General features: G+C 43.1%; 1 protein-coding gene, 1 long non-coding RNA gene and 2 pseudogenes across 9 annotated transcripts; 2 read left to right on the plus strand and 2 right to left on the minus strand.

Moving 5' to 3' along the window:
- Positions 1–7,617: 7,617 nt before the first annotated feature.
- Positions 7,618–217,905, minus strand: JADE2 (jade family PHD finger 2). Of its 8 annotated transcripts, XM_043983151.1 has the most exons (13): positions 215,671–215,706; positions 208,139–208,204; positions 193,762–193,819; positions 189,504–189,589; positions 135,123–135,280; positions 86,093–86,250; positions 61,151–61,362; positions 60,352–60,519; positions 53,916–54,032; positions 45,560–46,048; positions 30,818–30,935; positions 20,421–20,549; positions 7,618–13,101 (listed from the first exon to the last, which is right to left on the minus strand). In XM_043983151.1, the coding sequence occupies exons 3-13, from the start codon at positions 193,817–193,819 to the stop codon at positions 12,221–12,223; spliced, it is 2,574 nt and encodes an 857-aa protein (XP_043839086.1). In that variant the 5' UTR covers positions 208,139–208,204; positions 215,671–215,706; the 3' UTR covers positions 7,618–12,220. The 8 variants fall into 8 exon arrangements, with proteins under 8 accessions (XP_043839086.1, XP_043839084.1, XP_043839088.1 ...); XM_043983149.1 differs by lacking the exons at positions 208,139–208,204; positions 215,671–215,706 and adding an exon at positions 217,823–217,905; XM_043983153.1 differs by lacking the exons at positions 208,139–208,204; positions 215,671–215,706 and adding an exon at positions 217,801–217,878.
- Positions 17,845–30,811, plus strand: LOC122740662. Its single transcript, XR_006354763.1, has 3 exons — positions 17,845–17,961; positions 29,788–30,023; positions 30,508–30,811. It is a non-coding gene; the product is annotated as an uncharacterized LOC122740662 (long non-coding RNA).
- LOC122740661 lies at positions 145,627–146,513 on the plus strand (annotated as a pseudogene).
- Positions 217,906–261,816: 43,911 nt separating the features above from the next.
- On the minus strand, positions 261,817–265,433 carry LOC122738728 (annotated as a pseudogene).
- Between the last annotated feature and the right edge of the window lie 22,925 nt (positions 265,434–288,358).

The following is a 288,358-nucleotide window of genomic DNA, read 5'->3' on the forward strand; positions in this document are numbered from 1 at the left end:
TGGAATACACACACATACACACATATACACATACACATGCACACGTGTAGATATCTATCATCCATGCTCCTGATAAGTTCTCTCTGGGGGTAGGGGGTGTTCAGGGAGGACTAGCACCTCTGGTGGGAGAGCTTGCTGTGCCCTTTTCAGGGCTGTTTATTTACCTTTGGTGTTCACCTGATCCACCCAACTCTCACCAGTGGCTCCAAGAAGCTGTAGCTTGCACTGTGGTCACACCCTGGTAAGGCCATCTTGGCAGACGAGTTAAACCACGTCAAGGGTAACCAATATTCTTGAAACCTGTTGGTGAGTTAGGGGATGTGAAAACTTCCACTGGTGGAATGGGCAGGTGAGAACAATTTGTTCAAAGGCCGTGAAGGCGGCTGAAGCAGGAGCTGTGGAGTGCCTAGAGCTTGGTTAGACATCGAAGATGCCGAGGTTATCCACTGAATCCTGAGCCATTACAGTCATCTTGACTTTGTCCTACCACTGGACTTTGATGACTCAGGAAAAGGGAGTGAAGCTGAGGACTTCGTGCAACTCTGTCTCACTTTAATCCAATTCGTGAGCAAGTCAAGACATCAACAGTGATATCATTGGTCCTCTTTGTTTTTGTTTTGTTTTGAGGGGCAGCGAGGGTTAAGTGACTTGCCCAGGGTCACACAGCTAGCAAGTGTCAAGTGTCTTAGGCCATATTTCAACTCAGGTCCTTCTGAATCCAGGGCCGGTGCTTTATCCACTGCACTACCTAACTGCCCCCCATCGGACCTCTTTGAAAACAAAAGACAAACAACAACAACAACAAAGTTTTATCTGGTATCCAACCTTGATTCTTCAAGCTGTGCATTACATCCCTTGCCTTTTGCTTTTCCTCCAGGATAGCATCTGGCAGGTCATGGTCAATGTGTCCAGGAATTTTGGTGGGAAAACTACTGGCCCCAGATCTATAGAAATTTCTTAATGCTGTGGTAGATACTGAGATTTTCATTGGTAAAAAAAAATAGCAGTCAGGCTTTGCTACCAACAAATGTGCATAATTTTAAAAAGGGAATTTGGGCTAGGTGGAGAATGCTGACCATGCCTCCTTAGATACCTCTTTCTGATTCATTCATTCTCAGCTATGACACAGAGGATCTCAGGAGTATGTCAGATTGTCTGGGCCCTAAGGTATATGGTTTTCTGTGACGAAAGGCTTTGAGTTCCAGCCTAGTTATAAGGAAGCTAGGTGGCATAGTGCCAGGTTTGGAGTCAGGAAGATAGGCTTTCTGAGTTATAAATTTGGTCTCAGGCACTGTGTGACCCTGGGCAAGTCACGTAGCCCTGTTTGCCTTTGTTTTCTCATCTGTAAAATGAGCTGGAGAAGGAAATAGCAAACTAGTCCAGTACCTTTACCAAGAAAACCCCAAATGGGGTCACAAAGAATCAGATATGACTGAAATGACTGAACAACAATAACTAGTTGTTGGGGTTGAAAAGGAAAGACCTAAACTTAGCTTGGGGACATTGATTGGCTTTTAATAGCTGGGCATAGAGGCTTTGACAAAAATGAGCTATCAGTCTGCTCTTCTCAGGGATAGATTTTTGCCATTTTGTCCTAGTATACTAAAACCAAAATAAGTCCTGAAGCATGAGTAAAGCACCAAGCAGGGAAGTTGTACTTAGTTGGTAGGTCCAGTGAGCCCTTCAGAGCAATGTGCCCAGCAAGTTGGAGGCCCAGTGATCACAGAAGAGCACACCTAAAGACAGTAGAATGATGAAATAGCCACAAAACATTAGAGATCCTACAACCTTGGGGGTGTGAGTTGTCCCTTCACAAGTATTATCCCCATGTGGGATCTTTGTGTGTGATTATTCTTTTGGGATTTACCCTCCCTATGGGTGGTATGTCTATGGGAGAATGCAGCATAGAGGGCAAGACTTTCCACTGAAAATCTTCCTTTGCTAATTTCTTTTGGGGGGGGGTTGTTTTTGTTTTTGCAGGGCAATGAGGGTTAAGTGACTTGCCCAGGGTCACACAGCTAGTAAGTGTCAAGTGTCTGAGGCTGGATTTGAATGCAGGTCCTCCTGAATCCAAGGCCAATGCTTTATCCACCACCTAGCTGCCCCTGCTAATTTCTTTAAATGCCTTTAAAAAATTAATTGTATACTCTGTCTGAGCAGAGAAAAACTATATTGCTGGCAACTTGGGTTCTTGTTTTGCATAGATTTGGACCCATGGAGTATATTGAACTTGCCTGTGGGGAAGTGCTATTCTGGGAATCTTGCATGAAGAAAAAGGGGGGGGGTGCCAAAGGTGTTACACTGCTTTTTCTTTGGTTTCTGACTCTGACCTACTTTTCCAGTTTTAACTCACACTAATTCCCTTTATGCCTAGAATATCCTCCCACTCCTCCAACTACCCTGTTGAAAATAACCTGTCTTAAAGACATAGCTCAAGTGTGATCTCCTCGTTCTCCAAAGTGAGACATAACCTTTCTTTCTTCAGACCTCACATAACCCTATTTTGCATCTCTCCCTTGCACTTAATTTTAAAATGTTTATATCAGTACAATTCCCAATAGCACCTTCCACTCAAAGAAGCCTTTATTATAACAAAGAAGCATGGTTAAGCAAAATAAACTGACACACTGACCATGTCTCATTCCATTGTACATTTGTAGTCTACCATCTCTCTACTGAGAGGGAGGCATGTTTTATCAGTCCTCCTTCAAGAACTTAAAATGTATCACTAAGTATTATAGTCACCTGTGTATATATACCTTACCACTCATTTAGATTATAAACTCCAGGAGGGCAGGTAACTTTAACCTATTGAAACTTTGTACCTCTCCAACAGCAGCACCATGGACAGCGCTTTTTTACCTAGTAGGTGCTTAATAAATATTTAAATTTATACTCATGCACACACATACACACATGCATATACATACATATACACACATACACAGATACATACATACACACATCTCCTGAGCTATGTGAGGGTAGGCACTAAGTCTTATTCATCTTTGTTCCCACAATGCCTTGTATATAAAAGACATATAAATACATGTTTAATGAATTGAAGCTTGTTTGATTTCAGCCCACTTGCTCCTTATGTTAAAATTATATCTTATTGGGGCAGCTAGGTGGCTCAGTGGATAAAAGCACTGGCCTTGGATTCAGGAGAACCTGAGTTCAAATCCAGCCTCAGACACTTGACACTTACTAGCTGTGTGACCCTGGGCAAGTCGCTTAACCCTCATTGCCCTGCAAAAAAAAAAAAAAAAAATTATATCTTATTCTTGTCCCCTGACACTACTCCCTGGCCTCCCATACCACTTCTAGTCAGCAGTATAAAATAGCAATAGCAGGAAGCCAAATTGTAAAAGGGAACCTAGGGGGGCAGCTAGGTGGAGCAGTGGATAAAGCACCAGCCCTGGATTCAGGAGAACCTGAGTTCAAATCCGGCCTCAGACACTTGACACTTACTAGCTATGTGACCCTGGGCAAGTCACTTAACCCCCATAGGCCCCCCCCCAAAAAGAAAGGGAATCTAGAAGTCATGTCCATCCTAAAGATCAAAGGAACATAATTTGCAAACTGTATCACATATTAACTAAAATTCACATCTGTAGAATATATGCTAAATCAGGGGAAGCCTTTCTGTCAGGGCCTTTTGGTCCTATGATATATAAATCTCATGTAAGTTTCAGATATCCAAGACCAGCAGAAGTGTATGGGGTGTTCAGGGAAGACCAGCACCTCTGGTGGGAGAGCTTGCTGTGCCCTTTTCAGGGCTGTTCATTTACCTTTGGTGTCCACCTGATTCACCCAATTCTCACCTGTGGCTCCAAGAAGCTGTAGCATGCACAGTGGCCACATCTTGGTAAAAACCATCTTGGCAGACAAGCTAAACCAGGTCGAGAGTAACCAATAGACCCCCAATCCCTGAGTTAGGGGGACATCTCTCTTAATTATATAAAGACTTTACCTGATGGAATGGGTGGATGAGAGCAATTTGTTCCAGTGGCCACGAAGGTGGCTGAAGCAGGGGATGTGGAGTCCTTAGAGCTTGGTCAGACATGGAAGATGCCAAGGTCATTTACTGCATCCCGTCCCAATACTAGTTGTCTTGACTTTGGTCTTGCCACTGGATTCCAATGACCCAGGAAAAGAGTGAGGATGATGACTGTTTACTTTGGTCTTACTTAAATCCAATTCATGAGCAAGTTAAGACATCACTGTGATGTCATTGATGGGTCCTCTTTGGAAAAGAAGGACAAATAAGACTAGCATAACACCAAATGGTGCTGATAGTTTTGAGATGATGTTCATGTGTTAACTTTAATATTTTACTCACAACTTTGAGATGATTTCACTATGTTAATGAACTAAACCCCAGGTGACACAGATAAGAGTTAGTCTAGGGGGCGGCTAGGTGGTGCAGTGGATAAAGCACCAGCCCTGGATTCAGGAGTACCTGAGTTCAAATCCGGCCTCAGACACTTGACACTTACTGGCTGTGTGACCCTGGGCAAGTCACTTAACCCCCATTGCCCCACAAAAAAAAAAAAGTCTATTCCCTCACCGAAAACCTTTAAAAATGAGAACTCAAACTCCTGCCCCAGTGCCCCCTACCTCCAGCATTCTTCCATTTCAGTTGGGTCTATGTGACTGACTCTAATCTATGGTTACTTGAGTTACACTCTATGACTCTTCCCCTCCTCATCAGTGCCTGCCTTCCTCCACTAACTACCCCAACCCTGTCTGCACACCATCTGCTTCTGCATCACTCACCCCCTTTCACTGCTTGTCTCTACTTTCTGTGCTGTTTGCCCCTCCAATCTCTGTGTGATTGCAGCCTCACTTCCCACGGCCACTGTGGTCTTTTTCACTAAAGAATGGGGCATGCCTGCCCTATTTCATAATTCCACAAATGACCAAGTCACTCTTTTTCTCTTCATTATTTCATCTCTTCTTTCTACTTTCAGGGGTAAGGGGAGGGAATCTCATCCATGTAAATAGAGAGCATAGGATGTTAGTGACATCTTCTCCTTTGAATGATTGGACCATTGGTGTCAGTAGAGGCTTTAGTTGTAGTAAACTCAGTAAATCAAACCTTTTAAGTGGCCTTGGGCTCCCTTTTGGGTCTCTGGTCAAATCTCCAGGTAGCTAAGTGACCAGTTACAACCAGTCACCAGTTGATTTCTATGCAAATGAGAGGTCAAGTTTCCCTTCATGCCTCATAACACAAGTGATTTAACAGGTAGAATGGGATCCAAGCTAGCTTTTGTTCTCAGGAACCACATTTTCCCATGGGAAGTAGGGGTCTCTCCTCCGAGGTCTTTAATGAGGTGGAAAAACTCAGATAAATGGAGGGATTTAGATTAAGGGTGAAGAGTGGGGCTCAAACTAGGCCCCTCCCAGGGCACTTATGTGGGGTTTTTCTTCCATTCTTGAGTTTCTAATACTATATACATAGAAGCAGCTACGTGGCATAGTGGGTAGAATGCTGGACTTGGATTGGGAAGACTTGATTTCAAATCTTGCCTGACATTTTTCCGACCTGTGGGACCTTTGGCAAATCACTTCTCTGTCCTTCAGTTTCCTCATTTGTTAAACAAGGGGGTAGGCCTCAGTGGCTTCAAAGGTCTCTTCTAGTTCTTAAGCTATGATCACATGACCACCATCTATACCAGACAGGTTAACACTTCCTTATATAGTATGTATTGGTTTCCTTTGTGGTATGTAGATGAATTGTGTTCCCAATACTGTATGAGGGCAGGAACTATGGCTTCCTTCTATTAAAGTGTAGCTAAAGGGCAGCTAGGTGGCACAGTGGATAAAGCACCAGCCCTGGATTCAGGAGGACCCGAGTTCGAATCCAACCTCAGACACTTGACACTTACTAGCTGTGTGATCCTGGGCAAGTCACTTAAGCCTCATTTGGTCCCCCACCCCCACCCCAAATGTAGCCAAACATAGTGGTAGGCATAAAGTGAGACTCAGTATTTTTAATTATTCATAGAAAACAAAGGAGGTCACAAGGGGGTACTCCACCTCAGAGGCAACTTCAGAATTTCCATTCTACAACTTTGACCCAAGGCCACTCTGTGAAGACAGAATCTGAAAAGCCAACTCTATACGAGTCAAAGTTCTGCCACTCATTGGCCCACTTCCTCGTTCTAGAAAACAAAGGGTGGTGGGCTAGCTGATGTCTAATGTCCTTTTCAGTTGTGACATTCCATGACTTCCTTCTCACATGCCTTAGCTGCCATCTATGTGCCAAAGGAGCTTGAAAAACTCTACTGAACCACTGATCACAGGAGTATGAAATGCACTCTCCAGTGTTCATCTCCAGATGAACAGAGTCACTTTCCTTTGCTTTAACTTTAACCTCAGGATTCCAGGATCCTGGGCTGATATGTACACTGAGGTCATTAGCTAGTACTCTACATCATGTTTTCATCTTAACGGGATTCACTTCCTTTTCAATTTTCTTCTTTCATTACAGGCTTTGCTTCTGTTCCCTCCACCACTCCTGTTCTTGAGATCTATCTGATCTCATTGCTGAGTGCAAAGGTTAGCTTATGTTTCATCTCACCTGCCCACCTGAGGGAATTCCCTGCCCATACCTTTCCCAGGATTCTGCTGGTCGTAAAAGCACAGGAGAGCTGGGCTATTTGCCAAAGATACTCACCAGCAGCACTTCCTCAAGTTCCACAAAGACCACGCCAAGTGGGTGTCTATGAGGCAGGACCTTAGAGCTTTACTAAAGGCTTATGGGAGGATGCCCCATGTGTTCGTGAGTAGTCTCAGTCATTCTTAATCTATGAGTTTACCCAGCCCTTCTGAGACTCAGACCTTAGATTGTGGCCCAGTCAGATCCTGCTAGGAGTTAATTGATTTTGGGTCTTAGAAATCTCTATAAAAAAAGACAGCAGCAGGGGCAGCTAGGTGGCGCAGTGGATAGAGTACCAGTCCTGGAGTCAGGAGTACCTGGGTTCAAATCCAGCTTCAGACACTTAACACTTACTAGCTGTGTGACCCTGGGCAAGTCACTTAACCCCAATTGCCTCACTAAAAAAAAAAAAGACAGCAGCAACAATCACATCAGATGATGAGGGCACTGCAGGCTACCCCATCTTCGCTGAGACTAGTGTGTTATGGGTGATGGGTTCTCTAGGGTTGGCAGCATGGTACAGTGGAAACAGCACCAGATGTAGGCACAGAACCTCAGCTCACAGCCTGGTTGTCACTCACTGTACTGTGTGCCCCAAGCAAATGACAACCCACAAGTTTGATTATAAAGCTGTATGAGGGATTCTGGAAGAGATCTGAGAGGCCACTGAATCCAACCTTCTAATTTTTTTTTTTTACTAGTGAGGAAACTGAGGCGAGGGGGGTTAAGTGACATACTCAAGGTCTGTGTTGAGGGCAGGATCTGAACCCACATCTTCCTCACTTCCAAATCATGTGCTCTATAGCCTCTTGGGACCCTTCTGGCTCTTGAATAACACAATTCCAATCCCCACCTACTCTTTGGTGAGCAGAGTTCATCTCTTCTCTAATATGGAGGCACGTCTGCTCCCTTTGAAGCCTACTGACCACACACACACTACCCGGATGCTGATGTACACAGAAAACATTGCTTTATTGACTGCATTTGCCAACACACTGAGGAATGCGAAGGTTTTCCATAAGCTATGGGCCGTGGTCCCCATGTGTATTTAAAGCATACACGGAATTTGAACATGATGGCAACGCCGGCAGCCAGCGTTATCACAAGGCAACACAAACAGCATGCATCACATGGCCACACAGAACGAGTTGGGTACATTCTATTGCTTTTAAGGATTGCCTAACATGGAAAATGTACAAAAAGGAGAAATAGGTCTTTGCATTAATGAAAAATACATTTTTTTCTCTACAAAGGAATCTTTCTAATACAAGAAAATAAATATTGCAACATAAGCCAAAAATAATTTAAAATTGCTCTTTTCAATATATTTTCAATATTTCTCTTTTATATTAACAAATGGCACATCACTTTCTTTGAAACAAAGAAAACAGAAGGCTCTCCTCCTGTGACATTCATATCATTTCCCATCACTGATGTGGAGCGGAATTTCTTTATGTTAAATGGAATAAAGTTGGTGGGAATTTCCTTAAAGAACAACCAAAGGTGACATCGTCCCAGTGACAGAACACTAAATCTCCTGGGGCTTCCTGGCTCAGGCCAACGCCCATTTACCGAGCAGGTCCTGAGAGTACTCCCCAGAACCCTGACTCACTTGTTCCCCAGCCCCAGCCCTTGGTAGCAGCTCAGTCAGTACCAAATGGCTTATTCTTCCTTGTGCTAGAAGGGATTGGGGGCCGGGGGGGGGGACCCAAATACTACCAGAATTCCTTCTCACAGATGCAAACTGCTCTCCTAGACATTCAGATACCCAGCCATGCATTCTGTAGGAACCCCAGTCTAGGCCACACAAAAGCTTTGAAGGAAACTCGACAGTAGGAGTGGGGTGGTTAGGGGGCCTGGGTCACTGGGATTTTCACACACAGTGAAATGAGTCTTCCACCAGCTCCTCTGACTCCCCTGGTATTCACACACCTATAAACCCACCTCCGCCATCTCTCCTCACTCTCCCCCATGAATCTTGGTGTAGCTCCTTTATAGTGCAAACATTAATTCTTGCAGTTCATACAGTATCTGAAAGTCAAAGCTCGTTTAATAAAATAAACCATTCAAACCTTTGTTTTTCAGTTCATCCCAAAATACATTTATAGTACAAAAAATATTTTCAAGTTTTTCTCACCTGGGAGGAATATAGAGGAGAGCTGGGGGGGGGGGGAGGGAGAGGGAGGTATTGGCCTGAAGGTCCCTGCAAGCAACTTCCCTGGGGAGGGGGGGAAGGGGTGATGGACACCCAACAGTATGAGTACCATCCCTAGCCAATGTGAATTACTGAAGGGAAAGGCCTGTAATAAACACCCACTGGCAGGGACTAATGGCCAGGGGACTTTCAACTTTATGAGTAACTGGGTATTGGGGGCCTTTTGGTTAAAATTCAGGTAAAAACCACCTGCTCCTTTTCCCCTAGTGCCCTAAGGCTACTCTTGGATTTAACTTTGCTATGGGAAGTTATCTGTTTGTGAGAATCCTCCTACCACAATGAAGGGAAGAACAGGAGAATACAACATTCAGCTGAGCAGCAGTCGTGAGAGAGGGAGAAAGCGTGCCCCCATATTTGGGGTTAAGAAACCAGCTTGGGGCTGAAAACAGATGCAGAGGGCGATTCCAAAGGAACAATAACCCCTTCCTTTTCACTTACATGCTATTCAATTTCCTAAATGTTTTCTCTCATTTGATATCTTTATTAAGTTAAGCAAGGCAAAATAGTTCAGACTGGTTTCTAAGAACAAGGTCATATCCTGGTTGATCCTCCTTTTCCTCCTACATGAGTTTGGTTGGGCTAGGTAGTTACAAAGGGCCCAGGCCATTTGAAGGATAAACAAACCATTCTGTGTCCTTAATACCTTAGGGAAGTGTTGCCACTGATCTAAGGTGTGGTACCGATCCTATGGTTTGGCTTGGATTCTCTCCCCACCTCTCTATGCTCCTCCATCCGTCAAGTTCTTGGGTTTCCAGTATCTGAGACTTCCAGAACATCCAAGGAGAGAACTGGCGCTTACATATAACACACCACCTCCCCTGGGCCCCCAAGCAGAGAAGCATCCTCTAGCTCTCCAGAGCACACATACAGTATCAAAGATCTAGGACATGGCCAAATCCCTTGGAAATCCAGTCCTTCTCTACAACTCACCTCCATCCCCTCTCCCACAAAACCCGAAGCCGCCTAGCTGCTAATTTTGGTTGTTCTTTAAGTCTGTCCCTTTTGAGTGTCCGGTATGGATCAGGCAAGAGATGAAGTTGCAGGCCAATGAAGCTGTGTACAGGGATTTGTGTGAGACGGTTTGCTAACCATAGCTGAACTGAAGTACACGGAAGCAAGGTCCATTAAAAGGCAGCAGATTGATTATTGTTTTGACTCATTATACTAGAATACGGTACTAATGCCTACCAAGCCTGTTGAAGATAAAACTAAATCCTATTACTGTGTTTAACATTATCAGAACATACTGAACCTTCTGAATCCATTAATTCTCTCCTAGATTCCACAGAAGTTGGAGAACGATTTGCACACCAAAATTTGTCATTGTTGACTTTTTTTTTTTTGGCTTTATAAAGACCCATATGAAATTTACTGAAAGGCCAACAAATGTGCAGTCAATGCACACCTGGTGGCAGGTTTGCTGTGAAGAGTCAGGATTTAACCATGTTTCCAATCGATCATCACCTGGCTTGGGGGTGAGCCACCCAATTGGTAACCAGGACTTTTCCTCGCTGGTTTCGTTGTCAGTTTCTCCCCAACCTGTGAGTCTGAGAAAGTTCTGAATGGACTATGCCAAGCATCAGAAATCAAAACACCAGGGTCTGTACCATTCCAGTGGCAAAAAAAAAAGAAAGGAAAAAAAAAGCATCCTCTGCAGAAAGCTTGGATTCTGATGCCTTGGTTACATGCTATGAACGTATTTCTAACTTCTTTGTTGCCAAATAGCTCCATTTCTAAAAAAAAATCCAAGTGACCAATTTCTGGGTCCAGGCTGTGCTGCTGTGTTATTGTCAAAAGATTCTTTGGCATCCACAAAATTATTCAACTGATTCATTTGACGTTTGCAAGGTTCTTGTTTGAAAAGTTCTGGTTTTGCCAGTTGAAGAAGTGTCCCAGGTGTAATTCTTAAAAATGAAAAATAAAAAAAAAAAAGTTTCACTGAATTTTGTTGTTGTTTTTGTTCCCTGAGCTGTCAATCACCCTGGGGTCACTCCAACCAAATACATTAGCGCAAATCAACTGTGACCTTGGAAGCCAGAACTGAAAGGATGGGGTGGGTTAAGTGCAAACACAGAAACTTGCCTGACTCATAGGTACCATCATGGGTTTTTTAAAAAACTGTTAAGGCTTAGAAGGGGCATTTCTATGCATGAAAATCCTGTAGGTTTTAGAATATGGACTTCAATGAATCAACCCTCCCCTTTCTATTTCCCCAAGGAGTTCACAGGCTTGTAGGTAGGAGCGTTTTTTCCAAAAGAAACTGAAGGAAGAAACTTGTAGTCTTAGTAAGACTGGAAACCGCTACAAGGCCAACGATCTGATTTGCTTTCCAACGCGCAGGACAGGGACTACAAGGAGGCTTTAGCTGTCACCTGTTCCAGGAAGGAGACTTTGCTTTTACAGTTAACACATTCAAGTTTTACATGTTTATTCTTTTCCTGTTTTGACCTTTCCCCCCAGCCCCCTCCCTGGTCCCATTTGGCTAATAGATTCACCTGAGTAAATGTCTCTTGAAGCCAAGGGCTGGGACCCCACCTGTGGGATTTTCTCCCCCTCTGGTTAATTCCTATGGTCACTCAGGCACAGTGCTGGGAGGAAAGGGGTGGCTTGGCCGAAGGGTTGGCCCTCAGCCCTTGGATGGAAGCAGACTGAACTGGGAAAGGTGAGAGGGGTAAATTGACAAGGCTTCTATTAAAGGAGTATTTCTTCCCCCACCCTTAAGTGCTTTCTTCAAATAAGCTCTTTGTGCTTTAGAAAAGTTAGTTCTGTATTAGGTTTCGCTTATTCTACTTCCTTGGGTGCTGGGGGGTGTTGCCTTGCTGTGGAGAGGGGTTCAGCTATACCCCTGGAACCTGACTCCTGACCCAGCCTTTGGACTGGGTGCTGAACCCTGGGCAAAGCAGGAAATGAGTTTACTTGTCTTTGCCTTGAAATAATGCCCATAAGACTGTCATCCCTGCAGAAACAATGGGTACTGGCAATATCAGACCTCTTGTTATTGATGCCTTGGGTGACCTCGATTGGGGCCAGAACCCCCAGTCCCTGAATGCCCATGGTCTGGCATTTTGCTTCATTGGGATATGCAAGTTAAATTATTAAAAGGGACGACTGTCGTCACCCAGGTCAGGGGAGTGGAAGCTTTTATGTCCTGTGTCCAGCATATGGAGGAGAGAAAGACAACGGTGCTCAATTTTAAAACTATATATAGAAAACAAATGAAAACTCCCACCCCACCAAGAATGGAACCCCTTTGTTATATGATACCAGGCAGAAATCGAAAATGGCAGTTGTAACTGGGTTTAGGCCTCTTAAGAACTGTCACAGTTGGTTATCTGGTTGAGTTAGGATGCCAAAACGCTCATTCTGACTACCTCCTCGCTTCCCGAATCCTTCTGGCTTAGCTGAACCCTGCCACTCCCTGGCTCTGAGTCAGAGTCGCTCATTTCTGCATCAGAGAAGTAGCCATCGGTCTCATTGTCAAAGTGCAAGGTGACCTTTGGCCTTTCCCCTGCTGGAGGTCTGTTCATTGCCTCGGGCTTTGGATTTGGCAGCTTCCTAGTCTCTTTGCCCTCCTTTGGCAATCTGAACCTCACTACTGTTTTTGGACTCCCCAGTGAGCCAGGCACTTGAATCAGGCTGTCAGTCTCAAGCGGAGTTGCGTCTACGGTCTCCTTGTCCTCATGCGGGGAGCTCCTTGAGCCCGCTAGGATATTGGAGTCATGGGCTTTGGGGCTGGGAGAGTGGTGAGAAGGTCCCCTTTTTGGAGTCTTCCGAACTTCCCCACTGGCTCCTTTGCAATCCGTAGGTATCCTGGGTGCCCCACGAGTGGCCTTGCTGTTCCCCGAGTCATGGTTCAAGGGTTTCATGGTGTGGTCTGGTGGGGTAGTCCGCTGGCCAGAGTCCTCCGGGTGGTCTGAGAGCAGGGAGCCAAGGCTGTCCCGAGGGGCCTTCTTCTTATTCACTGGCTTTGCTTTGCTCTGGGGCTTCTTGGTGGCGTCACTGTGCTTGAAGGGAGACTTTAGGGAATGGTCCATCATGATGCTCAGTAGGGTCTCTTCATCCTGGAGCAGCTCCTCGGAGAGGAGCTCGGATGTGTTGTCGTCATGGTGCCCGTTGTTTAGGGACCACTCGCTCATGGCCATGTTCTCTGTAGTGATCTGTACTGACTGGGCCAACCAGCTGTTGAAGAAGGTTCCATCGATGGGGAAAGAGGTGGACAAACCTATGTGGGGAGAAAGAGGAAAGGGGAAGTAAGACTTGAGTGGTGATAAGTGTCGGGTAGAACAACACTAGGCTTGTCACGGTCAATGTAATGGGACCTGGGCCCCTCTTTAAAAAAACCTCATCAAAGTGCTCATCAATTGGGAAAATGGTTGAACAACTTATGATATATGAATCACTCTACTTTAATCTGCTGCTCTGCCTGGTTCCAAATCCACTGAACAAGGCAACTTTGTACCAGGTATTCCCTTCCATCTCCCTTCCAATTTTCACCCCCTCCCCCAAACCCCCTCCCTGCTTTGCTGTCTCCTTTTGTGGGTTGTCACCCCCTTTAGACTGTAAGCTCCTTGAAGGGAACGCCTTTTTTATTAATTGTATCTTCAGTGCTTCACACAATGTCTGGGACATAGGAGACATATAATAAATGTCTTTTGGATTGGATGCGAATAAATACTATTCCATTATAAGAAATGATAGAGAGTTTCAGAGAAACCAGAAAAAGATGGTATGAACTGATACAGAATGAAGTGAACAGAACTAGGACAACAATTTATAGAATAACAACAATATTGGAAAGACAAACAACTTTGACTGGGAACTCCAGTCACAGTTGCAGAGGATTCACAATGAAACATGTTACCTATGTCCTGACAGAGAGATCATGGGCTTAGAGTGCAGTCTGAGAATATATGTGTGCATTTATGCAGACACACATATATCATCTTATTTTTCTTTCTCAACTGGGGAAGGGGAAGGGGGAGGGAAAGGAGGATTTCCTTTGATTGAAAAAAAAATAGAATGTTATTAAAAGAAAAAGAAAATCCTTCTTTCAAGGCTTAGTTTGTGACCCACCTCCTTTTTCCCTGTCTTTCCTTTCCTTTCTTCTTTCCATGTCCAGGCCATGTTCACATCTCTCTATAGCACTAATTATCTGTATCAATGGACAGACTTGGAATAAGGAAATGTGGTTTGAATCCTGGCTCCAACATTTACTGAACTATAACATTGCATAAGTCACTAAACCCTTCCAGACTCGGTTTCCTTACCTGTAAAATGGCAACAATAATAGATCTTTTTAATGTTCAGAACAACAAGAAGTATATCCTCAGGTGAGGGTAGACAGGGAAAGTGCCCAAGTCTGATGTATTGTAGCTTCCTATTTTAACTCATTACTCGTCAACTAGGTGCAAATCTCTGTTATTTCTAGGCTGCTCAAGGACCAAGAGTGTCCTCTGGCAAATCCCCAGGTGCCATGTTCTAGTTATAGCTCTACCCTGTTCCCTACATGTCTCACATGATTGTTGTGAGCAATGTTCACTGTAAACATTTAGGTGATTTAGAAAGGGGACTCATTATTTGGTTCTTATACTAGTTGCTATTCTCAGATAACTTTATATTTTATCTCTGTATTATTTTTCTAGCTAGATTATAAATTTCCTATGGGTGGGGACTCTCTCTCTCTCTCTCTCCCCCTCTCACACACACACACACACACACACACACACACACACACACACACACACACACAGCCCTACCTCATTTGCTAATATAATGTTTAAAAATGTTTAACTATTTTAAAAGAAAAGCACATTGGGGCAGCTAGGTGGCGCAGTGGATAGAGCACTGGCCCTGGAGTCAGGAGTACCTGAGTTCAAATCCAGCCTCAGACACTTAACACTTACTAGCTGTGTGACCTTGGGCAAGTCACTTAACCCCAATTGCCTCACTAAAAAAAAAAAAAAAAAAAGCACATTTCTTCTGTGGAAAAGTATATACCTTACCTTCCATACTAAAGCTGTCCAGTACTTTTCCTTTCAGCCAAGGAGAGACCTTTTTAGCCTGAGTCTATCTTCTGTTCTGGCTTACACAAGAGGGTATTTTAACCACAGCAGAACTCTGGTGCTCATTACCTGAGACAATTCTTACAGACTTCTTCTATTACCTCTAGAATACCTACACACACTCAAAGTCTCAGAGGGCACAGCTCATCTGTAAGGAATGGTTAGATGCCCCTTCTCCCATAATTGGTGTCTGCTTAAAATACTGGCATTAAAGAGAAGTTCTCTTTGCCTGTTATACCAGGAGAATGGACATAAAACATTGCAAGGGATGCTTTATAGTGTTAAAAGATGCAGCTCAGGTACCAGCTGCCACAGTCACTGCTGAGCTGACCTTGTTCCACTGTCTCTAGATTATTCCAGGAGGAAAAAAATGGAACAATCTAAATGTAATTTCTTTTTCCACATCCTCACAAATGCATGGTTTGCTAATGTGATACTCAGAATGACAACAGAGACAAGTCCTGTCTCTCCAGGCTGTTAGGGGGATGGGGAGTCTGGGTTAATTGAATCCACTGACATTGTACATTTTTAAAATTATATGGGAAGGGCTATTATAATTTCCTTTTGTCCTTGTATTGCCAGCATTTAGCACAATGCCTGGTACATAGTAGGTGCTAAATGAATATTTGTGTGTGCTCATGTGCACGCACAGACACATGTACACACACACACACACACACACACACACACACACACACACACACACAGTCCCTCCTTTTAGAATGTAACTTCATTGAGGATAGTGGCTTTTTCACCCTTGTCTTTGTATCCTCAGCACTGAGCACAAGCAAACAGTAGGTGCTTATTAATACTGATTATCAGGTGTCTCTTATGGTACAAAGCAATGGTGCCCTTTCCATGCTGTTCATCTCTCCCTCTGAAGAACAGCCTCGCTAAGAACACTTAGAGATGATCTAGTCAAACCCAATCATTTTATAGATTGAGAAACTGAGGTCAATGGGGAAAGAAACTTGCTTAAGGCTACAGAATCCTAGTTTTATAAGGGACTTCCAAGGCCACCTACTTCAACCTATACCAGACTGAGAACTCCCTTTATAACTTTTTTGGGGGGGCGGGGCAATGAGGGTTAAGTGACTTGCCCAGGGTCACACAGCCAGAGTCAAGTGTCTTGATTTGAACTCAGATCCTCTTGAATCCAGGGCCAGTGCTTTATCCACTGTGCCACCTAGCTGCCCCTCCCTTTATAACTTTCCCAACAAAAGGGTTAGAGCCCACACTGCCTCCTGAAGCAACCTGTACCCCTTTTAAATCTCAATATTTCTTAGGAAGTTTTACCTCCCCTCAAGCTCCTATGAAAATCTTTCCTACTTCTACCCCCTGATGTTAGTATTGTCCTCTCCTATTCCTCATAACAACTCTGTGAGGGCAGGGCAGCTTGAGTTTGGCCCCTGGGGGCTGATTTTAGAGGTCCAAACTTGGAGTAAGCAATAGAATTGGTGGAGAACTAGATTCATGAATATGTTTACCATGATTGCACATGTATAACCTCTATCAGACTGCTTGCCATCTTGGGAAGCGGGGAGGGGAGGAAGGGAGAAAACTGCAACTCAAAATCTGCTAAAAAAAAAATGAATGTCAAAAACTATCTTTACATGTAATTGGAAAAAATAAAATGCTATTTACAAAAAAAAAAACCACATTAAAAATATTCATGCTTGAAGTAAGGGACGAGCAGAAAATGTCTGATCCCTGTTCCACATGATAGCCTTTCAGATACTTGAAGGCAGCCACTGTGCCCCACTCTTAAGGCTTCTCTTTTCCAGGCTGAACGTCTTCATTTCTTTGAACTGATCCTCCTCTGGCATGTTCTTGAAGTCTTTCCTTATTCAGGTCCTCTTCTCTTGGAAGGTGGCCAGCTTACCAAGAGCCTTAAAATGTAGCCCTCTCAACGGAACATAACAGTCACTTACCAACACCCTCTTTCTGGACATTATGCCTCTTTTAATGAGATTTCATCTTAATAGGATCTGGTCTAACTCTTTCTAGCTTACGGAGGGAGATCTTTCTGGATACTGACTCTACCATCCAACAGATTGAAAATTTGATAAGCAAGTTGTCAGTGTCTTTATCAAAGCCACTGACAGCAATGCTAAGTAGCCCAGGGCCAAGGGCAGATTCCCAGGGTACTGAGATTCACACCCAAGTTTTCTGACTCCAGTCACACCCAGGGTTCTTTTCACTACACCACAAGCACAAGAGGAATCATATAAATCTGACCCCTTCATTTACAAAAAGGGAAAAGGAGGCCAAAAGATGGCTTAGCTGAAAGGGAAGTTAGTTTTGGAATCAGAGAGAGACCTAGGTTTGAATTCAGCCGTGGCCATTTACTAGTTCTGTAACAGTGGCTAATTACTAAACCATAAATTCTCCAGGCCTTTATTTTTCCTCATCTATAAGATGTATAATATAGGAAAACTAACATCTATTAAGTAATACCTGTCCTAGCTCCCTCAGAGGGGTGTTACTTTGTAAAAGTACCCTAGAAAAGGGATCTATTATTATTTCACAGATGTGGGAGGTACTTATGTTTGCTTATTTTAAGACACTTTGTATGATCCATGAAATGTCTTTGAGTGAATGGACCCAAAGCAATGATTTGCTAATAGGACTTTTAGGCATTGATAGGGCAGATACTCTTGGGGTCTGTGGGGCAGAACTGGCACAACAACCCTCAACCGCCCCATCTACTTAAAGAAGATGCCTAACCCTATCCACAAGGGAGTCAGGGAGAGGGAATTTACCTTCTAACTCTTCCTTGAGTAACGGATTTTTGCCTGCTAGGCATGGCCGAGTCCGGCCCATTTCAAAACAAACAAACAAACAAACAACCCCAAAATGTCTACTGTGTTGGAGGTTATAAAATGATACTTTTCTTCTCTCTGCAGATGGTGATGGTTGTTTCAAGGAAGGAGTGATGCTGTCACAGCTGTATGGGGTCTCTGGTTATACCACCCTGCTGTTTCACATCAGCCATGAGGGGAAGACCCCAGCCACAAGATGTAAGCCCAAAGTAAACACTGCCTATTGCTATATCTGGCCAAATGTGAAATTCTGGATAAGGAGGTGTAAAAACATCTACGGATGATAGCATAAAGAACCAGGTAGTAGTACCAATTGAACCACTGGCTTGCTGTGTGACTTTGGGCAAGAACCATCTCCTCTCTGGGCCTCAGTTTCCCCATCTGTAAAAATGAGTAGGTTGGTTGATCTTTAAGACCCTACATATTTCTGACAGCTATGGTTTACGTTCTGAGTTTCCTCCCAGTTCTGGCTGCCTCGGTTCTCTATTATTAGTTCTCAGTCCTGTGTTCCGTGGTTCCTGCTGGCTTTGACAAATCTGTAATTCTAAGATTCTAACATCTTTTGGGCTTGTACTCTATGACACCAGGTTGCTGTTATCCTGGAGATGCTGCCAACTGTCTACCTGCTGACAAGTCTGTTCCCCTTCAATCTTGCTACTGGGTATACTTGACTCTGAAGAAGCCAGGGAGACACCTCCACCACCTCCCTTGAGAATACACCCACCTGCCCTCCCCAGGCCTCTCTGCTGACCTGACCACAAAGTCCCAACAGGATGGAGCTGGGAGTGGAGGATTCTTGGCTCTTTCCCCAGGATGCTGGGCCTCTGACTGTAGTCTGGGGAGAAGGGACCGTCCTGGTCATATCCCAGTCCTTCAGCTCAGACCTGGTTTTTCCCTCTCGAGCTCCCTGATGCCCTCTCCCCAGTTTCATGGTACATACGTGTTGTGACCTGAAGGTGCAAACACGGGAGATGATGTGTTGGCATTCGGAGCCCAGAAAAAATATGCTTGGTCCAAAGAGATTGCTACAGTTCAGGGAAGAGGGGGCTGATTTGGGGTTCCACTTTGACACTGGTCCCTGGCCTGTGTGGAATGGGCTGGTGTCTCTGACTCCATTCCCAGAAGCTGATTCAGAATCGAGTGACTCAGAAATCAGAAGACACACTCTCTCTCACCCTGTCCTTTATTTGGGATGGGATGAGGGATCACAGGAGATCCAACTTGGAAGTCAGGAGGACCTCAATGCAAATCCTGACTTGGAGAGGCACTGGCTCTGGGACCCTAAGGAAGTCTCTTGACTTCTCAGGGCTCTGGGTAATTAAGACTTTAAGTTGCAAGGAGTTCCTTATACCAGTGAAATCAGAGTCAGAAAGGGCCTCAGAGGTTGTCTAGTCCAACTCTCATTTTACAGAGGAGGAAACTGAGGCCCACAGAGGGGAAGTGATTTGCCCTAAGTCACACTATCAATAATTGGTGTGACTGGGGCAGCTAGGTGGTGCAGAGGATAGAGCATTGGCCCTGGAGTCAGGAGTACCTGAGTTCAAAACCGGCCTCAGACACTTAAGACTTTCTAGCTGTGTGACCCTGGGCAAGTCACTTAACCCCAATTGCTTCACTTAAAAAAAAAAAAATTGGTGTGACCAAGGTTCAAGCTCAGGTCCTCTGACTCCAGATTCAGTATTCTTTTTATTGCAGCATGCTCAAAGTGGGGCACCCAACCTTATCATATACTGTCCTAGGATGAGAAATTTAAAAAATAAAAAATAAAGGGGCAGTCAGAGAAGACAGGTAGCCAAATGCACCTAAATCCTCATGGCTGAGCTTTGCTATTGGATTTCTATATTCATTTTACTGCAAAAAAAATGACAGTGAGGACTGGCTTCAAGTTTGACCCCTGATTGACCTGCCTATGTACTGGGAAGTTCCTATGACCCCAATATTGGTTTGGTCACCTATGTTTAGGAAAGAAATATAGGGCTCTCCTTAACATAATCAGTTCAGCAAACTTCTAATCCAGGCATGGAGAGTTAACAAACTTGCCTAATCACAATGTCCTTTGGGTCAATGAAGTAGAGGGACATAGTCCAGACTGCGTGTGAATGACTGCTCCAAGGTCTCCTTCTCACTTGGCCTCTGTGCATATCTGCTTAGCAACAACAACCAGATATAAAGGCAGATATAAACCTAGTATATCTGGGTTCTAGTCAGGGTACGCAGAACACAGTGTGCTGGTGGGATGGCAGGGCTGGGGAACCACACACTTGCATGTCTGTAAGTAATCAGACTTGTGATCCTTTGGACACTTATGTTCCTTCTTGGCACCTCACCCACAAACCCACAATCTCCTCTTGGTTCTGCTGTCTCTCAGGAATAAATGATCGGGGTGGAGACATTCATTTCTTTCTAACTGGGTGAACCTTTGGGGTTGTCAGGCCCTAGAAACATGTATGTATGCATGTGTATATGTATAATATGTGTGTGTGTGTGTGTGTGTGTGTGTGTGTGAGAGAGAGAGAGAGAGACAGAGAGAGAGAGAGAGAGAGACAGAGACAGAGAGGCCACATGTGATGGCTTCATCACTCCAGCATCTTTGGTAGCATTGGTGATGTTTCTCTTGCCTGAGAGCCTGGATCCTGCAGTGGGTCAAGGCCACTTACCGAGCTGCCCCAGGACCAGCTCATTGCCTGGCTTCATTTTCTCTTTCTTTTCAGGGCTGGCCTTCCTGCTATCCCTTCCTTTCCATTTGGAGTCATTCTTCTTCCCCTTGCTTCTCTTCCCAGGTTGTTCTGTGTTGGATGGACATAGAAAGAGAGAGGGAAATAGTTACTCTAGCACAAACTTTCTAGAGGAGGTGTGTAAGTCTGCATCATACTTCCTGTGATTTGGGAGCAATAGAGAATTGGGGAAATCTAAGTTTCTCAGATCATCTGATTAAAAAAAAACTCTGCCCCAATGCACTCAACCAACATGTGTGATGTGTGCAGAGTCCTCTGCTCCAGCTGAGGGAGATGCTAAGGGTTCCTAATGGGAGCCCAATCTCTCAGTGCCAATCTACACAGCCGTTCCTTCCATGTATCAGAGGGGGCTATGACTTTAACCTTCAGAGAGAGGTCTGGCCATGGGACTTAGGGTCAAGGTCTCAGGTAACACTTGGGAACTCTGTTCTTATCACCAGAAAAATACCTACAAAGAATCCCTGAGGGGGTGTGTGTGTGTGTGTGTGTGTGTGTGTGTGTGTGTGTGTGTGTGTGTGTGAGGGTCAGTGCTACAGGCTAGTTGCTCACAGGAGCTAAATATGGGGAGGGGTGCTTTCCTACTGCTTAAAAACATTCTGAAAACAAAGTCAAAGTTCATATTAAACATGCCTACTATAAGCCCATAAATCTTATTCAGTAACATGAAGACAAGGCTATATAGGACTCTCTCTAAAACTGAATTTAAGCAGATTGCACCTGAATACAGATTCTGGGTCTTCCCTTGGTCCAGAGGACCCTGCTATGTACCAGCGGCAAACCAACAAGCAGTTAGGAAGCCCCCACGGACCCCGCTCTGTGCTGTGTGGGGTAGTGAGGAGGGTGGGAGGCAGGAAACTGGGATCTCAGTATCCCAAGTGTTTATATAGCTTTGTGTGAGAAATAAAGAAAAGAACAAGAGAACAAAATAAGGTATCAAACCTAGTGGGATACATCATACAAACAATAAAGGCCATGGGGGTTTAGAGGAGGCCACTCTGCCTCCCGTTCTAGCTTTATCAGAGAATGAGTAAGATTTAGAAAGAGAGGGAGCCAAGGGGTGGGCATGTGCCGTGTGTGTGTGTGTGTGTGTGTGTGTGTGTGTGTGAGAGAGAGAGAGAGATGCAGAGTGCATGAATGAATGTGCAGAGACTTGCACCAGTGTGGTGTGTTGGGGGAATAATAAGAGAGAGATAAGGTGGGAGAGTAGGCTGGGACCAGATCATGGAGGGCCAGGAATGTGAGGCTGAGTTTGCACTTGATAATGATGTGAAGATACTCAAGTAGGGGAATTTTACAATAAAGTGTATGTCATAGGGACATGTCATGTCAGGAGTTATGAAGTTGTCTTCCCCTTTTATTTCGCTGTAAACCAAAAGGGTGCTCAGCTCCCTTTACCCTGGATAATAGGGGAAACAGCCAATGACAATGAAAAATTTCATAGGGTTTTCTCCCCATAGACACTCCCAGGACTGGTGCAACAATCAAGGAGGAAATTAGCCAAGTTTCTAGACCTGTGGGAAGGGGGGGGGGGTAAGGGGAAAAACAGCTCCTGGGTATTGGGAAAAGGCCACACGTGAGTGTATAGATATCCTAACCCAACCTGCAATCAGTGATGTCTGAAGGTGAAAGAAGTAGGTCTTTTGTGAGTTAACCTGACTCCTAAGAGAACTTTTAAGTCTGGAGTTTTAAACCTGGGGTTTCTAAATTGGTTTAAAAATGCTTGAGAGGGGGCAGCTAGGTGGCAAAGTGGATAAAGCACTGACCCTGGATTCAGGAGGACCTGAGTTCAAATCCAGCCTCAGACACTTGACACTTACTAGCTGTGTGACCCTGGGCAAGTCACTTAACCCTCCTTGCCCCGCCCCCCCCCAATGCTTGAGAACTGTATTTTGTAACCTTATGTATTTTATATTATACATTGTGTATTATAGAGACAGGATATTCCTCTGGAAAAAGAGCCAGTGAGAGTCATAGGGAGCTGTGGGTAGAGTGATGGGAAGGGCCTGAGAACTACTAGTTCACTATACCTGCTGGGAGTCTTGGGAGAGTTTTAGGAGAGTGACACTGTGGAGTCACAGCTCCTGCTGGAATTATGAGATGTCTGACTCCTGAGTGACTGAGGTCATGTAGGTCTTTAGGGGAAGGAATGACTCACTGGCAGGTGTCAATAACTTTTAGCTCCATTAGATGTTGAAAGTTCTATTTGGCTTTTTTCCCTTGAGTTTTTGAGCAACATGCTTACAAGAAGGGGAGTTTGCCAAATGGTGAAATTCCTATAAATTTTCTGGCATGGATAATGAGGCAAGCAGGTGAGAACCATCCCCCGCCCCATCCGTGGGGTTTTGTGTCCCATCCCTTTCTCACTCCAAGCCTAACTTTCTTCATATTTAAAGTGTGAATAATGCTTGCATTATCTACAACAGAGGTTGTGAGGAACACCTGCAGATGTGTCCCATCTATTTTTGTGCGTGTCCCATCTTAATAAGCAAAGAAACGTGAGTTATCATTGCTGTCGCTATTTCACATGGTGAGCCCAGAATGATATTTCAATCAGGAAAGACTATTATGCACACTTTGGTATTTTCATCAAATGCTTATGCTTTTAGGAAGTATGAAATAATTAGACATTTGATGGTGACCTTCTCTACCTTCTTGTGTGACTCTGCCAAGGGATGAATTCCACCTCCCTGCCTCCCTGATGAGGCCCAAACCCAAGGATAGTTCACACACTTGAACTATACCTTGGATTTGGCCTTTAAAGGGACGGTTAGCCGTGGGACCTATGGAGAGGAGAATGGATGGGAAAGTATGGAGAGGGATTTACAAATAGATCTTTGGCATGTATTAAGGTGTCAGCTCCTTGAAGGTCAGAACCACATCCTGCCTATATTTATCTTCCTCAAGACTGTTGTACATAGGAATCTACAAACAGTGGGTATATTTGCATGTGTGTGCACGCACACCCAACTATGGCAGCTGGGTGGCACAGTGGATAAAGCACTAGCCCTGGATTTAGGTGGACTTGAGTTCAAATTTGACCCCAGACACTTACCACTTACTAGCTGTGTGACCCTGAGCAAGTCACTTGCCTGCCCCCCCCCCTCCCCCAAGCACATTAAACAGCTACTTTAGCTCACGGGTACTTTCTCCAACAAAAAAATCTATGAAACTCTTGAAAACATTTGGTAGCTTTTTTAAGGGAGCTGACGGGAAGGGTGGCTTTGTTTAAAAAACAAGATGAGATGGGGAATCTCTGACAGGCCCAAAGGAGGTTCTTCTGCAGAAGGTGAACCCTGAGAACAGCCAAAGTTATTGCAGCTGTTGGAAGAAGCAGACTTTACAATCAATTCTACTTATGTTAAGGCTTTTTTTTTTTCATTGCCAGGCCCATCTAAGAGAAAGCTAACAGATTGATTTGTCTTTTGTTGTTGTTGTTGTTGTTGTTGAGGCAATTGGGGTTAAGTGACTTGCCCAGGATCACACAGCTAGTAAGTGTCAAGTGTCTGAGGCCAAATTTGAACTCAGGTCCTCCTGACTCCAGGGCCAGTACTCTATCCACTGGGCCACCTAGCTGCCCCCGATTTGTCTTTTTTTAAAACAGTATTTCTGAGACATTAAAATGTTTAAAAAAAGACTCCCAGATCAAACAACAAAACAACCCCTCCCCCAACTTCCAGTGAGTCCTAAAGGAGAAGGTCTAAGTAGAGGACAGGTTAGCCCTGGGATTTTCTCTTTTCAGAGACTGAAGATTGCATGACAACCTCAGGGAGATCCTCTTGTAACGATTGGAATGACGCCACCTGCTGGAGACCTACTGTAGAAGAGTTCCACCCATGAAGCGAAGGTTTTTGAGGGCAAGACCAGGAGTCTTCTCTTTGGCGTCAGGAAGTGACGCGGGCGAGTGGGAGGAGGAAGGAAGAGACTGGCGCTCGGTCTCAGGCTCTTCCCTTTGGACTCTGGTGGAGAGCGGAGCTAGAAATGTGCTCTCGCTTTAATAGATAGGAATCTAGGCCTTTCTCTCTCTCTTTACCAAATTCTTATTCTCCTTAATAAATGCTTAAAAGTCTAACTCTTGCTAAAGCTTATAATTTATTGGCGACCACTCATTAGATATTTTAGATAGTTTAGCTAGAATTTTAGACCTTAACACTCTCATGAGGCATTAAAATGGGCCGAGGATGGGCTGACAGATGACTCTTCCCACTCTTCATCCTCTAACCCCCGGCTCTTGCCCTCCCCTCCCTCCCTTTTTACCCAGGCTAGTTTCTGGCCTCCTCTGGTAAAGTCCCCTTCTACAAAGGGCTTCTCTCACTGCCAGCTCATGCCTCTGATCCAAGCTAGGTGAAGGTCATTTGGATCAGGGTGTGGGGGGTCGTCTGCTACTTCTTCTGATGATTCCTGTAGGTGGAGGGGAGAGGAGGCCAGTGGTCTCATTGAGCATCTATAGGGAATCAAAGACAATTCAAGACCTTTTTGGAAGTGAAAACTCCCTCCAGAGACTTCAATTCAACAGGTATTTACTATGTTTTGTGCTGTGGGGAAAGCATGACCAAGAGTCAGTCTGTCCCTTCCCTTATGGGTTGTCTTCCTCTCACTGGACTTTAATACAAGCACCATAAGAGAGGAACAAAAGAGATAACAGGAGAGCTCAGGGAAGGCTTCGTGGATGGGCTAGTAGCACCTGAGTTGGGCCTTAAAGTAGGGATAGAATTCTGGTCAGGCAGAGACAGAGGTACACATGTACATTTCCTACCACACCTATCTTTATACTCAAAGGGGATCCCCAGTCATACGCGGTGGAAGAAAGCCCTTCAGCCCTTCCCTGCCCAGTTAGTTCTCTACTGGGCACAATTAGATTTATTTCCTGCTCTGCTTCCGCCTCTTGAGGGAGCTGGTTCCCCTCAACGCTGCAGTGTGATCACTGATTCTTCTGTCATTTCCTCAAGCTTTAGTCTTGCCCTCACAATCTTCTTCCAGGAGAAGCAACCAGGTATAGGGGAAAGAGCCCGAGACTCCTAATCAGAGTATCTGGGTTTGAATCTCAGTTCTGCTGCTTAACAATTGTGTGTCCTCCACTCCACCTTTCTTGGCCTCAATTTCCTTTTCTGTAAAAAGAGGGAATTAGATTGGATGAACTCTAAGATCCCCTGCAGCTAGCTCTAAATCTATGATCCTTGGGACTTCATCTTCATCATGTCCAGGGCTACAATTAAGACAAATGTTCTCGCTGGCTTTTGCTGTTGAATGAATCAGGAGGCAGAGCTATCATGAGAAGCAGTGCCCCTCCAGTCTCACTCTTTTCCCAGGACACCAACCAGCATGTTTCTTGAGCCCTGGTCCCTTCCTAAACCATAATTCTCCACACTACAGTCTAAGAAATTCATTCAGCTTAACAACCATGCAGATGAAAATTTGACTCTGTTTGGACAAAAGGTCACCTCCTCCAAACAAAGAGCAGGATTCTGGTCAGTGGGAGAATGCACTGCCCAGGCTGATGGAAACCTGCAGGCTGCCTGGGGGGGCGGGGCCGCCAGCTCAGGTGGGCTTGAAGTCTGACCACTGGAGATTTTCTACTTAAAAGGAATCACTTTTGTTGGCCTGTTCTTTTTTTTTTTTTGGCGAGGCAATTGGAGTTAAGTGACTTGCCTAGGGTCACACAGCTAGTAAGTGTTAAGTGTCTGAGGCCGGATTTGAACTCAGGTCCTCCTGACTCCAGGACTGGTACTCTATCCACTGTACCACCTAGCTGCCCCTGTTGGCCTGTTCTTTTTCTTTTTTTTTTGCTGGGCAATGGGGGTTAAGTGACTTGCCTAGGGTCACACAGCTAGTAAGTCAAGTGTCTGAGGCCGGATTTGAACTCAGGTACTCCTGAATCCAAGGCCGGTGCTTTATCCACTGCACCACCTAGCTGCCCCTGGCCTGTTCTAAAGAGGGTAACTCAGGAGGCCAGGTGTATTATAAAAGGCAGAGGTGAGAGGGGGTCCATTCCTTGCATAGGGGACAGCCCATGCAAAGCCTAGGGGGAGGGAACACAAGGACTATTTTGGTTGGCCTGTGGAGTGTGTGAAGGGGAGTGGTGTTGAACAAACCTGACAACATCGTTTAGAGCCAAGTTGTGAGGGGCTATCCTGACTCTAGGCCTGTGTGTGATGTGAAACCCCCTCATTCTATATACAAACCCAGAAACGATGAAATCACATGCATACGTGAAAGGGCAACATCCCAATAATTAATGGTTTCTTCGAGTACTTGGGAGTTATAATACCTTGGCATGACGCAACCAATCATAATAACTTAACCAAATGGTGCCAATCAGGCTGAATGATATCATAATGAAGCAGTCAGCCACCACCTTAGTGAGCGAGGGCCTCTCAACTTGGCCTGTGTTGTTAATGAGCAGGGCCAAGTCCCCTGGGGCTGAGCTGGGTTTGGAAGGAGACTTGGGAGAGGGGAAACTCCAGCTTGATGTGAGGGAACTGCCCATGTGTTTCCACACCTCCAGTCCCACAACAGCAGAGAATTTTTCTCTGCTTTCAGTAGGCAGAAGAAAGAATAGCCTGCCTGCCATGTGAGTCTTTGGGATAATGAGGGGTGTGGGTAGGGGAAGGAATTTCTGGTTCGAGAAGCACAGACTGGGGGGGAAGGTGTTAGGTTGCCCTTCCCAAGCATGGTGTGGGGCATCAGATGGGAAGCTTTTGATGGATAAAGTCCTCTGCATTAAAGTCAGGTAATATTTTCCCATTGCCTCTAGGATAAACCTCAACTCTTTTAGCTTGGCATTCGAGGCCTCTGTGAGCTGCCCTCAACCTACCTTTCTAACCTCATCTCGCACCCCTCTCCTATGTGAACTATCTGCTCTAGCCAGGCTGGTTTCCTTCCAGTCACCACCTACACCCCACACTCACTGAACCTTTGATCAGAATGTTTGTCTCACCCAGGAGAACCAATGCCATGGGGTCTCAGTTACCTGATCTATAAAATGGGGATAATAGTACCTGTAGAACTTACCTCAGTGGGTTCTTGTGAGAAACAAATGGGGAAATGTTTGTAAATTCATTGCAAACCTTAAGGGGCTATATAAATGTTAGCTGTCATCACTGCTATGATACACAGTCCTCTCTTATTCTCTAATTGTTTTCTACATTTCCCTTCACCCATCATTCCCCTATCCCCTGAACCCGCCCACTCTTCCTCCCTCCTCATCACTTAGTCTGGCCCTACTGGAAATGCTAAGTAAAGGTTTATTGAACTGAAAAGAAAAGTTAAATGAGGGAAGATCAGGAAATTCTACAGATGTAGCAGGCTAGGGATGATTCAAAAGAGGCAGAAGAGGGTGGCAGAAAAAGCACTGGGTTTGTAGTTAGAGAATTTGGGTTCAGATTCCTTTCGGACACAACTCCTTGTAGAACCTTGTGTAAGACATTTAATCCCTTTAGACCTCGGTCTCTTGAGCTCTAAAATGGGGTGCTTGGATTAGATGACCTCAAAAGCTCCTTTCTATGTCTTAGAATTACATGTTAAAGGTGGAAGGGATCTTGGGTCATCAGGTCCAACCCCTTGATGGGATGAGACTTGCCCAAGGTCTCACAGTGACTTAGTAGAAGAGCCCACACCACATAACTGAGGTCTCCTGACTCCCAGGAACGAGCTGATGTCATAACTGCCTTTTAAGGCCCGTTTCTTAATCCGCCCAAGCATGCCGCACTTTTCACAGGATGGTGCTGCTTTGCCCTCTCCTATGATCAGGCGCTAAGCCACCCATTGAGCTCCAACAGAACTATTTCTCCTCCACTGGCAAAGGGCAGGTCTCTTGGGGGATGTTCACCTTGACTCTGCTTTACAAAGACCAGGTGATTCCCCTGAGGATGGAAGTTTCTTTCACCTCTACTTTGCAGATGAAGAAACTGAGGCATTGGGAGTAAAAGTGGAAAACAGGCAAGTTCAGCTTTGGTGTGAACCTCCTAACAATGGGAGGAAGTGCTTGCCTTGGGAGGTGGTGAGCTCTCCCTCACTTCAAACAGGTATGCTGTGGTAGGGTTTGGACTGGGTGAGCACTGAAGACCCTCCAGCTTTACTGTGATAGATTGATAGTTGATGAAGATAGCTATAGCACGAAGGGCTTCTACCTCTTCCAGAACCCCCAGAACATTTCCTCTTTTCTCAGTTTATTGCTGATGACTCAAATTCCTCTACTAAAGCTTTACTGCTTTGTGTTAAGGTATTTAACAGAGGGGCACCCTATAAAATGGGAGTCTCCTGGGGGAGGGTCAAACAAGCCAGCCTGAATTCACTGGGTGAATCAGTCTACACTCCCATGCCTCAGTTTCTCTGCATGTAAAACGGGTGTTATGCTGGCTCTCTCTCTCTCTCTCTCTTTCCCCTGTCAGGGCAGTGGGTAGTATTAAAAGGCTGTGCTCTGCAGAAGGTAGAAAGTGCTGAGGTCAGCTGCCCTGTTCTCAGTCTTCCTAACCTAGGCCACAAAGAACTTCCCCTAATGGCTCCCTCTTTCCAGCTTCAATGTGGTCCCTGGAAAGTTTGCCCTATTAAAGCAGTCTCCTATGGGACACTGCCCTTCCCCCAAACTCCCCTCCCCACCCCACCCCCTTTCCCCGACAGCTTTTCCCAGGGAACTGGGAGGGTGGTCCTGCTGTAAGCGCCAGTATCATCTAGCTCCCCCTCCGTACGTGGCTTTCCGACTCAACAAGTCAGAGGGAAGCTTTGTGAAAGAACACTCCGTCCCCAACAGTTCTGAGACGAGCCCTCCCCTCCCCTTCCCCCCACCTTCCCCTCTGCCCATGTGACCCAGCTTGATACGGGTCCAGACCACAAACACAACAACTGTGCTGGAGCTGCAGGCCAAGGGGCCAGATGCTGGAAGAGGGCTCTGTGGCTCTCAGCTTATGGGCCTGAGCCTTGGTGTGGGGAAGGGGGAGGGGGCCACCAGGCTCCCTCCCCCCTCTCTCACTGGCTGGCTGCTTGTTGCTGCATTTCAGGCTTATTAATAATAAAGACAATGATGGTAATTAGCAAGAGCAGGAGCCAAGTCTGACTCCCAGACTCAAAGAATTTTGGAGCAGGATGGGAGGGACTAGGGGAGAAGTTGGGCCAGCGGCATCTGAAGGACAATCTAACCAAACCCCAAAGACTGACTGCCTGGGCGGGTTGTTTTCTGTCAGGGGCACTGGGGCTGGGGCTCACTGGGCTATAAACAACTCAAGCTGTCAGAGCCCAAAGAACATGGAATCCAGAAGCCAAAACATTAATGCTTAACCTTTGATTCTCTCCCAAGCCTGAGGCAAACTGCTGCCAGTGCCAGGACAACTGTTCCTCCAGTTTGCCAGCCCAGATGTGTCCCCTGGCCCTCTGTTCTCAACGGCTCCGAGGGTGCCATCTGAACCCAGATGGGAGGAGACGGCCCGAGGAAGGGAAAGTGGAGACAAGAATCGTGGACCCCTCCTCCCCAAATCTTCTTGGAATTCGGCTCTGAGCTCTGTCTCTGGCCAAGCCGAGGACCGCCTGAGACTGGTTTGCTAGCAGTTCCCAGCCAGCAGTCCCACCCTGGACAGTCCCTAGAGGGCAGTTCTGCATAGTCCGACAGTTACAGGCTTAATCACAAACAATGCTCTTGAGGGAATCTGGGGGCTGGGGGGTGGGGGAAGACCAGGGGAGCCAGTAGCTTCTCCTGTTTTGCAGAAGGCCCCCAAAGCTTCTACTGACCCATCCTGCCTGCCCTTTGAGGCACAGCTTAAGAGCTGTCTCCTCTATGAAGCCTTCCCTGATAGCTCAAGTCAACACTGATCACTCCCCTTCCTGCCTGCCCAAAGCACTTACTGTCCATCCCAGAGACCACTTGTTTGTATCCAAATGAGCATTAATAGAATACTAGGTAGCTATTTAGTGTCTCAGCTTCCTGGGGAGACTGTGAACTCCTTGAGGAAGGGGCAGGAGCGCTTTTCTTCTGTCTTCTGTGATCAAGGACTGACTTGACTTCTTCCCATTTTCTCTACAGTGCGGTCAAGCACAGGCCCGGCAGAGAGAAGCCATTCAATAAAGGTCCAGTCTGGGAGTCCTGATACCTGATCCTGATGCCCATCTCCCCACCTCCCCATCCCTCGGTCTTTGTACATTTGCAACTGGCTGAAATACTCATCTCCCGAAGGTTAAGGGCAATTGGGAGCATCCAGCCTAAGTTTTCAACTGGAAAGAGGGGAGAACGGGGGCAGGGGGAGGTTCTCTGTCTACTGCTGCTTTGTCTAAGGGCTGCAGAGGCCTGGGAAAGGGCAACCCAGCTATCTCCAGTCCCAGGAAGGGGCTCCTACCTCGATAAAGATCCTTTTCAATAAGTCTCATCTGAAGGTGGAATATTTGTTCCTGAAGTTTGCAGATGGAGTGTTTCATTTTCTCTCGCCTTGTCACCATGTAGCACAGATTTCTAACCTGAGGAAACACAAGAAAGATTTCCCACCTTACCGAGTTGACTATGAGAACTACCCCCTCTCTATTCCCAGGGGGGGTCACTGAGAAATGAGAGGGTAGCAAACACTGCCTCCCAGAACACCCACAGCCCTTCTCTTGCTCCTGGCCTCCAGTTATCAGCCCATGCTCATGGGCATGATGCCAAAAGTCAGTGGGGGGAGGGGGTAGATGGCTGGGGTCATATTTCAGCTCGGCTACTTTTTATCATGACATTTAACCTCTCTGAGCTCAGCTCCCCCATCTGGAAAACAAAAAGGTAAGACTAAATGACATCTATGATCTCTTCTACCTCCAAACCCACAGTCTTATGAATACGCTAATTCCCGGCCAAGAAGTAAGCGCTTTGGGATTTGGGCTCTAATCTGTTTGGGCCTGGAACGATAGGCGACTTTCTCAGTTTCAGGCTTCTCATCTGCAAAATGGAGATATGGGAAGGAGAGGTATGTGTTGTACCCTACTTTATAGGTTGTGAGGAAAGGACTTTATAGATCTTTAAGTGACATAGAAATGTGAACTGTGATTATCGGAATAATTGTCACAATAACCACAGTGTCATCAGAGGCATACTGGATACAGGGCCGGATTTAGCCAGTAAGACCTGGTTCAAATTCTGCTTCTGACAGACTGTGTGACCCTGGGCCAATCCTTCAACCTTGCAGTGCCCCAGGTTACACCATAAGTTGCAGGCAGTTGCATATATGCTCTGGTAATGGGGGGATCCTCATCAAAAATTGCCAGTACCAGGGAAGCTAGGTGGCACAGTGGATAAAGCACCGGCCCTGGAGTCAGGAGGACCTGAGTTCAAATCCGGCCTCAGACACTTAACACTTACTAGCTGTGTGACCCTGGGCAAGTCACTTAACCCCAACTGCCTCACTAAAACAAAACAAAACAGAACCAAAAACCAAAAAGAATTCCCAATACCAATGAAATCAAAGGTCCAGTGACCAAAGCTCCTACTCAAAAATAAAACAAAACAAGAGAGTGAGAAAGATGGGGCATCAGTGCTGACTCTTCAGTTTTCTGGGTTCTCTAAGGAGCCTCTTCTGTCCTTCACCTCATTCTCTTAGCCTCGGGATGGGGCTAAGGCATTCTCCTTACCAGGTAAAAGGTATCCCCTGAGCTGCTGGTTGACATGCTTCTGCTTTGAGGCCAAACCACCAAGTTCTGAGAGTAAGTACTGTCACCTGGACACCCCAAACCTCTCCTCTTCTATCCACAGTGGGAGACCCCAGAGGAAGCAACCACCCCCTGTGTCTCAGCTACTGGCTTTCCTGCAACATGAATCCCCCCCACCCTTAAGAACTCTATTGGAGACCGGCAGCTACGAAGAACCAGCCTCATCTCAGGCTGCCCCGGAGTCAGCATTTAAGCACCTCTGCACCAATTCGTCAGTTTCCCATCTATCAAGGCCCCTTCCTTTTTCTGAATTCTCTTCCAGAGGTCAGCCACTCTACATCTTTGCCTTATTCCCAGACAGCCCTGACAGCAGGAACACCTTGGCCTAGTCTCTATTCTAGTCCAGAAGTGTATTTTGTTCTTTCTCGTAATCCACACTCCTCACACACTGCAGTAGGCTCCTGTCTGGCTTCTCCTCAAGCACTACTGCACCAGATTGGGCTTTAATTCCATTCCTTCCTTAACTTAAAGGGCAGGAACAAAGGAGAGGTTACTGGTCACCAGGGCGTCTGTGTCCATCTTCCCCACAACAAGCACTTTAAGCCTTTCTAGAGAGTCCATCAAGAATTTTCCCGACTCCCCTTTGTGGCTGAGCTTGAATGAAGAAACAAATGCCCTGTGGCAAGAGGCTGTCTTCCTTCTACTTCTCTATCTCCATCCTTCAAACTTGAAAAACTTAACTGACTCCTAAATTTGGGGACTAGTTCTGAGGACTGAAGACCCTTTCTAGAGTTCCTTCCAGCTGTAACCTTCTGAGTTTTCTATCCGTACTGAAGCCTGAAGGTCAGGATCAGGCTTTGCTGGAAAAAGGCAAGGGGGATTGGGGAGGTCAAACACAAAATGCTGCTATTTGCTCTTGGAACCTCGTTCAGGGGGGCCAGGATGTGGGGTTATAATAGCTCTATCGTGCTGCCCCTGCAGTAACATTTGCAAACAGGGACTAGAAATTCCCTTGACTGGAGGCCCTCCAGAGATGCTTTAAGTGCCAACCACAACTGCTGAGCTGAGTAAGTCTGCATGAATGGGAGAAGTCCCTACTCAGGGCCTCCATTCACAAAACCTTCCAGAAGCCACATAGTCCATGCTCCCGCACAGCACAGGGATACCCTCTCCACCAGCCCTGATAGGTGGCCTCATGAAGCAGCCCAGCCCACTTCTGTTATAAAACTCTTCCTTCTACTGAGCTGAAACCAGCTCCCCAGCATCTTTTAACCATTGGCCTCAGCTCTGACTGCTGGGGCCAAGCAGAACTTGCCTCTTCCTTCTTCCACATGATGGCTCTTAAGGGAAATGTGGCAAACTCGGGGGTGGGGCCTGGCCCAGAAGTCTATTCCCACAGTACTCGGCCTGTGTCTCTAACCACTGGTCCACTCTGGCACCTGGCTTTGGTGAATGAAGAATCACAACCTTTGTCATTCTGCCTGGCTCTTGTGGTACTGCCTGGCTTCCAGCCTAGGCAGTTCCCTCAAGACAAGATTCCTGAATAGCAGCTCCCACTCAGCTACAGGAGACACTTCTAGGCCAAGCGGAATGTCCTCATTAGGACAGCGATACTGATCAGAGTTATTCGAGTTCTTCTGAGATTCAAATCGTAAGATTCACTGTATAGGGTAGTGAAGCCAGTCCTAGGAAGTGACCTGCCTTCTCTTCTGGGAAGATGGGTTACCTGGACACCAACCACCCCCAACCACCACGTCTCAGGAAGGTCAACCACCAAAGGGAGATGCAGGAGGGAGAAACCATGACCCAAGGTCTAATCCCATCACCACCTTTTGGTTACAGGTCAAGAGTTCAGCCCATGTTATCCTGTCCCACTGGGCCTGGGTCAGAAATGTCAATGCAGAACCCCAAACTCTTTGGTTGATGTATGTCCACCAACAAAAACCGAGCTGAATCTTCTATCCATCCAACCCTTGGCTCCCACCCCATGCTCTTCAGCACACACCCTCTGTTCCAGTCAAGCCAGTCTTGTTACTTTGCTCTAGCATCTGCTGGGTTTATAGGATCATAAACTTAGGGCTGGAAGGATCTGTACAGGTTGAGTCTAGCTCCTCATTATACAGATGAAGAAACTCAGGTCCAGAGAGATTGCCTTGTTGAATTCATACAACTGTTAAGTATCACGGGATTTGATTCGTCAAGAGTCACTCAGCCAGCTAGTGAGCATTTGTGGCAGGTCTGTTCTCTACACTATGCCACACTGTGTCTTCACCCCTGTGGGCGTTCCTACCTATAAACCCTTCTTTCTTCCATCAGCCTAGTCAAACCTTGGTCCTGATCCTTCCCTCCAACTGCTCTTCTCTACAGTGACCTCCCCCTGCTCTGAACTCCATTTATGCCCCTCAGTCTGGAGCCTATCACATGATGCCTGATATCACTCTTTTTTTCTTTTTCTTTCTTTCTTTCTTTCTTTCTTTTTTTATTGCGGGTCAGTGAGGGCTAAGTGACTTGCCCAGGGTCACACAGCTAGTAAGTGTCAAGTGTCTGAGGCCAGATTTGAACTCAGGTCCTCCTGAACCCCGGCCCGTGCTCTATCCATTGCTCCACCTAGCTGCCCCATGTCATTTTTGGTTTCCTATGTGGGATCTTATCTCTCTAAGCAAACTGTGAGATTCCTGAAAACAAAAGCCTGCTCATTCCATCCCCAAATCTCCTGCCTAGCTCTTCTCTGCCACAGTGCATCACAAAGCTGGGGACACAGCCCCTAGTAAATACTCAGTAAACATACATCTGACTGACTGGTGAGGAAGCAAAACCCTTGGCTAAAACCTTTGGTTTACTTTCCTTCTCATCTAGCAATGAGATTTTTTTACTTCTTAGGCTAATACAGCATGAACATGTTAAGCCTGAGAATGGTGGGAAGAAGAAAGGAAGCAGACAGCTGGGCACAGAAGGCCACAGGGGTGGGTTGCTGTCTAGTTACGTGTCTGCACTCCTGCACACACTTCTCCAGTTTGTAAATCTTTTATTAATGTCTTTCCATATTATTAAAGCTCTGGCACTTAGAGTATCAGTAAATTCCTCTTGTCAAATGACAACTTTGATACAATTTTTGTTTTCCACATTAAAAACTAAGCCTAGGGGCAGCTAAGTGGCGCAGTGAACAGAGTACCAGCCCTGGATTCAGGAGTACCTGAGTTCAAATCTGGCCTCAGACACTTGACACTTACTGGCTGTGTGACCCTGGGCAAGTCACTTAACCCTCATTGCCCCACCCAAAAAAAACCCCCAAAACCAAAAAACCAAACTAAGCCTAGAGGTTGGGGAGGGAACTGATAAATAACAGGTAGGAGGGCTATTGCTAGGAAATTATTTAAAGAGTGTTGATTGGGACAGCTAGGTAGCACAGTGGATAAAACGCTGGCTCTGAATTCGGAATGACCTGGGTTCAAGTCTGGCCTCAAGACACTTGACACTTGACACTTACTACCTGTGTGATACTGGGCAAGTCACTTAACCCTCATTGCCCCGGGGGAAAAAGTGTTGATCATTCTGGGAGTGGTCAGGCCTGTGGGCTGAAGAGTAGAGTGGAGTGCATAGAGTGTATGGGGGATGGGTGCTGAATACTGAAAGGAAGAGGATACCTAAATGAAGATCTTTTGATGCTGATTTTGTGTTCAGAGCATCAGGGACAAGGGCAGCCAAGTGAAAGTCCTGGGAGCTGATTCTAAGTTGGAAGGCTGGGGAGTGGCTTCTAGGCAGGGGCGGGTGACTCCGGTCTGGGGAGTGGGCCAAAGGGTCCCAAGGCCATGAAGCAATGTCAGCTTTCTAGGAGCTGGGATGAGCAAGCCCTGGCAGACAGAGATGTCTGACTTGACTGGCATAGTTCTTAGCTCTACTAGTTTCCACATAGGAAAATGGAGAACTCAGGGAGAAAGAAGCCAACAGACCTGGATGTGAGTATGATGTGTGTGTGTGTGTGTGCAGATCATAGAGAAGCAGAGCCTCTGAACCCTTCCCAACCTCCAAGGATGAGATGATGTGCAAACTTTCTCCAGTGGGGTTTTGCTCAGTGTATGTTCTCAGCAAGGGGCTCTTGTCCCAAAGCTACTCCCAGATCTTTCTAGCTCCTCCATAAACCATCTGTTGCCGAGTTTCTTGGAATAACACTCCAGCTGCAGCTTGGTCCTAGGAAGTCACTGATTAAACAGAGCTCTGTGGGAGCAGAGCAAAAACACACGCACAGACACACACAGACACACACAGACACACACAGACACACACAGACACAGACACAGACACACACACACACACACACACACACACGCACACACAGAGACACACACGTTCCTGATAAAAGTCCCTGCCTGGAAAGACGACACAGTTGCTCAGTTACATCAGAGCATTTGTCATGGGCTGGCTTTAAGTGATGCAATTTTTTTTTTGGTCAGTCATGAATAAACAGCTCTATGAGGAGAGAAAGCAAGGCCATTTTCAGGGCTTCTACTCTTTGGGGCCAAGTCCTATGTCAGTATTTTTTAGGAGAGTGAATAAGATGGGATAGTCCAGTGGCATTTACTAGAGGCCCGACAAGCACTGTTTCTCCAGATCCCTGCCTCTGTGGCCAACTCTATCTGTAAGGAGGCTCAGGCCCAGAATGGCTGGCCATCAATGGGAGGAAGGGGGCCCGAAGGAATAAATAGGCTGGGTTCAGAGAGGAGAACTCCCTTCCAGAGCACGCTGACATCTGACTGAACATGCCCTTCTCCAGCGGCCTCCCCCCATCCCCACAATCACCTTTCCTGCCTAATCCTCTCCCAGCTTGCTTGGGACTGACACTTCAGCAAGCCCGTTTTTGTTAGCCATCAAATAGTACTTAGGTTGTAATCTCTCAGGAGCCTTTGTGGGCTTAACAGTGACACATCACGCTTCACTTTTTCTTCTGCTGCCTCAGTAGCCAAAGTGGCCTTGCCCATCACATTTCTCTCCATTTCCCCAGAACTGGACTGCTCCTGCCTTAGGGGCCAGAACACCACAACTTGCTCAAGCCATTCCAGGTTTGTTCTCCCATCACCAAGGAATGAATGGGCAGGAAAGTCTCAACGGATGAGTTTCTGAGATGTGTGATGTAAATAACTGATAAACATCATCACTGTGGGAATGGTTAAGACCCAGTCAAGAGGGAGTGGGAAGGAGCCAGGGAAAGTGATGAATGATGCTCTTTCTGAGTTATAGATTGGAAGCTGAGCTATAGATTGGTTGTAGCAGTGCCAGTCATTGAGGAAGTCACTCAATTTTGTATTTGGCCTGAACCTACTAACTTTATTCTTTCCCATGGGGCTTTGTCTGCTACTACAGTCAGAATGGAAAAGGCCCCTGGATAGAGGAGTCAGGAGACTCTGCTGTTAAATCACTGAGTGACCTTAGACAAGTTCTCTCTTTCCTTTGGGCCTCAGTTTCCCCATCTGTAAGATCCAGACTTGGATTAGATGATCATTAAGGAACCTTTCACATGTGCCTAATGAAAACTGCAGGCTGGATTTTTTTTTTTTTTTTTGGTCTTTGTGTCTTCGGGTGGCCCAGGGCCTGATGGTGGAGGAAAGGCAGTGAGCTCCTGAACTCATGACACGATCGCTCCAAAAAACATCCAAATAGCGCCATAGGAAAATGCCCAGAGCAGCAAAACTCACAGAACAAGATGCTGAAATCATCTACCCAAGAACGGCTTGGAAGGTCAGAAGGAGGGAGCTGCTGTGCTGATACAGGAGTCGGGCCCAGCCCCACAGTCACCCTGACACAGATCCAATCCACTCCCAGGAAGGCCTCACCAGAGAAGCAGACCCCCCCAGAGCCTCTGAATCAGCTGAAGCACCAGTGTCGTCTGGAACTAAGCTCACAGTCTGGTGAGTGGGCTGAGCCCTGGGCAGGGGGAAGACTACAGGGGTCTATGCTGGTGCTGAGGCAGAACTTGGATTCTATACCCCTACTGAGAACCAAGTGGTAGGCTTGAGTAGCAGTGGCCCAGGTGGGGGAGGGGCAGAGGCTCATCTGAGCTAACAACCACAACACACAAAGCTGGTTGATTGGCAAGTTGGTCTGGTGTCATCTACATACCAGGGAACAGGCCAGGTGAGTGAAGAACCTGATCCTCCTTAAATCTTAATTTCCTCCTCCTTAAATTCCACCTGGGAATTCTGAAGCTTGGGATACTGCAGCCTGGAAACAGTGCCCCACTTTAAGGAGCTAAAAGTCAAGTAAAAGAAAGGCAAGATGGGCAGACAGAGAAAGGTGAGGACCATAGAAAGTTTCTTCAGTAACAAGGAAGACCAAGGGGCACCCTCAGAGGAAAACGTCAACATCAGGGCCCCTATAGCTAAAGCTTCCAAGAAAAATATGAATTGGTCTCAGTCCATAGAGGCACTCAAAAAGGACTTTGAAGATAAAGTTAGAGAAATAGAGGAAAAAATGGAAAGAGAAATGAGGGGGATGCAGGAAAGATATGAGAAAAAAGTCAACAGCTTGAAAAGTCAAATTGGCCAAATGGAAAAGGAGGTACAAAAGCTCTCTGATGAAAATAATTGCCTAAGAATTAGGACTGAACAAATGGAAGCTAGTGACTTTATGAGAAACCAAATGAATAAAAAAATAGAGGGCAATGTGAAATATCTTCTGGGAAAAACTGCTGACCTGGAAAATAGGTCCAGGAGAGAGAATTTGAAAATCATTGGTCTACCTGAAAACCATGATCAAGGAAAGAGCTTAGACACCATCTTCCAAGATATTCTCAGGGAAAATTGCCCTGAAATTCTAGAAGAAGAAGCTAAAATAGAAATTGAAAGAATCTACCAATCACCTCCAGAAAGAGATCCCAAAAGGAAAACTCCTAGGAATATTATAGCCAAATTCCAGAGCTCTCAGGTCAAGGAGAAAATATTGCAAGCTGCCAAAAAGAAAGAATTCAAGGACTGTGGAGCCCCAGTCAGGATAGCACAAGATCTAGCAGCTTCTACATTAAAGGACAGGAGGGCATGGAATATGATATTCCAAAGGGCAAAGGAAATGGGATTACAACCAAGAATCACCTACCCAGCAAAACTCAACATAATCTTTCAGTGGAAAAAATGGGACTTTAATGAAAAAGACTTTCAGATATTTGTGATGAAAGATGATCATTAAGGTCCCTTCCCACTTTAATAACTATGTTTGAGCTGATGTAAGCTTAAGCAAAGACCTCTCCCTCTGCTAGCTGCATTTGTATAAGCCACAGAGAATGGGGGGGAAGGCTCTTAAAACCTGAAAAGGCTTTAGGTCCTGGTCATCGTTGGTATCTCTCTCTGGCTCCAAGGCTCTGACCCAGATGAACCTGCTTCTCCTCCCTCTATAACATCTCTCTGGGTATTCTCATCAGCTCCAATAGGTTCAATTGTCATTGTAATGCAGATGATTTCCAAATCTACCTATCCAGTTCCTAAAACTCCTGAGCTCCAGTCTGGCATCACCAACTGCTTGATGGCTTGCTCCATTTAGGTGTCTTACAGGCATCTCACATTCAACATGTTCAACACGGTACTCATTATCCTCTTCCTCTAAATCTAAATTTCCTATATCTGTTGAATAAGCCATAACCTTTCCACTGACAGAGGTCTGCAGTCTTAGAGTCACCCTCAGACCCTCCATATCCAATCAACTGCCAACTTATAATAATTTTACATAGAGAACAACTCTAGCATTTTCTCTTCTCTCCATACTGACATACTAGTTCATTTCCTCATCACCTCTCACCTAGATTACTGCAATAGCCTCCCAATTGGATTTCCTGCTTTTAGTCTCTCTGATTCTCCAATTCATCCTCCAATAGCTACCAAAAGAATTTTCCTAAAGTACAAGTCTTTCAATGTTACTGATCAAGAATCTTCAATGGCTCACTACTGCCTCTAGGATAAAAATGAGTTCCTCAGCTTGACCATTAAAGCCTTTCAGTGTGTCTCCAGTCTAACTTTCCAGATGTTTCACCATTACCTCCTTTAGTTTCCATGAGGAAACTAAAATCAACTGCTTGGTGGCTCCCGAACTTGGCGCTCTGTCTCTTGTGTTCATGCTTTTGTGTATGTTGTTCCACATATTTGGAATGTACTTACTCCCTCTTCACCTTTCCGCTTTTCTCAAGGTTTGATTCAGTTACCACCTCTTTTGGGAGGCCTCATTGCTATTGCTATCTTGTTCTTCAAATTATCTCATGGTTATTCTATATTCGCTTAAGTGATGCATCTCCAATTCCCCCAATAGAATTAGCATGGGATTGCTTTTTATTTTGTCTTTGTGCCTCGCACATAACAGACAATAAAAGAGGTAAGCTGTATTGAATTGAATAAGCTTTTTAATAATATAATTTTAGGCAATGGAGAAGATTTTCGTGTTGAGGTGGGGGATAGACGTGAGGATATTTCTATAAGTGGCTTCAACCTTAGGCCCGTGGGGGTGCCCTGGACCACCAGTGTGAGGAAATGACCTTGTTCCTACAGCATACTTGAGAAAGTAGCATCATTCTGGCTGGGGATGCCTATGCTGTATACCAAGGGCCGTTACTCTAAACATCTAGAATCTTCAAGTTACACTTTAAAGTCAACTTACTGTCAACCCTCCCCCTTTGTCAAAAATTAGTTTCTTTTTGCATGACGGGAACAAAGCAAGCTTCCTTGATGAAATGCCTAATTCTTTCTTCAATACCTTTTGTCACCTGCATCTTGCAGTCTCATATTTGTAACAGATGAACTTGAAAGTTTATAGAATTATTTTGGAAGGAGCAAAGTCATTGAATGTGTATGGAAAGTCTCCTAACAATGTGTGGGGCAAGAGAGGACATTTTTAGCAGAATGATTTTGGGGGGGGGGGGAGAGAGAGATGGGGAGAAATGGTCTGGGCCTGTGGTTTCCCGATGTGGAAACTCCTTCCACTGGTGCAGATCAGCTACTTGGAAGACTTAGAGAACTGACTGGGGCACAGAAGTGAAGAGACTTGCCCAAGGTCACAGTCAATATGGATCAGAAGGTGGACATGAACCTAGGCCTTCTTGATTCCAAGGTTGGCTTCCTATGTAATGTCTCTTAGAGGAGATTTACTGACACAGAAAGAAGACACCAAGTCTCCTCCAGGTGACTTCTTGGTTCTGTGGAAGAAACAGGAGCCAAACAGTCTCTCTAGTCAGAGAGTGGTACCCAAAGCCAAAGACAGGGAAATCTTGCCTCAAGTCTTGGGTGAAGAGGGGATGGGAAGGGAAGCGCAGAAAGGAGTGATCATTGGACTGACCCAGACCAGCACCCCTTGTCTGGGTAGCATGAGTCTAATCATTTTCCTTAAAGCATGGATGTGGTTAAATGTCCAAAAGTCCAAATGGAAGTTTGCCTAACTGGACTCCAAGACAATAATCCCACTGAGGGTGGGTGGTCTACCTATAGCTCAGGGAAGCAAAGTGTCTGCAGCTGGATTTGAACTCATGTCCTCCTGTATCCAGGGCTGGTGATCTATCCACTAGGCCACCTAGATGCTCCCAGAAATCTATCATTCTGCAAGACTAAATCAACTCTGAAACTCTCACTTCCTTGAATCATCTGCCACCCTTGACTGCAGGACTTCGTGATGCCACCACGGTGGGTAACCCCCACTTCAGTCCCTCTTCTCAGCTTCTTGTTAGGTCCTTTGAAGCAGGGATTGTCTTATGTCTTTCTTATATCTCCAGCACTTAGCACACTACCTGGTGCATAGGAGGTGCTTAATAAATGTTTATTGATTGACCCTCTGACTCTGATACTCTTCTCTCCAGGATTCTGGGACAACGATCTCCCCTGTTTCTCTTCCTACCTATTTGACCACTTTCTCAGTATCCTTTGATCATCCTCATCCCGGTCATGCCTTTTAATCATAGATATCCCACAGGGTTCTGATCTGGGCCCTCTTCTTCCCTCTCTCCTTTACTATGTAATCTCACCAGCTCCTGTGGATTTAATTACCCATCTCTTATGTCTATGGTTCTTAAATCTACCTATCCTGTCTTAAATTCTCTGGTGCCTTCTAATCTCACATCTCTAGCTGACTTTTAGACATCCTGAACTAGATGCCCAATAAACATCTTAACCTCAACATATCCAAAATTGAACTCATTATCTCTTCCCCTTAAACCTCACTCCATCCTTCCCTCCTACTATAAAGGGCAACACCATTCTCCCGGTCCCTTATGCTCCTAATCTAGGCATCATCCTTGTTTCCTCACTTCTCATGTGTAATTTATTGCCAAGGCCTGTAGATTTCACCTCTTCAGCATCTCTCAAACATGTCCCCTTCTCTCCTCTGACACCTGGATTACTGCAATAGCCTGTGGCTGGGTCTGCCTGCCTCATGTCTCTCCCCATTCCAATCCATCCTCCTTTCAGCCACTAAAGTAATTTTCTTGAAAGGCAGGTCTGATCATGTCGCTCTCCTACACCCCTACCCTATAAACTCCAGTAACTCCCCACTGGCTCCCTGATCAAAGAGAAAATTCTCTTTTGGCATTCAAAGCCCTTCTTAACTGAGGCCATTCTTACCTTTCTGAGTCTTCTTCCATGTGCTCTTAGATCCAGTGACACTTGCTTCCTTACCGTTTCCCAAATAAGACACTTTATCTCTTCGCTCTGGGGCTTTTGTCTGGCTGTTCCCCATGCCTGGATTGCTCTCCCTGCATTTCGCAATTCCTCAGGATTCTAATGCCTTCCTTCTTTTAATTATTCCCCACTTCTTCCCTGTATGTAGTTTTCACATATTTGTTTGATTATTGTCTCCTCATTAGATTGTGAGCTCCTTGAGGGCAGGGACTTTTGCTTAATAAATATTTACTGGCTGTTTATTGACTGACTGACTTAAAGCTTAAAGGAAAAGCCAGAGATTTATAGTGAGCGGGGACTAAAATCCCAATCTCAACCCTCAGCACAAGGCTCATTCCAAACAACCAAGAAAGAAGGCTCCCACTGAAGCAGGAGGAAGCCTGGGGGGAAGGGGCGGTTGCCTGGGGAGTAACTCTGTGTCTTTGGCATTCTGTGCTCTTGGATGGGGAGATGGCTCTTGGAGTGCTTCCCAGAGGCAATGAATGAAATGGGTGATTTGGGGCTGGTACCTACACATCCCCTGAGCAGAGAGCCACTTTGGGTTACATTAAACAGGCAACTCATTTTTCCTCTGGCTGAGATCTAACATTAGACAGTTTGAAATGGATGCTTGCCTCTGCCGTTCCTGGAAAGCAGCATTGTGGAGAGCCCACACTCACTGCATCACAATGTGAGGGGAAGAAGGGCCTTTAGAGAACAGCTTGACCTCCTCCATTCTCTCCCTTTCACAGGAGGTAAATGATGTTCAGCAAGAGGAAGGGACTTGCTCAAAGTCTCGTGGCTAACAGGTGATGCAGCCGGGAACAGAATCCTGATTTTTTTCCAAATTAATTAATTAATTAATTAATTTTTTTGGTGAGGCAGTTGGGGTTAAGTGACTTGCCCAGGGTCACACAGCTAGTAAGTGTTAAGTGTCTGAGGCTGGATTTGAACTCAGGTCCTCCTGACTCCAGGGCCGGTGCTCTATCCACTGCGCCACCTAGCTGCCCCAGAATCCTGATTTCTTACTCCATGTCTGGCTTTCCCCATTATGCCACGCTGTTTTCTTAACTCACAGTTTGGTATTTATTTCCTGGAACACCTCTCCACCTGATAGGCCAGGAGGACCTTGGGGAAGAAGCAAAAACACCGCTCCCCCACCCCCCTTAGCCTGAATTTGCACCATGTTAATTTTCATGTGTGTGATAAACACTTATCTTAGAGCTTGCCAGTTACAGTAGCTCCAGTCTGGACATATAACAGGTGCTTCAATAAATGGGAATGATTTCACAGTTCCTATTTGTTAGCCCTACACTCTTGGCACTAGAATTAAGCGGCCACAATTTTAAAACTCAAGTTATGCATCTTCCCCTACACATCCCCTGACTGGATACACTGTGTGGCCATGTGGGGATGTCACCGTGTTTGGTCATAACAAGGAGCCTGGGATAGGGCCCCTTGTGTCCCTGTAGCTGACTCCAACTGCAGAGAACCTGCAGCCAATTCTGTTTCCTGGCCAGGGCCTTGGCTCGGGAGGCACAATGAGGTTTCCATCCCAGTTCTGCCACAAATTAACTAGGTGATATTGGACAAGCCATTTCATTTCTCTAAGTTTCCACTTCCCCATCTGTAATATGGGGAAATACAACCCCTCGTCTTGCCTCACAAAGCAGCTGATGTCAAAGTGCTCTGAAAAGTAGAACATTCTATATAACAGATGTCATTGCAAGCTCCAGGTCCAAGGTGGGGTCCACAGAGATGCTGATTCTCATTTTCTTTTATACTTAATTAACTTGAGGTTTAACAAGCTTAATTTCTCTATTCTGAATGGCACGAAAGTACAATTATTCAGGTTCAAAGAATAAGAATATTGGTTAGCGCGTGCGCGCACACACACACACACACACACACACACACACACACACACACACACACACACCCCAGTGCTTTATGGTTTGCAAAGCACTTTTACAAATATGATCTCATTTGTTCCTCACAACTCCTTGGGAGGTGGGTACTTTTCTTACCTCTATTACTGCTATTAATATCTTCACATTATCCCACAATCGAAGAAACTAAAGCAGAAAGAAGTTAAGTGACTCGCCCAGGATCACACAGCTAGTAAGTACATGGGGTCAAATTTGAACTCAGGTTTACCTGACTCCAGGGCTGGTGCTCCATCCACTACACTACTCTTTCAAGTACATATTTCACTTTTGTTTCAGACACCCAATTCAGGGCCCCCAGGAACATATGCCTCTCAGGCAGCTAAGAAGCACCAACCCATCCAGGAGGATGGGGAGGACTGGACTAGATGACATGTCAGGGGCCTTCCAGCCCTGACATGTGGGAATTCTACTCTTTCTTTTTTTTTTTTGGTGAGGCAATTGGGGTTAAGTGACTTGCCCAGGGTCACACAGCTAGTAAGTGTTAAGTGTCTGAGGCCGGATTTGAACTCAGGTCCTCCTGACTCCAGGGCCAGCACTCTATCTACTGTGCCACCTAGCTGCCCCTAATTCTACTATTTCTTAGAAATACTTATTGTCTGTACAATCTACCTGGTACTTTCCATCTGTGAGCCCCTCCCTTTCTTAATCCTCAAAGTGCGAGGGCTGGATCTGAAACATCTCTTGAAATACCATACACCTCTAAGTACAAAGACCTCTGTCTCCAGGAACAGAGCACAGCTTCTACCCTGAGAATAGAAGTCCTCAAGGACCCTTTGCTAAGAGTTGTCTCTCTGGACCAATGACAACCTTTCCTCCCCCCTGGCTCTTAGGGCTGAGGCAAACAGTGGTCATAGAGAGGGCCTAGGTCTGGGGCTGGGGCAGGGTGGCCACATGTACTCACTCGCTCCAGGTCCTGCCGAAGGTGCGTGAACAGCTTGAGCCTCCGGTATAGGACGTCCTGTTCTTGCTGAGCTAAATTGTCCACCTCATCAGTTTTGGGGGTCAAGAGGGGCTTGTTGCAGTTAGATTTCCTCTTGAGCTTCCAGTACTGGTAGACAAAGTCCACAAGGGTCTCAGAAAGGTCCAAGTTCTCTGCCACTTCTTCGGGCTTCACGAGCTCATAGAAGGCCTCTTCCAGCTGCTGCAGCTTCTGTTTCCTCAAAGTCACCTTTTCCAAGTCCAAGGCAGCCTGGCTGGGCTCAGACACCGGGCCAGCCTCTCCCCTTATTCCCCGGGCCTCCTCGGGGGGCTTAGGAGCCCCACTGCTATGCTCTAGGCAAAAAGACTTGAACTTCACTTCATCATTATCGGCTAATATCGTCCTCATTTCCAGGTTGTGGTCAAAGGCGCAGGTGACGTGAAATGCAGTGATACAGGATGGCATGGAACACTGCCGGGAGAGAAAAGGACACGCTGGATTTCAAGGAAGTACAGAATGTGATCTGAAGATTCAAGGACACACACCCACCCACACACATACACCCACACATCTCTGGGGATGGCCCCAGAGCGTGAGTACTTAGGTGGTCACCCAGAGGCCACATACACTTTTGCAGGTGGCAGTGGGGTTGGCCTAAGGGATGACCTGGTACCCTGAGAATTGATCTTGGTCTTACCTGAAAGCATCCAATTGTTCTGTCCCAGGGCATGGCAGGAGCTGCTTTACAATACCTGGTGCTAAACATCTTGTTTCCTTTGGGAAGTCTTCCTTGATAAATGGCAGATCACATGGCTCTTTCACTTACGTGAAATCTAGAAGCACTTAGGACTTTGAGCTACAGGTTAAGACTTAGGTTCAGTCTCATATTCTCAGTTCCGTGGAATTTGTAGGATATATACTCATAATAAGATTTAAAAGGGGCCTTCGAGAGATGAGGAAATTTAATTAACCTCTATGGGGGTGAGGTGACTTATATAGGCTCATGTAGGGTAATAAGTTATAGAGCTGAGATTTGAACCCAAGTCCCTTGACTCCAAACCCATTATTATTATTTTTTTTTTCCAGGGCAACAGGGGTTAAGTGACTTGCCCAGGGTCACACAGCTAGTAAGTATCAAGTGTCTGAGGCCAGATTTGAACTCAGGTACTCCTGAATCCAGGGCCGGTGCTTTATCCACTGCACCACCTAGCTGCCCCAACCCATTATTATTTTCAATGAGCTGAACCTGGGTAGGATGCTATAATTACCACAGTCCTTTTTCCCCAAGCAGACTGGGAATTCCCTGAGGGCAAGACATCTCCCAATCATGAATACCAGAATATGGATGGGCACACAGTAAGAAGTCAGTGTAGATGAGCTGAATGATCTAAAAAAGACCTGTTTTGGTCAGCAGTAGATAGTGACGCCAAGGCCTCTTCTCCCCTCTGGCCCCTGAAGATTCCCTAGTATCACTGCCATCATCAAATTCACCCCCAAATCTGTCAGGGAAACCTCCAATTAAGATTATTAAGAAATCAATAAACATTTATAAAGTACCTACTATGTGCTATTCCCAGAAAAGGGATGAGAATACAATGTGGGAATGCAAATGAAACAGTCTTTGCTTTCAAGAAACTTAAATTCTATAGGGGAAGACAACATGGCTAAGTACAAAGAAAGCAAATATAAAATAAATACCGGAGAATTTAGGGAGGGAGGGCACTAGCAGTTGGGGGCAATCTAAGAAGGCTTTGGGTATAAAGGGGCACTTAATTTGAGACCTGATGGAAGTAAGGGATTCTCTGAAGAGAAGATGAGAAAGGAGTTCATTAGATCCAGGGCATGGGGATTGGAAATGGAGCAACATGTGTGAGGAAGGCCAGTCTCACTGGACTCTAGAGTCTGGGAAGGAAAGCAATGTATGCTTAAGCTGGAAAGGTTACTAAGACCAGCCCAATTAGCACACATTAGAGCAGGGATGCTCCTTGGCAGAAATCTCATTTATTTTTAAGTCATACTCTTGACTATCCATTGCCCACCAGTAAAAACCCTTTGGTAATTTTCACTTTGGGGCTGTGTGCAGGTCAGCCTCCTTCAGCGTACAACTCTCCTACCTAAGGCCACTGAGCACCGCACTATTGCCCCCAATGAGGCTTTGTGCACAGAAGTCCGCAGGTTCTAATTGGTTTTTGCTTTCACAAAGGCAATTAAAGAAAGAAAATCAGCTGTGTTCTCTTGGAAGTCAGAAGTGACCACAATTCACTTAGTGAAACCCTGCTAACAGCTGAGGCACTGCTGGGACATTATCAAGCGACAGAGCTTCCCACTCCCTTGCAGGAGGGCCGCTGCTCACACTCCATCCATCCTGGCAGCCAAACTTCCAGCCCGCTTCCTCCATGACCCTCAAGGAAACCCATTTCCCAGCCAGAGGAGACCATTTCTTCTGGAGCAGCCAGCCCTTCCCTCCTCGGCTCAATTCATTAAAAGACAACTCGGAGCTCTAGGCGTTGAGTGACTGTTTAAACAATAGCCCGCAAGAAATCTGCCTGTTCCAGCTGCTAAGCTACAATAACAAGCCATTTCTAAGGCGCTGATTACTGGAGATCCCACATTTAGCAATTTACATAAAGCTACTCTGGGGGCAGCTAGGTGGTGCAGTGGATAGAGCAGTGGCCCTGGAGTCAGGAGGATCTGAGTTCAAATATCCGGCCTCAGACACTTGACACTTACTAGCTGTGTGACCCTGGGCAAGCCACTTAACCCCAATTGCCTCACCCGCCAAAACCAAAACAAAACAAACACCCAAACCCCAGTAAACTCTCTACATAAAGCTACTCTTTGGGAAAAGAGAAAACTAGAGGGCCAGTTAGGTGCTCTGCATCCTGCTCTGCTGTGGGAAGGCCACAAGAACATTACGGGGCTTAGAGTGAGAGATTCTGGGTTCAGAGACCAGTTCTACTACTTATTACATGTGTGATCTTGAGCAAGCCCCATCGTGGGGGCTCATTCACCCTCTGTAAAACAAGGGAGCTGAATTAGACTGTTTACGTCAAGTATGTTCTCCAGTTTAATGGCAGCTAGATGGCACAGTGGATAGAGCACAGGACATGGAATCAGGAAGATCTGAGTTCAAATCCAAATTTAGACACTATCTGTATGACCCTGGGCAAGTCACTTTACCCTGTTTGCCTCGGTTTCCCCATCTGTAAAATGGGCCGGGGAAGGAAATGGCAAACCACTCCAGTATCTTCACAGAGAGAACCCCAAAAGGGGTCACTAAGAGTCTGACACGACTGAAAATGACTAAACAACAACAGAGACATTTAATAAATCCCAGAGGATCTATTCTAGTTCTAAATCCTAGAATAACTGGTGAAGTCCCATTGAGGGAACCTGTCATCTAGCCAGAGGGGAAAATCTAACCTTTCAGATGCCTGACTGAGAATCAGAAATGACTGTAGATATTAGACCAAAAGCAGGTTCCACCCCCCCAGGGGAAACCATTTTGATTGATTGAGTTCAACAGTTTATCTTTAAGGCAGGCAAAGGTAAACCTTTAGAGAGCCATCAGGCTAAGGCTTCTACCATGAACAGGGCCTCCAGAGCTACATGGTATATCCTACTCGCTAAGGAGGTCCACGGCAGACTGTGGCAGCCCAGCTACCCTGACTACCTTCCTGTCCCACACTTCTGCAGCAGTAAGGGCTGTTTTTGTTTTCACGTGGCATCAAGTTTTTTATTGAAATAGTTTGAGTTTTACTGGTGCCTTTTTTTTTTTTTTAGTGAGGCAATTGGGGTTAAGTGACTTGCCCAGGGTCACACAGCTAGTAAGTGTCGAGTGTCTGAGGCCGGATTTGAACTCAGGTACTCCTGATTCCAGGGCCAGTGCTCTATCTACTGTGCCACCTAGCTGCCCTAGCATCAAGTTTTTTATTGAAATAGTTTGAGTTTTATTGGTGCCTTTTGTTTTTATATCATAGTAATACCACGTTATACCCTTCACCAGCAAGCTTTCTTCTGTAACCCAACGAAGCAAAATCAAACAATATGGCAATATGCCACCTGCCCAGTTTTCTGCCTCTCCAACAAAAAAGGATGTACATTCATTTCCTCATCTTTTCTCCAGCACCAGGGTCTTTTAAAAAGGAAGACATAAAACCTCTCCTAGAAGTTATGTAGATTTTTGCATTCTGTGCTGTCTGCTACCTTAATAACAGAGTATGTTAATGACTTCCTTCTTTCCTGATAGGTCCCATTCATCCTGGCTTTTTGCCCTTCACTGGAGATCCCACGCTTGGGATTTTTTGAAAGGACACGCTTCACCCGTGTCCCCAAACTGCATCATGATCTTCTCTATTCCCCGAACCTTTGCTTTTGATGTTCTCCTAACCGGTATGCCCTCTCTGTCATCACCTCAATCCTATCCCTCCAAAAAGTTCCCGTAGAGCCAGTGTAAGAGATGGTCAGAAGCTGTGTGAGCTTTTCCTGTGTGGGTCTCAGTTTCTTCATCTATAAAATGGGGGTAAATGCACTTCCTACTTTCCAGGGTGGTTGCGAGGAAAGTGCTTTGTAAACCTTAAAGCACTATAGAGAATACAAACTTTGGCCATTTTTACTGACTGATGAAAAAAGCCAGCTTTCTTGATTTCCCTAAACTCCCTCCCTCCCCCTCCTCCATTCTGGGGATGTAGTTTATGCCTGCCATTTGCAGGGCAGACTCCCTATCAATGAACCCGGATGACAGAGGGTGATAGCAGTGACCAGACTTAGAGTCTGGAGCTTGAGCATCTAGAAGACTTTGGGGGGGGCCGCAGGGCAGGGGCATGTGGCTCATCAATGGAGCCAATCTGATATGTAAGTCACCAAGGAAGAAGAAGCACAGGACTCCCACAATGCTGCTTTGAAGGAGTCATTTTTGCAGAGAGAACTGTTCTTTGGGGTGGTTTTGCAAGCCCTAAGTTTCCCTGATGGAGTTTTCTTGTCTGGGAGCCAAAATGGTTATTTCATTGTGCAAGGTAACCGGTGAATGACAGAGGAACATCTGGGGATGCTTAAAACTAAACCACTGGCAAGTTTCATGGTGTGGTGATAAGCTAAACTGCCTCTATACGGCACAACAACACTGGACCCTAAGAACAGACAGACCCAAGCTGACCAGACTAGCTCAGTGCATAAAAAGCACGCAGCCAGTTTTTCCTTTCTTGAATGAACAGAGTATTAAAATCTCTTTTTTTCTCTAAAGGTTCCATCCTCCTCCCTTCTTAGCCATAAATGCTGCCTATATGCAAAGGTTCGGGGGCACTCAAAGAGGTTTGAGTCATTCGCAGTTGTGGATGCCTCTGCAATCATAACAAAAACAAAGCTGTAGAGAAAGGTGAAGGAGAGATGAATGGAATTTGGACTTCTATTTCTTTAAATTGACAAATTTTCCTAGCCTCTCTCTGTACAAGTGCAATCATCACAGAATCATAGATTTACAGCTGTAAGGGTCCTCGGAAATCACTCTGGTTCAACTCTTATTATACAGGATGCTAAGGCTAGAAGAAATTAAGGGAAATGATGAGAAGTAGGGTTTAAACCTGCTCTTTTCCAGTGCATCCTCCAGAGCGGATGTTAAGCCTGAGATGACCAATATAGTTTTCCTCAGTTTCCTTATCTGTAAAGTGAAGATAATAATCCCTGCTACATCTATGTCCCCTGGGTGTTGAATTCTTTCCTTGACCAAGCCCAATGGCCCTCCAGCCTCAAAGCCCTTGGATTGGCCTCCAGGAGGCAGTCTCCCGAGGCTGAGTTCCTCCTGTCAGATGACAAGTGGCACAGTTGTTAGTTTTCTACTCAAAAGGCAAATAAAAAACCAAAAGCAAGTTCAACTAATAAGGCATCAGCCAGTTAGCAGGAGCTATTGGAAGAGCCCACACCCTACCTACTGCTTCACCACCACGACTCTGCCTGTGTGGTTCAGTCCCAATTACTGTCTGTTCCACTCAGTGGGTACTAAACCATAGAAACTCAGAGCTGGACAATTCTTCCTCCCTCCCTCCCATCTCATCTCTGCCTCTTAGCATAGGGCTGCCCCAAGGCTCAGCTCAAGTAAGTACTGCCTCTTACTTGAGACCCCATAACCCCGCCCCCTTCCTCTCCATATTCACATGTTTCTCTACTCCAGAACTACTTCGCATATATTTTCAGCCATTTTTTTTTTGAGGCAGTTGGGATTAAGTGACTTGCCCAGGGTCACACAGCTAGTATGCATATATTTTCTATTTACTCATCTGGGCCCACACTGTTTTGACCCCAATTCAATGTAAACTCTTTGAGAGCAGAGATTGTTTAGTTGTCTTTGTATCACCAGCACCTAATATGATATTTGGGACATTACAGCTACTTCACAGATGTTTGTGGAATGAATGAATGAATGAATGGACTGCATGGGTCAGAACCCTCTCACTTTCAAGGTGGGGAAACTGAGGCTCAGAGGGGTAAAGGAACCTATTCTGATTCTTCTTTGTTCTCTCCTGCCCCAACCCATGTGATCCCCCAGAGTACTGGGCAGGGGATCTATCCTGAATTCTGTGGGAGGCAGTGTTGCACAGTGGAATGAACCCCTCAAAGCAGGGTTCATATCTTATTGATCATTGTCTTCTCCAATAGGCAGAACACTGGGCTTTGGACACAGGAAACACTTATTGAGTGACAGCTCTTTTCTGGAAAGGGAAGCTGGCTCAGGTCAGCTTGGGAGAACTCTTGCTATCTGGGGATTCCTATCTGCCACAGGTTTGGGCAAATCCCTATGTGTCAACCTAACTTTCTGCCGGTTCCTGCGTCTCTGGAAAAATGCTGGGAGATGTTATTTTAGCTGGTTTACTATCGTCAAGGAAAGGCCATATGCAGAGTGGATTGAGTGTTGGACTTGGTTTCAGAAAATATGAATCCTGCCTCAGACAGTAGTTTTGTGAACTTGAAAAGACACTTGGGCTCTAAACTTGTCTCCTTATTTGTAAAATGGGATAATGTTGTAGAATTATTAGTTGAGATTAATATTTTAATATTACTGGGGGGCAGGGAGAGTTAGTTGGTGTAGGAGATAGAGCACCAGGCCTTGGAGTGAGGAGGATCCAAGTTCAAATCCGGTCTCAGACACTTACTGTGTGACCTTAGGCAAGTCACTTAACCTCACTTGTCTCAAAAAGAACAACAACAACAAAAACTAACCAAAAACCAAGAAGTAATATTACTGTAGTAGGTGATAACCTATCTCACAGGGTTGTTGCGAAACTCAAATGAGCTAAGAGCTAGGAAGTGTTTTGCAAAACTTAAAGAATTAAGTAAATGTGAACTCATTAATTATTCAACTTTTGGCCCTGCATTTGAACTTGGCCAAGGACTATCTTTAGCAGATGTTTTGGGAGTTGCTTTCCCCCTCTATGATCAGCAAACTTCTTGTTGCTAACAATAACAACATTAATCACAATATATTAAATAACAATCATGATTGTTTGATATTTTCCTCACATCTCATTTGAAATCAGTTACAGGTTCTTCTTGCATTTCTCTAATGCCGCCCCTTCATATTCTATCTCTCTTTCACAACCAAGGTCTAGCCCTACCTCTTCGATAAGTCTTCCTTGACCACCCCAGCCTGCACTGGGGCACACCTCCCCTCTCTCTGACCCACCACAACTTTGCAGGTGCGCCAGACAATGGCAGAACCAGGAGGAATCTTGGAGATGTCCTTGTCCGACCAATGAGAAAATGGAGGCCTAGCACTTGGTTCATGGTCACATAGGGAGTCAGATCATTCTGGTTGTGTGGAAGCCCTAACCCCCCAACTATACTGGGAGTTCCTGACCATAGGGCCGAGGTAGCCTCTTTGTGTCTTCCCAACAACGCAGCAAAGCACAGAAATGGGCACACAGGTGGTGCTCAGTGAGCCCTTTGCTCTGTCCATCCCTAATGCGCTGATCATGTAACATTGCACACAAAAGGGATTTGTATATATGTTGTATCTTCTGACAAGTGTGAAAGCATCGCTACAAGGGCTTCCTTGCCCCATGCTCTGCATACAGTAGTTACTTAATACATGCTTGTGGAGCTGTCCAAAGGCCTCCATATCCCATGACAAAGACCAGAAATATAAGCTCCTTGAGAGGGGCTGGCACTGTTTCATCTTTGGGTCTCCACCGGCCCTGACACATAGAAAGCACTTAATAACAGCTTGTTGATCAACTTGGTGATCTCAATTGCCCAGGGTGAAGGCCCTTCATCCCCTTCCCACACCATCTTGCCCCTCTCCCTCCAAACAGCCGAAGCAGGAAAAAGCCTTCATTTGTGCATCTACCTGAATACATGTCCCCGTACACTCCCGGCACAGACTACAGGACAGGGCCCACCGGCTTGCAGGGATGTGTGAGATCTTGGTAATTGGCTCCATCTTCTCTGGACATCCAATGCTGACCTAGGCACAACACAGATACAAGGGTTTGACACCATGGCAAGGCAGGCCCACACCCCCTGCACTGCTCACTTATGTCACAACTCGCTTCCAAGGAGCACCCCCTGTGAGCGCCAGCAGACAAGGACCTAGCTGCCGCTCAACAACCTCTCCCTCAGCACACCCTGATGACTATGTTCAGTTTCCACTTGGCTCTGTGCTAACTCTGTGAACCTTCCTGTAACAGCAAGGACTCACCTTTACATGGTGCATTAAGTTTACACAGGTCTTCTCCTATACTGTTTTTGTTTTTGTTTTGGTAAGGCAATTGGGGTTAAGTGACTTGCCCAGGGTCACACAGTTAGTAAGTGTGTAAAGTGTCTGAGTCAGGATTTGAACTCAGGTCCTCCTGAATCCCGGGCTGGTGCTCTAGCTACTGCGCCACCTAGCTGCCCCTCCTATACTGTTTTAAGGCAGGCAGCAAGAGGATGATTTTCCTCATTTCACAGGAGAGGAAATTTAGGCTCTGAGAAATTAAATGACTTGCTCACAACTCACAAGTCTAAGAAATGGCAGAGCAGAGCTAATGTACACTTAGGCCTCTAGACTCCAGGTCCAGCCCTTTGCTACCTTTACTATAATACCTTTTCTCTTCTACATCACCCTGTCCTCATATGGAAACATGGCATATCCCCAACTTGACCATAAGCTGCCTGAGGTCAAGCTATGTCCTCTTTCTTTTGGGTTCCTCTGCTTCAGCTGACAAAAGCTCAAGAAAGACTATGGAATAGCTTCAAGCTGCAGGAGAGCACTGAACAATGTGCTCTTGTACACAGCAGGTGCTTAATAGGTACCTACTGAATTAAATCTCCAAAGCAAGGAGCAGGGACATGTTTTTCCCTCAAGCCAATCGACACAGGCAATACAGTGAGAATTCTGAATCCAAGAGAACATTATCCTGGGGAGAAAGTCCTTGTCTCATGTGAACTTAGAACTGGTCCCTGGAAAGAAGGCACGGATCCCAGTCAGTTGACTTGCCTCAAGACATGGGGTTTTTAAACGAAACCACAGCGGCTTCTACTTCTGGTGGCATAAAGTTGTCAGGGAAAGCATCACCTGACTTGGTGATGCTTTCTTTTATTCTATTTACAAAACTCCATGCCAATGAAGAATGGAGATCTTAAAAAAAGCGGAAAACAGCCCAGAATGCCACATCTATGTCCTTTAAGTCAAACACGCCATAGTTTCCTGTTCAGTGACCACAACTTCTCTCCATTTCCATTCAATTTAACAAGCGTTTAAGGCATTGAAGTATTTGCCACAGGCAAGATGCGCTGGGTATTGGACAGAAGCAATAGAGAGCTGGGGAGGGACACGGGCAGACCTTCATCTCAGGAAGATTTATCCTCGCAGTTACATAAAGGGCACATTGGAAAGGGTAGAGAGCCTGGATGCAAGGAGGCCTAAGAGGCAGATGTTACAAGGGTAGGGGGTCTTGATCAGGTTTGTGTCTTTGGAGTGATTCATTGTGAACAGGACAGGATCACCACAGAAAAAGGCTGGACTCTTAGAACTTGCCCCAGTTGGACCTAGCCCTGATCTTGTTCCTAATCTAACACTGGTCCTTGTCCCTGAAAAGCTGATACTATGAACCGTTCTCTGTGGGCACAGCGCCTCCCCTAGAGCATCCCCCAGACACAGGGAAATATTGAATGATAAAGACTCTGTCATTTGGCCAAGATGACAAGAGATAGGAATGGTCATTGTTGGAGAATCTGGGGAAAAAGATGGCCACATTAGTACACTGTTGGCAGAGCTATAAAGTGGTCCAACCATTCTAGAAAACAGTCTAGAATTATTTGAAGAGTGACTAAAAACGTCTATACCCTTTGATCTAGAGATGCCACTGTTAGGCACATACCACAGGAAGGGCAATGCCAAAAAGAAAGTCCCTATATACACCAACCTACTTATAGGAACACTTCCTTATAGTAGTAAAGAACTGGACACAAAGCAGATGCCTTTCAACTAGCAATGACTAAATAAACTGAAATGTGAATCCTGATGTGCCCTAAGAAACAGTGAAGTATGTATAAGGATAGGTAGGCTTATATGAACTGATCCAAAGTGAAGAGAGCAGAACCAGGAAGCCAATGACTGCAACAATGTAAATGGGGGGCAACCCTCCTCAACAAAACAATCAAAACTGAGGGCTAAGAAATGATAATGACCAAGCCCAAAGGGCTATGAGAAGTCACCTACCTTCCTTGTTTACAGCGGGCGGGTGTGTGTGTGTGTGTGTGTGTGTGTGTGTGTGTGTGTGTTGGGGGGCGCGTGGCGCGGGGGCCCAAGGACTATTAGAACACTGCTTATAACATCAGACTTCTCTATATGTTGGGTAGTTTTACTGAACTATTCTTTTTTTCTCTTTTATTATAAGAAATGACTCTCTGGGAGGGGGAGGGGCACAATAGGAAATGTAGATGACACAAAAACAAAAATTAAAAAATAACAAAAGAGGAGCAGCTAGGTGGCGCAGTGGATAAAGTACCGGCCCTGGATTCAGAAGTACCTGAGTTCAAATCCGGCCTCAGACACTTGACACTTACTAGCTGTGTGACCCTGGGCAAGTCACTTAACCCCCATTGCCCTGCAAAAAAAACAAACAAAAAACCGAAAGTAGAGTGCCATCACTAGGGCTCTTTTATGTCCTACAGAGACAGCTATATTTAGAGATATATGATACTCGGTCCCACCCCCAGGCTGCCCCTGGAAGCAATAGGAAAAGACTAGGATTATTCAGCATTCATTCTATTCAACCCCCAACCCCTGCCTTCTCTTCCTGTTTTGCCACCAGGGGTCGCTTGTGGTCCTGTCACCTTTTATTTAATGAGGTGTTAATAAGTTTAGCTTAAGGGGATGGCAGGCAAAGCTCTACTCTTATCAAGAAGTGAGAGGGGCAGCTAGGTGGCACAGTGGATAGAGCACCGGCCCTGGAGTCAGGAGTACCTGAGTTCAAATCCGGCCTCAGACACTTAACAGTTACTAGCTGTGTGACCCTGGGCAAGTCACTTAACCCCAATTGCCACACTAAAAAAAAAAAAAAAAAAAAAGAAGTGAGATTCCTCCCTTTCAGCTTTGTAGGAATAACGGTGTCCCCCACAGGTCACAACCGGGGTAAATCAGGACCTCTTCAAGATTTCAGGGAGGGGAGGAGGGAGTTGTCTAGGCAACCAGACCCCCCCCCCCAGCTTTTCAACAGACTGGCTTCAAATACCCATGGATAATCACCTCCAATTTTTTCATGGCTTCACAGGTGCATCTAGGGTCCAGTAATGCTGCCTACCTCTCTACCCTCAGAAGAAGAAAAATATTCTCTCCAAACCAATAAAAATGGAAGCATCTAAGAAGCCCAGCAAGGAGATCTCATCTGAAAGCCGAGAACTGTGGCACCAGAATGGGCCATAAATGCAGGTCCCAGACTGAGATTTGATTTCATCCATGAATTCAGCAAAATGACAATGCACGAAGACAAGGACTATCTGTTTGTGGGGTTTTAGTGGGGACTGTCTTAGCACAATGCTTTGCACATCGTAGGCACTTCCTAAATGCTTGCTGAATTAAACTATGAGCTCTAACGCAGCTTGGACTCACCCTAGGTTTAGAGGACTAAAAGGCCATAGATTCAGAGCTGAAAGGGATTTCAGAAGCCATTTCATAGATGAGGAAACGGAAACTGAGGTCCAGAAAGTGGCTAGTCCAAGGTCACACAGGTAATACTCAAAAGGCTTGATATGCTAACACAGGCTTTCTGGCTCCAAATCTGGTGCCCTGTCCACTTTAGAAGTAAGACAGAACACTTGGTATTACTGTCATTACTGTTGTTGTTGCTATTCTTACTAGTATTAATCCATTAATCTGGGCAGGGAATGACAGAAAAGGCAGAATTCCAAGAAGGATCTTTACCCCTATAAAAGGAGCTCTTCATGAAGCTCGGGCACCTCTGTGAAATACTGCAGCCTAGAGGGGTGCAGTTTCATCCTTCTTAAAGGAGACAGGAGGCTCTGGTGCCAAGAAGCAGCCCTGCCCCTAAGGGCTGTCACTCCTATCTCTGGCCTTTGGCTTACTCAACTTTCACTCTGTTCCCAGGGCCCCAGAGCCAACAGGCAGCAAACTCCAAGGAGCCCAGTGTAGCCTGCTCGGCCAATCAGCAGTCAGACTGGTGAGGCGGGGACACTCAGCCAGGGGACTAACTGGGCCGGGCCCCAAGGTGTTAGGAGAGGAGAGAGGGATGGATGGATGGATGGATGGATGGATGGATGGATGGATGGATGGATGGATGGATGGATGGATGGATGACTCAGCAAAGCTCCAGGCAGGGCCTGTGATGTACCTTCTCTTCTTGGCCCTTCCCCCACCCCATTCTCCCTCCTCCTCGGGGTTTCCAGAATCATTTTTAGTCTCCAATGGAAAAAGCTTGAAGGGCAGTTTGTCCCAAGTGTGACAGAGCTGTCCTGAAAATCCCTTCTTTAAGTCAGAGCCTGTTAAAAATGAAAAGGGCCTCATTTTCCTAATTTATAAAGGGAAGGGGGTAGATTAGCCTATTCCCAGGGGCCAGAGAGGGGAAGAAATTGATTCTGAATCCCTTACAGTATGTGATACCAGCTTAATTCTATTTTTTACCTTAAACATGTCATACTTTATTCACCTCTTCCTCAGTTTTATTAACTTAGAAACTTGGAGTTGAGGTGGAGCATGCCTCCTTTCCCTGAGTAGAGGTGGTGGCCTATAGGTGCAGAATGAGGCATGCACATATACGACAGCCTCCTGCCCACCTTAATTTATTTAGCCTAACTACAACTCTTTGTTACAAGGGAGGATTCTGTGAGGAGGATGTTTATTGTGAGGGGGAAAAGGGTCAACAAAACATTTACTTTAAAAAAAGAAAGCAAAACAACCCTGAATTGAAGGAGATCTTATGGAAGACATACTTGAAAAGATGACAAGAAGCTACTGGTGAAGCAATGGCTGTGACCCTGTCATAAGACCAGAGGTTTAGAGTTGGAAGAGGCTTGAGAGGCTAAACCCTTCATCTTACTGATGAGGAACTGAGGCAGAGAGAGGTTAAGCAACTTATCTAAGATCACACAGGGATGGAGTCTGACCCCCAATCCTGCATTCCCTCCACAGCACCACACTGCTTCCTGTTGACCATCCTTGTCATTATTCAGTCATTTGAGTCGTGTCAACTCTCTTTGACCTTATCTGGGGTTTTCTTGGCAAAGATACTGGAGTGGTTTGCCACTTCCTTCTCCAGCTCATTTTACAGATGAGGAAACTGGGATAAAACAGGCTTAAGTGACTTGCCCAAGGTCACACAGCTACTAGGTATCTGAGGCCACATTTGGACTCAGGTCCTCCTCATTCCAGGGCTGGTGCTCTGTATACCTACTAATTATATATCCCTTGAGAGATGGGACCTGTGTCTTGTAAAAATTTTGTACCTCTGCCCATCTTCTGCACACAGAAGGAAAAAATAACAACCAGGTAATTCAATTCAATCAACTGAATCCAACATTAAGGTTAACAGTATGCACCAAGCATCATGCTAGGCGCTGGGAATGCATAAACACAAAGGGAAATTTATCTAAAGTCACAGTGTTCCTTGCAGAGCCAGGTTCATTGCAGATCTCAGGTCCCTGGCACCCTATTTGTTTCCTACCATCTCTTAATCCCCCAGAGTTCTTTCTTCCCAAGGGTCAGTGAAGGTTGTTCTCTCTGGTCTGGACAAGATCACCCTTTAAAACACAACACCGGGGCAGCTAGGTGGCTCAGTGCATAAAGCACTGGCCCTGGATTCAGGAGGACCTGAGTTCAAATCCAGCCTCAGACACTTGACACTTACTAGTTATGTGACCCTGGGCAAGTCACTTAACCCTCATTGCCCTGCAAAAAAACAAAAACAAAAAAACACAACAGAAAAGAACTATGCTTTCAGAAAGTAAATCTTTTCTTTTTCCATTCACGACAACGCATTGCCTTATTTCTTTTTTTTTTTTTTGGTGGTGCTGGGGGGGGGGGGGGAGCAGGGCAATGAGGGTTAAGTGACTTGCCCAAGGTCACACAGCTAGTAAGTGTCAAATGTCTGAGGCTGGATTTGAACTCAGGTCCTCCTGAATCCAGGGCTGGTGCTTTATCCACTGCTCTACCTAGTTGCCCCTTGATTTCCTTTCTGACTGCTTCTCTGGCTGGCCTCACAAAGAAGACTGAGGGACCCTCAGGTGGTTCACAGTTCACCCAGGTGGTCTCTTAACAAAGGGAAATCAAGTATAATCTTACTTACCTCGGGGATCCACAAGGCACAGCTGACATGCACCCACTTGGTCCCACTCCGTGTGGGTTTCAGGGCTCCTCCCCTTTTGGGGCAAAGCAGACATCTGGGCTGGACACCCAGGGCACAGGTCCGGCAAAGCCAGCTTCCCGTGGGGACTTTGAGGATTCCATAGCAGGCCTGCACCCCCAGGGGATTGGAGAGGAGAGCACAAGGTCAGTCATCAAGCCCTAGTCCAGCTTTCACACTCAGCCCTAAACACCCCAGGAGTGACTGGTACAAGGTGGCCCCACTAAGGTTTCTGCTATGGTGTCGAGGGACCTGGCTGCCACCAAGCTCCTCATTAAATGGGCCACTTCTCCCAAGGATACCCAGGTATCCTCATCAGTGTCTCACTGTACGGGGTCCACTGTTGCAATGCTTTCCCTACAGCCTATGGCTCCCTGGGGAGGAGAACATTTCCAGGTCAGAAATGCAGAGAGTAACTGGAGAGGGCAGGAATGGTGGCTCAAAGAATGAGGCTTGGCCTCCTAGGAAGAGCTCAGCTCTGGGTGAGGGTGTGAAGCACTACAGTGCCACTTTCCCATATGAATAGTTGCGCACACACACACACACACACACACACACACACACACACACCCCTTTTTCACACTCTTTCTCTCATAATGTTTCATAGGCACAATCCAACACCGTTTCTCTCTCTCATAGTCAGTGTCATTGTCTGAGGCTTCCTCAAGGCCCTCCTGGTGCTCTGGTGAATGGTGCTCGTTCTCATGTTGGGTGGTCTAGGGCCCGGCCTGCCTCGGCTCACCTGATGAACACACACATTGCACTTGTCACAGAACACCATCTCGTTGCCGTCCTCGCCCTCTGGGGAGCGGCACACGTCACACACAACATCCTCGTCATACTCGATGCCCAGCCCTTCCTCAGTCTCGATGGCCATGTTCATGTTCTGGTGACACAGTGTTTCCAGCTCCTCCAGAACCCTCTCCATTGTCATCTCATCCAACTCTGGCTTTTCTGGGGAAACAGGAAGAAGTTTCTGAGAAGGAGGAAACAAGGGGAGGATCCCTGAGGGAGCCCAGATGGTCTCCTAAGGGAAAGGATGATCCTGGGGCAAAGGAGAGGGCCTTACTTGGGAGATGTGGAGCCAAGCTTCAATAGGCAAGAGATATTTAGGAAAGCTATAAGGAACTTCTGATTTCCAGGCCTGACTCTGTCACCAATTGGCTATGTGATCCTGGAGAAAGCATGAGATAGTGGAAAGGAAACTGATTTGGAATCGGAGGACCTGGCTAAGAATCTCTGTCACTTACTAGTGTCTGACACTTGGTAGTATCACTTTGCTTTCCTCCTCCTCCTTCTTTTTTTTTTTGTGGGGCAATGAGGGCTAAGTGACTTGCCCAGGGTCACATAGCTAGCAAGTGTCAAGTGTCCGAGGCCGGATTTGAACTCAGGTCCTCCTGAATCCAGGGCCGGTGCTTTATCCACTGAGCCACCTCACTGTCCCCCAATAGTGGCACCTTGGAGAACTCATTCAAGTTCTCTGGGCCTGTATTTCCTTATCTAAAAACATAGCCAGTTAGCCTACAACAGTGGCATCAAACTCAAAGAGAAAGAAATCCCTACAGGCTGCACATTAACTTAGAAAACTACAAGTTCACATTATCTATATTGTGTTACATTTTCATTTATTTCGTCAAACATTTCTCAATTATATTTTAATCTAGTTTGTCAGCTCAGGAGTTTGATGCCTCTGGGATAGATGACCAGTAAGGTCCCTTCTAGCTCTGAGATTCACTTCTTAGCTTTGCTTTGAGTATGCAGTTACCCACTGGAGGTTGCAGATGCTCAGACAGGTTTTGTAAGTGGGCCAGAAAAATTCCTAAGAATGAGACCTGACAAACACCTGTCTGGATTGCATTAGGCAGGAAGCAGGCACAATGCCTGGAGATCCCCATCCCCAGGCCCTTCTCTGGGTTAATTCATACATTTAAATAAACATTTACTAAGTACTGACTGTACTGAGTACTTATATCTAAGGTACTGGATTGAGATGAGAAATTTGGATAAGATGTGCTCCCTGCCCTCTTAGAGTACACCGTCTTTTTGTAAGGGAATACTCAAGGCACAGATAATGTAATACTTATTCAACCCGACTACTTGTTGTTACTTGAATACACTCTAAGCTTCCCTATTGCTGAATCTTTGGTTTGGAATGCCTTCCCCTCATCTCTGTTTACTGATACCTTAACTCAGACTTCCAAGGCCCAGGTGAAATTGACCCAGTGACTCATTCATTCATCAAACATTTATAAAGTACAAAAGATATGTTAAGGGTAGTACAAGAGACAGCTAAGGATGGAGTAAAGGATAGAGAGAGATGGCCTTGGAATCAAGAAGATGTGTTCAGGTCCTGCCTCTCATATGTGCTGGTTGTGTTGCAAGCAGGTGCTCATCTGTAATGGTAGGAGTTTCCTCACTGGATTTGCCTATACCAATGAAATCATAGGTGTTATCCAAATTTTGATGCTGGGGGAGGATACAAAGCTTATTTAACATACAGTTCCTGTTGCTCTTGTGGAACTTAAAATCCATGGCTTGTGAATCTGGGTAGGAGCATCTCAGAGGTATTGTCCCTTTTGAACTCATGCGACTCTCAGGGCCTCCCGTCCTCCCACACACTGAGGAAGGTGTGGAGATATGTAAGCTGTCATGAAGGGCTGAGTTAGGGATCCCATCCAGTAGCCTAAGTTTTGCGGTATGGTGGAAAAGGGCATTGGATTTGGAGAATCAGATGACAAATAAGGAGTGAGGGATGGATCGCACTTAACTATGCGCACTCACATGGTATGGTGGAAAGATAGCTATATTTGGAGTCTGAGGACCTTGGTTTAAGTCCTAGATCTGCCATTTACTATCTGTGTGATCTTGGGCAAGTCACTTTATCTCTGAGCTTCAGTTTCTTGAACTGTAAAATGGAGGGGTAGAACTAGAACTAGATGATTGGTAAGGTCCCTTTTAATTCCAAATTTATGATCCTGTTATTCCCCCCCCACCCCCACCCCACCCCGCCATTGCTGGTTGGGGTCAAGTTAGGCTCAGGAACCAACTTGTCCAATATTATGAAGGACGATGGATACTGAATTGGGAGACCTGGACAAAAGCCCAAGCTCTGGCTCTCCCTGTGACCCTGGGAAATTCATGTCATTTCTAAGTTACCCAGGGCACTCTTTAAGACCATTAAGTGCTAAACTGCATTGGTAGTAGTCTCCTCATTATGAATTCCTTATACCAGGGATATCACAGGGTCTGGTGCAAACCCCCCACCCCCCACCCCCTTGCCTCAGACAAAAGTATTCCACCTTCCAGAGTGATTAAAAGTGGGAAAGGACTCTGGACCTAGAATAAAAAGACTTGATTCTGGATCCTGGCTCTGCCTGGTGACCTTGGAGAAGTCACCCCCCGCTCTGGAAGCATGAATCTCCTCATGTATAAAACGAGGAGAGTAGCCCTATTATACCAAACTGGGTATACAGATCAAATGAGCTAATGAATGGGAAGGGTCCTGAGACTGAGAGGAAATGAAGGCATTATTGGTAAAGCTCGACATCCTGATTACCAAACCCCATCTGTTCCAAATTCTTCCTTCTTCATCCAACTCTCACCTCCCCTTAGTCCAACCCAGCACTCCTGAGGCCAAATTTATTTGGCTTATTTCTTCTGTTCTTTTATTTGATCCTATTGTCTTGAAAAGCCTAGAGTCTAGAACAAGGCTTCCCACATTTATGAACAACAGTGATTAGACAGAGCTAGTCTGGGTCACAGGGCAATCGTGGGGAGGGCAAATTTGGCAACGTTGCATATAGTAGTTTCCAGATCTTATATGCAATGTGTGGCTGGTGGGCAGGCAAGGTGACACCCTCAACCTAGACAGGGCTGGAGGGACCTCACCTTGTTTTCAAGAAACATTTCTTAGCAGGAAGGCCAACAGGTTTTCACCAAAGCAGCAAATTCCTGGTCCCCAGATCCATGGCTGTTGCTAAAGTCTGACCATACTATGCTTCTGGAGCCACAAATGGGTAAATTAGGAGTGGGGAAAAATTCCATCCCATTGAATCTGCACAGATAAATTCAACCTGACAGTTTAAATGCCGGAAGGCCAAGTCTCTCAAAGAGGTACACGGATTCTCAGGACGTGGAAAACAGACCCCTTTCAGATCAATTAAATGGAATTGTAAGTTTGATGCCCAAAGCTCCAATTCAGCACAAATTTCATCTTCCACCCACTGCCCATTTCTGGACAGCTCCAATACAGTGAGAATGGGTTAGTTATCTCCGCTTTCAGACTCTGAGAAGCTTCCAACTTTTTTTTTTTCTCCCAACTTTCCTATCATTAGCACAGTTATTCATCATGCATACGTATAGAGGTAGGAACAGACCTCTAGAATTCTGATCCATTGCCCTGCCTTTAAGGAAGGCCACACAAAGGGAAAAGAATTTCCATCATCTCCTTTAGTAATTGATTCCAATGCTCTCCTAAATCTGGCCTGAATCCACTACCACTGCCATAATAATTATACACTGGTTATCTCATTTGATACTTACAACAACTCCGTGAGGTAGGTGCTATAATCTTCATTTTACAAATAGGGAAACTGAGGTTCAGGGTTTTTTTTGGGGGGAAGGGATTGTATCTTATTTAAAACAATAGGGTATGTTGGGCTTATTCAAAGAAAAACCGTATAAACCATAAAGCACTATAGCAACGTGAGTTATGTTATTATAGAGAAAAAAGGCTAGCAGAGGCAGGGGCTCTGGATGGCAGGTAGGAAAAGGAAAGTACCCAGTGCATGTAGTTTGGGGGGGTGGGGCAGAGGGGGGAACTTGCCTTATCTGGTAAAGGACAAGTCTCCTCTTTTCATACCATTTTCCTGTACCCCAAAGATCCCTTCAATAGTTGGGTTGGCATCTCCTCACCCGGGGCCTGCCTGGGCCAAACTCTCCCAGGCAGCCCCATGGCCCAGGAGCCTTTCAAGTTGTATGAGTCACCAGGCTAGATCAGGCAGAGGCCTGGCAGGACCTGTCTCATTGCTGCAGTAGAACAACCCCCCTCCCCCAGGCCTCAGCACCATCCCCCATTCCCTTGGAAGCAAGTCCTCCTTAATCATTAACCCTTTGAAGCACACAAACACCCACTGCCCTTCTCCAAGAGGCAGGTCCAAGAGAAGAGCAAGGGGCAGCTAGGTTCTCCTGCTGCTCCTCCTTGGCCTGTTTTCTTTCTTCAGAACTTGCCATCCTCAGCCGGGAGGAGTACCAAACTTGCAAGGCATTTTAAGGGGAATAAAATGCTTTCATCAGCCCCCCCAGCCCCCCCAGGGGCTTTCAGCCCTGAAGACGTGGAGCTTGGACTGAGAGACCCGTGAGGCCTCCCACAGCCAGGCAGCAAAGCAGACCTTCCCTGGGTCATCATTATGGGGGAGGATATGCATCCTCCCTTCTATCTCCCTCCCCCTCCCTCTGTCTCTCTCCCCCCTTTCCTCCCTCTCTCCTACTTCCTGTTTGCCCCTAGTTCTAACACTCATGTTTGCTCTGTTCTGACCTCCTTCTCTGGGAAAGTTCTCCTCTCAGATACTGCGCCCCCCCCCCCCCCCCCCCCCCCCCCCCCCCCCCGTGCCAGAAGCAATGAACTGAGGATGACAACAACTAATTCATCCCAGTGGCTTTAAGGACCATAAGAGAGCTGGAAAAACATAGGAGGACCCTGGGACCTGGAAGGGACCTCAGAGGCCATCTCTCTGAGAGATGAGCAAACTGAAGACCAGAAAAATTAACTGACTCGCCCCAGTTCTCATAGAGGATATCAGAGGTGAGATTTGAACCCAGGACCTCTGATTCCACAGCCAGTGCTTTCCCCATTGTGCTACATTGTCCCTCTCTCCTCATGCATCATCTTCTCCAACCTTTTCATATTATAGAACGGAAAAGCAGGCAGAGAGAAGGAAAGAGACTTGCCCAAGGTTTACTCCTGGGGAGGAGAGCGCATACACAGGACCAGAAACAAGGTTTTCTGACTGAGTCTAGGGCTCCTCCTTTGCCCCAATATCTAACATAATATAACTTTCCAACAGCAATGGGATTATAATATTACCATCAGTAGCACATTTCTAGTAATTTCCTTGAACCAGCCTTATGACATAGGAAATACATTATCATCCCCATATGACAGATGAAGAAACTGAGGCTCAGAAAAGGTAGTGTTGGGGCAGCTAGATGGTGCAGTGGATAGAGCACTGGCCCTGGAGTCAGGAGGACCTGAGTTTAAATCCGGCCTCAGACACTTAACACTTACTAGCTGTGTGACCCTGGGCAAGTCACTTAACCCCAATTTCCTCACTAAAAAAAAAAAGAAAGAAAGAAAGAAAGAAAAGGTAGTGTTAAAGCCAACATATGAATGCAAGGCTTCTGGCACTACCTGCTTATGTGACCATTGATGAAAGTCAGATGCATCTGTGGAAGTAAGTCTTGGGCTTACCCCCAATTTCTGAAATTTAGGGAACAATGGTTATTTTTTCCCCTTCCAGCTCTCTCCCTACTCCTTAAAGGTAGAGGTCAAGGAGGAACACCCATGACTAGACCAGCTCATTTTAGGAACAAGGCACTGCTCCCGGATGATGGCTTTGTTCTCAGGTGTACCTAAGTATCTGGGCTGGGGAGAGGACAAAAAGGAGGGGAGCTGGGGGAGAAAGGGAGATGTTCTGGAGAGAAATGTTAAACTGGACCACGTTCCCCAGATCTGTGGCGCATCCACTTTGTTCCAAGTGGAAATTTCTGCTACCTGCAATTGTATCTTCTTCCCCCCCGGCCTCGTGTCTATCACCACCCATGGCTACCTAGGCTGTAAATTTTTCAGTGATACGGATACCAACGGGCCCCATCAGCCATCCACACCCTAGGGCCAGGAGCCAAGGTGGCTGCCTCTTCCCTGGCCTTAGCATTCAAGTTCCACACTCGACAAACGATGAGAACACGGGTCAAATACATCCTGAACACAATTAGTCTTCCCAGAATCTCCATCCTCAGCTTTTAGTTTTCTAAACACTGTAGGCTCAGCACAGTGTAATGCCTACTGTGGTTATAATCCTCATTATAGTAATAATTATGAGCCTTTAAAAAGAAGGCAGAGTTGGAAGTTTTTGTTTTTGTTTTTGTTTTTGCAGGGCAATGGAGGTTAAGTGACTTGCCCAGGGTCACACAGCTAGTAAGTGTCAAGTGTCTGAGGCCGCATTTGAACTCAGGTCCTCCTGAATCCAAGGCCAGTGCTTTATCCACTGCGCCACCTAGCTGCCCCCATAGTTGGAAGTTTTAAGATGAAAGATGTGTGGGAATAGGGCATCTCTTCAGAGCTGCATTTCCTTCTCCATAAAAATAACACAGCTGGACTAGACAACTGTGGTTTGGAAGTAAAAACAATGGATTTGGAGTGAGGACCTGGGTTTGAATCTTAGCTGTATCACTTAATCCTCTGTGACCTCAGATAAATCCCATAACCTCTCCAGGCCTCAGTTTCCTCTTCAATAAAACGGGAAGGTTGGTTCAGATCAGCTCTAATGGACTTTCTGATGTACTAAATCTATGAGCTTACATTCCTATCATATCTACACTTCTAGGTCCCTTCTTACTCTAACACAGCAAGAGAGTAAGTCAGACGACCATGATCTCTCAGCTCTGTCTTCAAATTCATTTGAGGCAGGATGGTGAGTGGAAAAGAGGCCTGGACTAGAAGTCAATGGACCTAGATTTTGCCTTCCATACTTACTTTTCAGTTGCCCTTGGGCAAGCCAAAGCAAATTTTGGCCTGCCGTAAGAAAAACTTCCTAACAATTAAGGCCATCTGAAGCTCAATGGACTGTTTCAGGAAGGAGTTTTTTTCCTATTTCTGGAAACTGGTAACCAAAGGCTCTATAACCCACCTTTGGGGATGTGACTTCTGTTAAGTGAAGGGCCTAAGTTTTTTCATCTGTAAAATGAAGGGGTTGCATTAAATGATCTCTCAAGTCCATTCCGGTTCTAGATGTTGTTGTTGTCTTTCATTTGTGCTCAAAGAGGACCACAACATCAGGAGGTAATGTCATGACTTGCAGTGAACTGGATTTAAGTGAGGGAAGGCTGTGCGAGGTCACCAGCCTCACTCTCTCCTCCAGAGCCATCTGAGTCCAGGGACAAGATATATATATATCAGGAAGACTGGAGAAATGTAGGGCAGTTAGGGTGCACAGTGGCTAGAACACTAGCCCTGGAGTCAGGGGGACATGAGTTCAAATCTGGCCTCAGACACTTGACCCTTACTAGCTGTGTGCCCTGGGCAAGTCACTTAATCCTACTACCCATCCAGTTCTAGATACATGATCCTACTATCAAGGCAGAGCTTGTCAAACTCTGGGTTCAAGAAACCTGATTAAAAATAATTAGGAAATGTTTAACAAAATAAATACAATACAATATGGATAATGATAATTTGTGGTTTTCTAAGTAAACATGAGGCCTGAAGAGATCAGTTCCCATTTGTGTTTGACAACAAAACAAACCATTTGCCCACAACCAAACACTGACTTAGTGTTGAGTTCAGAAGGAACTTGGAAGATAGGTCTTCATAGGAGATCTGGGAGCTGGAAGGATTCAGTGGGGCCCAATTAGCTACAAAGAAATTAAGCAAAGATAAGGCTTGAGGTATGGAGAACAGAATTAGGAAATGCCACTGGTAATTGGCAAGTCATTGAAAGTTTCCATATCTGTAAAATGGGAATAATAAGAATCATATTATCTGTATAAAAGGATTGTGCTGGGGGAACACTCAATAATCCTTACAGCATTACATACATGTTTGTTGTTGTTAAGCTGTTTCAGTCCTGTTCAACTTTCCGTGACCTGCTTGGGGTTTTCTTGGCAAAAGACACTGGAGTGGTTTTCCATTTCCTCCTGCAGCTCATTTTACAGATTAGCGACCAAGGCAACAGGGTTAAGTGACTTTCCCAGGGTCACACAGCTAGTAAGTATGTGAGACTGTATTTGGATTTGAGTCCTCCTGACTCTAGGCTAGCACACATTATCCCACCTAGCTGCCCTTTACATAGATATGTTTTTATTATTGCTATTACCTTAGTCTCCTACAACCCCTATCTAGCCCTGCCCTTGCCCCAGCAAAAGGGGGAAATTCTGAATGAAGATTCTTCAATATCTATGAGCCTATGATTCTTAATACCCCAACCTCTAGCTGTTCCCGAGTGGTAGCAGGATGATGAGGGGATTTTCAAAGTCTTGACATTTTCCCATAAACAAGGAGGTACAACCAGCTCCAGGGCCCCAATCAGGCTAATATTTGGTTCAGTGGTTCTGGGCCTTTGCTGGGCAGGAGCAGAGCAGGGCTATGCCGGCAAGCTGGCCTTTGGTAAGGTAAGGTAAGGTGAGACCACAGTAACTTTACTCTAATTGTCCAGTGGCAAGGGGGTGTGTCCTCTCCATAGCAAAGCCAAAACCCCCAGAAAGCAGATCCCTCTCATTTGTTTCCAACTGGACTCTTGCTGCTTGGCTAAAAGAAGGCCTGATCCCATGGTAGTGCTAAGAAGAAGAACTCTGGCTCTGCTCTAAAGCTGTCAGGAAGGTCACTGTCTACTGAAGAATTAGGAAATAGGTTCAAATTCTGGTTCTGCCATTTACTGCCTGTGTGACTGGGCAAGTCATTTAACTCACCTTTCTTCAGTGGTAAAGCCAGGGGGTTAGACTAAACGGTCTCTAATGTTCCTTCCAACTTTCTATCTGTTCAGAGATCACTGTATATGGTAACAGCAACTTTGTTTTAAGAAGAGCTTTGTTTGAGTGATTGAGTCATTTTGACTATTATAAATGCCCAAATTAACTATGAAGGACGTATGAAGGAAGATGTTATCTGCAGTCAGAGAAAGAACTCATAAATGAGGGGTGGTGGGGTGGGGAAAGGGGAAAAAAAAGAGAGTTACAGGATAACTTTATTATATATTTATAAGGAATAGGGGGGGCAGCTAGGTGGCGCAGTGGATAAAGCACCAGCCCTAGATTCAGGACTACCTGAGTTCAAATCGCGCCTCAGACACTTACTAGCTGTGTGACCCTGGGCAAGTCACTTAACCCCCACTGCCCCGCAAAAAAAAAAAAAAAAAAAAAAGGAATAGCAAGTTGTACATAACAGATTTGTAGTTTCATGTACAATCATCTTTTTTTTGTTTGGGTTTCTTTTTTGGTGAGGCAATTGGGGTTAAGTGACTTGCCCAGGGTCACATAGCTAGTAAGTGTCAAGTATCTGAGGCCAGATTTGAACTCAGGTAGTCCTGATTCCAGGGCTGGTACTCTATCCACTACAATCATCTTTTAAAATTCTACTATGTGGGGCAGCTAGGTGGTGCAGTGGATAAAGCACCAGCCCTGGATTCAGGATGATCTGATTTGAAATCTGGCCTCAGACACTTGACACTTACTAGCTGTGTGACCCTGGGCAAGTCACTTAACCCTCATTGCCCCACAAATAAATAAATAAAAAATCCTCTACTATGTTATGGAAATGCTTGTTTTATTTCATAAATTAAAAATAATAAATCAAATTTAAAACAAAACAAAAATAAAAACCATAACCTATCCAGGAGGGTAATAGGAATGGAGATCATATCTTATAGGGTACATTAGAGGGGCTCTTTAGCCTAGAGAAGATCTCCAGGGGATATGGTGGCTTTCTTTAAGCATCTAAGGTACAATTAGGTAGAAGAGGGATTAGACATGTTTTGCTCTGCCCCAGAGGGTGGGACTAGGAGCTACCAGTGGAAGTTGGAGAGGCAAATTTTGGCTTGCTGTTAGGAAAAACTTCCTAACAATTAAGGCTGTCTGAAGCTCAATGGATTGCTTCAGGCAATAGTTCCCTATTTCTGGAAATGTTGAACCAAAGCTTCGATAAGTCATTGCTGGGGCTGTTCTAGAGAAGATGGCTTTTCAGGTTAGGGTTAGGCCTAGATGACTTCTGAGTCTGCTGAGCATGGAGCTGGGCTTCCTGGGACAGTGGCAGAAAGGGATGGAGAGAGGGGCAGCTAGGTGGTACAGTGGACAGAGCACCAATCCTGGATTCAGGAGGGCCTGAGTTCAAATCCAGCCCCAGATACTTGACCCTGGGCAAGTCACTTAACCCCAATTGCCTCACTAAAAAAACCAAACCAAACCAAACCAAAAACCCAGAAAGGGATGGAGAGGGGGCTGAGGCTGGGAGAAAAGGTGGTGTGAAATCACACTTAGTGTCTACACATCATGCCTCCCCCAGGACACGCTGATCACCTGGAATCTCATCACAATGCAGACTGACTCAGCACCCGCCCCCCCCTTCCTATAATTGGAGGGCAGAGCACTCAACTTCTCTCAAGTCTTCCCTTTATAGAAGGCCAGGGCTGGGATCAGAACTATCCAGGTAACTTCATTTCCAATAAGCAGCTCTGCTTAGTTTCAGCTCCACACACACATTAACAACCCTCCCCTTCCTTTTTAGCTTCCTGCTACATAGTAGGTACTTAATAAATGTTTATTGAATTGAATCCTCATGAAAGCGAACAGATCAAATTGAATGCTTCCCCAGAAGAGATATCTCTGGAATGCCCAGCCTTTAGGAACCTTTACATATCAGAGCAGACTCCCCAAGGCCAGGCCTGGCTTAATCAACCAATATGCATTTATTAAGTACCTAGCATATACATGTTACTTCTGTCTCCCACAAAGAATCACCTTGCACAAGGCTAGATACAACATCCTCTCCCCCCTTCTTATCTATTCTGATCCATCTTGCTAAATGAAATTTCCCAAAGCAGTGTCGTAGTGGACGGAGTATTGAACTTGGAATCAGGAAGATCTGAGTTCAAATCATACCCCAGCTTCTTTACTAGCTCGGTGACCCTACAATTTACCTGACCTCTCTCAGTCTCAGTTTCCTCATCTGCAAAATGGGAGTAATAATAGCACCTACCTCCCAGAGTTGTTGTGAGATCAAAAGAGAAAAAAGGTAAAGTGCTTTGCAAACCTTAAAATACTACATAAATACTAGTTATCATCATGATCATGATCATGATCATGGGGATAATAGTAGCCCCTACCTCACATGGCTATTGTGAGGATTAAAGGAGATTAAATGTGTAATGAACTTTGTAAACCTTAAGTTACTATTGTTAGTATTATCATCATTATTGTTGCTGTTCCTTTGCTCATCCTGCTTTACCCCTGCCTGAAGCACCCTCACCTACCTACTGTATTGAGACTTCCCCTAACTTTTGTTTTTGTTTTTTTCAGGGCAATGAGGGTTAAGTGACTTGCCCAGGGTCACACAGCTAGTAAGTGTCAAGTGTCTGAGGCTGGATTTGAACTCAGGTCCTCCTGAATCCAGGGCCAGTGCTCTATCCACTGTACCACCTAGCTGCCTCCCCTCCCCTAACTTTTAATCTGGGATCACAGGATCATTGATTTAGAATGGGCAGAGGTCTGGTTCAATCCCTTCATTTTACAGATGAGGGGACAGAGACCCAGAGAGATTAAGTGACTTTCCCAAAGACCCAGCTCCCATTTCCTCAGTCATCAGTTGAGTTACTTGACAACTTCCAAGAGGCCCTGTCGGCCCTCTTCTTGAAGGTGCTATCAGGGGTGTCTGGCCATCTTTCTGGCCAAATAGCATACAGAAATATGGGCAGATTGTTAACTGTCTCCCTCTCCATCCCCCTTTTTTGGCTCTGGGCAGAAGTAAATGGCAAAGGTAGGGTTTGAACCCAGCAGTCCTACTCCAAATCCAACATTCTTTCTACTGCATCATGCTGTTTTCTATGAGTTCTGTCTCCGTGGGAAAGGAATGTGTCCTTTGCATCTCTATTTCCCTTAAGTCCTCAAGCCCAGTAAATGTCTGCTGATTGGTTGGGCTGACTGATAAGAACAGAAAATGATGAGAAACGGAAGCCTTTTTCCTTCTCTCCATCCAACCCTCAAATTCCTGACACCTTAATTCCATGTCTGTCCTGCCTCTCCCCTACCCTCAGTCCTCACTGTTACCTCTTCCCAGCCATGGTGACACTTCAGGCTGGAAAGAAGACAATGGAGCCACTGTTATACCACAGTTTCTAAAGGCCAAACCACCAGTACACTGAGCTGTATCTACACGTCGAGGCAAAGAGAAGCCACTGTGTTTGCCAGAGAGGAAAGGACTGGCCCCAGAGAGAAGAAGGTAGATATCCCTGGGGAAGGTCTTCAAAAAACTATAGGAAGAGGAGAACGGACAATGCCCCCAGTCCCAAGCAAAGGGGTTTCCTGACTAACTCTTAGGCTCTCTGACTCCTGAATCAGACCAATCTACAAACCGTAGCCCGGTCACTCCCACTCATCAAACTGAGCAGTAAACAGCCTCATGAGATGGGAACCTGAGGTGTGAGCATTCATTCCATAGCTCTCCCCAGGCTGGCAGGTTAGGGCAATTCCATGAGTCACTCCCCTACCCACCCACCAACCTCAAAGCCTCTCCCCCAAGCAAAAAAGGCCATTGTCCGTATCGACTCACCCTGTACATGCATCCTTCTGACCTCAGAGCTAGTGCTGTCCCTACTCAAGGAAACAGAAAATTATTCAACTACCAACAGCAAATAGAAACCAGGGGCCCCGGGCGCTGTTTAAAATTCCAGATTCATCAATAAACTGATCAAATCTGAACAAGTCACCTAATCTTGTTGAGCCTCAGTTTCCCCCAAAGAAAAATAGGGACAATAATCCCTATACTGTTTTCCTTACAGGGGCAAAGAGGCTCAAATGAGAGGATGAATGCTAAATCCATTTATAAACTGTAAAGTACTGGATAACAGACATTAGGTACTGTTCCTCTTACTTGTTTCCTGGCAATAGAACAATTTCCTACCGCTTCTATGGGACTGATGGGAGGGACCACACAACCCAGGATATGGGGAATGTCTTTCACTGCCTATGTTCCCACACAGTACATATTAAGCCCCATATTCTTTATTTTGCCAGAATATCTTAACTTTTAAAAAGATTTATTCTATTTTTATCTCATATCTTTTTTTACATCACTTCCATTTAATATATATCTTCCCCCTCTCTCTGACCATCAAGCAAAGACTTGTAGAAATGGGGGGGGGGGGAAATTCAGTAAAACCAACTGACCCATCAACCGAGTGTGATAGTAAAAGCAACATTCCACACCCATATCCTGCCTCGACCCCCACTGACTCTTCTCTTCTTCTCCTCCTCTTCATAGAGAAAGCAGGAAAGGGCAACAAAAGCTACAGCCCGGACACTACAATTTCCTATAGGCATGCCTCACTTTATACAATGGATGTGTTCTTAGGAAGTCAAGTCACGTGTCAGTAAACGGAATTCCTTTTCGTAGAATCACAGTGTATTAGAACTGGCAGGTACCTCAGAAGTCAATAATATCACCCCCTCCTTTTCTGGAAGAGGAAACTAAAGCCTGAAGAGATTAAGTGAGTCAGTTGCTCTAATAGCTACTAAGTGTTGGAGCCAGAATGTGAATTCAGGTCTTTTTACCTCAAGGACAATGTTCTTTTCAATTCTATATAGTCCAGTGACTTGCACTGTTATTTCAAAAATGTTCAACTCGGTTCAAACATTTACTGAGACTTACTATATGCACAAATGCTTCTGAAGCTTTGAAAAAAAGATGTTTTGTGCCTTTCTATGAAGTAAAGAAGAACCCTTCTGTTTTATGTTTAGTTTCTGCTCCTCATCTTAACTGATCAGTTTTCAAAGTCTGAATTTTGATATATAGGTTTGAAGTAGGGACCCCTTGTGCATTAATTAGCAAAAGCTCAGTTTGAGGCACCTCTATCTGCTAGCACTCCATTGTCCAGAGGTCCAGCATGCTCTACATATCTATTCTCCTTTTCATAGCCTGGGATACAGGGAGGCCTGGTGCAGAGACAAACCTTATCTAATGAAAAGCAAAGGGAAACTGAAATGTCCTTGTCTCTGTACGCCTTCACACCAACCACTGGGCCACACCACTGACCTGCCTACTGCCTGGATGTGAAGTCGCACAAAACCCTCGTTCTTCTCCTAAACATAAATGTTTTCCACAAATGCACTTTTAGAAGATTCAGAACAACTAATTATCACCTGATGTGCCACCCTCTGACACCAATTATCCCCGAAGCTTAAGAATAAAGCACTTGAGAGACTTTGTACAGAGCCTCTGCTTTCACTGAGTGGTTTGGGGAGCAGTCCTTAACCAAAATGCCCTTCATCCCAACAGCAACAAGGATTGTGTGGCCCATGGCAAACCAAAGAAACTTGCTAAGGGAGCTGGTGTGAATTCTTAACCCTTCCCTGTACCAAAAAAACCACTCTCTTTGTCCAATTTCCTTTCTGTGAAGGGGTTAGGTTTTCCCCAGGGCTTCCTCTTTTCAGAGAGGAGGGAAGGAGGAAGGAGGAGTTCTTAACCTTTTTTGGGTCATGGACCTCTGGTAATTTAGTGAAGACTGTGGATCCCCTCTCAGAATAATACTGTTAAATCCACAAAATAATATGCACAGGACTTCAAAGGAAACCAAGTAATAGTTATCAAAAATATTTTACAAAGCAAGTTCACAGAGCAGGTTTAATAATTCTTGGTCTATAGATATACTAGGATAGATTCTCAGTAATAGCTTCCAATTTTGTAAAAAGTTGACCAACTCAGGCTCCACCTCTGAAATCTTCTAGAAAGACCGAGCCTCATACAAACAAGCAGAGACTTGCGAGGGAATACTACTCTACCAGAGACATGAAGCACTTAGACCCACCTTCTGTGGCTCTTGCCCAAGATGCTGACCCAGAAAGAAACACAAATGCATTAAGGCAGCTGAGAGAAGACCCAGCCATGAGATGGCAGAGTTCTGTGTTGGAAGAGGCCCAAATGTGGAGTTTCCTTAGTTCATTCTTTCAGGGTAATGGCTTTGCAATGCCCTTCTGGTGTGCTGGATAGAGGCTCCAACTCAAAGAGTTCAAAAGATGAAGATGACAATTGTTGGAGGGGCTGCAGGAGAATGGGCATACTAATTTGCTGTGGGTCCAACCACTCTGGAAGACAATTTGGAGCTCTGTCCAAAAAGTCACTAAGCTGTAGAAACCCTTTGACTCAACAATAACGCAAAGAAGAAAATACTCCAAATTGCTCAGGAAGAGTGGGAAAGGACCCCAAGGTGCAAAATATTTATAGGAGCACTTTTTGTTGTAGCTAAGTACTCTAAATGAAGGGGATACTCAGCAACCGGATTAGCGGCTGAACAAATTGTGCCGTATGAATGCAACAGAATATTATTTATACAGTAAGCAATGATTAATAGGAAGAATTCAGAAAAAAAAAAAAACTTGGGAAGACCTGTATTAACTGATCCCTAATCATACCAGGAGAACAATCTACATGAAGGTCATGATACTATAATGGGAAACAACCTTTAAGGACTTCAGAATTCTGACTGAAACAGTGATCACAAGTCCAGAAGACTGATGGTAAATCATGTTTCCCCACTTTTTGGGAGAGAAGTGATAGCCTAGAGGTACAAATCAACAAGCATTTATTGAGCAACTGCCACGTGGCAGAGAAAGTTGAAAGAGTTGTATATAAATATAAGAGGAACAATAGCCCCTACCCTCAGAGAGCTCGTATCATATCATAGCATCATACCATGTCATGCTATATTATGATGGGGAAAACTACACATAAAAGGAAGCTGAAAAAGGGAAGGGGGAAGAAGGTACCTAGGTGAGGCGCATAATGAGACATATATATTCTGATCTGGCCAATAAGCTGATTTGTTTTGCTACATTACTTTTATCTATTACATCTTTTTTTGTGGGGCGGGGTGAGGGTGGGAATGAAAAAGATTCTTAGAGGGCGGCACCTTGTTTAGAAATAGCAAAGAAAGTCATTATTACATTGGGTCACAGGGTTGATACTTTATGGTCTCAGAATGGATGATTCCAATTCCCTCAATAAAAGCTATGCAGATTTATATAACTCAAAACTCCATGGGGATGGAGGGAGTGATAAGGTACCCAAACTCTCACCTGCAAGGGAAAGCACTCAACTATATGCTTTATACAATCATTATGGTTTTGGAACACTGTGTCTAAATGGAATTTTTCTGAACCACATCCTATTTTAAATACCATGCGGGAGTCTCCTATTTAAGGAGAGTCTTTTGAGGAATGTGGTGCAGTAGAAAGAAGACTGGATTGTAGTCAGAGGAACTGGGTTCAACTCTTGCTTCTGCTACTTACTACCTGTGTGCTCTTGGACTGGTCACTTCAATCATTTCTCTGGGTCTGAGTTATCTCACTAGGAAAGTGCCTGGAGTCTGGATAAACGATCATATGAATGTCCCTTTGCAATGCTAAATTCTATGGTCCTCCAATCCACTTGCTAGACTGGGATTTTTATACAATTGCTTTTTTTTTAAAGGATAAATCCAGGGGGCAGCTAGGTGGCACAGTGGATGAAGCATGGCCCTGGATTCAGAAGGACCTGAGTTCAAATCCAGCCTCAGACACCTGACACTTACTAGCTGTGTGACCCTGGGCAAGTCACTTAACCCTCATTACCCCACAAAAACAAACAAAACAGACAAACAAAGAATAAGTCGGGTCCCACCTTCCAAGACTGACCAAGGCAAATAAACAATGGAGAAGAAAGTCTCATAAGGGCCTCATTATAGTCAATAGAAAGCAGGTCCCAGAGCTGGGAAGAAATAGCCTTGTCTCAATGCTGAGACACATTAGCTGTATGACCCTAACCAAGTCACTTAACTCTGTATGGATGTAAGTTACAAAGCAGGTGCCAATCTGTATTGGTAGAAAGAGTTCTTTATTAGAGGTTCCCTATACCAATATAATTTCTAAACTCAACTCTGATCTCAGATAAGTATTAGCTGTGTGACCCTGGACAAGTCACTTAATGCTGTTTACCTCAGTTTCCTCATCTATACAATGAGCCACAGGAGGAAATAGAAAATTACTCTAGTATCTTTGCCAAGAAAATCCCAAATAGGGTGACAAAGAGTCAGACGCAACTGAAACGATCAAACATCGCTAACATACCAATAAAAACATAGGTGTGTTATTAAAAAAAAAAAAAGAAATCTGGATGAGACACCTTATCTTCTCAATGTCTCAATTAAATGCCTGGTTACATAGTCAGGGGGCAGAGCCATCAGGCATCTGGGAACTGGGTTTGGTTGCTCCACACCTGTAAACGAAGGGCCAGCTTGACCTCTCCATGGCTTGATTCACCAACCAAGACAGAAACCAGAGGCATGGGTCTAGGGACCCACCTCTGTACTGAATTTCCCCCAGAGATTTAAGTTATAGGACATGTCTATTTAGCTTTCAGAGCTGCTTACTAAGCCTGCCTCTCTAGCGGCATCTTCTTTTTCATGGCCTGAATCCTCAACTTCACTGTCTGCTGGCACAGCTTTTCTTCACTGAAAAGTTCCCATCATCATCCTGGGAGTTTCCTAGCAAGGAAGGAGGAACAGTGTAGTACAATGGAAAGCAAACTGACTATGGAATCGAGGACCTGGGTTCAAATCCAGCCTTGGAAACTTACGACTTGTATGGCTTTGAGTAACTCATTGAATCTTGTTTGTTTGTTTGTTTTTTATATTTGGCGGGGCAATGAGGGTTAAGTGACTTGCCCAGGGTCACACAACTAATAAGTGTCAAGTGTCTGAGGTTGGATTTGAACTCAGGTCCTCCTGAATCCAAGACCAGTGCTCTATCTACTGCGCCACCTAGTTGCCCCCAGTTGTTTTTTGTTTGTTTGTTTGTTTGTTTTTTATATTTGGCGGGGCAATGAGGGTAACTCATTGAATCTTGCCCAGACTCTCTTTCCTCAACTGTTAAGGGAGGAGGTTGGACTGGATGGTGTCTATGTGATCCTGTGACTTCCTCTAGGACCCTGTATGTGTGCTGTGGCCACGTGCCAATTTTCCTCTCGTTGTGCTGTAGGTGTTTTTCCAGAATCAATCATGAAACCTGTTAGTCTGTTCTCAAGAGGTTCCTCCCTAAGGTACTTGCCCTCAGAACCCTGCACCTCCCCTCCCCCTGCTCCCTTCTACAGCACACCTCAAGAGATAATATTTATGTTCTTTAAGGAATTCCAGAGAACAATTAAGATGTTATTTCAGAAGGACTGCTTATTATGTGAAATCACCATTACATTGTGATTACAGCCTGGAAAATAGGTTTGGAATCATCTGTTTTTAAATGTCATTAACTTCTTTCATTCCCCATTTTATTAAGACCAAATGAAATGTATCATTCAGAGCTGTCCTTTGAAGTCTTTGCCCCCCCACCCCCGCCCCTACCCAGTTCCACCTGTCCTCCTTCTTGGAGGGTGGGGGACTTCAGCCAGTTCTTCTGGGCCTTTACTTCTGCCTCTGGCTCATTCCCAAACCCCCTCCCAGGACTTGGGACATAAATAAACATCTATGAGCTCACTGGAGACTGTGCAATGGATGGGAGATTGATAATGTGGATATTATGCAAGAAAAGTCATTAAATTCTTTATACCCTTCGACCCAGTGATCTCACTACTAAACTTGCCAAGGAGACCAAAGAAAGAAAACTCCATATGTGCCAAAATGTTAATAGCAGTCCTTTTTATGGTAGGAAAAAAACCCATAAAACAATCAATAGCAGAAAAAGTGGGTATCCACAGAGTGGGGGAGTGGCTAAACAAGCTGTGGTACACGAATGTAATGGAATATGATTTCTGCATAGGAAATGATGAATGAATTCAGAAAAAAAATAGGAAAACATTTATCAACTGACAGAGATTAAAAAGCAGAACTGGGAACACTACATAATAAAAATAGTAACAAATTAAAAACAAGACCACTGAACTTATATTAAAAGCAATCATCGATATTAGTCCCTGGGGAGAGATGATGAAACATCCTTCCTTCTCTTCTTCATAGGGTTTGACCATGGGTGCTAAATGTCAGTTGAGGTCATTGTGTCATTTGGTTTTACTTAAAAGTTCTTTGTGAAAAGGGTTTGGGCAGGGAGTAAAGAGGAGAGGGAATCAGGAAATATCTCCGGTGGAAAAGAAAGGGTTCAATAAAACCTTTTTTAAAGAAAAAAAATTAACAGATGGAAGAAAGTTTCAAGGGATAATGAACATAATGAATGGAAAGAATCAGGACACAAAAAGATCTCTGTCCTGTTTCAATAGGGGACAGAATCTAATACAATGAAAAATCATGAGATCATTAGAACTAGTTAAGACAACGGTTTGTATGAAAAAAAAAATCTATGGGTTTTGATGGATTGTAAACTAAATGAGTCATTGGTGCAATACACCAGCCAAAAAAGCTAATGCCATTTTAGGCAGCAGTAAGCAGAGTCTGCAGTCTGAGGCAAGGGAGGCAGGAGGTCCAGTGTATTCTGACAGACTTCCTCAGATTCAAGCATATACTGAAGATGAGTACAAGGCAGCTTTGAAAATATCCTTCTGCAAGCAGATCCCCTAACTCAGTGCACGCGTCAGTGTGTACACGTGACCCAGAATCGCAGAATACCAGTCAGAAAGGACCCTAGAGGTCATCAAATTCAAAGACCTCATTTTATAACAAGGAGGAAAATGACCCAAAGAGGGAAGGGACTAGCTCATGGTTATACAATGCTTTAGTGGATGGACTGGGATTTCCAATCCAAGCCTCCGCACTCTGAGCCCCAAAGCCCTTCTCACTTTATCATGTTCTCTTAGGAAGACACTATATGCTTATTCTTTTGTTTATTCAACACAGAATTATTGAACACTTATGAATTCTCAGGTTGATATGCAAGTCATTGTGGGAGCTACAAAGATGAGTAAGAAACCATCCCGGGTGGGACAGCTAGGTGGTACGGTGGATAGGGGGCCAGCCCTGGAGTCAAGAGGACCTGAGTTCAAATCCAGCCTCAGTCACTCACTAGCTGTGTGACCCTGGGCAAATCATTTAACCCTGACTGACTCCAAAAGGAAAATGAAAAAGAAACTATCCTGGGCCTGAAGGAGGTCACAGCTTAGGGCAAGGGCAAAAATAATCAGAATATAAACTAAAGGATTAAGTGCCATTAGGGTGGTAAAAACAGTAGTGTAGGGATTTGGAGAGAGAGTTCAGTTCCAACTTGGGGAAAACGTGGAAGGGCTTCATGGAGGAGCAGATGTCTCAGTGAGACCTTGAAGGATGGATAAGATTTGTATCAGCTGAGACCAAGCGAATGAAGAAGGGAGAACATTCAAGAAAGAGGACCTGACAAAGAATGAAACACACAGGAGGGTTTTGATAAACTGCTGGACTGAATGACTCCAAAAGGAACTGCCCAACATAGGAGTTGTCTCCAGCCATGAGCACCCAGCTTTATTCCCTGCTTAGGGAGACACTGCTCCTTGTGATGTCTTAGACCAGAAGGTGTCTAGACTGGCAGGAATGGCTTCTTTTTCTTGGGGGGGGGGGGAGAGGGGGGCATGGCAATGAGGGTTAAGTGACTTGCCCAAGGTCACACAGCTAGTAAGTGTAAAGTGTCTGAGTCCGGATTTGAACTCAGGTCCTCCTGACTCCAGGGCAGGTGCTCTATCCACTATGCCACCCAGCTGCCCCCAGGAATAGCTGCTAAAGGACTCTGGGCTCTGAGGTAAGGGCTATCGGCCAAGGGCAAGGAACCTAAACTCTTGTAGCTCTGCCTATCCCCAAACCCAGTGGCTTAGAAATGTTTCCAGATGTTAAGGGCTAAAATTCTAGCTAAACTGTCTAAAATATCTAATGAGTGGTCGCCAATAAATTATAAGCTTTAGCAAGAGTTAGACTTTTAAGCATTTATTAAGGAGAATAAGAATTTGGTAAAGAGAGAGAGAAAGGCCTAGATTCCTATCTATTAAAGGGAGAGCACATTTCTAGCTCCGCTCTCCACCCGAGTCCAGAGGAAAGAGCCCCAGAGTCAGCGCCAGTCTCTTCCTTCCTCCTCCCACTAGTCCGCGTCACTTCCTGCCGCCAAAGAAAAGACTCCTGGTCTTGCCCTCAAAGACCTTCGCTTCATGCGCAGAACTCTTCTACAGTAAGTCTCCAGCAGGTGGCGTCATTCCAATCGTTACACAGACATCTTCGTCACTCCTTGGGGAGAGCATCCAGGAGAGCACCTCAGCTTTCCAGAGCACTCCCACATGCCAGCCCCAGGCTATCCCAAGTTTGGTTTCCAATGGACACAGGGCGCCATTCACGACAGACTCTTTAGGTTTCAATGGCGGTGGGCAGTGAGGATGTGTTGCTTTTTCTTGGACCCTGAGCTGCAGTCCCACTGCAATTCTGAATCCCAAAGCACGAAGACTATTGGTCACTTTTCTGGTAGGACCTTGGAAATCAGCCTGTAGGTTGATCCGAGTCAAGGACAGGCCCAGGTGTCTGTGAGTGGCACCTTTTATTATCATCCACATGGTTCTCACATCTCTGAGTGGATGGTCTGAGTATAGAATTCCAAACAAGGGAAGATCATATGGAATAGAGCAGAAAGCGTCAGACTAGGAATCAGATCTGGAATCTAGTCTTGGATGTACCACTAACTTCCTACAGGACCCGGGGCAGGTTATTTCCCTCTGGATCTGAGGGACAGTTCCCATCTTCCTCGCTAAGAGGGAAGATCGGGAATTTAGAGCTAGAAGGGATCTTAGAGGTCATCTAGTCCTTCATTTTGCTAAAGAGGACACTGAGGCCTTAAGAGTGACTCACCTAGAATCACATCGTAGTAAGTAGCACAGCTGGAATTCGAACTCAGGTCCAGTTCCTCATGACTGGACTAGTGCAACAGTTGGCTAGTGGGTCTGCCTACCTGACGTCTCTCCTCACTCCAATCTCTCCTCCATTCAGTCACTAAAGTGATTGTCCCAAAGCACAGGTCTAACTGTGTCATTTCCCTCCTCAGTAAATTCCAGGAGCTCCCCATTTTCCCCAGGTTCAAATACAGAATGCTAACTTTGGCATCCAAATAACCTATTTGTCCCTTGTTCCCACTTTTCCAGTCTTCTTACACCTCCCTTCACCACCATGTACTTTTTGATCCAGTGAGACCGATCTTGCTGTTTCTAGAAGATACTCCATCCCTAGGCTTCCAGGCATTGTCCCTGGCTGTCCCTCGTTCCTGAAATGTTCTCCCATTTCATCTCTATCTGTTAGCTTCCCTGGTTTCCTTCAAGTGCCAATTAAAATCCCACCTTCTACCGGAAGCCTTTCCCAACCCCTCTTAATTTTAATGCCTTCTCTCTGTTAATTATTTTCTATTTATCCTGTATATAGCATGTTTGTATATATATATTTCTTACTTGTCTTTCTTACTCATTAGATTGTGAACTCCTTGAGGGCAGGAACTCTCTTTTTTCTCTTTCTGTAACCCCAGTGCTTAGCATAATGCCTGGCACATAGTAGGCGCTTAATAAATGTTTACTGACCGACAATCCTCTTATTTTATAGATGAGGAAACATAGGCCCGGATGGAGAAGTTAACTTGCCCAATGTCGCAGTCAGGAGGAGGGTCAAGATCAGAACTTAGGTCTCCTGACTCTTGATTCCTTCTACTACACTGCAATATGGAAGTATTTTTTTTTCTTTTTTTTAGTGAGACAATTGGAGTTAAGTGACTTGCCCAGGGTCACACAGCTAGCAAGTGTTAAGTGTCTGAGGCCGGATTTGAACTCAGGTACTCCTGACTCCAGGGCCGGTGTTCTATCTACTGTGCCACCTAGCTGCCCCTATATGGAAGTATTTTGAAAAGCTAAAATGTGCTACTTTCTTGGAAAAGGAAGACCCTGGTTCAAATTTTGCCTTAAACACTTAGTAGCTATGTGATCCTGGACAAATGACCCCTAAGCCTCGTTTCCCTCATTTTACAAAATGGGGATAATAACACCTGTCTCTAAGGACTGCTGTGTGTAATGTATATAAAGTTCTTTGAAACTGTGACATGTTATATAAATGTGAGCCAATGATAATGATGATATACAGCAAAATTATCACTGTATGTGTTTGATTCCATTCTAGACTATAGGCTTCAGGAAGGCAGGGAATTCTTTTCTGAACTTTGTAGAGTTCCCCACTTGAACTGATTCCATAAAGAAGTAGGTAATAAATAAATATTTGTAGTTCAATTTGTAAACTCCGGGGCACATTTGTTTAAGCGGTCAGTGAGAATCCTTCAGGTTTCTTGCTTAGGGAGGATAATCATGGAGATAAGAAACCAAAAGTCAGACATGAGTCACCAGAGCTGGGGATGCTGAGGATAAATGTGAAGAGTAGGGAGAGTGTCTACCCCACGGGAGAAAGCAGAACAGCTAGGAAGGAGTAATATCGAGAAGGGGAAAAGTAATGAGATGATTATGACAAATGGCAAGAAAGGAGATAGCTTACTTTGAAATTTATGTCCCTGAAGGAAAATGGAATTTATTTATCCAGAGCTCAAATGGATCTTACAGATCATCTATCCCAAATGCCTCCATTTGACAGATGGGAATCTGTCCGGAAAGGAGAGATCTTGTCCAAGGTCATGCAGTCCAGCAGCAGCAGCAGAGCCAGACCAGAATCTCAGGCTCCTATCTACCCACCTCTCCTCCTCTACTTACTTCTGCCTTGCTCTTGTGCCTCTGCCTGTTTATGCATAAACCTGACTCCACTGGAAAAAAAAAGCAGCTGGTACTTTTTTGCAATGAAAAAGAACTGTAAACAAATTAGGTGCCCATCCACTAGGGAACTTCTAAACAAATTGAGGGACATTATCTAATGGAACATTACTGTGCCATGTGAAAAGATGAATATGAAGAATAAATGGAAACATAAATAGATTATGAAGAACTGATGAGAAGTGAAGTGAGCAGAACCAGGAAGCAATGAAAACAATGACTATAGTATAAATGGAAAGGATGAAAAAAACCCACCCAAATTGAATTCTCTATAAAGAGATGGAAAAATGTGTCTCCCTTCCTTCTTTGTAGAGGTAGAGGAGAGGTTAATGGGTGTGGAATATTGCTTGTATGGTCAGATTGAGGGGTGTGTGTGTGTGTGTGTGTGTATGGTCAGAGTGAGGTAAATATATAGGTACACACACACCCATATGCATACATGCATGCATGTATGTATACCTCAGTCTGACATATAAATACATGTATATATAACTTAGTCTGACACCCCCACACACACTGATAGAGCCACTGGCCAAATGCCTTCCCTGCTCCCTAGTGGTATCTTGTCATAACAATAGTACTGGCCACGATTAGTACAGTCACTACCACCTTCCTCATCCCCAGACATAGCCTAAACTATGAAAAACCTGGGACACACTGGATGAGAAATAGGCTGAAAGCTATCTTTTGTCTCTTCTACAATTACGGCATCAAGTCACGGCCCCATTCTCGGCTGGAGTTCTCAGAATGTGAACTTGTGAACTTTAAGCAATAACACCTTACAAAGAGGTCTTGGGGCTAACAGTCAGGGTCAAAGCTCCTTATTCTAGGAATAGCTTGAATGAAAACTGCTGCTAGCAGAAATAAGCCTCCTTGCTCAGATTGCAGTAAGTGGTGTGTCTGAGTCCTACTGCTGCCATCCCTCAATCCCCATGCCCCCGGCCTGACATAACTCCACCTCCTAAGCCACAAGGCAGGGACCACACATACCCATCTCCTTCAGCTCCAAGTTGACAAGCTCCAGCCAATAAGCGTCAATCTCATCCAGGTCGTAACGGGAATAGGGTCTGGTGACCTCGCCGAGCTCAGAGCCAGACAGGCTGCCTGGGGAGATCTGGCCAGGGGCATGCTCCAGCAGAGGGAGGACCCTAAAAAAGAAGGTGGAAGACAAAAGATAGGTGAGAACCCATGAGTCTGGAGAGACCCCGTGTGGGAGAGTAGATAAGCAGGGGCCAAAATTATAATCAGGAAAAGGTAGAGAAGAGAAATGTGGTGTGATCAGTGAATCAATACTGTGATATGGGCTGCATTAGGAGAGGCGGGGACTTCAAGGAATATTACACTATACTCTGTCTTGTTTTGACCAAATATGTAGTACTGTGCTCAGTTCTGTTCTGGGTTTCTTTTGTTTGTTTGTTTGGTTGGTTTTTTTTTGGTGGGGCAATGAGGGTTAAGTGACTTGCCCAGGGTCACACAGCTAGTAAGTGCCAAGCGGCTGAGGCTGGATTTGAATCCAGGGCCAGTGCTTTATCCACTTTACCCACCGTGCCACCTAAACTGCCCCTTAGCGCTTAGTTCTGGAAGTCAAGTCAAAGTCAGGAAGAACTGGGTTTTAATATCATTAATGACAGCAACATGGGGGGGGGGAGGGGGCAAAGTGGGGCAAAGGATGAAAGAGGGCTTCAGGAAGAAAGGAAGATGTGGGTTCTAGTCCAGCTTCTGACATGTGTTATGTGATACTGGCTGAGTCAGGTGACCCTTAGTTGCCCCAGGCAAGTGTCCAAGGCTGTAAGTTCCCACCTGCACATACCAATCTGCTTTGGTGGAAGGGGTTTCTTTTTGCCTATAAAACTACAGGTTCAAAGGAAAAAATATTGATAAGGTAGAGAATGTCCAGAGGAAGCCAACAAGCATCTGGAAGGGCCTTAGGTTTATGCTCTGTGAGGATCTGCTGAAAGAATGGGATGGAAGAAAGGACTGACCAGAGGAAGCCAGGGGTGGGGAGTGGGGGATGGGGGAAGGGGATGGCAAGATGGCTTTTTTGAATATCTGAAGGACTGTCATGTGGGAGAGAGATTTGACTGGTTTTGACCCCAAACTATGGGAGATGAACTGAAAAGCTTCTAGCAGAGGTTTGATAACTACTGTCAGGTGAGCTACAAAGGTTGGTCAGTTATGGGTAACTAAGGTCCCTCCCAACCCCCAAATTCTGCGAATTTATGATGCAGACCAAGGAGCCCTGGGCTAGAAGTCAAGAATTTAGGTTTCTGTTCCAGTTGTAACATTAATTAAATGCCCCTTCCCCTCCCTGGGCCTCAGCTGCCTCATTGGTGAGACTCTCACTTCTGACACGTATTGGCTGTGTGAGCTATAATAACCAAGTTCATAGCATCATTATGAGAATCAAATAAAATAATGTGAAACATTTTGTAAACACTTAAGTGGTATTGAAATGTCAACTGTTATTACTGCCTAACCACTGAAATTTTGGTGGTTCTTTAATTTTTTTTTTTTTTGGTCTATATGACTTCATTGGTCTAAGTAGGGACACTCTGGGTGAGGACATTTCATTTACTAATGCAGATAAGTAACTATTTTGTAACATCTAGTCTTTTTAAACAGTATTTAATTTTTTCCAACTACACATAAAGACAATTTTCAACATTCATTTTTTACAAGATTTTGAGTTCCAGATTTTCCTCCTTCCCAAAATGGCACACGATCTGATCTAGGTTATACATGTATAGTCATGTAACACTCAGTGGTAAGAGAGTTGTTTGGGCAGGGGCAGGGAGGACTGAGGTTAACGATTATAGTAAGCCCTCAGTTTTCAAGGTAGAAGTTGGACCCAGGTTTTCCTGATTTCAGAGAAAGCTCTCATGTTGCCTCTGAAGTTATTGTTATCAGTAATAACCATCTGCCTCATTTAAATCTAATTCACTACAAGTCATGACATTACCTCCCTGATTTCATGGGATGACAAACAACAACAATAATAATCCTGCAAACTAGAAGTGATTCCCCAAGCCAGGAAGCTAAAAGATAATATATTTGAGATAAAGCATACAGACTACAAATTCATTCAATAAATCTATACTGAGTACTCACCACCCCACCCCATGTACCCAGCTCTGGGCTCAGCAATGAATCTGCCTATAAAAGACAGGGGAATTGGTGAATAGCTAAACGATAAAACACAGGTTGGTTGTGTGTGTGGTGTTTTTTTTAACGGAAAGCTTAGTTAATAGTGACAGAAAGTTATTCTAGGAATAGGACCTATTCCTAATTTATTAAGGGGGTCCTATGGCCTCTCACAAACCATGCCATGAGATGGGAGTGCCTGTGAGATGAAGTCTGGGCAGCACACTCTACATCCAAGTGAAGGATATGGGGGCCGGGGATGAGGGGAGAAAGGAGTAAACTGCCGTCCTTAGAGAACTCATGTCTCTCTGGGGACAAACCTCGTAGCTGATAGATTCTCATGAACTCACCTCTGATCTGAGGTCCCTAAGAAGCCTGAGTATTTGCACACACAAGAGCTCTTTAAAGCATAAAGTGCCATATGAATGGGAGAGACTCTTATGCTCATGTTTTAGATGGTGCAGATCAATAGCCAAATAAATGACTTATCTAAGGTCACACAGTTGGAGTGATACCTGTGGCATTAGGATCCAGATCTCATGCCTGCCAATGTAGTGCTCTTTCCACTACTCCACAACCCTTCTAGACCCACATATTTGCCGAACAATTAAAAAAAAATTTTTTTTTTTTTTAGTGAGGCAATTGGGGTTAAGTGACTTGCCCAGGGTCGCACAGCTAGTAAGTGTTAAGTGTCTGAGGCCAGATTTGAACTCAGGTACTCCTGAATCCAGGGTCGGTGCTCTATCCACTGCACCACCTAGCTGCCCCTTTGCCGGACAATTAAGGGTGGGATGTGCTGAATGAAGGCAAGTATCATGTTGAATTATGAACTTTGTGCCTCTCCAGCAGTCAAGATCGGGGATCTGCATACAATATGCACTTAAGAGATGCTTTGTAAATGAAAGAAACTTTTGTGATAGGGGAGCACGAGGAAGAGCTGTACAGTGCTTCAACCCAGGGCTCCTGCATTCATGGGCAGAGAGGAAGGGAGAGTCAGGGTCCAGTCATCTGCCCAGAAACTGAAGGAGAAGAAAAGGAACCTGGCCAAAGTCTGGTTCAGGGTATGGAAGGGAGGCATCCCCACCCCTCCATCCTTCCAAGGAGAGATGGGTGCAGAGACATGGGCTGTAAGAGATCAACTCAGTGAACTCTTTATCATCGAAGTGTCTGTTGATCTAGCTGGAGCCACCTCCAGACTCCAAGGCTACCTTAGGAGGGGCACAGGAGAGTGAGTGGGATCCAGACTACAGCTGGCTCTGTGCTCACCTGAAGCACTGGGCTGGTGAGGAAAGACTCCTAGAAGTGGCAGGGCTCAGGAAGGAGACAGAGAGGAGGTGGGAAGGCATTGTAGGCAGGGAGCAGGGAATAGCAGAAATGTGGCCGTTAGGCTGGTGTAACAGAAAGAATAGTAGACGTGGAGTTTGGAGACTTGGCATCCAAAGTCCCAACTCTGATTCTTTAATGCAACAAGATTTCAAGATGGAAGAGACCTTAGTGATAACTTTGTCTCATTCCTGGCTTTTACAACTGAGGCTCCAAAAGGTTAAGTGACTAGTCTGAGGTCACATAGCAGGTAATAAGCAACAGAGGTGGGATTTGAACTCATATCTTTTGACTCCAAATCCAGTGCTCTTTCCACTATGTTTCACTGCCTCTGGTGACAAGACCATTGGTAAATCACTTGAAGACACCATTTACTCAATTTGTCATGGGGTCTTAGACTTAGAGCTAAAGGGGAAACAAAGGCCACAGAGTTTGACCCCCTCACTTTATAGATGAATAAAGTGGAACAAAGCTTACAGGATCAACTTCACCGCCTTTTTGTTAGCAAAGTGCTTTCTAAGCTACAGAAATGAATCGCTATTATTATTGGAGACAATTAGTATTAAGTGACTCACCCCAGGTCATACAGCTAGTACCTGTGTGAGGCTGGATTTGAACTCAGATACTCCTGACTCTAAGGCCAGTGCTCTATCCACTGAGCCATCTAGCTGCCCCTAGTCACTATTATTATTGACAGCAATAGACAGGGCTCAAAAACACAGCTTAATTATTAAGTTACTCACACTTCTCTATGAGTCTGAATATTTCATGTCATTGGCCTCTATATTTGGAGATGGACATTAAGTACTACATAGCTCCCATACTCCACTGATACAGGAAGAGAGACGGAGAGGTGCTACAGGAGGTGCCTCTGTTTCAGGGGTTGGCCTTTCTATTCTGGATGTAGTCTGCTACTTATTACCAAATAGCTCTGTGACCTAGGAATTATTAGCACATGCTCTCTTGAAGAAGTTAAAAGCATTGTTATCAGGTAATAGTATCTTTATAACATTTTCCCCTTCTCCATGACCACCATCAGCACCTTAGGTCAAACCTTCTCACCCAGTCTAATACAATAAACCAACGAATATCCCTAGTACTAATCCATCCTGCTTCCAAACTGCTGCACGATTAATTTTCCTAAATGCACTGCACTAATCCATATTCCAGTCAATCTGGTTCAATGTCAGATCAGTATCTACCAAAGAGGTTGCCCCTCCCATGGTACCCTGCCCTGCCATGGGTTAGGAAAAGGTGATAAGATCAGGACCTGATTGACCTAGGGATGGGGTAAAGTTCAAGTTTTGCCTCCCTGGACACAGTTTCCAGGTGACCTCTAGCTGTGTTAATGTACCTTCCTGATCTCCTAGGTATATAAGAGATCCTGTCCATGTGGACTTGTGGCCCCTCGGACTTGGTGATGCACGAAGACCACACAAATCAACATAATATTCCCTGCTGACAGATGCAATTACATATAAAGATGAGTGGGGAACCCGTCCACAAAAGTGGTAGCTAAGTGCTACCATATCCTTGTTACAATACCCTTGCTACATTAGGGGAAAAGAAATCTTTTGTTAAGAGTTCAATTACTTTAGAAGTGCCTTATTTCATCCTACCATCAATCGTAAACTAACGGGGTGCCTGGGGCAGGTCCAGCCCTAGGAACAATGCCAGCTCTGTTCCCTGCCCCCATTCCGAAATCTTGCTTCTTCTCAAAGTGGAAGTCAAGTGCTCTTTCCTCCCTTACATACCCGAACCCTGTTGAAAATTATTTCTCTCTCCTCACATTTTTCCTAGAATGCTTTGTCTGGGTTTCTCTTTGATCTCCTTACTTCCCCTTTACCCTATCACAGTACACCCTGGATCAAGCTTATTTGTACGCTTCTAGGCCAGACTGTAGATGGAATGGCCTGTAAGTTCCTTAAGAGCAGAGACAGGGGGCAGCTAGGTGGTGCAGTGGATAAAGCACTGGCCCTGGATTCAGGAAGACCTGAGTTCAAATCCAGCCTCAAACACTTGACACTTATTACCTGTGTGACCCTGGGCAAGTCACTTAACCCTCATTGCCACACACACACACACACACACACACACACACAAAAAGCACAAAAACAAACATAAAAGAGCAAAGACAACACAATTTCTTTTATTTTTATCTCCAGTGCCTAAACTAAACTAAGAGGCAGAGGAGATGGATGAAGCAAAGGAGATTTGTGTGTTAAGTATCCTTAAAATAAACTGCTCAGGATACAGGGTAAGTGAGTTCCTCCCCATCCAATTTATAGCACAGATTAAGAGAAAAAAAAAGTAATCCAGACCAACATACTTGCCCCTGTCTTACTGTATAGTTATCCCTTCTACATTCTAGAGGTTAGGGATGTGATGCCCCCATGATCTGGAAAATTGGGAAATCCATATAACATTTTTTTGCCCTCCCTTCATACCAGAGAAGAAGTTGGGTTTTTTCTTTTATGGGGTATTTACAGTACCTTATTGTAAAATCTGGGTTAAGTATTTGGTCATAGGTTCCGTGTTGTCTGCTGGCCTTCATGTGTCATCTGCACTTCCACAAAACTCCCCTAAAATTCCCATTTAATTTCTTATGCTGAGCAGCAACATAGCAAAACCTTGATGAGGAAAATCATGATACGGAAGGGATAACTGTATATGTGATATTTTACATTCATGGTCTGCCAACTCTCCAACGAAGGCACTAAGGGGCATTTTCTCAACTCTTTTGAGGCCAAACTTGGACAGCATAATTATAGAGTTTGGTGTCTTTCTTTGTTGCTCTTTCTGTTTACATTATAGCAATCTTTGTGTATACTCTCTCCCTGGTCCCACTTACTTCACTCTGCATTAGTTCTTAAGTCTTCCTCTGCTTCTCTGAATTCCTTGTATTCATCCTTCCTTTCTGCTCTGTAATATTTCACTACATTCATGTGCCCCTGCCTCATTCTCATTGGTCTAAGGTTAGGGGGTCATTACTGCACAGAATGGGGGTTCTTAACCTTTCTTGTGTCATGGACCCCACTCTTCAGAATCATGTTTTCAAATTCATAAAATAAGATACACATTATTACAAAGCAAACCAACTATACTGAAATACAGTTACCAAAATATTGGGGTGGGGAGGGGGAGAACAAATCCACATCTTGGCAGAGATGAAGGTCCTGAGTAAGATGATTCCTGGAGCCTCCACCCACCTAGGATTATAGGTCTCAGTTGTTTCATTACAAGAAACTCCTGCCTAACTATAGACCAATTCAATTCAAAGCAACATATACCTGTTGAGTGCCTGACCATGGGTGTAGAGTCAAGTCAAACTTCAAAAAGAATCTATTAAGTGCCTACTATGTACCGAGCATTGTGCTAATCACTGGAGATACAAAGAAAGGCAACACCCCCACCCTGAAAAAACCCCCAGGCCTCAAGGAGCTCATACTCTAATGGTGAAGATAATTAGCAAAAAACTCTGCAAACAAGATGTGTGTGTGTGTGTGTGTACCCAATTTTACAGATGAGAAAATTGAAGTCAAGAATAGAGAAATGCCAAAGGTCACATACTGAGCCAGTAGACGAATTAGAACTCAGCGCTCCTGACTCCCAGTACTGGGCACTATTGGACACAACTGACCTTTTCCCTAGCTGGGCTTTCACTATGGGCCAGATGTGTAACAATGCTATAAACACATATAATATTATACTTCAGTTATAGCTTTGGTTTGGCTTCCTGATACAATATGTATTAGAAACACGAGTTCCTGGCGTGTCTCCAAATCAGGTTATAGCTCTTGCCTTTGGGCAGAGGTGGGGCCATACATGTGGAATGAGGTATACATTTCTAGACATGGCTAACAACCTGTTCTGCTTTGCTTCACTCTGTTTCTCTATTACAAGGTAAGTTGTTTTTGTTTTTTAATATTGGGAAGTGACACAAGTATTGAAAAAAAAAGAACACTAATAAAATATTAAAGAACCAAAGGAAATAAAACAAGAAGTAACTGGAAAAGGATGAGGGGCAAAATCTACAGTGTCCAGTGGCTGGAGGGTTGGCCCTTGTTCTCAGTACCTAGTAGGTGCTTAATAAATGTTTGTTGATTGATACTCTACCCCAAGTTCTTCTCTTTCAGCAGAGCTTTAGCAAGGGATGGGGACACAAAGGAAAGGCCTTGCCTAGGCCCATGGGAAAGACTTCTGGTCTCAGATCTGGACACTGGTATATGCTGGGGAAAATACCTAAGGAAAGGCACAATGGAAAGAGCATCAAATAGAAAGAAGCTCACTGGGGCAGCTAGGTGGTGCAGTAGATAGAGCACTGGCCCTGGAGTCAAGAGTACCTGAGTTCAAATCTGGCCTCAAACACTTAACACTTACTAGCTGTGTGACCCTGGGCAAGTCACTTAACCCCAATTGCCTCACTAAAAAAAAGAAGAAAAAAAAAAAAAGAAGCTCACTGATCTTGGGCATCTTTAACCTCTGTAGGTCTCTATTTCCTCATGTATAAGACAAAGGGAGGACTAGCTAATTTCTAAAGTCTTCACCTTTCCTACTCTAACAACCTGGGATCCAATGCATTAATCTCTAAATGCCATCTTCCTAGTCACAGACCAGCCCACCCATCCTGGCCCACAAGGCCCAGTGTCTAAAGGCATTTAATGGATGGTTCATGGATTCACCCCTAAGTGGAGAAGCCAAGCAGAAGCAGGGTAAAGAGGGTAGTATAAAAACAACAGATTGAGAGAGTCAGGTGTGTCAGATGATCCCATTCTATCCCATCTCCTCCAACGGATCTCCCCTTCTGTCATTTTCACTCTTTCATTTATTTTCTTTCTTTTTTTTTGGTGAGGCAATTGGGGTTAAGTGACTTGCCCAGGGTTACACGGCTAGTAAGTATTATGTGTCTGAGGCCGGTTTTGAACTCAGGTTCTCCTGACTCCAGGGCCAGTGCTCTATCCACTGCACCACCTAGCTGTCCTCTTTCATTTATTTTCAATCTCTCCTCTACTGGCTCATTTCCTACTGTCTGCAAACATGGCCACTTCTTCCCTATCCTGAAAAAAAAAGCCCTTATTTGATCCTTCTGTACCAGCTAACTACTGTCCTGTATCTCTGCTGCCCTTTGTAGCTAGAATCAAAAAGGCTCTCTATAATAGATGCCCCCACTCTCTCTCCTCTTAACCTCTCACAATCTGGCTTCTGATCTTGAAATTGGGCTGAAACTGTTTTCTCCAAAGTCACCAGTGATCTTATAGTTGCCAAATCCAATCTCAACCCTTTTCCCTTGACCTCTCTGTAACCTTTGCCACTACTGATCACTCTCTCCTCCTTGATATTCTCTCTAGGTTTTTAGGACACTACTCTCTCCTATCTACCTGACCACTCCTCTCTCTGTCCCCTTGTGGGATCCTTCTCCAGATCACGTCCCACAGAATTCTGTCCTAGGCTTTCTGCTCTCTGTATACTACTTCACTTGGTTACCTCCTCAGCTCCCATGGATTTAATGACCATTCTCGAATCTACCCCTCATGTCCCAATTTCTCTTCTGGACTCCAATTCTGCATCTCCAACAGCCTTTCCGACATCTCGAACAAGATGCCGAGTAGACATCTTAAACTCAACATGTACAAAACAGAACTCATTCCCTTTCCCCCTAATTCTCCCTTCCCTATTAGTGTAGAAGGTAACACCATCCTTAGGCATGCAACCTAAGAGTCATCCTGGGGGCAGCTAGGTGGCGCAGTGGATAGAGCACCAGCCCTGGATTTAGGAGGACCTGAGTTCAAATCTGGCCTCAGATACTTGACACAATAGCTGTGTGACCCTGGGCAAGTCACTTAACCCCAATTGCCTCACCCCCCACCCAAAAAAGTGTCATCCTGGATTCCTCACTATCTTTCACACCCCATATCCAAGCTGTTGCCATGGCCTGCAGACTGCACCTTTACAACATCTCTCAAATATGCCCCCTTCCTTCTTCTCACACAGCCACCTCTAGTGTAAGCCCTCATTATATCACCAAGAACCTGCTGGTGGGTCTGCCTGCTTCAAGTTTCTCCCCACTCCAAGTCATTCTCCATAAACTCCTACTCAATAAACTCCAGTGGCCCCCTATTGTCTCTAGGAGAAAGGACAAAATGCTGTGCTTGGCATTCAAAGCCTTTTAAAACCTAGCCTCCTTCTACCTTTCCATTCATCTTATAACATACTCCCTGACACAAATTCTTTGATCCAGTGACACTGGCGTCCTGGCTGTTCCACAAACAAGAAAGTCTACCTCTAGACTCGGGCATTCTCTCTGGCTATACCTCACCTGAAATGCCTTTCCTCCTCCACTCTGACTAACCTCTCTGGCTTCCTTAAGTTCTAACTAAAATTTCACCTTCTTTCCCCAACCCCTCTTAACATTCCAGTACCTTCCCTTTTGACATTATTTCCTACTTACCTTGTCGATAACTTTGTATATATGTATGTATGTATGTATATTTGCTTACATGTTGTCTTCTCCATTAGACTGTGAGCTCCCTGAAAACAGGGACTGTCCTTCACTTCTTTTTGTAACCCTAGCACTTAGCAGAGTGCCTGACACATAAGGGGCACTTAATAAATACTGATTGCCTAAAAGCCACTGGAAACACACTTTCTTTCTTCAGGTTTGCACTCTCTCTGGAGCTTCAACTCCAGACCTGAAGTGATACTAGAGGATACTGATAAATGCTGCTTCTCAGAAGTGAACAGAGAACAGGGTACCTGGATTCGAATCCTGACTTCTGTCCCTGATTACTTTGGGCGTGTCTCTTCTACCCCTCCCCCGTTCTGCCAGCCATGCTCCCTTCAGTTTCTCCAACTGTAAAATGAGGAGCTTTAGTGGCACTATATGGTCTTTAAGGCCCCTCCCCACCCTGACATTCTGTGATCTACATTCTAGAAAAAGAAACAAATTTCTTTTTGTCAAACCCACACACTCCTGGAAAACACTTCCCGGCATTTGTTCTTCACCACCCGCCTGTTCTTGTAGCCTAGGGAGTGTCTGGGGTGGGGGTGGCTGTGGCGCCCCCTGTACACCAGGGCCACCACCATGGCTCAAGCTCCTGTCTTGGCCTGAGGTTTCACCAAACGCTGGCAGAAACAGCTTTCCCACTGAGCTAGGGGCCGTGTCCAGCAGACGTTTTGTGTTCTTGCTTTGGCTTCAAGGCCTATGGTGCCTGTGCTGAAATGCCAGTCTCATTGCTATGGTTATTTCTGCCGAACTTGGGTGTCCATTTGGGGACCAGTCCCAGAGCTAATAAGGGACTACTCGGTCTGCCCAGCAAGCCAGCGGGCCATCAGTGTGACCTCTTGGGTGGGTATGGTTGGGCTGGGTTTCATTCACATTTCCTAGCAAGTGACTCACAAAGCTGGAGGTCGATCAACCTCGAGCTGGCCCGAGGACTGGCGTGGGGCCAGCATCTTGTTTCACTGGGAAGAGATTTTCTGCTGATCAAACAGGCTGCTGGGGAAGTGCATCCCTGTGCTCTTAAAAGGAGACACCGAAAAACAGAAAGAAGGAAGAAGAGAAACAGAGGGAGAGAGAGAGAAATCAAGCTAGAGAAAGGAAGAGATGAAGGAGATGGACAGAAAAAGAGAAGGAAAGGGGGGAAGAAAGGAAGGTGGAGAAAGAAAATGCCATGTATGGATTAAGAGAGAAAAACAGAAAAAGAGAAAGAAGAAGGATTAGGTTGTTTTTTTTTTTTTAAGTTATGAGAGATTATCCTTGGACAGCCCTAACACCTTTCAGGTTACCTGGAATATTTAATTTAATATAGCACTTACAAGCATTATCTCATTTGATCCTTACGCTCCTGGCAAGTAGATATACAATTGTACAGATAAGGAAACTAAGGCAGAGTATTGTGTGACTTGTCCAGGATCATACAGCTACTAAGTGTTTGAGGCCAGATTTGAACTTGGATCATCTTCCTAAATGTAAACCCAACACTCTTGCCACTGTGCTTCCAATTTTCCTTTGTCTAGGTCAGGGCTAGAGATCCATTAGCAAATCAGGAAGACCAAGACTAAGACTGGGATGTTCAGAGAGAAAAGACAAGATAAAATCAGTAGCAACCTTTTTCCTGGAGGTAATTATTATCATCTCTTCATTTAGTTGAGTTCTAATACCTAGATCCAGAAACCCACTTTTCAGCTGCCTCAGTGGAAGCCCCATATCACCAGACAATGCTGGACGGAAAACAAGAGTCTGTAGTTGTTAAAACAGCTGAGACAGCCCCAGCAGAATGGAAGGAGGCTCTAACCCTAACACTAAGCTTTGCAAACAGCAGAAACTTAACTTATCCCTTTATCTGCACCCTCATCTGGGTACACACAGAGCCCTTACCTGTGGGAGCTAGTTATCAAATATAGAGAAGTCAAAGAGAGGATATTGGGTCAGCGGGTTAAGAACATTCCTGCTGAGGGATAGGAGAAAACTGGGATTGGAAAGTCAAACTGGTCTTTTCTACACTTAGAAGCAAAGGTCTACTCACTCCAGCTCAGGGAAGAGCTGCCCCTCACTGGTGTGAGGGTTCAAACACATGCCCCTGAAAGTTTGCACAGCTGTTCGCTCCCCTGTGAACCCAGAGCTGCAGGAGTCAATACGGCTTTTAGCTTGCTCACATTGTCCGCCACCTGGAGATGTTTCCTGAATAGTGGCCTCCAGAGACAGGAATTCTCAGGGGGAGGAGGTTCCCGAATGCCTAAAGGTGCAATAGAAAAAGGCATTTCCGGTGCCGCCTGGGAGTCTTTCAATTGTTCTGACTTTTCTGCCTCTTTTTCCCAATTGGGAAGAAGGGAAGGGTTTGGCAGCTCTAACACTCATACCCTCCCAGCTTTAACTCTGTGTGGACTGCACTTCATATCAGCCCTAGCTTTGGTTTGGACTAAAGGAAAGCTGCCTATCAGAGGGAAGCAGAACAGGAAGGGATGCTAAAGGAGGCGTTTCCATTCATGGAAGGGCTTTCAGGAAAAGGAAAGGCCCCAAAATATTAGGCCTCAGCACAGAAACATCCTAGCTAGATGATATTCATTTATTCAAGAGTACAGGTTTACTGCTTGGAAGAGACAACCCTTTGGAGCCAGAGTTCTTAACCTGGGACTCATGTGTCCATAGATAAATTTCAGGGGGGGTCAGTGCACTTCAGTGGGAAAAAATTACATATTTATTTTCGCTACCCTTTAACTTAAATTTAGCATTTGTATTCCACAAACCAGACATTCCATCTTTCAGCTCCAGGCGTTCTCTCTGGCTCTCCTCTAAGCCAAGAACGATCTCCCTCTTTTGCTCTGACTACTGACCGCCCAGACTTCCTTTAAGACCCAACTATGGGGGCGGCTATGTGGCGCAGTGGATAGAGCACTGGCCCTGGATTCAGGAGTACCTGAGTTCAAATCCGGCCTCAGACACTTGACACTTACTAGCTGTGTGACCCTGGGCAAGTCACTTAACCCCCATTGCCCTGCAAAAAAACCAAAAAAACCCCAAACCAAACCAAAAAAAAAAAAAGACCCAATTAAAAGCCTACCTTCTCCAGGAAGTCTTTGCCAACCCCCTCTTACTTCCAGTGCCTTCCCTCTGTTAATTATTTCCTGTTTATCCTGTATATATAGCTTGCTTTGTATATATTTGTTTGCATGTTGTCTCCTTTGTTAGACTGTAAGATCCTTGAGGGAAAGGACTATCTTTTGCCTCTTTTTGTATCCCCAGCACTTAGCTCAGTGCCTGGCACAAAGTAGGTGTTTAATAAATGTTGACTATAATATAGAAAAAACATTCTGGAAAAAAAAAAAAGGGTTTATGGGCTTCACCCAACTGTCAAAAGGGTCCATGACACACAAAAATTTTAAGAACTCCAGCCTTAGAAGTAATCTAATCCAGGGGCAGCTAGGTGGCGCAGCAGATAGAGCACTGGACCTGGAGTCAGGAGTACCTGAGTTCAAATCTGGCCTCAGACACTTAACACTTACTAGCTGTGTGACCCTGGGCAAGTCACTTAACCCCAATTGCCTCACTAAAAAAAAAAAAGAAAAAAAAAAGAAAAGAAAGATGTAATCTAATCCAACCCCATCATCTGTGACGTGGGGAAGCTAAGAGAGCTTAAGTGAATGACTCAAGGTTACATGGTTAAGCAAGTGCCAAAGCCAAGATTCAAATCCAGGTTATCTGACTCTAAATCCAATACTGCTGCCCATTCATTATAAAGGAAGATCAATCCTTTCTCTGCTTCCTACGGAAGGCTTGCTCACTCCTGCTCTAGGAAAGTGCAGCCACTTGCTCATTCATTTATTCAACATATGTTCACTGAGCACCTGCCACGTGCCTTCCTTGAGATAGGCCAAGATAACTAAGAGCCCAACCTTCTTCATAAGAAGCTCATAGTCAAGTTGAGAAGTTATGACAGGGACACAAATAGAATACAGAGCAGCATATACTACAAATTGAGGCTACATCAACTCATGAAACTATACTTAACCACAGAGAGCAAAATCTTAAAGATCTAGACTTAGGGATGGATAGAATGGATCTCAAGCCATCCTGTCCAACCTATGCCTTTTATTTTTATTTTTTATTTTTTTGTGAAGCAATTGGGGTTAAGTGACTTGCCCAGGGTCACACAGCTAGTAAGTGTTAAGTGTCTGAGGCCAGATTTGAACTCAGGTACTCCTGACTCCAAGGCCGTTGCTCTATCCACTGCGCCACCTAGCTGCCCCCAAGCTATATAATCTTAGGCTCCTCTCAGCCAATCAAGCTTTTGAAAACCTCTCCAGGTACTAAGGGCAGGGGGGGGCCAGAGGCTGGGAGTTAACAGTTTGGTCTGGGTGATTAGAAACTAAATACCTGAGAAAACTCCTTATTCCAATGTTCTGGGAGATGTTGATGGAGTGGGAGAACAAGAAAGTGAAGGAGAAGAGGAAAAGAGAAAGATGTTGGTGAAGGGGAGAGGAGGGAGAGACAAGGATGAAGATTGGGGGAGTATCAGGTAAGGAGGGTAAAGAAAGGCCTCAATAGAACTATCATGATTCTTGCTGATTTGTACATTCTCTTAGGGTCCACTTTTCTCTTGAGCAAAGACAGTTCCATTTGGCTTGTTGTTGTGGTTCGGTTGTGTCTGACTCTTTGTGACCCCATTTGGGGTTTTCTTGGCAAAGATACTGATGTGATTTACCATTTCCTTCTCGAACTCATTTTTTATAGATGAGGAAACTGAGGTAAATAGGGTTAAGACTTGCCCAGGGTCAGGGCAGTTAGGTGGCTCAGTGGATAAAGCATTGGCCCCGGATTAAGGAGGACCTGAGTTCAAATCCAGCTTCAGACACTTGACACTTACTAGCTGTGTGACCCTGGGCAAGTCACTTAACCCTCATTGCCCCACAAAAAAAAAAAGAAAGAAAGAAAGAAAGAAAGAAAGAAAGAAAGAAAGAAAGAAAGAAAGAAGAAAAAAAAAAGACTTGCCTAGGGTCACACAGCTAGGAAGAATGTTGAAGGCCAGATTTGAACTCAGGAAGATGAGTCTTCCTGACTCCAGACCCTGCTCTCTCTTCATTGTGCCACCCAGCTGCCCTCCATTTGGGTAGAAAACTTGAAAATGTGGGGGGGTGGGGGGGAGAAAAGAAAGAGGTCAGCACCTTTAATTCTTTTTGGGGGGCAAGGGTAGAAAGAGGGGTCTTCCTGTCTTGCCCAAGCTGGAAGAGCAGTGGTCACTCATGGGCCTGATCCCATTATGGACAAGAAGGGAAGCTTAGACATGCTCTGTTTCTGGCCTGGGCCGGTTCAGCCCTCCTTAGGCAGCCTGGTGGCCCTCTGTTGCCTCAGGGAGTCACCATATTGCTGCCAGACTTAGTTCAGATGGCCAGTTGGCTTTAGCCCTGCTGCAGCTCAGAGAGCCTCAAGCCTCGGCCTCTCCCAATAGCAGGGATGACAAGCATATGCCATGTGCCCAGCCACTGTCAACTCTTGATGAATTCCCTGAGAGGAAGCAAAGCGCAGGAAGGTAAAACTATTGTCTGGGTGAAGAAAAGGCAGACCCTGGGCCCAGAGAACCTCCCTCCAGAACGGAACAGGGTGACCCCTGCATACCTGCCTGTGTCAGGTAAGATGGCAGGTTATCTTTGAAACTGAGCTGGAGAAGACGGGTGAGGCTAGGCAGATATAATGAAGCATATACCATGAAGTTAAAAGAAAGGGGACTATTGATTTTCCCCTCAGGAACTGGACAAACCCCACAACTCAATCTGATCAAAGACAGAGCTGTAACCTTACTGACACTAGCTCTCGCTCCCATCTGGACCAGGAGAGAGCTACAGACTGATGTGTATGTGTGTATGTGGGCGGGGGGGGGGGGGAGAAGAGGAGGAGGAAAAGGGGGAAGAGGAGAGGGAGGAGGAGATCACCTAGTTTTCTGTTGACTTGAAGCCTAAGCTTTAAGCATCTCATGTGCTTATGACCAGGTACCATGTGATCTCTCACCCCTGATGTTTCCTGGGACAGGCATGGGCACTGAGGGTGTCTCCCCTCCATAACCCAAATCCAGCATAATCAGCTGAAGGTAGGCCTGAGCCCGAGGCCAATGTCACTGCCCAGCTCTGGCAGGCTGATGGGGATTGAGGAGACAGGGACAGATTTGGGGTTTAAGAGAGATCTCTTAAGCTCCCCTCCCTAATCTGGAGACTCCAATTCAGTAGAAGCACTGTGGTCCTCAGACTGAGGGCCCCAGCCAGCCACAGATCCAACAGTAGTTACCACCACACCCCAGGGAGGCTGATGTTGATTTTTCCACTTGAGGTGGTGAGTCCAAGCCAAAGGATAAGAGACATGAGAAAGACAATGTATAGACATTCCAATATATAGGGATGTGACTCATCACCAGGGGATGGCCAAGGCCTGAGGCTAGAAAACCTTCCCAGGACAGTGTGGTAGGCCAGGGCTACCCAGGAAACAAACATTCCTCTTTGGTATGATCTGGCCAAAAGCCCAGCAATGACCCTGCCACCCCCAGAAACTGACTAAAGAGATCAGTGTGTGGTATTGGAAAAAAGCCCTGAGCTAGAAGGGTCTAGTTCCAGCTTTCATATCCTGGGAGACATATTGGTAAAGGAGAAGGGAACTGGGTTTGGAGTCAGAAGATTTGGATTTAAACTCCAATTCTTGGACAAGTCACAATTTCTCTAGGCCTCACTTTCCTCAGCTATAAAATGTAGAGGTGAGGGTGGAGTGGGATAGTGGAATAGGGTATGGGAAGGATGATCTAGCTGTAACATCTATCATTCTATGTCAGGCAAGTCACTTCCTCCCTGTGAGCATCAGTTTCCTTCTCTGTGAAATGGGGATAACAATCCCTATGACATTCTCATGGATCATCCTGACATCTCCTACCTTTGGTCATTTGATCAGACCCCCAAAGCCCCCAAGCTTAGAAGAGAGTCGCTCCACATACCTACCTATTAATATACTTCTCTTTTAGAGACCATCTCTCTTCCAGAAAACAGTCTCCTATCCCTTAAATTCTAAGCGACTCCTCCTTTTAATGTCTTGTTTGGCCTATCCAATGCATATAGGACACTAGTTGGAATGAGACAAAGGTCTCATACATATGGCGCATTTAAAGTTTACTGCTAATTGGAAAAATTTCCATTTGTACTAGTCTATTAAAAGAGTCTCCCTTGGCTTCGGGTTTCTTTTTCCTCTGTTTCTTCTATTTTCTTTAGGGGAGATCTAGCAAGTACAGCAGGTTCACTCCCCTATCTACAAGATCCATTAATGGTAGCTTCAGGGCAGGGGCAGCCATATTCATGCCCCGCCCAACTTCTATGACTTTGACAATTGAGTTCACAACTCCCTAAGAGAGTGTCTGGTTAATGTCACTCTAGAATATGGGGTGCCCAGATGAAGGAATTTCCAAGGCAGTGTGAAAATGGAATTGAAATTTCTAAGCAGAAGTGAGAGCTTTCTTAGGCAGCCACAGTCTCAGGGGTTACCTAGTGAGAAACCCCAAATTTAAGAGTCCTGGAACTTAGCCTGCTGGTCTGAGAAGAGAGATCTGGCCTGTGGCATCACCTGTCTTCGCGTCTCTGTCTCTTCCCCTTTCCTTGGGGAGACAACAAGCCATGATGTGGGGAAACAAACAAAAACTCTTGACTGTGTTCTTTGCTACTATCATGAGCTACTTGGACCGTGCAATTTTGATGGGAACAGGACTGTCTAGGAAGACTGTTTACCTTTAGGGTGGGAAGTGGGGGTTGGGGGGTGTGGAGGTGGGAGAGATCCAAACCACAAAGTAGCATTATAACTGTAAGTGCTGGGGGAGGGGAAGAAGGAGGGGGACGGTGTAGGAATTTGTGAAAAAGTGTGACACTGCCTACTAGAGGTGAAGGAGAATCACAGATTGCTTTTGGGCTGTTATGAGTCCTTTATGTGTTTTCCAAATCTGTTTATAGGCCCCTGTGCATCCTTCAGATTTTATGCATCTTCTGTGGGGTAAAATAAAGGTTGTCCTATACAGATAACTACATTTATTACTTTGTGTACATGGGAGGTGGGGATTCCTTTTACCGATATCTGTGGATAGGAGTTATATTCTGAGATTTCCCAAAGTAGGCGGTGTGTGTGTGTGTGTGTGTGTGTGTGTGTGTGTGTGTGTGTGTGTGTGTGTGTGTGTGTGTGTGTATGGGGGAGGGGGGGGAGTCAGAGAGGGGAGGTAAATAAAATAAAATTGTTTATTCGTTCAGGGAAGTCCCTAAGACACTGGATATTGTTCATGTGATGCCACAAATTGGGGAAACCTTAAGCCTCAGAAGCTACACAAAGATTATCTCATTTGAATCTCACAACAATTCGATGAGTTGTACAGGTATTATTATTCCCATTTTTCAGAGTAGGGCTTCCCTTGTAGACAGATTAGAGACTACCACTCATGCTGTTCGAGAAACTTGAGAAAGTCGTTAACACAGTGAATGGGTGTCAGAGATAGGATATGAACCTGTGTCTTCATAACTCTAAGCCCAGCACTCTACTCATGCTGTATACCTCTCAATGAGATACTTAAGTACACTTCTCATTCTCTTAGTAGACTATGAATGTGAGGACTGGGATCTTGTCTCTTTTATCTTTTCTCCCCCAGGGCTGAGCACAGGGCTTTAAATACTGAAGCTGCTTAATGATAATGCTTGCTGGATTGAATTTTTATAAAACATAAACCAAGGAAAAAAAAACCCAAACCCAACCCAACACTTCTTTGAGGTTATTACTATCACTATCGGCACGCCCAACTGATGCTTCCAGAATGTGTAAGAAGGCTGGGTAAGTAGCCCTACATCTTTCCTAAAAGTAAAGCTGGCTAAGTGCCCCAGGGAAGCAAGGACAGCTAGCATCATTGAGGGGTGAGGTTTTGGGTGTAAGTCAGGCCAGTAAGCCTCTCTTTGGGCACCAGGAAAAATCCAAGGACAAAGGTAAAGGGTTGTTCCATCCGTCCCTATTAGAATATTGTTCCCAAGTCATCCTCAGGACGCACAGGTGGCAGGTCCTACCTGTCTGTCCAGGAAGCTTTGCTACTGTCATGGGAACAAGCAAAGTGTCGCTCAATTGAAATAAGAATAGTAACAACAACAACTTACATTTCCCATACCACTTTTTTGGATATTTGGGAGGTCACAGGTAGATGATCTGTGTAACAAATTTCCATTTTAAAGAAAGGCTTTTGCTGCCCCGATATCCTTGCTGTTCCTCATACAAGACACTCCATCTTCTGACCCCATGAGTTTTCACTGGCTCTCCCTGAAACTTGATACTTTCTTCCTCCTTGTCTCCACTTTGTAGTTTCCCACCTTCTGCAAAAAGCGGTTCCCATTCCCCTCACAAGCCTAGTGTAGTTCCTCTGATTCTCTCCAATCTATCCTGCCTATATCTTGTTTGTACAGGGTTGTTTACACGCTGTCTCCCCCATTAGACCGTGAGCTCCTTGAGGGCAGGAACTGACTTTTACTTTTCTTTGTATCCCTAGCACTTAGCACAGGGCTTGGCACTTAATAAATGCTTTTTGACTTGATTTGACTTGCCCAAAGGAATGAGTTTTTCATCACAGAATTTCAGAAATGTCACAGATTGGGAACAGAGGCTGAAGACTTCTCAATGTTCCTTAAATCACCACAGAGGCAAACAAGGCCCTGTTTCACGAGAGACTGTGCCTTTCCTTTTTGCATATACCTTCTTGGTATTACTGATGACACAGCTCCCTATGTGGTGATGGACTGAACTCTGTGAGTCTCACGAGCTGTTCCCCCAGCTATAAAAGCCTGGGTGCTCACTCATTCAACTTGGGTGCTTCAGTCATTCTGGTAAATACTGCCCTGTGTTGGATGCTTTGGGAGACAATGAAAAGAAAGAGCCCCTAAACTCAAGAAGCTGAGTTTCATCTCAGCTACCCCATGATTAGGCAGCTAGGTGGCACCATAGTGCACAGGATGACTCATCTTCCTGAGTTCAAATCCAGCCTCAGATACTTCTTAGCTGTGTGACCCTGGGCGAGTCCTTAACCTGTTTGCCTCAGTTTCCTCATCTGTAAAATGAATTGGAGAAGGAAATGCAGACGATTTCAGTATCTTTGCAGAGAAAACCCCAAAAAGGGGTCATGGAGAGGACATGACTGCAAATGACTAAACAACCACTCTGGCCATAAGTTCCCAAATGCTTTAGGATATGTTCCTGTTTTTTCAACCAGGCTCACCTTCATGATGGCTAAGTCTCCGGGACCTTCCTGGATAATAAGGTGGGTACTTAAATGGGCCAGCAGTTCTTGCTGGTCCCCTAGATGGAGTGGGCACAGTATAGAGGGAACTTATGATACTGATCTTCATATGGATCGAGTATATTAGAAATTGGAGCTGGAAGGCACCAGCTAGATAGCATCACCTTTATTTTACAAGGAAGAGAGCTGAGACATGCTCAAGAAAGGAGAGACAACATAGTACAATGGAAAGATAACTGGACTTGGAGTCAGTCAGTCAATAAACATTTATTAAGTGCCTACTATGCACCAGGCACTGTGTTAAGCACTGGGGACACAAAGAAAGGTAAAAGACAGTCCCTGCCCTCAAGGGAGGTCATGGGGGAAGTGAACGTATGAGAAACACAGACAACCTATATAGGTTAAATTGGACATATTCAACAGAGGGAAGACACTAGAATTGAGAAAGGAGTTAGAAGACCGAGATGCAAATTTCATTCCTGTGACCCTGGCAAAATCACTTACTCTCTGCCTCAATTTCTTCTATTGTTAAATGGGGATAAGAATAGCACCTACCTTCCAGGGTTGCTGTGAGGATAAAATGAGATAACATTTGTAGATAATATGTGCCTGGCACATAGTAGGGACTTTGTAAATGCTAGCTATTATTATTATTATTATATTTATGCGTCTATGATCACACAGTTGATAAGTAGCAGGGTCAGGATTTGAGCACAAGTTTTCTGATTCCTGATCGAATACTCTTTTCACTCTACCAAGTATGACTGGGGTTGCTTTCTTTGATATTTTGTGTATATCCATTCCTGGGTTCTGAACAGAAAGAAACTTCCTTGGATACCCCTCTCTCTGCCCCCCACAATCAAAACTATATATTTATTATAATTTCAAATGGATGACTAATTGGGTATATTTAAAAACAGAAGAAAATCAGCCAATGAGCTCTTGCTAATGTAAAACACAGAAATATCAGTTAGGTGAGGCTGTGCTGAAGGGTTGTCTATGACTCAGAAATTTCGCCCACTTAAAAATGTTTTTGTTTCCCAAGCCACAAACTTTTTCCTGCTTCTTACTGGCTTACTTTTTCAACAGCAACAACAACAACAACAACAACAAATTGTTTTTTGGCTTTTACCTAACCTGCCTTTGGAAGAGAAAAAAAATTCAAGTCATAAGTATGAGCCAGGGGACCCTGATATCAGTAGCTTCTTGGAACTTCACACACCCCTGAAGAGGGTGCTTGCTGGTGGCCCTGCCACTGATCCCAAACTGAGTGAGAATAATGTCCTTAAAAGACAGGGCTGAATTCTCAAGATCTGCAGAATGGGCTTAGAACCATTTTCATGGGGAGCATAGACTGCCTTCTCATCCTCCTAAGGTAAGTCCCAACATGGTGTCTAGCACAGGTCAGAGCAGACAATAACATTGACAACGGGGCCATCACTGGCATTTCTAGAGCTTTTTAAGGTTGGATGAAAGGATGAATGAAATATGAAAAAAATGAAATCGTGAGTCTGTGGGTTCATTGCTAAAGAAGCAAGGAGGGCTACTGGAAAGTCGACTGGACTTGGGGTTAGGATAACCTCATTTGAAATCTTGCCACTGCCATGTCCTAGCTCTGCCCTCATGAGTAAATCAATTTCTTTCTCTAAGCCTGTTTTCAAATGTTTAAAATAGTGATAACAGAGGCAGCTAGGTGGCGCAGTGGATAAAGCACCGGCCCTGGATTCAGGAGTACCTGAGTTCAAAACCGGCCTCAGATACTTGACACTTACTAGCTGTGTGACCGTGGACAAGTCACTTAACCCCCCATTGCCCCACAAAAAACCCCCCAAAACCAAAACCAAAAAAAAAAATAGTGATAACAAAGGTTATATTCACATGGTCACTGGGAGATGAAAGGAATAAGGTAAATTAGGCATTTTATAAACAGTCAAGTGTGACTGTTTATAAAGTGCTCCCTTCCTTCTTTCCTCTTCTTCCTTCTCTGTCTTCATCCCCCCTTTCCTTTCTTTCTCCTGCCCTATTCCTCTCTCTTTTCCTCTTCCCTTCTGTCTTCATCTTTTTTTTCTTCTTTCGTCTCCCTCTCTCTGACAAAATGCAGAGAAATTAAAATTTTCTTGACTTGCTTTACATCTTTCAAAAAGTAGAGGAACCAAATAAAGGGGAAATCCTATTCCAGAGCCGATTCTCAGTAACATGGAAGAACTGGTTGCTGGGATACATATGATGGATAGATGGATAACATGGGAAGATGGTACCATTCCCTCTTAGAGCTTATAACAGAAGGGATAAAAGCCGGGTTAGTCTATTATATATCCTAGATTTTGAGAGCGCAGACCTCAAAGGGTCAGAGGAAGGATTGTGGGATTCTATGGACTATTTTACAGGAGAAGTCTGTGCAGGACATATAGGAACCTCTCAAGATAGACATCTGGATAGGCAGCTTGGCTTAGTGGAAAAAGACAGCCTTGAAGTAAAAAAGACCTGGGTTCAAGTCCCTCATCTGACAAATGTTAACTCTGTGACTTTAGGTAAGTGCCCCAGGTTATACTCTAATACTGTAATTTAGAGGGAAGTTGTATTCTATATTTTCCATACCAATGAAATCAGTTCTGGACCAAAATTTTTTAAAAAAGAATAAAATTCTAAAGGCACAAAGAAAAACAATTTTGATGAAGAAGGAAAGGGGGGTATCTGAAAAGGCCAATGTGGATGCACAGGGAACTTACCAACCAACTTAGATTATAAAAAGACATTTACAAAAGACAGAAGCAAGTTCGGTTAACAAAGCAGCTTATAATAGCATCAGGAGTGCTAAAGCTCAGAATGAGATGAGGCTGGCAATAAGAGATAAGGAGAACAAAAAGGATTTATGAAATTATAGTGGGGAAAAATAAGGAAGATGAAAGAAAGGATAAGACTACTTCGCCAGCTGCATGGGACAATGATAACTGATGACAAAGAGAAGGCAAAGTTCCTCAAGTCTCATTTTGCTTCTATTTTCTCTGACCTTTGGACCAAAAAGGCCAGAAACAAAAGTTGGTAAGAGAGAGCTGATGTTCATGATAGGTGAGAAGACAGTAATTAAGCACCCAGATGCCAATGAGAAAGAGTTCGAGTCATCTGACCCAGATAAACTACATCCTTGGGTATTGAAAGAACTGGCAGATTTGGTTGCTAAGCCAGTGTCAGGGATATTTGGAATAATCACGGAAAGGTAGAGTAGTAGCAAATACAACAACATTCAAAAAAGAAGAGAATGGAATTGACTTTGGTTCCTAGTAAAAATCCTTGAATATATTATTAAAGAGATGGTTATAGTGAACACCTAGAAAAAGGAAGAGGTAGTTACAAAGAGCACAGCTTCAACAACAACAGGCCATGACAGATTAAATTTATTTCCTTTTCTTGACCAGAGGATGCTACAGCTGAGGATAATTGAGATTTTAGTGAAGTACTTGATGAAGTCTCTCATGCTATTCTTGTGGAAAAGATGGGAAGATGCAGGCTAGAAGATAATAGATGAGACTGTGAACTGGCTCAATGGGCAGATCCAAACATTAATTATGAAGCATCCTTTTGGAAAGAGGCATTCTGCAGAATGACCAGACAGTCTGTGCCTGGCCTTAAGCCTGGTTTAACTTTCTTATCAATGACTTGAAAAACATATAGAAGGCACATTTATCAAATCTATAGATGAGGAAAAGCTGAAAGGTAGAGTTGCCACTCTGGCTGAGATTCAGTCTAGAAAAAGGCCTTGACAGGCTATAGCACTGGACCACATTTAATCTGGCATAAGAGGGATAAGTGCAAAGGTTTATGCTTCAGTTAAAAAAAAAAATCAACTCCACACGTACAAGAAGGGGAGACACGGTTAGACAGCAGGGAATCTGAAAAAAATCTGGGGGTTCTGGTGGACCACAAACTCAATGAGTCAAAAATAGGACAGAGTCATCAAAAGAACAAACAAATGCACTCTTAGATAGCTTAAAGTGAGACACAGATGATAACAATAATGATCACAATGATAATAGCTAACATATAGCACCTGTGTGCCAGGCACTGCACTACGCTCTCTGCAATTATTATCTCGTTTAATCCTCACAACAGCCCTGGGAGGCAGGTGCTATTATTATCCTCATTTTATAGAGGAGCAAACAGAGGTAAACAGTGCTTAAGTGACTTGCCCAGGGTCACATAGCTAGTAATTGCCCGAGATGGATATGAACTCAGGTCTTCCAGACTCACCACCTTACATGGTCCTAGACTAGATACTTTGTCCTATTCAGATCACATCTGAAGTGTTGTGCTCGGTTCTGGAAGGATATTAGTAGGCTAGGCAACCAAGATGGAGAAGGTCTCAAATTCATAAGAGTATTGTTTGAAGGCAATGAGGGTCTTTAGCCAGAGGAAGAGAAGACTCAAGGGGTGAAAGGATCATTCATTTCCAAGTATCTGAAGGGTTGTCAAGTGAAAGAGGGATTACCCTTGATCCGATTAGCCCCAGTGAGCAGAACTAGGAATAATAGGTAAAGGTTGTACATGAGTAAATTTAGACTTCACATAAAGTGGTTAAAAGAGATCCTCAGTTCAAAGAGTCTGCCTCTAGAAGGTCTTCCCTCACTGGAGACAGACTATTTGCTGGAGATTTTGCAAAAGGAATCCTCCCTTTCGATTTGGAAATTCTGTCCTTTGGTGATTCTGCAACTTAACAGGGACTTCCCTGGTAACACCAGAGGGAAAATCCAAATGAGGACTTGGCTCCCAATGCAGAAGTGATGAGGCTTTGTCATCTAGCTCAGGACTTCCCATGGGGCCATAGCCCTGTGCAGATTGCTGTCATTCTCCTTCTCATCACCTGACCATCAGATGGACCATTAGGTCCATCTCTGCTCTCCAACCTGTGCTACAAATGGGTTATTCTTTGGCTGAAAGGGAAAAGCTGGAAATATGGCAAATTCTCTCTTCAAAGCTGGGATTTGTGGAAGTTCTTCTGCATAGCATTCACTGGGCTCTTCTCATTCCTTCCCCACCAAGAACCCTTTCCCCATCATCTCCCCAGGCCTTGACCTTCCAATAATGTCATTTTTCTTGCTCCTCTGGGGAGTGGGCATGCTATATCATCTCGTCAGAGTATTTGCTAAGCACCAATAATGTAAAGCTGTCATGCAGTAGAGGGATTTGTTCTTTATGGTGCTGGGTGGTAGATTTAAGACCAATTAGAGGGAAGGCAGGTTTCAAATCAGGTATGAGGAAAAACTTCTTAATCATTAGAGCTGTCCAGCAGTGAAACAGTATGAATTCCTCCGTTTAGCAGACGTTTTAACAGGATTATAGAATATAGAACTAGAAGGGGACTAAGAAATCATCTATTCACTAGCTGTGTGACCCTGGGCAAGTCACTTAACCTCAATTGCCTCACCCCCCCCCCCAAAAGTCATCTATTCCGTTTTATAAATGGGGAAAACCAAGACTAAGAAGGCTAACTCCAATAAGGTCACACATACAGTAAGGCCCAGTGAACACCCATGAAGTATGTTGCAATGGGGAATTCCTGCACTGAGCGGCAGGTTGGACTTCTACCTCTGAGATTCCACAGAAGCTTCCCCCCCCCCAATCTTTCAGTTCACAAAGCCCTTTCCTCACACTGCCACAGTGGGAAAGGTAATGCAAGTAGTGTTATCCTCACTTTACAGGAGGAGAAGGGGACATCTGGAGACCCAGGCATGGAATCCTGGTCTTCTGCCCCATCCGCTGTTTCTTCTGCATGGCTACTGCGCTACATGCTATGAGTCTGTGTGCCCACACCAACTTTCAGAATGTTGCTTCTGGGTTTGTCTGCAAAGGTCTGGTCCTCTTCCTGGCCCCAGAAGGCGAAACCTTTCCCTGCCTTCCCCTAGTAACATTAGCCAGTGGAGAAAGTCATTTCTCTGAGCCCTGCCATACATTGCCCACAGGAGGGGAAAATCCTAAACACGTGGCAAAACTGACTCAGAAGTGCCCCTGAGGCTTGGTTTCAGAAGAGATTGGTGCTGCTGGCAGCGGCTGGAGCTAGAATCTAGGAACACAGTTCCCTAGCAACCCACACCTGAAAAAACTCCCTTGCTCTGCACCTGGAGGTGTCTGGGTTAGGTAGCTACACCTGTGCTCTTGGCTATGAGGCCCTAAAGGCCATCCCTGAACCTATTTACATTATGGTTAATGGAAATCTCTGGGCTACAGAAAACTCTTCTATAAAATGAAGGGGCCGAACTAAGGATCCCTCTGGCTTTGTTAATACAATTTAATTCTAATTACTTCTCAAACACTTCAGTAATACAGAGATGGATCCCTACCCTGAAGAAGCTTATAATCCAGCAGAGAAGCCAACTCAGAAATGCTATAATGAACAATGTTAGGAAATAGATGATCTTATACTACTGAATGTGTAATATGGGCAGTAAGTATTTATTTTAAAGCAAGGAGAAAGAGTGTGGGCTAAAAGTAAACCAGAAGGTTTCGAGGAGAATAGAGCAAATGCAGTCATTTTTGGTGGATTAAGTAGAGGTCAGATAGATCATAAGATATAGGGCAGATTGGTCAATCTGTCAGTGAATACCTACTGTGAGCCAGGCACAGTGTTAAGTGTCATATGAAAAAGACAGTCTCTGTCCTCAGGGAGCTTACAATCTAATAAAGGGAGACAACATACAAAAGGAAACTAAAAAGGGTGGTGGGGGGAGATACCTAGCTGGGGGAAATGATGGAGTCCATCAAATAGGAAGTAGGGAGTTGTGGGGAGTGGGAAGGGTTGTATAGCATAAGGAAAGATGGGAATGGAGACAATGAGGATATTGGCCAAACTGGGACTGAGCTATGGATGTAGGAGGTTAAGAATGGATGAGTTGGGGCAGCTAGTTGGGGCAGCTAGTTGGCGCAGTGGTTAAAGCACCGCCCCTGGATTCGGGAGTACCTGAGTTCAAATCCAGCCTCAGACACTTGACACTTACTAGCTCTGTGACCCTGGGCAAGTCACTTAACCCCCATTGCCTGCAAAAAAACCCAACAAAAAACAAACAAACAAAAAAAACGAAAACAAACAAACAAAAAAATTCTCTTCCAAAAAGAATGGATGAGTTAAATCAAAACTTTCCTCTGAGCTACTGTGTCCCTGGAAAATTAAAAAAAAAAAAATTCCCAACTTCCTCTGCTAAGAAGATCCCAAACTATAAGTTTTGGATCACTTTGGCTCTTAGACTGAAGTATGAAAAAGACATTGGAATTTGAGGGAGCTGCAAGCTCAGTGAGTCACCAGGGTGTGTGACCTGGCAGCCCTCGGACCCAATTTGACCTTAGTACGCATCTGGAAGTCTAGTATCTAGAATGAGAGAGGAGATATGGTATTTCTTTGTCCTGACCAAAGCACAACTTTGGGAGTATTAGGTGTAGTTAGTTCTGGGCTTTTGGTCTTTGTTAGAAAATTGACAAGCTGGAAAGCAACCAGATAAGGTGACCAAGATGGTGGGAGGGCCACAGCACTGGAAGATGTCAGGAACTGAGGAATGTTTAGCCTAGAGAATAGAAGACTTAGTGGGAATGTAGTTTTCTTCAGCCAGCTAAGGTGGACTGGTTCTGCTTATCCCAAGACGTCATACCTAGGAATTGTACAGAGAAGTAGCTGAGAGGCTGGTCTGGCTAGGTTAATTACTGGGGAAAACTTCCCAACAATTAGATCTGTCCAAAAGTGAAAGGCATAGCTACAAAAAGTAATGGGTTCCCCTTCACTGAAGGTTTTCAAGTGAAGTCTGAGGCCTCTTGGTAGAGAAGATTCCTATTCAGATATAAGGTTAGATTAGATATGTGGAGGGGGGCTAGTAAATATTTAACAACCAGTTCTTGGTGAGTGGGGGGAGGGAATGTTATGTTTAATCTGCATCATTAACATTTTCTAAAATCTAGACCATCACCAAAAATAAGCTCTGCCCTGATCTGTAGGGTTTGCTGATTTCTGAGATGTAAATACTGGCACTGAAAATTTAACAGACCCCTCTCTAGCCTGTTTGAGCAGGCTCCAGTATGTCCCAGAATGCCTCTGGGGTTGTTTCTGACCAGGGTGCTCCCTTAGGCCACTAATTGTGCTTGTGGAGGTGCAGAGTGAAGTGTATTATTATCCCAGTGGGTGGGTTAGACCCCACTTCTCTCTTAATAGGAAGAGCTGTGAACAGTCTGAGGGCTGGTTGGTGGGCATTTTGCCATCATTAGCACCCACAAGAAAGGAACCATTGGCCCTTTAATAGCTGAATGTACTCTTAACTTCTAGTATGTCAGGCAGAATTCCCAGTGACTCAGGCTGACTGGAGGTCACCATCAGCATCTGCAAAGGCTGCTAGCAAAATGATCTTTCTAAAGACTTTGTTAAGCTGATTTATTTATAGGCAGGAGATGAGTCTCATTTAGAAGGAATGTAGGTAAGGAAAAGATGACTGAAGAAAAAGCCCCAGTGTGAAAATGATGGGGGTGGGGGTAAGGAAGCTTTTGCATTGAAAGGAAATGCAGACAGTGATTTATCACTGATTTCCCCTCACCAAGCAAACAAAACACCTACAATGCATTTGCTTTGGTAGTAGCAAAGAAATAAAGAGAGGTGATTTCCAGGCAATAAACCCTGGAGGAACCTTCCTTCTTCCCCCAACCTCAAGCCCTGACACTGCTCCCCAGGTCCAGACATCTGGACAGAAACATTGAGCAGAGGGATAAACACTTGTGCTTCACTCTTGATGTTGTTACCAGAAAAGATAAGGTTTAGACTTTGGCAGATTAGACACAGGGTGGGGAATATGAACTTGGCTTTGGGCTGGATGCGTCCTGTGGGTTGGGGTGAGTGGGCTTGGGAGTACTCTGACATAGCTCTGGGTCAGTGTGGGGCCGACATGACCAGCTTTAAATGCTTCTTCAGCCCAGGCAGGGAGTCTTGATAAATTTAAGGAGTATTTTCTGTGCCCCGTGCTCATCTACACTGGAGGGGAGATAGGAAGAGCAGACAATGAATACCCTTGGCCAATACCAATGAGTTCAGGAGACAGCTAGAGCTCACAAAACTATCAAAATAAAAGAATCTGGGAGCTCAAAGGTCATGAGTCCAACCTGTAACTGCCCATCATATAGTGGGTGGAGTGCTAAACTCAGAATCAGAAAGGATTAGAAATAAATCCTGGGGGCAGCTAGATGGCGCAGTGGATAGAGCACCGGCCCTGGAGTCAGGAGTACCTGAGTTCAAATCCGGTCTCAGACACTTAACACTTACTAGCTGTGTGACTCTGGGCAAGTCACTTAACCCCAGTTGCCTCACTAAAAAAAAAAAAAAAAAAAAAAATCCTGTCTGGGTCATTAGCTGTGTTTGTTTAGCAGTCTCTGACTCTTCATAACCCTATTTGGGGTTTTCTTGGCAAAGATACTGGAGTTCATTTGCCATTTCCTTCTCCAGCTCATTTTACAGATGAGGAACTGAGGCACAAAGGCTTAAGGGACTTGCCCAGGGTCACACGGCTAGCAAGTATCTGAGACCAGATTTGAACATAGGAAAATGAGTCTTCCGCACTCCAGGCCTGGTGCTCTATCCACTCTACCACCCAGCTGTCCTCCAGCTTATCTATGTATTTCCTAAAATGTAGTGCCCAGAACTGAATACTACAGATAGAGTTTAATGAGGGTCCAGTGCAGCAGAAATGCCACCTCCCTCATTCAGGACATTGTACCTCTTTTAATGCAGCCTTGCTAGGACATGGGTCTTGATGGCTGAAATGTCACACTGCCTTGCAGCTTGAGTCCACTAAAACCTCCAGATCTTTTTCAGAGAACTGCTGTCTAGCCAAGGTTTCTCCTTCTTAGAATCCAAGTATCGGCTTTTTTTTTGTTTTGATCTAGATCTCTAGTTCCACTGGCATAGGGAACTCCAGGTACTTGAGGTCACATAGCTATGATTAGTCAATGGCAGGATTTGAACCCAGGTTTGTTCCACTACTCCACTCCCTATCATCTCTTAGTTGTTTTTAACTGGCAGTGAGTAGTGTATGGTAGGACTATACTATGGGGGAAAACCAAAAAGAAGCTGATCCATAAGTAGAAATCTAATTATCTAATTAATCTGCTCACCTTGTTTCTACTTGCTGCTGATTTCTAGATACCTTCTTCCTGTACTTTCCTGGCTAGTTGGCTCAATTATCTGTAAAACTAATCAAGCCCTAGACCATGGGATTCACATGATAATTGCTTTAGAAAAGAAGAAAACAGTCTGGATTTGGCGGATCAGGGAAGGCTTCATGGAGGAAGAGGGACAGAAGCTAGGCTTCAAAGGATGAATGGCCTTTGGAAAGGCAAACAAAGGACCAAGTACATTCCAGTGGATACAATGAAGGGGGCAAAGGCTTCCCACTGATAAGTCTATACCCCAGAGAGGTCAAAGACAGAAATATACACCCAATAATCATAGCAGCACTTTTTTGTGATAGTTAAAAACTACACATAAAATGGATGTATATTGATTGGGAAGGGACTAAACATACAATGCTACATGAACGCAATGGAAAGTTATTGTGATATAAATGATGAATGTGAAGAATTCAGAGAAGCATGGGAAGCCAGAACCAGGAATACAATATAATGACCATAATAATGTAAATGGAAAGAATAAAAAGAAGGAAAGTGAAAAATGTAAAATTATAATGGCAATAGTTGGTTTAGGAGAAAAGTCACCTTCCTTCCTTTCAGCGTGTGTGTGTGTGTGTGTGTGTGTGTGTGTGTGTGTGTATGGGGGGGGCGGGAATGGAAGGCCAACAAGTGACACTATGGGCATAGATCACTGCACTTACTGTCTGGCTGACTCAATGTGTAGATTAGTTTTGCTGAACTATTTTTTTCTCCTTTTTCTCCTTTGTTACAAGGAATGGCTAGTTGGGGAACATTGGGAGATTGATATATTTGAAATGAAAATGATGTAAAAATAAAAGATGACAAAAATGAAATTTTAAAAAATCAACACATGAGTAAAGGCTTAGGGGATAGAAGTGAGCCAGGAGCCTGGATTGGCCAGAGAAAGCAGAATAAGCTGGGTAAAAAAGAGAAAAGGTTCTTATAGATTCTTTCTCCCAGGATGGTGTACTGCTAAGCAGAGGAATGCAGAGACCTGGGTTCAAATCCAGACTCCAATGTTTTTGTTTTAATTTTTTTAATCTCTGGTAAATTAAAAAAAAACCTCTGGGCCTCAGTTTCCTTTTCCGTAAATGGGGATAATTTACTTTCAAGGTCTTTCTTGGAAGGCTATATTCACCAAAGCAAAGTTTTTTCTCCTACAATCTCTAAGTGATTTTTCTTAATCTTGGGCCTTTTGGAGGTCCTCAATTTTCCCCAATTCTCCTACATAGGAGCATTCTTTCTTCAGCCCTGCTTCTTTCCCTCTTCCCTAAAAGGTACAGGGGATATAAGTAAGAAATCTTATAAGATAACAGATGCAGTGTGTTTTCTCTGAAGGTGGAAGGGAATTAAACAAGATCAAAGTCCTTTTGAACTGTACTAACCAGGGCAAATCAAGCCTTGTACTTAGCAGGGGGAGGAAAGAACTGGAAACAACAGAGGAAGATCAACTTAAGTAACTAGGAATGTTAGGGTCAGAGAAGAAAAAATTGGCGTGGGTGAAGAGGGAAAGGGAAATGATAGCTAAGTCTATCCTGTGGTTGGGAGATGAAGCTTGTTCTTGGTCCCAAAGATAGGAACCAGGACCTATGGGTGGAAGTTACAGTGAAGCAAGTTTTCTTTTTCTTTAAAATTTTAAGTTAAGGGGGCGTCTAGGTGGCGCAGTGGATAAGCACCGGCCCTGGAGTCAGGAGTACCTGAGTTCAAATCCAGTCTCAGACACTTAACACTTACTAGCTGTGTGACCCTGGGCAAGTCACTTAACCCCAAATGCCTCACCAAAAAACAAAACAAAACAAAATTTTAAGTTAAAAAAATTGTTTTCATTATAAACAATAAAACAAACATTTTAACAAACATACAAAACAAAGGGTAAAATAATGCCTCTTTAACAAATCAGAACCAAAGCAATTGAATAACAGACAAACAAACAACACTTCCCCCCCATTCATTCTTGGAGGCAGAACTCCCTACTAAATGCAGCTGTGCCAAAGAGGACAGGGCTGCATCCAGAGGCACTGATTCCTCTTCCCCAGGGGTCTCTAAGAGAGGTTGGATTCCAAACAGTTGTCCATGTTGGGCTCAAAAGACTGCGCTTAAGGGTGCTTAGAAAATGTTTGTAGGAAAGAAGTCTGAGTGGTTGCTATGGACCAAACGCTCAGTGAGTCAACAGCATGATCTGGCAGATAAAAAAAATGAACATTAACCCAGACTTTCTCTATGGAGGATAAGTACTCAGATAAAAGTGACTGTCCTGCTGACCCCCTGCCCTGATCAGGCCACACTGAGAGAAGTGGTCATAATTCTGAGCACCAGAAATCGCACAGGGCTATGGAAAATGGAGTATATGCAAACAAAGAAGCCAGAATAGCAAACAGACTGGAAACCATGACATATGGGGTTTAGCTAGAGGAACGAAGGATGTTTAGCCCAGAGAAGAGAAGTTTGGGGGAGGGGTGGACATAACAACTCTTGTGTTTAAAGGACTGTCATGTTTGGGGGGGGTTAAACTGGTTCCCACAGGGCAGAACTGGTAGCAAATTGGCAGAAGATGCAGAAAGAAGATTTAAACTTGACATAAGGAGAACCTCACTAACATTAAGGAGCTGTCCAAAAGAGGAAAGAGGGTGATACCCTCATCACAGGAAGTCTAGTCAGAGGTTGAATTGTGCTGTACAGGGGGATTCCTACATAGATAAATAAGGGTTGAATTAGTTGGCTTCTTAGGTCTCTCAGTTCAAAAATTTTATTAGTGGAATTCTTGAATTGTGTTAAGTTGGCTTCGATGACTTCTTGGTGGAAACTTCTGGCCAGAAGTCTTATCATACTCACAACCCAGGTCTGCTCATTTTAGGGGCTTTAGTGGTTAAGTGGCCCAAAGTATGCAGAGAGTCAATGATGGGCATGGTTATTTTCTTAGAGAATCACAGAAGAACATGGCCAGTGTTCTGAGCCACCTGATCCAAAGCACAACAAGGGTGGGCAGAGCCAAAACTACCTCTCCCTAGTATTCATGATATCCTATATAGCCTCTGGAAGCCTTTAATGCCCTTAGAACAGACCCTTCCCTACCTCTTTGGTGGTCTTCTCCTCCTTGGAGAATCAATGAAGCAAGAAAACATTATTAGGTATCTGTAATGTGCCAAGCACTAAGCAGGGTACTGGAGACATGGTAATAAATATAAATTTTAAATTTGCTAAAAACAAACAAATAGTGGAGGGGGAAAACAAAGACTAGGCACTAACCCTATCCTGCTCAAATCAAGCATTTTTCCAAATCTTCTGGGCTATTTATCACTATGTAAAAAGTACCTGGGGGCAGCTAGGTGGCGCAGTGGATAAAGCACTGGCCCTGGATTCAGGAGTTCCTGAGTTCAAATCCGGCCTCAGACACTTGATACTTACTAGCTGTGTGACCCTGGGCAAGTCACAACCCCTATTGCCCTGCGCAAAAAAAAAAAAAAAAAAAAAGCACCTGATACTCAGCAGACTAGATAAAAGCCCCAAATGCTAATGTTCTAGTATCTTTCGCTTTTGACTGAGTCATAATCATGAAATTAGATAATAGGAAATCAAATCAGCTCGTCCCCTATCAGAGGCACAAATGTCAAGAACTTGCTCAGAGCCTGGTTGAGTGATATATCGTAGCCTGGAAGGAACACTGCCTCTGGCGGCAGACAACCTGGGTTCAAATTCTACCTGTGTGACCTTAGATAAGTCCCCAGCCATACTGCCTCCATTACTGCTTTTTTTTTTTAAGTGAGGCAATTGGGGTTAAGTGACTTGCCCAGGGTCACACAGCTAATAAGTGTTAAGTGTCTGAGGCCAGATTTGAACTCAGGTACTCCTGACTCCAGGGCCGGTGCTCTATCCACTGCGCCATCTAGCTGTCCCCATTACTGCTATCCTCCTCACCTAGCCCCCAAGAACCTCATAGGTGAACTCTGACCATATTTTGCCTGGAAGCAGGCTGACACGACATCTCAGTCATATACACACTGTATTGCCTACACTCCAGCCATCCTCCTCCTCTCCCTCCAACTAGAACCCTGGATGTAGCTCGAGGGACACTGGCCTGTGATGAGGGAGATTTCTTTATCTTGCCCTAAAAATAGGGCTTCTAGAAATGCTTCCAAACCCCTGCCTTGGTGTGAGTGCCTCCATCCCCAGGTTCAAACCCAATGTCCAAGTTCGGCACTCATTCCACTACACTAAGTTGACTTCTGTCTGATACTATTAATTATCTCTCCATGTCAAGACCTATTTCCCCAACTAGGCTGTGACCTGTCTGTGTATTACTCATACGTCTGCCTGGGAGAGCCTGCAATAGGTGCTAAGTACTAAGCTGCTGACTTTTTATCATAGAGAGTAGACAAGAAATATATAGTCCCTGTATAAGGAGAGTAACTTGCTCTAAAGACCATCAGGTAACAAGAATTCATCACAGAATGTGACAGATAGAAGGGTCAACATCAGAAGCCACAAGAGGGAACTTGGTCTGAAACAAGGGCCAAGGAAATAGAATTAGACAGCAGCCTAACCACTGGCTCACACTCTATCTCTTCCCCTCCTGGCAAAGAAAGCCCTAAACAGCCCTTTTAGCAAAAAGGACTGATTGGAAATTTTCTAAGTGAGGTCATCAATTCTCTTGGATCATTTAGCAAGGAAGCAGGTGTGAGGCTGGCTAGGCAAAATGTCTTGGCAAAGATGTCAACTCCTAAAAAACTAAACCAAAACCAAAAAAAAAAAAAAAGAAGACTCCAAATCCCCTGACAAGCTTCTTCCTTTTCCAAGACTCCCGGGGAGCAAAGTTTCAGCCATGTTAAAGAAAAATATATTGTAGACAAAAAAGAAGGCTGGCTGAGGCCTAAAGCATGTTGGGATGGGAGGGGGGAGGTCTTATTTGATGGAATGCACAGTTTTGGGTAAAATTTAAATGATTCATTTCTATTGTGTTTCAATTTTTGGAGATCCAACTGAAAGGACCTTAAAAGACCATGTAGTCCTACCCCCTCTTTTTATAGATTAGAAAATAAAGGTCCAGCTAAATTATTCAACTCACTCAAGACCACACAGATAACAAGTAGCTTTGATTTCCCATGCCAATGCTTCTTCCAATATACCATGCTGCCTCATCATCTGGGCACAGGAAGTACTTTCCTCACAATAACCCAATAAAATAGGTAGGGCCGGTATTAGTTTTCCCATTGTATAGATTAAGAAACTAAGCATGAGGCTAAATGACTTGCTATGTTCCCATAGCAAAAAAGTAATGAAGACAAAATTCAAACCCTGATCTGTATGTTTCAAGTCCAATGTGCTGGATCAAGGCTTCTTAAACTTTTCCCACTCGAGAACCCTTCTCACCTGAGAGATTTTTACGTGACCCCTGATATGGAGGTATATAAAATAGGCAGACATAATCTTTTACTGTTGCCAAATTTTTTGTGACCCCCACATTCAGTTACACTACCCCATATGGGGTCATGACCCCACAGTTTAAGAAGCTAGGTGCCAGACCTATGGTGTTAAGGATCCCTGCTGGTTGCATACTGATTTAGAAAACCATATGCTACCGTTATCCCTGTTCTATTGTATTTTTACTTATTTTGTTAAATATTTCCCAATTACATTTTAATCTGATTTGCACCCTGGGGAGTGTTTCCTGCAGCAGTGAGGCCTGCAGCCAGCCACATGTCTGACACCTCTGCACTGCATTTACTGTGTAATGAATGGAAGGTCATGTTGTGGTTTTTCCACAGACATTTCTCTGCCACTAGCAGTTCAGTTACCTGGAAAAGGATGTTCTTCCTTGAATTAGTCTGATAAGGGAAAGGAATCTTGAATAGGATTCCAATCTTGAATAAATCCCTGATTATCTATGTAACCCCTATAGAAGTTTTTGTTCATTTCCATTTAATGAAGCAACTACTATTTGCAATTGCCTCTGGTAAAACCAAGGAAATCTGAAAGTAAAAATTCTTTAGAGAAAAGAAAAGATGAGATTGCTCAGCCAGCACCATTAAAACATCTGGAATTAATTACCCCAGCTAGTAAAGGTCTCCAGAATTATTTTATTAATGGAAGAAAGAGAGGGAGGGAGGGAGGGGAAGGGGGGAGGAGAGAGAGAGAGAGAGAGAGAGAGAGAGAGAGAGAGAGAGAGAGAGAGAGAGAGAAAGAGAGAGAGAGAAAGAGAGAGAGAGAGAGAGAGAGAGAGAGAGAGAGAGAGAGAGAGAGAGAGACTGACTCTGAGAGAAAGAAAATAATTTACAAGCATCTAGTACAGGACAACAGCAAGGAGTTTTGTAAACAGACACTGGCTGGGCTCAGGGATTAGTCCTTGTCTAGAAGGAAGGGAGGCACCCCTGTCACGCCCCATCCAGCCTAGACTGAGGAAATCAGACCCTCATCCCAGTATCATCCCAAACAGATAAACTGCCCTTTATCTCTGAGAATTGAACAAGGACAGCCCGAGGACAGTGGGACTTAAAGTAGAGTGAGTGTGTGATCAGTAAACATTCATTCATTGAATTTAACTGAACCTGAAGGTCAGAAATAACAAACGGGACTTCTCTAAACTGACCCACATCATCCCCATCATTGAAAGAATCATGAACTGGAAGAAGCCCAGAAGGCCTGGTGCAGCAACTAAGGAAGAGAACTGCAGGATTAAAAGGAGAAAGCAGGATTGCAGCACTATAGACTTAACTTTTAAAGGGATCTCAGAGACCACTGAGTCAAATTCTCTCATTTTATAAATGAGATAACAGAGGTTATGGAGAAGTGAAGTGACCTGCCCAGGGTAACACAGCTATTAAGGGTATAAGGTGGGATTTGAACCCAGCCTTGCCTGCATCCAAGTACAGTATTCTACTCACTATTCGATGCTCTAAATTTCAGGATAAAACTGGAAGAAGAGGAAGATCCTGGAGCCATAGCAATGGAAGTCAGCTCACAAAGATTGAAGTAGGGAAATCTTTAGTTTCCAAGAGGGAACTTTTGGTAAAGTGGAGTGGGCTTTCCTTTCTCCAAGGGCCATTCAATTACTACTTCTGGGCCAGTGCATTCACCTATATCCCCCTCCCCCTCGTGTTGGGACTAACCCTGTAGGTGGGGTTTAGATTTCCCATTAGAGACAGAGATCAGCCCTGGCCAAAGACATGAGGAGAACCAATGCTCAGCACTAAGTCGACTTGGTTCCTGGCTTGTGTTTGATTATACCTCCGGTTCTGATTGCTGGGATCTTTCCTTGGTTCCTTGCGGGTTGGAACTCCTATCTAGGACTCTGCTTTCAGTCTTGAGTCCTACAACCCCCTCCATCCTTCTTTCAATGTTGCATCTCGCCTAAGGCAGAGTCCACAGATTTTGTGTGATTAGGTGTCCCCCACCCCTGCTCCACCCCTTGGGAGAAAGGGCCAATCCCTAACTGGAGTAGGATCCAAGATGAGATAAGAATAAGTGAAAATTGACAAGGCAGGCCACAAAGGCAGTCTGTAATACCGTGAAATCCAAAAGGAAGTAGGCAGATGAATCCCCACCGCTCAGGGGATTCCTAGAATAGGGCATCTCATTTCTTAGGCTGGACCATGGAACAGAAAACCCTTTGGCATCATCAAAAATGACACATACCTAAAATTATGCAAATTGGTGGGAAAACAGAACGCAACGTGCATGCAATTTCCAAGGACGTGTCTATCATGTAAAGCAAGATAAGACTGAACAGCCCTTCCATGCTACTCGAACATCGCCTGACCATTGACTGCCAGGGTCCTTCAAGCTCTGACACACCTGTGACTTAGAGTATAAGGAAAAGCTCAGGAGGTATCACCAGCAAACAGAGCTCTCACCTACACTGGGCCCCATTCTCTGAGATGCTCCGTGCTGCGACCTCAGGAAGCTTGATTTAACCCAAGGCACACATCTCCCAAGGGCACACATACATTCCAAAAGAGCACCAATCCATGCAGGGAAGGCCTCCCAGATAACCAGACTCCCCAGAGCTATGCTGGCTCTGCCCCAGTGAGGTCTCAGTTTTCACCTGCATCTTTGGTTCTTCTTCCCTCCAACAAAACTGGTCTTAGAGTTTAAGGAACAGTTTAGGGAATATCACCCCAGAGGTCTGGGCTTTCCTTCCTCGCTTTTATGGGCTGCTTACCAAGAGGCTCAGTGTTCAAGAGAAGATGATGGGGGCAGCTAGATGGTGCAGTGGATAGAGCACCAGCCCTGGATTCAGGAGGACCTGAGTTCAAATCCCGCCTTAGACACTTAACAATAACTAGCTGTGTGACCCTGGGCAAGTCATTTAACCCCAATTGCCTCACCAAAAAAAAAAAAAAATGTAAGAAAGAAAGAAGATGATGGCAGCAACAACTATGTACTTGCCCCACACAACAATCCCCATCTCTCATGCTCACTCTTTATCTCTCACCCCCTACTCAAAGATGGCTTCTTACGTCTGCTGGGATTACTGCTATCCAATGGTCTCCATATCTTGACAGGAGACACTTTTATCACTCAGAATCTGTTTGATGAGCAGACCCGTTCCCATGCCTGTTGCATATGCCCATCCCTAGTGGGAAATTGGGAAAAGAGCAATGCTTTCATCAGGGCACCAGACAGAGACCCTGGGTAAAGGCAGAGGCCTGGGGGAAAGAGAATACAAACATGGGGACCAAGATGCTTACTTCTCCTGACATTAGTAAATCAAGAAAAAGAATTTTATCATGCACTGAAACCCTGCCCAGGGATAAAGAAATAGAATGTATGGCCTCTTAAAGTTCTTGCCATTCCTAGATCTCGGGGCAGATGAGAAGATACCCCAAACAGCCCTCCTTGGATATATCCACCCAGATGAGACTGAAGTGATGATGGGGAAAGGGGAAGAGGAGAGGAGAAAGAAATAGAATGGGGGCAGCTAGATGGCATAGTGGATAGAGCACCGGCCCTGGAGTCAGGAGTACCTGAGTTCAAATCTGGCCTCAGACACTTAACACTTGCTAGCTGTGTGACCCTGGGCAAGTCACTTAACCCCAATTGCCTCACTAAAAAAAAAAAAAAAAAGAAATAGAATGGCCACTGCACTTAATATTGATCATTTGGGCCACACCTTCTGGACAGTTAGTTCCTTGCCTTTCATCAATTTCCTTAAAAAATTGCAATTTTAAGAGTCACAACAAGGCAAAATCCATTGAAAAAAAACCTCCTGTTTCACACCCAACGCACATAAACCAAGGAAAGGACAAGATTTGAGGCCAAGAAACTTAGCATTACATTTCATTGTTAGAAGCCATCTTTGGAGGAATTGCTCCTAACCCATCCCATCACTTTTACCACCACTTTTTAGGTGGAAGTTAAGTGACTCAATAGCGATGATATTAAGTAAGTGGCAGATGTAGACTTAGAATCCAGGTTTCCTCTCTCCTGGTCCAGGGTTCTTTACTTACTACATGGCATATTCCTAACAGTTTAATTCTGTCTATGTGGAAGAAGAAGCAATGACAAGGATCCCAATAGAGAAGAGGGAAGGGAATCAAAGAATCAGATGGGGGCAGCTAGGTGGCGCAATGGATAGAGCACCGGCCCTGGAGTCAGGAGGACCTGAATTCAAATCTAGCCTCAGACACTTAACACTTACTAGCTGTGTGACCCTGGGCAAGTCACTCAACCCCAATTGCCTCACCAAAAAAAAAAAAAAAAAGAATCAGATGGAGAGCTGGAAGGAACCCTAGAGATCATGTGCTTCAAACTCCCCCCCCCCCAATGAAATAACCAGAGACTCCAGGAAGTTATATGATTTGCCCCAAGTCACACAGGTCAGGAGCAGCTCAGGGCCTTACACCATTAGCACAATGCTCTGTTTCATATCCTGGACTTCATCAGCTTGGATGGTTTCTCCAGCCCCTTAAGAAGCCATGTGATGTGAAATGCTTAATGTGGAGTCAAGAAGAACTAGATTCAGGAGAACACAGTATACAGTAACAGAATGATCAACTGTGAAAGACTTCCCTACTCTGATCAAGACAATGATCCAAGCTGATTCCAAAGGATCCTGGATGAAAAATGCTCTCCCCCTCTGGAGAAAAAACTGAGGAACTCAGAGTCCAGATTGAAGCAGACTTTCCAAACTTTATTTTTATTATTTTATTTGTTTGTGGTTTTTTTTTTACAACATGGCTAATATGGAAGCATGTTTGGCATGACTTCCTATATAAATCAATATCAAATTGCTTGCCTTCTCAGGGAGGGGGAAAGGGCAGGAGGGAGAGAAAATTTGTTAAAAATTTTTTTACATGTAGCTGGGTAATTTTTACATATAATTGGGAAATACTGAACAAAATAGATTAAAATAATTATATATTTTTAAAAAGAAAACGTGGGTTCAAATCCTGTCTCTGGCACTAGCTAGGTAACCAGAGGCAAGCCATTTATCCTCCCTGAGCCTCCATTTCCTCATCTGTAAAATGGAGATCCTTCTAGCTCTAGAACTCTGATCCTGTCATCAGTTCTTCCCAAGTTGATCAGAGATGTTAGCACGGAACGCTTCTTTAAACAGGAGATAGAAACAGGTTTTAAAAAGGTGTGGAAATAAAGTCATCATCTCCAGGCCTGACAGGAAGCTGTGGAGTGAGTCAAACTCAGCATGTGGAATGGCAGCAAGATAAATACAGAACATGCTTTGGCCATCAGTCATCATCAGGTGATATAAGAGGAAACCAAGATGTTCTGGTATACTCAAAGCTGCTCACCATCTTTCCCGTTTTATTGTCTTTCCTGAGCTCTTGTAACAGGACAGATTCACTTCTATCCTCTCAAGGCAGTTAAAAAAAAAATTTTGGGGAGCATGAATAACCCTTGTGTTTTAATTTATATTGATTGCTTAAAAGCCTAGAGGTTTAGTTCTTGGCTTTCAAAGAAAACAGAACGCCCATTAATAGTACAATGGGATTAAAGGCAAATTGAAGGCCAGAAAGGTGCCTGCAGAATCCTTTAAACTGGAGACAGCTCCCTACCAATGCATTTGAGCAGTCAACCACATACCCTTGGCCCCCAGCGTTAGAGGACAGGTCACTGGCATATACCTTCAAAGAAAGTATTTGGAGAATGTCTGAAAGCAAGTGGAGGCTCTGGGACCCCTGAGATTGAGGTAATCTAACAGGTTCTCCCTTTGATAAGGCACTGTGATACGGAGGAAAGAGTAGTAGGTCGGGGATTTGTGGCTTTAAATAAGTCACTCTACTTATCTCACATTTCTCATCTTTAAAAGGTCCAGGCTGAGGGGCAGCTAGGTGGCGCAGTGGATAAAGCACTGGCCCTGAATTCAGGAGGACCTGAGTTCAAATCTGGCCTCAGACACTTGAAACTTACTAGCTGTGTGACCTTGGGCAAATCACTTAACCCTCATTGCTTCACAAAAAACAAAAACAAAACATAAGGTCCAGGCTGGACCAGAAGAGTACGGAAGCACAGGGTGAGAAGAACTGGGTAAATAACCCAGCACTAGCTCTGCCACTAAGTGACCTTAGTTAAGTCCCCTAAGCTCTTTGGGCTCCAAGATCCACATCTGTCAAAATGGGGATGATGATGAATGCACAGATTCTCAATGTTGGAAGGAACCTCTAAGGTTATGCAATCTGAACCTGATCAGAATCTTCTCTGAAGCATAAGTGGTCATTCACACTCACACTTGGACCCTCTAACCCTAATTTCTTTTGTCTTTGGGGGGGGGGGGGACAGGGCAATGAGAGTTAAATGACTTGCCCAGGATCACACAGTTAGTAGGTGTCAAGTGTCTGAGGCCGGATTTGAATTCAGATCCTCCTGAATCCAGGGCACTTGCTTTATCCACTGTGCCACCTAGCTGCCCCCCTCTAACTATATTTCAATAAATCAGTTTCCTTTGTAATCTGGTGTGTTTTATTTTATGCTTTTAAAAATGTCACTTGGTGGGGGCAGCTAGGTAGCGCAGTGGATAAAGCACCAGCCCTAAATTCAGGAGTACCTGAGTTCAAATCCCGCCTCAGACACCTACTAGCTGTGTGACCCTGGGCAAGTCACTTAACCCCCATTGCCCCGCAAAAAAAATTTAAATTAAATTAAATTAAAATGTCACTTGGAGAAGGGGGCCCATTGTTTTCACCAGATTACTCAAGGGGTCCACGAGACAACAAAGGGATAGAATTCCTCATACATTTCACCCTCTCTCATCTTCCAAATCAAGAAATAGACTCCCAGACAGGGACAGTAACTCACCAAAGCTCACACAAGTCATAAATCACAAAGACATGGGTTTGAACTATATATCTAGCCCTCCTTCTAACCTACCATGATGCCTGCCTGCCTGTGCCCTGCCTTAGGTCTTGATCTGTACAAGACAGGAGGGTGTGATAGGAGGAGAAACAAAAAATAGCAACCAAAATTTAAACATATCTTTCCTGCCTCCCCTTGCCCCAGGGGCTCCTTCTGTACTTCTGGGTCCTTCCCAGCCCATCAAAATGGAGTCTGCCTTTGAGATGTCACCTAGCACAGAGATCAACCCATGCTGTCATTTCTCATCTGGAAATAACCTCAAATCTGCCCTCGGCATTATACAAATACACTTCTGCATCCAGGCTGGAATGACACGTATATCAAAGGCATCTAAAAATAGATGCCCCCAAACACCCCGGTAAGCCAAGTGATTGTCTCCCTTCGATCATTTCCTTTCTGTTGTGTCTAGGTTTCTCATTAAAGTTTCAGTTCTTTTAAAATTTTTACTCCTGGGAACCAGACGCACGTGTACTAAAGTTTACTCCAAGCTATTTTAGGTAGTACTGGCTATAATTGGAGCTTCCAGAGAGACAACATTCCCTAGCCTCTGAAATCCGCAGTGATATGGTAGCTTTGGATGGGTCTCCTCTAACAAAGTACTCGTCTTAAATGGGGACCCAATGCCCAAAAGTGAAAATCTCTCCCTAGGATTGACTCCTTCTATATAGTTCAGGGGAAAGAACACTGCTTCTGACTCAGAGGATCTGGGCTTGAATATTCCTGCCTGGTTCTGTGAGAACTTGGGCAAGTAACTACCCTTCTTTGGGTCTATGTTTTCTCATCTGTAAAATGGGGAGATTGGACCAAATAATCTCTAAGGCCTCTGCCTGCTAAAGTTCTATATCTTTGGGAGGAAGAAATACCAAGAATGAAATATATAGGTCAACTGAGAGAAAAAACAGGTACCAGTCTGGCCTCCATGAAGTCTGAGCCCTGTTAATCCTTGAGAGAAATACCCACGTCCTCCTATCTGTGACCCTCAAAGCATCGAGCATGTCTCATCCCAAGCCGTGCTGGATGAAGAAGACAAGTAATTTCTTCAAACCAAAGGGCAGAGGGCCTTTGACTATATTCCAAAGCCAACATGACTAATTCTAGTCTGTTCTTCTTCCTCTCTGACAGAGCCATGAAGTATTAGAACTAGAAGGCGTCCGAGAGGCCACTTTGCCCAGTTGCCGCACGAAACTATTGACCAGGCCAGGACCCAAACTCTGGCCCTTTATGTTATACCAAGAATATTAAGGTACAAATTGTTCTGGGAGGAATAGCACACTCGGTCTCAACACCTTAGTCTTGCTGGGACTTGCAGATGTTTTCCTCCTTGTAGGAAAGTCCTGGAGTCTAGCAGACTCCAACATCAATCTCAGCGGGTATCAGAGGCCTAAGAATCACCCTGTAGGCTGAGCAGAGTTCAAATCCTGACTTTAACAATTACTTGACTACTTGTTCTCCAGTTGAGAGAGGGGCAGTATGGTAGAGTAGAAAGAGCACTGGCTTTGATGTCATGGGATCTGGGTTCAGATTCTATTCTGACACTTACTACCTATATGACCTTGCATAAGTGACTTAACCTCAGGCAGCTCATCTTTAAAATGAAGAGATGGTACAAGAGAGATGAACTTTGAGGTTCCTTCTGGCTTGAAATCTATGGTCCTATCATCTAGTCCATTGTCTTGTCACTGTGACCTTGGCCAAGCCGCTTAATTTCTCTGGGCCCCAATCTTCACATCTGTAAAATGGGGACGCTACCAGCATAAGATTGAGCAGCTAGGTGGTGCCATAGTGCATAGAGTGCCAGGCCTATTGTTAGGAAGATTCATCTTCCTGGGTTCAAATCCAGCCTCAGACACTTATTAGCTGTGTGACCCTGGGCAAGTCATTCAACCCTGCTTGCCTCAGTTTCCTCATCTGTAAAATGAGCTGGAGAAAGAAAAGGCAAAGTACTCCAGTATCTTTGCCAAGAAAACACCAAATGGGGTCACAAAGAGTCAGACACTACTAAAACCAACTGAATAAAAACTCAGCCCTTATCCACAAATATCTGAGTCTCGCATCATGGCATGGAGGTGGCCTTAATGACACACAAAATCAGCTGCATCCTATTAAAATGGAAAGAAGGGACAGCTTGTGTAATCTTTTCCAAGGATCAACTAATTTAAGTCGGAAGAGGTTCATCACCAAGTCGACCCCGGTATCACAAATATTTGGGCCACAGAAACTCATAAACTATTGCAGAAGGCGATACTTGGGATCTGGTGGCAGAAACGTATACAATGACAAACCAAGAACCCTTGGCATTTAGGAGTAATGCTGACCCTGCCACCCTCTCAGGAGAGTTGTGAGGCTCAAAGAAGATAGGGAGAGGCAGTGTATAATAATAAACAGAGCTGGATATAGTCTCAGAGTCATGAAGACCTGGGTTCAAATTTATGGAAACGTTTGCCAGTTGTATGACCTTTGGCAAATTAACCTCTCTGGACCTCAGTTTCCTCATCTGTAAAATGAGGGTGTTGGACTAGATGGTCTGTGATGTTCCCTCTAGCTCTAAATCTATGAATCTATGATGATAAGTCCAGCCTCTGACCCATACTATCTGGGTATGGTGACTTTGGACAAGTCACTTAACCTTCTCAGTTCCCCAGCCAACTCTCGACTGTAGAGGGAATTCTCTCTCTCTCTCTCTCTTTTTTTTAAAGTGAGGCAATTGGGGTTAAGTGACTTGCCCAGGGTCACACAGCTACTAAGTGTTAAGTGTCTGAAGCCAGATTTGAACTCAGGTACTCCTGACTCCGGGCCGGTGCTCTATCCACTGTGCCACCTAGCTGCCCCGAGGGAGTTCTCTAATCCTGAATTTCCTATACCCCTAAAATCATAGGTTCAACTGAAAAACAGACAGTCAGACAGAAAGGCAATATTGGCTATTGTTATTAGCAGCTTCAACAGGGAATTCTGAAAGTACTTCACTAACCTAAGAGCCTTACAGTTATCTTGAAGTCAGAGGTCTAGGAAAGAAAAAAGTAGAGTCCTCTAGATAACCTGAATGGGGTTATCTAGTCCATCTCTCTTGTCACTAATCCAGACACCAATCGAAAAGGTTGCCATGACCTCAAGCCCATCTCTTTCAAAATGGTGAGGTCAATCCCAGTGATGCCTGGCCTGTAAGCCACCTGAATATTTCTAGTAACAGCTTCACCTACCTCCTGCACGGATGCCCCTAAATCAATCCAGGCCCTCCCTCCTCTCCCCCGCCTCCTTCCCCAGGGCTGCCTCAGGTACCTGAAGGACCTCGAACCCTTCCTTTGTCAACTTTCTTTACTGAGCAGAACCCTGGAGGATGAAAGGCTCCTTTCAGTGATCAATGGAGAATATGAGCACTCAATAAAAGCAACAAGAGCACAACCCTAAGGCTAGGCCCTGCTGAGCTTCAAGTCTCTTCATTTCTCTGGGCCTCAGGTTCTCTCTTCCCACAAGCCCTGGTTTCCATCAAGACTTAGCTCATCCTCCCCACCTCAACACCACCCCAGGCCAAATTAGCCTGGATTTATTGTACGTGTACTCATCTGTGTATATGTTGTCTCCTGAAATAGAATTTAAACTCCTTGAGAATGGAGACGGACCCAGCACCTAGCACACAGATACCTAATGCCTATAGGTTTATCAGCTGATATTAACTAAAGAACATCCTTCTTCATGAGGAAGCATAAGTTGGTAGAAAGGGCTACCATTTGGGAGTCAAAGCTGAAGTACCCCCTTGGATGCCAATCTTGGAAGAAGATACTAGAACATCCAAGTTGAAGGGAATACTAATCTCAAATTTCTTTAGTTGATATAAGGGTAGCACAATAAAGGACATGAAGAGAATCGGGGGAGTAACATGATTAGAACCAGATTTTATAAATCCCTCTTTCTTTAGGGACTCTTCCCTGCCCAATTCCCATAGCCCACAGGTCCCTCTCTCCCCCACACACTCCTAGAAATGGACACACGAGCCTGAGTCTGGGGAATGGATCTTTATCTCTGATTAGAACTCCTGCTAACTGGTGACCAAACACCTCAGTCAATTTCTTTGCCCTAACACCACCACTCTGCCTCCAGCAAAGGGTCTAAAAACAAACACTGGTTTGTTCCTAATCTGGGGCATGATTAGCTTGTCAGTGGCGTACAACAAACATTTATTTTATTTTCCAGTTACACGTAAGGGTAGTTTTCAACATTCATTTCCATAAGATTTAGAGTTCCAAATTTTTCTCCCTCCCTCCCTTGCCTCCCCCCTCCACAAGATCGCAATCAGGTTATATATGTACAATCCACAAGTGTTCTTTTTATCAGTTCTTTCTATGGGGGTGCATAATAAGCCTCCTTGGGATTGTCTTGGATCATTGCACTGCTGAGAGTAGTTAAGTCATTCACAATTACTCACTGAACAATACTGCTGTCACTACCCACGATGTCCTCCCAGCTCTGCTCACTTCACTATACATTGATGTTCATTAGTCTTTCAAGGTTTTTTGGGGATCATCCTATTTGTCATTTCCTGTAGTACAAGACCATTCCACTACAATCATATAACACAGTTTTTTCTATCATTCCTCAATTGATGGACATTCCCTTGATTCTCAATTCTTAGCCTCCACCAAGAGTTGCTATAAATATTTTTTGTACAATTTTCCCCCCTTTTCTCTTTTTCATTGATTACTATTGTTAACTGTTTCCCTTCCATCCTATTCCCTTCCCCATGACTATTCTATTATCCATCTTCTTTCATCCTATCACTCTTCAAAAGGGATTTGCTTCTGTCCGTCCCCTCCCCCACTCTGCCCTTCCTTCTTTTGCCCCTCTCTCTTTATCCCCTTCCCCTCCTATTTTCCTACAGGGTTAGAGAGATTATTCCACCCAATTGAGTGTGTACATTATTCCCTCCTTGAGCCAATTCTAATGAGATTGAGGTCTTTGAGACACTGAATTGACTTTTAATAAATGTAGTTAAAAGAAATTTTGGTATACTCTTTTTTTGGGAGGCAATCAAGGTTAAGTGACTTGCCCAGGGTCACACAGCTTGTAAATCTCAGTTCAGGGCTGGTGCTCTATCCACTGGGCTCCCTAGCTGTCCCAATTTTGGTATACTCTTGAAGAAGAAAAAAATAATCTATTTTATTTCTCATGTGCATAGGTATGAATTTCTATTGTTGTTGTTGTCTTTTGTTCTCAAAGAGAACAATGACAAGTCATGATTTGCAATGAATTGGAATAAGTAAGGAAGGGCTATGCAAAGTCACCTGCCTCACTCTCTTCTCCAAAGCCATCCTAGTCCAGTGGCAAGATATATTATCAGGATGACTGCGGATAGCCCCAGATGTTTAAGGCAATTGGGGTTAAGTGACTTGCCCAGGGTCACACAGCTACTAACCGTCTCCTCCCAACTTCAGGGCCAGGGCTTTATCCACTGAGCCACCTAGCTGCCCCATGAATTTATATGTTTTCATATTGAACAGGGGATGTGGAAAGATTTCCTTAAAAGCTAAGAGGAACAGGGATCAGAAAGGTTAGGGACCCCTACTTTAAGGGAACTAGTTAGTAAGTCTTCAATAAGGATTTATTAAATTACCTTCTAGCCAGCCACACTGCAAAGTGCCAGGGAAAGAAAGAAAAGCAAAGAGAAGATCCCTGCCTTCAGCGAGCTCACCATCCAATGGAAGAGACAGCACACAAATCACTGTGTGCAGAATGCATCGAGGCTAAGATTCTAAGACTGGAAGGAAGTTACTGGAGGAAGCATGGTGGGGAGGGTCGGGCTTCCTGAAGAAAATGGGATTTGAGTTGAGTCTTGAAGGAAGCAGAAGAGATGAAGAGGGAAAGCATTCTAGGCCTGAAGGACAGCCTGGGCAAAGAGATGTGGGTGTGAGGAACAGCAAGCAGGACAGTGTTCCTGGAGCATGTGAAGGGGAGGAAAGCGTAAGAAGACTGGAAAGGGAGGAAGAAGCCTGGGAATTCTGAATTCTTTTTATAATGGGAATTATAAAATGCAGGGGAACCTTTTAGGGATGGTTTTTAAACCAGCCTTCCTTGAGTGCTTGGCCCATAAAATAAGTATCAGCAAGGTCTGAGAAGCGTTCTACTCCATTGCCCCCCACCCCCATCACTAAAAATCCATAGACTCCTGGGGATCCCCAGAGAACATCCGAGACTCTAGTGCTGCACAGACAAAGCCAGGATGAGGTATGAATGAAGATGATTCTTAAAATGATCAATCGAGCCAGGCAGCCACCAAGAACCAGGGCACCGAGCAGGAAACCACAGGATGCACTCACCTCACCACGGGCTCAGGGATGGCCTCTGTGCCTGCTGGCACCTGCACACCTTTCTCCCACTCCTGCCGCCAGGGATCTGCCAGGATATAGTACTCATCCGGGCTGAGTTGATACGAGTCCGGGATTTTCATGGCTGTGATCAGGTCCGTCCGGAACACCTGGACAAAGAGGTAGAAAAGGAAACAGCTTGAAACTGAGCCAGGGAAAAGAACAGTGGGATCATAATCAACTGATAAACATTTATTATGCTCTTACTGTGTAGCCAAGCAATGTGCTAAGTAAGCACTGAGGATACAAAAAAGGGGCAGAGTCCCTGCCCTCAAGGAGATTAAAATCTAATGGATTTAAAGTTGAAAGGAACCTTTGAGACCATCCAGGTCACCCTCTTCATTTTAAATTTTTTTTGGGGGGTGAGGTAATTGGGGTTAAGTGACTTGCCCAGGGTCACACAGCTAGTGTCAAGTGTCTGAGGTAAAATTTGAACTCATGTCCTTCTGAATCCAGGGTTGGTGCTTTATCTACTGCACCACCTAGCTGCCTCTCCACCCCCTTCATTTTACAGATGAGGGGACACAGAGACTTCCCCATGCTATATCTGAGGTAGGATTTGAACACAGATTCAGTGCCCTATCCACTAAGCACTTACTATGTAAAGACACAAGAATGCACAGAAAAAAGTTTAGAAGGAAGCACAAAGACAGCAGGTTTAAAAGCAACATGTGAAATTTATTCTATACCTTTTTTTTTAAGTGAGGCAACTGAGGTTAAGTGACTTGCCCAGGGTCACACAGCTAATAATTGTTAAGTGTCTGAGGCCGGATTTGAACTCAGGTCCTCCTGACTCCAGGGCCGATGCTCTATCCACTGCGCCACTTAGCTGCCCCTATTCTATACCTTTAAAAAAAACACACAAGCAGAATGAAATGTTCCAATGGCATGATGTGGCTTCCCCGCTTATCTCTCTCTCTCTTTTTTTTTATTATGTGTTTTTTTTTTTTGGTGAGGCAATTGGGGTTAAGTGACTTGCCCAGGGTCACACAGCTAGTAAGTGTCAAGTTTCTGAGATCAGACTTGAACTCAGGTCCTCCTGACTCCAGGGCTGATGCTCTATCCACTGCGCCACCTAGCTGCCCCCCACTTATCTCTCTTAACCATTTCTCTTTCTATTTTTGTCTTCCCAGATACCGTGGTTGCCACCTCGGTTATTTTGGGAGTCACCTGAGGCATAATAAATTCTGTTCCAGCCCCTTAAAAGGAGAGAGAGAGAGAGAGAGAGAGAGAGAGAGAGAGAGAGAGAGCGATGTGGGAGCTAATGGTGGTAGTAAAAAGAGAACAAGCCTGGGGTCAAGAACACCTAGGTTCAAGACCCAAGACATGACCTGTGGCCTTGGGCAAAGTCACCTGACCCACCTGGTTTCCCAGACATCCCTTAGTCTCCCAGGGCATTCTCTCAGACTTTAAGTGGCATCTCAAGTACTTGTAAACTAGATTTTCTCACAAGGAATTAGAGAGAGAAATCAAAAGATTAAGTGATACACGGTCCCTGCTGCTTTCTGGGAGCTCATGGAGGGTCAAAGGATCAGAGAAAAAAGAATCACTTCAATACAGTGAGAAGCAGCTCAGTGAGTTTTGGTTTTCTGGAAAGACTGAGAAATCTAAAAACATACCTTTTCCTTGGTTTTTGAAAATAGGGAGAATAAAATCTGCCTGATAAATGAAATAAATAATAAGATGTTCACAGGCAAAGAGATACCATAGAATATCATTACCCTTCCCATTTTGTGGCATTTTTGAAATTCAGTATTTTTGTGTTTGGGTGAGCCTTAGAAAATATTTTGCATTTTTAAGAGATGATGAACATAAGAGAAAAAGTTTGTGTTATACTTGAAAGAATATTGTATTTGTAATGAGAAGACTTGGGTAAGAATCTTGCTTGGCTCCACCACTAGATCAGGGAGTGTGTGACCTTGAGCAAGCCACCTCTTTGAGCCTATGGGAGAACTGATATCTACTGGGAATCCTTTCAGGTAATCTAGGCTAATATTTTTTTCCCATAGAAGGGAAGGAAGCAATCCCTGAGATTTGATTGGTCTCGTTGCCTGAGGCAGCTTGGTAGAACACTGGGCCTTGAGTCAGAAAGACCTGAGTTCAAATCTAGCCTCAGACACTTACTAGCCATGTCACCTAGGGACAGTTATTTAACCCTTGTTTGCCTCAGTTTCCTCAATTCTAAAATGAGGAAAATAATAACACCTATCTCCCAGGGGTGTTGTGAAGATCAAATGAGATATTTGTAAAGTGCTTAGCACTTGTGCCTGGCACAAGTTAATTAATAAATGCTAGTTTCCTTCCTTCCTCCTGGGGCTTCCTGGACACCTAAAAGGCTAGACTGTGAGGAATCAATTTCCCTCAGACTTGTTGGATATGCCACTGATGAACAACTAACCATATTGTACCTTGCTGATCAGACAGGGTTCTGGATGAAAAAAAGAGGGGTCGGTCATGTTGACCCAAAGCAATGCTGTATCCTTGCTGAGTATCCTTTCTATGGCCCAGTAAACCTCTTTTTGTTCACTGTGAGATGAGCTTTGAGTATTTTATTTAATTCGAATGTCAACCAGTTTCAGTAGGGCCTGCCCAATGAATAAAGATTGGCTGAACAAACTGTAACTTATGAAGACTTTTGTTGCTGTTCAGTTGTTTTAGTTGTGTCCGACTATGTTTTGTTTTTCCACCCCCCCCCCCAGCAATTAGGGTTAAGTGACTTGCCCAGGGTCACACAGCTAGTGTCAAGTGTCTTGAGGCCGGATTTGAACTCAGGTCCTTCTGAATCCAAGGCCAGTGCTTTATCCACTGGGCCACCTAGCTGCCCCCTTGAGTCTGACTCTTTGTAATCTCATTTAGGTGGGGTTCTTTGGGCAAAGATACTGGAATGGTTTGCTATTTCCTTCTCAAGCTCATTTTACAGAGGAAGGAACCAAGGCAAACAGGGATAAGTGACTTGCCCAGGGTCACATAGCTCGTAAGTATCTGAATCTGGATTTGAACTCAGGTCTTCCTGACTCTAGGGCCGTCACTTTCTCCATTGTGACACCTAGCTTCCTGCCCTAAGAATATCATGGAATACTACTGTGCAGTAAGAAATGACAAATATACAAGGAATTCAGAAAAATTCAGGAAAATTTATATGCACTGATGCAATGAATGAACAAAACCAGAAACACGATTTATACTATGACTACAATTGTGTAAATGAAAACATTATCAAAAGGAAGCCAAACTCAAGGTGACTGTAAACACCATTATCCGTCCCAGGGAACAAATAATGAAACATGTTTCCCTTCATATGTCAGAGAAGCAGGAGACCACACATTTTCAGAGAATATTGTATATCCTGTCTGATGCAATGTTGTTGTAGTTTGGTTTTTTTTTTGAGGGGGTGGGGATTCTTAATTACTTTTTTTTGTTACAAGGGAAGGGTCAATTGGGGGTGTAGGCATATCCAGGAGTGGCTGTGCTATTAAAATAAAACAGGAATAAAACAAGTTTGGAGTTTTTTGGGAAGTTTTTAATACGGCTCTCAAAACTGGGCATAGTATTCCAGATGCAGTTTAACTAGGGCCGAGTACAGCAGGCCTCTTTCCTCCCTTTGTCTCCTGCTTTTCCCTTCTAGAACAAAGTCTAGGGTTTTATTAATTTGGGGGGCTGCTTTTAGGTCATAGATACCCCTACACATTCTTTCACCCAGGCAGGCTACTAGCCAGGACTTCTTGATCCTGTACTTGTAAAGTTGATTTTATGAACCTGAGTGCAGAACTCTACATTTATCCCTACTGAACCCCATTTTCCTAGATCCAGCCCACACTATTACCTTGGTGAGACCTTTTTGGATTTTTTCATTCGCTAAGTTTGCCAGTCCTTGAAGCTTCAGGCCTTCCAGAAATCTGACAAGCCTCTGTGGCTTTATCCGAGTTATTAATAAAAATGTTTTGATCAGAGGGCTTATGGACAGATCCCTGGAGAACTCTACAACCCCAACTCTTAATGACTGCTCTCTAAGTCTGGTCCTTCAGTCATTACTAAATTATCTGGCCTGCATTCCTCTATCTTGCCTACAAGAATAGCATAAGAAACTTTTTTAAATGTTTTGCTGAAATCCAAATATCTTATGTCTACAGCATGCCCCTGTACTAGTATAATTTCCTTGGGAGGAAGGGAAAGTGGGTGAGATTGGCTAGATCCATACTTGAAATTCAGAGTCTTAGTTTTTTTTCTCTCAAAGGGGGAGGACGGCTGAAGGAAGAGCAACACTAGACAATCTTTAAAGGTCCTTGCAGCTCTAAGACACTGTAATTCTGTCACAAGTTCAGTCAGCAAAAGCTCTCTCATGTTCATTCTGAAAAGTTTAAAATTATCAGCTTAAATGAAGTCTTTACTTTTATCCATTTCCCATTTCTCAGCATGAACAACTTGTTTAAAAAGATTGGACTGGGCTGCTGTAATCTGCATGCAGTGCCTTTCTCTCATCTTCACCATTTTTTTTTTCCTAATTCAATGTTAATTTTGACCTTTGCGCTAGCCAGTTATCTTGGATTTTGAAATGATTCCCGTATCTTCGGTTAGCTGATTCTTGTCTGTTAAGATACAGCCCATTTTTGGGAAAGTTCAGAGTTTGCCATTTGCAATTGCTCCAGCCTTTTGAAAAAAACATGTAGAGAACAAAAAAGAGGGCCAAAAGGAATCACAGACAAGTGGGACAGCTTTGAAAGTTACATGCTGAATTTATTATATACTTAAAAAGAAAAGCAAACTCTACATAAGAAAGATTAGTACAATTCTGTGTTCTATTTTGTATGTGGGCATGGTCATTTTAGTTGATGTTTAAGTATGGAATAAAAAAATAAAATTCACTTTCAACATTTTTCAATTCTCTTCTTCAGGAAAATATTAGTTTCAGGCATCTGAGCATTACAGAAGTCTTTGGTCTTTCATCTCTTTATCCCAAACCAAATATTTTAACCTTTTAAAAATTGTTATCCTCTGATACACTTTCACATCAGAGGGACATATCAAGCAATGTACAAGTTTTGCCTAGGTTCTTGTCAGGCTCTTTTTACAATTTTTCTTACATCTACCTTGGCAACCTATGTTGGTGCATTCATTTCAGCTCTGTTCATAGTAGTTTCCTTGCATGAATACTTCAAGATGAGATGACCAACTGTCCCATAGAATGAAGTTCTTCTTTGTCTTTGTCTATGAAAACAACCCTGCCCACTCCTCTACTGGCTTCTTGGATAAGCCTGTGACCTATCCTTTCATTTATTAGGAACTGCTTTCAGGTTTTGTATATAGCAAAAATGTCTGCAAAGATAATTTAGTTCCTCTATTTGAGTATCAGTTGTCATCGGATAAAGATGTCTTATTTAAGAATAAAAAAAAATTTTTTTAATTAAAAAATTTTTAAAAAGAAAAAAAAAATGAAGCTAACATGTGTAGATGTGCCTGTGAATTACAGGTGGTTCTGAATGACCTCTGCCCCCTGTTCTGGCATTTTGCCAACTACTACGGAAATAGAAGGTTATCCAGGATCAAGGGCCATTATGCTTATTTATCTGCTTCATGGATTGCAATGTCCAACTTAGTATGGATGAGGCTCTCCACCCTCAGTTCTCAAACAATGTGTTTTGCTTCATGCATTTCTAGCTTGGCAGAACTTATCACAGCCTGTACTCTGTCTGCTGGCCCATTTTTGGAACTTAATCATCTCCGTGCTACAATGTGACTTTTGACAAGGTAGACTGGTTATTGTCATTTCTTAGAGAAGCCTGACAATGCAAAACAAGGGTCATAGCGAGGAGGCCATAAGAGCCCAGAAGTGGAATCAGCCAGCAAATACTTGACCTTCTTGCCAATTACAATGCTGGTTTGGAGTTCAAGATGAACTGCAAAACATTTCAGATTCTTAACAGAAAATCCTGGGTAGCACTGTCTAGAAACAGTGAAAAACACTGGGAGAGGTGGGGGAAAAGCTTGCAGAAAACCTTGCATAGTCTTTGAAACTCTAGGGCACCTCTATGCAACAATAAAAACTGTGCAGATAAAGACTAACTAAAAAAACACCAACTTTGATTATCAAAATTTCTTGGATATTTAACCTTTAACTTATGTAAAATAGTCACCCAATTCAGGTCATCCTAAGAGTGTTTATACATAAAATTCCCCCCAACTCACAGATGGATTTGAGGCCCTTTGGCTACTCTCAACATGGTTTGGCCCACTGGCCAAGACAGTTCTGCCAGGGTGTGGCCACTTTTTGGAGCCACAGGTAAGAGTCAAGTGACAGGTGGACACCAAAGGTGGGTGAACAGCACTGAAAGGGTTCAGCAAGTCTTCTCACCAGAGATACTAATCCTCCTTGAACACTCCATAAACACCAGTGATGACACCTTGGGTGTTATCTTTTTTTTTTTAATTTTTTATTTATAATTTTCTCCAAGTTACATGTAAAAAAAAAAAGAAAAAAACCAAATTTTTTCACATTGATTTTTAAAAACTTTGTGTTCTAAATTTTCTTCCTCCCTCCCTCCTCGACCCTCCCTATGCAATACCTTGAGTAATATCTTGACTTGCATATGAATTTGTCTTAAGTAAGGCAGAGTTGCACAGTTGTCAGCCTCACTCTTTCTTTCCGAGTCATCAGTGTCCAGTGGCAAGACAGAAGTCAAGAAGACCAGTAATAGCTTGGAATGCATTGAATGATCTAGGCATGATCTAAGACTGACTAAGCTCTGAGCACTCTGTTGCTCCCGCTTCAGTCACTTTCATGGCTGGAATAAGATTGTTTTCATCTGTCCCTTCCACTGGGAGAAGTCTTCACATGCTTAGGTAGATATCCTCCTAACTCATGAATGGGTTTGTGTACCCCAGCATGTATAGACTTCTCCCAGTAGAATGAGGAGACAGGAGCAACCTTGTTCCAATGGCCATGAAGGCAGCTAAACCAGGAGCTGTGGAGCACTCAGAACTTGGCCAGTCTTAGATAACACCAAAGTCATCCGCTGATCCCACACCATAACCAGTCATCTGGACTTCTATCTTGCCACTGGACACCAAGGACTCTGGAAGAGAGAATAAGCCTGACAACTCTGTGCAATTCTGCTTCATTTAAGTAAAATTCATATGCAAGTCAAGACGTCACCCATCATCTACTACTTTATCCACCCTTAGGTTCTGGATCCACAGCAGGTGTGGATACACTGGGAGCTACAGTCACAACCCTGCACATAGGCAGTCCAGGGTACTGAGTCATCTTCTCGCTGTACTGAAGCAGCAGTGGGATTTGGCAGCACCCTGGGTGTCTGAACAGCCCTTTTAAAGACTGCACTGCTCACCTCCTGACGGGAGAAAAGAGCTAGAAAGGGTACCCTAAAAATTGTGTGTCCCTGACACCTATCAGATTGGCTAAAATGACAAAAAAGGAAAATAATAAATGTTGGAGAAGCTGTGGAAAAACTGGAACACTAATGCATTGTTGGTGGAGCTGTGAACTGATCCAACCATTCTGGAAAGCAATTTGGAATTATGCCCAAAGGGCCATAAAGCTGTGCATACCCTTTGATCCAACAATACCACTTTTGGGTCTTTTTCCCAAAGAGATCATGGAAAGGGGGAAAGGACCCACATGTACAAAAATATTCATAGCTGCTCTTTACATGGTGGCAAGGAATTGGAAGTTGAGGGGATGCCCATCAATTGGGGAATGGCTAGACAAGTTGTGGTCTATGAATACAATGGAATACTATTGTGCTGTAAGAAACAATGAGCAGGAGTTCAGAGAAACCTGGAGGGTCTTGCGTGGGCTTATGATGAGTGAGATGAGCAGAACCAGAAGAGCATCGTACACAGTATCATCAACATTGTGTGTTGATCTACTGTGATGGACTGTATTCTTCTCACCAGTGCAATGGTACAGAAGAGTTCCAGGGGACTCATGATGGAAGAAGATCTCCAAATCCAGGAAAAAAAAAAAAAAGGAGTATAGATGCTGAATGAACCGTACTATTTCTTTTGCTTTTGGTGCTGTTTATGAGGTTTTTCCTCATTGCTCTGATTTTTCTCATAACATGACTAATGCAGAAATATGTTTAATGTTATTATATATATATAAAACCTATATCAGATTACCTGCTGTCTAGTGGAGGGGAGAGGGAGGGTGAAAAATCTGAAATTGCAAAGCTTGTATAAACAAAAGTTGAGAACTATCTTTACATGTAACGGGAGAAAATAAATAAATACTTTATTTAAAAAAAATTGCGTGTTATCCAACCCTGGCCTGCTTATCAAGGCAGTCAAAATACAAAACCCAAACTTGTATGGATCTGATCAGCCACAGCCAAACACACCATACTCTGACTCTAACACTGTGACGTCATCAGTCTTCTTTGAAAACAAAGAACAAACAACAAAACATGCATAAATAAAACTGGAAGGAGCACCTGTACTATCACCCAGCTCAGATCTCCCTTTTGTCCACAAAGGAGAGCATGAGAGAATTCAGCTGAAATATAAATTATAGTATGTCCACGATATAAAAATATTTGCTTTGCTGAAATAGATGGCTCAGTGGATCGATAGAACACTGGGCCTGTGGCCAGAAAGATCAGAGTTCAAATATAGTGTCAGATATTTCCTAGCTGTGTGGCCCTGGCCAAGTAAGTCACTTAACCCTGTTTGGTTCAGTTTCCTCACCTGTAAAATGAGGTGGAGAAGAAAACACCAAACACCCCAGTATCTTTGCCAAGAAAACCCCACATGGGGTCACAAAGAGTCAAAAACAACTGAACAACAAGAAAACGTATAATGTCTATAAATTCCACTGATCTGGTTATCTTGTCAAAAAAAAAAAAAAAGGAAATTAATTTGATCTGATATGACTTGTTCTTGATAAATCCATAATGACTCTGTGATCACAGTTTCTTTTACCAAAATGCTCACTAACCATCCATTCTATATTAGAAAGTGCATTGAATTTTGAGATCAGTCAGGAGAAAATTGGATTCAAATCTCACCTTTGACACTTGGCTAGTTGTGTCACTGCAGGCAAACTAAACTACTCAATCTCATTGAGCCCCACTCTCTTCAAATTCAGAACATCAATAATAATAATAACAGCTGACATTCATTTGACACTTAAAAGGTTTTGTTAAACACTATACATTTTATACTGTCTTAGTGCAGTTTTGCTAAGTTTGGGCCAATGCGTATAAAGTATTTAACAAAACTTTTTAAAGTGCCAAACAAATGTCAGCTATTATTATTAATGCTCCACAACTCTGCCAGGAATCTAAATCAAACTTTCTCTCTGTAGTTTGCAGGCCCTATGTTCTTTTGTTTTTTGAACATTGGGACGCTAGGGCTTTCCTGGGCCTGCACCCCTGGCTCAACAATCACATCCACCAGACCCTTTCAGCACTCTGGAATACAGTGCATCTGGGCCTGGTAAAGGAACTCATCCAAAGAGACTAGCTGCCCTCTCAGAATCGCCTTTCTTTTTCCTCTTTATTATTCACCTCTGTTCAGTCCTTTCCAGGCTAACTAACCAGAACATATTTCACATCACAACAAAGGCATTCTTCTAAGCCTTCTAGACTTATTGGGCCTTTTACTTAAGGAGGAGTGGGCTTTAGTGACTAAAACACAGGTGCAAGTGATTCTGAACTCTCCAGCTGGCCAAGCAGTTATAATATATGTGTGCATATGTATATGTGTGTCTATGTATATATGAATGTATAGATAAATTATATACACATATATCGCTAAAAGTCCTGCAACTTAAATTCACATCAAGTTTATAAATGTCCAGCTTTCTGCTGAGGTTGGAAACAGAAGACAGAGCTGCTTACTGTACAGGATAACATCACCATATAACATATACAAAGTGATTTTCAAACCTTAAAATACAGTACAAGTGCTCTTATCATCATCACCACCACTACCATCATCATCATGGGTTAGGAATAGACACCCCCCCCCAATCTCTCTCTCTCTCTTTTTTTTTTAAGTGAGGCAATTGGGGTTAAGTGACTTGCCCAGGGTCACACAGCTACTAAGTGTTAAGTGTCTGAGTCCAGATTTGAACTCAGGTACTCCTGACTCCAGGGCCGGTGCTCTATCCACTGTGCCATCTAGCTGCCCCCCCCCTTAACTTTCTCTTAACTTTCCTTTAAAAATGTATAGAATTGGGGGCGGCTAGGTGGCGCAGTGGATAAAGCACTGGCCCAGGATTCAGGAATACCTGAGTTCAAATCCAGCCTCAGACACTTGACACTTACTAGCTGTGTGACCCTGGGCAAGTCACTTAACCCCCATTGCCCTGCAAAAAAAAAAAAAAAAGTACAGAATTGAGGACGGAGCGGGCTCAGGGTCAAGAGGGACACACAGCTCCCGCTACTGCGACCGGGGCAGATGTATATTTAGAATCGTTTTCCAAAAGGTGATTCAGACCATGGGGACATCCACACCCACTCCTGCTGTTGCAGTGCAGGCCTCAACTGCTTCAGAGCATCAGGCAAGCTCTCCACCTCCAGAATGCCCAATGCACCAAGTAAAAGAAAAAGGCTGTCCAGTGAATAAAAACCCATCTGATAAAACTTGTGAAAGTCAATCTGACTCAGTACCTGCACATCAGGATCGAGCATATGAATATGTGGAATGTCCAGTAACATCAGCAGGCCATCAAAGTAAAGATGATATAGATCCTTCAAACATGATGCCACCACCTAATCAGACACCATCCCCTGGTCAGCCATTTGCACTGTCAACTGTTAGGGAAGAATCATCAATTCCCAGGGCAGATTCAGAAAAAAAGTGGGTTTACCCTTCAGAGCAGATGTTTTGGAATGCCATGTTAAGAAAAGGGTGGAAGTGGAAAGATGATGACATATGTATAATATTAGTAAGATTCACAATCAGAATAATGAACAAGCTTGGAAGGAGATTTTAAAATGGGAAGCTCTTCATGCTGCTGAGTGCCCATGTGGCCCAACACGGATCCGATTTGGAGGTAAAGCTAAGGACTATTCACCAAGAGCTAAAATTCGCTCATGGATGGGATATGAATTGCCATTTGACAGACATGACTGGATTGTTAATCGTTGTGGAACGGAAGTTAGATATGTTATTGATTATTATGATGGTGGAGAAGTAAATAAGGACTATCAATTTACCATCTTGGATGTCCGTCCTGCTTTTGATTCTCTTACAGCTCTTTGGGACAGAATGAAGGTAGCTTGGTGGCGCTGGACTTCATAACGATTCTTTTGTTTTACTTTTAAAAAGAAAACTGTTATTTCCTTTAAAGAGACCCATTAAAATATTTTCTCAATTTGATGTAAAAAAAATGTATAGAATTGGAGCAGCGAGGTGGTGCAGTGGATAAAGCACCGGCCCTGGATTCAAGAGGACCTGAGTTCAAATCAGGTCTCAGACACTTGACACTTACTAGCTGTGTGACCCTGGGCAAGTCACTTAACCCCCACTGCCCCACCAAAAAAAAAAGTATAGAATTCCTTATTTTATTTTACAAATGAGGAAATTGAGGCCTAGGGAGAGAAAGTGACTTTCCTAAAACAGCTCAGATAGAAAGGAAAAGTCAGCATTTGAACTCAGGTCCTCTGATTCCAAATTCATTGTTCTTTCCGCTACACCACACTTCCTTTATAACTAATCTGGGATGTGACATCCATGTCTTTATCTAAATTAAAATCTTTTAAAATTACCTTTTTTACCTATGCTACATTTAAGGGAAATTAGTTCCACCCTTTAGGATCCAGTTCAATTCCCACCATGAAGCCTTCTCTAACCACACTGGTGCTCACTGAATCTTATCTTTTAAGATCTTCAACATCAAATACCATGGTGCTATAAGAAATGATGAGCAAGATGCTTTCAGAGGAGCTTACATGAACTGATGCAAAATGAAAGGAGAAGGACCAGGAGAACTTTGTACGCAGTAACAGCAATATTATATACAATGTTCGACTGTGAATGACTTAGTAGTTATTTTCTTGTGTTTGTTGTGTAATTTAAGATTCTAAATGTGGGTTCTAATCTGTTCCCCCAGTTTTGGGTGAAACTGACTAAAATCACTGATAAAACAAGTTTAGGTTTTTAAGAGTTTATTGAAAGATTGAGAACAGAATTCCAACAGCCTGGCAATCCTATCTTTCCTCAATTTTCCTGTGAAGTCCTGTGCCGCTGCCACCACCACCATGAAGTCAGGAACCAAAAAGAGACAGACCTCTCCACGCAGGCCCTCCTTCCTCCTTCCTGTCCCCTCCCAGAAAATGGGAGGCTCCTCAAGTTGATTGGCTGGTAGCCTTGATAGACAGTACCCATGTGCAAACGTTACTTCCTGACGCCAAGGAAAAGCCGCATGGCCTTGCCCTCTGAGGCATTCTCCTCATGGCGGAGCTTTCCTATAGTAAGTCTCCAGTAGGTAGCGTCATTTCAATCATTACATTGTAAATAATTACATATCCCTATACCCCATACATGCCTCCGTTTTCCGTGCATGCACATGCTTCTCATAAGGTAGAAAATAGATATTGATTCTGATCAACTCTGAATACCACCAGCTGGGGGCAGCTAGGTGGTGCAGTGGATAGAGCACGGGCCCTGGATTTGGGAGTACCTGAGTTCAAATCCAGCCTCAGACACTTAACACCTACCAGGTGTGTGACCCTGGGCAAGTCACTTAACCCCAATTGCCTCACTAAAAAAAAAAAAAAAGTGACCACCACTAGCTTCCCAACCCCCACTCCCCAAAGAGGAAGATGGGCATTCTGTGAGTATATTTACCTTCTTTTAAAAAGAAATAATAATAATAATAATATAATAGTTGATGGTTTTGTAGTAAGTTCCTTAAGCAAGGAGGCCATGATCTATGTACATCTCAATAGCAACCTGTTGGTAGTAAAGAAATACTGATAATGTAGGTTATTTCTCAATGTCACAAATCCATGGGATCATATGATTCCCCAGGGTCAATTTCAAACATGGAAGGGATGTAGACAGAACATAAAGAACAGTGGTCCAATACTAGAATTACTATTTACTATGAAACACTCAGTTTCCTTATCTATAAATTAAGAGGGTGACAATCAACAAGTCAACAAGTGTTTATTAAGCACCTACTAGGTGCCGGGCACTGTACTAAGTCTTGAGGATACAAAAAAAAAGCAAAATCTAGTCTCTGTTCTTAAGGAACTCACAGGTCGGACTGAACAACAACAACTATTTGCCAGCTACTGTGTGCTAGGGATAAAAGGGAGTCAGTCCCTCCCCCAGGAACTTACATTCTAAAAATCTTAAAAACTTACATCCTAAATCCTTCAGATAATGAAATTATAAAGTTGTGAAAGACTTCACAATGGGACAGAAATTCCAAAGCTACTTGGTGTTTGGAATGTCTCTCTAGAAGGAGGAATATGTATTTTGAGCTTCTAAGTGATTTTTTTTTTTAAACTGGGAGGGAGCAAGCAAATAAAGACTAAATGCTTGGGAGCAGCTAGGTGGCACAGTGGATAGAGCACCGGCCCTGGAGTCAGGAGGACCTGAGTTCAGATCTGGCCTAAGATACTTGACACTTACTCAGATACTTGACGCTGGGCAAGTCACTTAACCCCAATTGCCTCACAAAAAAAAAAAAAAAAGACAAAAGACTAAATGCTTGAATAATGCTAAGGACCACTACCTAAAGCTTGCCAAATATTCCTGTGTGGTCCCAGCCTAGGGTCTGTGAATCCCCCCTTCCTGATCACTCCAGGATGAATAAATAATGAAGGACCTTCAACCTGTTTCCTTTATGTATCAGTTCTTTCTGTGATAGGATGCCATTACTGGCATCTCTATGGGAATGGGGAGGAGGAGGAAAGAAGGGGGAAGAGGATTCTCAAAATCCATTTCAAGCAATACAGGTTTTTCTCTAGAACATTTACTATCTGGTTGTACCTGAAACAAAGAGGGCAACCAGTTCCACCTCATGCAGAATGCAGAACTGCCTGCTAATGAAAAGTGATGATTTTCACCTCTCACGTCCATCAGTTATTATACCAAATAATCTTGGAGCCTTGCAACAGCCTAAGACATCCAATGCCTTCTAATCAGCCTGCTTCAGCCTTACCCGTGTCACCTGTGAGGGGCAGGGCAGGAGCTGGTATTATCTTTAGATACCATTTAGTTGGAGAATAAACAAACAAGCAAGCTTGAACATCCCTCAGGGTCAGTGGAAACCATAAGTTAAAGAGGGAATACAAGGACCAAGAAAATAGCCACCGTTGGGAGAGTGCTTGGACCAAAAGCAGGAACTATATACTTAAAAAAAAAAAAAAAACCAAAAGCAAACACTAACCAGGCAGGGTATTGAGGTCAGTTCATTTAATCTTACCAGGGCTCAGGGGATAACCTAATTAAGGCCAAGTACAAGCAGATAACTACTGGCTGGGGCCTATACCTTGCTAAAGGATGGCTGTTCCTTCCTCAGCTCTAGTTTTGTGTCTCGTATTGAGCAAGAACCACAAGAACTGGAACCAAAATAGATACATGGAAGAGACTCTCAGAAGAACTTAATTAATGGCTGCTATATAGCCTGGGAGATTCAGGTCTGAAAAAGATTGTGTTCATTGATAACAATTTGTCAACATAATTTAATTATTAAAAAAAAACCCACCCTAATCTTTAACTATGGTACCCATGTGAAAAAAAATTAAGACAATATTAAGATTAAATGCTGGGACAGCTAGGTGTTGCAGTGGATAGAGCACTGGCCCTGGAGTGAGGAGTACCTGAGTTCAAATCTGGCCTCAGACACTTAACACTTACTAGCTGTGTGACCCTGGGCAAGTCACTTAACCCCAATTGCCTCACTTAAAAAAAAAAAAAGATTAAATGCTAATTTAATTGTGCAAATAAAGTGACTAAAATGTCCATAGCTTTCACCCTAGCAATCCTACAACAAATAGGCTTATACTCCAAGGGGGTCAATGACAAGAAGAAAGTCTCCATATACACAAAAATATTTATTGCAACATTTTTTCATGGTAGTAAAGAATCAGAAACCAAGTAGATGTCCAACAATTGTTGAATGGCTAAATACACTGCAGTAGATAAATGTCATGGAATATGACTGTGCTGTAAGAAATGACAAGTATGATAAATACAGAGAAGCATGGAAAGATTTACATGAACTGATAGAGAGTGAAATAAGCAGAGCCAAGAAAATAACTTATATAAAGACTACAACAAGATAAACTGAAAGAACAAAACCAAAAAGATCCAAAGTGAATGTTGCAAAATTATGATGAACAAACATGGCTCCAAAGAAGAGGTATATACCCTCATTCTCTACAGCAGAGGAGGGAGGTTCACAGGTATGTTACATTGCACATATTTTCAGAATTTGGTAGGTGTTGTTATTTTTTTAGTCATTTCTACCTCCATAACCTCTAACCTGTCTGTCCTCTTCTTTCTACTCACATGACTACCAGTCCAATATAGACCTTCATCCCCTCTCACTTGGACCATTTTAATAACTACCTAATTGGTCTCCCTGCCTCAAGTCTCTCCCCACTATAATCCATCCCAAAGCATAGGTCTGACCATGTCACTGCTCTACTCAATAAACTTCAAAGGACTGCCTCTAGGATCAAATAAAAACTCCTCTGTTTGGCATTTCAAGCACGTCCCAACCTACCTTTCCAGTCTTTTAATATGTTGTTTTCCTTCACATACTCTGTGGTCCAGCTAAACTGGTCTTCTTTATTATACATGATACCCCATATGTCTTGCCTCTAAATTTGTCGTCCCCCATGAACTCCCTCCTCTCCAACTCCTCCATGAATCCTGTTTCCTTCAAAGCTCAGCCTAAGTGCCACCTTCTCCAAAAAGCCTTTCCTGACTCCCTCCCTGCCAGTTGCTAATGCCCTCATCATTAAATTATCTTTTATTTAGCATCCCATGGTGAAATATGTACTATTGTTTTCACAAATAGCACGTAAGCTCTTGAGGGGGCATGTACTCTATGCCTGGCCCATGAGATTTTGTACTTTTTACAAGGTAGAGATGATGGAGGGTAACTGATTTAATCAGAGTCACAAGGTTAATGATTAACAGAGCTAGGATTTGAACCTATCCTGTTCCTTGCTTCACATTCAGTATTCTTTTTATGCTGCCATATTTTTTAAATAAACATTTTTATTTAAAGTTTTGACTTGTAAATTCTACCCCTCCTCTCCTCCCTCCCTGCGCCCCATCCCTGAGGCAGTAAGCAATCAGATATAGGTTATACATGTGCAATTATGTAAAACATTACCCTATTAGTCACTTTGTATGAGAAAACTTGAACAAAAGAAAAAATGAAAGAAAGTGAAAAACAGGATGCTGCAGTCTGTGTTAAATCAGTATCAGTTCTTTCTTTGGAGGTGGATAGTATGCCTTATCAAAAGTCTTTTGGATCATTGCATTGCTGAGAATAGTCAAGTCATTCACAGTTCTTCATTAAACAATATTGCTGTCACTGTGCACAATATTCTCCTGGTTCTGCTCACTTCACTATACATCTGTTCATACAAGTCTTTCCAGGTCTTTCTGAAATCATCCTGCTTGTCATTTCTTATAGCATAATAATATTCCATCACCATCATATACCACAGCTTGCTTAGCCATTCCCCAATTGATGGGCATTCCTTTGATTTCCAATTCTTAGCCACCACAAAAAGAGCTGCTATAAATATTTTTGTACAAATAGGTCTTTCACTCTTTTTTGGGATGTCTTTGGGATATATAAACCTAGCGGATGTATTGCTGGATCAAAGGGTATGCACAGTTTGATAGCCCTTTGAACATAATATTCCAAATTTATGCTGCCATATTTTTTCTGTGACTCAGATGCCCAAAAGTAAGAGGGCTGATATCACTGAGCCTGTGTCCTGGTCCTGACACCTAACTATCCACAGACATCTCTGGGGCACTCAAGGCTCTGGAGACTTTGCAAAGGCTCAGCCCAACATCTATCTGGAAAGCTACCTACAACAAATATGCCCAAATTGTCATCTAAATGTCTTTTTGTTTTGCACTGCCAAGGATTAGGCTCAGGAAAAGACTCAATTATTCTACTTTAAGTCTTGTGAATTATTTATGAAAACTAAATAAAGAATAAATTGGACACTGATGAACTAGAGGCCTAGCGGTGGTGGGAAAGCTGGAAAACAAGCAATTTTCTTTGAATGTGAGTGTTTACTATTTGCTCTCTTACTGCAGAAATTGACAAATTGTCCTTAAAGGTCTGCTGCTTAGCAACCCAAGTTCTGCTGATGTGCTGGGAAGATGTTAATTGCAGCTTCTTCAAACAATATGAAGGACTGTTTAAAGGGCTAAAACTAATTTAATAAGAAAGCCAAGCAGTTCCAAAAATACCGAGACTGCCTGCCACTGCAGCCTGAACTTGGGTAATCAGGAAAAGGGGACAGAGACCGTCTTTTGTGGGATTTATAGATGAGGGCAATAAGTCAAATGCATGGTTTCTCTCTCTTCTTCCTTTTCTCCAGAGATAGTAAGAACATAGCCACCTGATGACCCATGCCTATTCTCTGTTTCTCTATACCTTCTCCCAAAAAGTCTTTCTCTACCCTCTCTGGCCTTATAAATAGAAATAGCCCTCCTTGATGCTCCAGGATCAAAGACTATCAGAGCTGAAAGGAACCTCAGAGATCACCAAGTCCAACTCCCTTATTTTACAGATGAGGAAACTGAGGGCCAGAGAGGTTAAATACTTTGCTCAAGATCACACAGGTAAGGAGTGGCACACGTAAGATTTGTTCTAGAGTCCTTTGGCTCAAAATATCACAATCTTTTCCATGGTACAGTGCTATCTTTTCATCCTTTGCATTCCTTGTCCATATTCTTCCATAAATGCTCCAGAAATAGAATATAAACTCCTTGAGAGCAGGAACTTTTATCTTTGTACCCCAGCACCTAGCATAGTGGGTGGCATATAGTAGGTACTTAATAAATATTTGCTAACTGATTAAGGATTTCTCCAATATATAAAGGGCTTTTAATCTGCTAACCCTTGCTACCACTATGTGACCAGTCTGTTTCCTTCCTTCCTTGACTGCATACTTTCTGGATTTTATGTGTCTAATGTTACTTTTTGCATGCAAATCACAATGACACTACATCATAGTTATTCCCACCATGTCTCTTTATTTCCTGCTAGGTAACCTACAAATTCTATGGAGGGGCAGCTAGGTGGCGCCGTGGTTAAAGCACCGGCCCTGGATTCAGGAGGACCTGAGTTCAAATGTGGCCTCAGACACTTGACACTTACTAGCTGTGTGACTGTGGGCAAGTCACTTAACCCTCATTGCCCCGCCCCCCAAAAACTCAACCCCCCCCCCAAAAACTATGGAAATTGTGGCTGATCATGACTTGCTGTCATGTGGCATCACCAGGATAACACTGGTACTTCAATGATGGGTTTGTAGATCAGGAATGATTTGGGAGTATTTGAAAGTGCCGCACAATTTCCTAAATATAATCCCATCTGATTTCTTCTCATTATTTAATTCTGAGTTCAGCTCAATGTCCACCTGAAGAACTTTTCCAAGAAAGACACATTAACAGACTAACTCAAATGGACTAGACTGCCCTTTCAACTGCGTGTCAGAATCAGTAGAGCTAGAAGGGATATTAGAACTCATCTCGTCTAACTCCCTCCATTTGACAGATGCTATGGAATTAATTGTACAAGTTCACACTGGGTCTAAGTGTTAGAGCGAGTATCTGAATCCTTTTACTCTGATCTTTGCATTGCATATTTTTCATCCATTTATTGCTTCCCCCCCCAATTTGTTAGGCAGAACTTTTGATTACTTTGGGGTATAATATCCTAGGGCTTGAAGCAAGTAACACAAAGTTATCTGCAAAGAAGAACATCTGGAGGATCCTATTATCTATACGAAATCCTTTTATTTGAAAGCTACCACCCATGACAGTGGTGAGCATGTCTCCCTGACTTATTCCTTATGATATCAATAATTAGATGAGTATAAAATTCTCTCTGGTTGAACTTATCAAGGAAATCTTCTATGATAACACATGTAAGGGAAAAACCATTGGTCGATAGGTATAGGGTTTCATTTTGCTTTATTAATTCAATAAAAAATAGTAAGCAAAAAATAAAGCAAATTCTTGCATCCTATAATTTTAATGAAGATATATTGTCTGCAGTACTTTCAGATATTGAACACTTGTTCTGTTCTTCTTGTTGTTATTCACAATGCCATCTGGAATTTTTATCCCCAAATCATTTGTATTTGTCTTTCTTAAAGATTGATTTCTCAACACTTTCAAAATTTTATTGTCTCCAGCACATATTTCTTCTGTATGCGCTTGATCTGGTCTAGTTGCTTCTCCTAAATTCATCTAAATATTGACAGTTCCACTGTCAATCACAGTCATTACGTTATGTCATCAATAATCAAAATACATGGTTATAGATGTTGAAAAATCTGTTCTATTTTTTGTCTATTTGTGCTCATCCTTCTAATTTCATCAGTAAGTACTCTTAGGATGATCTGACTTAGTTGTGTCTCTTGCCACATTTTTCCTCTCCATTGTTCTTGATTATTTTGAGACAATACTGCTAATAATCTTCCATCATCTCCTTTGTAATGTTTTACAAATGACTTTGTACTTTAAACTGTTATTGCTCTTGGTTGCCATGACTTTCCATTTGACAAGGATAATTAAGCATTTGATCATCATCACCTCTGGCTAAGGTGATTTCTGGGCTCTTTTTGGCTTCTTGTGATGACTGCCTCGTTTATACTAGTAACACTGCTGTAAGAAATGGTATTTAACTATATTTGACTTTAACAAGTCAAATTCTACCTTTATGTATTTGTTATTTTTGCAATGAACAACTTATATTAATAAGTCAGTCTGAATTGTTGTTAACTACACATTTTATCTTCTCATCTTTATACTTCTAATTAGGCATTGGTTTTACCTTTGATCTAAGTAGTCAATGGTCCGGCTATACCCAAATGGCTGATTCTGGTGACTCCAATCAGTGACCAGTCATTTCCTTTCTATTAAGATCAGGAGGCAGTGAGGTGGCACAGTGGATAAAGCACTGGCCCTGGATTCAGGAGTACCTGAGTTCAAATCCAGCCTCAGACACAAGACACTTACTAGCTATGTGACCCTGGGCAAGTCACTTAGCCCTCATTGCCCCCCCCCCAAAAGGGGGGGGGGGAAGAAAATCAATTTCATTTTTGTGATGTTTCAGTGCTTGCCCTCTACCTCCAACTTTCCAGCACTTCCAGCTCTTTCCTTGGAGATACTTATGAGATTTTGGCCTCTTTGATTTCTTAATTTTGAGACATATTTTCTAACCTATTCTCATTGCTATCCTGTGCTCTTCTTCCACTTAAGTCACCTAAGTATTAACTTGTTGGCAAGATTTTGTCTAATTCTTTGTAAGATTTCTTGCCCACTTCATTTGCTATAAAAGAAGCTGGTAGACAAACTACAATCATCTTCATGACCAAGTATCCCAAGCAACGATGTTTTATATTGTATTTGTGGACAACCTTAAAACACTACCACTACCAAGTCATACACTTGCCTCTCCAAAAACAACCAATGAGCTATCCTATTTAAGGGTAGCTCTGTTATAGCTTTTGATTTCATTTATGTAAAGACTGTCAATATTTATGGGGCTCAATTCATTAGCTGCTGAATAAGCAACTTGCATTTAGAATAAGCTAAACTAGGGGGGCGGCTAGGTGGCGCAGTGGATAAAGCACCGGCCCTGGATTCAGGAGTTCCTGAGTTCAAATCCGGCCTCAGACACTTGACACTTACTAGCTGTGTGACCGTGGGCAAGTCACTTAACCCCCACTGCCCCGCAAAAAAAAAAAGAAAAAAAGAATAAGCTAAACTGATATTAACAGCTGGCCTGAATAGAAAAGAAATAAGCAAGGCAAATTAGACAGTAATGTGAGGATTTATTGTGTACTTGAAAAAAAACCAAACAAGTGGGATGAACTGGAAACTTTCATGTAGAATATTCATTTTGTGTTGTCCTGTGTATGCAAATACTCCTTTTGGGGGTTAAGTTCAGAATAATAAAAACAATTTTTTTTAATGAAGGAGGAAACATGGCATAATAGACAAGATGACCAGTCTTGGAGTCATGAAGTCCTGTCTCCGAAAAATACTGGCCATGTGACCCTAGACAAAAGCTTTAACCTCTCAAGGCCACAAGCAACTCTCTAAGACAGTCAGCCTCACAACATTTGCTGATAGGGCAGGGGGAAGAAGGGTGTTTCCTCACTGGGAATGCCCTACAGCAATGAAATCATAAGACTGGACCCAGAAAGAAAAGATAGACAAAACCAGATTCTTAGCACTTTCTGTCTTCCATCACAGAAGAAGGAAAGGGAACCTCAGGTGGCTGAGGCCCATTTCTTATTTTTTGGTATTTTATAGTTTGCCATGGTCAAAAAATTCATGATCTAGAAGCCGACATAATGGTGATGAACCTCTTCATATTCAACCAGGCTGATCCCTTACACAGCAGAATTCATCACTGAGACCATATCATAAGCCTTTTCACCTTGATAAAAAAAAAAAAAAAAAAAAAAAAAGGGAAAGCTAGACCTCAGGGTCACCTGCCCATCATCCATGCATGATAAGGCATTGGAGTAGGTCTTCTGTGGAAGTAATGCATTCAAGTGAATAAAAAGCAACCATTACCAGGAGGAGAGTGACTTGCTATATTCTATCTCACAAAGGACAGAACAAGGACAAATGATTTTTCATCAAGTTAGACCTATGGAAAACCTAGATTTTCAACCAATTGACCTAAAATGTCTTGGATGGCTTGATTTTTATAGTCTTAAGAGACTTCTCAAGCTCTGGCCCATTTCTAAGATTTTGTCTCTGCTTTGGTGTGTGCCTTAAAAAGTAAGGAGGGTAGGGGGCAGCTAGGTGACGCGGCAGTTAAAGCACCGGCCCTGGATTCAGGAGGACCTGAGTTCAAATGCGGCCTCAGACACTTGACACTTACTAGCTGTGTGACCCTGGGCAAGTCACTTAACCCTCATTGCCCCACCAAAAACAAATAAAAGAGTAAGGAAGGAATCCGAGACTCCCTGTATCTTCATACTTAAGTATGATCTTTGCTAGACCCAGCGGGAATTTGCTTGGAAATCAGGGTCACCTGACTGCCCTCTAAGTGAGCCACCTCCTCACACAGGTGGACCTTGAGAGAGGACTAGATATGTGACAAGCTACATTAACCCCAGAGGGAAAAGTCTCCAGAACTGGTATGGAGAAAGCACACTTATGAAATGCGCCTCAGTGACTTCCCATCTGAAAACGGGACAATTGAACAGCTGCCAGATTTCTGTTTTTAAAGCATAGCCATTTTTTATTTGAACAGCTGCTAAATGAAGCAGCACAAATCAGTATTTTTCTTAACCTGAGAAAACAGCAAAGCTTTCCTATTAAAAATGCAATAAAAATCTCTCTCAGGCTTGAAGCCGAGAGGTGGTGTCTTGGCCAAGAGCAAATTTTTGCAGCTAAATTAGTTATCAAACTCTGTAGAAGAGAGCTGGAAATGGACATTCCAGGCACAACCTCTTTGGATTAAATTAATACGAGATTAAAAAAAAAATTATTGAACATCTTGTTTCTACTCCTTTGTTGAAGGTAACACTGATCTCCTTCCTCTTAAAAAGAATTTATTACATCTTTTTCTCCCGCAAGACAAATCCCAAAGGCCAGACTTCAGGTTTCCTTTCTATCTGGTAAGATCTTTTCTGATTCTTACTAACCGAATTCGATTTTGGATGCTTCGGCTTAATGATCCCATTGTAACTGTGAGAGAAATCAACCACTCAAAAATAAATCAACTCCCATATATTCAAGACTAATGCAAAGATAATCTTATAGCAACTACAGCCAAAAAGAGATGCAACATGGGTTTGGGAAAATTAATGTGTGCGTGTGTGTGACTGGGAGGAGGGGTGTTCAGTAGAGAAATTCACAGGGCTACCCACATATGCAAACAATCAGTGTATCTCCCAGTATCAGGACCATGATTCCTTCTGTTCTAGATAAGACAGAGTTGAAAGGAACCTTAAGGTCACCTGGTCCAACCCCCACAAGGAAATTCCTTCTATATCTCAACATGTGATCATGTAGCCTTATGCTTAAACACCTCCAATGACAGAGAACTCACCAATGTCCAAGGTAGCTCATTCTATTGTTGACACCTTGTCAACCTCTTCTTACAACCAGCTAAAATCTGCCTCCTTTAACTTCTCAGGGTAATGAGTTCCTAAGGGGTTATTTCAACTTAGCTACAAGATAGATGGGACTTGATTTTAATGAGCTTCAAGGAAGGTTCTTTATTATAGTATTTGGAATATGGGTAACTGGTTTATTTCCCCCTTCTCTATTCCTGTATTTATTTTATAGGCTTCTGTCACTGCCCTTCTCAAATTCTGCCTCTCTAAACTGACCAGTCCTAATCCATTTAGCCTCCATATAGCCCTGACTCTACACTACTTTGTAGCTGTGTGGACATAAATATTTACATACTATTTCTCTTCCCCTCTAACAGAATGTAAACTCTCTGAGAGGAGAGACAGTTCCATTTTTGTTACTGTTATCCCCAGTGCCCATTTCATAGCAGGTACTTAGTAAAATGTAGAATGTTTAGTGAAAGAATGAGCAACCTTCTCTGGACTTCACCTTCATCATCTGTAAAATGGGAATAATAATTAATCCCTGCTTCCCTCAAAAGGCTGCTGCAAGGATGTTGAGATGAGAGAATGAATGGGAGAAGGTGATTTGTAAATTGGAAAGGGCTGTGAAAACATGAGGTGTTAAATTTTATTGTAATTGTAGGCTTGCAAATTGTGTCCCAGGTGTGGGCCTAACAGACCATGTGTCAAGGGATGCCAGGGCCTCTCGGGGAAATGTCTTCCCTTCTTTGAAGAGGATCCCTACCCTTAATCCTTTCTACTACACTGTAAACCTGTTCCATCTGGTTTTCCCTCAATGGAGAGGTTGGATTTGAAGGATTAACAAAGACAAACACAGATAGCTATCTGGCCCCACCATCTTCTTGCTCTGCTTTTTTATCTCCCCCGAGGGATCAAGGATAGTCTGTAGACCTAAACTCTAATCAGAACAGAAATAGCTGTCCTCACTCTCTAGTCTGGGATGAATCACTAGCTTTCGAGGAACACAGGATCACAGATTACAGATTGGAAGGGTCCTTAGAGGTCACCTAGTCCAACTCTTTCCTTGTAGAAATGAGGAAACCAAGGTTGAGAACTTGTCCAAGGTTTCAGAGAGTAGCATTATTCAAATCCATGTCTTCTGACTCTAAATCCGGTGCACTTTCCACCATACCACACTGACTTCAGTGTGCATGAAGTGAGAAAGCAAACTGAAGCCTGAACACTCTTCCTCCTCTTCCAAAAATTGATTTCTAAAATCATTATGTATACAGGGAAATTGAGGCCTAGAACTTAGGGCTTGCCCAGGATAACAAGGAGGGTTGGAATTAAAAACTGGGACAATGACGTCAAGTCCAGTGCTCTTAAAAAACAAACAAACAAAAAACCCGACATCATACTAGCTGTGTGACCCTGGGCAAGTCACTTAACCCTCACTGCCCCGCAAAACAAAAACAACAACAACAAAGACATCATGGTTCATTCCGATTTTAAAATCCTATGGCTCCATGGAGATACTGCTTATGTCCCCCTAGGAGAGACAACTTTCCTACTTTCTATCCAATAGCTGAGTTTTTTATTACTTTGTCCTCAGAGAGCCCTAGGAGATGATACTAAGAGAGACTTATTTTTTTTTTTTTTAGTGAGGCAACTGGGGTTAAGTGACTTGCCTAAGGTCACACAGCTAGTAAGTGTTAAGTGTCTGAGGTTGGATTTGAACTCAGGTACTCCTGAATCCAAGGCCGGTGCTCTATCCACTGCGCCATCTAGCTGCCCCTAAGAGAGACTTATAACAGTTACCTCAATGCTCTTTTATGCCTATCGAAATGGTCAATTAATTAGCCTGTGAGGTATCGTCCCCTCCAAGGAGGCCTCTCTTGCTGCTCACTCCAAGCCTCTTGTTCTGCCCACCCCTCCTTCTCTCTCTCCCTCTCTCAACTTCTAGAGCACTAAGAACCTGAGATGCTCACTCTGTTACTTAACCATATCCTGTCTTAAAACAATTAGCTACTTCTTCTAAGCCAGTCCTATCTCCCCAATTTGGGAGTTCCCCAAACTCAGGGGCCAGGTCTGCCCCACAACAAAGCAGAAGGGTGGGGACACAGTGCAGCTGCTCATTAACCACTTTAAACTAACCAAAGTAAGCTGCCTACATACCAGAGAAAACAGCAGAGAGGAATGACCTACTATTAAAAACTTTTGTTTTTACATGACTGTCATTTCTGGATATAACTGTCACTTCCCTCCTTCCTCCAAATCGAATCCTTTCCCTTGTAACAAAGAAAAATAGTTAACCAAATATAATCTAGTGACCTCAGTTGACAACAAAACAACATTCTGCACCCAAAGTCCCCTGATTTGCTGCCAAGAAAAGGGAAATATGTTCCATTATACGTCCTCCAATGCCACTCGTGGTTTTCCAGTTAACCCGAGTACAGTATCCTTATACTGCTATTTTGAGTCTGCTTCTTTTGCTCTGCATCCATTCTTTAAAATCTTCCCCTAAGTTTTTCAGAATTCCCCATATTCACTATTTCTTACTAAATAATAATATTCTATTATATTCATATGCCCCAAACCCTTCAGTTCTTTGCTACTATGAAAAATGCTTCTCTAACTAGTATTTTGATATATCCTGGAACTCAGTTTCTATCTGACCTCTTTGAAGGAATAACTAGGTGAAAGGGTATGAGTAGTTTAGCCACTTTTCTGGCATAATTCCAAACTGAAATTCAGAATGGTCAGCTAACTCCTGGGTCTACCAACAGTATATTACTGTGCCTATCTTCCAATAGCCCCTCCAACATTGATAATTCATTTTTATTATCTTTGCCAATTTGCAGGGTGTGAGATCTGAATTGCTTTGATTTGCATTTCTTATTAGTAAATTGGAAAATTATTCAATGTGAATGTTTGCTGCCTTCAATTCTTTTTGAAAACTTCATATCCTTTAAACACTTACTCTCTGTGGGGGAATAGAGAACAGCTTTCTTTATCAGATGAAGGCCTAAGTTCTTCAGTCACTACCCATTTATTTTGGTTCCTATGCTCTCAGAGATATTCTTTCTTTTCAGGCTATAACTAGTGCCTCATGGATAATCATACTATGTTGCACAAGTTCCTTGAAAACAAGAAGGGAAATCCCCAGACACAACTCCAGGCTTTCTTCTTCCTTTTCCTCAACCCTTCTCCAGTGCCTGGGGTAAAGCAACATTATTAACATACATATCCAAATAAACAGCACAAATCCTCCCAGCTGTATTCTTGACACACACACTATGCAGTGTCTTCCTTCTATTCGCAACACCCAATTCCATTTAGAAATCTCATAGGATGGGTCCCCATCACTCAAAAAACCATGGCACTGAGGTGATACTAGTAAGCCACAAAGAGACACACTTTGTAGTGATGAAGTGAAAAATGAATGCTGGCCTGGAAACCAGAACATCTGGGTTGCAGTCCTACTCACTCACTATATGATCTTGGACAATTCCCTGACACCAGCTGGCTTTCTTGTTTCCTCTTCTATAAAATGAAGGAGTTGGAGTAGATGACCTCTAAAGTCCCTTCCAACTCTAAATCTGTGGTCCTGTGGCTTTGGCCCCCAGTGACTTCTTTCTGTGGAGTCCCATGCTATCTGCACCATTCATCTAGCACTTAGCACAAGCACAGAGCCTTATGCTGGTCATTTTTCAAACAAATCTTCTCTCCCTAATAGCTATAAGGAGCTTCTAAAGTTGGGAGCAAGAACAATGTCTTCTCCTTCTTGTATTCTCCGAAATACCCAGCACAGAGGAGGAGCTCTGTAAAGAGTGGTCGACCAAGCCAACTGAGTGAATTCTAGTTGGACACACAATGAAGCCCTAGAAGGGGGAGACATTTCCTCAGGTAACAGAAACAGCAGCTTCACTAGTCACTCCTAAACTGTTTTTTTCACTAATGGAATGTAGTAGGAAAGGGGGAAAGTAAAGGGAAGGGAATAAACATTTATATAGTGCCATCCACTGTGCTAAGGAGCTTTACAAACATTAATGAATAGAGAATTGATAAGCTAAAGAAGAACAGATCACTGAGAATAGCCAATAACACCCCCAAAACAAAAGTTCCATTTGTTTTTGAAATGTAGTAAGACTTATTAGGCACATATGCCTAGGAAACATATATGTATGATAAGAAAGGTCCTACAGACACCAAAATAATGATAGAGGCACTTTTTGTGGTAGTAAAGAACTGGAAACAAAGTATATGCCCGTTGATTGGGGAATGGAAAAACAAATTGTGGTACAAGAATGTAATGGAGTATTTTTTGTTGTTCAGTCATGTCTGACTTTTCATAATCCCATTTGGGGTTTTCTTGGCAAAGATACTAAAGTGGTTTGTCATTTTTTTCTCCAGCTCATTTTACAGATGAGGAGACTGAGGCAAACAGGGTTAAGTGAATTGCCCAGGGTCACACAGTTAGCAAGTGTCTAAAGTCAGATCTGAACTCAAGAAGATGAGTGTTCCTGTCTAGGCCCAGCTCTCTATCCACTGCAGCACTTAGCTGCCCAATGGAATATTAACTGTGCTATAAAAATGACAAACATGATAAATACAGAGAAGCATGGAAAGATATACATGAACTGATGCAGAAAGAAATAAGCAGAACCAAGGAAACAATATACACAATGACTACAACATTATAAACAGAGAGGACAGCTACAAAACAATCAGAAGTGAATGTTGCAAAATTACAAAGATCAAGCATGGCCCCAAAGAAAAGACCTGAGAAACCACCCACACCTCCACATCTGTGCAGAGGTGAGAAGTCCACGGTTGTACAATACTGTTTATAGTTTCACACTCTTTTGATGGATTGATCAGTTTTGCTGGGGTTTTTCTCTTCTTCCTCTTTCTTTTTGAGGGATTATAGGGGATGGCTCTGGCCAAATCATTTCCAAATCTGATAATCCACTTGAAGAGAATGGTAGGATTATCATATTCTTAGACATACCCCTTCACTGGATCCTGAGAGGGTCTCCACCCTGACCTCTCACTTTAGTCAACTTCCTTAGAAAGCAGACTGCTGAAGGCTTTGACCTCAAGGTTTCTCTGAAAATAAAAAATCCTCCTTTACAATGAGCTTTAGTCAGATCTGAAGCAGACAGTCTAAAACCCCAGCAGTAAACAGCCAAAAGTTTTTGATCCAGGGCTCCTTGTCCAATCTGATAAAGTGGACCAAGGCACCTCCTTCCTCTCCAGTCTTCCTTGCCTCTGAAAGTTCCTGCCTCTACCCCAGCCCTCAGTGGGCTACTTTAGTCTGCCACAAGCATCTTAATAGCCGTCACTGCCTGAGAAGTCAGGTCCCTTGACCTCTAGCCTCACTTCCTCTTGCACCCACATCTTTTTTTTTTTTTTTTTGTGAGGCAATTGGGGTTAAGTGACTTTCCCAGGGTCACACAGCTAGTAAGTGTTAAGTGTCTGAGGCTGGATTTGAACTCAGGTCCTCCTGACTTCAGGGCCGGTGCTCTATCCACTGTGCCACCTAGCTGCCCCCCACATCTTTTTTAAAACCACATATTTGTAAGCATCAACTTGTTGCCTCCAAAAGTCTGGGCTCACACTTGTTGTCTCATCTAGTTCCATAAAACTGGATTCCAGGAGTCATCTCTTATTCTAGGCTTCTGACCTACACTAATGGAAAATACTTCCTATGCTGTTGGTAACTGGTCTTCCAACATGGCAGAACAATAAGAGACTTATTGTGGGGTGGGGGGTGGGGGATCTAATCTGTGTCATCCAGCCTGGCTTGGTTTGCCAGGTTAGAAAGCACAGTCTGAGCAGACGCCCCACCTCTAAGCCTGCTGCATGTCTACATGGTGGTCCCTCCCAGCCCCAGAAGAAGCAAGTCATCAATTGCATCTTTTGTGATCTGGCCTCTCTGCCTCAGAGGATGTGAGTCAGGGGCTCTGTCCTCTGCAGAGAGCTGGCCATCAGTCCACATTACTGCAATTCACTCTGTTCAACTGAAAACAAAAACAGGTGTATATGTGTGTGGGGAATTTTGGTCCACTTACCCCACACTATGATTGCAAGGGCCCTTCAATCCTTCCAGCTATCTTAAGGTTACCTAATTAACATATCAGGACCTGACATCACTACCCTGATGTGGCTGAGTACCAGTCCTTTGCAATGACCCTAAGACTCAGGGAAAGAAGGAACCTGCCCAGACTCCATTTTGGCCCAATAAGTCCTGAATCACCAAGTCTCTGGAACCACTCTCCACCCGAGAACTACCTACCTCTACTGCCCCACCCACGTCCCTTCCCCTGCCCAAGTAGTTGTGAAGGCATATTCTGAATAAATCTGCTTGTACTATCCCCGCCTCCCCTCCCCAATGGTTCTCACGCTGTTGATTTTTTTTTTTTTTTTTAGTGAGGCAATTGGGGTTAAGTGACTTGCCCAGGGTCACACAGCTAGCAAGTGTTAAGTGTCTGAGGTCAGATTTGAACTCAGGTACTCCTGACTCCAGGGCCGGTGCTCTATCCACTGCGCCACCTAGCTGCCCCTCCCCAATGGTTCTTACAGGACAGGGTAGTAGTACCCTTCATCCAAGATTTATCTCAGGAATGCATGAGGAATGCCCAGACTTGCACTAGGGGCTCATCCTGAACCCCTTGTCCTTCCCTTCCCTTCTCCTCCGACCTCATAAGCCGAGATAGTGATTACTACAGCCTACAGGACTGCAAAGGACACCTGTGAAATTTTCCCAGTGGCACCTGGAGTGGTAATTAATTCATAACTGCTCTGAGGGCTGACAGCTGGAAGGGTGGGAGTAAGGGGAAGTACAGGGATAATAGGTAAAGGGTTGGTGTGCTTGGTTGTCTTGGAGAAAAGCCCCACAAATGGCTATTACCTATTTCTTCAACAAGAGGTTCTTAACATTTTTTTGTGTAACAAGCCTTTCTGACAGTCTGGGGAAGCCAATGGACCCCTTTCTGAGAACGATGATCTTAAATGCATAAATAAAGTGCACAGCATTTACCAAGGAAATCAACTGTATCAAAATACAGTTATCGGGGGCAGCTAGGTGGCGCAGTGGATAAAGCACCAGCCCTGGATTCAGAAGGACCTGAGTTCAAATCCGGCCTCAGACACTTGACACTTACTAGCTGTGTGACCCTGGGCAAGTCACTTAACCCTCACTGTCCCACCAAAAAAAGCCAAAACAAAAAAACAAAAACCCAAAATACGGTTATTGACATATTTATAAAAAGAACAAGTTCATGGACCCCAATTAAGAACCTCCACATTGGAGGCATGCCGCTGCCCTCTCCTTACATTCTGCTTTTTAGAAGGTACCGGTTCACTTGTCAGTTCTCCTTATCTGTGTGTCTTTGGACAAGTCACTTCTTCAGGTTCCATTTTTCTAATCTATAAAATGAATGTATTAAACTCCAAGACTCCTCCCAGCTCTCAAAATCTAGAGTTCTTGAACATCCCTTCTAAATTTAAATGACTACAACCCTCTAAATTTCACCAGATGCCCAGCTCAGAACCAAAGAAACTGGACAGTGGCTCACAGGGCCTGCAGTCAGAGAATCTGAGTCCAATCCTGCCTCTGAGGCTTACTACCTGTATGAACTTGGGCGAGTCATTTAATCTCCTGAGGCCTCAGTTTCCTCATTTGTAAAATGAGGAGACTGAATTAGATGACCTCTGAGGTCCCTTCTAGCTCTAAATCTGATCCCAGGTTTCTAGGAAAGCATGACACAGATGAAATATCTACAAAATCAAGGTGGACTATGGCCTCTTCCTCATGGGACTTACAACTGGACTCACCATTTAGAGGTGGCATAAACTAATGTTTGCAAATAGTTCTGAGAAGGTCCAACACGAACATTCAGGTATTCCTCTGATCTCTTCTAATCTATCTCCCAAGCCTCCTGTTCTGACTTACATGGACTCTCCCAGGATGCAGAATGGATTTTACCTGAAGCTCTGACTGTAATTGGGCAATTGCGCCAAACACCCAGCTGCCTAACAGGTCATATGAGCACTGCCTGGTACTTAAGTATGGTCACATGCAACATTCCAGACGAAAATGAGTTGCTTCCTCCCATCACTCACTGGCCAAACAGGTAGTGCCCAGTCAAGCAAAGATATCCAAGAGAAGCTCACACAAGGAGTGAGCAGTACCCAAACACTGCCTCCCGCTATCCCCCCATCCCCACAAGGGCTTTCCTACTACTTCACTCTCTTATGTTAGAGAAATAACATGAAGGGCCTCCTTATTCTCCCCAAACAGACCATGCTGAAGGAGATCATATTCTACTCTGCACCCACTACTCAGAGAGAAAAACTGTGTCCGGCATTAACAAAACCTGAAGCAGGAGACTTAAGGCCAATGTGATCTTCCTCAGAAATCTCCCTTTTCTCAGACCAAAATAATCTAGAAACAGACACTTATGTTGTTCTCTCCTCCTAACTTGGTCTCCCAAGGAAAAGATACTTCACTGGATATTGTTTTAGGGATGGAGGATAACTTCTCTCCACAATAGTTGGGAAGCATAGGCTTTTGGCTTGCTGATGGCTCAACTCTGCAGATGTCAATATTAATGGTGCCGGGGCAGCTAGGTGGCGCAGTGGATAAAGCCTCACCAAAAAAAACCCCACAGTAATTGGGCCATATATATATATATAGAGAGAGAGAGAGAGAGAGAAGAGAGAGAGAGATGGTGCCTAGGACAGTCCCAAGCACTGGGAAGAAGAGAGGATGACTTGCCTTTAGGGAGTTCCCAATCTCTGAGAGATAAGGCACACAGAAAAGAAGAAACAAGGGGCGGCTAGGTGGTGCAGTGGATAGAGCACCAGCCCTGGAGTCAGGAGGACCTGAGTTCAAATCCGGCCTCAGACACTTAATACTTACTAGCTGTGTGACCCTGGGCAAGTCACTTAACCCCAATTGCCTCACTAAAAAAAAAAGAAGAAGAAGAAGAAGAAACAAGAGGCAACATATTGTCATTTGGAAATCAGAACGCCTGGGTTCAAATCCTGGCTCAGCTACCAAGTAGCTCTGTGACCCTGGGCAAGCCTCTTCATGTGTCTGGGTGTCAGCTTCCTCACCCATAAAATGAGAGGGTCAGAGTAGATGATCTCCAACATTGTGTGATTAGAACAACAGGAGGTGACTGAGGGCCCTCCTAAGGAGTAAAACCAACAAAAGCATCAGAAAATGAGCGCTCTGTGGGGGCTAGAAAAGAAAGAAAAGGTTTTGGGGAAGGCATTGACCTTGAGCCAGGTCTTAGTTCTGGTTTGGGAATGCATCTTCCTTTCATTCAATTTCAGAATTGACCCTATGCAAGGTGATTCACAAAGTCATTCCCCTGGTCAAGAACTATCCACTATTCCTCAAACCCTACAAAATGGAGTCTAAAGCACTTAGCCTGGAGTTCAAGGCATCCTATAATCTTCTCTCCAGTCCAGCCCAAGGCTGGACACATGGTGATACTAAAGGAACTTGTAGAGGTCCTTATGCTCTGACATCTGTTTAGCCATTCAGTCCTTGAAGCAATCTCATGAAAGGGAAAGAGAAAAGAAGGTAATAGTCCAGTTTGAAGATTCTCAAGGTGCAGTGACTTATTTATGGTCACTGAATGATAGTTATTGATTTTTCTTTCTTTCTTTTTTTTGAGGCAATTGGGGTTAAGTGACTTGCCCAGGGTCACACAGCTAGTAAGTGTTAAGTGTCTGAGGCCGGATTTGAACTCAGGTCCTCCTGACTCCAGGGCTGGTGCTCTCTCCACTGCACCACCTAGCTGCCCCTGACAGTTATCGATTTTTAAGGACCTCAAGGGAATCTAGTCAAACACCCTTCATTTTACAGATGAAGAACGTAAGGATTTGCATGACTGCATATGTATAACCTATGTCGAATTGCTTGACTTCTCAAGGATGGGGGAAGTGAAAGAGGGAGGAAGAGAATTTGGAATTCAAAATCTTAAAAAATGAAGGTTAATTTTTTTTTTACATGTGAGGAAAAAAATAAAATGAGACTAAAATTTTTGGAAAAAATAAAAAAAGAAAGTAAGGACAAAGGAGGGGAAAAGGTTTATCCAACGTAACACAATAAATTAGTGAATTAGTAATTAGTAATTAGTAAATTAGTGAGTAAGCTGGTATTTGAAAGCAGATCTTCTGACTAAACATCTTATGGCTGTCTCTCACACACCAGAACACTTGAGGGGAAATCCAGGGATGCTCAATAAACTCAAACTAATGGAAGGGTGACTCACTTATTGTCCTTTCTTGGTGGGCTTTGTGGGGCACTTTTCTCCTAATTCTGGAACAATGCAGTCATATCTAGGGCCCTGAAGATGCTAGAAGGTCCAGGCATCTTTACTTTCACAAGCACTCAAATGGTCTTTAATTTTAGATGGGGAAAGTGAGAAAAGTGCTGATCTGAGAAACCAAAGCATCAGGGGACTTTTCTGTCCCATGCAAATATTTCCCTCCTGCCAGCCTTGGCCTAGACACCTGTTTCCTCCCTCGGATGAGGGGACTGAATCTGTCTATACAGACCATCTGAAAGTGGGGAAGAGGGGAAGGATTTTTGTCTCTTGTCTGCTCTGAAGGCAGAGCACACACCTTCTCCCTTCTGTCTTACAGTCTTAGAACAAAACAATCTTCCCCCGGGAGGGCTCAGCACCTGGTACTTCATGTCACCCCCCTCCAACCAAACACAGAGAGGCAGAGAAGTGAAATCATTATCCCCATTTCACAGATGAGAAAACAGAAGTCCAGAAAGGGGAAGGGACTTGAGTGGATAGAAAGCTGTGCTTGGAGCTATGAAAGTCTAGATTCAAGCCCACCTGAGACACACTGGATGGGGCACTGAAGAAGGTACAGACTTGCATTTGTAAGGGGGGTTGCCTCTTGTGAAAGTTGCCTATGCCAAGGCAATCACAAGTGGAGTCCTTAGGTGGTGAAGTAGAGGACTAGACCTGGACTTAGGAAGTTCTAAATCCAAAAGCTGCCCTATGTGACCCTGGGCAAGTCACCTAACCTCTATCTGCCTCAGTTTCCTCCTCTGTAAACTGAGTATAATAACAACACATTTCCCCACAGGATCATTTGGGAGGATCAAATGAGATATGGCAAGTGCTTTGCAAACCCTTTAGCACTAGATAATGGCAGTTACAAGGCAGAATCTGATGTTCTCTATAAAGACACAACCCCTGCTTATTCACATCTTTTGTGACTTTGATCACAGCCCATCTCCTCCAGGAAGATTTCCCTAACTATACCAGGCCCCACTGATCTCTCTGTCCTCTGATTCCTACAACAAAGTTTGTATTTACTACACAGTGTCTTATGCCAGGGAGGGCAGAGAAGAGGGAGGCCATAACCTGGGTTTGAGTCCCACATTTGACTCATCCTGGCTGTGTGACCCTGGGCAAATCAGCAAACTCTCACTGCCCCAGGCAAGTCTCTAAGACCATGAGGTACAGAGAGTGGCTGATCTGCCTTCCTCACACTAGTGGGCTCCCTGAAGGAAGTGCAGTACGCATCCGGACCAAAACAACAACAGCAGCCACAGTACATAATGCTGCTGCTATTTACCTACTATCTCCAGTGGCTGTGATGAGGATGAATGAGATAATAGATGGAAAGCACTATGTAAATGTCATCTGCTGTAATTATTTGTCCAAGACAGAATGAATTCTCCCCCGCCCCCAATCCCAAACACACATTGCTTCCAAAACTTCTCTATTTCAGTCAAGTGCCCCACCATCCTTCCAATCCCCAAGATTCTCAACCTCATGGTCCCTCCTAACTGCTGACCAGCTTCGTAAGTTATGTCCTTGTCTCAGGCCTTCCCCTTTCTGTCCACCCTCCAAACCCCAGCTAAATGGACATTCCTAAAGTTACAGGACTTACCATGTCACTTCCCTGATGAATAAACTCTGGGGCTCTCTGTTACCTCTAAAACAAAATACATTCTCTGTCATTTAAAGCTCTTGACTATCTGGATCTAACCAATCTTTCCAAGGTTGTTCTATATTCTTTCTCTATGGGGGAGCCAGACAGAACCTCTTGCAACATGTTTCTCACATACCCCAGTCCCTTCTCTGTGCCCTGAAATACTATCTTCCATGCCTGGAATGCCTCCTTATCTCCACCTATCATAATCCCTCATTTCCTTAAAGTCCAGTTCAGATATCACCTCCTCCAAGAGGCTTTTTCTGATTTCTCCCCCACCCTGCCCCAACTCCCAGTCACCTTGTAATTAGTTTGTATGTATTTACAGTTAACCCTTTCACAATGAGCCTTTCCCCACTGAGGTTTCAATATATTGCGGGTCGGCATAATAAAAAATTAAATGGGAATTTTGGGGAATTCACAGACAACACTTGAAGACCAGCAGACAACACAGAGCCTATGACTAAATACTTAACCCAGATTTTACAATAAGGTACCGCAAATACCCCATAAAATAAAAAGAACAAATTCAGACTTCTCTGATACAAAGGAGGGCCAAAAATTTTTACTCAGAGTGGATTTTCCAGAGCACAGCGAGCTATGCTCCTAAACCCCACAATGTGGAAGATATAACTTTATTTATGTAGATGTTGTCTCCACCAATAGAATGAAAACTCTTTGAGGTCAAGAATTGTTTCACTTTTGCCTTTGTATACTCAGAACACTGTAAAACACTCCCTGGCATGGAGTAAGCACTTAATAAATGCCTGGCTGACTGATGGATCTGAGGACTACTGGTAATTTGCCTCAGGGCCAGGTGGATTTATCAAGTGCGGATCCTCATTCATTCAACATTTATAGAGGCTTACTATGTTCAAAGTAATAGGCCAAGCTGTGCTATAATTTCCCCAAGGCATCTCCCCAATCCTCAGTCTCTTTCTGGAGGGGTTTGCAAAAAGAAGTATGAGCTAGGAAGGCTAAGGTAGAAGAGTACCCTTGTTTACTTCATCCCAGACTTTCTTCCTCTTCTGTAGCATTAGTAACTTTCCATTTAACAATGGGCAGCCTCATGATAGAGTAGAAAAAGTGCTAGACTAGAAGTCACCCCTAAACTTGGGTTCAAATCCCCCGTTGGGCACACTAGAGCCATCTGACCCTGGGAAAATCATTTAACCTATTTGAGTCTCAGTTTTCTCATGTGTAAAATTATACTTACAGTACCTACCTCATAGAGTATTTGAGAAGCTCAAATGAGATCACCCATGTAAAGCACTATCTATGTAATTGGTATTAATATTCAACAAACCTTTCCAGAATGCCAATCCTATGAAAGGCAGCCTGGGAGATCCCAAGGGAAACTGGTTCCTGCCCCAGCCATAGAGATAAGATGCATTCCTCTAACAACCTATCAATCTAAGACTCAAACAATGGTATGAGAGGAGGCTGTTACCAGATAGCTCCTGATTAAATACCAAAGGAGAGTTGCAGACAAGGGCTGAATGAGTTCAGAAGAGGGAGAGGTCACCAGAAGCCTGGCGTCCTATTTTTCCTCTAATATCTGCAGAGAACAGTCTTCCCCAAATCATAAAACCTAAATAAGAATCCTTTCATTGCACCCCCAACAAGTCAAAGCATGGCCTCTGGAGTCAGAGACCGGGAATTCAAATCTCTCTTTGGATTCTTACTATGTGATCTTGGACAAATTCCTCAACTTTCCTCACTGTTAAAATGAGGGAGTCAGTATAAGACTCCCTAAGATACCCTCCCACTCTGAATCTATCTAGTGAAGATTGATCTAGTCTACTTCAGAGACCTTAACCCATCCCACCCCAAATCCTTCCCTTGCATTACTTCCCCCTCCACATACCCTATGCTCCCCACAAACCACACTATTCCTATGCTTTTAAAGCTTATGCTTTTCCTGATTCCTGGAAAACTTCTCTTCCCCCCGACCCTGTTTGCCCACTAAATTAACCCTCCCCATCCTTTAAAGGCAAATTCAAGTGCCACCTTCCTCCACAAAACCTTCCCATATCACTTTGTACTGCTCCAATAAAAACATAGAATAAAATAAGCTCCCTACCAGACTATAAACTCAATAAGAACAGGGATGATTTTGTCATTAATCTGCGTATTTCTCCCAGTGCCTAACATAGGGTTGGTTGTACAAATGTTAGGGATTTAATAAATGCTTGCTCTCTACTCCTGAAGGTATGTAGTTCAAGGTCACCTGATGGTGGCTGGGAAAGGCCCCAAGTCTCACAGTTGACCCCATCTGTACTGACAACTATATTTAAGCTGTCTCACACGGTCAGATATTTTAACAAGCAGCTCTCTACAAAAGGGAAGTCCCTCATAATATCAGTCTTGTCTTTTATAATGTCAAAGAGTGAGCCTGGCATCAGGCTTCATATCCTAGATCCTAAAAAGTCAAGGACTCAAGAAGTGGCTACATTGAGAGACCCAACTCCAGTTAGAAGAATATACGCTGCTGACTGCAGTTCTATTCTCTGAGAACCTTCCCATCCCACCACCTTAAAAAAAAAATCACGAGTTCCCCACAAGACATCAATAGGATGTTAATGATGCACAGAACTCAACAAAACTTTGGAGTACATGTGACCTCAAGGATTCACATCTCACAGAAGAGGAAACTGCAGACCAGAGTGATGGAGCATATGACCCACCCTGCATCAAGAAGCAAGAGAGCAGCAGGGCCAGGACTGAAACCTTCAACTTTGCACTTCCAGCCCTCAAATCCTGCCTCCAAATTATACTGGCCCAACCCCTCAATTTTAGTCTATTTAGCTATTTGGAAATCATTGTTCTTATAAACCTAACAAATCTCTAGCCCAACAAGGCAGACAAAAAGGAATAAAATACTAAATAAAACCATAATGCTCCTTATTTTGCATGTAAAGAACCCCAGTCTTTGCCCCAAATCACAATGAGTATCAGTGCCAGGTTTCCTATTCTTAACCACTCAAAAAGCATTTATTAAGCACCTACTAGTTGCTAGGCATTGTGCTAGCACTTGAGATGCAAAGACAAAAGCAGAATATAGTTTGAGCCCAAAGCAGCTTGTGTTTTCATTCCAGCGACATAGATAGATACAAAACACATGCAAAGCAAATATAAGGAAACCTTGACAGTGGAGGTAGGAGAGAACAAGCACCTGGGGGGAGGGGAGAGGGACAAGAATGACTTTGTTCAGAAGACAGCACCAAAGCTGAACTGTTTTCCGTAGGAAACCAGGGATCCTAAAAGGTTTTAGTGGGGAGTGTGTTCCATGCACAGGCATCGAGTAGGAGATGGAATATAAAAAGACCAGCCTGGCTAGACTATAGAGGGCATGAAGGGGAATTATGCAGAATAAAGCTGGGGCCAGGTCTTGAAAAGCTTTAAAAGCCAAACAGGGGGCAGCTAGGTGGCACAGTGAATAGAGCACCGGTCCTGGAGTCAGGAGTACCTGAGTTCAAATCCGGCCTCAGACACTTAACACTTACTAGCTGTGTGACCCTGGGCAAGTCACTTAACCCCAATTGCCTCACTTAAAAAAAAAAAAAAAGCCAAACAGAAGAGTTTATATTTGATCCTGGTTGTAACAGGGAACTACTGATTTTATTTGGCGGGGGGGGGGGGGGGGGGGGGGAAGGAAGATGTGAAACAGTCAGATCTGTCTGAGTGGAAAGAGTCAAGGAATGGAGACCAATTAAGAGGTCACTGTAATAGTCTAGGAGAGAAATGAAAAGGGAAAAGAAAGGGACTTAAATAGGACAGATGTTATGAAAATAAAAACATGTAGCTCTGGCAATCACTTAGATTTGTGGGGTGATAAAGAGTGAGCAGCTGAGTCTAACACTGAGGGTATCAACCTGGATGACCTAAGGAATAGTGCTATCCTTGACAGAAATAGGGAACTTCAGGGGCAGCTAGGTGGTGCAATGGATAGAGCACTGGCCCAGAAGTCAATAGTAGCACCTGACTTCAAATCTGGCCTAAGACAATTACTAGCTGTGTGAACCTGGCTAAGTCATTTAACCCCAACTGCCTCCAAAAAAAGAAAAGAAAAGAAACAATCTCAGAAGAGCAATGGGTTTGAGGTAAAGGATAATGATTTTTGCATCTGAATCCTGTGACCAACAAGATGGAGGACTAGACATTTTCTCTGTTCTTTATAACTTCCCAAAACTCTTAAAAATAAAAATTATGAGAAAGAGATAAAGTAACTGTAACTGTCTCTATAGGTTAAGACATTAGGAAGCCTAATGAGGAAACAATCTGATTAATTAACAGCAGAGGAAGCTAATCCCTAATTCTTGTAGCTTCTAGCTTCTGGCAAGGTGGCACAGGTTTGTGCTCTGGAATCCATTCAGAAATTACCTAGCTAATGCTAAAATCCCTGCTAGCACACCCCACTATCTGTGCCCCCACCTCATCTTTCAATGGCAAAAAGCAACAGAATTCAACTCTACCCACACTCAAACCCCTGAAGAGGTGAAAAGCAGAAGTTTCTGCCTGGGACAGAAGCAAGCTGGCTATAGTGCAGCAATACTTATCCAGAGAACTAAAGAACAGAGGATGCCAGCTTGTGCAAGGTTCCACTAAGCTAGAAGGAAAGGGGACTGGCAACTAGCTGGAATTAGATATTTCCCTCCCAGAAGTCACTTGGAGCAGGAACTAAAACTGGTGAAAAGTGAATTCTGGAGCATGAAAAATAGTTGCTACAACTCTGAGTTCCTGCCTGGGAAGGGGGGGGGGGAGGGGGAAGGGGGGGGATTACCATTAAAATAGCTGTGTGACCCTGGACAAGTCACTTAGCCCCAATTGCCTCACACACACACACACACACACACACACACACACACACACAAACCATTAAAAGAAAAGGAGTGGGGGCAGCTAGGTGGCGCAGTGGACAGAGCACCGGCCCTGGAGTCAGGAGTACCTGAGTTCAAATCCGGCCTCAGACACTTTACTAGCTGTGTGACCCTGGGCAAGTCACTTAACCCCAATTGCCTCACTAAAAAAAAAAAAAAAAAAGGAGTCAGAAAATGAGCAAAAGGGGGATATAAAGGAGGGGAAAAACCCTACAATTATGAAAGATCTCAGAACAAAGAAAACTCACAAACCTTAAGCACAAGCAGATAAACGAACAGGGAAAATATTAGTACAAGAAGGGAAGATGGCCTCCAGGATAACTTGTTGTTGTTTGTCCATACTCAAAGAAGACCATGACATCTAGGTGATGTCATAACTTCCATTGAATTGGATTTAAGTGAGAGAGGGCTGTGCAAGGTCACCAACCCCCCTCTCCTCCAGAGCCATCTGGGTCTGGTGGCAATGTATATATCAGGACAACTGGAAATGGCCCCAGATGTTAAAGGCAATTGGGGTTGAGTGACTTTCCCAGGGTCATGCAGCTAGTAAGTGTCTGAAGTAAGATTTGAACTCAAGTCCTTCTGACTCCATGGCCAGTGCTCTATCCATTGTGCCACCTAGCTGCCCTTCCAGGATAACTAAACAAGTCCAAACACCTCTGAATAAATATTGTAAGACAGAGAAAAATGAATTAACACCTGATGAGGCAGAGAACACTGTGGATGCCCTATGAAGCATGTCCATGAAGATGTTCCTGAACGGTTTAAGAAAGAAATAATAATCATGAAAGCAGAATTTGCTGGTCTGCAAAGAAAACTTTAAAAAAAAAAACTGGCAGAAAACTAAAAAAAATTGGCAAGAAAAACTTGAATCCACAATAGCAATTCTTTCCAAAGAAACAAAAGAGAGACTGAGAATGTAAATACACAGAAGTGAAGGACAATCTGGAAGAGAATCAAAAAGCAATAATGTCATAAGAATACAATCTCTAAACAAACAAAACATATTGATCTTGAAGACAGGATATATAATGAAAACTCAAGGATCATAAGTCTCAGGAAGAACAACAGTTAAAAAAAAAACACACTGAGAACCATATTACAAGAAATAATACAAGAAAACTGCCCAGAGCTTCTGAATACAGAAAACAAAGTGTAAATTGAAAGAATCTACAGAATGCCTCCAGGAAAGCAAAACAAAACAAATAACAGTATGCTGTAAACTCCAAGGCAGATTGTGGCTAAGTTAAACAATTACAATGGCAAGCAACAAATTCTTCAAACCACCAGGAGAATATAAATATAAAGGAAAATACATTTGAATAGCAAATGGCTATTTTGCCCCTACTTAATAGGACAGAAAGAATGGAATAATATGTTCCAAAGAACTAAGGATCTCAAGATACAACCCAAGGTTTCATAACCTGCAAACATGAGTCTAGTTATCAATGAAAAAGAATGGACATTAGGAAAAAAGAATAATTTGAAGCAATCATACAATGAGAGAGATGAGTAGATTGTTTTGCAAACACCAGAAAACAGAAACACAAGAAAGATGCAGAAATGCAGCAACCAATGAAGACACAAATAATGAAAAAAAAGTTCTAGAAAAAAAGGAAAATAAAAACTTGAAGAGAAAGACATCTATTGCATTAAAGACAACAATGACAAAATAACAAGTTTGGGACCACTATGGGATTTCTTTCTAAAAGTAAACAAGGAGATAATACTAAAAGCAGAACTGAAATAGAAGAAATGATGGAAGAGGAAATACAATAAGCTAAACTTCACAACACTTCTACAGGTGCATCAGTGTTTTATATGGAATTAAACTGCAGAAAGGGAGAGGTCATAAAAGAGGAGAGGAGAAGAGAGGAAGAAGATAGGATTGTGTGATATACACTCATGAAGATCAATAGTAAACAATGGAGGAAAATAAACTCTGTGGTCTCCAAGGAAGAAGAGGAGCTTTGGGTCAGGTGGCAAAGGGAAGGTTGAAACGAGAAAAGGCAAAAGGAAATCTAGATTCAGTGGAGGGAAGAGGTCACACTGAAGGACACTTTCATGGTATAGAAAAGTATACTTTAAAGATGAGGACCTTAAATAGGAATAATATGCAGGGATTTGGTTGATTCTTAGAGAAACCACTACTTTTAAGTGAGTGTTGTATCTCTATGGACATGTGCCTCAGGAGAAGGGTATCAGAATTCCTAGAGGCACTCTGGATGATGAAAGGGCATGGACTCATTTCTGGAAAACGAGAAGAAATGATCACGGGGAAGGCAGTAGATAGTAATGGACTACATAATCATGGACAATGAAAAATTTATATTATGGAGCAAAACTTCTATCTCCTCTATCTCTCATGCTACTTTTTTTTGGTGAGGCAATTGGAGTTAAGTGACTTGCCCAGGGTCACACAGCTAGTAAGTGTCAAGTGTCTGAAGCCAAATTTGAACTCAGGTCCTTCTGAATCCAGGGCCAGTGCTTCATCCACTGCCCCTGTGGGGCAACTAGGTGGCTCAGTGGATAGAGCACCAGCCCTGGATTCAGAAGGACCTGAGTTCAAATTTGGCTTCAGACACTTGACACTTACTAGCTGTGTGACCCTGGGCAAGTCACTTAACCCTCATTGCCTCACCAAAAATAAAATAAAATAAAAAGAGTGAGTTGCAACACAAAAAAAAAAGTGGGGGATGGAAAGATCTACAAGGCAATAAAATATACAAACCATGAAAAAAAAAAGCCTAGAATAGAAAAGGAAAAGGGAATTAATCAAGAGAAGACTAGAAATAAATCCTTTTTTAGAAAAAGACACAGAAAATGAAAATCTTCAATTAACAAAACACTTTGAAGGGGAGGAGAGGAAGGAACATCTTACTTGACTAACAGAGAGAGAGAAAAGGAAAGAATTAGACAACTAGATAAAAGGGTGAAAATGGAACCAATAAGTTAAGTAAAACTCAAAAATTGGAGACATAGTTCATTAACAGAGAGAAGGGAGGAAGTTTCAAGTGTGATGAAGAGTCTAGGAATAGCATTACTTTAAAGTAGATTAAACAAAAGTAACCAAAGAGGCAAAATACTGTAAAATCCTAACTCAAAAAATACATACACAAAAATGTCAAATGGGGGAAAATAAACCCAACTTTAAATGTGAATGCATTAAGCAATTTAATAAAGTAAAAGAGCTACATATTAGATAAGAAAACAAAACTCCACAACCTCTTGCCTATAAGAAATACACTTAAAAAGCAAAGATATACACAGAATAAAAATAAGGGACTAGAATAAAATTTACTAAGCATAAGGTGAATCCAGAAAAGCAGGAGTTGTAATCATGCTATCACATAAAGCACAAATTCAAACATAAAAAGAGAGAGAAGCAAAGAAACTACATTATGCTGAAAGGAACCAAAGACAACAAACCAATATCAATATTAAACTTATATGCTCCAAATGCTTTAGCATCTAAATTCATAAAAGAAAAATTAGCTGAATTACAAGAAGACATAGACAGTACATGATAATAGTAGGAGACTTTAATGCCTGTCCCTCTCAGATTGGGATAAATCTAACAGAAAGATAAACAAAAGATAAACAATATAGAATTGAGTAACTGAAGAAACTAGAGCAGAAAGACTTTTACTACTTTCTAAATGGGACTGCTAATAAAAACACAGAATTTTCAGCACCCACATGGAATTTTTACAAAAATTTACCATGCAATAAGGCAAAGAGATATTGCAAATAAATGTAAAAAAAAATACAGAAATAGTAAACACATCCTTTACAGACCATAACTCAACAAAATAGGAAGCGCTCAGGCAACACAAGCAGAAGACAGAGCCAAAAGGAGACTAAATAATTAAATCCTAAATGAGTGGGTCAAAGCACAAATCATAGAAATAAAATTATATGAAAAAAATTATAACGATGAAACAACATACCAAAATTCTGGGATGCAGCTAAAGCAGTCCTCAGGGGAAAAATTATATCCCTAAAAACATACATTAACAAAATAGAAAAGGAAAGGATTAATTAACTGAATATGCATTTTTTAAAATTTAGAAAGTCAATAAATGAACAAATCTAAGATAAGCTCAAAAGAAGAGATAATGAAAATTAGGAGAAATAGATAAGATAAAAACTTAGAAATAATAAATGAAACTAAGACTGGTCCTTGAAAAGATTAACAAAATCGAGATACCTTCAGCCATACTGATTCAAAAGAAGAGGGCAGAAAATCAAATCAACAAAATAACAAACTAACAAGGTGAAATCACAACAAAACCCAAAGAAATAAAAAGAATGATAAGAACCTGCCATGCAAATATATGCTAACAAAACTGAAAACAAAAAAGAAACAGAGGAATATCTTTTAAAAAAATGTCTAAACTACTGATCAGATTTTTTAAAAAGATCTTTTTTAAAAAATTAAATAATCCAATCTCAAGAAAGGAAATAAAATTAGTTGTAAATGAACTATCAAGGAAAAAACTGCTCATCTTGATGGATTACAGGAATTCTATCAAACTTTTAAAGAACAATTAGTATCAATGCTATATTAATTAAAGTATTCTCAAAAACAGAAAGAAAGCACACTAACAGATTCCTTTTATGAGACAAATATGCTATGAATACCTAAGTCAAGGAAAGATAATACAAAAGTAAACTATAGACCAATATCATTAATGAATATTGATTCAAATACTTTTAATAATCCTGTCAGAATACAGGAATTCATCCATGAAATAATTTATTATGAAGAAGTTGAATTTATAACAAGGATGAACAAATGTTTCAACATTAGGAAAACAATCACCATAATAAATCACATTAAAAACAAAAGCAGGGGCAGCTAGGTGGCGCAGCGGATAGAGCACTGGCCCTGGATTTAGGAGGATCTACGTTCAAATACGACCTCAGACACAACACTTACTAGCTGTGTGACCCTGGGCAAGTCACTTAACCCTCACTGCCCTGCAAAACAAAACAAAAAACAAAAGCATCCAAAACTATGTGATTATATCTAAAGAGATACAGAAAAAGCCTTTGACAATACTCATTTATACTTGGAAAAAAAAGAACTACAAAGTACAGGCACTGAAAAAATTGTCTTAATATCAGAAAAGCTATCTTTCCAAAGCTAAAAGCAAGCACAATATTCTATAAGAATACACTAGAAGCTTTTCCAAAAAATAAATAAGTAAAGAGTGCTTACTCTTACCATTATCATTTGATATAATTTTAGAAATGCTAGCAATAGCAGTAAAACAAGAGAAGGGAATTAAAGGTATAAAGGAGATAATAAAAATATCCCCAATTTACTGATGACATGATGATTTACTTAGAAAATCTTAAGGAATTGGTAAGGATGCTTAATTGAAACAATAGTTTCAGCAAAGTCGCAGTGTACAAAATGAACCCACAAAAATCAACAGCATGTTTATATAATAATCATCAAATCGAAGAGAGGATAAAAGAAAGGGAAATTTCATTGAAAATATCTACAAAAGGGGTAGCTAGGTGGCACAGTGGATAAAGCACCTGCCCTGGATTCAGGAGGACCTGAGTTCAAGTCTGGCCTCAGACACTTGACACTTGCTACTTACTTATGTGACCCTGGGAAAGTCACTTAACCCTCATTGCCCTGCCAAAAAAAAGAAAAGAAAAGATCTACAAAATACATAAAGCATTTGGGGATCAATCTACCAAGGTGCACAAAATTTTTGTGTAGATTAAACGACAAGATGCTCTTTAAAGAAATAAATAGCTGGAATAATATTTAGTGCTCATGGCTGGGCCATGCCAATATAACAAAACTGGCAACTATTAGAGATATTTTGTTCATAACTTAAATAATAACAATGTTTGGAGAAATAAAATATCTAGAATATCAAGGGAAATAATGAAAAGAGTCAGGGAAGAAGAGAAAGTAGCCCTTCCAATTTCAAACTATATTATAAACAGGAATCATCAATACCATTTGGTACTGGTTTTTAAAAAAATAGAAAGCAGACCAATGGACGAGACAAGACAGGGAGAATTAGAAACAATGGAAATCAATAACCCACTGTTCAATAACTAGAACACTTAAATTACTCAGGAAAAGAACTCTATTTGATTTTTTTTAATCTACTGGGAAAATTGGAAAGCAGTCTAGCAGAAATTAGGCTTAGATCAATACCTACACAATATTCTACAATAAATTCAAAATGGATATGACTTTAATATTAAAGATCACACTATAAAAAAATCAAGAGAAGTAGATCATATACCTCCCACAGCTATGGGTAGGAGATATATTCTTAGCCAAATAAGTGATAGAAGCAATTGCAAAAGATTAAAGAGCTAACTTTGATTTCTTGAAACTGCATGAACAAAACTAAGGCACTTTATGATAAGAAGAAAAACAGTCAGACAAGGAGGGGGAATTTTTGTATAAAATTTCTCAGATAAGGAGATAAAGGCTTAGTATTCAAGATATATAAACAACTAAGAGATAGATAGAAATCCAATAAAAATAAACAGTTCTCAAAAGAATTGCAAATTTTTAACAACTATATGAAAGAACATTCTAAATAACTAGTAAGAGAATGATATCAATCAGAACAACCTTGAGGTTTAATCTCATAACCTGCGAATTGAAAAAGAAGAAAATAATTAATGTTAGAAGGGTTGTGGAGAGAAAGGAAGGCTAATGCATTCTTAGTGGCTCTATGAATCAGTACAAGCATTTTGGAAAGTACTTTGGAATTATGCAAATAAAGTGACTAAAATAACTATGCCCTTTTGACCTAGAGGTTTCACTACTAGGCTTATAATCCAAAGAGGTCAATGATAAGAAAAGAACCCATATACACCAAAATATTTATAGCAGCACTTTTTGTAGTAGCAAAGAACTAAAAACAAAGTAGATACACATAGATAAGGGAACAGCAAAACAAATTGTGGTACATGAATGTAATGGAATATCACTGTATGAATAATGATGAGTAACAGAGAAGCTTGGAAAGATTTACATGACCTAATACAAACAAAGTGAAGTTAAGCAGAGACAAGAACACAATATACATAATGATTTCAATAATGCAAATGGAAAGAACCACTACAAAATAATGAAAAATGAATGTTGTATAATTATAAAAGACAAAAATGGCCTCAAAGAAGAGCAGTGAGAAGATAATTCAGGCCCACTCCTTTGCGAAAGTAATAGGTATACAATTATGGTATATTACATACATTTTCAGACTTTTTTTTGATACACTGATCAACTTTGAAGATTGTTTTCCTCTAACTATTCTTTTTCTTTTTTTTCTTTAAAAATATTCTGTTATATGGGATGCCTCTTGGAGAGGGTCAGAGAGGGATACAAGGAAACATTTTGTGATATAATAAATAAGACATAAATTAAAGTTATTTTTTGTTTATTTGGTTTTGTTTTTTGCAGGGCAATGAGGGTTAAGTGACTTGCCCAGGGTCACACAGCCAGTAAGTGTCAAGTGTCTGAGGCCAGATTTGAACTCAGGTCCTCCTGAATCCAAGGCCGGTGCTCTATCCACTGCGCCACCTAGCTGCCTCCTAAAGTTATTTTTAAAAGGAGAGATAACGCGTTCTTTTTTAGACATATATCGTTTGAAATGCCTAGGAGTGTGTGAAATATCCAATTGGATTTGGTGATTTCTGACTCAATTAAGGCTGGATACATACACAGATTTGGGAGTTGTCTACTTAGAGATTATAATTAAACTCAGTGGAACTGATATGGTCACCACATGAGAAAGTAGAAAAAGGACCACAACAGAATCTAGGGATATGTTCACATTTGGTAAACATAACATGGACGATGACCAAGCAAAGGAGACTGAGCAAATGTCAGATAGGTAGAAAGAGAACCAAGAGAGAGCAAGGTCATGAAAACCCGAAGTGTGAAGACTATTTAGTGCTTAATAGTGTCAAATACTGCAGTGAGGATTGAGAAAAGGCCATTAAATTTGGCAATTAAGGGATCACCAGTAACTTTTGAGAGAAAAGTGGCAGATGAATGGTGAGATCAGATGCTGGAATGCAGAGAATTTAGAAAACAGCAAGGGGAGGCAAATGGGCTGGTAGAATCTATTGAGGTTTTATTTTTCTTCTAGATGGGGAAGATTTGGGGATGTTTGGAGGCAGAAGGGAAGGAACCAGTGGAAAGAGAAAGATTGAAGACTGGAGAAAGGATGATGGTCAGGACAATCTGCTAAAGGTAAGAAGGGAAAGGGGTTAGAGGACATGTGTGGAAGGTTTGGCTTTGTCTATGAGATGAGCTATCTCTTCATCAGAGACTGGAGTAAAGTAGGAGATAGTGGAGATGATGTCAAAAAGGCTATGAAATGAAGAGAAAAAGAGGGAGTTCACAGCCAATGGACTTGCCATCCCTTAGATCTCTCAACTACTCCATGCTACTTTTTCCCATTAAAACTCTATGTATTCACTAAGCCCTAGCAAACAGTCTTTACTATTTTCCTTCCAAAAATCACAATTAATCCTTTTATTTATTTTTGTTGATGTTGATTGACTTTCTATGCCCCTCTCCTTGGTGGTTATTCCAGAATTTCTTAGTCCCTCCAAGACTAATCTCCCAAATTACCTTCTCTTGTGGCAGATTTCACCTTCTCTTTTACTAAGGTAATTGAACCCATACCTTGTCAGCTCCCCTCATCTGCCTATGCCATACCTCAAAGCATTCCTACATCCTCACCAGTTCTTGTCCTCTTCTCTTTTCCTCTTATTTCTTTCTTTCTTTTTTTGGTGGGGGTAATGAGGATTAAGTGACTTGCCTAGGCTCACACAGCTAGTAAGTGTCAAATGTCTGAGACCAGATTTGAACTCAGGTCCTCCTGAATCCAGGGCCAGAGCTTTATCCACTGCGCCACCTAGCTGCCCCTTCTTTTCCTCCTATTTCTGAGGAAGAGGTAGCACTTCTTGTTGCTCAGGTCAATCCTTCTACTGGTAGCCACAATCCTATACCATCATGTTTTCTCTATTGAGTTTGCTCCTAAATCATTCCTTCTCTCTCATCTTCAGTCTTTCCTTATCTACTGTCTCCTTTTCTGCTGCCTTGCAAACATGCTTAAAAAATAAACTCTTCCCTTTACAATGTTTTCCCCATAAGCTATCATCCTATACCTCTTCTCTTTCACAGCTAAATTCTCTGCTTCTACTTCTGTATTCCCCCACTTACTTTTTTTTTTTTTTTTAGTGAGGCAATTGGGGTTAAGTGACTTGCCCAGGGTCACACAGCTAGTAAGTGTTAAGTGTCTGAGGCCGGATTTGAACTCAGGTACTCCTGACTCCAGGGCTGGTGCTCTATCCACTGTACCACCTAGCTGCCCCTCCCCCACTTACTTTTAAACTTTTTGTAGTCTTTCTTCTGATCCTATCTCTTAGTGAAACTGTTCTCTCAAAAGTTATCAATGATCTGTTAACAGCTAAATCCCATGGCCTTTTCACAGTCTTCATCCTCCTTCCTGATACTGTTGTCCACCTGAATAATCTTCCCTTTCCTGGACTCTTTGACACTATTCTTGCTTGGTTTTCCCACTTATCTGAATGCTTTCTCTCCTTTAATAACCATATCTGCTCCCACGGATTCAAGTACTATCTCTGCAGATGACTCAAAAAATCACTCTGTCTAAACCTAATCTTGGAGGCAGCTAGGTGGCGCAGTGGATAGAACACCAGCCCTGGATTCAGGAGTACCTGAGTTCAAATCCGACCTCAGACACTTGATACTTACTAGCTGTATGACCCTGGGCAAGTCACTTAACCCCCATTGCCCGCCCCTCTCCCCCCAAAAAGAGCAGCTATAAATATTAAAAAACAAACAAACAAAACAAATAAACCTAATCTCCCTCCTGTACTAGGCATCTCAAATTCAACATACCCAAGAAAAAACTTCTGCCCCAGAGCTGCCCTCATTCCAACTTCCCAAATTCCACTGAAAACATCCCTGTCTCTTCCTAATCGAATTCCTAGAGGTGGAATCATCCTCTTTACTCTCTTACAATGACTCATATCTAACAACAAGTTGCCAAGGCATGTCCATTCTATCCACTCTCCTCTCTACTAGTGTTGACACCAGCCTTGTTCAGGCTCCCCTCCCCTCTCTCACTTAGGTTATCATTGCAGACCTTTCTGAAGGCTCTATTTCTAGTCTCTCCCCTCTCCAACCTATCTTCTACAGAACTGACAAAGTAATTTTCCTCGACCACAGGGACATGTCCCTGTCCTGCTCAGAAACCTTCAGTGGCTCCCCATTGTCCCCTGCCTGGCAGAGAAAGCTGAATCTCACAATCCAGCCCCCTCCCATCTCCCAGACCTTTCTATCCCCTTCTCCTCATGCACTCTAGGTTGTAGTGAAACTGGATTCCTAGCTGTCCAATGCATATCCATAGGCCACTACCATGCCTGCCATGAGCCTCTTCCTTGTCTCTGCTCCTTCAAGGAAGAAAATGTTCCTTGACTCCCTCCCTTACTGTTCTAGGTGCCAAGTGACACAGTGGATAAACCATTGTTCCTGGAATGAAGAAAACCTGAGTTCAAATGCAGCCACACACACTCACTAGCTAGCTGTGTGACCATGGGGAAGCCACTTAAATTTCTGCCTGCCTCAGTTTCCTCAACTGTAAAATAGGGATAACAGCACCCACCTCTCAGGGCGGCTGTGAGGATCAAATAAGAGAACACCTGTAAAGTGCTTAGTGTACCTCCTGGCACATAGGTGCTTTAGAAATGGTTCTTCTCTTCCTCTCCCTTTCTCTCCTTCAAAGTGTCTTAGAGAATGCTTATCTATGTGAATCTTATATCCCCCTTATCTGCTTTGCATAGAGTAGGTGATTAATAGGATCATAAGATTTAGAGTAGGAACAAGCCTTGGATAAATGTTTATAGAATTGAACTGAAACCAGTCACATGAAGCATAATAAGGCCTCTTTGTAAGGCAGGGGCCAGCACCCACCTCACAGAGGCCACTCAGCTGCATCAGGCTTTGACTGTAAGAAGGAGCTGGTCTGTGCTGGGGGTGGGAGGGCGATGGCGCGTTCTATACCAGGGCTCTGCTGCACTTAGGAAAAATTAGCATTGCTTGCATATAATTGGCACATGCCCACACAGACCCATGCCTATTCTCAGGCAATTTTCACATTAAAATGTCATTCACTGCTCCCCTATAGGCTGTTATGTCTCTATTTTTCTCATGTTTTTCTTGGCTCCCTATCACCCTCCCACCATCTCTGGCCCACCACAAGTTACAGAGAAGAAAAAGGAGAGGCTAGATGTAGGGGAAGGGTGGGTGGTAGAGAACAACTATGGGGAAGAACTGCCTCTGAAGGCTGACTTCCCCCCCACCTCCTATCCGTTTTCACCAGCTTCCCATCCATAAACACTGAAGCACCTCTTAGTATTGGGCTAGGGAGGTTTCTCACACAGAACTGCAGAAACAGTTGCAAACACTGCTCAACAAAGGTACTCATGTCTCTGTCTGAACCGTGACAAGTTACCTGGAAAACATGTCTCCTGGTGGGGATCTGGAATTGAGTAAGGAGGATGTGGAGGAAGCTTCTAGACAGCACAAACTATGACTAAGACTAAGAAAATCAACCGGACGACTTGGGCTAAGAACAAGTCATAGCTGTGGGACCGTGGGAAAAACCCAAAACATTTGATTTTGAAGTCACAAGTGCCCGATTTGAACCCCGGCTCCTTCACTTAACAACTGTGACCTTTGGCAAGTCACTAAACCTTTGAGATTCAGTTTATTCATTTTATCCAGTTCCATTACTTACCTCACAGGGTTGTAGTAAAAATCAAATGAAATAATGTAGAGGAAGATGCTTTGTCATGCTGAAAGCACTACATAAAAACGAGCTGTTATTATAATACTCCTGCATACTTTCCCCCCATCACTGCCACAGGGAGAATCCAGTTTTCTCTCTCACAATGACTTCAGGAGAATTGGTGTTTTAACTCTGAAATCTCTCCTTGGGAGTCCAGAGCCTAAGACGTTAAATAACTAATACTAATTAATGCTGATAAGCATCTCATAGTTTTCAAAGTCCTCTACTGTGAAAAAGCATTGGCTTTAAATTCAAAGGACCTGTGTTCAAATCCTGTCTGATCTTGGGCAAGTCATGCAACTTCCCTGAGCCTCAGTTTCCTCATCTGTAATATGAGGGGGTTGGATTAGTTGCCTCTAAGAGCTTTAGCTCTAAGATGCTATTATCTCATTTGATCCTCACAAAAACCCCATGAGGTGGATGCTAATATTCTCTCTCATTTCACAGATGAGGAAACTGAAGCTAAGAAGTTAAGTTAAGGGGCAGCCAGGTGGCACAGTGGATAAGCACTGGCCCTGGATTCAGGAGTTCCTGAGTTCAAATCCGGCCTCAGACACTTATTAGCTGTGTGACCTTGGGCAAGTCACTTAACCCCCACTGCCCTGCAAAAAACAAACAAACAAAAAAGAAGTTAAGTTAAGGGATAGGCCCATAATCATACAGCTAGGAAATGTCTGAGAAGGGATTCAAACCCAAGCCTTTCTGACTCTAGTTCCACCACTACTATACCACATGGGCTATCACAGATAGGTGGAAAGAAACCAGTATTTTAAGTCAATGGAGCTGGGTTTGAATCTCAAGAGTTACTAATTTTGTGACTTTGGGCAACTCACTTCCCCCCTTGGGCCTGTTCCCCCTGAGATGGGGAGAGTGTCCTAAATCTCCAAAGTGAGAGCCAGATCAATACTTCTAGCTTTGGGATTATGAACAGGTTAACAACATCTCTAAGACTGAGTTTTCTCTTAGGTAATAACACCAGAAAAGAGTGTTGTTGCTAAGGTTGAGATGAGATCACATTCACGTCAAGTGCTGTGTAAACTTGAGGACAGGGGCCTTGGCCCTCTGGTCAAAGGCTAAGTCTCAGAAAATACCTCCCTTTCTCACCTCTTCCCTACCCATTTTGACATTCTGTCACCAGAAGGAATACAAGGGGTGACTCCCACAAGCTCCAGATAAACCCGTCCATTCACGCCCAAATAATGCGGTAAAAATCAGAAGGAATACAAGGCTCATCAAAGTGTTAAACTTCTTTCCTATTTCAATATTTTGTGGAGGGTACCCAATTCCCAGACAAGCTTGCTAAATGGTGAGTGACTTTTGGCTTTCTTCAGAACCAGTCTCAACCTCACCATGCAGGCATTCTCTGGTCTGGAGTGAGTTGAGATCTGCTCTGAGGCAAGTTATCCATGAATCCTTTCCTGGGCTAACTAAGCTTATATACCTAATGAAAAGAACTCTGAACTGGGAATCAAGGCCTGGGGCCTAGTCCAGGCTCTGGCATTGACAATGAATGACTTTGGGTAAGTCCCTTTCTTACTCTGGGACTCAGTTTCTTCATCAATCAAATAAGGAAGATGGACCAGGTGATCTCCAAAGTACCTTCCAGCTCTAATATATTAGGATATTGCCTTTGGCTGGGAAATGTGACCTCTTTTTAAATATAAAGAACTGCATGCCCACCCTAAGGGGCTACCTTAAAGTTCCCTTTCTGCCCCTTTAGTCTCTCCTCTCCTTCCCCTAAACTCGTACACTTACCACCCCCACCTTGGGAACACTTGATTTGTGGTTGGAAGAGCACCTGGAGATCATCCAGGTCAAACCCCTCATTCTAGAGACGAGGGAACAAACCCAAAGAGATTGACCTGCTCAAGGCTGAATAACAGCAGAGCCAGAACATGAAAACTAGGCCCTCTGACGCTAAATGGAGTTTTCAGACTATTAGCTCACAGCTGCTTCTGTCTGGGAACCTCATCTGATGCATCTGTATATGCAAGGTCTAAGTCTGGTGTTTTCAACCATTCTGGGCACTTTGCTAGGGCAGGAACCAAGTCTTACCCTTTTCCCACATACCATGCCCCACCTAAGCAATACTGAATGGAACCCAGTCCATGACAAGTGTGCCAATATGGACTTGTTGAATGAATGAAATTCCTTCTATGCTTTATGGGATTAATATTGGCTTCTGAACTATAGGGGTTTCTGGGCCTATTTTAAATCCACACATTCCATCACTCTTTCTCTTGATTCTCCAGGGAAAATGACCTCCTGTTCTAGCCCTAGTTATAGCCCTAAAACTGGGGAGATTTCATGCCCAGGGAACAGTAAGAAGGAAATCAGACACACCTCTGATGGCTTCTTCTCTTTTTGCCTGGGCCAGCTGGGCTTGTTGGTGGGAATCTTGGAACATCTTGAATTAGAGGTGGTGTGACCTGGAAAGAATGAATAGGGAAGGTTATCCATAGAGACGGTTCCCCAGCACAGAGACCTGGCAAGCTTCCAGAGGGCCCCATACCACCTGGAAGACCAAATCATGAATCCTGGACAAAGAGAAGCCTGTAATCCCAACAGTAACAACCTTAGCTACAGCACTGACCTTTTATGGCTAAACCAAATAGAGTACACATTAAAGTTGCCTAAAAATTAAAGTTTAAACCAAGTTAAACAGCAATTTATTTCACTGGAATAATAAAGACTAGTTTGGGGGAAGCCAGGGGAGCAGCGACTAACTAAAAAGGTCTAAGTAAGCTTTTGGAAACTCTGAACTTCCTGTGGATAATTAGATACCACAAAGACAGAGAGAGAAAGGACCTTGGCTGGAGGACAATTGGGCCTTACATTTTGGGTAGGTTCCTCTTATCTGTGAAGTTAAGACTCAAGAAACACTATCAGGGGCGGCTAGGTGGCGCAGTAGATAAAGCACCAGCCCTGGATTCAGGAGGACCTGAGTTCAAATCCGGCCTCTGACACTTGACACTAGCTGTGTGACCCTGGGCAAGTCACTTAACCCCCATTGCCCTGCAAAAAAAAAAAAAAAGAAACACTATCTATCTCACTCCTTTCTTCCCACCACCACCTTCAGTTACCTAGGAAGTCAGCTAGAGATCCAAGAAACCTGAGGTCTACTCTCAGTCCTCTCCGTGAGTGTCTGAAGGACTTTTTCCCTGTTCTATGCCTCAGTTTTCTCACCTATGAAATGGAAACGTCTTTTCCCTTTAACTTATTCTAGTCCTTTAGAAGTTGATCAGAAGGATCAGATACAACTCCTAAATATGAACTAGGAGGTATAACTTTCGGGCCACATATAGACGTTGGGGGAACTTATTAGGTTCAACTACATATGTCCACTTTAAAGTGGCAAAGCAGGCAATCGCCATGTCCCTAAAATGACATCACACAGGAAATGTACACCTTGTCGATGAGGCTCCCTGAAATAGTTCCCAGGGCTACTATTCTTTCCTTTTAAGGTCATGCTAGGAACTCAGTCATCTATGGAAGATTAGGGGCTTTGAGAGGAGAATGAAATACTCTTAGGAAAGAACCTATTTCTAGTTCTCCAACCACTGAAAAACAGCCCATTCAACCTCTCCATTCAGAAATTTCTTATCTTCCCATAATCCACTCAGGGGTATCAAAAACAAATAATCAAAAGTTTCTACTTAGTTTCACTGACCAAGTTCCTACCTCATGGCAAGAAAGCTCCTACCTCCCATAAACAATACTTCCTTCTCATACTAAGTCAAGCCATCAAAAAAGGTCAAAGTTTTGTTTACAATTGTAACCAATTACTGTAGTAGGAGGGAGAAGTTTTTCTTCATTCGGCTTGAATATCAAAGTCTACTGAGATAAAGGTTCTGAGCCTGCAGACTATCATGGCTCAGACTCTCTTAAACTTTCCATTTTAGGAAAAGAGAATTTGGCTTTTGGCCAAAGGCGCACTAACAATTACCAATTCAAGTTCCAGACCAGAAAGTCCCTCCAGATTGGGGCAATCAGAACTGTAATACAGTGAGGGACTAACAGTGCCTCCCCACCTCAGGTCCAAGGCTCCTTTGGTGAGATCAAGCTGCCAGTTGAAATAGGAACCCAGCAGGTCCAATGCTGGGAGGTACAGAGGACTAGGTACAAACCCACATAAAGCCTAGCTCATGCACAAAGTCGTAGGCTCCCTACCCAACCTTCCTTCACACACTGTTTTTCATCTGTACTGTTTCACTACTCCCCACCTTATCCTGTCCTCTTGAACCTCTTGTAAGTTACCTCTTCATACATGGAAAACACTCCTCCCAAGCCCTCATTTCAAGGCCAGACATTGGCTTTTGCCTTCATGAAGCTTATGCCCCAGTGGAAAAGTCTCTGTGCATCCTCAAATACTCTGTGTGTGTGTGTGTGTGTGTGTGTGTGTGTGTGAGAGAGAGAGAGAGAGAGAGAGAGAGAGAGAGAGAGAGAGAGAGTGATCTATGCTGACGATTCTCAAATCTACTTATCCAGCCCTGCCTGACCCCTCTCCAGACTCCAGTCTCACATCTCTAACATCTTAAGCCGCTGGTTGGTCTCCCTATCTCCAGTGTCTCCTCACTCCAGTCCATCTTCCACTCACTCAGCTGTCCAAATGATCTTTCTTAAAGCACAGGTTTGACCACGTCACCTTCCTCTACCCCAGTAAACTCCAGGGGTTCTGTATCTTCTCCAGGATCAAATAGAAAATCCTCTGTTTGACTCTGAAAGCTTTTTAAAGCTTGTCTATTCACCCCAGCCCCCAGACTTTTCCAGTTGTCCACTGACTGGCTGCTCTGAGCCTGAAAGGAATAGATGGACTTAGGTAGATCAAGAAAGAAAAAGCCTAATCAGAAGTAAGAAATGAAGGGGAGAGGAAAAAGAGGAAGATGGCTAACCTAACCGGAATAGAAAATGAGAGCTGCAGGTATATTCTTTCTCTGGGCAGAAGAATTATCTTCAATTGATGATGTTTCCTGCTTATAAATAAAATTTATTTATTTACAATTCTTCAAAGCCTTCTTCTATCCAAACTGCTCAGTGATTGGTAAGTTCTTTTTATTTTGGTGAGGTAACTGGGGTTAAGTGACTTGCCCAGGGTCACACAGCTAGTAAGTGTGTAAAGCGTCTGAGGTCACATTTGAACCCAGGTCCTCTTGAATCCAGGGCTGGTGCTCTATCCACTGCGCCACCTAGCTGCCCCGATTGGTAAATTCTAAGACCCCTGTAGTCTGTGAGCTTTACACTCAGACAAATGAGTTCAGAATTAGAAATCAGAAGCCTGATAGGACAGCTAGGTGGCGCAGTGGATAAAGCACCGGCCTTGGATTCAGGAATACCTGAGTTCAAATCTGACCTCAGACACTTGACACTTACTAGCTGTGTGACCCTGGGCAAGTCACTTAACCCCAATTGCCTCACTAAAAAAAAAAAAAAAAAAAAAGAGGGTGTTGATACCTGCCTTCCAAGCTGGAAAGTGTAGAGGTCATCTAGTCCAACCCCCTTGTTTTTACAGAGGAGGAGACTGAGGCACAGAGAAATAAAGCTTCTTGCTCTAGGTGTAGGAAGTGGCAGATTTGAGGCTAGAATTTGCAGGTTTCTGGATTCCTAATCCAGCTCTTACTAATATTGTTAAGAATTTGGTAAACCAGAAGATAGTCCACAAAGATGAGGTTTAAAAAAAAAAAAAAGAATAACTCAAGGAGGATTATTGTTGTCATGTGATTTTTAAGAGATTTCCAATCACTACTTCAGACTGATCACGGGGTTCTCCCTTGGCAGCTGACACCTTAGCAGAATACCAAAATGCTCTATTTTCAACAACATGAAACCTTTGGTAGGAAAGTCTCTGCTTTTGTGCTGTGACTGCTTGATGGGGTCTCAGTTTTTCTCCTCTGTGAGATGAAGGGCTTGTGTTCCCTTCTGTTAGCGATTCTAGGAATCTAAGAGTGCTTTGGGCTACAGAATTTATATCAACTATTCAGTCCCTTACTGAGTTCAGACAACTCTGTTTCTGGGATGCAGAGAACTCTCCAAAACTCAGCATAATTCAACACAACCTTCTCCACAAAGTCTTTCCTGCTTCTCTCTCCTCCCTCCCCAGGTGTTAGTGCCTTCCCTGCCACAAAATCACCTTGTATTTTTTATATGCCTATATGTATAGCCATCACCTCTCCCCACATAATATAAGGTCTTTGAGCTGAGGGATTTTTCTATTTCTAACTATTTTCCAGAGCCTAGCATAGAATTGGTGCTTAATAAATGCTTACTGATTCCATCTCACTTTCCCCTTTGTTCCTCTCTCCCCACCTCACCTTAACTAGAAGTCTAGACAGGCTGGTTGTGTGTGGTGTTCTGCCCTGACTCAAACTTGGGTACCAGAACATAGTGTCATCTGACAAACAGAACCCCTGGGGCAAAGTCCATTTTTTTCTTTTAACTTTTCTAAAGCGCTATGGCCCAGGTACAATTTATTGTAAAATGACCACCCAGCAAGGGCAGTTCACCTCTCCCCCACCTCCTCAGCAAAGTAATTATTCAAATGTCTTCCCAATTTGAGGTGAATAGCTTAGTTATCACATTCAAAACCTTGAATTAAAGGTCTTACTGTCAGTGGTGTCAGAGTTATCACTGCTGATGGAGTATTTTCGCCTCTTTTCTTCCATCTGTAACAAAAAGAAATTGAACATTACACTTATTGTTCAGGAAACTCATTATGGAAGCAAATCACTGTTATCTCTGGGTATCAGCATACCCCCCAAACACCACTACAAACACTCACCCCTCAGGCATTACCACCCTCCCCGCCCCCCTCCCCACCCCCACCCCGGCCCACTCCCTCCCAAGAGGGAAGGCTTTGGTCCTAATATCCAAGCCAAAGGCAGAGCAGGGCCAGGCCTCTCCCATCCTCACTTCCTTCTCCATAGGGAATCTGACCCCAGCTGAAATATCTACTAGGGATGCAGAAAACCAGGAGGCAAGGTGGCAAAGAAGAAAGGGCAAAGAAAGGTGGGGAATTCCCTCAAGCATGCTGAGCCCGGATCTCTTAGGCAGAAGAGGAAGTCACCTGTGGTCTTGGAAACCTTCTGAATCATTCAGTCAACCAGCTGTTGTACATGGGGAAGAAGAGCAGCAGCAATTGGCAGGTTTAGTGGCACACCTTTAGAAGGGCACCTGGCCACTCTCCAGGCAAGGAAAGCAAATGGAGAGGCCCAGCTGCAAACTGGGAGTGAGAAGGGAAGCAGCTTTAAGAAAGCTCCTTTATCTTGGAAAAGGAAGGGAATTGTTTACATTACAAAGGTATCCATTCCTTTAGTTTCATTCATTCATTAACATGTGTTAAGACCCAGGAATACGGAGTGGGATTCCAGCCATAGGAAAGGAAATAATTATAATAGCTAACTTGTTTTGGTGCTTTAAAGTTTGCAAAAAGCTTCATATATTTTTTCTCAATTGATCTTCATAACAGCCATTTTACGGATGAGGAAACTGAGGCCTGGGGAGTTTAGGATTTGTCCAGGGTCACGCAGTAAGCATCTATAGCAAGAATCAAATTCAAGTGTTCCTAACTCTAAGCCCATTGCTCAATTCACTAAGCTACCTACCAAACAAGTCTTCCAATTTCATGAATTGGTCCAAGAAAGCTAGGTTACTGCTGAAAGGATTTAGTGGGTTCCCCCTCAGTGGTACCATTTGTCAATAATGTAGCAGAGATTCTTGTCTAAGTTTCCAGGTTGGACCAGTTGGCCTCTGATAGTATGACCAATGGCTGCTCTACTCATTCATTCAACAAATGCTAAATAAGTGGTTACTACAACTTACTGATCCTTGTGCTAGCAATATACAAAGATTCAATGCTCTCAATGAGCTGATATTGGAAGAGAGGTGGAGGGATATAACAAGTTCACAACAACAAAGATCTCCCCAGGGGGGAAAAAGTGGGTGAAGAATGTCTATTACCCATGCTATAATATGCAATGGGATAGAGAAACGACAGAGCTGCCCCACAATATGGACATTGCAAACAGTTATTGCAAATGGACAATGAGTTAGGCTAAGGATTTAAGAGGAAGAGGAAAGCCTGGAAGGATGCCTTTGGGAAACTGCAAAATTCTTTTGGGGATCCCAAACAAAGATCTGTCTTTTTAATGTCAGTATCCTTTGATGAGATTGTCTGACTGTGACACATGAAACACTGCTATCACATATGAAGTGAAAATGAGGATCACCCAGAGAACAATGAAAAGGCCCAGGGTAGATTTAAGTACATAGCAAAATATCACAAACAGAATGACTTATGGAAATGTCATGGGGAAAATACGGTAGAGGGTTTGGGTAGGGATAGGGGTTTGGGAAAGTGGTTAGGGGTCCTTAGGAATTCCTCTTTAAAGAATTACACCCTCTGGCACACAAAAGCAATTAGAATAAGATGGTAATTTATTAGGAGCAGGGGAAGGGAAGGGAAACCAAGAGAGAAATCATTGGACTTCTTCTCATGGAGAGAAAGGCAAGGCACAGAGCATGGCTCTGAGATACCAATCTCCTCAAGCAGGAGACAGGCAGGTACTTTTATAGAGGACTGATGGGGGTGATCATCTGACTGTGGACAATTCCCTTAGTGAGGGAGGACCATCCCCCAGTGGTGATGGCTGGGGGAATTGGGTGAGGGGTGGTGGCAGATCTCTCAAGCCATCTCTCTCCTCAGGACACAAAGGCAGCAGCCACACCTAATCTTATCTCCCCAGGGTTGAGGGAGACTAGAATGAAGTGTGGAGGTCCTGAAGCTAGCTCAGTCCCATCTGGTTCCACTTATCTCTTTCTTTTAGGTGTGTCGGTCCTTTGGATTAGGGTCCTTTGGATTAGTTTCTCGAGGAGAAGTTTCTTTGATGTGCCCCAGAGAACTTCTGGGGTGCTATGGGCCCATAACAAAAGAAGTAATAGATGTCATCAGAGGGGCAGCTAGATGGTGCAGTGGATAAGCACCGGCCCTGGATTCAGGAGGACCTGAGTTCAAATCCGGCCTCAGACACTTACTAGCTGTGTGACCCTGGGCAAGTCACTTAACCCCAATTGGCTCACCAAATTAATTAATTAATTAATTAAAATTTAAAAAAAAAAAAAGGTGAAACCGGCAGGATTGTCACAGGATTAGAGCAACAGATAATCAATGTTTGTTTCCTATTATGTCTTCTCAATGTCAAGAAAAATTGAGGGGAAACCCCCATACATTGACCTGTACAAACTGATGAGAGGACATGTGCAAGAACTACACAGGAGATGCAGGCATGATGGGATGATAATCTGCATTTTGTGAGGAAATACCCAGACCCCCGATCTTACAGAATCATAGATCCATCTGTGTACTTGGGTTATATCACATTGAAGAAGGGGTACAAGAGAGGGTCAAGAGAAAGCAGAGGAAAGTCAGGTCATTTCCATTGTGCAAATGTTACTTACTTCTCTTAACGCATGAATTCTGAGTTGTATCTCCCTATCTTCACTGTGACAAAGGTACCTCACTTGAAAGACATGGGAGACACTGGCACAGGACTGCCCAACATGGTGCTGTGCTCTATGAGCAAAGTAGACTAGAAGTAGCTCCAAAGAAATGCGAAAATGTAGAGAATCCACCCCAAATGTTCACATAGACTACTTGTGCCCGACCTGTGGTAGAGCCTACTGAACTCTTATTGGTCTGATCGGCCACAATCAGATACATTGTAATTAGACTCTAATACAGTGATGTCCTTTTGGTCCTTTTAGAGAATGAAGGACAACCAACTAGTGGAATACAGGTTCAACATTAATTCAGGAAAGCAAACAAATGCTGACTGCGTCGGGTAGGATCTACCTTGACCTAATCAAACAGCATGAGAATTTAACCACTAAACTAATATGACCAGAAAATACTTCATTAAGAAAGTGACTTCTTCACAGAGAGCCAAGTAATCAAGAAAATACAATGAGATATCCGGAAATCTGCAGCGAGGTGTGTAGATGGAATTACAGAGGCATTTTTGTTCCTGAATCTGCCCGTTGTTGTTTGATTTTCTGTCCATTAGGAGGTGGCAAAAATGGGCTCAAAACTAGTGAAAAGGTAGCTAAAGAAAGAAGGTGGTGAGCCCTGTCATAAATAGACTAAGCTTCTCTTAGGTGCCTCTGGTGACTTGAGTTGATTAGCAAGGCAGCCAGGCAGTGAGCCCCAGGAGCTAGACACAATTGCAAGCCAAGGGAACTACTAAAAAGATAAAGGACTGAGGATCAGGAGCTGGATTCCAGCAAGCACATAGGGCACAGAGAATTTTGGAAAGTGTGTTCCCTTTGTCTTTCTACCAGTACCAAGTAGCATCTACGAGTGTTTAAAAGTGCAAATTGGTCTCTGTCACAGAAAGGGCAGCAGCAATACATCTTTCCTCTTCGATCTAAAACAAAGGGGAGATGCAGGAGGCCAAGAAGAGACACATTAGAATTCTAACAGGGGGGCAGCTAGATGGCGCAATGGATAGAGCACCAGCCCTGGACTCAGGAGTACCTGAGTTCAAATCCGACCTCAGACACTTAACATTTACTGGCTGTGTGACCCTGGGCAAGTCACTTAACCCCAACTGCCCAGCAAAAAAAAAAAAAAAAAAAAAGAATTCTAACAGGTAGGAGAAGGTTGGAGGGTAAATAAACAAGATCCTAAAAAGAACGGAAGAATACATAGAATGAATGAAAAAAGAAAGTTCTAACCATGCCCCAGGCACAATGCAAAGCACCAGGATACAAATTCAAAAGAGAGACTGCCTCAGATCCCACAGATGACACAAATGGGGAGCCAGCCAGAGACCCCCAAATGGTAAATGGGACAAGCCCTTTCTAGGAGCAACCATGGAGTTAATTTCTCTTACAGTTAACAGGAGGAAGCAGCTTCTTAATTCTTTAAAGAAAGACATGGCCCTTCAGGTGCTATTAGGTAAGAGGAGAGGAAGAGTGGTGGAGGATGACTCACAACAAGTGGTTGCCTCTCAGGGTAACATAAACAAGAGGGAGATTATTGTCTTCCAGGAACTTGTATCCAGAACACCTTCTAGGACTTGTCAAACCTATCTATTGCGGGAGATTCATGTGAGAATAAATGATGTCACCAGAAGCAACCTAGAAAGCATCGCTAAACATGATGAAATCCTGGTCAAGAAACTAAAGAGTTTGGGATTTTTTTTTTGGTTTTGCCTTGTTATTAATAGAGGCAGTGTGACATAATGGATAGAGAGACAGCAAAACCTAGGTTCAAGTACTGCTTCTGAAAGTGACTCTGGGCAAGTCACTTAATCTCTTTAACCCCTGATTCTGACTCTTAAGACTATAAAATGTAGGGAAGGCACAGGCCTGTACTGGGAGAAGCAGTTTGCTTTTCCCAAAATTTGCAGTAACAGTGAAATCACTGGTGCAGTCCCTATTCCTATCCCTACAACTGATTGAAATTAGGGGCTTGAGAAAAGAAAATCTGAGGAGTGAACAATTGACTATGAATATGGGGTCTCAGAATAGACTTTAGATTTTCCAGACTAGGGCTTAAAATACAGGAATGATGGGCATGTACCTAAGAAGAGATAGTAAAAAAGCATGTGCTTGGAGTTTTGTAAATCTCATCAAGAGAGCTTTAAACTGAAAAGGAGAGGAGGGGAAAATATGTCACATAAAACTGACAAACTGGCACACCGCATGGCAAGAATAGGGGAGGAACAGTAATTAATGGGACAGGATAACACAAGGCAATAAAGCCAACTGCCTCAGATATCTATATACAAATCTAAAAAGTGAGGGTAATAAACAGGTTTAAGTAGAAATCCTAATGCAATGAGGAAAATTTCACCTCTTAAGCATCATTGTGACTTGGTCATTTAAGAATACATCAAAGGACCAATTTGTCAGTTGACAGTGCATTTTTTTTTATCCATAAGGTAAAGAAAACAGAGATTGTGGGATGAAAATTTTATTTCAAACTAAAATCACAATATCTGCTTGTAATTATTTGTATTTAAACTGCATTATCAAAGCTATCACTTTGTCCCTTGCCTTGCTTTCACAGCAAACCTCCTAGAAATAATTCCTTGCCTCTACTTTCTCACTTCTCATTCATTTCCCAGTCTCTCACAATCTGGCTTCCAACCCTACCACTGGACTGAATCTGTTCTCCCCAAGTCTACCAAAAATCTCTTCTTCGCTAATCCCATGATCTTTTCTACTCAACTCTCCAGACTTTGATATGATACCCCCCTTCTCCTAGATATTTTATCCTCCTTTTTTTTTCATCACTGGTTTCTCAGTTCTCTTCCAACTACCTAACAGACATCTCAAACTCTGCTTGTCCAAAGTAAATTTCATCCCCTCCTGCCTCCCCTTACCACACTTCCCCTCCAAATTTCCCTATTTAGTTGAGGGCACTATCATCCCCTCCAGTTACCCAAGTTGCAACGTCAGAGACATTCTTGACTTCCCTCTCCCGCACTGGCAATATCCAATCAGTTGCCAAGTTTTGTCAGTTTTTATCTCTATAACACCCACCTTCTTTCATCCATCCTCTTTCCTTATCTATTGGCTCCTTTCCCCCTCCACTGAAACCAACCTTTAAAAAACTCTCATTTGATCCTGACACTCCTATTAGCTATCATCCCATCTCTCTCCACTTTGCACAGCTAAACGACTTGAAAAAGCCTGGGTGTCCCGATTCCCTCTCCTCTCACTCAGTTCTAAACTGTTAGTGATCTGGCTTTCTACCTCTCTCTCTTTTTTTGTTGTTTTTTTTTTTTAGAGAGGCAATTGGGGTTAAGTGACTTGCCCAGGGTCACACAGCTAGTAAGTGTTAAGTGTCTGAGGCTGGATTTGAACTCAGGTACTCCTGACTCCAGGGCCGGTGCTCTATCCACTGCACCATCTAGCCGCCCCTCAACCTCTCTTTCAACTGAAACTTCCCTTTCCAAAAATTATCAACATTTGCTTAATTGCTAAATCGAATATCCTCTTTACAAGCCTGATTTCTCTACAGCATTTGACATGGTTAATTATCTCCTGGAAACTCTGCTCTTTATGTTTCTGCATGATACTGCTCCTTATTCTCCTCCTATCTCTTGACTTCTCAGTTTCCTTTGTTGTTCCTTATCCAGGCCATGCTCACTAACCATGGATGTCCCTCAAGACTCTTTATGCTTCTATTTTTTACTTCTGTTCTTTTTTCTTCTTCTTTTTTTTTTTTTTTGCAGGGCAATGAGGGTTAAGTGACTTGCTCAGGGTCACACAGCTAGTAAATGTCAAGTGTCTAAGGCTGGATTTGAACTCAGGTCTACTTCTGTTCTTTTTGCTCTACACCATGTCACTTAGTGATCTCATCAGTTCGCATGAATTCAATTATCATCTCTTTACAGATGATTTCCAGACACATATATCCAGTCTTAGCCTTTCTCCTGAGCTGGTCAGTCAGTCACTTCTAATTGCCTCTCAAGACATCTGAAACAATTCATTATCATTCCCCACAAACCCCTCCATCCTTCTGAACTTCTCCATTACTATTGAGGGTACCTTTATCCCCCAGTCACTAAGGATGTCAACTTCAGTATCATGACCTCATCCCCTCACTCTCACCCCACAAATCCTATCCACTGACAACTATTATCCTTTCTACTCTCATATAACATCCTTTCCCTTCTCTCTACGCTCACATGGCCAAATCCCTAGTTGAGGCCCTCATTACTTCTTCTTTTTTTTTTTTATGGGGCAATGGGGGTTAAGTGACTTGCCCAGGGTCACACAGCTAGTAAGTGTTAAGTGTCTGAGGCTGGATTTGAACTCAGGTACTCCTGAATCCAGGGCCAGCGCTTTAACCACTGCGCCATCTAGCTGCCCCCCCTCATTACTTCTTACCTGGACTACTGCAAGAGACCTCTAATGGCTCTCCCTGCCTCAGTGGCTCACCCCATTCATAATACATCTAACACTTGGCTACCGGGGTGATTGGGGGGGGGCACCAATGAGGGTTAAGTGACTTGCCCAGGGTCACATAGCTAGTAAGTGTCAAGTGTCTGAGGCCGGCTTTGAACTCAGGTCCTCTTGAATCCAGGGCCAGTGCTTTATTCACTGTGCCACCTAGCTGCCCCCTACCAGGGTGATTTTACAAAACATAGCTCTTACCATTATCACTCTCTTCTCTTTGGCTTTCAGTGGCTTCCTATTACCTTCAGGACCAAATATAAATGTTTCCTCTTAGCATCTGAAGTGCTTCATGGCCTGGTCCATTCCTACCTTTCCATAATCTTCTTATACTTTACTCCCCTCCATAAATCAAACTACTAAGAGTTCCCTGAACATAGATCTTTATGCCTTTTCACCCGCTGTCTCCCACACCTGGAATACCCTGCTCCCTCACCTCTGCCTCTCAAGTCTTCCTTCAAGACTCAACTCAAATCCTCCCTTCTGCAGGAGACCCTGCCTGGTCTGACCATCAGTCCTGCTCTGCAGCTGCAAATGCCTTCCCTTCTCAGATTGTTTTATCTTCTCTTTATATGTTTTGTACATACCTAGGTATTCATATGTTGTCTCTCCCACTAGAATGTACACTCCTTAAGGGCAGGAACTGTTTTTGCATTTTGTTGTACTCCCAACACTTAGCATAGTTCCTGGCACATAGTAAGCACACTTTAAAAAAATGTTGATCCATCCTCAGATACTACTTTACCACCCACTCCTTGTCTGGACTATTTCAAAAACTTCCTAAAAGAAATTACATCCTAATTGGCCAGCTTCTAATCTAGTCCCTCCCCTACATATCTCCATATATCCAACAAAACAATCTTCTTAAGGGCAAGATCTGACCATGGTACTCCACCTTCAATCTTCAATAGCTCCCTGTTACCACTAGGATAAAGTACAAATGCCTCAACCTGGCATTTAAAACCGTGTACATTCTGTTTCCAACCTCCCTTTTCTACACATATATATTCTTTTTACATATTTTATATTTAGTCAAACTGGCCTTTTATTACCTGAATTCAGCATCCCATTGTCTTTCTCTTTGCCTTTGGTACAAGGAGGATCCAAGAATGCCTCCTTTCTTACCTCCACCTCAGCTCCCTTTAAGGCTCAACTCTGGGGCCACCTTTTTTGTAAGGCTTTTTTTGGTATTCTCTCACCCCAAGTATTCTCTCCCCCTCTCAGAACTGACCTGAATTTAAATTATTTGTCTACACTGTATCCCAAAATAATGTAAATCTCAAGGCAGAGACCATTCCATTTTTATGCATTTCCTTTGCCTTGTATAACAGGAGATAGACTGAACAAGTGTTTATCTGAATTAATCTTAGGTAGCATAAGCTTTATTGCTCTCAGTTAAGAGCAAGTCACCAAGTAGAGAGACCTGGATTCCTAGAACTGGAAGATTTAACTGCTGATACACTGTCTGTAAATGATATTGGAAAGAGTGAAGAGTGCTGCAAAAATGGTGATAAGCCAAACTCTTAAGTTTTTACCCCACAGAAAGCTGAATAATGGCATTTACACACTATTAGTCAGTAAGCTTGACTTTTATTCCTGGAAAAATTCCAAACTTCATTCAAGGACTAGTCTGTGACCACTTAGAAAATGAAGCAAAGATTACTCGAGTCCCAGTATAGGTTCAGCAAGAACAGGTTATATCAGGCCAGCTTTATATGGTAGAGAGGCAGGGAGGTTCAACTAAAAGCAAGCTGGCCTTAGATCCAGGAAGGGTTCAAGTTCATGCTGACCATGTAATCCTTGGCAAGTCACCCCAGGCAACCATCTAAGGTCATGTGGCTGCACAAAAAGTGCAGACCCCAACACTGGAAGAAGGAATTTTCTATCCTGAGAGTTTCTTATATGAATAAAATCATAGGTCCAGTCCCTCTCCTACTAGATGAGTAAATGAGGGGGACACAGTATACATTAGTATCACTAAATGTCATCAAGGAATTTGGTCAAGATGCCCATGTCTATTGGTGAGAGAGAAAGATGATCAAGATGATTTTTTATTAATAACAGCCTAATATTTTTTTGGTAGATGAAACAAAGGAGAAATAGGTAACAATGTCAGATAAAGGAGCAAGAATCCAAAAACATCTCAAAAGGCTAGAATGATTGGCAAAATCTAATAAGATGAAATTATTTTAATAAAGATAAATGTCAAGTTCTTTGCACAAATGCATGACGAGAGGAGTATGGATAGACAAGAGTTCCTATGAAAAAGATCTGGGGGTTTTAGTGGACCACAAGCTCAATATGCGAGGCCCTGGTTTGACAGAAGTCAACAAAGCAAATGGAATCCTTGGCTTATTAAGAGACCAGCTGCCCACCTCAGGCCACACTCAGAATACCACACTCAGTTTGGGGCTTATTTGAGGAAGGTTATTAGCCTGCTGATGCAAACTAGGGGGTGGTAGCTGAGGAAGTATGCCCAGGATGGCCAGGAAACTTAACACTAAGCCACTTAGGCAGAAATCTGAAGGAACTAGGGATACTTAACCTGAAGAAGAAAAGTTGTGGGGAGCATATGATAAGCTATCCTCAAATATATGGAGGGTTGTTATTTGGAAGAAAAATTAAACTTGCTCTGCTCTGCCCAGGAAGGCCAGAAACAAGGAGCAAGGAATAGACGTTTAAGAGAGGTAGACCTTTGGCTTGACCTCTGGAAAAACCTCTAACGATTGGAGCTGGTCCAAAATGGAATGGGATGACTCAATGAGCTAGCTGCCCCTTACTGGGCTCTTCAAGCAGAGGCGGCAGGCAGCACGACCTTCTCAGGTCTGATGCTTGGGGGTTCATGTTCAGGGATGGGATGGCCTCTCGGGTCCCTGCCAACTCTAAGATTCTGTGATTCTACGTTCCTTAAATTTTTACTCAGTTTTGAAACTCTCAGCCCAGAGCCTTAACCTAAATTCCACTCTAAACCTAAATCCAGGTCCCTAAGGCTTCTCTTGCTCAGCCCTCAGGGGAAGTAGAGAGCACTTGGCTACTATCTTCTGAATAATGACCTTTCAGGTTCTCCAAGCTACTTATTAAATCATCTGTATACTCCTGTCCCAATTTACACAGTCCCTAACCTGGCTTCTGGCTTCTGGCTTCTGCCTTCCAGCAGAAAAACCACTGGATATTTTTGAAGTGCTTGGGGAACATTCAAGAGTACATGTACTATCCAAATGAAGGCGATTAAACAGAGCCTATTTTGTGGTGACTTAATTAAAATAATTAGTAGGCTTTGCAGGAAAGATGCCCTTTTTGCCAGTGTATTTTCCCTTTGAACACAGTTTTCCAAATATCTTTCCAACAAGTCAAACTTTTTCACAACATAAGAGCTCATTCTACAAAGTCATAAAAACAACCCATCTCTTGGGATGGCACCGAATCATTTCCCCCACTTTCCCTCCTTATTTTGTCCCCAGTCATCCACCCAGGGGCCAGACTTGCTGCCATTCCTCCCCCCCTCCCCTTCCCATCCAAATCTATTCTCCAGTGGAATGTAAGTTACTTGAAGGTAATGACTGGTAGTGGTGGTAGTAGTAGTAGAGTACTACTACTTCTAGGAGGAAGAAGAATATGATGTCTCTGTATCTCCAGTGTCTAGCAAAATGTCTGTCCCAAAGTATGTAATTAATAAATGCTTGTGATATTGAATTGAAGGATTAGCTCCTAATAAACTCTATCCAACTGGGGGGATTTGTGATACCCCTTTTCCCCATCCCCCAGCACATTTTCACAGAAATCAAAGCTTTAGTCTAAAGGAATAAGGCTCTAGAGTTGTGCATAATGTAGTAGAGAAAGAGATAAAGAATTAGAGGATGTAATTCAAATCTAAGATCTGTTACTCTGTCATAGTGTCTTTGGACCAAACTCTTTCTTCCACTATGTCTCTTCTGTTGAGAGAAAGAGTTGGAATAAAAGATATCAAAGATTGCATGAGAGAATCTTAAAGGAAGGGGCTTTGAACTTTCAGAAACTATAACCTCTTGAGAAAAGTCCCAAATAATTCACAGAATCACCAAATCTCAAAGGCAAGGAACCTCAAAAGCTTTCTAATTCAATTTCCCCTCCCATGCAAAAATCCAGTATCCCTGACAAAGTCACGTGGTCTCAGAAAAATTAAGTAATAAGCAACCTGTTCCTTGCTGGAAAACTCTAATTGTTAGAAAGTTCATACTTCTATCCAACCCACATTTTGCCTCCTTATGATAACCATCTACTGGTACAAGTTCTCCCCTTTGGAGCTACAGTCTGTTCCTTTTCCCACATAATCCAGATGTGGTTAGACAGCTCTCCCCATGTCTGCTCTCCTCCAAACTCAAATTCCCAGTTCCTCCGAATGCTTTTTGTCTGGTATGGTTAGGAGTTCCCTCACTGCAAGCCTCTGCTGGACAGCTCAAGCTGTCGGGATAGGTCAAGCTTATCAGTACTCCTCTTACAATGTGGAGTGACTAGGATCCTGTTCTGTGGCAAATACTAATATGGCAAAATCTGCCTATATGGATGTTATCTATGAGAAGTAGCATGGTGTGTGACACAGTGGATAGTGTTGGCCCTGAAGCAAGCAAGGCTTGGATCTAAGTCCTCCTTGGACCCACCAGGGAAATGTGTCCCAGAGGAAGTCAATTAACCTCTCTATGCCCCAGGGGCAGACAGAATTTCTTTACCTGGAAATTTTCTATACTAAGGAAATCACAGGTCCTATCCCTACCCCTATCCATCTATATTTAGCTACAGGGACTATTTCATCTTTGTCTTTTTATCACCAGCACCTAGCAGAGTGCTTGGCATATGGTGGCATTAATAAATGATTGTTGATAGATTTCATTAGATTTAAATGCACACACATGCACAATTATGTAGAGATGGAAATAAATATTTCTGCCTATTGGACTTGATGAATCCTTCAAAGTGAGAAATACACAAGCACACTTCAGTAAGTTGCCTTGATGTAGCCAAATTCTGTCCCTGTTGCACACAGAGTAGTGCTTTTACTATAACATGGGAAGCAAAGCTTTGTGCTGCCTGGCCTGAGGATCTGGAAAGCTGTGATCTGGTCTCTCTGCCATGAACTTGTTCATGATGCTACCTAATGAAGCTGAACTTGATTTCTGGTGCAGTAGAAATACGAATGGATCTCAAGTCTGAGGACATAGGTGCAAGGATTAGCTCTACCACTCACTAATGTTCAGAACACAGCTAATTCTGGGCCTCCTTGAGCCTCAGTTTACTCATCTAGAAAGGGTGGAGGTTGGACTAAATGATGTCCGAGATGCCTTCCAGCTCTAAAACTTCAGTTCTGATGGTATACCATGCTTGGCACTGTGAGCATCACTCATTACCGGGTATCCATATTTCTTTTCGGGCTCAGTGTCACATTGAGAAGGGTTGAGTTGTGCTGTTCTCTGCATCCCACTAGCAGGACCTCGAGGTGGCCTCTCTATCCTTAGTGGCTCACTGCCTGGTTCATGAGAACGGATATGATGAGCAGGCCTGACTGCATGGTTTACATGGGTCTTGCCATATTTCTATAGCGGGCCTCCAAATATTTTCTATTTGGTTTTATTTGGTCAAGTTCTTGGCTAATTATCAATGTCAACTAAGTAATAGGGCTACAATTTGGGGGCAGACGTTTTCTCGGCAGTCGGCCACCGTGGGCTGCCCATCTTAGCTGGAGCCCCTTTTGTGGACATCGGGCTGTTTCTGAAATGTTTACAGTAGCCATCAGCTGCCCAGCTTCCAGACCCTTTTAAAGGCCTTTCCCCAAATAAACTCAAACAACACACCCACAAGCACACTCATGGACACCCTCCAGGAGACTGGGCTGACTGTAGGCCTTTCAGACCTTACACGCTACAGCAGATTGTGGTTGGTGCTCCCCTCCCTGAACACATTAAAATGACCCCAAATTCAAGCTTCCCTCTTGTCCTTCCCCATGGGACAGGGTGTGGGACGGATGCCTTCCATAAAACTTGGAATAACGTCTGCCTTTCTTTTTGAAATAAAGCCATCTGAGAAGATAATTGACAATTCCAGACACAATCTTTTTAAAAGAAATAAAGCCTCTCCCTGACTATACCAGGAAAGACTGTATAATAAGATGCTAATACAATTTAATGCTATTTCAACTGGGCAAACCTGTTCTTGGAGCCCCTTTGTGATAGGAAGGATGGAATTATGCAGAAAATCAGACCTGAACATTCTTAAACCACTTTCAGATAGGGGTCAGAGACCCCAATCTTTCATATACCTCATTAACTCTAATGTCTTCCTGGAGACAATAATTTGCACTGTAGAAAAATGGTTTAGTAAACAAACAGTATAAAACAGTATCTCTGAACATCCCTTGGTCCTATCTCTCCCGTTTGGGGCTTTGCTGAAGATTCTCCTGGACCCATCCTACTCCCCTCTCCCCCCACCCAAATCAGGCTCTCCTTTCTAAACAGACAAGGAGACTGGGAAACACCTGTCCTTTTCTATCTGCTACTACAAACGCAGATAGAAATAGCTATGTTCTCAAAGTAACCCATGGCTTTCCTGCCAAAGACCAGTTAACCCTAGTTAAAATGACCTAGAGCCCATGTGGGAAAAGTGGGAAGCAATTTATCCCCAAATCTCCTTGTGTACTATAGACCAGGGTTGAGCCCAAATCAGCAAGGGTTTCCATTACTCTTGGAGTAAGGCCAGGATGAAGTTATTTGGCTTTCTGATACTACGCTCTGAAGCCAACAAGCAAATTTTATGGATCAAAGCCCAAAGTCCCATTTAAGCAAAGTCTTCCTCATCTAAGGGCTCTTCTAAAGAGCTCTGCTCCTTAGCGTCATTTGAGTTTAGAAGGAAAATGTGGACCACCTGGCAGCTTCACAAACTCAGAATTTGTTTGCAGAGACTTCAGAAGTCGTCTAGTCCAATCCCATACCCAGACAGAATTCCCCCCTCCAACATCCCCAACAGGTAAGTAAGTGGTTATGCAATCTCACATGAAGATGTCCAGTGGGGAGGCACTCATTCCATTCATAGTTAGCCCATCTCACTGTTGAATGGCTCTATTAGGAAACAGAGTAAAAGTCAGCCTTTTCTGCAACTGCTTGCCATCTACTAGTCCTGATTCTGGACCTCTAGGACCCACTCCAAGCCAGAACAAATGCAATCCCTCTTTGACACAACTGCCCTTCAAATATCCGAAGACAGCGATTAAGTTCTCTACCCTCACCTCCATACGCCCCCACTTCCTTCGAGGGATCCCTGCCTGGCAGAGGTCTCCAGTCCTCTTTTTTCCCCCCAGGACAATGAGGGTTAAGTGACTTGCCCAGGGTTACACAGCTAGTAAGTGTCAAGTGCCTGAGACCAGATTTGAACTCAGGTCCTCCTGAATCCAGGGCCGGTGCTTTATCCACTGAGCCACCTAGCTGCCCTTCCCTCTCCTTATCTTTTTCACCCACTTCTGGGAGCACTACATCTTGTCAATTTCCTTCCTAAAATATGGCGCCCAGAACCAGACAATACTCCAGATGTTCTCTGACTGAGACAGAGAACAGCAGGATTAGCACTTCCTTCAATCTGGAAACTGCTTCCTTTAACAGAGCTTTCAGCACAAGGGATAAAACCTCAGTCCTAACTTCAGAGGGTACCAAGGCAAGCACTGTGTAAACATGCTTTTGGACTGGACCTATGGGTTCATCAGTGGTTCACTAGAAGTTCCTTAGAACTTCTAATACAAAAGCTCTCTCTGTATATTCCCATAGGCACCAGCTCTGAATCTTAAGAAATTTGCCTGAGGATCTGAGAAGTTAAACCCAAAGCCAAAGAACCAGGATGTGTTGGAGGTAGGGCTTAAAGGCAGGTCTTGCTGACTCTAAGGCTCTCTAGCCACTATGCCACACTGCCTCTCTATCTATCTATCATCTATCCATCTACCTATCATCTATCAATCTATCAATATATACTAAGATCCTGAAAGACTCAGATGTTCATCGATGACAGACTCAACCATTTTCAGCATGATTTTCCTGTGAAGTGTGTTTAACTGTATTCGAATTCCTTGAATATTGTAACTCTCCTTTAACCTGCCTTTCCTATAATCTTATCATTCAGGATAGCTGAAAGTTTGACATTTGTCTTCTATTAGAGGGCAGTATATCATCCTGGGCTTCTCACACTCCCTAGAGTCAAACTCCACAAATTCACAGAATCTTAAGAGTTGAAAGGAACTAGCCAGAAGTCAGTCCAACTGTACCTGATCAGGGGGAATCCTCTCTACAATATTCTACCAAGGACATATCTAGTTTAAAGATCTCCAGTGATGGGACACTGCCTCCAGAGGCAACAATGATCAGTCAAGCAACAAGTAAGCACTTACCATGTGTCAGGTATGTGTTCTACTGGAGGTACATAGGTGTCCCTGACACCTCAAGGAACTCCCATTCGTCTATCTGTCCCTGTCTCTATGTCTCTCTCTCACACACACACACACACACACACACACACACACACACACGCATGCACAGTCACCTAAGTGGCATGGTGCATGACAGAGGGCTTGAGCTGGAGTAAGAAAGACCTGAGTTCAGGGGCAGCTAGGTGGCGCAGTGGATAGAGCACCGGCCCTGGAGTCAGGAGTACCTGAATTCAAATCCAGTCTCAGACACTTAACACTTACTAGCTGTGTGACCCTGGGCAAGTCACTTAACTCCAACTGCCTCACTAAAAAACAAAAAACAAAGAAAGACCTGAGTTCAAATCTGGTCTCAGATACCTATTAGCTGTGTGACTCTGGGCAAGGTACTTAACTTCTGCCTCAGCTTCTTCATCTATAAAATAAAGATAATTATAGAACCTACCTCCAAGGACTGTTGTGAGGATAAAAAGATATCCATAAAGCACTTTGAACATCTTAAAGCACTATGTAAACGCTTGCTAGCTAGCTAGTAATAGTAAACTGGAATAAACAGGGTTAACTGGAGGTAGTCTCAGAGGGAAGGCACAGTTGCTACAACTTTATTCTATGCTTATAATTCCCAGTTCTACTTATTCAATTTTAACTTCTCTCCTGACCTCTAATCTCACATTTCCAGCTGTTTATGGGACATCACAAACTAGCTATCTTGTAGACATCTTAAATTCACCATGTCCAAAACTGAACTCATTATATTACACACACACACACACACACACTCTCCTCTTCTTAACTTCCTCATTACTATCCAGGGGATTTTTAAACTTTGCCCCCTCCTCCCTCTCCAGTCTTCTTATACCTTACAACCCCCATCATGTACTCTGTAACACACTGCCGATGGCCTCCTTGCCGACATGTGGACAAAGCACTCTCCCCTCTGCACTCCACTTATCACCACTGGCTATTCCCCAAGCTTAGAATCCTCTCTCATCTCTGTCTCCTGGTTTCCCTCCCTGACTTCCTCCAAGTTCTAACTAAAATGCCCCTCTACAAGCAGTTTTTCCCAGTTCCCTTTAGTATTGATGCCTTCTTTCTGTGATTATCTCCAATTTATCCTCTCTCTATCTTGTTTGTGCATAATCATTGGTATATTGCCTCTACCACTGAATGGTCAGCTTACCAACAGCATGGACTGTTTTTGCCTTTCTTGGGATCCCCAATGCACAGTGCCTGGTACATAGTAGTCACTTAATTAAATGCTTGTTGACTGACTGAATGACTCTTAGGGTGTGTCCTAGACACTCTTCCCTAGTGATAGACACTAGAGAAGTAATAGTGTTATACCAGATCTGTAGGATGCTTACAGGTAGAAAATGATGCCTTCCCATTAATATGAACAAAATAATCACTGCTTTCCCGTGGACTGTTTTGGCACAATCTGCTAAGATCTGGTCCCCAAGTCTAATGAGACGATTGAGTGAAGTAGAAATGGGAGTCAAACAGAATGGTAGCATGTTAAGTGAATGCATAATAGATGCTGAATATTGCCAATTAGTTTTGGAAAGAGTGATGATGGGTGTGTGGCTATTTCTATGGCTGCAGTGAACTCAGTTGGTTTGGGAAGGCCCAGACTATGGAATTAGTGTCCTTGGGATTGTGTGGGAAATGAATTCTTTAACTGTAAAACTGAGCAGTTTGCAGGCTTTGGGTCCTATGCAGATTCCCAAAGACTAACAGTAACTTTTTAAGAACTATGAAAACAAGTGGAGTTTCTAAACCCTGGTAGCCTCCAAATAGCAGAATAGAACATCCAGGGAGGGAGAAGCCAATACAATGAGTCTAGATGTTAGCACAATTAATGATCTGGGTCTATTCTGACTCGACACCACCACCAGTCACCAAATGTCACCTTGCTTTTTCTCAGGCTCAATTTGTGCTTCTGTTATTGTGCACAACTTGTGACTGTGCTACTTACTGTCCATTTATTTAGGAAAATTAGGAAAGCAAAAGGCTCTTGGGATGGGAAAAATATTCTGGGAACAGTTGGTCTGTGCTGAGCCCAAACATCACCTACTTTGCCTCTCTAAGTGCCAACAGGAACCACAGCCAAACACCCTCAAAACAAACATTTATTATTGCATGTCTCAGGGACCAAAACAAGTGCTTCCCTTTTAGAGACATTTGCAGTTGAAACTCAAAAACAACAGTAACAATTGGAGCAACTGAAACACCCAAAATTAACCCAAGTAAAACAAAAAGTGTTTTTCTTTTAAATGTAAACTTTCTCAACAAGTGGAGTTGAAGGCAACGCCTTCCTGCTCCTATCACTAGCTGTATGTATGACCTTGATCATATGTATCCCTTCCCTTCTCTTGTCCCCATTTTCTTCATCTGGAAAATGAAGGGGTGGAGAGAGCATCCAGGATCAGTCTTGTTCAGTCTGCCTTCAGTTGGACAGCAGAACCAGGAGTAATGGAAAGAAACTGAAAAGAGGAAAACCTTGGCTTCATGTTAGGAAGACCTTTCTAACAAATGGAAGTGTTACAAAGGGGAAATGGGCTGCCTCAAGAAGAGGGATTGCCCCTCACTGGAGGTCTTCAGGCAAAAACTGGATGACCACTTGCAGGGTATGTTAAAGAGGATTGGGAGGGGGGGATCCTCAGTGATTAGTACAGTGACTGGCTCATTGTAGGAGCTTAATAAATGCTTATTGACTGGACAATTGATTTGTATGAATTGAACTAGATGGCCCTTCCACTCTGGGTCAATTAGTCTATTTACATACTGACCTCAAAGCCTCTTTTTGCTGCCTTTAACCTAAATAGTAGCACTTACACATTTCCATCCTTTTAAATCTTTTCCCAGACAGGGTTTTATTACTCATTGATTTCCCTTTTTATTTTTTTATTCTGAACTATCCAGTTTTCCCACAAACCCAAACATGAGATGTCATAACCCAGGCTATGTACTATACCTGAATGCTAACTAAGGCCAAGGTGGAGGAAACCTCTGTACCCTAAGTATCTCAGGAACAAACTAAACAGGCCAAATTGGCAGTTCTTATACCTGAGAACCTCAGCCAAGTGTCCTACTGGGAATACTACCAGCCAGGGGGGGTTAATCTCACTGCCTTGCCTGTGGCTATTTACCCAGGACTACCTGTCAGACTCCAGTTTTCAAACATTAACCTGAAAGCAGCTTCAGAGAAAGGGAAACTGAACCCCAGCTGTGAACAGAAATATCACTATTTAACAAAAATATGACTCCTTCCTTCTCTAGCAAGTTTATTGCAGCCTAAGGCTGAACTCCAGTCAGCTCCTGGGAAATAGTCTCTCACTCTCAAAGGAGCAGGTTCACTTGCCAGCAGGAACGATGGAGGCCACCTCAGTGCAGGGTAAGTCTGTTCAGGGCCAGAGATCTTTTGAGTGCCCCCCAGGAAACAGGAGTGTGGGTGGATCCCTTAATCAGCAGACACTAGGTTTCTGACAAGTATTTTTCTTTCCCCAAATTTCTCAAAAATTGTAGCTTCTAAAAGATAAATTTCCTATCTATAGTGAGTAGGAAGTTTCTCCTCAACTAAGAGCTCAGATAAAAGCCCAAAGGAGTGCAAGACCCAGACTCCAAACTCAGGCAGGTCTTTGTCTTTCTTTCTTTCATTTTTTCAAAGCTAGAAAAAAAGCAGGATGCAAGAGAATTGGGCAACAATAGGTCATTCCCCTTTCCTGACCAGTTAAAGTCTGAAACTGACGTCTCAGTACCTCATGGACCAGCAAGCGTTACAGAAACACAAGCACCAGGGCATGGGGCCCCTTGCCAATCTTTTAAAAAGTGCACAAGCTGCATCTATGGTGCCTCCAGCTTGCCCCTAGAGGAAGGGAATGGGAGAACAAGCTGGCATGATTCAGCCCACAGGAGTCAGGAGGCGGGTCTGTGCCAGAAGGGAGTTCAGTCAGTAGGAGAGAAGAGGGGAGAAGGCACAGAGGGCTGTGGAGGGAAGGTGGGTCCTGGTGGTCAAAAACGGAGAGAACAAGACTCAGGGAGTCAACAGAAACCTGGTCAGAGGGAGGGGCATAAGGCTGTGCCAGGGAGTGAGGGGTAGGGGGTGGGCAAGCATAACAACACCTTCAGTGAGAGTTGGCTGCCTAGCAATAGGCAGAATGGGGGGGGGGGGTTGGGTCACACAAAGGGGTAAGCAGAGGGAAAGAGTGTGTGTGCTGTCTTGGAAAGACCCCAGAGTGACAGGGTGGAGGAGGGAAGGGTTGTGTCCAGGACCAGTGGGAGGCAGTAAACCCTAGAAGGCATGTTTCACAGGACTGTTTCTTCCTGTCTCACAGACATCCCCTTCCCTCGGTGAGCCGACTGCTTGAGGGGGTTTGGGGGGGGGGTGAGGAGACACAGCACAAGACACAATATTGGCTCCTTGTTTGTGAAGACACAGCAATGGCCCCGCTTGCCACAAGCACCAATACTGTGGCATCGGGTAGGATGACCGGGGTTGGCCGAGAGGACAGAGATGCATTTGGGGAGCAGGGAGAGGCTTAACAGAACTGGGGGCATTGGGTAAGACCACCAGCCTGTGAGGAAAGAGGGAGTGAAAACCTCAACCTCTGCGCGTGGGAGGGAGGGAGGGAGGAAGGAAGGAAGGAAGGAAGGAAGGAAGGAAGGAAGGAAGGAAGGAAGGAAGGAAGGAAGGAAGGAAGGAAGGAAGGAAGGAAGGAAGGAAGGAAGGAAGGAAACAGAGGGAGGGAGAGAAGGAATGGAAGAAGGAAAGGAATGGAAGGAGAGGTGAAGTCTAAAAGGCGCCACTGCAGAAAGACTAGTCTAGAGAAGGATGAGGATGGGGGAGCTCCTTGGTGACATTGCCGCAGCGGGGTGGGGGTGGGACTGGGTTTAAATCAGGTGGGATTTCCCCAGGATCCCTGCTCCGTTGTAATCTCCTTCCTTCTTTTGGGGGGGAGGGGAGAGGGTAAAGGGAAGGGAAGAAGTCTTTGCGTCCCAGGCTGTGCCTCGGCCCCTCCATCCTCCCTAGGAGGTGGTAACCTGGAGAGAATGCAGTGGGTAGGGGAATGGGGTAGGGGGAGACGCCCCCGGAGAAGCGGGATGCGAACGGTGAGTTAGCAGGAAGGTAAACAGCCACGCCCCCTACAGTCAGTCCCCTTGCTGCGCACGCCCGCCGCCGCCGCCGCCGCGGGTACATTTCCACTGCACTCCCAGCGTATCTCCTCCTCGCGCCCGCCCGGCCCTCACGCGGCTGCCGGGGGCAGGGGGCGGGGGACAGCGCGCGCCACCCCAGGACACCGCCGCCCCCACGCCTGGGCCGCAGCCCCTCCCCAGGGGCGTCAGCACCCGCCAGCCGCTAGCCAGCCGGCCGGCCGCTCACCTGGGCAGTGCCGCCCACCCCTAACAGTGGAGCCTTTTCCTCCCCTTCAAGCTGCACCTCCCCCCCTCCCCACCTCCCGTTCCTGCTTCCAGGGCGCAGAGTGCAAGCACTCGGGAAAGTGGTCTGGCCTGGGCTCGGGGTGGGATAGGGGATGAAGATGAGGGAGAATAAGGGGGCGTGGGGGGAAGCCTGCAAAAAAGCGAAGGAGAAAGGTATCTGGGCGGCGCGAGAGCCCCCAGCACGTGAGCCGAGGGTCATGTGCACCAGCCAAAGCCCGAACACCCAAGCGCCCAGGACGTGCTGCGTATCAGCAAAATGAGACCCGGGTCAGGTCGAGCGGTCTTCGAACCCCCACCCCCCACCCCCAGCCTTCTCCCGCACATGCAGCCCGCCTCCCCGTCCCTCTCCATCTCTCCCGCCAGCTCGCTTGCCTTCTAGCTTGCTTTCCTGCCCGCCCGCCTCACCAGCACACCTTCCTCTCCCTGACTCCCGGCCCCGCCGCCCAAAGGCTGCCTCAGCTCCAGCTCGAACCCTGCTCCCGCTGGCCAAGTTGTAATCTACCCAGCCCATACCACCACCACCACCACACCACACCAACACCCCCCCCCCCGTCCCCCGCCTGCACCGCCCCCGGCCCCTAGCACTGCACAGCCCCCAACACCCCATCCCTGCCCCCTGGCCCGGCCCCCGGGGTGGATTTGCCGCAGTCATTAATAAGGAAGGTTTTAAACGCTCACCCTTCTAAAAGTTGTTGTTTACATGTCCCCTCTCTGCCTCCCGGTACAGTACTCTTTAAAACAGGACTGACCAACATGCGCAATCTCTCCCTCGCTATGCTGTGCATCCCCACCGCCCCCCCCCCCCGCTCGCACCAGCTTCCTTCTGAGAGAGAGAGAGAGAGAGAGAGAGAGAGAGAGAGAGAGAGAGAGAGAGAGAGAGAGAGAGAGAGAGAGAGAGAGAGAGAGAGAGAGAGAGAGGAAGAGAGGGAGAGAGGGAGAGAGAGAGGATGAGAATGGAACTAGGAGAAAGATGAGATGGAGGAGAAAGGGTGAGACAGAAAGGAGAAAAAGAAGAAAAGATGAGACCCAAGGACGGAGAGAAGCAGGGAAGAGGGAGAGACACAGGGGAGGAATGAGAAGTCTACAGTAGATCCGCTGCAAAAATAAAATAAATCCACAATAAAGCCTGGAATGGCTGTGACGCGCATCCATTCATCCCCATCCCCACCAGCCCTGCTCACCAGCAGCAGCGGCGGCAGCAGCAGTAGCAACAGCAGCTCCAGTTCGGTTTTACCTTGCGGGGAGGCGTCCTCGGGAGTTGATATCCCCTCAGGTTAGGAGGACAGGAAGGGCAGGGGGGGAGGGAGAAAGGGATGCTCCCGAAATTAAAACACCTTGGGGGAGGGGGCACGGAGACAGCAGCAGGCAGATCATCAGCCACTTATCATTGCAAAAATAAGAAATAAAAATAAAAGCAGTCGGCAAGACCCCCAAACAGTGCTGGGGACCGAAACCCGCCGGCTCCTCAGATGCCTTCTCCTGCCTAGGAGTGGATACAAAGTAACTCCATAGATGCGAATTCCCCCCCCCCAAAAAAATTGCTTCCAACTGCGATAGCCTCGCTCTGCACAATTCACCACCCCTGTGTATGTTTCTGTTTCTTTTTAAACCAAGACTTCCTTGTGATCTCTTTAGAAAAAAAAAGTGTTGGGGGGGAGGAAAGGGGAGTAGCCACTTTTCCCCCCTTATTCACTCAGATCTTCCTTCTTAATTTTTCTCCTCCCCCCACCCCCCACCCCCCACTTCGCCCTCCAGGGTTGTTGAGAGTCCAGGTAGCACAGCCCCATCTCTGGGAGTGTGTATGTGTGCTGTATTGTGTTGCGTGTGTGTTGCCGTTCCCTCCCTCTCTCCCGGGCCCCCGGTGGGGCTGAGGGGTCTCCCCCAGTCTCTCTCCTCCCTCCTCCTCCGCCGTTGCCGCCGGGAAAAGCGGACAGATCGCACTCTGGGCAAGTTGTATTAGGTCAGTTTCGCAATGATCTTCACTAACACACACACATACACACATACACACACACATACACAACAGCAGCGCACTTTATTTCAGACACGCGCGCGCGCACAGCGGATCTCCCGGCCCGGGCGGTGCCCCTCCCCCTCCTCCCTTCCCGCAACCTTTAAAAAAAAAAAAAAGCTTATACTTAAAAAAATCTTTTGGCGCCATATTAATGACGTACTTAAAATTTGCCATTTCTCCCTGCGTCAAAAATACGTTTCTTTGCACAGCTCAGACCGGAGGGGACACACGCCGGGCACTGGGGCTGGGCTGGATTCCCCCCTCCCGCCCGGTGGGCGGGCGCGGGAAGCCCCCGGACCCGCAGCCCCGCGCTTTAAAAAAGGCCGCTGAAATCAACAAGAGGCGGCGGCGGCCACCAGAGAGCGCAGAGGGGGCGCTCCTTCCCGAGCCCCCCCCCCACACCAACTTCTTGGGGGAGGGGCACGAGAAGTTGGGGGGGCCACCTGAAGAAAAGATGAGAGGGCTCCCCGAATGGGTAGAGGAGCCCCCTTGGCTGCGGCTCCCGGGCTTCACATCCGGAGGGCGGGAGGGGGGTGGGGGTGGGGGTGGGGAGGCGTGAATCTCGCCCAAGCCCCAGCTTCAGTTGCCCTTGTGTGACCCCGCCCCTTTGCTCACCCCATCCCACTTCTCCCCAACCCCCAACCCCAGTCCCCTAAAGGGTTAAAAAAAAAAGCAACTTCTAAGTGTGTGCTCTTTAAAAGGAAACTGGACGTCCCTGTCCCGTCTCCCACCCACCCCCCTCCTCTTTTTCTCCCTCCCCCGACTCCTGCTTCCCTCCTCCTCTCCAGAGCCACCTTCTCTGCTTCCAGACTTGACCTTGTAGTGCACAAACAATGCACTTCAGTCGCTGGCTGTTTTCTAGAAGAGCTCCATGGGCTGTTCGCCTGCCAGTCTGTTTGCGGATGAAAGCCGTGGCGCTTCCAGTATCTGCCTAGCCACACCCACCCTTGCCGGCCTGCGAGTCTCCCTTCCCTCTAGGAAGAACTGTTATTAATGGGGGCCGCAGGGCCCCACAACCTGCTCCTGCATCCCCCCACACACACACTCCTTCCTATCCCAGCTCACACCCACTGTGTGGGGATGAGAATGCTTCCCCGCCCCCAACATGAAGGAGGCTCTGATCCTCTCCGGACACCAAAACACAACTTTCTTTCCTTCCCCTTTTGGCTACACCTCAAGATGATCCAGTAATTCGAAAAGAACTCGCTTCCCCTGGAGGACGGGAGGAAAGATTTGTGAACTGCGATGGGAAGGACAGTCTCTTAGACAGAAAGTTGTTTATGGTCTTAAATCCCCTTCCTGAGGATAGATATTCAATTTACATAAGATGACATTTATGTGACAATTAGAAAGATTCTCTGATGGAATGTTGTGAACACATTTGCTTATAGGAGAAATAAATCCAATGATAAACAAACGGATAATAACAGCACAGATCCTCTAACAGGACAAGTTGTCGACACAACAAAGGCCAAGATGATTGATGCTAAAGCAAGCAAATTTTGCAATAAGAAAAATATAATCTCGAAGGCAACGTTCGACTTCTTCATTCACAAAAATTGCAACAAGCTTGTGTCTGCCCCATATCTAAAGAGAGGAGGGGAAAAGCAGGGACAACCTTGGAAGAGGAAAAACAAAAAGGTAGTCAAAGATGAGGATCTTTGGTGTGCCTGAAGATAATTGATTTCCATACATCCAAGGTCAGCAAGTAAAAAGGGAATGTAGCAGATTCCTTTTTTAAAAACTCAGTCCCACTGACCCCCTAAGTATCCCCTCAGGGCCTCGGTTTCCCCGTCAGGGGACTGAACAAGGTGGTCTTGAAGGTCCTCAGTCTGTTTTCCGGTGGAAAAGCCCCTTCTTGAAGTCTTGTCCCCAGTATAGGTTAGATAGGATAGGATGAGTAGACACGAAAAAGGTGTTCGTGCTGTCTGCGGTCTGTGTAGAAGGGGATTCTTGCAGTAAAGCTGTCTCAAATCATTGTTCCAAGTCTAAGTGCAAACTTTACCCAGAGCCCCACCCCATTGCTCCAAATGCGTTGGTTTTCAATTAGCCTGGATTTAGGAGATCTAAAATATGGAATCAAAGCATTTCAGAGCTAGAAGAGACCTTCCAGCCCAACCCATTGTGATTGGAAAGAAAACTGGATTTTGAGTCATGAGATCTGGGTTAAAAGTCCTTACCCCGATGTTTACTCTTCTGGGCTTCTGGGGTTTTTTATCTGTAAATGTGGGGCGATAATCTCTAAAGATCCTTCCAGCACTAAATCTAACGATCTGCAAATCCATACCTGAACAGAATTCCCTTCCGCCACATCCTTGACTGTTTGGTCATCTAGCCATTGCTTGAAGACCTCCACCGATAAGAAATGTAGCCAATCCTAAAGTAACTCATTCTGCCTCGGTAGTTTTTATTATTAGAAAGTTTTGCATAGGATTATAGATTTGAAGCTGGAAGACGTTCGTTTTACAGGTGAGAAAACTGAGACCCCAGGAGGTTAAGGGATGTGCTCCAAATCACAAAGCTAGTAAGCAACAGAGGTGGAATGGAGCCCAAGCCTTCTGCCTCCAGATTCAATGCCCTCTCCACTACACCATTTTCTTATACTTAGTTTGAACCAGCCTCTAGGCAACTTCGCCCCTCCCCCTGCTCACACCCCTTCACTAAAAGGCCGGGTATAAATGTGAGGGGGAGGGGAGAATTGAACAACTATGTGATCAGGCCGCCGAGAGTTCTTCTTCTGTCCTGTAAGGATTTCACCTTGAGCTCTGGTAAATACGCAAATCTCTTCAAATATTTTTAGTTCTATGCTGTTTGGAAGGTTAAAGAAGTTAGTCTGGTCAGAATACCCAGGTACCATTGAGGTCATAAAAGCAATACCAATATCATGACTTCTCTGAATGTACTAGGACTCCTCAGGGTCTAACTAGAACTCACCCATTTAGATTTTAATTTCTCCAGAACTGGGAAGGTGGAAAGGAAACGTGGCAATTTCCAGAACCATTTCTCCTAGGACCATGTTCCCAAACTGTAAACATCATTCATGGCCAGAATGACACAAAAATGCAATCATCTCTAATAATAATCACGACAATAAACAACAGTCGTGTTTTTCTCTGCACAGTAGCAGGGTATTCTCTGAGTTGTCAGAAAAAGCTCTTTGACTCTCCCAAGGAGGATGGATTTTGAAATCACTTGCCCCCCCCCCCCAGTGGATAAAGCACCGGCCCTGGATTCAGGAGGACCTGACTTCAAATGTGGCCTCAAGACACTTGATACTTACTAGCTCTGTGACTCTGGGCAAGTCACTTAACCCTCATTGCCTGGCCAAAAAAGAAAAAAGAAAGAAATCACTTCTTTCACCCTTCAATTTCAACAAATATTTAAGAGTATTGTCCTGCAAGTCTCTGTGCTAGGTGGAAGGGATACAAAAGCAATAGCAGATCAGGTCTTGTTCTCAAAGAACTTAGGTTTTACTCTCCTTGACATGTGCAGGTTCTGGACATGTGCAGGTTCTGTGTGCTGTTTCAGCAGAAAGAGACCAGGCAGAGAGGCCAAAGACTACTAGAGCAGAATGCTGTATACACTGGCAGACAGGGCCACTATATTTCTTGGGTTTGCTTAACTATATTTCCTTGTTACAAAGAAGAGTTAAATTCCAAGGGAGAGGGTGGGAGTCCTGGGAGGAGAGTCCTTTCAGAAATTATTGTGATAGAAAAGCAAAACTTTTTTTTAAAGCATTAAGGTTCTCCTTTCTGAACCTCAGTTTACACATCTGGAAAATGCCCCAGAGAGGCTGTGAAAAGATGTATGTAAACAGCTGTTATTATGATAATGTGTCTATCTTCTTTGCAATTTAATTGGAAGCTCCCCAAAGGCAAGGACCACACTTTCTCCTGTAACCACCATTTTATTGAGCCTGGTGCTAGGTAAACTGTAGACACTTACATATTATCTCTACCTTTTCTTTTTCTTTCTTTTTTTTTTTTTTGCATGGCAATGAGGGTTAAATGACTTGCCCAGGGTCACACATCTAGTAAGTATCAAGTGTCTGAGACCTCATTTGAACTCAGGTCCTCCTGAATCCAGGGGGGTGCTTCATCCACTGCGCCACCTAGCTGCCCCCCATCTCTACCTTTCGAAAGTCTACCCATCCCTAAAAGCCCACTTGTGTGGTTTTTTTTTATCATAAAAGTATTTTATTATTTTCTAGTTACATGTAGAGATACTTTTCAACATTTGTTTTTATAAGATTTCTAGTTCCAAATTTTTCTCCCTTCCAGCCCCCCTCTCCAAGACAGAAAGCAATCTGATATAGGTTATGTGGGAAAAAACCATCCTCTTCTCAATAATTCTCAGGAACTCAACAGGGATGTGGCAAAGGTTCTTTATTTCCTTCTCATGAGAAGGAAGCACCCTAGTGTGCAGCTAGTGGGTGCAAAGAAAGGGGGCTCACAGGCCCTGTTTTATACCCTAGTCCTAACACGAATGGACCCTCCCCTTTTTCATCACTGGTCCGATTACTCAAAGGTTACAATCTACACGCAAAAACTAGCTAATCTGAATACAGTATTCCCACCCCTCTTCCTTGCATGGGCATAACTCAGGAGTGGACCTTATTGAGACCAGGGCTCCTTGAACCATGTGACCTTGCTAACCTGAGGGGGAGGAGGGGATCTGAGACCTTTGTCCTACAAACAGGTCAGGGGGAGTATGACTGACTGTTAAATCCACATTGAGAGGAGACAACAGAACAGTATCTGATTTAATAATAGCTCTTATTTATATATATAGTGCTTTAAGGTCTCTGAAGTACTTTCCTCATAATAACTCTATAAGGTTTGAAAGGGTAAGTATTTTCCTTGGTTTACAGAAGAGGAAACTGAGGCTCCCAGAGAGGCCAAGTGATCTGTGGTCATCTAGCTAGTGTCAGAGTTGAACCCAGGTTCCCAAGTTTGACTCTTCGTAAAGGTCAAGGTGAGAGATTTGAGGACCCACATTTTTGTGACTGGTGGCCCCTTTAACCCTGGAAAGGCTGCAGTCCTTTACAAAACAGATCATCCCAGGACCCCTACAATCCCTTTACTATAGAAAGTACTGCACACTCCCCCCCCCCCCAGCTCCCTTCCTCAATTTATTTTTTTTCTCAATAAACATTTATTTTATTTTCCGTTTACATGTAAGGGTAGTTTTCAACATTCATTTTCATAAGATTTAGAGTTCTAAATTTTTCTCCCTCCCTCCCTTTCTTCCCCCCTCCACAGGATGGCAATCAGGTTATATATGTACAATCTACAAGTGTTCTTTTTATCAGTTCTTTCTATAGGGGTGCATAGTAAGTTTCCTCATTAGTTCCTTGGGATTGTCTTGGATCATTGCACTGCCGACAGTAGTTAAGTCATTCACAATTACTCACTGAACAATGCTGCTGTCACTACGCACAATGTCCTCTCAGCTCTGCTCACTTCACTATACATCGATGTTCATTAGTCTTTCAAGGTTTTTCGAGGATCATCCTGTTTATCATTTCCTATAGCACAAGACCATTCCACCACAATCATATAGAACATCTTCTTCCATCATTCTTCAATTGATGGACATTCCCTTGATTCTCAATTCTTAGCCTCCACCAAGAATTGCTATGAACATTTTTTGTACAATTTCCCCCCTTTTCTCTTTTTCATGATTACTATTATTAACTGTTTCCCTTCCATCCTATTCCCTTCCCCATGACATTTATTCTATTATCCATCTTCTTTCATCCTATCACTCTTCAAAAGGGATTTGCTTCTGTCTGTCCCCTCCCCCACTCTGCCCTTCCTTCTTTTGCCCCTCTCTCTTTATCCCTTTCCCCCCCTATTTTCCTGCAGGGTTAGAGAGATTACTCCACCCAGTTGGGTGTGTCTATTAGTCCCTCCTTGAGGCAGCTCTGATGAGTTTAAGATCTTTGAGCCTTTTCTGATGAGTGTAAAATTCATTTACTGCCCTGCTCCTCTCCCATCTCTTCCCCTACTCCATAAGCCTTTTCCTGTTACTTTCATGTGGGATTTCGCTTCTGCCCTTCCCCCTCCCCCAATGAATTCCCTTCACCCCTTAATTTAACCCTAAAGATGTTATCTTCTAGCTAAGTGACACAGTGGACAAATCATCACCCCTGGACCCAGGGGGATCCCAGCCAAAACCTGGCCTCATACACAAGACAGTTGCCCCCTGTATGACCCCAGGTATGTCCCCCAGCTCCAATTTTTTTTTTTATGGTTCTCTAGGGCCTTGTATTTGAAAGTCAGATTTGCCATTCAGTTCAGGTCTTTTCATCACAAATATCTGAAAGTCTTCTTTTTCATTAAAGTCCCATTTTTTCCACTGAAAGATAATGATGAGTTTTTCTGGGTAGGTGATTCTTGATTGTAATCCCATTTCCTTTCTGTGAGGGAAAAATCCATCCTCTTCTCAATAATTCTCAGGAACTCAGCAGCAAGATGACAAAGGCTTTATTTTCTTCTCATGAGAAGGAGGCACCCTAGTGTGCAGCTAGTGGGTGCCCAGAAAGGGGGCTCGAAGACCCTGTTTTATACCCTAGTCCCTAATGTGAATGGACCTTCCCCTTTTTCATCACTGGTTGGGGTTACAATCTATGAGCAAAAACTAGCTAATCGGAACGCAGTATTCCCACCCCTCTTCCTTGTATGGGCATAACTCAGGAGTGGACCTTATACTTCCTTATATGGACAGAATTCTGGAGAAGACCTAATTGAGACCAGGGCTCCTTGAACCATGTGACCTTACTAACCTGAGGGGGAGGAGGGGATCTGAGACCTTTGTCCTACAAACAGGTCAGGAGGAGTATGACTGACTGTTATATCCACATTGAGAGGAGACAACTACCCATTTCTCCCACTTTGCCCTTTGGAATATCATATTCCACACCCTCTGGTCCTTTAATGTAGAAGCTGCTAGATCTTGTGCTATCCTGACTGGGGCTCCACAGTCCTTGAATTCTTTCTTTTTGGCAGCTTGCAGTATTTTCTCCTTGACCTGAGGGCTCTGGAATTTGGCTATAATATTCCTAGGAGTTTACCTTTTGGGATCTCTTTCTGGAGGTGATCGGTGGATTCTTTCAATTTCTATTTTAGCTTCTTCTTCTAGAATTTCAGGGCAATTTTCCCTGAAAATATCTTGGAAGATGATGTCTAAGCTTTTTCCTTGATCATGGTTTTCAGGTAGACCAATAATTTTCAAATTCTCTCTCCTGGACCTATTTTCCAGGTTGGCAGTTTTTCCCAGACGATATTTCACATTGCCCTCTATTTTTTCATTCATTTGGATTTGCTTTATTGTGTCTTGGTTTCTCATAAAGTCACTGGCTTCCATTTGTTCAATCCTAATGCTTAGGCAATTATTTTCATCAGAGAGCTTTTGTACCTCCTTTTCCATTTGGCCAATTTGACTTTTCAAGCTGTTGACTTTTTTCTCATGTCTTTCCTGCATCACCCTCATTTCTCTTTCCATTTTTTCTTCTACCTCTCTAACTTTATCTTCAAAGTCCTTTTTGAGCACCTCTATGGCCTAAGACCAATTCTTATTTTTCTTGGAAGCTTTAGATATAGGGGCCCTGATGTTGACATCTTCCTCTGAGGGTGCTCCTTGGTCTTCCTTGTTACTGAAGAAACTTTCTATGGTCCTCACCTTTCTCTGTCGGCTCATCTTGACTTTCTTTTACTAGACTTTTAGCTCCTTAAAGTGGGGCACTGTTTCCAGGCTGCAGTATCCCAAGCTTAAGACGTCCCAGGTGGTATGATTTAAGGAGAATCAGGTTCTTCCCTCGCCCGGCCTGTTTCCTGGTCCTAGATGACCCCAGACCAACTTGCCAATCAACCAGCTTTGTGTGTTGTGGTTGTTAGTTCAGATGAGCCTGTGCCCCTCCCCCACCTGGGCCACTTCTACTCGAGCCTACCACCTGGTTCTCAGTAGGGGTGTAAAATCCAAGTTCTGCCTTAGCACCAGCATAGACCCCTGTAGTCTCTCCCCTGCCCAGGGCTCAGCCCACTCACCAGACTGAGCTTAGTTCCAGATGACACTGGTGCTTCAGTTGATTCAGAGGCTCTGGGGGTCTCCTTCTCTGGTGAGGACTTCCTGAGACTGGATCTGTGTCAGGGTGACTGTGGGGTTGGTCCCGACTCCTGTATCAGCACAACAGCTCCCTCCTTCTGACCTTCCAAGCCATTCTTGGTTAGAAGATGATTTCAGCACATTCTTCTGTGAGTTTTGCTGCTCTGGGCATTTTCCTATGACCTTATTTGGATGTTTTTCGGAGCCCCCTTCCTCAATTTAAAGCTTCTACTATCCTACAAATTATCTCTTCCCTATTCCCAAATATATTCTGCATTGTCCTGTCCCTGCACTTTGGATTATGTTGCTGCCCTCACATCCACCTTCTAGAACTGAGTGATTTTGTATAGGACTACCTGATGTTCACTTCAGTTTATGACCCATTCCTAGTTCATTAAAGAGGCTAAAGTACTGGACCTGGAGTCTGAAAAGCCAGGATAAAATAATAGGCAAATCATTTAATGCCGCTCAGCCTCAATGTCCTCATTTGTAAAATAGAGATAATAATGCCACCAACTCACAAGGGGTTTGTGATGATCAAATGAGATGTGTGTTAAGAGCTTTGTAAACCTTAAAATGCTTTATAGGTGTTAACTATAGGACTGAATACAAGAAGGAACCCCAAATCCAATGCCCTCATTTTACAGATGAGGAAATCAAGGGCCAGGATTTTAAGTGACTTTGCCCAAGGTTATAGAAGTAGTAAGCCTCAGAGTTGGGATTTGAACCCAAATCCTCTAACTTTGAAACCATTGCTATTTCTAATATTCTTCATTTCTCTGATATGCTACAACCTTTACTATTTGTATCACACAAACAAGTCCCATTTCACATATTGGCCAAGTTTAAAAAATAAAAAACCTTTAAGAACTTATAAGGGAGAAGTTAAGGGAGGAAGGTTTTAGCTTGGTATAGGGAAAAATTCAATAAGGTTTGCTCTCTAACAATAGAAAGTATAGGCTGCCTTGGAAGGGACTATCACTGTCACTGAAAAATGTTTAATCAAAGGCTAGATGATTGCTTGCCAGAAAGTAAAAGGCATTTATGTGTCTGCTGGGGTTGGGCTAGATTGCCCCCAAGGTTCCTTCCAACTACAAAACACATGATTCTAAATACTTGATTCTCCATTTTCTTGGGTGTGAGTCTTATATCCTCAACCAGACACTGAGCTTTCTGAAAGCAAGAATTTTGTCTTCCCTCTGACAGGACACAGGGCTGAGTGCAGTGTAGGGTTTCAGTGAATACTTGTCAATTGATTGGTTTGATTGACTGGCACTTTTTTAGTATAGGAGGAGAGGAATTCTTCACCAAATACATTCACCTTCCACTTACTTCAAAACTTATAATGCCTTGTACTATTTGGAAGGGAAAAGGGTCTGGACCTATGATGTTATTAGTGTAGAGGGAACCCTCTATCAGTGCAAATCTGACCATTAGTCACTGAGAGAGGTTGTCACTTGGCCAAATTTACATAGCTAATGTGTGCCAGTGGGAAGATTTGAAACCAGATCTTCCTGAGAGAGGCTCTGTATCAATCAATAAACCAATAATCATTTATGGAGCACTTACTATGAGCTAGGCATTGTGCTAGCCACTGGAGAAGAAGAATGAAAGAAAAAGAATGAAACTATCCTTACTCTTTTTTCTTTTTCTTTTTTTGGTGTGGCAATTGGGGTTAAGTGACTTGCCCAGGGTCACACAGCTAGTAAGTGTCAAGTATCTGAGGTCAGATTTGAACTCAGGTCCTCCTGAATCCAGGGCTGGTGCTCTATCCACTGCACCACCTAGCTGCCCCAACTATCCTTACTCTTAAGGAGATTACGTTTTTAACAGGGAGATAATAATTACCTATGTTAAGTATGTGCAGAATAAAAATGTAACACCTGGCTCAAAACCTATTTACATAAGACTCTCCTCATTAATGGGGATTCAGTCCTCCATGCCTGATAAGAAGTGGAGTTGAGAGCTTAAGAAAAGAGAAACTCAGAAGTCTTTCTCTCTCTCCTGAGACCTGAAGAAAACCTGGAACTTCTTTGTCAAAGCTGAAAGCCAGAAGACCAAGATCTTTCTTCTTTCAAGCTCTTGCCAACTGCTCCCATCACCAGACATGAACATTGAATAATATTATTCTCCACCAATGAGGAGAACCTTATGCAAATGGACTTTGAGCTGTTGGTTATAGATACAAAGAGGATAAATACAAGGTAGGTAAATGCACAGTTGTTTGGGAAGGAAGGCCCTAGTGTAGAAAGGCACTTCATGTAGAAAGTGAGAGCTTAAGCTGCATCTTGGAGGAAGAGAAAGATTCTTTGAGGCTGAAGTGACACAAGGGTGCATTTCAGGTGTGGGGGAAATGCCAGCTCAGAGACCTCAAGATGGGAAAGAGAGTGTCACTTATAAAGAATGAAGGAAGGTCAGTTGGGTTGGACCATAGGGTGGTAATTGTACAATGGGGCCAAGTTGTACAGGGCTTTAAAAGTGAAAAAGAGTTTAAATGTCATCCTAGAGAGAATTAGAAACCACTGGAATTTATTGAGTACAGAAGTGACGGTGGTTAAGGAAATACTTTTTTTAAAGTTTATTTTTATTTATTTTTATTATCTCTCCTGTACACTGCCGCCGGGCCCCCCCACCCCCACCGTCAAATTTTTTTTTTTAAACCCTCTGGATCTAGAAAAACATAATCCAGAAAAACAAATTGTCACATTGTTTATGTCCAAATATTCGTGTCTCATTTTAGATTTTAAGTCTATCACCTCTCTGGAAGGAGGTAGCTATCACTATTCATCTTCAATCCTCTGTACTCATGCTTTATTATTTCAATTCATCAGAATTCTAAAGGCTTTCAAAGGCTTTTTTTCCCCCTTTATGATGTTGTCATTTTGTAAACTATTCTTCTAGTTCAGTTCACTGAAGTAGATCATAGAGGTCATTAGAATTTCCTCTGAAACTTCTGATTTTGTCATTTCTTCTGGGACAAAAATATTCTGTCATATTTATATATCATAACTGGTTTAGCCATTCCCCAATAGGTAGACATTCCCCTTAGTTTTGAGGTTTGGGGTACTATGAAAAGAGCTGCTATAAAAAGTTTTGTATATATGAGTCCTTCTCCTCTTTCTTTGATCTCTTTGTAGGGTATAGGCCTGGTTGTGCTATAGTTGGGTCAAAGGGTATGAATAATTTAGTAACTTTTGGGGCAAAGATCCAAACTGCTTTTCAGAATGGATGGAACAATTCACAACTCCACCAACAATTCATTACTGTATCTTCCCCCCCCCCCCCCCCCCAGGGAGTCCCTCTAACATTTGTCAAGGAAAATCTCCTTGACAGCTATGTGGAATGGGAAGAGGCTTGATTGAGTCAGGGAAACTAATTAAGAGGCTGTTTCAACAACCTAGGCAAGTAGTAATGAGGGCCTGAACTAAAGTGGTTGCTTCTGGATATTGTAAGTGAAGCAAAAGAGTTAAATTCAAGAGATCTCAAGGAAGCAGATATCGTAAGAGCTGGCAATTGAAGGGCTATCCACTACAAATTACTGCCTCTCAACAGACATATAGTAAGGGCTTAATAAATGTCTGTTGAATTGAATTGGACAAAAATGATGCCCTGAGACCAGGAAATGGGACCCCTTTTACTGCTACCAAGATATAGGAAATAGCTAAACTACTACTACAAACAGTTGTGCTCAGAAGGTCAATGCATGCTAAAGTAGGGACAATAACTGAACCATTTCTAATCATAGCCAAAGCCAGACCCTGGAGTTTCAGATCAGATGAGGCCTAGTGGCTGGAAGCTCCATCACTCTCCTTGATGGGTTCTTGTCTCACTTATGCACCAGATGAACCCTTCTTAGGCCTTTAGAGAGTGAAGGAAGAAAGCAATGTCTTGTGGCCTCCAAAAATATTCCTAGAAATTACTATCATTCACCCTAGGGACCTACTTCACTAGAATGGAAGCAAATGATGGAATCATTCATATCCATTGCCCCACTCTTGGTACTACAAGTTATTGAAGACCATCAACTCTGATTCAGGCCAAATGGAATAAATAAACCCTAGGAAGCAATTAGCACTATTGACTTAGGAGGAAACTAGCTTCTAGTTCAAATTTTTCATTGATTTGCTGTATAATTTGGGACAGATCCCTTTTCCTCTCTGGGCCTCATATTTTTTTTTCTTTGTAAATGGTACAAGAGGGTAGAATAGATAATCTTTAAGTTCTCTTCAAGACCATAGAAAGAAGGAAGGGAATAAGCATTTATTAAGCACCTAATATGCACCAGGCACTATATTAAACGCTTCACAGATATCTCATTTGATCCTCACAACAACCTTGTGAGGTAGATGCTATTAAGTGTTCGGTGCCACCTAGCTGCCTCTTGTGGATAGCACAAGGGGTCCTGGGTTCAAATCCTAACTTTTGATACTTACTACCAGTGTAACAATGGGCAAGTTATTTAACCTCTTGGAAACTCAGTTTCCTCATCTGTAAAATGGGAGTAATAATACTTGTACTACCTACTTTACCAAGGTTGTAAAGAAAATACTATATTAATATGTTATTATTAAAGGATCACAGTAACCTGTGGTTCTCTTTGTCCATCAAATAGTTCAAAGCCAGACTGGTTCTCAGACCTCTCAGTTTCTCACAGGTAGCTCCAAATGGGCACATGTTATGATTAATTACAGCGATGTACTTGTCACATGACCTTTGGCTTATAAGAAGGATAAACAATCAACTAGCATGTATTGAGGACAGAATATCCTCAGTATAATAGGAACCCTCTAGTGCCTGTAATAGAAGTAGTATAGAAACTAGGGGGCAGCTAGATGGCACAGTGGATGGAGTGCCAGGCCTGGAGTCAGGAAGACTGAGTTCAAATACTGCCTCAGACACTTGCTTGTTGTGTGACCCTGGGCAAGTCACTTAACCCTATTTGCCTCAGTTCCTCATCTATATCACGAGCTGGAGAAGGAAATGTCAAACCACTCCAGTATCTGTGCCAAGAAAACCCACAGAGAATCAGACACAACTGAAAAATGACTTAGCAACACTAGAAACTGGAGAACGTTTCAGACATACTTGTTGACCTTGAGGATTTATAGCCACGACTGGAAGACAAGAATCTTTGTTCCCTCACACAGTAGGTGTTTTATTAGTGGCTGATAATTAAACTGAACTGACAGAAATTATGCCATAGTGGGAAGATCCCTGGCCTTTGAGTGAGGAGACTTGCATTCTTAGCCCAGCTATGCCACTAACCTGCTGCTGTGTAGGATGCTTCCTGTTTCTGTTCCTCAATTTTATCCTCTACAAAATGATAGGACAAAGTAAGTAGTGGGGGATGCAGGGGAAAGTTGAACTAGGTGATCTTTAAGGTTTCTTCCAGTTCATAAAACTGTAGAATCTCCAGACTGGAATAGACCTTAAAGGTTAGTCTAAACCATAGCAAGGTAGCTGGACAAGAAGCCCCTTTCTAATATTCCTGGCAAGTTGCCATTGGCCCTTTTTTATTTACAATTAAACAAACTCCAGGAATGGGGAACTCACTACCTCTTGGAAAAATTCAAACAATCTGCTTTAGTCTTAATGAAGTCGAACAGAAAATTTCTTTCATGGAAAATTGAACTACATCAGCTGTAGGACAATGGCCCATTTCAATTTTTAGCTAATCAAAAGTCAAGCTGCTGGTGAGAGTTCCTAGAAAAGTTTTGCCAATGATATTTTATTTGGTAAGAGAAAATCTTCAGGAGCAGTTATTGCCATGAAAATTTATTTTTTCAAAACAGGCTGAGGTTTTATTTCAGGGAACTCTCGCAGCAAAAATCAGTTGGTTGCCCAATTCTGTAGCCTAACAATTCCGTAGCCTAACTGCATCCTGGCCCTGACATCTAGCACAGTGCTTTCTGAATTTGTCTTGAGCCATTGTGAGAACTCAGCATTGTACAAAAATTATATTCTTGATTCATCAGCCGAAGAATAGACATTTTAAGTTGTTTCTCTCACCACGGACATGAGGGGCATTCATGTTCTAGCCTGATCCTTGTGACCAAAGCACAGATAGCAATACAAAGTACTAGGGGTCAGGGCTTAGACTGTGGTCAGAGTTAGTGGTCAGTCTAGGGCTAATGTTAAGGATTAGTCTGGGTCCTGAGGTAAGTGCTTTGAATCATGGGAAACTGATCTTCCCATTCAGGAAATTTATTCAATTTAACAAACCTTGAACCCCTGAAGTTATATAAGCCCATATGCTAGATGAATAAAGCTTGACTCTTGTCCTCAAGTCTAGTAGCAGGATAAGACAAATAAAAAGTGCTAGTAATAACATGAGAGAATTTCAAAATGCTCTGCAAGGTCCAAGAAGAAAAAGAATATTTGTAGCTGGGGAAATCAAATAATCATCTATAATTTGATACATTGGTTGAATGCAGCTCTTAGCAAAGTGAATGGAATCAGAAAGACCTTAGTTCAAATCAGATATCTTCTAGCTATGTGACCCCGGGCCAGTTACTTAACCCCGATTTGCCTCAATTTACTCAACTGTAAAATGGGGATAAAAATAACATCTACCAACTTCCTAGGATTGTTGTGAGGATGAAATAAGGTAATATTTGTAAAAAAAATTAAAAATGCTTAGCACAGTGCCTAGCACACAGTAGGTACTTAATGAATGCTTATTTCCTTCTTCCTTCCCAAATGAAGAAATAGTCATTAATGGTGTGATGTCACTTGGTTGTTTATTGTTGTTCATCCTTCATTCTCAAAGAGGACCAATGAGATCAGGAGGGTGATATTTTGACTTGCAAGTGAATGGGATTTAAGTGAGGCAGAGCTGCAAAAACGTCATCAGCCTCACTCTCCTCCAGAGTCATCAGAATCCAGTGGCAAGATATAAGTCAAGACAACTGTCAGTGGCCCTTGTGTCACCTTGGAAGATCTTATATAGAGTACCCAGGGTTTTGTGCTTGGTCATCTACTTCTTAGATAGGATTATTGACCTAGAGGTGGAAAGTCCTTTAGAAGTCTTTTAGTTCAACCTCTTATTTGACAAATGAAGGCACTAAAAGCTCATTGAGGTTGAGTAACTTGCCTAAGGTTACAAAGGTAGTAAGTGGCAGAGCTGGATTTGAACTCAGATTCTCTGTGCAAGTTCAAAGCTTTTTCTACTGTGCCATACAGGATCTTTTAAATCAAGGACTCAGATAAAATTAGAGATGCCCTCCTTATCAGATGATACAAAGCTGTCAGCTAAGACTCATTGGAATCACAGGCAGGGGCAACATCCAAAAAGTTGTGACTGGCTAGAAAATTGAGCAGAATCTAATAAGATGGCATTTAAATGGAAAGTCCTACTCTGCTGTATCATTGTGGGGTGGGCATGATCCTATATCTTCAAAGGCTATGCAGAGGGATGGAACCCAAGCTAGAAGCAGGGTTGGTGGTCAGGGGGCACTGCTATCCCTTTCTTTACCTTTCAAGCCAAGTCGACAAACATTTATTAATCACCTACTATGTTCTAGGAACTCTGCTAAGCACAAAGGTAAAAAAATAAGTAAAGAATAGAAGTATTAAAAGGTAAAAAAATAGTCCCTATTCTCAAGACATTTATAGGCTGGGTGAATCACATCATGCAAACTATACTGGCAGGATATAAAGAAGATAAATTGTAGATAATCACAGAGGCAAGGCACTAACATATTGGGAAAAGCTTCTTTTAGATGGTGGAATTTTAGCTGGGACTTGAAGGAAGTCAGGGAAGCCAGGAGATGGAAATGAAAAGGGAGAGCACTGAGGGACAGTAAGAGAAAATGTTTGGAGTCGAGAGGTCAAGTGTTGTGTCTTCAAGGAGCCTCAAGAAGACTGGTGTCGGACCAGCTAGGTGGTGCAGTGGATAGAGCACCAGCCCTGGATTTTGGAGGACCTGAGTTTTGATCCGGCCTCAGACACTTATTACTAGCTGTGTGACCCTGGGCAAGTCACTTAACCCCAATTGCCTCACCAAAAAGAAGAAGAAGAAGAAGAAGACTGGTGTCATCAGGTCACACAGTACAAGCACTGGAGTAGGGTGCATGAAAAGGAGAGAGATAAGAAGGGACCAGGTCATGAAGGGCTTTAAAAGCCAAACAGAGGATTTTCTGTTTGATATTGAAGACAATAGGGAGTCATTGAAGTTAATTAAATATGGGGGTGATGTGGTGAGAACTGTTCATTGGAAAATTAGTAAGAATGGTGAGTTATCAGAGCAGCTAGGTGGCACAGTGGATAGAGCACTGGCCCTGGATTCAGGAGGACCCAACTTCAAATCCAGCCTCAGACACTTAACACTTACTAGCTGTGTGACCCTGGGCAAGTCACTTAACCCCAATTGCCCTGCAACCCCCCCCCCAAAAGAAACCAAAACAAAGAATGATGACTTATGGAAAGAAAGAATAATAAAGAAAGAAAAAAGGATGAATGAAAAAGCATTTATTGAGCATTTAATACATATAAAACACTGTATTAAGTGACAAGGTTACAAATAAAAAATCAAGACAGTCCCTGCTCTCAAGGAGTCATGTTTTAACAGGGGGAGACAACTGATGAGAAAGTAGGCAACAGCCCTTATGGCAAATACAACCTGGCAACTTCTTCTTCAGGTGCTTAAGTATCTTCCTTTTTAGGCAGCTACATGTACTGAAGACTCAGAAAAGAAAGTTCTCTCTACCAAAGTCCTTGGCAATATCTAATAGTTCAACCTCAGAAGTGGATATAGAAATGACATTAAAGAAGATCTATTACCATCTGCCTTGCTGTCATACTTTAAGGACAACTGTGCCTTTCCATCTGACTTGTAGCTAACACTTCCTATATGTGTTTTACTGTATATACAAAAGCAACAAGAAACATAATTTCTGAGACTCTTAGGAAAAGATCTGTAACTATTCGAAAGAGTTTGGCCTGACCAGCCACACAGAAAAGACAAGTAACTTCCCTCTGTTAATTCTGTCTTATTTATTCTGTTTATAACTCGCGTGTTCATATTTGTTTGCTTGTTGTCTTCCCATTAGACTGTGAGTTCCTTGAAGGCAGGAACTGTCTTTGGCCTTTTTTTGTATCCCAGCACTTAGCCTATGTCTGGGATGCAGTAGGAAATTAATAAATGCTTATTGACCAACTGACTAAAAAAATGTCAGCAGGCCAGATTGTGACATGTAAGTGGAACACATCCATCAGTGTGTCTATCTGGTACAGATAACACAGGAGGACAATGAAATGGGTCCTGGAATTGATCGGGGGAAGGAGATTGAATGGTCTGGATTGCCTTCTGGATATCACAAAGCTCCTTTAATGACCGCAAGCTTCCAAATGAAATAAAAGCTTATTTTTAAAAATACAAACATCCTACCCGTGTTGCTGGTTGCAGTTTCTAGAGATTTAAAAATAACTATCACACAGAGGGAAATGGAAATGTTTATGGTGGGTGTGAGCAGGCTGAAACATAGAACCAATGAGGAATTTCGAAGAATAACAGAAGTAGAAGATTGTCATCAAGGAAGTATATAATAGGCCAAGATGGTTAGGTCACGTGGCCTGAGCAAGGGAAAGCCAGAGTGCTCCCTTGGTACCCTCATGATGTTAAGAGAAATCAACCGCATTTATCAAATCCTCCCCCTTCCTCTCCTTGTCTGTCTCCCCACCCCCACACACCCTGCCGAACTTATGGGAAGTCACAGTTTATGCAAGCAGGATCTGCATCACTGAATGGAACTTCCAAATTGATGAGATCACAGATCCATCTGACCATAACGTAAAGTCCTACACATGTTTCAGAATTCAACTTCACAAGTATAAGGTGCTGAGGCTTGGTTAGACAGAAGCAGACTGCATCTGAAATTGTATGTTCAGTTCTGGGCCTCACATTTTAGGGAAGGTCTTGGTGACTTGGAGAATGTTTAGAAGAGAGCAGCCACAATAGTGAAGGATGCCCAATGGAGATCAACGGAAGGAATGAGGAATGTTTGCCCTGGAGCAAAGAACACTTTTGGGGGAGAAGGAAGGGGGATAGGGGATGTTGAATTCAAGTGCTTAGAGAGCTCTGGTGTGGAAGAGGGATCAGATTTGTTCTGTTTGGCTCCAGAGGACAGAACTAGGATCCATGGGTGGAAGTTGCAAATAGGCAAAGTTAGCCATTGATGCCAGAGGAAAAAAGATTGGCAATTAGAACTATCCCAAAGTGGTGGGGCCACCTTAGGTTGGAGCAGTTCTTCTATTTGCCTGACTGCTCTGACTGTATTCTTTGATGGATTTTCATCCAGGCCACGATGGTCCAAAGCTACAGTTCTGACCTAGGCCCTCTTCTCTTCTCTACTCTTTCTTTTTTTCTCTCTCTACTCTTTCACTTGGTAACCTCATCAGCTCTCATCAATTCCATTTTCCTCACCATGAAGATCATTCTCAGATGGATTTTTCCAGTCCTAATCTCTCTCCAGACCTCAGTCTTACATTTCTAACTGCCTGCTAAACATCTCAAACTGGATTCCCATAAATATCTTTAACTCAATGTGTCCAAACTGAACTAGTTATCTTTTACCCTCAGGCCCTCCCTTCTTCCTAATTTCCATATTATAGTGGAAGGCACTATTAGCCTTCTAGTCCTGTAGACTGGTAACCCCGGTGATTCTTCACTGTCTCACCTTCTGTGTCCAATCAGTTGTCCATTCTACCTCTGGAACATTTCTTGTATACGTCCCCTTTGCTCTTCTAACACTGCCACCACCCGGTGTAGGCTCCTGTCACCTTGATCTTAGATGCTGCAGTGGCCCACTTATGGGTCTCCCTGCCACCAATCTCTCTCTTTTCAGCTGTCAAAATACTTTCTAAAGCACAGGTCTAACCATGTCACCTCCCCCCAACTCCCATACATGCTGTAAACTCCAGTGGCTCCCTATCACCACTGGGATCAGATTAAAAAATGCCATTTTGGGAGCAGCTAGGTGGTGCAGTGGATAGAGCACCAGCCTTGGATTCAGGAGGACCTGAGTTCAAATGCAGCCTCAGACACTTAACACTTTCTAGCTGTGTGACCCTGGGCAAGTCACTTAACCCCAATTGCCTCACCAAAAAAAAAAAAAAGCCATTTGGTATTTAAAGCCCCTTCATAACCTAAACCCCTCCCTTCCTCCCTACTTTCCCAAGCTTTTTACATCTTCCCCTATCATGAGTTCTTCAGTCCAATAACACTTCAAACAGTGCTTAATAGGCACTTAATAAATGCTTATTGACTGACTGATTCCCACTCAATGGAGGTCTTCGACGAAAGACCAAACAACCACTTTGGGGGTATGTTACAGTAGGGATTATTTTTGGAATATGGGTTAGACTAGATGGTCACAGGGGCAGCTAGGTGGCACAGTGGATAGAGCACCAGCCCTGGAGTCAGGAGTACCTGAGTTCAAATCCGGCCTCAGACACTTAATACTTACCAGCTGTGTGACCCTGGGCAAGTCACTTAACCCTAATTGTCTCACTAAAAAAAAAAAAGTCATGAAGACTAGATGGTCACAGAGGCCCCTTCAATCCCTTAAATTCTGTGATTCTTTTCATCGAGTAGGTGACATATGATGTGTGTCAAACCCAAAACTCTGACATTATAACACGGTGCTTTAACTGTTGAGGAAATGAATGCTCTACCACAGATTGGATTGTAAATGAAGCTCCTTTGAGCCAGGTGGTGCAGTGAAGAGCACACCAGGCCTGGAGTCAGGAAGATCTGAGTTCACATCCAACCTCAGATACTTATTACCAGTGTGACCCTGGACAAGTGACTTACCCTCACTTGTAAAATGAAGAATCACACCTGTAAAAGGGGGGTAATAAGAGCATTGACTTCACAGAGTTGTTGTAAAGCTCAGGTAAGAGCATAGTGTTAAAAGAACTTAGCACAGTGTCTGATGGTCCCAAATGAATACTTCTTCCCTCCTTCTTTTGGAAGCTGATAGCAGCAAGAAGAAATTGTTCTACTAATAGGGCATTCGTTTTTGAATGGCTAGACAGTAAAAATGCTGAATATTCTTTACTGGACTGACAGAGTTAATGCGACTTCCCAAAGTAACCACTTTAAAACCAGTGGGCAGAATCTTGGATTAAATCTGGCCCTTGATGCCCCTGTGACAGAGATGTCCTGAAAGAACAAGATCCCTTTCATGCTATTTTTCGGCCAAAATTCTGGGCAGCGTTTCTGCCTGACACTGCATGTTTCAATTTAGACCAACAACAAAGAGGAAACATTTTCCAAGTAGCAGAGCAGGAGTTTTCCTTTGTGATGGCTGGGTTAACAGTGACTATAGAGCTGCTTCATGACCCCTGACCTTCCTCGCAGTTAAAGTTGGTGACTCAGTCTGTTTCAATCTCAGAAGTGGAGAGAACCATGCCTGATTCTGCAGAACCAATAACCCTTACCTCAGAACTCCAGTGTAGGGAACCGAGGTATCCTAAGTTCTTGCTTGGGGATCCATCTGCAAGACCTCCTTCCCACTTACTCTTCCCAAATCTTGGTTTCAATTTAGGGGATTCCACCAAACAACCACTGACTGGCTCATTGATAGGCTCAGCTATATTCTAGGGGTAATCTAAAAGAAGTAGATATAGTCCCTGACAATTTTAGCATTTGATTATAGACCAGGGTGCTGCAGGAGGGCCTAGGAAGGAAAAATTATTATAAGACAGAGTATTTGCATATCTATGTATATACACATATATGTATATATAATATACACATACTAATTCTATGAGTAGTCTAAAATAATTTGATCTAGCAGCTCATTATAAGATAGTTTTGCAAAAGATATATCTTCCTCGTATAGTGAAGTGAGCAGAACCAAGAGAACATTGTGCACAATGACAGAAATATTGTTTGATGAAGAACTGTGAATGATTTAACTATTCTCAGCAATACAATGATCCAAGACAATCCCAAAGGATTAATGATGAAGCATACTATCTACCTCCAAAGAAAGAACTGATATTGATTGAACACAGACTGAAGCATGCTGTTTTTTACTTTCATTTTTTTTCTTTTATTCAAGCTTTCTTATACAAAATTACTAATATGGTGATGTTTTACATAATTGTGCATGTATAACCTATATCTGATTGCTTGCTGCCTCAGAGAGGAGGGAGAGGAGAGAGGGAAGGAGGGATAAAATTTGGAACTCAAAACTTTAAATAAAAATGTTTATTACTTTTATTAAGAAGATATATTTTCCTCCCTCAGCTTCTCATGCATCAAGGCATATAGGTAACCCTCAGTTCTCAAAGGCTTTTCCAAGGGAACACAAGCTCAGCTTTGACTGTGGGTCAGGTGATAGACTGTGCCTGCTGTCTAGAAACCAACCTAGCTAAATAGGGTGAGACTTATCCCCAGAAGGTTGGCCATCAAGTGATGAAATCTTTTAGCCACAGCAACTCATGAAACTATCTACTGAAGTGTGTTCCTTGCCAGAGGACTCTCCCCTTGTGAAATCACTGGTCATAAAGTCAGAGGTAGAGCTGGAAGGAGGTCAAAACCTGTCTAATTCAACTCCCTCATTTTATAGATGAGGAAACAGGCTGAGGAAGGCTGTCATTCACCTCAAGTCACAAGGTGGTAAGTGGCAGAGGTGGGATTTGAACCCAGGTCTTGTGATTTCAGAGACAGTACTGTTTACACTCAACCATAGGATCCCATACCCTGTGAAATATTGATGTATTCCTCCTTAATGAAATCACATTTGGTATAATTTTAAAACAAATATATTTGCAATATATACATTGCATGGGTAGAAGTGGGTCGGTGGGTGGAGGGTATAGAAATCATGGAAAAGTTGATGAAAGAGATGAAGAGATGAAAACTTGGCTCAGATAAATCACATAGACAAATAGTTATACATGATAAGTCAAAAACTGGCTCTTTAAAATGGTGATAAAGAAGAAAATAAATGAACTTTCTAAGTTATTAAGAAGGCCATGCTAAGCCTTTTCACTTTAGATACTTGGTAGCAATAATAATAGCAACAATCTATTAGACAGTAAGCCTCATAAGGCCAGGGACAATCTCATATAAACATCCATAATAATTACAACTGACGTTTATGGAATGCTTTATTGTTTACACAATGCTTTAGATATAGTATCTCTGTTGAACCTGACAACAACCCTTTGAGATAGGTGCATTATATATGGCTTTGGCACATTCCCAACTCAGCTAAAAGGGCATCACCCATAGAGGAGATGCTTGGGACCTGTTCCTAGGGGATGGAAGAACTGGTGTGTGCATGGACATTCTACACTGGCTAATCACATGGCTAGGAGCAATTCTTTTTTCCATTGGCTACATAGTCAGAACTGTCTGCATCTTAAAAACCACCTAAGTGTAGTGTCTCTTTTTCTGGAATTAGAGTGAAGGCCTCTCACTCATAGCAGGTGATAAGGCCTGAGAGTCACCTCCCTCTAATCCCTCAAGTCATGTGACTCTGAGATAGTCTGTTTTGTTTGTCCTTTTCAGTTCCAGGTATAGAGAATAGATTTCCTGGGCTAAGAGCTTAAGTCACAAGGACTTTTTTTTTTTTTTGGTGAGGCAATTGGGGTTAAGTGACTTGCCCAGGGTCACACAGCTAGTAAAGTGTCAAGGGTCTGAGGCCATATTTGAACTCAGGTCCTCCTGAATCCAGGACCAGTGCTTTATCCACCACCTAGCTGCCCCACACAAGGATTTTTGAACCCATGATTCTAGACTGGGTATTAGAGCCAGTCTGGCAGGGTAGCCCTGAGAAGCCAGGGTCCCAGGACACTAAGTCTATGGGCCTTTACATTTTAACTTAGTGAAACTGATGCTGTGTGGGAAAGGAATTAAAACTATAACCCTAAACTCCTTCCCCTATTAATTAGCAGTAATAGGAAAGTTCGGAAAATTTGAAAAGAAGCAGGTTTGAGGATAAATATAATGAGTTCTCTCACATATGTTGAGTTTGAGATGTCTACAGGACATCAGATTCAAAATGTCCAACAAGCAGTCGGCAATGCAGCACTGGAACTTGGAAGAGGACTAGATAGATTGGTTTGGGAATTATCTCCATAGAGAATGCTTTTTCTTTCCATTGCTAAGGTTAATTTTCTCCCCTCAAATTTTCCCCCACTTAAAGACTTAAAATTTTTTTTTTTAATAAAGCATTTATTTATTTATGTGAGGCAATGGAGTTAAGTGACCTGCCCAGGGTCACACAGCTAGTAACTGTTCAGTGTCTGAGGCCGGATTTAAACTCAGGTCCTCCTGAATCCAGGGCTGGTGCTCTATCTACTGCGCCACCTAGCTGCCTCAAGACTTTAAAATTTTTAAAAGGGGCAGCTAGGTGGTACAGTGGATAGAGCACCGGCCCTGGAGTCAGGAGGACCTGAGTTCAAGTGCAGCCTCAGACACTTAACACTTACTAGCTGTGTGACCCTGGCCAAGTCACTTAACTCCCATTGCCTCACTTAAAAAAAAAATTTAAAAGAGGGGGAAAAGGGGGGAAAAAACCTCATAGAGAATAAGTGTAGTCAAGTAAAATAATTTCACATAGTGACCATGTCCAGGAATTTGTGCTTCTGCACCCTGTATCTATTGTATCTCCATAAAGAGGTGGGTGAGTGCTTTATCATGCATCTTCTGGAGACACGGCTGGTCATTGCACTGAACATAATCCTTAAGTCTTTCAAAGTTGTTTTTCTTCTCCCCTACTTTTTCAGGTGTCATCTCCCACTGCTCCTCTGGCAGGTATACCCTATGTTCAGCCAGATTGGATATACTGAATGATTGCATACATCAGGAACACTCCCACCTTTATATGTTTGTTCAGTTTTCCCCCATCATGATTTCTTTCCTCCTCCTTTCCCCATATTCCAACCCCACCCTGCCTTTAAAGTCCATCACAGCACTGCCTCTTCCAGTCGCCCTGCCCTGAGCATCCAGTCCACAACAATGACAATGATAACTCATGTTTTTATAGTAATTTAAGGTTTACTCTCAATGAGACAACCTTAAGTAGCAGGTAGTACAAGTATTGTTATCTCTATAGATGAGGAGCCCCAAAACATTAAGTAATTATCCAAGATCATACAGTTAGTAAGTAAAAGCTGAGATTCAAACCCAGGTCTCCTGATCATAAGTAACATTCTTTTCACCACGGTAATGACTCTTTTCTTTCCCTAGACACTCTTTTGGCCCTTAATATGTGCTTTTCAATATTACTAATTATCTTTTCAGCTTGTTTAGTCATTTCAGTTGTGTCCAACTCTTTGTGATGCCATTTGGGGTTTTTTTTGGCAGAGATACTGGAGTAGCTTGCCATTTCCTTTCCCACCTCATTTTACAGATGAGGAAACTGAGTCAAACAGGATTAAGTGACTACTAAGTGTCTGAGGCCAGATTTGAACTCAGGAAGATGAGTCTTCCTGACTCAAGGTCCAACACTATCCACTGTGCCACCCTAGTGGCCCCCTTTTTCTGTTTGACCAGATCCTAAATGAGCCCTCTTGGCTATTATGTGAGGGGCATTGGGAAAGTTACCCCATCCTAAAAGATCCTTCACTTCTCTCCTACCTAATACAGTCCACCATTTCAGATATATCCCTTTGCACTTTGTCAAGAGAAAATGCCCAAATTGGAATTCTCTCAACTTAAAAAAAGGAATTATCAACTATGAACATCTTAACATGAAGTAGTCTATCAGAAATTTGCAGGCTAGTCCCTTGGAGGGACATTGTTACAGTGAGACTCAGAACTGAAAGATTATGTTTTGAAGGGAAAAGAAAAGGATTACAAGTCTAGAGCAGAGTTGTGAACGGGGAAGGGGCAACTAGGCATTTGACTAGGTTTGGAACAGTACCTCTGGGGATAAGGAAACCACCAGGAAAAGAGGTGGATTAGTTTTTTAAAAGTTGGAAAGGACCCAAAGATTAGTTAAATTCCCTTTCCTGGAAAAGAGGTGATTTAAAATGTTCTTCCTCTACCTTCCAGACCCCTGTATACGGGACCTCCTGTGTGACCCAGCACTATGATTTAGAACTGAGTTGGGGATGGGGGTGGGTGAGATGGGAGAGACTACACACTGATGCCTAACCAGTGTTAGACCAAGCCTGTTCCTTCCCAGCTTGGGAAGCTCAGCCTTCCCAATACATTAATCTCCATATCAGGAAATGTTTGCCAACCAGCCAGCACTGTGCCCATAGCTGTTAGTGAGCTTTGGACTCAGCAACTGATCACAAATCTCATGGAACCATGAGTCTTATTTGCCCTAACCTTTAGCTCAGTTGCTTACACCAACATAGCCCTGGATGACATTTCTCTAGGCCTGGAATGGATACTTTATCCTCACTGTAGCATCCTTTCCAAATCCATCTACTTAAATATTTTGGGGGGGGGCAATGAAGGTTAAGTGACTTGCCCAAGGTCACACAGCTAGTAAGCGTCAAGTGTCTGAGGCCGGATTTGAACTCAGGTCCTCCTGAATCCAGGGCCAGTGCTCTATCCACTGCGCTACCTAGCTGCTCCCTACTTAAATGTTTCTAACAAAATAAGTTAGAAAAAGAAATCCTTCTCTTCCTTAAAGACTCAATTCAGCTTCTGTTTGTTCTATGAAGCCTTCCTCAACCTCTCTAGCTGAAGGTCATCTCTTGCTCCTCAATTTCTAAGCCCTTTGCCTGGACCTTTCCTTTGTATTTAGCTCACTCTCCCTTGTCATGGAGTCCGTACTTATTTGTGTGAGTGCCTTCACCCCTGATAGATTTTAAGCTCCTTTAAGAGCTGGGTTGGTGTCTTTTTTTGTGTGTGTGTGAGGCAGTTGGGGTTAAGTGACTTGCCCAGGGTCACACAGCTAGTGTCAAGTGTCTAAGGCCAGATTTTAACTCAGGTCCTCCTGAATCCAGGGCCGGTGCTCTATCCACTGTGGCACTTAGCTGCCCCTGGTGTCATTTTTCATATTTGTATGTGCCATACTTCATGTTGCTTTTTGAATTGAATTGATTGATAGGCAGGTCAGGGTCCCTGGAGGGGACCAATATTTGAAAGTGAAGACATCTGGGGGCGGAAAACAAAACTGGGAGTAGTTTTGAACACAGGATCCAGGAAATGTGATTCACTCTTCTCCTTCTCTTCTGCCCCAGGTTTCTGAAAGGAAAGCTTGATGTAGTGCAGGTCAGGGCCCACAGTGGGTGCCCAGAAATGACCAGTTGGTCTTTCTTTGGTGATGGAGACCAGGTAAGAGCCAGAGAATGGAAAGAGCATTAGCAATGGATTGGAAGCCTCAGGAACTCAGATCCAAGGGAATTCAGGGTTCAAGAGTGCCCTAGGGGCAGCTAGGTGGCACAGTAGATAGAGCACTGGCCCTGGAGTCAGGAGGACCTGAGTTCAAATCTGACCTCAGACACTTAAACACTTACTAGCTGTGTGACCCTAGGCAAGTCACTTAACCCCAATTGCCTCACCAAAAAAAAAAAAAAAAAGGAAGAGTGCCCTAGGAAAAAAAAATGGAGTTTCTTTGGAGAAACATGAAGGCTTATCAAATATCTTTAGATCTGGAAGAGACCTTAGAGGTCATTTAATCCAATCTCCTCATTTTACAGCTAAACAGACTAAGGCCTAGAGACATAAAGGTGATCACTTACCTCAGGTCACACAGGAAGTAGCAGAGATGAGCTGGAGATTCTACTCCTCTGATTCCAAGTCTATCAGCCTTTCAGTATGGAAGCAAGGTCTTTCAGGGGCTTAGAATATAGGATAGGTAAGCCAATGAGAGTTACTAAAATCACCAAATCTGATGATATTTTCTGTCTTTCTGCAAGTTTTAATGCTTTTTCTCTTTTTTTTTTTTAGTGAGACAATTGGGGTTAAGTGACTTGCCCAGGGTCACACAGCTAGTAAGTGTTAAGTGTCTGAGGCCGGATTTGAACTCAGGTCCTCCTGACTCCAGGGCCGGTACTCTATCCACTGCACCACCTAGCTGCTCTGCAAGTTTTAATGCTGTTGACTACACTTTCCTTGTGGATACTGTGTGTGTGTGTATTCTCACCTGGTCTCTTCTGTGAGCTACAGTTCCACATTGCCAGTTGCTTATTGAAAATTTTTAACTAGATGTCCCATAGGTATCTAAAATTTAATATATATGTGTATGTGTATATATGTGTATATATATATATATATATGTATATATATATATACACATACACACCAAACAGAACATTTATCTTTCCCTTAAAAACAACTCCTTTTCCAAACTTCCTTATTTCTATCAAAGGCACCACCATTCTTCCAGTCTCTTAGGTTCATAACCTTGATGTCATCCTTGATTCTTCCCTCTCATGCATTACACATATCCAATCAATGGCCAAAGCTCGCCATTTCTTCCTCCAAGACATTTCTTGCATGTGACCCCTTCTTGATACTCACATAACCACCCCTTTAGATCAGGCCTTCATCACCTCTGGCATAGATTAATGCCATTGCCTCCTCATTGCTTGTCCTGACCCGAGTTTCTTTCCATCCAGTGTATCTTCCACACAGCTGCCTAAGTGATTTTCATTTCTGATCATGTCTCTTTTCTGCTAAGTTCTGATGTTTCCCTTTTTTACCTCTGGGATCAAATATATATTACTCTGTTTAGCTTTTAAAACCTTTCATCACTTTCCCCTAACTTATTGTTCTGGTCTTGTTGTCTATTACTTCCCCTCCCATACTCTGCAATGCAGCTAAAGTGGCCTCTTTATTCTTCACACAACCTCCTGTCTCTGGGTCTCTGATTGTCCCTCATGCTTGGACTGAGCTTCCTCTGCCTTACCTCTGCCTCAGTACAGTCCCTCTATTATTTCAAGATAACAGCCTTCTACATGAAGTCTTTCTTAATTCCCGCAGGTGCCAGTGCCCTCCCTCCTCCTGCCCTTGTATTTGTTCTGTTGTATGTGTATATGATGTTTTCCCCTTTAAATGCTTTAAGGTTTGCAAATCACTTTATAAATGTTATCTCACTTATCCTCACAACAACCCTGGAAGGTAAGTGCTATTATCATTCCCATTTTACAGATGAGGAAACTGAGGTAGACAGAGGTCAAACAACTTACCACGGTCACAGACTGAATTTGAACAAAAGTCTCCTGACTTTAGGTCAAGCTTTCTAGCTACCTAATTTATAATATAAACTCTTTGTGATTGGAATTCATTCTTTATATTTTTATCGCCAGCATCTAGTACAATGTTTGGTACATAGCAGGTGTTTAATAAATGCTTGTTGATTGTTTTGTGGATTGATTGATTATACTACATATAAAATTATGTTGTTGTTTGTCTTTTGTTCTTTTTTTTTGCTGGGCAATGAGGGTTAAGTGACTTGCCCAAGGTCACACAGCTAGTAAGTGCCAAGTGTCTGAGGCCGGATTTGAACTCAGGTCCTCCCGAATCCAGGGCCAGTGCTCTATCCACTGCACCACCTAGCTGCCCCCTTGTCCTTTGTTCTTGAAGAGGACCATGAGATTGGGATGATGTCATGACTTTCGGTGAATTGGATTTAAGTGAGGGAGGGGTATACATGATCACCAACCTCACTCTCTGCTCCAGAATCATCTGGGTTGAGTGTCAAGATATATATCAGGACAACTAGAGAGGGCCCTGGATTTTTTTTAAGGCAATTGGGGTTAAGTGACTTGCTCAGGGTCACACAGCTAGTAATTGTCTGAGGTGAGAAGCGAACTCAGGTCCTCCTGACTCCAGGGCCAGTGTGCTACCTAGCTGCTAGATAAGATTAGGTATGGGGGGGACAGCTAGGTGGTACAGTGGATAAAGCACTGGCCTTGGATTCAGGAATACCTGAGTTCAAATCTGGCCTCAGATACTTGACACTTACTAGCTGTGTGACCCTGGGCAAGTCACTTAACCCTCATTGCCCTGCCCCCCCCCCAAAAAAAAAAAGATTAGGTATGGGAAGAAGGAATGTAGGGACCAGATAGAACACAGAGCTATTTGACAGACACCCAAAATAGATGCACTGACTTTGGTCAAGTCATTTACCTTGTCTGAGCCTATTTCCTCATTTGTAAAATAGAGTTATCTTTATCCTGCCTAGCTTATAGGACTAGCTTGACAATCAAGAGAGAGAATTGATGAAAAGTGCTTTTGGGAACTGCAAAGTGCTGGGTAAACTGTAAAGCATTGTTCCCATGTGACGGATTGTTGTTGTTGTTGCTAGTATCATTGTCGTTAAGTTTGGAGGCTGAAGGTATGTTCCTCTCCCCAGGAAGGAAAGTATATTCCCTCTAAGCTTTCAGGATGACCTGCAGAGAGCTTGGCGCCAACCAGTAATGTTGTCTATCAGTAGGCAGAGATGGAGAAAGGCCACAGATTTCACATCCATGTGGTATTGACTGTTTTGTGTATGTGAGGAGAGGATAATAACCCCTTTTAACTTCTCAAAGTCCTTTTATAGGGATCTGCTGTTTCCTTTGATCCTTAAAACAGCCCCATTGGGTTGACAGGCCAGGGTTTCTTGTCCCCCTTTGACAGCTAAGCAAACTGAGGTCCAGAAAAGGGAATAGAATTTGCCTCAAACCACCAAGCTAGAAAGGGGCTGAGCCAAGATAAAAACGCAGGCCCTCTGACCCTCTGAGTCTTTTCTGGATAGGACTTTTTAGATTCCTATTTTGGCTCTGGTCATCTTTTTATTCCCATGGCCTTCTCTTCCCTCCTCAGTCTTCCTCAGTCTGATCCCTTCATATGCTGACATTAAAGAAACTCTTCCTTTACAGAGCTTCAAAGGCTCCCCAAGGAGTATTATTTGGGGCCTAGCCAGGCTGCTGATAATTAGGTATTTCAGGTTTGCAATAATCAAGTCTAACTAGCTATAGCCCAGAATAGCAAAGGGAACTAGGGCTTGTAGGTCCCCATGAGCCAAGCTTTAGATCCTGCGGGGAGGTATCATCAGAGTGTGAGACTGCAAAGGTTTCTGATTCTGGCCCCAAACCAGAGCATTCCAAAGGAGGGCAACTGGGATGGGGAGGGGAGTAAAGAATATGGCGCAGTAGGAGGATAGTTTGAAGGAACTGGAGATATTTAGAGAGGACAGGGATGAGATGGTAGCTATCTTTCAGGATCTGAAAGGCTTTCACCTGGAAGAGGGAATACTCATTCTTTTTGACGCAAAAAGGTAAGAATTGGAGCAATGGGAAGGGGAGGAAGAGGGGAACAAGGGGGTTGCAGAGATACAGGTTTAGGCTTTATTTAGTGACCAATTACTAACAACCAGAGGTAGAATGGGCCACCTTTGAAGGTAGTGAGTTTCCTGTTACTGAATTTCTTTGGTGAAAAAAGTGGGAGAGAGGATTCTTATTTGGACACAGTGGCATTGAGCAAGATGATCTCTGAGGACCTTACATCTCTGTAATCCTCAGATTCTATGAATTCATATTCTTAGCCAGGTTCCTAGACCATAGATTCTATGCCTGTGACACCTTCATGATGTTCTTCTGACTTGGCGATACTACTTTACTAAAATGAACTATGGTAAATGACACTTTCTAGACAAAGCATGTCCCTGCCCCACTCCCACCCAGATGGAAAGTGCATTGGACTTGGAATTAGGAGAACCAGGTTCTAGTCTGGATTGCTGTTGTTCATCCTTCCTTCTGGAAGAGGACCAATGATGTCATGAAGATCATGTCTTGACTTACAAATGAATTGGATTTAAGTAAGGCAGAGTTGTGCAAAGTCAACAGTCTCACTCTCTCCTCCAGAGTCAATTGGAGTCAAGTGGAGACCTTGGCCTTTTTAAGCTAAGATCTTTCCCAAATCTCAGTTTGTTTGAGGTGACACCCATTCCGTAATTAAAGGCTGGGTGAGAATTGAGGCGAGAGTTGGTCTACTTTGCCTTCACAAGAGAATCAGTCAGGGAGGGGAAGACCCCCAGAGTTTCAATTTGCTACTCAGTCTGTGTCACCTTGGACAAAATCCTTCCATCTTTGGGCCTCAATCTTTCCATTTCTATGATGAGGGAATTAGACAAAATGATCTTTAAGGTTCCTCCTAGATCAGACATTCTGTGAATGGCATTTTATGACTATCTACCAACCTGTGGCTCTGTTCTCAATCCCTGTGAATGTCTAAACCAAAGCTCCCTTTTTTTGGCCACCACTTCTCAATATGCATTATATTCCCTTAGTGAAATGTAACCCCCTAAGGGAAGAGACTATTAAATTTCTGTGTTTTTATTCCCAGCACCTAGCACGGTGCCTGACACGTAGTAGGCACTTAATAAAAACGTATTAATATGAACGAGCTTACTTAGCCAAGGTGGCTACTTGGTCAACCATCTGATCTTGGGAAGTCAGTCAATTTGTGACATTCTTTCAATATTAACTTTCATGAGTTCTGTACAGTGCTAGTATGTTAAAGATATTCAATTCATCCTGACATGGTGGTGTGATGTGGTGATGCTCTTACCCCAGAAGTAAAGGCCCTTTTAAGTCTGCCTCACTCAGGCAGCCAAGCGTGCATCATCTCTGTATTTTTTTTTTTTTGCCTCTGTATCTGACTATCTTTACTCCCACAGCCCTCTTAAACAGAAAGTAAAGGCTAAAGGAGGGCTGGAGAAAAAAAAAACACTCAAAGTGAGGCATTGTGGTTATTGGTTGTGGCTACCGGAAAACCCAGGTTTTGATACAAACTATATATACTGTGAACAGGCTCAGCAACAGGAGTTCAGCCAAGGAAAGGCTCACAATGTTTGATGGTATCCTCTTAGATCTTCCTCTTATTGATTAATTTGGGTGGGAATGAGGGATTGCTCAGGTATGGGTTACACAGCGTAAAGCAGTAATGGGGCAAACTGCCATACAGCCCTTATCCTTGTCCCATCTCTTACACCACATAACAGCAGTAATTAGCCCTCTAGTGGACTAAAGCCCTAAGGTCCAACTACCTTGGTTCTGAAATTAAATGTCATGAAAATACATAGAACTTCCCCCTTTCTCTGAAAACCAACCTTAAATCTATCACATTGTCTTTCTTCCTCAGCAGTTTAAGCAATGTTCAAACATTCTGCAGCTGAGAAGACGCAGACAAGCTGGGCAATTTTGTTACCACCATGTCAAATTTAATATATGCTTGAAAAAAGTGTAACAAATTTTCATTTAACATTGATTTTCTTGTCTGTTCTTTACATATTGAAAAGCTCATGTTAAATCTGTAATTTAAAAAAAAGAAAGAAAAAAATTGCTGCTGAATAAATCTTTTCCTTTCCCTTTTTTTTTCAATTAGAGTCCCAGTCATTTCCATGGTCTTCTTCACTGACCATCATGGTGTATGGGAAAAGTACAGAAGACCTGGATTCACTTCCTGATTCTGTTACTTGACTATCTTAAATGAATCATCTCCCTTCTATGGGCCTCAGTTTTCCAATTGTCAAAAGAGAAGGTTAGACTAGCTGATGTCTAAGATCACTTCCAGAACTAAATCCTATAAGAGTGGAAGGCTGTCTCTTTTTTTTTTAGTAAGGCAATTGGGGTTAAGTGACTTGCCCAGGGTCACACAGCTAGTAAGTGTTAAGTGTCTGAGGCCGTATTTGAACTCAGGTACTTCAGAATCCAGGGCCGGTGTTCTATCCACTGCGTCATCTAGCTGCCTCAGGCTGTCTCTTACAGTCACATCAGGAAGCAGGAATGCTTTCTTTTCTATTCCACCTTCTACATGGATCCTTCTCCAATTCTTTAAGAACCTGGGGCTGACTACAAAAATTCTAGAGTGGTGTTTGCTCTCTGGTCCACTGTCAAGCTGATAATTAATTTCTTTGACTGTCCTGTCAAAGTGTTCACTGATCCAGAAAACACATTGTTTCTTCACTTCCCTCTCTGACCAAAGTCTCCTCACCCCTAGGGCCATCCCAACCCAAACTCTGATGATGGGAAGTTTCCTGAGAAGTGGATTCAAACGATTAACTAAGGTCTTAGCCCCCAGGAGATGCTAAGAACCTCAGTCCACTGTGTCCAAGATGTGTTTCAAATCACTCAAGCATCATTGCTTGTTGTTAAAATAGAATAGATATCCCCAGAGACCTGAAAAACTCTTATTCTGGGATATAAATTACACTCTTAAAATAAGTGGGTTTCAAATATCATTTTGTCTGTGATAATGAAGAAAACCAAGGAACAGAGAGTTCAAGTAACTCACTGAAAGCCTCACAGCAAGTGTGAGTAAGAATCAGGATTAAACCACAATGACCACAGTCATTCAGGACATCTTTCCCCACCAGAGTAGCAGCTTTACCCACATCAACATTCCTTTTTTATCATTCTCATTTCTTAGGAAATGTAAGTTGTTTTTGGAGTTTTTTTTTTTCTTTTTCAGAGGAAAGAGATTATGATCTGAAGAAATAAATCCTAACACTCAGCCTTTTCTGCTGCTCTCCTAGCCTAGGAGACCTCAATACTGAGGGCAGATCCCTCAGCCTGATAGTAGTTTCTGGTGCTGATGAATCAACTTCCTCCCTTTCAAAGACCAATCCAGACCACAGAGGTTTTCACTCCACTTTGCATCTGCTGCCATGCTTGGTTTCAGGTCCATGGAACAAGACGCCCTCATCCTGGCTACCTTCTGGTGGCCCATGCCCTCCCCTCACTTTTCTGCTTACTTTTGTGTATTCTCTCTCTCTTTAGATTATAAACTCCTTGAGGGCAGGGACTGTTTTTTTGCTTTATTTAATTGTTTACCCAGTGATTAGCACAGTGCTGGCATATGGTAGGGGCTTAATAAATGTTTGTTGGATATTATTGGATTAATTCAAGACACAAATTCTGTTGAAAGAACATGCATCCCTCTGCCCTACCTTGCCCTCCTTCCTCTTTCCAGCCCTGGAATGGCAGGGGAGCTGACCCACAAGAAGCATCTCTTCTCAAACATCTCTGCAGGACGGTGCTCTATGTTCTTGGGACCAATGAGGAAACTTGGGCTTCCCGAACTTAGTGCCTGGCCAGGAAAAAGAGAATTTTTGGATACCAGGAGAACATTTGGATTTCAATTTAAGCCAATCCCAACTGGGGAAGTCCAGATTCAATTTTGATACTTCACTTCTTTATCACAATTTATTCTTTTCTGAGAGTAAGTTTTGCATCCATATTTTCATGGGACCCTCGCAGAATCCCTATGAGAGAGAGAGAGAGAGAGAGAGAGGCGAGGGACCATTATGCCACTTTACAGATAGTAAAACTAATATTAATTGAAGTTAAGTGACTTGCTTAGGTCTCCTAGATCTAGGACTAGAATCTGGACCTCTTGATTCCAGACAGTTCTTCTTTTCATGACAGTGTACCACCTAGTGAATATTCTTAGAAACAGGACCAGATTCATCTTGTTTCACAAGGACACATCTTTTATTCAGGATGGCAATTGCCCTCACCAAGATAATCTATTACCTTTATTTTTTCAATGAAATTTTATTTATTTTTCAAATGAAGACCTTCCTTCTCTCCCTCCTACTTCCCTTCCCCCGTAAGTTGAGAAAGCAAAAAAAAAAAAATCCTGTTATAAAAATGTAGAGTTAAGAAAAACACATTTCTACATTGACTATGCCTCCCTCCCATTCAAATTATGTCTTGATCTGAACTCTTGAGTTTATCACTTTGCTAACAGGAGGTAGATAGTCTGACTCATCATGAGTCCTCTGGGATCTTGGTTGGTCATCATGATGATCAGAGTCCCTAAGTCTTTTGAAGTTGGTTTTCTTTACAATGTTGTTATTGTATAAATTGTTCTCTTGTTTCTGTTCGCTTCACTCTGTTTCAGTGCATAAAAAGTCTTCTCAGAAGACTTCACTGAAACTGTCACCATCATCATTTCTTTTTTGTTGTTGTTGTTGTTGTTTTGGTTTTTTTGGTGGGGCAGTTGGGGTTAAGTGACTTGCCTAGGGTCACACAGCTAGTAAGTGTTAAGTGTCTGAGGCCGGATTTGAACTCAGGTCCTCCTGAATCCAGGGCCGGTGCTCTATCCACTGCACCACCTAGCTGCCCCCACCATCATCATTTCTTAAAGCACAGTAGTACTCTATCCCATTCATTCATATAGCATACCTATTTCAGCCATTCCTCAATTGATGGGCACCCCGTCAATTTTAAATTCTCTGCCACTGTGAACAGCTTCTATAAATATTTTTGTACATTTGAGTCCTTTTCCTTTTTCTTTGATCTCTTTGAAGAGTGGACCTAGTAGTTGTGTCATCAGGTCAAAGAGCATGCACAATTTAATAGCTTTTTGGGCATAGTTCCAAATTCCTTTCCAGAGTGGTTGGACCAGTTCACAGCTCCACTAACAGGATCGTAATGAATCTCTTTCCCTACAGCCTCTCTAGCATTTGTCATTTTCCCTTTTTTCCTCATTTTTGCCAATCTGAGGGATGTATAGTAGAACCTGAGTTGTTTTAATGTGCATTTATTTAATTATTAGTGATTTAGAACATTATTTTTCATATGACTAGCTTGGATTTTTTCCTTTGAAAACCTAATCATATCCTTTGACTATTTATTAATTGGGGAATGGATCTTATTCTTACAAATTTGAATCCATTTCCTATATATCTTATAAACGAGACCTTTATCAGAGAAACTTGCTACAAAGATCCACACCCCCATTCCCCACCCCCAGGTACTTGCTCCCTTCTAATTTTAGCTGTACCAGTTTTGTTTGTGCAAAAACTTTTAAAACTTCATATAATAAAAAATTTCCATTTTTCCTTATCTGATGCTCTCTATCTCTAGCTCAGTCATGAACTCTTCCCTTATCTGTAGATCTGAAGTATAATTTCTTCCTTGTTCTTCTAATTTGTTTATATTGTCACCCTTTATTTCCAAGTTATGTATCCATTTAGTGCTTAGATGTATATGGTGTATATGATGTGAGATATTGGTATATATCTAGTTTCTGTCAAACTGCTTGCCATTTTCCCAAGTGGTTTTGTTACATGGTGAATTCTTGCCTTAATAACTAGGATCTTTGGGTTTATTGAACACATACCACTATGCTTGTTCGTTTCTATATATTGTATATCTAAACTGTTTCATTAATCCACATCTCTGTTTCTTAACTAGTACCAAATTTTTTGTGTGATTACTCCTTTATAGTATAATTTGACATCTGGTGCTGCTGGGCCCTCTTCCTTCTCATTTCCTCCCTTCTTTCTCTTGACAACCTTGAACTTTTTTCCTTTCAGATACATTTTATCATTGTTGTTATTTAGTTGTTTCAGTCATGTCTGATTTTTCATTATCATTATTTTTTCTAATTCTATAAAGTAATCCTTTGGTGCCATAATTTGGTATAGCATTGAGTAAGGAAATTATTTTTGGCAGTATTATCATTTTTATTCTCTTAGCTCAGCCTACCAGTGAGACATTAATATGTCTCCAATTATTTAGCTCTGTTTTTATTTTCATAGAGTGGGTTTTTTGGTATTTTTATAGTTCCTATGTGTGTCTTAGTAGATAGCTTCCAAAATGTTCTATATTTCCTACAGTTCTTTTTTTTTTTTTTTTTTTTTAGTGAGGCAGTTGGGTTTAAGTGACTTGCCCAGGGTCACACAGCTAGTAAGTGTTAAGTATCTGAGGCCGGATTTGAACTCAGGTACTCCTGACTCCAGGGCCGGTGCTCTATCCACTGTGCCACCTAGCTGCCCCTTCTATAGTTCTTTTTAATTGACTTTCTCTTTCTATCTCTTCCTGATGGATATGTTCATAATTTATAGAAATGCTGATGATTTTTCTTTCTTTCTTTCTTTTTGTGTGTGAGACAATTGGGCTTAAGTGACTTGCTCAGGGTCACACAGCTAGTGTTAAGTGTCTGAGGCTGGATTTGAACTCATATCCTCCTGAATCCAGGGCTGGTGCTCTATCCACTGAGCCACCTAGCTGCCCCTTAATGCTGATGATTTTTATGATATCGTCTTCAAAAAGTGATAATTTTGTTTGTTTCCTATTTGCTTATACTTATTCTTTCAATTTATGTTTCTTGTCATATTGATATAGCTAACATTTCTAGCATTGTGCTGAGTAATAATGGTAATAGTGTACATCCTTACTTTACCCCTGATCTTATTGGAAAGGTCTTTAGTTTATCCCCATTATATATAATGCTGGCATTTGTTTTGATTTTTTACTTTAAAAAAAATCTATTATTTATTTATTCAACAGTCTTTAAATTTTTTTTGAGTTCAAGTTCTCTCTTTCTCTTCTACCCCTTCCCCACACACTGAGAAGGCAAGCAATAAGATATTGATTATACACGTGAAATCATTCAAAGTATATTTCCATATTTGTCATATTACAAAAAAGCAAGAAAAATAAAGTGAGAAAATTATACTTTAATTTGAACTCAGATTTCATCAGTTCTCTTTATGGAGGTAGATAACATGTTCTCATCATGAGACCTTTGGAATTATATTGGATCATTGTATTAATCAGAGCAGCTAAGTATTTCACAGTTTATCATCATAACAATATTGCTATTACTGTATACAATGATCTGATTCTACTCACTTCCCTTTGTATCAGTTCATATAGGTCTTGACATATTTTTCTGAAACCACTCCCCTTATCATTTTTTTTTATAGCACAATAGTACTCCATTGCAATTATGCCACAACTTGTTCAGCCCTTCCCCAAATGATGAGCATTTCTTCAATTTCTGATTCTTTACCAACACAAAAATTGCTGCTGTAAATATTTTGTACATATAGGCCCTTTTGATTTTTCTTTGATCTTTTTGAGGTACAGAACTAATAGTGGTATTTCTGAGTCAAAAGGAATACACAATTTTATAACTTTTGGGGCATAGTTCAAAATTGTTCTCCAGAATGGTTGGACTAGTTTACAACTCCTCCAAAAATTCATTAGTGTACTTATTTTTTCCTCCTCTCCTCCAACATTTGTGATTTAAAGCATTTTTATATAACTATAGATGGCTTTGATTTCTTCTTCTGGAAACTTCCTGTTCATATCGTGAGAATCAAATCAATTCCATTTTGTATCATCACCAACATTTGTATAATTGCTGAAGTTAAGTTCTGTGTCCCTGAGGTAAGTCTAGTTAGTCTGTAAATCATGTCATTTCAAGGAAATCAGCTATTATTGTGTCTTTGGCTTGCAGGATGCAGGTGGATGCAATCAATCATCATCCCAAGTAACAGAAAAGTCCTAAATCTAAAAATAGTAATTGTGCTTTATTATAAAAACCCTGAGATCCTTGTGTCTACTGAGGGACCTTGGAACCAATTTGTTTAGCAACTGCATGCCTTGCCAGTAAATTGCATTGTTTGGACTTTGTTTTCTCAGTTTACCTCTTTTCACTTGAAACAATATCCTTTGACTATCAAGTGAGAAATGGCTCCTATTTTTACAAATTTGACTCAGTTCCCTATATATTTGGGAAATTGGGAGACTTAATCAGAGAAACTTGGTTTTGCTGGGCAGATTATTCTTTTTTTTTTTTTTTTAGTGAGGCAATTGGGGTTAAGTGACTTGCCCAGGGTCACACAGCTAGTAAGTGTTAAGTGTCTGAGGCCGGATTTGAACTCAAGTACTCCTGACTCCAGGGCCGGTGCTCTATCCACTGAGCCACCTAGCTGTCCCTGGGCAGATTATTCTTGATCATAATCCTACTTCCTTTGCCTTGTAGAATATCATATTCCAAACTCTTCACTCCTTTAATATGGAAGCTGCTAAATCTTATGTGATCCTGACTGTGGTACCTCCCAAGTTGTCTTAGGTTGGAAAAATGTCTCTCCTTGATTTTTTGTTGGCTCTGCTGCTCCAGAATTTGATTTGAGGCATCACAATGTTGAGAGAATTCATCTGGGTTGTTGTCTCTCCTCTGCCATCTTGACTCTGCCTCCCACCTCTTATTTTTAGACAGATACAAATTATCATAATAAAGAGACACCCATTTGTTCCAAGCTTTCGATTTTTTTGCAACAAGAATGGGTATTTTATCTTGTCAAAACTTTTAATGTATTTATTGATATAATCATGTGATTTTTGTTGTTCTTTCTATTAATATGGTTACTTACATTTACATTTGTCCCAAGAGTGAAATAGCCCTCCATTCCTAGTATAAATACAATCTCGTAATAGTGTATAATCTTTTTAATATGTTGCTGTAGTCTCCTTCCTCACGTTTTATTTAAAATCTTTGAAACAAAATTCATTAGGGCTGTTGTTCCATATTTTTTTCTTCTCTGCTTTGACACTCTTTGGTCTAGGTATCAAGACCATATTTGTATCATAGAAAGAATTTGGTAGGATCCCCTTTTAATGTTTTTTTTTCAAATACTTTATGTAATATTGGAATTAATTTTTCTTTACATGTTTGAAAGAATTTGCTTGTGAATCCATGTAGTTCCAGGGTTTGTTTGTTTGGGTTTTTTTTGGGGGGGGCCTTTCTTTTGTGACTTTTGGGATTCTTTTTTGTAAAATTTGGTTAAGTCCTTTCTTGTTCTGCTAATCTAGATATGTTGTATTTTTGTAAATATTCATTAGTTTCATTTATATTTTCATTTTAGTTGACATACACTTAGGTGGGAAAGTTCCTGATAATTTCCTTTATTTTTTTTTTATTGCTTGTGAATTCACATTTTTCATTGTTGGTAGTGGTAATTTGGTTTTCTTCATTCTTTTTAAAAATCAAGTTAGCTGGGGGCGGCTAGGTGGTGCAGTGGATAAAGCACCGGCCCTGGATTCAGGAGTTCCTGAGTTCAAATCCAGCCTCAGACACTTAACACTTACTAGCTGTGTGACCCTGGGCAAGTCACTTAACCCCATTGCCCTGTTTAAAAAAAAAATCAAGTTAGCTAATGGTTTATCTATTTATTGTGTGTATTTAAAAATAACTAGTAATTTTCTTTAGCAATTCAATTTTTTTTGCTTTCAATTTTGTTAATCTCTTCTTTGATTTTCAAGATTTCTGTTTTGAAATTTTACTGAAGGCCCTTTATTTGTTAGTTTATCAGGTATTTTTAGTTTCATGCCCAACTTATTGATCTGCTTTTTCTCTCTTTTGTTGATGAATGTATTTAGAGATATAAATTTCCCCCTGTGGCCTCATTGACTTCATCCCAAAATTTTTGATATGTTGTCTCATTGCTGACATTTTATTTATTTATTTATTTATTTATTTTTTTGCAGAGCAATGGGGGTTAAGTGACTTGTCCAGTGTCATACAGCTAGTAAGTGTCAAGTGTCTGAGGCTGGATTTGAACTCAGGTCCTCCTGAATCCAGGGCCGGTGCTTTATCCACTGTACCACCTAGCTGCCCCCTCATTGCTGACATTTTAAATGAAATTAATGAATATTTCTATGATTTGTCCTCTGATCTAACCATCATTCAGGATTAAGTTATTTGGTCTCCAATTAATTTTAAATATTTTCTTTATTTACCTTTTATTGAATATAATTTTAATTAACTTTTTAATTGCATTGTGGTCCATGAAAGATATGTCTAATTTTTGCTCTTCTGAATTTGTTTTTGATGTTTTTACTGAGATAATATATGGCGAATTTTTTTGGAGGTACAATACAAAACTGAGATATATGTACACTTCTTTCTGTTCCCATTCAACAGTCTCCGGGAATTTATCATATCTAACTTTTCTAAAATTCTATTCAAATCCTTCATTTTTCAAGTCCTTTGATTTTTTGGCTATTTATGCTGAATTATATCCATATCCTTCACTTTTTTGTTTTTGTTTAGATATTTTGAAGACTGAGAGGGATGAATTGAGGTCCCCCAGTAGTATAAATTTATTTTCTATTTCTTCTTAAAACTCATTCCTGAAAGTGTTTGAATGCTACACTATTTGGTACATACATGATTCATTGTGTATCGTACCTTTCAGCAAGATGTAGGTTTTTTTAAAAATCTCTTTCAATTAAATCTATTTTTGCTGTTGCCTTATGTGAGTTTATAATTGCTACCCCTACCTTTTTTACTTCAGCTCTTTATTTGAACTCTGTGTGCATTTTTCTTTTTCAAATGTGTTTCTCTAAATAACATATTGTTGAATGCTGTTTTTTAATCCATTCTGCTTTGTGCTGTATGAGTTTATCCCATTCACATTTATAGTTATGATTGCTAATTGTATATTTCCCTCCATCCCATTCTCATATTTTTCCTTCTCTTTGGTTCCCACTCCTCTATATAAAGAATAGGGTAATCAGAGACAAGAAGTGAGCTCAGCACCAGTGCTCTGGTTTAATGTTTTCTGATTGTGTTCACCTGCCCATGTTCTTTTTCCCTCACCCAGAACCTAATTCTATCCTTTTTTTTTCTTTTAAAATCCTCTTCAAATTCCCTAGTCTTCTGGTAGAGTTTTCTTAAGGCTAATCTTTTCTTTAATCTATCTTTCCTCTATTTTCTCCTTTCCCTCCTGTTTCCCTCTTTGCAGAATTTTTTTTCTGTACACAATTAAGAATTTATATGTTTATATATATACTCTTTCCTCCTTTGACCAGTTCAGATGAGAGGTTTAAGTGTTGTCTGCTCCCTTCCCCATTTCCTTCTTGTTTTACAGACTTTTATTTGCATATCACAAGTATGTGAGATGATTCCTCTGATATTTCTTTTCCCTGCCCCTGTATATTACTTCACTACTCCCCTTTGCATTCACCTTTTAAGATCATCAAAACAGGGGCAGCTAGATGGCGCAGTGGATAAAGCACCGGCCCTGGATTCAGGAGTACCTGAGTTCAAATCCGGCCTCAGACACTTGACATTTGCTAGCTGTGTGACCGTGGGCAAGTCACTTAACCCCCATTGCCCCGCAAAAAAAAAAAAAAAAAAAGATCATCAAAACAATAGAACCAATTTGAGGCTTTCTGTCTAATTAGACTCCCTTTATGACTCTTTGTGATGAAGGAATAGATGTGCTATCTCCCCATATTAGAATGTGAACAGTTTGTCCTTCTTTAGTCCATTATGATTGTTTTCTTGTGATTAACTTTTTATGTTGTTATTTGGTGCCTGTGTTTGTTTTTCATATTTTCTATTCATCTCTGGTCTTTTCATCAAGAATGCTTAAAAGTCCCCTATTTCATTGAATGTCTATCTTTTGCCCTCTAGGATTCTACTCAGTTTTGCTGAGTAAGTTATTATTAGTTGTAAACAGCTATTTTTTACATTCTGGAATATTTTATTCCAACTCACCAGTTCTTTATGGCAGTGGCTGCAAAATCATATGTAATACAGACTGTGGCTCCTTATTACTTGAATTCCTTCTTTCTGATTGTCTGCAATTTTTTTTTTTGGACCTAGGAATTTTGAATTTTTACTATAATATTCCTAAGAATTTTCACTTGAGGGTTTCTTTCAGGAAATGACTTGTGAACTCTTTCTATATCTACTTTGTCCTCTGGTTCTAAGAGATCTGGGCAGTTTCTTTTAGTATTTCTTAAAATAGTCTTTCTAGACTCTCTTGTTCTCTCTCTCTCTCTGTCTTTGTCTGTCTCTGTCTCTGTCTCTGATTATGGCTTTCAGATAGTTCATTGATTATTAAATTATCTTTCCTCTGTTTTGAAGTTTACTTGTGTGTTTTTAAAATTTTGTCCTTCTTTTTCAGTCTTTTGACTTTGGTTTTTTTGTGTTTTTTTTAGTGAGGCAATTGGGGTTAAGTGACTTGCCCAGGGTCACATAGTAAGTGTCAAGTGTCTGAGGCTGGATTTGAACTCAGGTAGTCCTGAATCCAGGGCCGGTGATCTATCCACTGTGCCACCTAGCTGGCCCTTGACTTTGTTTTAATATTTCTATTTGTCTTATTAGAATACTAACTTCTGTTTGATAAATTCTTTTTTTCTTGGGTGAGGTTTTGTATCTCTTATTCCAAGCTGGTAATTCTTTTGCCCATTCTCTTTTCCATTGCATTTATTTATTTTCCTATCTTTTCCTTCTACACTCTGATTTTTTTTGATGGGGGGAATTGCTTTAATCATGGGTTCCTTTAACATTACAAAGCATTCCTGAGGTATGTTTTTTAAAAATAATAATAAACATTTCTATTTAAAGTTTTGACTTCCAAATTCTATTCCTCCTTCCCTCCCTCCCCTTCCCTATCCCTCAGGTGGTAAGCATTCAGATATAGGTTATACATGTTCAGTTATATAAAAAATTACCATATTAGTCATTTTGTATGAGAAAACTTGAATAAAAGAAAAAATGAAGGAAAGTGAAAAATATCATGCTTTAGTCTGTGATCAAGATTAGCTCTTTCTTTGGAGGTGGATAGTATGTTTCATCAATAGTACTATGGGATTGTCTTGGATCATTGTATTGCTGAGAATAGTTAAGTCACTCAGGGTTTTTCATCAAACAGTATTGCTGTCACTGTGCATAATGTTCTCCTAGTTCTGCTTACTTCACTGTACATCAGTTCATAAAAGTCTTTCCAGGTGTTTCTGAAATCATCCTGTTTGCCATTTCTTATAGCACAATAACATTCCATCTCCATCATATACCACAGTTTACTTAGCAATTTCCCAATTGATGGGCATTCTTTTGATTTCCAATTCTTAGCCACCACAAAAAGAGCTGCTAGAAATATTTTTGTACAAATAGGTCTTTTTCTCTTGTGGGAAATGTCTTTGGGATATAAACCTAGCAGTGGTATTGCTGGATCAAAGGGTGTGCACAGTTCTATAGCCCTTTGGGCATAGTTCCAAATTGCTCTCCAGAATGGTTGAATCTTTTCACAGTTCCACCAACAGTGGATTGGTGTCCCAGTTTTCCCACATATGAGGTATATTTAAGAATGAGGAAATTTTTGTCAGTTGACATCAAGGTTATGATACAGTGGGGCTAAAGTTACATTTCTTTAGACTACCTATGTTTACAAATTATCATATGGACTTAATGGCCAAATGGTACTTACACATCTGAAAAAAAGGAAATATTCCAACTATAGCACTTAGTAGTAAGAATCCTAGGGCAGCTGTTCAGTGGACAGAGTACTGGGGCTGAAGTCAAGAAGACATCTTCCTGAGTTCAAATCTGGCCTCAGCCAATTACTAACTATGTGACTGTGGGTAAGTCATTTAACCCCATTTGCCTTAGTCTTATCATCTGTAAAATGAGCTGGAAAAAGAAATGACAAACCACTTCTCTTTGTCGAGAAAAGTTGACTGAACATCAAGTTAGAATTCTGTATCCAGAGCCAAGGAAAGATGTCCCTAGTATATCCAATAGTCTCTGTACCATAGGTAGAGAGAGTGATGCCTATGTCTTTATGAAGGGATGTCTCTATGGTTAGCTACATCTTGGCTAAAATCAGCATGCCCTTCATGGTCCTGTTTTGTTAGAAGCAGCTAAAATCTCAGCATCATTAACCACTGTGGATTCACATAAGTCAGCTATGAGAGGAAACATGTCAGAGCTTGACATGCTGTGAGGGGTGGTAGAAAAACCAAAAAAGCCAATACACCTGAGGCAATGGCTACCTGGTCCTTAGGAAGCCTATTTTAATAGCAGTAGAATTACAAAATATGTCATTGGTCTTTTGCACTGAGGGCTTCTGAATAATCCAGCAAGTTTCTTTAGAGGTCTGTGTTCTGTGACATTCTTCTCATTGCAATTCTTTTAAGCAAAGGTCTATATCCAACAACAGCAAAACAGGAATCACAGTAGGCAAGAGCCTGAGATGCCTTCGTTAGGAGATCTGAGCCAATGTCCCATCTAGGTTCTTCTGAAAGACAGAAATAAATGCAAAGAAAGCAGGGCTTTTAGGGAATTCCTGAATGAAGTCTTGGCCTTCCTCTAAACTCTTTATAAGTTGAGGATGGAGGGGCACATAGCCCAAAAAGAGGACTTTTGCGTTAGTTCTCTCCTGACATCACCCACAGATATTGCCTGGGATATAGTAACCGAAATAGCTGTCAGGGTCTTCTAAGGGTGAAAGGCTTCCACAGCAGAAATGTGCTCATCAGAGGTCCCTGCAGAATATACACAATGAGATGGTGTAGGTCAACCCAGGCCACATCAGAGGCAAACTGTTTTACCAATGCATTTTTCTTGGGGCCTTTACACACCACACTTTCATCTAGCTTCTTCAGTAGGAAGCCCACAAACATGAAGGAGATCGTTTGTTCTTGGTCCACAAACACAGTTACCCAGCCATTGTCATATGGCTACACGGTCTTGTCTTGTACATTTAGCATTTGGGGAATGCTGGGACCACAGAGGTTCACATCCAGAATCCCAGTCTTGTTGCCTGAATGCTGGAGGGCTAGAGATGCTGCTTGACCCTATCCCTCCTTTTTGTGAAAGGACCACAATGATTTGCCTGATGCCAATCAGGTTTCTAGTCTCCTGTTTGGCCTCTATTCTGCCAGGTGTTACCTCACATCCCAATTCATATCATTTCTCCCTCCTAGAGTGAAGGACCTTTCCTCCAATCCAAAGCAACATTTCTCTGATTTTTTTTGGTGTTGTTGTTTTGGTTTGTTTTGGTTTGGTTTTAGTGAGGCAATTGGGGTTAAGTGACTTGCCCAGGGTCACACAGCTAGTAAGTGTTAAGTGTCTGAGATCGAATTTGAACTCAGGTCCTCCTGACTCCAGGGCCGGTGCTCTATCCACTGCGCCACCTAGCTGCCCTGATTTGTTTTTTAAAATACTTTTAAGCTCTTTGAAAAACTCTTGCTGTATCTCTTCCAGAAATTCTAGTTGAACTTGTGTCCAAGGTGTGCTTTATTTTGAAACTTTGCTTGTAGTATTTTGGAGTAATTTTTTTCTTTTATATTTATGTCTTGAGCATCCCTATCACCATAATTGCTTTTTATGTGGAATTCCTTTTTTAATTTGCTCAATCTTCCAGATTAGTTCCTGACTTTGGACTTGATATTAAGGTTGGATTTTCCTTATTTTTGGAGAGAAGGTCTAGGCTTGTCCTGTTGCTACTTTCTTGGGATATTGAGTATTGTATTAGGATGGTTCAGCCTCGGGACCTGCAAACTACCATTGTTACCAAAGTAATCTGATCCAGGACAGTCTGATCATTGCTCCTCTTCACATCCATCTTACGGAATCCCTGGCTTCCTTCAGAGGTCATCTCAAGTGCCACTTCATACAGGTAGATTATTCTGATTCCTACAAGTTACTTTTGTAAGGGCTAAAATTCTAGCTATACTGTCTAAAATATCTAATGAGTGGTTGCCAATAAATTATAAGCTTTAGCAAGTGTTAGACTTTTTATTTTTTTTTAGTGAGGCAATTGGGGTTAAGTGACTTGCCCAGGGTCACACAGCTAGTAAGTGTTAAGTGTCTGAGACTGGATTTGAACTCAGGTCCTCTTGAATCCAGGGCCGGCGCCACCTAGCTGCCCCAGAAAGAGTCTCTTTTTAAGAGAAAGACTAGAACTAGATTTATAAATATGTGAGTCATTTAGAGAGATGATCATTAAAATCATGAGAACCTATTAGGTGACAGTGTTTTATATTCTGTTAGATCCAAGCTTCCTGAGGGAAGGGAGTATTTTATTTTTGCCTTTGTTTTCCCAGGGAAATTAGAATAGTGACTGGCACATGCCGATTAATTGGGCCTCCCTTTCCTCATCTATAAAATAAAGATAATAATGATAATTAAACTATCTCTTTCACACAATTATTTTGAGGAAAGAATTTTGTAAAACTGAAAACTATAGAAATGTGGGTTTATTTTAATTATTATTTATAGGGTTTAGAGTTGAAAGTGTCCTTGAAAATCATCTAACACCTTCATGTTATGTGAGGGAAAACTGAAGCCTAGAAGGGGGAAGAGATTTCCAGAAGAACATTCATGAGTTAGTGGCCATGCAGGGACTAGAGCAAAGGTTCTGCACTCCACCCTCTCCTATTTGTTTACCCTTGTACTGAGGTAGGACAGGTTTGGGTTTGTTTATCCCAGAGCCTGGAGGTGTGATTAAAAAGTAAGTTTGCTCTCAAGGTTGGGAATAGGAAGTATTTACATGATTTTTTTTCCAATAAATTACTCTGAAACTTAAATTGATATTTTCAGAACTATTCTCTATGGTGGAAAACCCACAAAACACTGTATAATTATGAACTATTATTTCCAATTTTATAGATGGGAACATTGAGAAGTGAAATGACCTGTCTAAGAGCATGCAGTGAGTTAGTGGTATGGTTAAAATGTATTCAAACAGTGAGTAGGAGTCGGAGGCTGGGGGTAGGACAGGTGCTGGCTTTCATATAAGGAAAAATTCCCTACATCAAAGCTATTCAACAAGGAAATGAAGGGGCTGAGGGATGTAAAAAGGAAGGAGGAGCAAGCTGTATGTGTTCCAGCAAAGGCTTGACTCACCCCCTGTCATGGTGATGTCAAGGACTTTTCTGCTATCAGCTATTTCCAATTTATCCTCTGTATGTGTGTATACATACATAATTATTATACGTGTTATATACATATATCCACAAATTTTATATAGCATACATTATATTGTATATCACATTACATGTTATACATACATCCAAATAGAAATTATATGTGCAACACATGTTATTTATTATGATTATATTATATATTAGACTACATTTTATATCTATAATATCTGAATATATGTTATATGTGTATATATACATTATATATCTTGATCTGTGTGTATATAATGTATGTAATATAGGTATATATTGTATGCCATATATACACATATGCAAATTATATACACAATAGAATACATTATGTATATATTACATGCACATAATAATCTAACATTATATACATTAAATGTGATATATGTATAATTATATACATATAATATTATATGCCTATAATATAATGTTTAGGGTTGTTTTTTTTTAGTGAGGCAATTGGGGTTAAGTGACTTGCCCAGGGTCACACAGCTAGCAAGTGTTAAGTGTCTGAAGCTGGATTTGAACTCAGGTCCTCCTGAATCCAGGGCCGGTGCTCTATCCACTGCGCCACCTAGCTGCCCCTAAACTGCTTACTTCTTGACATCAGGAAGAGGCTAGATAAGATGTCCTAAAAATTGTCTACTTTACCCAACGCTGCCCTGCTTACTTGGGAAGCAAGGATCATACCCTTAGGCCAAAACACAAAAAAATGTGCAAAAAGTTTTGCAAAGATGATTCTACTCACCATCAGTACATGGAATATATGCATGCTTATGAACAAAATGAAATTCAGTAGATCTGAAAGAAACAGCTCTTGTTTCAAGAGAACTTAGCAGGTATCATATCCATATAGCAGTCTTGAATGGAAGAAAGCCGGCAAATGAAGGCCAGCTTACCGAAGTTGGAGCTGGATATCCATTTTTTTTTTCTGGAGTGGCTGCAGTGCAGAGGAGTACTGTGAAGCTGGCTTAGGTTTTGTGATTAAAAAGAATCTAGGGGCTTACTAGCTGTGTGACCCTGGGCAAGTCACTTAACCCCAATTGCCTGACTAAAAAAACCAAAAAAACCCAAACAAAAAGAATCTAGGGGCAGCTAGGTGGTGCAGTGGATAGAGCACTGGCCCTGGATTCAGGAGGACCTGAGTTCAAATCCGGCCTCAGACACTTAACACTTACTAGCTGTGTGACCCTGGGCAAGTCACTTAACTCCAATTGCTTCACACACACACACAAAAAAAAGAATCTAGTCAACAAGATTGTATGGAGTGAATGACAGGCTCTTGGCAATGTGATTCCATGCATATGCTCCCACTATGATGAACCCTGATGAAATCAAAGAAAAATTTTATGAAGACCCAGAGACCCTCATCATCAGTGTGCCAAAAGAAAACAAGCTTATAATCCTGGGTGACTTTAATGCCAGAGTAGGCACAGACTACCATACATGGCAGGGAGTCCTTGGCAGGAATGGAGTCAGAAACAGCAACAACAACTGTCACTAGTGAAGACCTGTGTATCTCATGACCTTCTCACAACAATGTCTTCCATTTATCTAAATACAATAAAACATCATCAATGTACCCTGACAGCAAACATTGACTTTAATTCAATTTAATTTTTTTTGGTTTGGTTTTTTGTTTGTTTGTTTGTTTTTGCGGGGCAATGGGGGTTAAGTGACTTGCCCAGGGTCACACAGCTAGTAAGTGTCAAGTGTCTGAGGCCAGATTTGAACTCAGGTACTCCTGAATCCAGGGCCAGTGCTTTATCCACTGCACCACCTAGCTGCCCTTAATTTAATTTAATAGACTACATCATTGTAAGGAGAAGAGATGACAAGATGTGAGAGTGATGAAGGTTATGTATGGTGCAGAGTGCTGGACTGATCATAGACTTATCCTCTCCAAGCTAAACATTCACATTCAACAAAAGCTGCAGTCCCAAGGTAAGATGACTACTAGAAGACTTAATGTTAATAGATTAGAGTGCTTCTCTGAGCATGAACACTTCTTTGCTAATTTGGGGAAAGCTGAATCAATACATGGTTGGCAAAAGGAGTGGGCAGCTTTCAGAGATTTGTTGTGCAGAACTGCATTTACTCATCTTGTCCAGAACACCCACAAACATTGAGATTGGTTGGGAAAAAATGATGGGGAAATTTAGAAGTTGCTAAACAAGAAATGAGAACTCCATGGGGTTTATGAGCAAGAAAGTTTATCCATCTCTAAGAAGGCAGCATTTGACTCCATCAAAAGTAAATTCCATTTTATTCTGATAGTAACAATCCAAAGTGCTTTTATAATGCCTATTTATGGGCCAAAGACCTATGGTGTATCTCAACTACTCAGTGCTGATGGAGCCACATTGATTTATAATAGACGTGATCCTGGATAGATGGGCTGAACACATTGTATTTTTAAGAGATTGTCATTGATCAGTGCTAAAGCCATTGACTATGTACCTCAGGTTGACTATATACCTCTCTAACTGAATTTTCAACTGAAGAGGTTTTGAATGCCATTAAGCTCTTCTTGTGTGGCAAAACGCCTGGTGCTGATTCTATTCCAGCTCATATTTACAAGGCAGGGGATCCACTGCTTGTATAAAAGCTGACTAAAATTTTCCAGGTTATATAGCAAGAGGAGGTTATCTCCAGGAATTCAAGGATAACCCCATTATCCATCTCTATAAAGAAACAGGAAATAGGTTGTTCTGTAGCAATCATGGGGTTGGGGAGGGGTGGAGTGGTGTCTCTCTCTTAGTCATGGCTGGCAAGATTCTTGCCAGAATCCTTCTTTTGTTTGTTTGTTTTGTTTTGTTTGTTTGTTTTTTAGCGAGGCAATTGGGGTTAAGTGACTTGCCCAGGGTCACACAGCTAGTAAGTGTTAAGTGTCTGAGGCCGGATTTGAACTCAGGTACTCCTGACTCCAGGGCCCGTGCTCTATCCACTGTGCCATCTAGCTTCCCCCAGAATCCTTCTTAATAAGGCTGATTCTTCACCTTGAATATGGTCATCTACCTGAAAGCCAATGTGGCTTCATAAAGGGACCAGGAATGGTCACTATGGTGTTTGCTATCCAACAACTCCAGAAGAAATGTCAGGAGCACAACAGAGGTCTGTGCACAGCATTCTCAATCTGACCAAGGCCTTTGATGCTGTCAGCCTGGGGAAGTTCATCAGCATTGAGTCACTTTCATGACAACATGGTTGCATGATGCTCTTGTGCTCTCCAGTCATCGATGGAGTGAAGCAAGGCTGTGTGTTTGTTCCCATGCTTTTTAGCATGTTTTCATCAATGTTGTCAGATGTCTTCATCAAGGATGAAAATGGCATCAAGATCAGCTACCATATTGATGGTAAATTATTTAACTTGATAAGGGTACAAGACTGAAGTAGAGGGACAGTTGGTGCTTGATTTTTTGTTCACAGATGATTGTACATTCAATACAGCCCCTGAAATTGAGATGCAGCAAAGTGTGGATCGATTCTCTGCTGCTTGTGCTAATTTTGGCCTAAAAATTAACACAAAGAATACAGACGTTCTCCACCATTCATACATAGAACCATTGGTTACAGCAAATGAAGAAATTCTGAATGCTATGGATAAGTTCACTTATCTTGGCAGTTTACTTTCCAGGGATGTCCACATGGATGATGAGGTTGATGCATGCATTGCCAGAGCTAGCTCAGTGTTTGGGAGGCTCTGATGGAAAGTGTGAGAGAGAAGAGGTATTAGATTGCCTACCAAACAGTAGCTCTATAGAGCTGTTATGCTGACTTCATTGTTGTATGCCTATGAAACCTGGACGGTCTATCAGTGCCATGCCAGGAAACTGAATTACTTCCATTTGAATTGTCTTAGGAAGATTCTGAAGTTCACCTGGCAAGATCAAGTATATGACACTGAGGTCCTTTCTCATGCTAAACTGCTAAGCATTCAGACTCTACTTCAGAGAATGCAACTCCAATGGGCTGACCACATTATTTGAATGCCAAATGTACATTTGCCTAAAAGACTGTTTTACCGAGAACTCTTACAAGGCAAGTGCTCACATGGAGGTCAGATGAAGTGATATCAGGACAATATCAAGATCTCTCTGAAGAACTTTGGAATCTATTGGGAGACATTGGGAGACACTGGCACAGGACTGCCCAGCATTGTGTGCCCACATCAAAGAAGGCACTGTATTCTATGAGCAAAGCAGAATTGCAGTAGCTCAAAAGAAATGCAAGATGCACAAATTTAGACATCTCCACCCCAAATGCTCACATGGATTCTTTGCGTTCAACCTGTGGTAGAGCCTTCAGACCTTGTATTGGTGTGATTGACCATAGTTGGATACACTGTATCTTGACTCCAATATAGATGGCATTTTGGTCCTCTTAGAAAATGAAGGACAACGACCAACCATATACAATATAACACGTACATATTATTTTCATTGTATATACATAATATAATATAATAATGTTATATATAGTATGATATGTGTTACATATTATACATTGATATATGTATTGATAATATGTTATACACATACATAATTCAGCTATAGCTAGCTACCTATCTACATATTTATATAATTTACAATTTATAACATAATTTATATGGAGAGAAATGTCCAATTTATCCTCTATATCTATATCTTTTGTTTGTATATAAGTGTGGTTTGTTTGTTTGTTTTGCATGTTGTCTCCCCAGTTGGACTGTGAGCTCGTTGAAAGGACTTTTTGCCTTTCTTTCTATCCCTATCATTTAGCACTGTGCCTGGCATATAGTAGGCACTTAATAAATGTTTATTAACTGACTGAGGTAGGAGATTGGATTAGAAGTTCCCCAAAGTCATTTTGAGCTTTGAGAGCCTATGTTCTCTCTTTGTTGTTTGAATTTTCCTTGTACATTATTTATTTTTTATATGTTACATCCTTTTTGAAAAATGTGAGCCCCTGAAAGGCAGGGACATTTCATTTTTATCTTTGTATTCTTAGGTCTTAGAACAATTCCTGGTGCATAGAAAACATTTAAATTTATTGGCAGTTTGTAGAACTGAATTTCTTTCAAATTTCCCAGTCCAAGATGTGCACACATGCAGGCATGTGAATGCACACACGCACATGTGCATGCACACATACATGTGCACAAATACAATAAAATCACGATTTTTAAAAATAGTGTTGGACTAAAAGCTCAAGTTCCTGGAGATGAAATCCTGTCCAGTTGAAGGTCTGATTCCATATTCCATTCTTTACTGTGGCCTGTATCACATCCCAAATCATGATTATTTGTTGGCCTCCCCTGCTTTAATGAAAAAGCCACTTAACCAAATAGATACAAATATGGACATTTGCAACTAATTGTGTTATTGCTGATCAGTCAAATTTTATTGCAAATTACATGTTGTGGGCCACGCTAGGCAGCTCATAAATTAACTGGTTGTCTGGAAAAATGACATGAGCCTCCAGGATCACATCAATAATTCAATTTAGATTTGGCCAGAAATACCCTCAAAAAAAGGAAAAAATATATTAGTATGATCCTGAAATTGCTACATTCCCCTACAGAGAATGTTTCCTGTATTGGGAATGGGGTTAGGAACAAACCTATTGGGGCAACCACAAGGAGGCTGCTGCAATTCCTGGATTATATAATTGCAAACTGGAGTGACCTTTGGAGAATTCTTCTCTTAAACCCTCACTCTTTCCTTCCTTCCTTGGCCTGTGTACTTCTTTTTTTTTTTTTTGGTGAGGCAATTGGGGTTAAGTGACTTGCCCAGGGTCACACAGCTAGTAAGCATTAAGTGTCCGAGGCCAGATTTGAACTCAGGTTCTCCTGACTCCAGGGCCAGTGCTCTATCCACTGCACCACCTAGCTGCCCCCTGTGTACTTCTCTTACTGTTGTTTGTATGCATAGTTACTTTTTGTTGATTACTTCTGACTTTCTTCTATAGAGTCCTGCACTCATGGAAAAGGAGCTATGGGCCTCTCTTTTGCAAAGCAAGGTCAACTTCCTTGGCCAACCAAAAAAAAGGGCCAACCAGAGAAGCTGGTTTATGAAGGAGCTAAAAGACCATTAGTGATTAGCTATATTTAGTATGGTTCCTCATTTTTAGCTTCCCAGGAGAGTAGAAATTTCTAGCAGGGCCCAAACTCCCTTTATCAAACCACCACCCTATGCATTGTTACTTAGGGACCTATATTTGTGTATGTGTGTGGGGGTGAGGTTCAGTAGATGGATTAGATGACATTTTACTTTCCCTTCTTAGGTTATGAGTAGGTAGCTTGCCCCACTGACTGACTCTTCCTTTCACTTGAACACTTAGAAGTCATCTTAAGGTTATTTATATATCCTTTTTTTTTTTTTGATGAGGCAATTGGGGTTAAGTGACTTGCCCAGGGTCACACAGCTAGTAAGTGTTAAGTGTCTGAGGTCGGATTTGAACTCAGGTCCTCCTGACTCCAGGGCCAGTGCTCTATCCACTGTGCCACCTAGCTGCCCCTCATCTTAAGGTTATTAACTGGCCTGATTTCAATATTGTTGTGTCTCAGAGAATAAGGGGGCCTGAGGACAGGGAGAGAGAAGGGGGAAGGCCAGCTTGTGGAGTAGTCAGAACACATACAACATATATCAATTAACTTCACTGTCTTATATGGGCACTGTTTGTGGCACCCCCAAATAACAACAATAGTAACATCAAAGGTCATTGATCACAGATATAATCATAATGAAAAAGATTGAAATATTGTAAGAATCACCAAAACATAACACAGAGACTTGGTGTGAGCATATGGTGTTGGAAAAATGGTGCTGATAGATTTGCTCAATGAAGAGTTGTCACAGCCCTTCAATTTGTTAAAAAACAAAAAACACAGTTATCTGCGAAGCACCATAAAGTGAAGCACAATAAAACAAGGCATGCCTGTAGATATTTCTCTCCTCCAGCAATCTCCCAGGCAATCTCCAGGCCAGATAAATTGGCCTTTTTGCTCATACACAAAATTTTATCTTCCATCTCTGTGCTTGTGGGTGAGCTGTCCCTAAGATTGGAATGTGTTCCCCTCTTTACCTTTACTTCTTAGGATCTATTGTTTGCTTCAAAACTCAGCCCAAGTCTTTGCTGATCCCCTCAGTAGCTAGTGCCTCTGTGTTCAACCTTCCACCCTCAGTTACCTTGGATTTATTTTGGACATGTTTGTGCATATTTATAGGTATGAATGTTGCCTCTTGTCATAGAATGTAAACTCCTCAAAAGCAGGAAGTTTCATTTTTATCTTTGCATTCTTAGCAGGTAGCACAGTGCCTGGCTCACATTAGGCACTTAATAAATGCTCGTTGATTGATTAGCCCCAGGATGGATACATGACAGATTGGGACATAGATTTCTGTATCCTTTGTTTTGATATCAAGAAGTTATAATTCGGTGAGTTCCTTTAATGTGAACCACAAATGATCTGTTATGTAGGGAGCAGGCAAATCCAGAGTCATCTGTGAACGTTTGGAGGAAGCTCTAGCCCACGGTAAGAAATTGTGAGAACCAAACTTCCAGTCCATCTGTCAAACTCTTAGCATCATCAGTTTTCTTCCACCAATCTTACAGGGTTCCTTCAAAGGGGTGGTTTTCTACCACAGGAACACCTTAGGAGCTCTGAGCCCCTCCCCAAAATGGAGATCCCAGAAGGAACTCACCAATGAGAGAAGGAGGTTGGCATGTTGGAGGAATGTTCAGGCTCAGAGCAAGAAGGAAATGCCAAGGTCATCAACCTGTACCTGAGCAAAAATCCCTCCTACAAGATCCTCCCCAAAGTCTTAAATTCTGTAGTGGGATATATTCTACCATTTAAGGAGCCAATGCTCCTTTTCTTACATGACAGGCCTTTAGTATTTGAAGATAGCTATCATGTATCCCCAGATCTTCTCTTTTCTAGGCCAAACATCCACAGTTCTTTCAGCTTATCCTCTCAAGGTACTGTCCCTAAACTCTCCATGTTGATCCCGTCTTCTAGATGTGCTTCAATTTATCAAGGACCTTCCTAAAATGTGGTATCTAAACTCTCTGGATGTACATCAGGCTGATGACTTCTCTTGTTCTGGATACTTCACCTTTATCATTGTAGCCTAATTAAGTTATTTTGGCCATCATGTCACACTATTGATTCATATTGAGAATATGAGTCAACAGTGTGACATGGTGCTGAGATGTTTTTAATAAACCCCAAAGACTCCTTCACCTGGCACAATGACTGACTTTCTCACTATCTGCCTCAGGGACATTTGGGCAAGTGAGAGAGTAGGCCATGAGATGTCCCACCAGCGGCCTTCCTTGGGCTTCAGTCAGCATTTTGGTGACTGTACATTCTACTAGGAACAGATGGTTATCATACATAGAAACACTTTCCCCCAAACAACAATTCTATTACACTCACTGCATTTTTCTTCTGGCTATCCAAGGCAAGCTCTTCTGTTTTGTTTTTATAAGATGTACTTGAACCCCAACTGGTGAGAATAGGCTGAAAGTATGAAGATAGAAGGCAGGAGATGCTGAGGGATGATCTCACTCAGACATCTACATTCTCCAGACCTATTAGAGAGATTAGGACAGGGAGAATTGGACTTGATGCTGAGCCAATCTAAAAATTATTTATTTTTCATATGTATATGTATCTGATTTCCTGGAGAAAGAAATGAGCTTCTCCAACTTCCATGAACTCCCTTTATCCTCTGTCGTCTGGTTACAGAGCATCAGTATCACAAAAGAGTGGAAGAGAGGCAGTTACTCATCCTCTGAACCTGAGAACTAAGATTTTCCAAAGCTCAAGGGTTTCCAAACTTCCTTGCCTTGTATTCAAGTCTCTCTTCAATCTCATCCGAATGATCTCTCTAACCATATCTCCTATTTCTTCATCAAAGTAAGTCCTTGCTTCCAGCCTGGCCACTTATGATTCACTAGACACTCCCTGTACTTTCCCTTCTATCTTAGCTCACATCATTGTGCCTTGTCAAGATTCCCTTGTCTTGTTTCCATTGGTCTTTTTTCTTTTTCTATTTTATTCATTCTCCAGCTCTACTTTTGACTTTCTGGACTTTGCCATCATGCCTTAGCTCCTGTCTCAACTTGTAACTTCCCTCAGAGCCTGGGGTCTTCTCACCCTGGAGCATCCTCCCAACATGCTAACCTTCTTCTCCCATTTAGTTCCTTCTGGGATCTCCATTTTAAGGAGGGCACCAGGCTGACCAATCTTCATTTCTTTCCTGGCTATGCTTCTGACTCTCCCGATTTTATCAACAGCATACCTCATGGAGGTAGCTTTCCCCACATCCCTCCTGCTTTTCAGCTCCCTTTTGTTGTGTATTGTTTCCCCCTATTAGAATGTAAGCCTCCTTGGCGCAGTGGATGGAGTACTGGCCCTGGATTCAAGAGCACCTGAATTCAAATCCAGCCTCGGACACTTAACACTTACTAGCTGTGTGACCCTGGGCAAGTCACTTAGCCCCAATTGCCCTGAAGGAAAAAAAAGAAGAATGTAAGCCTCTTGAGGCCAGGAACTTCCTTTTTGTTTGTATTTGTATCCCCAGAGTTTAGCATAGTGCTTGGCCCATGGTAAGTGCTAAATAATTAGTCATTGCCTTGCCTTCAATCTTCAGGTCCAACCTCTACTGACAATCAACAATTGTTGTATCATATATATCATAGATTTAGAGCTGCATGGTACTTTAGAACAGAGATATCCAACTCAGGGGTAGCAAGGGGCTGAAAGATTCCCCAGGGTTAAAATGTAATTAGGAAAGGTTTAACAGAACAAATTTTAAAAATGCAATTAAACATAGATAGTGTTAATCTGGGGTTTTCTAAGTCAATATACCATGGATATATGGAGTTTGATACCACTGCTTTAGAGGTCATCTAGCGCTATCCTCCTATTTTATGGATGAGGTGAATGAGGTACAGAGATATTAAGTAGTTTGCCTAAAGTCATGTAGATAGAAAATGGAACTGTTTCATGACTCAAGTATGAGTCTCCTCTCCTCAACTAGATTGTCTTCTCCTCAAAGCTAAAGAGCTCAAACTTTTTTTTTTTTTTTTAGTGAGGCAATTGGGGTTAAGTGACTTGCCCAGGGTCACACAGCTAGTAAGTGTTAAGTGTCTGAGGCTGGATTTGAACTCAGGTACTCCTGACTCCAGGGCTGGTGTTCTATCCACTGCGCCATCTAGCTGCCTGACCTCAAACTTTTAATACTATTAGCTCGCAGGTAAGGAAGGGGAGGAAACAAGGTTAATTAAGCACCTACTATGTGCCAAGGCACTGTTCTCAGTGCTTTACAAATGAATCTCATTTGATCCTCACAACAACCCTATAAAGTAGGTGCTAACCTATCTTTACAGAATGATATATTTTCCTAATATCAGTCCTATAAGGGAGTCAATATATTTGCCCCATCCCCTTTAAGATGCATAGCTGACTTCTGGGGCGGAGCCAAGATGGTGGAGGAAAGGCAGCAAGCTCTCGAACTCATGACACGATTGCTCCAAAAAACATCCAAATAACGCCATAGGAAAATGCCCAGAGCAGCAAAACTCATAGAAGAATGTGCTGAAATCATCTTCTAACCAAGAACAGCTTGGAAGGTCAGAAGGAGGGAGCTGCTGTGCTGATACAGAAGTCAAGCCCAACCCCACAGTCACCCTGACACAGATCCAGTTTCAGGAAGGCCTCACCAGAGAAGGAGACCACCAGAGCCTCTGAATCAGCTGAAGCGCCAATGTCACCTGGAACTAAGTTTACAGTCTGGTGAGAGGGCAGAACCCTGGGCAGGGGGGAGACTACAGGAGTCTATGCTGGTGCTGAGGCAGAATTTGGATTTTACACCCCTGCTGAGAACCAGGAGGTAGGCTCCAGTAGCAGTGGCCCAGGTGGGGGAGGGGCACAGGCTCGTCTGAGCTAACAACCACAACACACAAAGCTGGTTGATTGGCAAGTTGGTCTGGGGTCATCTAAGGACCAGGAAACAGGCGGGGCAAGTGAAGAACCTGATTCTCCTTAAATCATACCACCTGGGATTTCTTAAGCTTGGGATACTGCAGCATGGAAACAGTGCTCCACTTTAAGGAGCTAAAAGTCAAGTAAAAGAAAGCCAAGATGGGGCAGCTAGGTGGTGCAGTGGATAGAGCACCGGCCCTGGAGTCAGGAGTACCTGGGTTCAAATCCAACCTCAGACACTTAACACTGACTAGCTGTGTGACCCTGGGCAAGTCACTTAACCCCAATTGCCTCACTAAAAGAAAAAAAAAAAGAAAGGCAAGATGAGCAGACAGAGAAAAGTGAGGACCATAGAAAGTTTCTTCAGTAACAAGGAAGACCAAGGGGCACCCTCAGAGGAAGATGTCAACATCAGGGCCCCTATATCTAAAGCTTCCAAGAAAAATATGAATTGGTCTCAGGCCATAGAGACACTCAAAAAGGACTTTGAAGATAAAGTTAGAGTGGTAGAGGAAAAAATGGAAAGAGAAATGAGGGTGATGCAGGAAAGACATGAGAAAAAAGTCAACAGCTTGAAAAGTCAAATTGGCCAAATGGAAAAGGAGGTACAAAAGCTCTCTGATGAAAATAATTGCCTAAGAATGAGGATTGAACAAATGGAAGCCAGTGTCTTTATGAGAAACCAAGACACAATAAAGCAAATCCAAATAAATAAAAAAAATAGAGGGCACAGCTAGATGGCGCAGTGGATAGAGTACCGGCCCTGGAGTCAGGAGGACCTGAGTTCAAATCCGGCCTCCAACACTTAACACTTACTGGCTGTGTGACCCTGGGCAAGTCACTTAACCCCAATTGCCCCACAAAAACAAACAAACAAAAAATAGAGGGCAATGTGAAATATCTTCTGGGAAAAACTGCTGACCTGGAAAATAGGTCCAGGAGAGATAATTTGAAAATTATTGGTCTACCTGAAAACCATGATCAAGGAAAGAGCTTAGACATCATCTTCCAAGATATTCTCAGGGAAAATTGTCCTGAAATTCTAGAAGAAGAAGCTAAAATAGAAATTGAAAGAATCTACCAATCACCTCCAGAAAGAGATCCCAAAAGGAAAACTCCTAGGAATATTATAGCCAAATTCCAGAGCCCTCAGGTCAAGGAGAAAATATTGCAAGCTGCCAAAAAGAAAGAATTCAAGTACTGTGGAGCCCCAGTCAGGATAGCACAAGATCTAGCAGCTTCTACATTAAAGGACCAGAGGGCATGGAATATGACATTCCAGAGGGCAAAGGAAATGGGATTACAACCAAGGATCACCTACCCAGCAAAACTCAGCATAATCTTTCAGCAGAAAAAATGGGACTTTAATGAAAAAGAAGACTTAAAGATATTTGTGATGAAAAGACCTGAACTGAATGGCAAATTTGACTTTAAAATACAAGACCCTAGAGAACCATAAAAAATTGGAGCTGGGGGACATACCCGGGGTTCAGGGGTGATGCTTTGTCCACTGTGCCACCTAGCTAGGTGATGAAATCTTTAGGGTTAAATTGAGAGGTGAAGGGAATGCACTGGGGGAGGGGGAAGGGCAGAGGTGAAATCCTACATGAAAGAAACAGGAAAAGGCTTATGGAGTGGGGGAAGAGATGGGAGAGGAACAGGGCAGTAAATGAATTTTGCACTCATCAGAAAAGGCTCAAAGACCTTAAACTCATCAGAGCTGCCTCCTAACACATAGGCCCAACTTGGTGGAGTAATCTATTTTATCTGGGCAGTAAATGAGCCTAACACTCATCAAAATTGGCTCAAAGACCTCAATCTCATTAGAATTGTCTCAAGGAGGGAATAATGTACACACTCAATTGGGTGGAGTAATCTCTCTAACCCTGCAGGAAAATAGGAGGGAAAGGGGATAAAGAGAGAGGGGCAAAAGAAGGAAGGGCAGATTGGGGGAGGGGACAGACAGAAGCAAATCCTTTTTGAAGAGTGATAGGATGAAAGAAGATGTATAATAGAATAAATGTCATGGGGAAGGGAATAGGATGGAAGGGAAACAGTTAATAGTAATCATGAAAAAGAGAAAAGGGGGGAAAATTGTACAAAAAATGTTCATAGCAATTCTTGGTGGAGGCTAAGAATTGAGAATCAAGGGAATGTCCATCAATTGAAGAATGATGGAAGAAGATGTTCTATATGATTGTGGTGGAATGGTCTTGTGCTATAGTAAATGATAAACAGGATGGTCCCAGAAAAACCTGGAAAGACTAATGAACATCGATGTATAGTGAAGTGAGCAGAGTTGGGAGGACATTGTACATAGTGACAGCAGTATTGTTCAGTGAGCAATTGTGAATGACTTAACTACTCTCAGCAATGCAATGATCCAAGACAATCCCAAGGAATTAATGAGGAATCTTACTAGGCACCGCCATAGAAAGAACTGATAAAAAGAACCCTTGTGGATTGTACATATATAACCTGGTTGCAATCTTGTGGAAGGGAGAGGAAAGGGAGGGAAAAAAATTTGGAACTCTAAATCTTATGAAAATGAATGTTGAAAACTACCCTTACATGTAACTGGAAAAAATAAAGCAAATGTTTGTTGCTTTAAAAAAAAAAAGATGCATAGCTAATGGGGAATAGAAAATGCTCAGTCTCCAATAAGAATTCTTAATCGTCAGAACAGGGGGCAACCAGAGTCACTTAAGTCACCTTTCCGTTTTCCAGAGGAGGAAACTGAAGCTTGAAGAAATGAAATGACTTGTCCAAGGTCATAAAGCAAGTCAGTATGAATAACCCAATTTTCCTGACTCCTAGTCTAGGACATAGAACCTAGCAGGAGACTATTGGATTTAGGGTCAGGAAGACCTGGGTTTTAAGTTTCTTCACCTATAAATCATGAATAACAATAGTAACAATAATAGTACCTCATAAGGTCATAGATTTAGAGCTAGAAAGGATCTAGTCCAAACCTCTCATTTTATGGATAAAGAAACTGAGACCCAAGGAGGTTAATGATTTACTATAGGTCATGCAAATAGTAAATGGCAGGGGCAGAATTTGAACCCAGTTCCCTTGATTTTTCGGCCAGAAATTTCCCCACTATAATCTGCTCCTCCTTCCCCTCCACTACGATCATTATTGTGAGGATCAGATGAAATATATGGCAAAGCCTATATAGATGTCTGCAACAATCATCATCATTATTATTATTGATTGGGCCAGGCCAATTAATTCCTGTGGGTCTCTTAAACTGCCAAGCAGGGGTTATAAAACTGACCAACCTCCCCATCATTGTCACTGTGGGGTCAACTAAACAGATGAAGAATCCTTTGCTGATAGCAGAACACCCTTTGTTTTAGTTCTACCCTTTGGGCATCCAACAAAAGACTTGCCAAAATGTAAGGGAGTCAGGAGCTGAGTGCATGAGCTAATCATCACCCTGAGGCTTCCCTTTTCCACTCTCCCATCTATGCCCTGGGATTCTGCCCCTGTGAGGGCCTCAGACTGTGGGAGGCAGAGGGGAAGCTGTGGGTTGTGGCCAAGAGAGTCCATTTCCCCCACCCCATGGCTGTCCCAACCACAATTCACACTACAAAGTTGACTGAGGGTCTGAGCAAGAAAGACAGACCCCAGCCTCACCCCAGCAGCCCTCATGGAGGTAGAACAGGTGAATTGGGAGCAAGAGCAGCAGCCAATTTCAAAGGAATCCAAGCCACCAACCTCCTTCTTTGACAATAGTGGGAGGTCTAAATGGGGTTTGACATCCCTCTGTAGCACTTAGCAATCCTGAGATTCCAGGTCCAAGGGGACCCAGAAACTGGGGGAGGGGGGGAGGATCATCAGGGTTGAATGTTCTCTCCCCTCCTGGTCCTGCAGGCCCTGAAACTCCCACTGGGACCTAGTGATTACTTCGTTCTTCCTGCAAGATTCTTTTAAATGCTGCCACAGGGAACTCTTAAAGAGAGTTTTGAGCTAGTACAGTCTGAGCTGAGCTCTGAGCAAGGCCCCACCCTTCACCCTCCGTGGGGTGGAGGAAGTCGGAGAGCAGTGGGTCTCCCACCCATGCCCCAGGCAGGACACCCTGTCCCTGGCAGCTTGCCCATAGCCTGGACACTGTTTACATAAACATAGGCACTTGGTCATTCCAGCCCAGCCCAACCTCACCTCCCCCATTTCCCTATGAGGCCTTAGGGCTCAGAAGTCTGTCAACTGGATATGGGAGTCGGCCAGTGGTTAGTTTATCCTGGGTAGATTAAAATCTCTTTGACCTGCCAGTCCTAGGCACCCTCTGCCCAGGCTGTGAAGTCTGGGAAGTTTGTCTTCAGATAGCTGTCAATGACTCTGAGATGTTTAGATTTTGAAAATTATAGGGGACCTTAGAAATGATCTAGGACTGGGGCAGCTAGTGGTGCAGTGGGTAAAGCACCAGCCCTGGATTCAGGAGGACCTGAGTTCAAATCTGGCCTCAGACACTTGACACTTACTAGCTGTGTGACCTTGGGCAAGTCACTTAACACCAATTGCCTCACTGAAAAAAAAAAAAAGAAAAAAGAAATTATCTAGGACAGTGCCCTTAATTTACAAATGAGGAAATTTAGGGCAGCTAGGTGGTGCAGTGGGTAGAGCACCAGCCCTGAAGTCAGGAGGACCTGAGTTCAAATCCAGCCTCAGACACTTAACACTTGTTAGCTGTGTGACCCTGGGCAAGTCACTTAACCCCAATTGCCTCACCAAAAAAAAAAAAAAAAAAAAGATGAAATTTAAGGACCAGAGCAGTCGAGTCAAGTAGTCAACCTCCTCTTCTAAGTTCCCAGTAGTCAAACCACTTTCCCATCTTCAAAGAGTAAAGAAATGATAAACTCATTTGTACTATTGAGTGAGAAGACCCTCAAGCATCTTCCTGAGTTCAAATCTGACCTCAGATACTTACTAGCTGTGTGACCTGGGCAAGTCACTTCACCCTGTCTGCCTCAGTTTCCTCATCTGTAAAATAAATGAGCTGGAGAAGAAAATGACAAGCCACTGCAGCATCTTTGCCAAGAAAACCCCAAATGGGGTCACTACTGAAATGACAGAACAACAACAGCAAAAACCTTAAGGGGGAAGAGGGCATTAGCATCTGCAAAAATATCTCCAGAAGAAAGTTGCATTTGGAGTGAATCTTGAAGAAATTCTAAAAGGCAGAAGTGCGTGAGGAGGAAGAGTATTCCAGGCTCGGGGGTGTGAGGAATACGTGAATCTGTAGAATTGAACCACAGAGTGTGGGCAGGGGGAGGGGAAGGAATAATGGGTAAGAAGCCTGGAAAGCTAGGTAGGGCTAAGCTGTGAAGCGTTTTAAATGCCAAAAGAGGAATTCCTATTTTTTTCCTAGAGGTAATAGGGAGTCACTGGGGTTTATTGAGCGGGGGTGTGTGTATGACATGGTCAGACCTGTGCTTAGGAAAATTACTTTGGCAGCTACATGGCGGATGGGTTGGAATGAAGCCAAGAGCTTGCAGCCTGGGCCTTTCGTTACCTAAATGAGTTAAAACAAATTAAATGTGAAACCACAGAAGCTGGGGCTTTTTGGAGGCAGGCAAATCCTCCCTGCAGATAAGGTTAACGGTCAGTACAGTGACTCAGCCTCCTGTGCTGGAGCTGGGAAAGCAACCAGGAACCCTGAGGTGGGGGTAGGAATAAGCCCTAGGGGATCCTGAAGACCCTGGGCAGGGGCTGAAGGAGGAAAGAATGGCTAAGACCAGGGCCTCTGGACACATAGACACAGCACCCTACTAGGGAAGGCCAAATGTATCTGGGGGAGTGACCTTTCAACTCTACGAAGCTGGTTGACTTGCCGGGGAGACATAGACTGGAGATAACCTCTCTAATAACCAAGACTGGCCCAATTTGCATTTCTAATACATCCAGTCTTAGAACCACAGAAGCTGGGAGGATTCTGAGAACAAAGAGGGCTGAGGGACCTTCATTTTGATACTGGGGAAATTAAGTTTCAATGAGTTGATCCTCATCCAGTCCAAACCATTCCACTCCCTTGAGTTAAAACCTCTTTTCCTTCTACCCACCTATTGCAACTAACCCTGCCTTCTGAAGACTAAACTGTGAATGGGTTGGAGGGAAAGGGCAGAATGTGGAGGGGATTCCTAGCCCAGTCACCACAAAGATTCTTGGTTTCAAGTCAAGTGAGGAATCACTTAATCAATGTCCACTATATGCCCAACATAGTTTCATCTGTAGTCACAAGTTCCCAGGGGACCTAAGCTTTCCCCAGCCCTAGTGGGGCTGGGAGCCTCTTTAGTGAAACCCTCATTCTAACCTTGAAAGCTGCTCAGGTTCTTGGTACTTGGTTATCCTAAAATCTTTTTTCACTGCCTCTTTTCCTGGGTAATGTGGCATAGAGTTTGGCTCACATAGGAGGTGCTTAACAAATGTTTGTCAGCTGAAATTAAACTAAATCCAGGGTAGGTCACTATCTCTAGAAGCTCCCTGTTAAAATGCCCATAGGCTATCTGTCAGAGGGAAGGAAGATGACCTTTTTCATTTTCATTGATTGCATTCCAAGGACTGCTCAGAAATCCCCTCCTTCTGGAAACCTTCCCTCATAGCCAGTCAGAAGCTGCCTTTTCCTGCCTTCAATGACTATTCCTTCATGATAACTTTCTTAAGCATTTATTTTGTTCTACTTTGTATCTGAATTTTCTATATAGATATGATCTCCAGAACTAAACAACTGTGAGCTCAATGAAAGAAGAGGTTGTGCCCCATTCCTGTGTGTGCACCAAATAGCCTACAAGGGGGAAGAAGTGAAGGAGGATATATTTGTTGTCGTCATTCAGTTGTTTCGAGCATGTGCAACTCTCTGTGACCTTATTTGGGGTTTTCTTGGCAAAGATACTGGAGTGGTTTGCCATTTCCTTCTCCAGCTCATTTTATGGATGAAGAAACTGAGGCAAACAGACTTAAGTGACTTGTCCAGGGTCACATGACTAGTGTCTGGGGTTGGATTTGAACTCTGGTCTTCCTGACTCCAGGCCTAGCACTCTATATGTGCCACTTGGCTGCCCAGGAAGATGTATGGGAACAATAATAAGTTTCTCCCATTCATGGCCTTGCCACCTGGGGAAGACCTTCATAGTCACTCTATGATGGAGACTTGTGTCGAGACAGAAGCACCTGGAGGCAGTATGGAGGGAGGTCCTGGGGTGAGAAAGATGTGGTTACTGAATCCCGGGCATTGAATGCCAGGCGATTGACTCAGCTTCACATCCCATCCCACTACTAATCCCTTTGGAAAGGGCTGGAAGCCAGAGCAGGGAAGCTTGGCTTCCATCCTCAAAGCTGGGCTCTCTTGTCTTTTCCCACAGCAGGTGAGAGAAGAACTAAAATAGGAAATAATGAGGTCAGCCGGAAGACAGCGGGTGGCTGTGCGGCCCTGATACAACACCTGCGGCCTGTCTCCAGGACCCAAAGCAGCCCGTAGTCCTGAGGACTCCTTCTGTGAGCAGTCTTTGGCATATTAGGAGCAGGACCTAATCGAGGAAACTCCTCCAGCGAACTGTACCTCTGTTTGGTTTTGGAGTCAGAGAAGAGTCACACAGCATGTGGGAGTAGAAACAGTGATGGACTGAGATCCAGAGACCTACATTAGAATCCTGCTCTGACACTGCTTCTCTGAGCCAGTTTTATCTTCTATTAGATTGGGGGGGGAGGGGAGGGTCGAATAAGAAATGTTTAGATCAGTCATAATTCTAAAATCCTATGATTCTTTTAGCTTTCCCTAAATCCCGAGGAAAACCAAGTGAAAGGGCAGCAGAGAACTTCTATAAACCGATCCCCAAACTGAGAGCCCTATATGAAGCTCTCCCTACCCCTGCAAAGGCTTGTCCATCAGCCCCATCATCTTCCTCCAGGAGGAACAGAGCTGGGGGAGGAGGGCTTAGTGGCCATCTAGTTCTCTCTCTGTCTCTCTCTCTCTGTCTCTCTGTCTCTCTCTCACTATCTGTCTCTCCATCTCTCCATCTGTCTCTATCTCTTTACAAATAGGAGAATGGAGACCCAAACACTATACTAAGTCCTGGGAATACAAATAAGAAAAAGAAAGAGAGCCCCCCACCTCAAGGAGCTTACAATATTACAGGGAAAACAACACAGAAGAAGAAGCTGAAAAGTGGAGTGGGGAAGGGGGAGAAACAGACTATAATGGCCGTGGAGTTCAAAACAGGCAAAGCTGTAGTTGGAAAGTGGAGGGTTACTTGCCCAGTGTCACACATAAAGTTAGTGGCAGAGGTAGAATTAGAATCCAGTGCTGCTGATTTAGAATCCCAGTATTTCAGAGGTGGAGTTAGAATCCAGTACTTCTGATTAAGAATCTCAATATTTTTGATACAGTACCTGCCCTGGATTCAGGAGGACCTGAATTCAAATCCAGCCTCAGACACTTGTCGCTTACTAGCTATGTGACCCTGGGCAAGTCACTTAACCCTCATTGTCCTGCAAAAACAAACAAACAAACAAAACCCCTCAATATTTCAGAGGTGGAAGGGACCCAGATAAATAGTCACTGATTTTCTTGAACTCCAATGATGGAGAGCTCACTAGCTGCTGAGGCCACCCATCCCAGTAGTTCTAATTCTTAGGAAGTGTTTCTAAAATATGCCTCCCTGCAACTTCTACTAGTTGGTTCTAGTTATTTTCTCTGGGGCCAACTAGAATAGGTCTACTCTGTCTTTGACATGCCAGTCATTCAGATCACATCCCTTGTAAGTCTCATCTCCATTCCCAGTTCCTTAGTCAGATTATTATTTTTTTTTATTTTTATTTTTTTTAGTGAGGCAATTGGGGTTAAGTGACTTGCCCAGGGTCACACAGCTAGTAAGTATTAAGTGTTTGAGGCCAGATTTGAACTCAGGTACTCCTGACTCCAGGGCTGGTGCTCTATCCACTGCGCCATCTAGCTGCCCCGTCAGATTATTTTTTAAACATATTTCCATATTAGTCATGTTGTACGAGAAGAATCAGAACAAAAGGAAAAAAAACTGCAAGAATAAATAAGAACAATAACGAAAAAGCAACAACAAAAGTGAAAATAGTATGCTTCAATCTGTATTCAGACTCCATAGTTCTTTTTCTGAATGTAGAGAGCATTTCTCATCATAAGTCTTTTGGAATTGTCTTGGATCATTTTATTGCTGAGAAGAGTTGTCTATCACAGTTGATCATCACACAATGTTGTTGATATTGTGTACAATGTCCTCTTGGTTCTGCTCATTTCACTCAGCATTAATTCGTGTAAGTCTTTCCAGGTTTTTCCTTAGTCAGATTCTTGTGCGACATGGTCTACAGTCTCCTCATCATCCTGGTCATGCTCTTTGATTTATTTTTCCAATGATAATGCCCTTTGCAATGGAGAGCCAGCCTAGACTGCAGTGGTGTGACCAAACTGGAGAGTGAAACTGAATTTTTCAACAATGGGAAAAATTTTTAAAAAGAATTGGGAAAGATACTATTATCAGTAGTTCAGATCTTTCATATTACTTCCTGACTAATCTGTGTAATGAGGCTTTTGTTGTGGGAAACAGAGGGGGCCCTGCTTCTTTGAGAAGAAATCTTATGCTCTCCTACCACATGGGTGGGAGCAGCCTCTTTTCAATGACTGTGTAGCTGGAACAGGCTGCATCTTTTTAAAAAAGTACTATCCTGGGAAAGTTTCTTGCTCTTTCTGGCAGCATCCAGGGGGTGAAGGTCCCATTCATCCAAAGCTCAGGCACTATGAACTGCTTTTAGGTCCCATGGCCCCAAGGAATGGACTTGGAGTTTTGGGCTGTTCTTTTGTCCTTTTTAGTTCTTAGATGCAAGACCCTGGACCCACGACCTCCAGTCATGTTTGGTTGGTGATTTCTGTCCTTCACTCTCAAAGAGGACCAAAATGACACCATTATGTTGGGGTTAAGATACAGTGTGTCTAACTGACTAATCAGACCAATATGAACTCAGAAGGCTCTATCACAGGTTGGGCACAAATGGTCCATATGAACATTTGGAAAGGTGACATCTCTCAGTTCATGCATCTTTGCATTTCTTTTGAGCTACTGTAATTCTCCTTTGCTCACAGAGCACAGCTCCTTCTTTGATGTGGGCACGCCATGCCGGGCCGTCCTGTGCTAACATCTCTCATGTCTCACAAGCCATGATAATCTTAGAGGCAAGATTTCAGACCAGATGCTGTTGCCAATCCATTAGGGAAGCCCTGAGAAGCCAGAGTACCAGGGCTTGAGCCCAAGGATCTTTGAATTTGGCACTTGGTGGCACCACAAGAATTTAGTTAAGTGATGGAACCTAATCCTTCTCTCCAAGGTGTTGAAAGGGGTGAGGAATGTTTATATGGTTTTTCTTACTATATTTTTGAAGTTAATGTCCTTTTGTAAAAGCTAGTCTGACTGCTAAGTGGTTAAGTAGAACTGGGAGTCAGGGGACCACTAAAACTAGAAGGAAACACGATTGGTGGAGGCTTGAGCCAAGGGCAGGGACATCCCACTCCTCCTGAAGGGTACCAGGGACCACTGGGGGAGGGGTGAATTATAACACACATGGCTTTTCTGCTGTGAGGGTGGTCACTGTTACGTCTGCATCAACGCAGCTCTCTGGGTGACCTTGGGAAGTTATTTAACCTCTTTGGGCCTCAGTTTGTCCATCTGTAAAATGAGGAGTTAGACTAGATGATTTCTAGTCTTAAACCTATGATCCCATACCATGATTATCCTGTTTTTCTGCCAGAAAAATGTTTAGGGGTTCCTTATTGTCTACTGTGAATGATGTATTCCTCTGCCTACCATTCGATGCTCTCTACAAACTGGTGCTATCCTGCTTTTCCAGTGTCATCTCATATCACTGACTGGTCACACCTCATGCTGTTCTCTATGTTTGATCCCTCTATTTACCTATCAAATTTCTACTAATTCTTTTTTTATAAACATTTTTTTTTTACAGTTTCAAGTTCCAAATTCTATCCCTCCTTCCCTACCTCACCTCCCCCCTTCCCAAGGCAGTAAGCATTCAGATATAGGTTATACAGATGAAATTATTTAAAAACATTACCATATTAGTCATTTTGTACAAGAAAAATAAAATAAAAAACCCTGAAAGAAATAAAGTGAAAAATAGCATGCTACAGTCTATGTTCAATTACTAATTTTTTTTGGGGGGGTGGGGACAGAGCAATGATGGTTAAATGACTTGCCTAGGGTCACACAGCTAATAAGTGTCAAGTGTCTGAGGCCAGATTTGAACTCAGGTCCTCTTGAATCCAGGTCCGGTGCTTTATCCACTGTGACACCTAGCTGCCCCCAATTACTAATATTTTAAAGCCCATTCCAAATACCACATTTCCCACCAAGCCTTTCCTGATCCTGCGCCTACCACAGGTGCTTAATAAAAACTTAAGGACTTGAAGTGAATTCCCCTGGAGTCAGTTCTTTTTCGAAACTCACATAGCACTTTGCGCTTTCCTAAAGCATGCATTCTTGTGTAATATTTTATAATCTCGTTATCTCTGTTTGTATTGTTTCCTACTAAGCTCTGTGGTGCCTAGCACAGTGGTCTGCACACTGTGGGGGCTTAATAAATGTTTATTGAGTTGAATTACCATGAAATGTTTTTTTAAAAATAGCTTTTCTGCTTGAAATCAGAAGGTTCTGTCTGTTACAAGTAGAAAATTTCAAAAGATCCCAAAACAAAACAAAACAAAACAGAAAAACCAGCAGGAGCTGCAAGAATTTTTTCTGCTGTCTGCACTGAGGAAGAATTGGGCTGTTTGCCCAAACTATCCTGTCCCTTGAACTGGAGCATCATCTTCACTGAGTGCCTGGCCAATGGAAGCACTAAACAGTGGAAATCAGAGAATCTTCGGTCAGTTCCTAGCTCTGCCTCTTACCTTGTGTTGCCTTGGACAAGTCTTTCCATCTCTTTGGGCCTCAGTTTCCTCCAGTGATCTCTCTCTCTTTTTTTTTTAGTAAGGCAATTGGGGTTAAGTGACTTGCCCAGGGTCACACAGCTAGTAAGTGTTAAGTGTCTGAGGTCAGATTTGAACTCAGGTACTCCTGACTCCAGGTCTGGTGCTCTATCTGCTGCGCCACCTAGCTGCCCCTGGATTAGATTACTTCTAAGGCTGGAGTTCTTAAAATTTTTGTGTGTCATGGACTCTTTTGACAGTTGGGTGAAGCCCATAAACCCTTTTTTTTTTTTTCCAGAATGTTTTTTCTATATTATAGTCAACATTTATTAAACACCTACTTTGTGCCAGGCACTGAGCTAAGTGCTGGGGATACAAAAAGAGGCAAAAGATAGTCCTTTCCCTCAAGGATCTTACAGTCTAACAAAGGAGATACTGGCACTCTAACCACTACACTACCTAGCTGCCCTTAAAAAAAGAATTTCCATCTTCAAGGAGAGATTGTTTTACTGTTTTTATCCCCTCTACTAGACTATGAGCTCACCAAGCACAAGGATCTGCTCTGATGACTATCACTGAGTCCTGCAGAAGACTTTGTACATAGTAGATCCTCTGGATGAATAAATGAAATGAGGGGAATGAAAGACCTGAAAAAGCATCAGATTTTAAGTTGGTGAACCTGTGTTCTGCCATGTATGATGCCTGTAATCTTGAGAAATCTCCTTGCCTGTGTTTGTTTCCTTATGTGTAACATAATGGGATGGGACTATGTCATCTTTTAAGTCCTTTTCAGCTCTTTGTCCTATAGTTGTATTCTTGGTCCCCATTGTAGTAGTTAGCGTCCCTTCTGCACCTGTTCTGAAGTCTCTCTCTGAGGGAAGGTTCTCCCCAGCTTCTCAAAGCCCCAACCCCCCTCCCCCAGACC

This window comes from Dromiciops gliroides, chromosome 2, assembly GCF_019393635.1.
Source record: "Dromiciops gliroides isolate mDroGli1 chromosome 2, mDroGli1.pri, whole genome shotgun sequence".
Lineage (NCBI taxonomy): Eukaryota > Metazoa > Chordata > Mammalia > Microbiotheria > Microbiotheriidae > Dromiciops > Dromiciops gliroides.

Coding starts and splice junctions, on each gene's coding strand:
- JADE2 (XM_043983149.1), bottom strand. CDS start 193,819: ATGGAAGAAAAGAGGCGAAAATACTCCATCAGCAGTGATAACTCTGAC. Junction 30,936..45,559: donor TTCGGCAGGACCTGGAGCGA/GTGAGTACATGT, acceptor GTGTTTCCTCAG/GTTAGAAATCTGTGCTACAT. Junction 13,102..20,420: donor GCTGGTCCTGGGGCAGCTCG/GTAAGTGGCCTT, acceptor CTCCCCACATAG/GTTTGTCCACCTCTTTCCCC.